The sequence below is a fragment of the Scomber scombrus genome, chromosome 8, assembly GCF_963691925.1.
Source record: "Scomber scombrus chromosome 8, fScoSco1.1, whole genome shotgun sequence".
Lineage (NCBI taxonomy): Eukaryota > Metazoa > Chordata > Actinopteri > Scombriformes > Scombridae > Scomber > Scomber scombrus.
In genome coordinates, this window is record NC_084977.1 from 16,609,733 (window position 1) to 16,879,443 (window position 269,711).

Below are 269,711 nucleotides of genomic sequence, written 5' to 3' on the forward strand. Positions count from 1 at the left end.
AAACATGAGAATAGGTTTATCATTCCTCCTGTTCATACTAACCAATAAAAGATCCCTTCCTAATGCACTTGGACTCTTATACATGTCCCTCCTGATTTTTTTTTTTTTTTTCAAAACGTTATATACTACTTGAGTTACCATACAGATAACTGATAACAGAAGTATACCAAGTTTCAAAAGAGGCTTTAAGTAATTACAAAACAGAAGATCAGAGGAAGCAAAGAAACAAAACACTTGTGTGAGAGCATAAACAAAACAAGACCAAAAAAATAAATAAAAGAAAAATAAACAAACAAGCAAAACAAACAGATTTGGTCACCCACAAGAAGTAAGAAATTATGTTACATGCCAAATGTAAAAATAGACATTTAAGTGTGTGTACATATACACTTAAACATATATGTAGTATGCAAAACACAAAGTCATTTCAATCAATCAGGTAGGGATATTGAGAATGCAGACTTTGTCAGTCCGGTATGGTGGTAAAGATTTGTTATCTGCATATGCAAAAATGGTCCCCATGTCTTCTTAAAACTACCAAACAATCCTCTCATTGTACACCTAATCCTTTCCATATTAACAAAGTAGAAACGATTTCTAATCCAATATTGATGGGTAGGTGGAGCAGGGGATTTCCACTTGACAAGAATCAGGCATCTGGCCAAAAGAATTCTAAAAGCTAAAGTTCTAAATATAATTTCATCTTAAAAGCATGAAGGTGACTCCAAATAAGGCAGAGATTTCAGATGGTTTCACAGAGAAAGAGGTCATCTGTGAGATCTTATTCTTCTATTCTATTTTTCAACCAAATGTTATGTAAAGAGGGGCATGTCCAAAACATATGGATATGGGTAGCTGGAGATTAATGACATCTATTGCAGACAGGAGCATCATCCTCATATATTCTTGATAGTCTAAACCTTACATTGTAGCAACCTGTGCCTAGCAGAGATGGAGGAGGAGTGAACCCACCGCAAACGTTTATCCAACACATCACTTTCAATGTAAATCATCCTCCGATGGTGTTCTAATAGTGTGCAGTGAGATAAGATTTAGTGAGTGGGTGAAACTATACAAAACAGAGATTATGCCCTTCATAGTGTGAGTGTGTTCAAAGGGGGTCGACACCAGTAGATGTTGGTGAATTAGGAAAACTAGGGTAAGCATTTCTAATGAAACTACAAATGTGTTTCTTTTTATATTGTACTCAGTATATACTCAGTAAGCTCAGTTTTCTGTCATTCACTGAAAACACTTTATAATATGTAATGCACAGTTTGAAGGCAAAATGAAAAAAAACTAGGACATGATGGACAGGGTGGTTTTCTTATGAATCAGTTGCAATTGTCACAGACACTTCTTGATGCTTCTTATGCTAACCTTAAACACACCAAATCTAAACATAGCTTTTTCCAAGACAAAAGAAAAATTCAGACTATCGTCATTGGAGTAATTTTGGACGTAGTCATAGTCAGCCCTTTGTTAAGGTGATCTTTGATGACAGCAGGTCTGATGTGTTCACTGCAGTCTAGTCCTAAATCCAACGTGGGTAAAAGCGTGTGCTCTCAGTGGATGCAATTACTGTAGGCCTAGCTGGCAGGTGATTGCTGCAAAAGAGTTCTTCCACACAAGTGGCCATTTCAGTTCATTTTAGTTTTTCGTGGTATAGGATTTCTAGTGATTAGAAAATTGAAGAGGCTGACACATTCTTAGGTATTCAGTTTCTCAACTGAATCAGATAATGAGATCCTGTCTGCACTGTTCTGAGAAATCTGACAAATGTATATCACAATTGAGGGGCTTTTGACGGCGTATTAAGTGATTCATTATTTAGTCAGTCTGATCATTTCTGAATGCGCTGAGACATAACATCGAGGAATGCCAGTAATGGCAGGCCAGTAATGACCCTCTTTAGCTGACAACACGACTTCCTCATTAAGAAAGAAATGCAGCTTTAAAGTATGCAGAAACTGAACATGTTTAACTCTAATCAATTGTTTTTTTTATTATTTCATTTCAGATCCCAAACTAATGGAAGAGGGATCAATGTGTTGCCAAGGAAGTGCCTTCAAATCCACAGCAGTCATATGAGCATTGTTGTGTTTATAGTGTTTCTATTTTTGTTGTTCTTGTTGTCCTTACTGAAAAATGCTGATGGACATTGTTGGTTGTTTTGAATGGTTTTGCTTTTTATTTTATGTACCTGTATGTACCATATATTTTTAAGGAGACATTAATTTAATATTAAATACACCTATTTATTGAAAGGGTATGTATATAATGTGTCACAATCATTCAAAATCTGATTATTTTGTTTATGAAAGTCATATCTGATGGTGAGGAAGCTTTTCTTTTTTCCCCTTCTTATATATAAATTCCTCTTCCACTAATATGCTGATATTATATTCTGAAATTGGCCTGCCTTGGTCTGAAAGATTTGTCACAGTCCGTCATTGTCTTCATTACATTTTATTTGGCACTTGAGTGATTGCTTACAATGAGAACATATGGAATGACAACAGTTGTGATAATGCACTGCAGTATTGAACAATAAAGAATATTGAAGCAGAGCACATTTTGCTATTATTGGAGATGAGTGGGGAGAGGGGGTGGATGTAAATAGAGTTGGATCAGCCCTGCAGAGGCAGGTGATGTCATGGGTGTGACTAAATGGAGCTCATGGGAGTGGGCTACTTATCATTAAAAAACAAAACCGAAGTGTGTGAGGTCTTTTAATGGCGGTCCAACTCTCATCCCAGCTCTGTGTCATTTTAATTTGCAACCCCCCCCCCCAAAAAAAAAGAAGCAGTGAACAAAACTGGATTTGATTATAAACCTGCTGTAGTGGGAATAACTTCCTGGCTTGAACATTTCTGTTTCAGTTTTCAGCACCTTAATGGTGCGGACTCTTTCGTCCCTGCCCCCTTGGAGCAGGTGTTAGCAGCAATGAATTCCCCTTTCAAACTAGAGTTCATTGCAAAATTTCTGGCAGATTTTTTAGTTTGTCTCTGGCAATCACACACTCAATCATAGCTGTCAGAAATATTGGACTCTTGGACTCAACATGATGTTGAGCAATTCAAGCTCAACAGAACCAAATATACTTTGGATATGAAGCAAAAACCTTAAAAAACTCCCTAAGTAAATACATGTGCAAGGCTGTTTAAATGTTCGTAGTTTTCTGTGGAGATGATCCCAATAGTGTAGTTATATTTTAAAGTAAGCAAATTAGAATATTCTTTTAAAAGACTTGGAAATTTGCTTTTGGCAAGAGTTTATGGTACAGTTGACGAATGCATTTGAGGAAGCATAAGTATATCTTATTTCCGATCATCATAATTCGATGAATGAAGTGTGCCTGGTATTACAGACCTCAAGCCTCAAACCACTTGTAACATATCTGGCTGAAATCTGATACATGGCGAAAATAATGTTCGACTTGACTTGTCTTCGTGGCAGACAAGAACAGTGTTTGTTTTCTCTCAAAAGATCCTGCTTGTTTGCCTCTCAGTCCTCATAAATGGAAAAAAGCAAACACTACATATGAGAATTTGAAGAGATTAAAACAAGTTAAGCTGTCATTTCCTCGCATTGACTTTTTATAGTAGATGAAGGCATTAGATCTGCTATTTAATGAAGCTACTTGATCATTATGTATTTCTGCAGGAGCTTTAAATTACCTTCTCTTACAGTAACAGAACGCTACAAAGTCCTGACAAAACAGCATCTTCATCTTGTCACGTTGTTTCATCTTGTACTGAGATATGTGCCCTGGGAATACTTACAGTGATTGTCTGCTGTTATTTTTTGGGTAGTGAAATAAATATTGAGCCACGCACACATAGGGATGCTGATAGAGTAGGTTCTGAAGAAAACATACACTAAGCCAAAGATTACAACAGCTCAGTTCTCACGCCAGCATGTCTCTACAGACTCAGTAGGAACGGTTTGTTACATTGGGTCATGCATTATTCAACAAAGTTTGGCTTGCTATGCGATCATTAAAAAGTCATCCATGGAAACTGTCAGTTCAAAATCTTGTGAACTGAAGTTGCATTTTTTTTTAAAGTGTTTTCTTTAGATGTGCAGATGCTCAGTGATCAGTGTGATTGTGATTTCAATCCATGTAGTGTTTCCAGCGTGATATGAGATGGCCTTGTTCTGAAGGGCCATAAAATGTGTGATTTCCTCTCCTCCACAAATCACTGCTTCCTCAGGAGAGAAAAATCCAGCTTAGAAATGTAGGCTCTAACAAAGTCCCGAATACTGTCAAACCTGCAAAACCAAATAATAATTTTAAACACCAAAGCTAAACTGTTGGATATAGTTGAAGTGCCTATTCTCTGGCATATTGAATCATGATTACCTGTAATTAACGGAAAGGGGTGATGATTTCTGTTCGAGCTATAAAAGGATTAGACAGCTAAAAATACAGCTTGCACCACATGGGGATGCACTAGGGATCCCTTTCCCTCCGGGTGGGCAGGGGCAGTGACACTGGATCGTAATCTGAGGAGGATATCACTTATCTGGAGACAAACAGCGCAGATTAGGAGAGGAGACAGAAGATGCACTGGGGACAGCATGTGGGAGGGCTCTAACACAATTACACACAAGCACCAAATCCCTCCTCTGGTACCTCTGAGAAATGCTGGCGCAATAAATAGTAAACAGAGACCAAAGCCGAACCATTTCCTGCCTGTCAGACTGCACTCTGCTGCCAAAGCTTGGAAGAAACACCTTAATGTTTTAACTAGGAGCTAGTCTATTGTATTCTTTGAAACAGATTGAAGAGACAGATAATTACAGATTAGCTTTGTTACTCTTTATACTGTATGATGGGGCTGTAATTTGGATTTACAGTCACAGTAGTCTCACAGCAGATTTTAGATCTTTTAAGCAAATCTCAGTTCTGAGATGATACCGTGTGCATGGATTGTCCTGATGCTTGTCTTTAATTAGCTTTAAAATCATTCACACATTTGTAATTTGGTCAACCCTTTGGCACTTTCCAAAATAGTTCAAACAACAACTTTTTCAACGAAGATTATGACTAGAATATAACCTAAAACCTAAACATGTTTTTTTATGACGTACATATCAAACCCCCCCCCCATGCGCAGCAGAATTTTGTGGCAAAAGTAAACACTTTAATCCAATTTCTTAGGCCCCAAGGCCTCTTTCAAGTAAGCCATTTTATTTATAGTGACTGCAGTAGCCATGATGGCTGTAAAATTGTTAAAGGGCTCATTGATTCACTTCATGATTAATTCATGGCTCTTTGTATGTCTTTTGTAGAATGCATAAATCCCTACATGAGTCACCAATAAAATACCTTCAAACAATACAGCCGCCATTAGGAATTTGACAGTTGAAAGATGAATGAATAGTCATCATCACAGACAGTAAGCCCTTCTCCACCAAAATGGAAATATCATGGATCTGAGTGACTTTGACGGATGTAATCGAGAAAGCAGCTTCTATTCTTCCATTGCCAAGGTTGGTTTAGATATGTGTTGACCCATCCACTGCACTCCCAAGATATAACACAGACTCTGGTCCATGTTGCACAAGACAGTTTGATGGAAAGTGAGTTGCTGCAGCTCTATTTGTGTGCCAGCTGCAATGTGTTTGATCCCATGTGCTGGAGGTGTTGGCATTGGTCTCCCTGCCACCCCCTCTACATGCCCCACACTGTGTGCGCAGTGACGCCTGCCATGGCTAATACTAAACACACTGATTAACTGCAAGGCATCTTTCAGCTGAGTTTGTTTATTCATGCTGATATGTGACAGTTATGAATTAGTTCACCATTAGGTTCGAGTTTGTCCTCTTTATTTGGAAAAAAGGGTTAGAATTACATGTGTTCATTTATCAAACAAATGTAACATAAATGACTTAAATGCACAGTGCAGTAAATTAAGTTTTTTTTGTTGTTGATGAAAGTGATTTGTACAATCATACCAATAAGTGCAGTGATGTTTTTAGTAATTTATAAATTGGTCTATTGTATTCATCAATAATGTATGTTGTAAATGAGGTAACACATAGCAACTGATAACTGGTGCTTTATGTACATTCAGTTGATAGTTCAAAAGCTTTAAGACAAAGGTTTGCTAAACATAAAAATAGTTACTTGATTTATACAAGCTGCAATGTAACAACATCCTCAGGGATTGTAATCAGTTGTAAGAATACACTGTTTTCTAAACAGTTGGGTTCATTTATTTAGGATTTAATAAATAAGATCTGTTTCTGCAAACTGAAAATTACAGTTGTGGAAGAACTATTTTCAAGTGAAGTGCCTTGACTGTTTGTTCTGTTGTATTGAACAAAAGTGTTTCTGGAGCCACAGTGACGGAGAGACGCAGCAGAGTGACACAAAACAAACATCATTGTGTGAGACAGTTTAGGTGTTTCATTATTTTATTATCTGTTCCAGATGAAAGGTCTGTCAAAAGTGAAAATTGATCAAGGCAATTTTAAGCAAAGTATATCTGTTGAGTGTCACAGATAGTTTCTAGGCCCTTTATCATCATTGTCTGTCTCTGATGCACACAAACACACACCAGTCAAAATGCATTCAATCCAATCTCACCACAATGTATCTGAATTACATGTAGAGCAAAGAAAACAATACTGTACAATTTAACAAATTAACTCATTTTAAGAGTGCACATGTAGTTGTCAGCTATCTGATTTATGGCCATTTAAAAATGTAACAGTAAACAAGATTATAGGCAACATGTAAAAATCTGTTAAGACATGATGTGAAAATATTTCAGGATGCACGTTTGGACAACAATCTGTGATATCTATATGTAGAAAGTACAGGTAAGGAGGAGGAAGCCACTGTGGTCAATACACCAAGTTGCATTTCACCAGCATCATATTTAAACGTTTTTATTCAAGCCTGTTCATGTTCATATACATTTTCAGAGTTACCTTTTGTTTATAGCTAAACCATATCATTTTTTATGTGATAGATTAAGCTTTATGGTTGATATGATATGCCATATTCCAGTTTGCAGCTGTCCATATTTTAAACAAAGTGATAAAGATATATGGTCAGGTCATGTAAAATAATGGCAGAACAAATTAACCTCGTCCAATACTGTGTCTCAATAATAATGCTGAAATATTTGGATAAATATAAGAAATGAAAAAAACACAAATGTGACATTCATATGTTGGTGATCATGAAACAATGCCACTATTCAGAGAATAGGCTCTGTGTCATTCCAATCCACAAATGCATCTGTCCACCTGAAAAACAAACAACACACAAACAGTCAAATGCATTTACACCCCTTGATTAATAGCTATCGATATGAAGTAATTTTTTGGCTGTTTTCGGAATTGGCAGACATTCCTGTGAATTTGTGTATACATCTGTTTGTGCATTTGAAATATCAAAGGATCTTCACCTTGTCCGGATGCAGTGCTCTACAGGAGGAATGAGGTCAGTTTCCACATCTTGACAGCTCAGCGCCGGTTTGCCAACAGCTTAAAATACAAACATTTTCATTTTAGGCATTTAGCAGACTTTCATATTCGGAGGAACATACAATTAGTGCAAAAGAAAAGTACAAAAACAGGAGCCAGAAGCTATAATCCAGAGTTACATGAAAACACGACGTGACTTAATCAGCGGTTAATATCTGTATTTCATGTCTTATCAGAGCGGAATCTGGAAATTTTCTGAGCAGTTCTTCACAGGCAGAAGGAGATTGTAAGAAACGATCAAAGATAACAATCAAAGAGAGGACGTGCAATGAGAGTATGTGACTGCAGCTCAAAACAAAGATGACCAGATCAAGTGACGATACATACAGACAGTGAGGCGGATCTCCTCCTGCTGATTGGCCAGTCCATCATAATAGTAGAGGTCAAACTCCAGACCCTTGTCCTGATTAGTCAACAGCTCCCTCTGCAGGCCAAACAACACGCTGAAGTGGCTTTCACTGCACACCACCCAAATGGGGTAAAGGGGAGTCTTCAAATAAGCTCCTACCTTATATAGAAGAAAACAGAACACAACAGGGCAAAGCAGTCTGTTAGCCTGTAAGCTACAATCATACAAACAGTCTCATCCAGTCTTTTGTTATATCAGTCATACGTCACAGTGTACACGTTTGCTGGAGTAATTCTGTATTTCAGTGTGATAAAGAATACTGAGTGACATTATCTGCGATTACTCACTACTTCCTGGAGGCAAGAGTGAGATATTCTTTAACAAGACATTTCCCTCATCAAAACAGATTCACATGTCAATGATGTTCAAGGCCATAGGCCATTGGTTTCAGAGGTGACGAGCACAATCAAGTTTTAACCAAAAAAGTTTGTATAAATGCTAGTTCATCCATACATATAATCTAATCACAATCAATCATAATGAATTTAGTAGTCACACTTCTTATAATAATGGTAGTAAACAAAAGATAAGATGCTGCATTATTAACATGTAACACCTATAATCACCAGTAATTTCTTCAGACCAGATACTGTATGAAATAATAATAAAAAAATTGACAATAAATTTAAACTGCAGTTTCTGACGTCCTGATGAACCTTTAAGCTCACTAATAATTGTTGTATTTCATCTTTAAAAGCACAGCCTTTACTACATTATCTTTGACTTATGATCAGTTCTAGTATTTTTTGGGAGAATTGTCTGTAAATGCAAAGATGGTAGGGCTTTTTGTTAGTCCTGTATAGTGTCTGCAGTCCGTCTCTCAGGCTGCATACAGTCCCAACAACTTCCACCAAGAAGGTAGCATGGGCTGCATGTTTCCTGAGAGGCAAAATCCAGGGCAAAAATAAACCAGTAAATCGCCAACTGCTGCTTGAAAAGCTTAACTTCTATGACCCAACAATAATACTGAGCAATATTAACATTTTAATCAACACAGAGCTCCTCCAAACTGGATTTTGTCAGCTGAACAGTATGACGAAAATATTTAGAGACTGAAACTTTAACTGACACTGTAAAGGTGAGGGGGGCCAAAATTATGATTTTAAAAAGTGAAAGGATACGCTATCTACCCCATCTTTAGTGGAAATTACACCCTTGATGGTGTGGCCTTCTAATGCCATTTCACTTCACCTGCTCAGTTTAATTTTTCATTATGCTACTGCTTGAGATAACGAGGGAGCCACATTTGCTTCAATTATCCTTTGCTCGCATATGTGTGGACCCCTTCAAAGTCAACATTTTCAGGCAGTGTATGTGTTGTTAATTATCATGCAAATCCCATAATTGTCTTAAGAGCATTTTTGCTGTGATTATGGGCACTTCTGTGCTGCTGATGGCACAGCATCTCTGCCCATAATTACAGTAAAGAATGCCCTCTTACTTCTTAATATTTTCACTTGATTCTAACAAGTATCTGGTTTGTCAGTGGCAGAGTGACCAGAGGGCCAGCCAGCGATGCCGCTTACCTTACAGATGTTATAATGTTCAAACAAGGACAGCAGGCCAATGTCAGAGTGACCTTTAATTCCCTTGAGGAGGGTTATGTTGCCATTGCCTGAATCCAACTCCATGTCATCGTCAAAGACGTTAGAAACAGCTTGGCCACAGAGCAACAGGTTGACCAGCTCCTAGTGAATGGAAACACAAACAGTCAATGTTAGTACCAGAATATATTTTGTCCTTACAGTGGTAACAATAAATAGTATTGCTTACTGCCTGTTGTGTGTTTGTTGTACCATAAACATACTCTTAAGTCCCACGTGCACTTGGGTTACTTGTTTACAGCATATTTTTAAGTGTTTTTCTCTGACAATTATTTGCAGTTGTAGAGTGTAGAGCTGCTTGTTCATTCATGGGGCTGATGTGTATGAGGCAGCTGTTAAATACTACCATAAAATGTCAAATAAAATGTTAAAGCAGTAGACAGAGAAATAAGGCTTTTACACTATTTTAATGTGATAAATGTTAATTTCATGAAGAGCAATTTCTGTACCTTGATTATTCTTATCAAATTTGTCACAGTGAATCACACATCAACACCCAGCACTCCAAGACCATTTTATTTGTGTCAAACCTGAGTGCAGTAGCCATGGGCTCCGATGAGTGTGGTGGTGGGAACGTCCATATCCTCTCTGACTCTGAGTAAGTATGAAAAGAACAATAAAGTAAAAATCACTATAAGCAAAAAGAAGGAACATCATTCCTTCTTTTTGCTAATAGTGATTTTTATACTGCTCATCTTGTTCAGTCATAGTCTTAAAAAAGGTTCTACATACTTTTCAACAGATCGAGAGAGAACAGCAGATATGGTCAGCAGTAGGCATCCCAACACCCCAGTCTCAAACTGTGGAATCAGTACAGATCATTTAGAGTGAAAAAAGTTGAACGTTGCACATTTGACAAGTGAAATGAAAGTGAGGAAATTGACAGTGAATCTCTCACCTGCTCAATATGCTGCTCCAGAAGCAGCTGCAGGTCCTTCATGTTATCCACAGTGAAACATGTTATCTAAAACAAAAGCTGTTCATTAAAATTCCTTAGCAGTGCAAACATTTACAATTTAATATTTTATTATCAACACTTTATTACGTCATCATTTATTATTTAATTACACAATTGTTCTAAATAAGAACAACAGAAGACATTTGCCAATGTTTAACGTGTTTTTGCTAAAAATCTACTACAGTAACATTTTAGACATAGTAATATTCCACAAATCTAACACATTAAAAATGTTTCATTAACATAGAGCTGTGACAAAGAGCTGATTAACGAATTCATTGACAGAAAATTAATCAGCACCTATTTTGATATTCCATTGCTTTTGGGTAATTTTTCAAGAAAAACATTTCTCTTGTTCCAGTTTCTTAAATATGAATATTTTCTTATCTATTTAGTCCTTCTGGACAGCTAACTGAATATCTTTAGGTTGCTGACTGTTGGTCAGGACATATAAGACTTTGGGAAAAAGTTATTTGACACTTTCACCATTTTCTGACATTGTATAGATTGAACAATTAATCAATGAATCGAGAAAATGATTGACAGATTAATCAATAATGAAAATAATCATTAGATGCAGATCTAGTTGGGTCCTGTTGAGGAATGTTTGTTGGATGTAGTTAGAATATACTGATGATTTGAATATGCAACTAATTACTAATATGGTGCTGCATCCAATATATTTGTAAATTCTGACTTTTCTGTAATTTTACTACATAGATTCAAAAAGTATGAACGCAGTGGCATGTCTATACCTTTTCAAACACTCCTTCAGACTTGTAGCGTCCAGTTGGGGTGAAATGATTTCTTCCTGAACTTCTAAATGTGACAAAAAACAAAAACAAAACACAATGTTAAAATCAACGATGAATGTTGACAGCACATTTACCAGACAGTACACATAGACTGGGATGGTGGTGGGACATCTGAATTGAACTTTTGGTTTCTGGAGTCGATGTGAGACCAGTTTACCAAATCATCTATGGTGGAGGTTGCTCATATGACACTGACATGCTCCACCACCCTGACCCTTAACATCTGAGCCAGCTATTCACATGCATACGACCCAGTTAACCACCAGTAATGAGGTTCTGTGTTGAAGAGGATTAAGTGGATAAAAGTATGATCTTACATTGCAATTGTGGCCTTTTTTTCCTCCCCAGCCCTCCAAAGGATTTCAGCTGTGGCTAAAACAAGACACTTTCTCCTGGTGGTGTTTGAAGGTCTTAACCTCCTGGGAACAAAATGGCATTTGAGGGAGAAACTGGTCGCCTGAGGTAATTCTACAGTTAATACCAAATTGCAGATGTCAATACTTAACAGTGGCTACAAAGGACTCCTTGATGTGAATTAATGGCTGTAAAAATCATTCAAGTGATTGTAAGAGGGTACAAAGAGGTAAATATTATGGGGCAAATCTCTCAATTGAAGGACAACTTACTGAAGGCCTGTATTACTGCTTTCAGTGTTTTCAAACAGCAGTTTCTTTAGAACAAAAGCTTGGACGGATGCCAAAACTCCGCAAGGACCACCCTGAGAAATACATACACAAAGAAGTATATGTAAGAATATAAAGTACATTATATGACAATCAATGTTCTATGTTACTGAATTTTAGCACAATGGCTCAGTTAAGACAACCTTTTTCTGCACAATTCCATATCTCAAGTCATGCGTGTTTGAGAATGTGAAATCCTGATTCCTCCACTCAACACTGAAACAATTTAAGCAAGAACCGAGAAGAACCGCTTTCAATTCCTGGAGAAAAACAAAAACAGAAATAAACAGAAAATCAAAGGCAACCACAGAAACTGTGGCCAACATCTAGAAAGACACTGTGTGTAAATCACCAACCATGGCAGTGTGTTGGTCCATCGGGCGGCCTGCATAACTCTGTTCTGCGATGGTTCTCTGAAAGGACACTTTGGAGAGTTCTCGCAAGTCATCCTCATCATCTATGTCATCTAGAAATGGATTAACACACCATCAGCTTTGAAAAATCAAGTTGTGTCCTCTTTTTGCTATTCCTGCAGCACTACACACACATACTTACCTAACACCATCTCTGACACATCCAAATCAGCTAAATTTAGTGGACTAACACTGTTTAACCTTAGAAAAAGGACACAGCATAAATAGAATCATGAACAAAACTCAGAAATTAATAACAAAATCATTTCAACAGTATTAAAACATGACATTGCGACAGACATATGACTATTGGCAGCCTGAAGCTATTTACTTTCTTGTCTTCAGTATGTCTTGTCCCACTTCTTCAAAGCTGTTTTCACTTTGCACTCTCTGTGGTGTGCTCCGTGACTCCCGTCTCACTGCTACGTGGTCTAGGCAGCTTTCTAAGCTTTGTTGATGTAAACCAGTCACTAAAAGTCCATCCTTTGACTGCCTGTTTTCTTCTTCTTCTTCTTTTCTGAGCAATGGCTGAGGCACTTCTACCCTTCGACTCTGCCTTCTTTTGTTTGACTCCTACAAGGAAAAACAGTGGTAAAGGAAGAGGAGAATAATATGAAGTGGGCTTAGTCAGAATTGAATTCAACCATATTTAATTGATTGCTACCTGGGGTGTGCTAGCTATTGGTCCAGCCATCATTCCACGAGTAATTCGACTGTTTCTGCTCCTTTGGATGCTCTCAGTCGTGGAAGTCTTTTTTCCTGGTTCTCTCCTGATTAAGCTGTCATTGTCCTGAGGTGAAGCCATCAGCAACTGGCCTTTTTGGTCAGCTGAGTCACAAATCCAGAGACCCTTCTTAGTATGGGTGGACAGTCTGTTTGATTCAGGAAATACTAATGTACCTGTGGGTTGACAAGGGCGGGGTCCCTTGATATGTGACCTATGAGAGAGATAATCCCATATAAACTCTAACCTGTTTTCTAACACTCAAACATCAGAAATCCAATATCAGAAAGCCAAAAAAAAATGCTTATGAAGTACCTTAATTTGGTGGGATTGCTAGTAACAAAGGCTGCTGTGCCATGCTCTGTCATTGAGTCTTTCATCTCCGATGGATTTATTACAGGTGAATTAACAGTCGAGGTGACAGTTAAGGCAGGCTGTGGGGAATCACTTTCATTGCAGCTCATGTTGTCATCTTTAAGGCCCTCAACGTGATGCTTTACAATAATCTCCAGTAATGTTTTCAGAGGGGAATTCTGCACCTGCAATGACAGAGAAGTCAGCTAAACTTTACATATTGTCATCCACTTGCACAGCAGTCAACACCCAGCTACAAGACTTACTTTATTCTTTCTATAGAGATCCTCTATGTGGAGAACCTGTCTCAAGTGTGATCTGTTGTTGATACTGGAAACTGTGCAAGGATGCTCCTCATCCATGCAGGCGATCGTTCTCTTGAGTCCCTGTGCATAAATACCAACAGGAACAGAGTTGCACCTTATACCTTGTTTAAGTTTTTACCATGGTAAAACACTTTGATAGAATGAATGATGGCTATAACAATGTGCCTAAGTTAAAGCCTATTAGAATTAGATAGTGTAACACACGTTGGCAGTTGTGCCAGCAGAAACTGGTTTCAATGTTGACTCTCTAGAGGCAATGAGTCTGACGAATCACAGATTTTGGTGCCACACCAGAATACACTTTAGCATCGCTGGACTGGGGTTAATGATCGCATTGTTAGCGGTTTGCAGCCCACAGTCATAGGAAAGATGTGTCCTGCACTGAGCCCCTTCACCAACCCGCGTTTGGTAACTTACCTTTCGACTCAGATATTCCCGTACAAGGGATGCAGACACTTCTTCAATTGAAACGGCCATGATGTTGGTTGCTTTTATGGCCCTCCTTCGACATAAATAACCAACACGAAGCTCCTCTTGGCGAACCGTCTAGCTAGCACACGACTAAGGGATGTGCTGCAACACACATTGCACACATTGCACAGATTTACACTGACCTGACAGCCCGTTGGCTATCCGTGGACCTCTCAGAGGCCGTCCATTTGTGCTACAGATTAGTGAAACTGCGTGTTTCTTTTTACAGTTGTTGTTGTTCGGCAACGCGCGTTTCCATGGTGATGTTAGTCGCTCTGCTTTCTCACTATGGAAGTAAAAATATGGCGGCCAATGCGTTATTTCTTTCCTACCCGCATTCTGCGAGGACCCGCCCTTACTCTGCCTACGATTGGCTCTGACCTCTGACCCTCACTGCTCATGCTTAAACCTAACCAATCATACTATCCAACGCTAGCGCACTAGAGGCGGAGTAGGGCGGGTCGTTGGAGAATGCGGGCGGGAAGATAGTAGGCTCCAAACTTAATGCAAGTTAACTTCGTTATTTTTCAGTGCCGGGAGGAGTTTGTTGTGTTGGAGTACAGAAAGCGTACCTTAGTGTTATCTAAAATATTTTCAATGTCTAGCTGAATATATAGCTGATTGCAACAACCACTCAATTCTCGCAAGATTGCAGAATGAGACTTCTCCTTGAGCAAGACTTGGTTAGACCTTTCTTATATAGCCTACAATCTATGGGTTAGACACAATGACAAACAGACTGAACAAACATTATATGTCTCTATATGGTTCTTTCCATAATGTTGTCAGACACTTATAATAACAACCTGAGTCTGTCAGTGGCAAAAACAAGCACTTTTAGTGGATTTACATTGACAGGGCACTATTACTCCAAAAGATTACATTGCAGGCCACAGCATTCTCGCTCAATACTAGGCCAATTTCAAAAATTGTTGTCCCCATTAATCACACCCATTAGACACAAAAAGATGGGAGAATAGGACCTAGGTTGCAAAATACTGAAGTTTCCCTTTAATCTCAACCCAAACGTGCCTGCCCAACACATGGGCAATAGCAGGACAGAAGACACATATATCTGCAAAAAGAAATTATCTTTTTTTTCTCCTCCCCCGAATAAGCAATGGTATATGATTTTTACTTGCATGTGAATTTTAGCTTAAAAAAAAGTGTGGGTGTGTGTTTGTGGGTTTTAAAAACAGAATAGAAAAGATGCCCTCCCGGCATGTTTTAAGATATATATGAAGTACTCTACTTTGAATAATAATTTGTGTCTGATATGGTTTTTCCACAACAAAGTTTAATTATCTTGTTAAAATCCTTAGCATGGCATTTACTTCTTCTAAATATTTTTCATTTCACAAGTGTAACTGATGAACACAAGATGTCTTTTGTTTCACTGTAAAATTCATTCTCAGTGTATGTGCACTGGAGGCTTAAAGTTTCCACATCACACTTGTGTAAATTGCGTACAGGACGTCTACTGGCTCCTAAACTATTTGTGATGTTACAAATCACGGTTATAGGCTTAAAGCCATAGCCACATGAAATCAGATTCTCACTGAGTACAGATAAACTTTCCATTGAATTTGAACTGTCTTCTAGTGTCAAACTCTGCACATAAATAATTATGCACAGTGAAACTCAAGCATTCAACTGTAGGAACAAAAAGAACATATTTGTAAGTGGTAGTTGACTTTAAATCTAAAGGAAAGACCACTCTGGTTTAACTCATCAGAACTGGTACAAATACAGTATGCAACACATAAGGAGGGTTCAGAGGTCACAAGTAGACATTACTTTGTTTTTATCGGTTACAAGTCCAAATGGTTGAGAGGCTCTAATTTATATGCTATCACACAGAAGTCAAGATATTATCTTGGTAGGTGGTTTAAATTTATGATAGATTTTCTTCATAGTTTTACAGAAATGTAGTTTTTATTCGATGTGTATATCTCAGTTAATCACATGACATGCAGTTCTTGTTTTGGCCTCTGTGATCAAATCTCACAGTACAGTCAAAGGAAGCTCTGGGTCATTAGCAGCACAGCACTGATACCACCATACCTACCATCAATGGAGCTAGTCTCCCACTGTCACTCACTTACTTAATAGCATTCCGGTCTATGGGAAATGATAATGGATTTACAGTACCTTAAAAGGACAGTTTAGCCAAAAACACACAAATAAAATGTACTACATATCAGGAAGTACATAGCAAATCTTCTCCATGCAACAATAAAAGACATCACAAAAACACTATTTTTGATCATTTTATTAAAACATTTTCATTTATAATATATGACAAATATTTAGGCTAGCCTATGTTTTTTTTTCATTATCAAACCATAAAACGGTTACCTACTATCCAGCACAAATTACAACAACGGTATCAAGAGTATTACATTTAATTCGAAACGAAAAAGGGGTTGGTACATGAAAAATCAATATTACATTTTTTGGATGCCGCAATTAAAAAATACCTTCTCTGGATTTGAGGAGTTTCATTAAAAATCAGGATGTACATGCGATTTCTGATGGTTTTATTCCTGCAATACGCCACTGGCATTACAATGTCAACAGACCCTTCACTGTGGACTTCCAATTAAGTGATGACTAACATGTTACTCCTCAATATACTGTAATACCAGTCAAATATCACAATACCATTCACTAATATGCTGAAGAGTGCACACCACTACATGCTGTGTAATACAGATGAAGTTGTTGAGCAGTAGTTGAATACCAAAGAAAGTATTTAAGATGGTTTACTGATGTTTTGTATCATGCTCTTTAAAATTAGTACACAAACATTTTGTTTTTTATACATTTCAATGGCTTATGCATGTTTGCTATGTGTGGACCATAGAATGTGATATTTACAATACAGTACTGTGATACTTAAAATTGCTGGTATCACACATATTTTTGGGACCTTGCAACAAATATAGTTTTGAGGATTTCTGCAACCCTTGGCATGGGAACAAGAATCATTTCTGGGTTTTTTTGGCACAGGTAATATCCTATTCTAACAGGGAGTGCAGCTTTACAATCAATCGAGCAATATGTAAACAACATTTTGCATTTTTTTGTGTGTGTTGTGTTTCCCTCCCTTAGGAATGCCAAGCATACTGCTATTTTCTTCCCTCTGCTGTTGGACCATACCATGAGGGACGAAGATTTACAAAAGGAGTGAGGGACAACGGGGAAAGTTTCCAGGAAGGGCATCAGTAGTCATAAGCTGCAAGAAAGAAACAAAAGAGTTGTTATCCACATCTCCCACTCAGCCTGAGGTCACAAGGAAGAGGAGCATGCGATCCACTTCAAAGAAAGAGGTTGAAATCCAGATACGAGGTATCATGCAGGCATGCAGTCACACCAAGGTGGTCTTACTTTCTATTGTGAGGATGCAGGTACTTGCTGCTGTGCCTCTGCTGTTCACAGCTTTGCACATGTACTCTCCCTCATCCTCTGGGAAGGTCTCCGGCAGGTAGAGGCAGTACGTCTCTCCTCTCTCTATATACTGATAGTCCTCACAGTCCTGGAGCATCTCTCCCTCAAACCACCAGGTCACCTCCGGCTTGGGCTCCCCGGTGATCTTAACGGTGAACCGAACTGGCTCCGAGTCCACCACTGACTGATTTTTAAGAGGTTTCTTAAACCATGGAGCGCCCGATCTGGCATGATCCTCCTCATCCTCATAGGCCGCGCAGCCGTTGATGATGCTTCCCTCGTCCTCGCCTTCATCTTCCTTTTTCTGCAAACAGATGACAGAAAGATATGCCAAATATTTTTCAAACCTGTGCTGAGTTGTCATGTATAATAACACACATATGTCATAGGTCATGAGCATGGAAGATTTACTTTTTGCAGGGCAGCATCAATCTCTTGCTGTTCAAACTGCATTCTCTGCAGCTTCTGCTCCTCTACCCTCCTCTTCTCCTCCTCCTCTCGGGCTTTGGCCATTTGTTCAAATCGAGCCCGCATATCCACCTTCTGTTTGAATGGTGACTCCTCGGCCCTCACTGAAGTCGTTTCTCCTCCCTCATCCTCCTGAAAAGCAAATCTCAGTATGTGACACTTAGATAGTAAACCAATGGACAGAAAAGGAAGAGTGAGACTAGGCTGTTACAAAATACTTTATGAACCATATATATTTTTTTTTTTGAAAGATTTATTTTGGGCTTTTTAATGCCTTTATTCAGATGGTAACTGGTAGGGATGTATTATAATGCTGTGGATCCACATTACAACAGACTCTCTTCCGGGTGGGGGTGCGCGTGATTACGTAATGCGGAAGGGGAAAACAGACAGGTCGCTCGGCCAATCATATCATTCAGACCGAATGATATGATTGGTCAGAGTTTTCACAGAATATTATGAGAATGGAATAATGATTAGTTTCTATGCCTGGTGGATCTCTCTAACATTTTAGAGTGCCATTACGTTATTAATAGCATTTTAACCTAAACAAAAAATGTGTAAAAATGTAACAAAGGTAAGGGTAACTTTAAGGTAAAATGCAAAAGAATCAACTACCTTCGAGCAAGACTGAGATAATATATCTTGTGAAGCTCATAAATTTAGTTTTTTTTTAACCGAAAATATTACAAAAATTCATGTCCCCCCATGTGGTGTAGTCTTACCTCCATAAACCGCTCAGTTTCTCTCTCTTTAATTTCATCATCAACGGCCTTTCTCCGTGCTCTCTCCATCTCAATCTTTTTCTGAATTTCCTCTTCACTCAGCTGCTTGATCTTCTCAAACTTGGATTTGAGGTCCTTGGCCTGGATGGAGCCAGTCCTCTTGAGCTTTGTCAGTTCTTCATACTCTTTGCTCACAACATCCGAGCTTTCATTTACTTCATCCTATGAAATAGAGACAGTTACAGTTGTTACAGTTGTAAGGAATTCAAAACACTCAAGTAAAACAAGCACTGTATTATTGCTTGAAAACAATTAAGTCTTATGTTTATGATGATAAGTGACGACATACAGTATATTCTTGATACTATGTTTGAGACTGACCTCGCTCATCTCTTGTCTGAGTTGTTCAAACTCCTGCTTCTCCTGCTCCATTTTCATTTTGCGCTCTTCTGCCTTGCGTTTCCTTTCAGCCTCCTCTTTTAATTTCAGCAGCTCTTCAAAGTTGATCTCCAGTTTTCCGGGGTGCAGTGCTTCCTGAGATTCAGTCTTCACCAACTCTCCCTCCTCATCTAGTGCCTATACACGTAAGTACACACAACGGCAGAATGAACCAACTGTCCGCATTAAGTATTTTGTCAATGTTGTATTACTGTTTAAGTTTGGCTTTAGTTTGTCATTGAACAAAACGATTAAAGGCCAACTACTTACCTTACATTTAATAATCTCATCAAACCAGCACAAAAATAAGCAGGAGCAATTCTTATTGTTGCATTTAAAGACAGCATGCAACTACAACAGCCACACCATTATCTTTATATGGTTGGTCTTGTAGTAAATACATCCATAATAACATCTGTTGTTTCCACTTATTTTACTGCAAACAATATACATTTTAAATTGAGAATATCTTACTTTTTCATCTCCATATGCTGAGTTTTCCTGATCCAGACCAGGGCTCTTAAAGAAATAATTTGGACAAAGGAACAGCAATGCAATGCAGGTGTACCATTTGAGCCCATCAGAATGATATACTATATATCAATAATCCACATTCAATTAGAATCCAATTATTGATAACATTTAGATATAGTTAGTGTGAAAGGTAGAGAATAGGTGTTTAGTTTGATGTAGACCAAAACTGCTATGGTCATTACCAATATTTATTATAATGTTTTTAACAAATGTTGTACACATACCATAATGACAAAAATATAAATAAAGTCTATATATGTACTTTTCATATGGTTTTATGTGTGTTTGGGCAATTTAACATTTTGTTAAAAAGCAGGTTTCTCTTTGTTTTTTACAAGAGAAAACTCAGCAGCAGCAAATTAACTCAAAGCCTGAACAACAGCAATAACAAAGTGTGTTAGTGATCAGCCCAAAGCATGAACCATGTATAGTTTTTAGTCACTGACTCATGCAGACTTACCATGGTCTTGCGGGCCTCAGCAAAGAGCCTCTTCTCCTCTTCCAGTCTCCTCTTGGCCTCCTCCTCTGCCTTCTTCTGCTCCTCCTCTCTTCTCTGGCGTTCCAGCTCCTCAAAACTGGCGCACAACTTTCCAGGCTTACTGCCCTCCAGGTTCAGCAAGGCCATTAGAGCCTCATCATCCTCTTCTACAAGCTGGACAAGAACACATCAAGGTAGGCTTTGAATACCGTAAATAAGAGGTGTAATCATCTATTGACAGTTTTATGTATCCTTTCAAAATGAGGCTCCTCATCTTTGCTTATTTGCTTTCTGGAGAGTTAAATGACAATATTGATACCACTCTCATATAACAAGATATAGTATGTTAATTGATGAGGTTTAGGGGTGCTGGTAGGTACATTCTGAAGCCTTCAGACAGAGCCACACTCTTTCCCCATTTCCAGTTTTTATGCTAAACTAAGGTAATCAGCTGCTGGCTGAAGCATTATATTTGACAGGCAGATATGAGAATAATATACATATTCTCATCTAACTCTCCACAAAAAAGCAAACAAACATAAGTCTCTAAATGTCAAACTACTCCTACAAGGACAAATCAGATTGAAGACATAAAATGACAATGATATTACCCTAATATATGTATGCAAACTGTGATGTTTACATTACGGGGGAATTTTCATCATCTAATAGTGCTTTGTGAAATCTGTTGAAATTATAATTATTCATGAAAGTATATTGACCATGCTCTTCCTGGCTTCAGCAAAAGCTCTTCTCTCCTCCTCCATCCGTCTCTTGGCATCCCCCTCTGCTTTCTTGCGCTCGTCTTCTACCCTTTGCCTCTCCAGCTCTTCAAAGCTCAACCTCAGTTTTCCAGGTCGGACCTCCTCCTTGTCTTCCTCAGCTGGATCAGCGTCTTCCTCATCCTCTCCCTGACAAAACACAAACGTACCATTTTCCCAGCTCAGCTCAACAGCAGTTCAAACATCAAACTTCACTACACAGCAATTGTATATTTGGTAGATTATGAAGACGAATCTTGTTGGAAAGTAATCCATTGAAATGATGAAGTGATTTATAAAAATTGCAAATTTCCACAAACTTTTTGAAGTTAGTGGTATGTTTTGAAGCTTTTTGTTACCATTCCCAGCCTGGCCTCCTCAAAAGATTTCTTTTCATCCAGCAGACGGCGTTTGGCTTCCTCCTCAGCCTGCTTCTTTCTCTGCTCCTGCCTCTCCTTCTCCAGCTCCTCAAATGTCAGCTTCAGCTTTCCAGGAGTTACCTGCACCTTCTCTGCATTCTTCTCTTCTTCATCCTAAAGTCAAATGAATGTGAGACTGTTATTTTTAGACCGGGATCTACGATCATAAAGGCAGTTGTAAAAAAAAATCGCATAACATCATCATTAATTATTCATCACTTATTTAAGCTGAATGTGAAGAAAAATGCATTCATATTTATATTATATATATTCCTACGTCTGGAACAATCGAGCGTCGCTTGGCATCCCGGAAGGAGCGTCTGTTGTCATCATATCGTTTCTTCTTTTCCTCTTCAGCCTTCTTCTGCAAATCCTCCTCTCGATTCTTCTCCATGTCCTCAAAGTTCATCTTGATTCTGCCTGGAGGTCGTGATGCCTTTGCTGGAACCACTCGTACCAGGATAGTGTCATCCCCTTCCTTAAAGGTAATTGAAAGATAAAGTTAAAGATCCCTTCTTATCTTAAAATCCTTATGACATCTAATCCTTCTCTCTACTTAAAAAATCCAGAATCAACGAATATGCAAACATTGTTCATTTCAAATGTTTAGTTGTTGATTATAAGATGTGTATTCTCTTCACTTTGTATTCTACAGTGTTTATGCACTGACGGTTTCAAGTTTCCATATCATACTTGTGCAAGTTGAATACTGGTCCATGATTGGCTCTAAACTAGTTGTGATGTCACAAATCCTGCTCGAAGGTACTTCTTTAAACTTCGATTTATGGTGAGCACAGTGAAACTTTCCCTCTTCACCTGAATGTCTTTAAGTGTCAAACTCTGCACATACATCTTTCTGCACAGTGAAGCTCAAACAACAAGTAAAGTAACAATAGGAAAAACACATTTTGGGGACTTTAAATTATCCAAAGCAACAAATAAGCACAACATAATTCTAGAAGAAGTAAAGATATGGGCAGAGAGCTGTGCTTCAGCTTTTACAGAAAAAACTGCTCTGCAATGAAAACAAATTTGGGTCACTCGCAGTCCTTACACACACACACACACACACACACACACACACACACACACACACACACACACACACACACACACACACACACACACACACACACACACACATACATACAAAAGGGATAAGAGTGTGAGGGTGGATAGGGGGCAACTCTATTGGCCAAGTGTCACCATTTGCAGTAGGTCAGTATGGTTGTCAGTCTATGATAGCAGAATCTAATTCGGTCACAGTAAGGAGGTCTAAAGCTAATTTAGTCACTGAGAGGTGTGGGAAACAGTTGCCAGTCATATGCTGTCTACACCTGGCAGCTCTGTAAGAGTGCTGTTCCAGTTGTTTCTAGATCACCAAGTCAGTGCTTCCATACATTTAAACAGGACACAAAGAAAACAGGAACAGGGCAAACAAAAAAATAGGTGTGTGTCTCACTGCACATAACAGTAATAATGTAAATATAGATAAAAGCACTCAAGTTACTGTCATCTGACTCAGATTTGTGGCACCCTTCAGAAGAAACTAGGTTATGAGGGAATGGTGTCACTGATCCCCTGAAAAAACACACAGGACATGGCATCAGTGTCCTTAATGGTAGCTACTGCTACTACCGATGATGATAAAGGAAGAGTTGTAAAGAAGAAAAAAGAGAAAGAAGGAAAAAGCTGAATAAAATCAACACTCTAATAACAGTGTCTTGTTAAAGATTTTAATATGGTTGTTGAACATTTACACTATTGTCAATGACAATCATGGCTTCTCTCATTTAACTGCAGAGGAACTGGGGCAAAGACGTAGCAGGTAATTGCCTGTAATCACCTATCTGGCACAAGAATACTTATGTAACCATTCCCAAGAATGACAATGTCAAATGGTATAATAGGCCTAAAACCTTTATACCCTGTATTTGATCTATACTGTACTGATGACTCTTTGGAAATATCCATTTGCTTTACATCTTTTAACAAAATACCACAAGTCTTACTCAGCAAGATGTAATGGAAGTGACCCATAACTAATGAGTTTGCTTGCTGACCATGTCAACAATGATACTGGACGTTTGAAGACCTAATCAAGCCTCTTACAACTGTTTGGATATGAAGTGCCACTTAAAATAACTCATCTGAGTGGCAGCCGAGGATTACCTGAATCATTATAGATACAAGTAAGCCAGTCTCATCAGAAAGGCAGAGCGACGAGACCCTGTGCAAGGAATTCACTCCATGTTTACTTACCTCAAGTGCTTTCTTAGCCAGCTCTCTCTTAATTTTGTCTTTCTCCATGTTATCCTGGGCTTCTCTCTTCTTCCTCTCTTTGTCCATCCTCTTCCTTTCCTCCTCTTGTCTTTGTTTTTCCATTTCTGCAAACTTCCCCTTCACACTACCTGAGGATTCAACAGAGCACAGAACAAGCCTTCAGCACTGCTTCCTCCCATATCCCTTACTGAACATCAATATGTTCTATCCTTAGCAGCACAGTGTGTCTTACCTGTGATTTTGGGGACGTAGGATTTTTCTACCTTCGCTGGCTTCACCTCCTCTTCCTCATCACTGGAAGCGAGAAGTTCTTTTATCTGTGGCGAATGAGATAGAGAACGCGTGAGGTTAAGGTTTAGCTGGGATCATCTCCTCTACCACTCAGGAGCCATGCTGGTCCCAGCAAGAACAAGAGCTTAATCCCTGTTAATAGCTGGGTCATGTGGCCTGCAGGTGGATTTCTGATTGGGCCGTGGTGTTGTTGCATACACAGGAGATGAGCGCAGGTATCCGAGCCTGGCCAACTATATGGCACGACTGTACACATGGAGGTTGTTCTGTCTGAGTATCACTGATAATCCACTCACATATTACCGTATCACTGCATTTGTTTTAACCTCAGCCAATCTCAAAGCACAGCTAGTCTTAACCCTTGAATTCTTGATCTCTGATATTCATCTTTAATTTTAGATTCAAAAATATTTCTTCCACACTGTATGTCAGTATTGTATTCGTATGTACAGTATATTCTCTATCTGTTTCTTTTAGTGACACTATGATGAAATGAAATGAAATCTAAGACACCATTTTTTCTTGGCAACCATTAAATACAGTTTAAAAAATATAGATGTAATTTGTGTCGTTTTTGTAGTCGATTAATCTGGTGAAGTGAAAAAAAAAGAAAAAGGTGTTCTGTTTACTATGATATGAAATACAGAAAAGCATCACACCCATTTTGAGAAGCTGTTCAATTAATCAACTAATTGATTAATTAACTACATTTTCCCTGTAAATTTGGACTGGCATATGAAAAAACTTGGGATCTAGATTATAATTAAAAATAAAGTTCAGTAAGATGAACAATGCTTGCTGCACAACATGCATCTGGACTGATTGATCCACTAATGGGTCAGTGAGGTTTGAAGAAATCAGCCACACAGCAGTCCTTCTGCGTTCCTTGTGTATATCAGTAAGGTTAGAATGACCATCTTTTTTACATCAAGCAAAAACCACATGAAATAATACAAATTAATAGGTTAATTGTGCTGTGGATGTTGCACTGCTGTGTATGGAAGACAGTGAATTCTCACTCAAACTGGCAGCCTTGTCACTGGCTTCATCATGCCATGCAGGTCACGGTTGGAGGTTAGTGGGGTTAGCCGTCTTTGACCTGCTGCTTCCTGCGACTCCATTCTCTCTCCTTGATGTATTGCTCCCTCCTTTTATCCTTCTCGTCCTTGTTCCTCTGCCGGCTGCGCTCATCCCTGGCCTTCCGCATGGCCTCAAACTTGCTTGTCACATCCCCCTTTTCTTTGCTCACACTGGGCACGTAGCTTCTGGCCACCGGCTTTTTGGATCTGAGGAGTTTCTGTGGTTAAAACAGCAAAATAATGTTGAGAGAGGATGTGAGGGTCATTACCAATACAGAGCAACATCTCATCCATCTTATATTCTTGTCTCACCTCTTTTTTAAGTGCCAATTCAGAAATATTCTGGTCTGTAATTGTGTCAGGTTCTTCCTCCTCATTGTCCTCCTCATTGTCCTCCTCATTGTTCTCCTCATTGTTCTCCTCATTGTTCTTTGTGTTCTCTGCTACACCATTAACAGCTTCAGATTTTTCATTTTTATCATAATTGACTTTGTCATCTTCTTTGTGTTCCACACCGTTCACGTATGTCTTGTCAGCCTTGTCGCTTGCTTCGTCAGTCTTCTGGCAAGGCTTTTCATCTTCTGTGTGTGATGTCTTCTCACTTTTCTCCTCAGCTGCATCCTTTTTATCGACTGCTGCATCCCCTTCATCGGCTGCCACATCCTCTTCCTCGTGTGTCACATCATCTTCTTTGTTTTCCGCATCGCTCATGTTGTGTTCATTTTCATTTCTGAAACTGTCCATGTCGTGGGCGACTGCAGCCGCAACCTGCGCCACCTCAGTCATGTTTGTACTACAATGACAAGTTGACAAACAGGCTCTGTTTTAATGTTACCTGCAAAGCAAAAGAGGCAAGGTTTGAATGTTATTGTCTTGTTCCATTATGCTCTGCTCTATCCTATATATTCCTTTTCAAATATCTACAATCTTGCAAATGGCTGTCAAAGCAGTCCATCAATTCACAAAAAAGCAAAAGGAAAAAAATGTTGCAAAATAAATTGACACATACAGTATTTGGTAGGAAGTGTTTATTACAGTACTCCTGCCTGTGTGCCACTTCTGGAAACAAGAAAGCAGACAAAATTAATTTCTTTCAGCAATGATTAAAATGTTCAATTATCAGGTCTTTTAAAGATCAATGTCAAATCCAAATTATTCGCCCATTATTAATTATATGTTTAATTGCGTGTTACATTTTTCTGTCCAATGAAATATACAAAAATATTTTGCAGCCATTTGAATGTCTCAGTTGTTTCTTTAAGCACTACATTTTCCTCTCGTGGAAATGGGATTCATATATTTGATAGGAACTTCTTGACTAGAAATTTAGGGCAAAGAAAGTTGCTCCATTTCCCAGTATGTTAAGAAAGCGTGCAATGGAAGCTTGCTGACCTCTATTTATAGCCCACTTTTAGGTCCAGGACATGTGATCATGGCTATTTCTGATGAGTGATAGGCAGTTGGACAGAGCTCAAGTTGGCACCCACATGTCGCCCCACAGACCCTTGACAAAATGGCCAGACTAAGAGCTAGACAACTGGATGAATGGGGGGCTGCTTGGGTTGTTAGTCATCCAACACAAAGACTGTTGTTGCTCATTGTCCTCAAATACCTTTTCCATTCAGGTATAAAGAGCCTAGTGTGACGTGATGCTGCTAATCAGGAGCTTGGCCATTTCAGTATGGAAATGTATAATTATATCCTACAGTGTGGCTCATGTTATTGCCAAAAACTCTCCGATATATCACAGTGAAGTGAAGTGTGACCACTGTGTGCTCCGCAGGTGTGTCATCTTAAATGTTAACCCTATCCCCACCCTATTAAGGTTCAAAAGTGTTCTGAACAGCTTACCAACACATTTAGTTGTATTACTTTCTACTTTAGTACAGTTTGAAGCACTCCACGTGCGTAGTAATGTAAACACACTTGATTTGCAAATGGGACGGAGCTTTTGGAAGCATAATAACAATAAAAATACTTGTTTATAAGCAAAATAAGCCTAATTTAATCTGATAATCATGGTGCTTGATATTCTACTATATATTCAACTATGAAAGCTTGCTTATTGATAATGATCATTTTGATATCCAAACCTCAAGTAACCTGGACGTCAGTAACAATGCTTCTTCTTTTGTTCATTGATAAACACAATAGAGAATTTAGAATATACAACTAATATACAAGTTATAAGTATTAAGTGTAACATGGTTTTAGTGCTTTGAGGGATATTGACTTCCTAATTGGGCTGATAACGAAAACATTATCAAACATATACATTCGTTTGTTGTTTATAAAGAGAATCAGTGCCTCTATTCAAAATCTTCTTAAGTTTGACTGAATCAGGTGAAGGTCTGTGAAAGTGTCACATCTACTACATTAACAGTGGAAATGCTTTTCCAGTTACAGGAAACATTTTAGGTTAGTGATGTCCTATTTCTGTACACAGCTGGCACAATTTATCATGACAGTGTGTGTCAGAAAAACCAAGAGTTTGGCACATGTATCCTTGAGATAAATTCATGAACTAATTCATCATTCTGACAACTGATAAAGCCTATACTAACCAGACGAAATTATATTGTTTATATTTCTGTATGCTTTCACATAATGTGGACCGGTGACAATAAACTGTAACTCACTTTAATAGAAAATCAACTTGATATGCACTTTAAGGTAGCCTACCTGCTCTACACGTCTGTCTAAATTAAAAAATATGATGTTTAAGGCTAAGTTGAGTTGAATAAAGTCTTTGACCTTGCTACATAATGATGAACAGATTATTTTACCCGTTTTTGCTAAATAATCTATAAAATGGAAGTTTTACCTCTTCAGTGAGCTGTCGTCCTCCTGGTTTTGATTGTTGTAATCCTTTAGGTAGATATAAACCGGAAGAAGTTAAACTCAAGTGAAGCAGGACAATCCAAGATGCGACCACTCGATGCACTAAGTCGACTGGCTGCTGGTGAGGTGCCGTTTCCATAAAAGTACCGTTACTTTCTACCGGATACAGCATTCCACGCGCGCCTGCCACAGGTTCAGCTGTTGCCTCGTACGCGTGCGCGCGCACCCACACAGTTTCATCCTGATCATCTGCAAGCGCAGCTGTAAAAATACATGTAAGGAAATTGTCGGGACTAATATGTTGTATTATTGTGTTTTCAATGCTCAGTTTTTATTTGGTTTCTTTTACCCTACACATTCACCCTACTTAGCCTATTACTTAGGTAGTTGACCAATGGGGTAATACTGACTAGGGAATTTAACATCTATGGCACCACTTTACTGTGTAATGTCCTGACAGTCTGACAGTGTGTCTGCAGCTACATCCCATTGTTTAACTATGATATTGCTATAAGAACCTGCATGTGTTTATGCATTTAGGGCAATAGTTTTGTAGTAGCTACAGACAAAGGTGACATTAAAAAAGGCTACCTAGTGTATATTTGTTGATTATGATCCCTTACACATCTAATATTTGTGTCTGTTCTATTGTCTATCATACTTTTAAACACATCTGCTACTGCCTCTTTGTTCTGGTTTTGGTCCCTCAGCCATTTTTTTTTAATGAATGATGTTTGATAGCTCAATCCATGATCTTACTCTTACAATTTCACAGAGGGTGGAAGATAAAAGTAAACAAACTGACCATCACATGATAGACTTTGTGAGAAGCTGTTTAGGAGGTCAGTAAGCTTTGAATGCAGACAGACATTATCTGCTTGTTGGCCTGTTAGAGCCAGGATTCCTGACTTATCAGTTAAGAGGGACACCAACTTATCCTTTGTTTTTCCCGCCTAACCTAGATATTGCTGTCACTCTGCTATGCAATGACGGTTGGAACTAATATCATCATGCCAGGAGCCTCAAAAAAAGAAAAAAACAGTTGGTTATATCTAGTCAGACTCCATATTTCCAACACCGAACATTTGACGCATATGAGCCTACAGTAACATACCTATCATAGTGAGGATACTCTACCCAATGGGTAAGTCTTCCTTTAAACTCGGATGAGAAAGTGATTCTCTCACTATGGATGGATGTAAATAGAAACCCTGACACATTTTGTCTGCTCCAATCGCTCCATGCACAGCTGCTGACTCAGTGACCAAGCAGGCTTCATGCAGACAATTTCAGTATTTCAGTATTCTAGGAATGTTTTAGAGGTGGCACTCAAAGCTTTAATTGGTCTTGCTGTCAGATATGTTTTGGGCACTGCCTTAATTATCACATGACAGAAATATTGGTTGGCACACTGTAATACAAGGAACACATGAAAACTATTATGTGAAATAACAAGTCAAGAGTAAATGTCAGGGTCAACAGTAAAAGTTACATATTTCAGCAAACACTCCTTGTTTTGAGTTAGAGGCATTGAGGCTTGGGGTAACCCCTAACAAAGAGCCAAAGCTCCAGCTAATACTGTACTTAGAAATGAAATCTGAGAGTCACAACAGGACTCTATGGGAGAAAAGGAAATTATTTTGATGAAACAATGTAAATGAACAATTGGAGGGTCTTTGTTTCCAAAGAGAGGGAATTTTCTTTTTAAACCACAGAGTAGAAACTGAACATACTGTAAGTGTAGTTGTAATATAATATATAGACTTTGCTGATGTATCTCAAGTTAAGCACACTGTCTCCAAGCAAGAAAATTTTCACTCATCTGTATGTTTTTGTCTCTGGGCCATTTAACATATTTATTTGACACAGATTTGTTTAGAAATCATTTGTATCTAAATGTGGGCAAACATAAATTTAGCCCATTTGAATATTGCAAGAAATTAATGTTGACAATTGATCTTTTCACCCTGTCATTTATTCACTTCCTGCTCAGATTAAGGGGATGAGTTTAGTGGGGGTCTGTTCTGTGAACTCTCAGGGCGGAGGGACACCGTCCTCCTCTGTTCTGAGTCCTGCATGGCATCAGGGACAACAAGGGGGCTGCTTTAAATAGCAGCACAGCTGTTGAAACTTATCAAGACTGTAAGGACAGTTAACCTGAGTCAGACTGGGCCTCAGCTGCTGTAGCATGGCCCTGACACCCCTGTGAATATGTTAGTGGTGGTGCAGCCCACAAACCCCCTGCTGAAGCCCCAGTACACTGGCTCAGCAGGTCATACTGTGTGTGTCGGTGGATGGACGCACCAATGCCAGTTTTCCACACCTCTATTGAACCAGTTCCAGTTCTTATCAGTAGATATAAGACGGCATCACCACACAAGCTCAGCAAAGACTGTTTTGTCTTGAGCAATGTTATACATTTAAACAGACCTTAATCTCCTCTCCAAATCTGGAGATGCATTTTTTTAAATGGACATCAGCCATAGAGTCCTTATGCACTTCACGGATTGTGTCAATCACGAATTCACATGGTCGTTATTGTAAGATTCAGTGCCATAACTTATTGTTGATATTAATACTGTTGGTTGTGCAAGCATTAAAGTGACTATAAGTCAAGTGAATCATCTGATCAGTAGTGTCTTACTACAATGATGCTCACATACAGTATAATTCATCCTGCATAAGAAGCAAACATGCAAAACAATGCATGCACTTATGACTCTGTATGGCACTTTGGAAAACAAAAAAAGTCCCCAAAACACAATGCCTAGCAGGAAAAATCCTTCCACAGCCTTCTTTGCAGTGCCACCTAGATACTGTCTTAGAAAATACAATTTTTCGTTCTTGGGAATGTTTTTCCTGTCAATTAATGTTACAAATGACAGTCGCCAATCGTTAAACTTCAAAGGATCTCCAGTAAATACTGCAGGCTCTGGTGTTGGGAGACGACTGGCACTGATAGCTTCCGCTAGTGCACTGACCAAAGTAACATCTGAGCTATTCTGCACCTGTACCATGTGTGGTTGAGTCACTGGAACCCGTGATGCGGGCTGCAGGGCTGAGGAGCGAGCTTGAGTTGTGTTTGGTGGGAACTGGGGAACAAATGGGGGGCTTGAGGCATGTAGGGCTTGGGTTATGACTGGTTGAGATTGTGGAATGAATAATGGATCTTTGGGGTGAGAAACTTGGAATTCTACTGCTGGTTCAACATCGTTCAGTAGGTCAAGTGTTCCACAGTTTCCAGCTTGATCATAGACTTTTGCTCGGGCTCTTGCAGCATTTAGCTTCTTTACTTCTTCTAGGCGATCAAGCTTTCTGCGCCTTTCTTGAATTGCTTGTTGTCTGGCTAGCTTCTCAAATTCGAACTGTGCCAGTCGTTCTTTATCTTCAGCCTCTAATCTTTGTAGTTCTGTTGTTTCTTTTTCTTGTTCATCTAACACTGCCAGAACTTCTTGAGCAGCTGCAGCTTCAGCTATGGCTTTGTTTCTTTTAACTGAGAGGATACTAGAGCTAGCAAAACTATGCTTTGATTGATGAGACCTTGATCGAGAACTTGTGGAATTTAGAATTGATCCAAAATCAGGCCAAGGTTCTTCCTCTTCCTCCTCTGGATGTCCTGACAGTCGTCTTTGTGCTCTTAGAATAATGTGATCTGAGAGTGATACACATGTGTCAACCTTTTGTCGCACATCTGGTTCAGGTGATTGCACTCTACGTAACTCTTCATAGATAGCTTTAACTTCAGAACATGTACCTTTAATATTGTCAATGAGCTCCTTTAAGTCACCTTCTGAGACTGTGTAAGACAATGTTTCCTTGCCTACTCTTGCATGATACCTCCACTTCTCATAGATGATTTTTGAAACGACGCTGTAAGGTCTTTAGCTTTTCTTCTTCAAGTTCCTTTCCCCTTTCTGTCAGGGTTCGAACTCTTTCACTTCTTCGTGGCTTTTCTACTTCTGCTTATTCATTTGTGGCTTCGTGTTCAGCAGGTGATCTTGTATTTTTATGGCAGGACTTAGTGCTTGTGTCAGACATTTTGGGATAGCTTGAATGACTATGTGATGTGTGTATGGTGTATTGACTTGGATTTTTATGCAACTATGTCTTCATGCAAGGTATAGTAAGCTTAAATGTCAATAGCTACACAAATTCTTAATCACTGTATGCAAACCATGTGAGTCTGCTTAACTCAATTTCTAAATACAAATGGCATCAAAGAACTGTTTTAGCAGTAGCAACTTATCAAACTTATAGCTTGCTTCAGATAGAACAAGTGAAAATATTTGGACAAATATTCAAACACAAATTTCTAGGTATAAACCTTAATTAAAGAGGGAATATATCAAACAATGGATTATACCACTAATGCATCGGGTAATATGAAGCAGATCCCTCTTAACTTGATTACTTTACATAAACATATAGATTTTCACACTTTTAGTTTCAACTTATAATGTCCCTTTAACCTTTGTGATAATAAAACACAAAATACACAATTCTTAATCTTCACTTAAATGATATCACTTTCTACTTTCAACCCTTTTGACAATCATCAACAATAACCACATCAGATTAATCCAAAAACATGTAGGCTGAATATAGTTTGCAAGGTTAATAGACCTGAGTCCTTGATTGCAGCTTTAATGTTGAGCCACTTCTCACACCACTTTGACTTGAAGACTGGCGGAGCACTTCCTGGCTTTACCTTGAAAAGTTGCACTTTCGACAGTCTAATCCCCGTTGCTTCTTGTTGCTACGCCGACAATGTTTATGGGCTTAACTTCTCTGATGCGCCGGATGCGCTGGACGCTCGTCGCGGTGTTGTTCCTTTCATCTCTCCTACCCGTGTTGAGCAGACGAGTTCTCACTGTAGCTCTCGTCACGACACACACACGGTTATGTTCTTACTGGCATTTATTTTGTTTCTTCTTCTTCTGTAATGCTGTTATGCCTTTCTGCATTTATGCCATTATGCCATGAGAACTCGTTAGCCGCTAGTCATGAAGAGAGGTTCTTGACGCGCTTTAGGCCATGCTTAGCAGTCTAGCTTCACAGTGCAGCATCAATTAAGTCTGCCGTCACTCAAGTAATAAACATTGGTTCCGGGCCGAAACACAACAGCACCAATTTTACTTTACTCAACTTATAAAGCAAATTATGAAATGAACCCATGACTTTACTTATTTAACATTTTTATCTAAATTACATGAACTACATGAAATTATTATCTTAATACAGATACAACAACACTTACAATGGCATTTTTCAACTCACTTAAAGTGCAATGTTTCCATTATATTTCCTAGAAAATAGAAGAATGCCACTGAGATGCAGAATGGTGTGCTATTCCTGGACAGCAGTCTATTTTGACAGACAACAGCACTGGCCTGTAAGATGATCTGAAAGCTGAAGAGCTTTCAAGACCCTCTGTTGTGTTCTTGCTGAAGGTCTGAATATGCTAACCAGAATACCAGCCTTTAGGTGATTAACTCAAACACGTTTTGTCTTTTGCTTAGCATCTGCACAGTTATACAGATTAACCAAGGTGAAATTTTGTGCAGCTTAAGTGACATACCAGGCCTTTTAAGCTTAACACCACACATATATTTGTTTTTGGAAAGATAATTGAATAATTGAATTGAATGTTTTAGGTTGGATTTACTCTGTCTCTTAAATCTGTAGTATTTATTTCTGTGAGGTTTGCTTTTTAGCAGTTTCTCTTTTGAACTACACAAGTAGTCAGCAATGTCTTAACTTCCCAGCTGTGACTGCCGAGTGCTCAGCTGTCAAGAGGAGGAAAAGCAGCTCCACCACAGAACAGGTGCTGCCTGTGGACAGAGCAGGCCAAACTCTTAAAGGCACACTGTGAACCTTTTTAGACAAAAGACAGAGAGGAGCTTTTGTACACATAAAGGTAATTTTATTCTGTATTATCTGGAAAATGACAAAACTGGATGAATATGATTAAAAACATTTGTATTCAATGGCCACAGAGCTCTCTTTGAAAATAATCATTTGGTCCATAAATGTGGTCCAATAGCCCAGAGTCAAAATGCCCTCTTTCCTTCCTCTGTGTTGTTTCTGTTATTCAAAACCTAAAGGCAGCCCTATCAGCTGATTGGCATTGTTTCTGACAACCCACAGAGAGACAATGAACAATGGTTTTGTCTATAATTGACCACAGTCCCTTAACAACACTGACCATTATGTTTAAATGATTCCTGTATGATTTTGCACCAGTAAACAGTTGATCATATCCTCTGGCCTTGCAAATTTAGACATTCATTATACTGTTTTTACCTTAATCTGCAGAATCCATGAGGGAATATGTGTTTTGTCTCCTCAACTGTTAAAACAATTAAACCATGATGTTCATTCTTCTTGTGAGACACACCATTCAACTTGCCTCCTCATATTATATCTCAAGTGTATAGTTAGTGCTTGTGCAGAATTCAAGGATCTCGCACTGCCCCCTAGTGAAAACAGCTAGTTTTTGTTTGCTCCAAATGCAGCCAAGACAAACCTCTGTTTTGTAGTAGTTTCTATACATAAATGTCCTTTCACTCCCTTTGCTAAAAACAAAAATGTGTGAAACAGCAAATCTACCATTAGTACTTTCCATGTCCACATTCTGAATAATGCTCGAGCCTCGCAGTCTGTTGTTGTAGTAACAGGGCCTTTCTCAGATAAGGGTGTCTGGTGATAACACCCCGTGACCCTGAGGCCCACAACTGAGGAACTAAGGATGTGTCTAAAATAGATCTTAACATTTAAGATAAATCTAGGGATTTGAGAAAAGGAACTTAGACTGACCCTAAAATCACATCTTGGAACTAAAAGTTACCCAAAAGAAATCTGGAATTAGTCATTAAAGACACAAATAACTAGCCATTAGCAGGCAATATGTCCTGTATTAAGCATTAGTAGGTTTTGAAGTATATGGTAGGTATTACATGTTAAATAGGGAGGAGTATTAGAATCTATTCTGAAGTAAGTATTATGGTGGATCTAAAGGTAGATTAAAGTGTTCAAGGCATCAAGGTAACTACATGGTAAGTATTTTCTGAACAGTAAATGTTAAGTATAAAAAGTATCAGGTAAGTTATAGGACTAGTGTTAAAGTAAGTAAAAAGGGTAACTATTGGGGCTGAAAGTAAGTATTAAAGATTTTTTGTTAATATTAAGATAAGTATTGGGTAAGTATTACATTTATAGTTCTAAGTACAGATTTCAGATTGGATTGCCAGATTGGTCATGTGTAGTGTGCCATGGGCTGTTGGATGAGTGAGGCTATCCCTCATAGAAGACTGGGCCACGATCAAGGTCCTGCTGCTCTGGACCACCACACCCCTCATGCTGTTCCTAGAGTCAGAACTGGGGGGGCAGAACTGGGGGTCCCTGTCCCCCAGGAAACTCAGATGTCTCCCTCAGGAATAACCAGGACCAGCCACGTCAGGGCGATGCCTTCCCAGCTACCCTAAAGGGAGGAAGGTGGTCAAGACATCCTAGGAATCTGGCTTTTTAAAGCATTCTCCTGTGTCCCTTACACCGCAAATGCAAAAAATAGATAAATCAATCAATTTAATTTAAAAAAAAAAGTAATATCCTGTGTACCATACACCACACAGCCCCAAGAATTGCCATTATACTCACCGTAAAGCCTTTATGGCCCGTCTCAGTGCTGGTCTTAGGGGAGTCTATTGGGCTGTATACCCTGCCTCCTCCTCCCATCCCTCTTTTTCTAAAAAGAGAAAGTAATAAGTAAGTAGTAAAGGAGGGAGAAGAGCAGAAAGAAAATATATATACACACAGTTAAATTGTTTATGTTTATGTACTCAAATGTGTGAAAATGACTGCACACAGGCTGCTCCTCATTATGGTTCATACTGCGTAGACACAGAAAAAAAGAGATCCGATGAATAAATCAAAGATCACTCTAAATTGCAGTCAGTTAAAGAAGGGAAAGAATCAGACAGGGCTAATTACCAAAGAACACAATGCAATGCTATAAAACAGTAAAGGATAGAGGAGAAAAAAGAAAGGACACAAACAAAAAAGAAACCACAAATGACAGCAAACATGTTGATATGTATAGATAGTATCAATTTCCAATACTGCAGGAACAAGTTATCGGTTCTCAGAAGACACAGAACTCAACATTCAAACTTTATATCTAAATATTCAAAGGATTCAGTGTTCCTTACCGGTTCTGGATGAAAGTGGGTAGCGGGTAGCAGACTCATACTAAAAATAAGATGTGTCTATCCACACAGTACAACCAGCAATATATGTATATCACCACAAAGATGAAAAGCGAAACAAAGTAAAACTGATTTTGCTTACCTGAGGAAAACTTCACTCACAAAACTTGCAGCAGGCTCTTGTGAAAACATGTACACCAACCTCACTCACCTCTCTGAAATGGCAGAAACCAAACCACCTCCATTATATAGGTCCTGCAAACATTTTGCCATCAGTTTAGTCAGAACCATATCTCTCTCAGGGTGTTTCAGAAATATAACAAGTAAATGACAAAGTTACTTGTATGAGTTGACACTGTATCTGTACAAACATGATTTTAGATATTCCTCTCCAACTTGTCAAGACATCACAAATTTAAAAAAATTCTGCCATGCACCCATGTCACAAATCAGTGCATCAGTCTATCCACCCAGAGCGCTGTGTCAGTGCCTCATTATCAAATCCACTCTGCTGCTCATATATTTTCTCTGCTACCTTACACCCAGGCAGACTCTCACATATAGCATGCACACCATGGATGTATAAAAAGAGCTGGACACCGGATCATTCAGTCCTATAAGACGTCAAAAAAACAGTTTATAGCTTCCGGGTTTACTTCCAGTCGCCAGCTGATGGTGCGTTAAATTTACCTCGGAAGTCGGATGCCGGAGCTGGAAATCACACCCGAGTTTCAGTCGTTCCATTTGAAAAGTCAGAAAACGAGTTCTAGCCATTTGGTAAAGACACATTTCACTGTATTTTACTCAAACAAACAGCGTATCAACATTTCCACAGAAAAAGGTTGGGCAGTGCTAATGATTTAATGAGACACAAATAAGACAAAACTGCTAATAAACAAGATATTACTACAACGTTCACACTGTTAATGCACGGCTACCCTGTTGGATTTTGAGGTCGGGGCTGGTGGGGTACGATCGACTTTCTGAGTCGGAAATCCAACTTCAGGGGGCGTTCCAGTTGAAATTTCCGACAGGGAAATCGGAAATCCCGACTTCCGAGTACAGCTGAACGCACCATGAATATTCAGTAGCGTTTCCCCTGCTGGTCCTGCATGGGGGATTCCCTGTCGGCCTATAGACTTAACATTGTGATGATGTCACAGATTTTAAAATAGCTTCTCCCGGTTCGAGAAAAGTTTTACAAATATAAAACATCCATGGATCAAAACTTCATAATAGAAAGAGTCGTAATTGACCGTGTCTGCTGTTCGAGGGGTCCTGTCTCACACATAAGATGCCTTTGAGAAACAAACTCACTGGACACTTCATGCATGCTCCCGCATTTACACGCAGAGCTTCATTCACATCTGATGAAGGGGGACGAATGGCATAAGTTAGGATGCACAATTATTGCAGTGCTACAGGCGATGTGGTATTGAAATTACTTTTCTCTCCTTTGTGAAGACTGAAACCTGCTCATTGCTGCCTGCAGCTTTAAGCTGTTTGAACCAGGGTATTCCTGCACTGCATTTACTGTTTACACATTTTTTTCACTGTTACACATTCCAGATTAATGTTTTGTTCATTTCATTTCATTCTCTCCAGTTTACAATGTAAAGTTGTGGCAGCTCTTCTCACTTAGAACATGTTCCTTATTGCACTTTTTTCTTTTTTTTCTCCTAAATTATATAATTGCTTTGTATATTTTTATATATTTTTTTTTTTGCAGCTCAACATTGAGGGAAATTCCTTGTATGTGCAAACCTACTTAGCAATAATTTTCTGTTTCTGATATCTTGTGGATGTAGTTCTCTCATTAATGTTATTTATGCCATATCAATAGAGAGAATGGGAGAGAGTGAGAGAGAAAACATAGAAATACAGTGAGGGTAATAGAGGAGGTCTTCACTACGCTAGCACATGTTTGAACCCAGAGTAATGCAGGCCTTTAATTTTACTACTGACAGGATATTTTGTCAGCGGGTAAGGCCATATAACACTGGATTGATTTGGATGGTGTGAGTAGTTAGGATGTTTTGGTATCCTTGAGTAACGCATATGGCATTATCATTAGGTCACATCAGATTCATTACAGTGATATTTAACATTTAAAATACTGAAATCATCAAGGATATTATTATAATTGCTATTTATATCTTGAAGTTTATTCAAAAAATCTTCTTAACACTGTTCTGTTCCAAAGTACAAATATACCAACACTCTTAATGCATCGCAATAAGGACAACTCAGATACTGTCATAATGGAAAGAACTGGTCTGTTTTAATCATATTTACTCAGAGGTCACTATTATGAGAAAACATATTAGAGTTTTTATTTGCTGAATTCAATGGTGTTTTTTATTAAGTGCAAATAATCTTTACTTACCACACTTCATTTCTTACATGTTTCTCTGTTATTAAATTTTACGTATAAACCCTGAGAGTGGAACAAAGGCCAGCTAAGGGAAGGTGGTGTCCAAGAAGACAGTTTTGGCACTATTGAAAAAGGCACTGCAGTACGATACATCATTACAGTGCTGTTAAAATAACCCAGAGCTGAATCATGAGCTCTCACAGGGTCACGGCCAGGGCTGGAGTCTTAAAGCTTTAAAAACTGTTGAGCATTGAATTGGTTTGTATCACATTGTACTGCTTAAAACTTGTAACTATGTGTCATAACATTACCAAAGCTACATACGTAAATCCAAAAGCATGACAGACAACATGCTACAAAACTTTGTTTTGTTTTGTGTGTTCATGATTTGGCGCCACCTGCAGCCGTTCTCTTTGATAGAAGGGCTACATATGATGGTCTGTCGATTTGTGACAATTAAATTACTTTTCCCCGACACGGACAGATTTTTTAAAAATCTTTATTGCGCTCCTGCATTGATGACGACATCCGGTCACAGAATATAAGAAAAAGTTTTTTTTAATTAGAATTGCCAAAGATTTTATTTTTTATTATTCTAACCATTGTAAATGTCTGCTCATCCCCTTTTGACCACGAAAAAGAGAAACAGCTCGCGGGCTATTTCAATGTAATCTTTTTTTAAACGGAAATCAAATAACCACCCGTTTTTTTGTTTTTCAATACTAGTTCCTGAAAAGAAAACCACCAAAGGATACACGGACCAATCTTGGTGACTCATAAGATCTTGGTTCCTGTTACAGAAAGTATGGTCTTTTTTTTGAATGCACAGTGTAACAACTGTGCATTCAAAGAAGTGGATGATTCAATTCAATTACTGTATATTTTGGGCAAACATCATATTGACAAAGAGATTTCTTCCAAACAAAAACCTGTTTTATGCTGAACGTCAGACTATGTTTCTCTCTGTATCTAAAAACTAAAAAGCTTTAAAGGCATCTCTTGACAAACGTGGACATTGCCAGATTATTTAAATTGCTTTGCAATATTAATTATTCAATTTTTTAAAATATTTTTTAAAAACATGAATAGACATAGGTCACAAAAACAAACAAAAAAGTATAACAAATGCAGTACAACACAGACCATATCACATAATCTCCTAAACCACATCCGTCTCTTATTATTAAAGTTATATTTATTTAATTTTCATAGAACAGGGTTGATGGAAATGGATAGAAAGGTTAATTCCAGAAGATGGCAGTAATGAGACAATATGGATGCCAGCTGCTGTAAAGTATCCAAGAAGATTTTTTGTTTCCCCAAAAACTTTCTTTACTTACAACAATGGGGTAATTGGAAACTTTCTTGCTGTTCTTCATATCTTTAGATTAAAGTGCTATCATATTTAAGTTCAATAACAAACAGATGAAAGCAGGTGTGGAGCCCGACCTTTTAGGATTTGTGGGTGTGAAATATGATCAGCTGCTGAAATTAAAGTTATCTATCTATCTATCTATCTATCTATCTATCTATCTATCTATCTATCTATCTATCTATCCATCTATCCATCCATCCATCCATCCATCCATCCATCCATCCATCCATCCATCCATCCATCCATCCATCCATCCATCCATCCATCTATCTATCTATCTATCTATCTATCTATCTATCTATCTATCTATCTATCTATCTATCATGTAGCATCTATATATTTCCAACAATTCTTTAGCAGGGTAAATTCAATGTAAAATCTTGAAGGACACTTCTTTCACTTTATTATTAATACACAATGTTGGGGTCTGTTACAGTTACTGAGAAAAAAATGTGTAATTAAATTACAGTTACATATGAAAATGTTGATGATTACAAAGGGGGTTACATCTGAAGTCAGACCTTTAAGATGTTGCTCAGGAGGAGGGTTTTCCTCATTTTTTAATATTTAACATGTTACTGAATACATATAGGCCAATTATTGTTTTTAATTATTTGAAAACAATATATTTCATATTTTGTAAATAAATAATGACATGGACCTTATTTGGAGCAAACATGGGCTTAAACGGTGTCACATTAAGCCCATGCCAGACTTTCAACTGTTTTCAAAAAATATCTTTATGTTATATTCCAAAATCTAAATGAACTAATGAATACATTTTCAAATGAGAGCTAAATCTTGCTTTATAAGAATCTCCCTTATAAATCATGTCAGTATCCATGAAAAACACCTGAACTTTCGTTGGGCTTAATGGGTACACTAACAGCAGAAAACATTCGTTAGAAAATTAGAAAAGTAATCAAGTAGTAATCAAATGTAATAGGCCTAAGTTAGATTACTTTGATTAAATAATAGAAATAGTTACATTACCTATTACATTTTAACTAGGGTAACTATTACCTATTACATTTCCAAGTAACCTTCCCAACTCTGTTAATGCAATATTTGTTTAAAATACAACAAACCTTTCCCACCTTAAATCACCCATGATAAAAGACCAAAGTAATGTTTCTCTCTTCAATAAAAAATGTGCTGAGAGTTAGAGATGAAAGTTGTTTAAAGGCCGAGGAGAAGCTACAGGAGCTGTACTCATAGACATATACGTCTATAAGGCTGAACCCACATTAATAATATAATCAGAGGGGCACGGCGCACACGCATGCGCACTGTTGTCAGCGTCGCTCCTCTCGATTTGAACAGCTTCCTGGTCCGGGAAAATCTGACATTATCGCGATAAACAGCCTGCCCCTCTGCAGCTCAGCGGCCTGACGGAACTACAAGTTATACAGCCAAGGCAAATAACTGGCTAACCCCGGCGCAGCAAATCCCAGACATCACAGCTATCCGCTATGGTCCGAGACATGAAGAAGACTCGTATTATACGGTGAGTTTGATCAGGTCACTCGTTAGCTCGGGTCGCTAATCCATCAACACCCGAGCTGGTGACAGCTGACCACGGTTAGCTGTTAGCAAAGTTAGCTGGCAGTCAGGTGACAAATTGCAGTTAATCTTATTTAAACATGAAGGCTTGTTTAGAGGCAATATGTTGCTGGATTGGTTGCGCCTGACAACCTCCAACTAATGGTGCTGCTGTTTCCTGCCGCAGCCGCACCGAACACCGGTGTGGTTGTTTTGTTTATGTGAGTGATGCTCGGAGGCTAGCTGATGCTGATAAACTAGCCCGCTAAAGCTAGCGATGGTATGTCGTCGTTGCTCGGTGCAACAGTGCAGCTAAACAAACAACAACACACTGACATGCACCTTGCTAGCACTCGTGTGCTAATGTGAATGATTGCCAGTGACGATGGCGTGTTTTCTTGGCGTTTGTCTGATATATATTTTGGCTGTTTCACCCCTCATGGACGCACAAGTCCTGCCCTTTTTGAAAACTCTGGGTCTTATTTCTCTCACAGAGTATACAATCATGTTCGCTGCAATTACTGCTGACACATAGGGTGTGTGGCAGACCTTTGGAAGGCCAGCAGTGTAATAGTGCTAGTAGGATTATTGCATGACATTTGAACCTCCAAGAACCTCCAAGGTCTGTTTTCAGTTGTGTCTGTCATCTCTGCACCTTCAGGGGATGAGACGAGAGCTGGTGTTTCAGCGTTTGCAGCTCCGGGCTTGTTGACTCTCTGTGTGGGCTCAGGATGGCGCAGGGAGGCTCTCAGCTCGACTACCACATCCTGCAGGACCTCAAGCAGCGTTTCCCGGAGATCCCAGAAGTGGTAGTGTCACAGTACCTTCTGCAGGTATGCACACAACTCCTGCAGGGCTGAAACTGCTTTTGTTTGACAATTGTGTCATGTGGTATTTCATACCTCTAGATTTAGTATGATCCTGCAGCAACAAGATTGGCACTATAACACTCCCACTGATCTAAACTGCATAACTGACTGTTATTCTCTGTGGTTTTCACAGAACAATAATAACCTGGATCTCTGCTGCCACCTGTTGGCTCAGGAGAGTAACAGATACCTGTATGAAGAGTTTCAGCATAGTCCAGAGGAGGGGCGGCTGGGTCGAAACCACATGCTTCACATTAGCCTTGGATTGCCAGGCTCAGACGCAAGCAAGGCAACTGGAGGCACAGCAGGAGTCGGACGCTCTCTAGTGCACAGCACCAGTGACAGTCACATTGAACCCCAGCGACCTAGTTACCCTGAGCCGATGTCAGCCCCCGCCACCATGGCCCCCTCCCCAGGCTACAATCCTTTTTTCATGAACGATCAGAGTCGCTCGGCCAGCACTCCCACACCTCCACCCACAATGTCGGGCATGTCCCCCACATACTCACCCGTCCAACGCTATACTATGAACCCTATAACAGTCACACTTTCACAGAGTATACCCAATGTTGCGCAGGCTCTGCAGATCCCTCCTGGGCTCTACCCTAACAGCAACACCACCCTGTATATTCGACCCTCACCCTCCCAGAGCCCACAGCCAGCACCCTGGCCCTCCTCAGGGACACCTGTGTATCAGCATCAGCAGTCCCCTTACAGTACTCCCACATATGTCTCGCCTTACAGCTCCCCGCAGCATCAGGTCCAGCCACAACCCCAGCCGCAACCCCAACACCAGCAATATGTCTTCCTTCCTATTAACTCCCCGACCGTTCCCAGCATGTCCTACCACCCCCAGCAACAACCCCAGCAACAGCAAGCTGCTTACAGGCCCTACCACACAAAAGGGCCCCTCAAGAACCAGATAGAGATTACCTTAGAGGGTCCACGACCTCGCAGCAACTCTCCTGTGCATACCAGCCACACCCCGGGAGCGCTCTACATGGCCACCAGCCCCTCACCCAGCTCCCCATCAAGGGTCATCACTATGAGTGCAACTCCAGGCCCGCCAGCTTTCCACCCTGGGATGTATCTGCAGCACCAGGGTCCTGCAAGGCCTCTGCCTGCTTCCTCTCCTCAACCAGGCCAGTCGGCTTACACATTCAAAATCAAGGTATCCCCAGGAGGCCAGGTCCAGAAGCCACCCAGCTCACCCCCTGTTGGTGAGACAGAGTCGCTTCTCAACATAGTAGACCAAGGGGAGCACAGTGCTGCCCCTCCACCCATCCTGCCCATCTCTGCTCTACCAGGGAATGTCACCAGTCAATTTCAGCAAATGCCCCGACGTTCAAGCTCAGGCTCTGATGACTATGCCTACACACAAGGTAAGAGATTTTCTTTTTAAATCTAATGCTCTGCATGTGTATGACTCTATGCCACTTGTGTTTTCTTGTTGGACACTGGATATCCTCGACTGTTTAAAGACTGCAGACAGCTGTCTTTAGTCTAAGAATAGCTGATAGCTCTCTGGTGCTCATGAAACCACTAAGCATCATTTGTAGGTAAATACACTGATATGTTTTGGTTTTTTTCATGACCAATACTGATTATTATTTATCAGTGAACCCAATAACTGATATTAAGAATTGATTAAAAATGTAAATCTTGGCATCAAAATTTAGAATACACGAAAACTGCTTTAGAAAGCCTTTAGCTGGTCACAGCAGGGAACCTGTCATTCAAATTAAGATAACTTAACTACTAATGATTACTATAGCTGAATATATACAATAGCAATTGAAGTGACTGTTTAACTCTGACAATTGTACACCAGCTATTCAGAATCTGCATTGGATTATAACAGGCCTTAAATGCAGTTCTATTACATTTAAAGTCTCTAACCTAATCCTACACCTCTCTAACAAGAAACAGAGTCGGAGACAGTTTCATTCTAGTAGTCGTGGGCCGAGACTCTGGGTAAGTCACGTGTAAGAAGGTGGCTAAATTATGGCTCAACAAATGAACTTGTTGACATTCATGTCACATTCAGGTTAGCTCTACAAGATTCAGCATTAGCTTAACTTTTGTTATATCACTTACTTCGTCAAAGTGCATTATTATGGCAATTTCAGTGTAACTGGTAAACTGGGCATGCTTGTAATCATGGAAATAGATCATAAGATTGTGGTGTTTTTAGAATGTGAGGGTAGACGATTTTGATGTTTATTGCAACTTTGGCAATATGTGCTGCGGTACCTTTGAAACACAGCTCTGCTCGCTCACCAGAACTGCTTCAGTCTGCAGATGCTTCTCTGTGCCATCTGTGACACATCAGCATGCACAGCCTTCTGATATTTTTCATTGTTTTCAGGGATTTAATGAACTAAACAAGTAATTGATTTAATTAAGCAAATAATTGCAAGATTAAATTAGTAATGACAATCATCATGAGTTGCACCCTTGTTGGTGAGGTAACAGTGAATGCACAGCAGATCATATGACATTATCTTGATATTCATGTATGCCCTGATTAGGTTTAGCTATAATCACCTGTTAAAAAGCCTAGTTGGAATGCATCACATTGTGCTGTGTTATAATAGGAAGGAAAGTTCAATTAAATATTCATACCAAACTGTGATTTAATTGCAGCTAGTCCTGTTTTAAAAAGGTCAAATTTTCCTTGGCTCTGTATCAACCATGCAGAGATCTGATGTAATAACTGCTCAGATTGTATATACAGTGCATCCGGAAAGTATTCACACCCCTTCACTTCCCCCACATTTTGTTATGTTACAGCCTTAATCCAAAATGGATTAAATTCCTTTTTCCCCCTCATCAATCTACACACAATACCCCATAATGACAAAGCGAAAAAGGTTTTTTAGAAATTCTTGCAAATTTATTAAAACACTGAAATATCGCATGTACGTAAGTATTCACACCCTTTGCTATGACACTCAAAATTGAGCTCAGGTGCATCCTGTTTCCACTGATCATCCTTGAGATGTTTGTACAACTTGATTGGAGTCCACCTGTAGTAAATTCAATTGATTGGACATAACTTGGAAAGGCACATATTTCAGTTTTTTATTTTTAATAAATTTGCAAAAAATTCTGAAAAACCTTCTTCGCTTTGTCATTATGGGGTTTTGTGTGTAGATTGATGAGAAAAAAAAGGAATTTAATCAATTTTGGAATAAGGCTGTAACGCAACAAAATGTGGGGAAAGTGAATGTGTGAATACTTTCTGGATGCACTGTATAGTGCATCTTTGAATGCTGACAGTGCATTCAATTCATGTTGTTCCTTTTGTAAACTGCAGTACTGCAATCATAGCAACTTTGATATGGTCAAAATGTTTATCTGCCTTATCTGTAAATTGGTAGGCTGTTATGATAAAGAACTTCCAACGTAAGAAAAGTTGTTTTTTGTTGTTGTTGTTGTTGTTTTTTTGCATTTTTATATTGCTTCCATTTTCAGTATTTTGTGTGGTGTGTTTCTCCCCAGCTCTCCTGCTCCACCAGCGGGCCAGGATGGAGCGTCTAATGAAGGAGCTGCTGCTAGAGAGGCAGAAACTAGAGCAGCTGAAGGCCGAAGTCAACAACATGGAATATGACGCCCTTCAAAGGCGCTTTCGACGAGTCAACTCCACCAGTCTTATTCCAAGAGTGAGTAATAATATGTAATAAGACATACTCTACTTACTGTATCATACAAAGTAATGTTTCTAATTAGTAGGAGGACTTTGAATGGAGGGAATGTTTTGTTGCCTATTTTTGTCTAATTTAACTGGGTTGTGTGTTTGCACCTGCTGCAGCCTGAAGAGATGACCCGATTGCGAAGTCTGAACAGGCAGCTTCAGATTGATATCAACTGTACCCTAAAGGAGACAGATCTACTGCAGTCTAGAGGTATACAAACACACACCACATGAACACACTTAAATGCACATTCCCACACATAAACCTTTTGAAGTGTGTCTCTGAGTTATTAGAAAGCATCGATCTTAAAAGAGCCAGGCCCAAAAGCAGACAGAGTTGGGTTTAAAGTGATGGATGAGGCTGCGTCTCACTGCATCAGGGCTCAAGACTATCAGTGTCCCGTCGTCTGGGGGACAGTACAAAATTACTAACAGAGAGAGAGATCTTCCACAGGACACCTCCAGGACGAAAGGGATTTTACACATAATTATTGACTTATTTAAAACTATCGCTTAGCAAATGACAAACTGAACCGAACGCTGACTACAAAGGAGCATGGCCTCTAAGCTGTTACTGTAGTTACTGTCACTGGCTGTGTACTCAGTGTGACCTGAAATCTTCCTGCGGTTCCGGTCCATCTATTCCCTCAGCCACAAAGGGCTTGCTGTCAGGACCTCGCAGATATGTTGTGCTGGTTAAAAAAACAGTGCTGCCTTGACTCTATGTGAATATATTTTCTAAAGCATACATTTAAATGATTTCAATATATTATTGTGGTCTTTTATTTGTTATAATCTAAGCCTTAAACACTTATCAGTTCAGGTCATAAAAATTGCATTCCTATTAGCAGGGATGGGTTGTGGGGGCTTAAATAATACATAATTAATGAGGAATGTATTAATTACATTCTCTAAAATGTGAACATACTGGAGAGGAAAGCAGAGCTGCTGTCTTCTGCAGCAGACAGCATTTTTCATCAGGCATGAATTACCAACTCACAACTAATCAAACTAACAATGGGGAAGAAATAGACAAACACCAATAGCAATTATACAAGAGAGATTGCTGGAGAAGTTGGTGCACTCAACATGCTACAGTCTTTCCAAACCACAGGGGTTATCAGGAGCAAAAGCAGGACCACAGCAGGCAGCATAAATGGTAAGCTACAGAAATATGTAACTAGCCGATTGCAAAGGCCGTTTCAATTACTGAAAGCAGCATCTCTAATCTTTAAATCGTTAGAAAATATTCATCATCAACATGGGTGGATTTAGAGGCAAACCCTGTGTTGCCTTTCAGAGCAAAGAAACAACATTTGGATTTTAGGACGGTTTACATTTGCTTCAGGATGGTTCTGGGACAGTAGGGCTGTGTGATATGCTGAAATATTGTGTGCTGTTAGAAAAACGTTGACCGTTTCATATTATGCTCTATTGTTTATTTCGTTGTTACGCAAATCACGCTCTTTACGGCAATATATTATGTCATTTGGGGTCTGTCCATCTTTTGCATGGATTACATTGATAAATTACTCATCTTGGCTTTTTACTCACAAAGCTTTTCTTGCACTCATAGTAACGTAATGTAACGACTTTAGTTGTCGTCAGCTCTCCACCGCTCTCTGTCTCTCCTCTGCTGCGCTGAACACACACACAGAGGGCTCAACCCCACCTGCGCTGAGAAAGAGCAGAGAAGCATACACATGGACCAACTATTTATTCTTTGAATTAAAATGTGCTATATTGGGATAGGTATCATTGTCACTATATGAGATGACCTAAATTGGGTTATGAGGTTTTGGTCATTTGCTTGTCAAGCATCCTCAGAGCATGATCCTGCCACATTAGCCTTTATGGTTGGGATGGTGTGTTTCAAAAAGTTCAGTTTTGGTCTCATGAGACATTGGCACTGTGCTTTGTTTGAGTCTTCTAAATTTGACACTGGCTGAGATGTCATGTATGTAAGTGTTATAACACTGACTTTTTCTTTGCTTTCCTTTGGTAAAGCTGAAACACCTGGACATCAGTTGTTGTATGTAGAATCACTCCCCTCTGAGTCTTTGAACACCCTTTCACTTTTTGAGGATGGCCTGCTCAGTACATAAAAATTGAAACTTTCATCAAAAACCTGCTGTAAATAAATTTGATTTTTTTTGGGGTCAGTGCCTCAGTTTGAAGTTGTTCTTCTTAGATGTGCTGTATTTTTTTCTATAATGTTAACAAGTGTCCTACAGGAAATGAAGGTCCTTATTATAGGCAGACAGTTATATAAGCAAAATGACTGGGTGTTTTTTAAACAATTACAGTACCAATACAAAAAAAGTGTAGAGTGTGCAGAGGACTGTAAAGATGCCCAGCCCTTATTTATAACAAACACATTTGCATACAACTTAATGTTGATATAACTGGAAACATTTGTTTAACTGTGTCTACTTTCGGGGTCATGGTCACTTGCAGAATAGAGCATATAAGGGCTGGTGGATAGTTTGGGTTTTTTTCTTTTTGATTGGTTGAATGAACAGTTGTTATTTGCCTCTAAACAAATTGTGTCAGTTGCGGTCATTCTCACAACAAACAGCCAATTAAAATGCATATTTTGTGCGAATTGTTTTTGCAAGCCTCGGCTTTCATACACTCAGAGAACGGCTTATTGAGCCCAAGAACCTACCTTGTAGAAAATGTCATCCAGGTGCAAAAATAAACCAGTATAACCAGTTTTCATCTTAGTTTAAACCTGTATCTCTGAGGCCTATATTTCTTTTTGATGCTAAAATCCTATGTTGATAATTGCTGTTAATCTTATAAAAAAACTATATAAACCCCCAAGAAAGTGGTGAGCTACCTTATTTCATGTTGCAGTCAACTTGTGCTTGAATGAGCTTATTTATTGTAGGATCGGGGGTTGCCCTAGCAGCTATTCAAACTGAAAATAGCGCTACATTAAAAAAATGCAAGGATGTGTTGGTTGAGTCCAAAACTCTGCACAGTCATTTACAATACAGAATGAGACAGGATTTTACAACTCTAGCAAGTTATCACAGCAGCATTCATTTCACCTGCTGTTTCGAATGTCCTGAGGTTAACAGTACGATTACAGGCATCCTGACAGCTCAATGGTTAAAGCTCATTCCACATAACAATGCTGCAAAAATTCAGCCAGTTAGACTTTCTAACTTTTCGCCCTCTTTATTGCAATAAATGAGAATGTTGCACGTTTTCACTCAGTGCTAATGTCAATCTGAACGCGGCCTGAGTCAGTCAAGCAGTTCAAGAAGAACGGCTGGAATTTTGACTGGCTGGATCTCTGGCTGGGATGGGCACTTGTAAACAAACCTCTGTATCTGATTTCTTCTTTCCTCCACAGGGAAGTTTGACCCAAAAGCAATGAACAATTTTTATGACAACATTCAGCCTGGTCCCGTGGTGCCGCCCAAACCGGGGAAGAAAGGTGAGAATTTTCCAAAAGCAGGACATAAAAGTGAGTAATGAGCCAGTTTCATATTTGTAAATAAGAGAAGTAAAATACATGTTTCTATAGTTAGGGTAGGATTATAAATGTATTGTGTTGCCAAGATACAGATTGAATGAAGACCTTTCATGTCCTCAATTCTTTCATGTTTGTCTTACTTGGCTTCAAGCTCTTTCAAGATTCGATTCATTTTTGTTTGAAAACAGACTAAAAGCTTAACTGACTTTGGTGTGTGTTGGCCTCCACAAATGTGTTGGCATGGAAACTAGATGCTTCATAGTGAATGCCCACGTCTATTAAAATGTATACATGAATGGTTGATGCTTGAATGCATGCCTCACACACGTCTGTTGAGCGACAGCCGTGGTTAATTGCAGCCTTGAGTTGATGACACTCAAATTGTTGTTGCATTATGCTCTTCATCACATGAATAAACAGTCTTTTCATGTACTGTTTCTCTCTGTTTTTGTCAGAAGGAGAACAGGGCTCCAAGCCAGTCCCGGGGCCCCAGAGGGACGAGGACTTTGAAGGAGCCCAGTGGAACTGTGAAAGCTGCACCTTCCTTAACCACCCTGCACTCAACCGCTGTGAACAGTGCGAGATGCCGCGCTACACCTGAGCTTAGTGTTGCACTGTAATGCCAACCCCTGCCCAGTCCCCTGCCAATCCTTGGATAGTATAAGCCCCCAGAATCTGCAGCTCCAAGCAGATTTTTTTTGCCTATGTCTAGAGATCTTCCCCCTGTCAATCAATATATAAGCCCCTCTTACCTGCTGAGGAAGAGCCACTATCCCTCCTTGACCACTTGTCCTACTCCCATCTACTACTCCTGTGCACTTTGACCCTTGTTTCCATCGGCGGATAATTACTCTTTTTCAGGACAGTTGGAGACTCTTCTCTTGGCAAATGATCAAGAGAAGAAGTGACATGCTGCGATTCTGGCAGTGGGTGGGACCGGGGCTTCAGAAAGGTCAAAGCAAATGAGGATGAAGGATGAAAGAGGAGGAGCTACGGTTTATCTAGCGAACATTCCATGCAGAACGAGTGACTGCCCTGTTTACACAACTGCGCCCATTCCTGAACTCAAAATGGAGGCACTTCCACTTTAATCCAGGAACCGTAACTCCCTCTCTGACAGTGGAATAATGAAATCAATGATATATAAAGTCTGACTAATGCGAAATGTAGACTGTACACTGTATCTGGCTCTGTATTAGAGCTCTTTTCACTGAAAGAAGAACACTAAAGACACTTGCATATGAGTATATTCCTGGTACTTTTATGCATATTAAGCCACCCTGTATTACGTGTTCAAAAGATGTTGATTTCCTGTGCAAAAGCCTCAACTTGCTGTATGTAATAAAGGAGCTGATTCTATGTGACTTGACCATCCACAGCTGGCATGTCTGCATAGTTTGTCATAATTCATGGATGCTCCTTTTCTGCCCCCCCAAATGAACCAAACACAATTCTTTTTTCTCTCAGTACATGTTTATTATGTCAATAATTAAACCAGTGGGATTCAGAAACACAGCAGAGAAATGGTAGTGGCATGTACACACTTGCTCACTTTCACTAAAAGAAGGAATTGGAGAAGTTTCTGACCACCTTGAATGAGGTTTGAGATGAATGTCATTACCAGATCTGCACAAATCTCACCTCTCATGACCACACCGTCTTCCTTCTGGTTTAAAATGTTCCAGTTTCAACTTGATTGGTGCTGCAGTCTTCATCACACTACTCATGCACAGCACATCTGGCATTTCTTCTAGTGTTGTATCATGGCACTTAGCTTTGATGCAGAAACTAAGAATTTCTCAATAACTATAGTGATTGTTGCACTACAGTCTCTCCATGTTGGAAAAACATTCTTAATGGTGCCTACTCTACTGGGAGCATTTCCTGCACAGTGGAAAGATAAGGAGGCATCACATGAGGAGGTGCGAGCACATGCTGGGTGGTATGATCATGCAAACATGTGCACTCTCAGCAGATATGGTCATTTGCCATCTTCCTTCCCACTGGCCTGCTTTGAATGACTATTACTTTATTATGCTTACTGCACATACTTACATATAATACATCTTTATCAAAAAGCAGGTATAACTTGCTGCAGGTTTACATTAGTGGCCGAAGGATTAACCACTGAATACGAGTGAAAGACGTGCTACTCATTAACCAGTACATGTTCCTCTCACCAGTATGATATCATTTGGAAGGTGCCTGTGGAATGTTTTTACTGTCTTACTCTTGTTTATTACCAGTACCACCCTTTTAATAGATTAAAAATGGCACAGGAGAAAATAAAGCCACTGTAGCTTTCACACATCTATTTCACTCTACTGGAGTAAGAAGTTGCCGTTGTGGTGTATCTGTGGAAATGTGGTGTGTTGTATTTCCTTATGTGCGCCCTGTTTGCCGCAGGGTGACTCACTTTGTCATCCTCAGGATATCACTTCAAAAGGACATTTTCCTCCCTGGATCCGTTAATTCCCCGATTGGCCCGAGTTCATATCCTTGTTTGTCTTCTCTGCTCTGCTCGGCTAATTAGTCCACCTTTTGGTATGGTGTCAGTGGATCCATCTGTTCCCTCTAGATTTTCTGCCGAAATCTAAGACCTACGAGAGTACCACTTAAAGGGGACGCAGACTTATCTGACTGGTGGCATTCTCTCCCAAATTAAACTGCCTGGTGTCTTTTTTGTAGCCTGGTAAGCTGCCAAGACTCTGTTGCCACTAAGATAGCATGTGGCTTCAGTCCAGTGAGTAAGGATAGAGAGTCTTTGACATAATGTGTTCACAGTATCAAATGTAAGAGTTTGTTTCCAGCCCTGAAACTAACAATAAGCATTTGTTTTTCCTATTTTTTTCTAATCTGTGGTTGTGAATTGTGTAACAGACAGAACGTCCCTATTGCTGAGAGGACACTGGTAAAATGGAAAGTCCCGTATTTCTCTTCTTGTCTCACATATCTTAGTAGTAGTCTTCATAGTTCTTGGGGTTCAGGCAGTAGAGGATGGCTCCTCCGAAAGAGAAGATGGTGGATCCCCATGCCAGGCCATAGCCCCAGTTAAACTCGTGGTACACTCTCAGACTGACCGTCTCTATGAACTTGATGGGGAACAGGACCAAGCTGCACACCTGAAGCACCACTGCAGAGGAGAAATGAGCAAAGAGCAGGTACTAATGTAAACAAAGTGAGGAAAATGTAGATAGAAATATCTCGTAGTTCACAAAAAATGAAATGAAGCTGATGCAAGTCCACAAAAAGCCTATTTTTTTTTTTTTTTTTAATTTTTAATGGATTTTATTGCCATGGATCTTTTTGCCAAAAAAAACAAACAGCCTGACCTATTCTTAAAAAGGATTTTATAACACTTCCCAGTTATTCCCCCCCACCTGTTTCTTCCACTAAGACAGCATCACTTACCTGCAGTAAAGAGCATGATCGCCACAGGCTTGTAGCAGCGACTCCTGGAGCCGAAGCAGAGGGACACCAGAGCCACGAGAAAGGAGAGCTGGGTGAGGGCTGCCCCCCCCAACAGCAGGGCCAGCGTGGCGATCTGCCAGTCTGAGACAAACACACACAGGGACAGAGAAGAGGGGAGGGGGTGAGGCAGGAAAGGCATGAAATCACACAGAGATAGAGAGTGACATACAGTAGGTAGCTAAAAAGAGGTTACTCAGCCACTGACAGGAGGGAGGAAAATGTAGAGGGGTAAAAGAGAGAGGGCAGATTGGTGAGCCAGCTACACTAACACTGACATGCTCAATCTCATACAAGAGAAAAATCCACCAACTAAGGTTATGGTGAATCACCGCAGTGTAAACACAAACTATTTGTGGTTCAGAGGATGAGAAGCTGTCCATGGATCATAATGTTTTGATGTGAGTGACTGCTAAATATGTCACTTCCTGCCACAACAAAAGAGACAGCCAGAAGGACATAGACAGATTAACATTTATCAATATACTTGTACTTACCATATTCTACTTACTTCCACCACCTCTTTCTTATGTTTATATTTAAATATTAATGGCTGTCTTGTATCTCTTTATTTTATCATCAGTATATAAACAATTGCATTGTTTTTGTTTGTCTTAAAAAGTCTAATTGAAATTACACCAAAACTAACTTGTATGGGCTTATATTATATTTATACTGATTTTATTGTATTAATTTATTTCATTACCTAATTTATTTTATAAACTAATACAGTTTTGCACATTATTTTTGTGAATTTCATTCCTTAATATGTCTATCACAATTGCTGCAATTGTGCTTTGGCAACATGTCAAACATCATGCCGATAAAGCCTACTGAACTGAATTGAACTGACTTGACTGAAGAAAAATGTGAGCAATGCAGTTAAAAACACTCGAATTGAGAAACAAACAAATGCCTGGCTACGCACAGATTTCAGCGGTTCAGTAATGGATCCCAAACGCAGCAGAAAGGCAAAGTGATTCTGTGAGGTGACTCGGATAATGAGTATCCCTCCCTCTTGGCTGATGCCAGCTCAGCAGCATTCTCAGCATTTCATTCAGATTCACTCCAAAAACACTCGACTGGAAATAGCCACCGTCTCAATCTCGCTTCCTATCCTTGTTGGAATGCCAAAGTGGGAACAAAAAAGGGAAGGCAGCTTGTAAATGTGTAGACAAACTACACATGTGTAGTGTAGTTTGTGTGTTTGCCAAAAAGAGTAAAACACTATAGTGGGGAGTTTTGTTTGGTTGTGCAAAATAATAAATAAATGTCAGATTTTTTCAGAGACTTAATTAACCATAGACGCACTATATGTTATTGTTTAGAGATTTACAGGATTTCTTACATAACGTTACTGTGTACAGACGGAAACAGGAGGTCTATATGTAAACAGGCAGAGGATATTATGATGAGGCATTTGATTACACAGGAGGAAATAATTTAAAGTACAGTGGGTGGAAAAAAACTAAATAACATCAAAGCATAAAGGGGATTGAGCTCACATCAGTGATTCAATATCAGAGTGGGTGGAAGTTCATGTTGAAAGAGTTCAATTTGAGTATGTTTTGTCTTATTTTTATAGCAAGTACACACAGAGGCCAGGAAATAAAAGAATTGCTAAGAATATTTCATCTCAATCGAAGCAGAAAATCATTAAAACATTCACCAGCAGGGAGAAAGTGATGGAGTATAAGCTGCTTAAAATACAGTTTTCACTCTTGTTGGAGGGAAACTTTATTCAAGGGGCCAAGCAGCTCAAATATAAACAAACATCAACTACTTTTGACCAAATATGGTTCAGGATTTAGAGTTTAAAAATGGGTCCTGTCACCACAGGATGTTGGAAAGAGCCCATGAAAAGCAGAGCACCCGTTCCCTCCGGCCTCCAGCTTGCACAACATGAGGCCCCCCTTAAAGTCTGACCCCTGACTTTCTCTCCTGCAGCCTCATTGGCTGCCTCTCAGCAAAGAGCCACAGTGACTTGACCTGTTGTCAAAGCTCATCGCTGGTGAGATATCGTCTCTGGGTCAGTTCAGTGCCTTCAGCCTAACTGACACTGCAGCAGCAGCGATCGAAAGCCTTATCAGTGCGCTCATGAAACAGCAGGATGCAGAAAAGTCCTCTCATCTCAGATTTGGAACAGACCCTGTAACGCTGTGCAAGAAACACAGCCAGAGTTGGAGTGCTTAAAGGCTTGACGAGCAGGAAGTGCCAAACTATTAATCTGAGCCTCGCATGATGACAGATGGAAAAGCAGATACAGTACATAAGATCAAATCTGAGCATTAATTATGGTCCCCCATGTTAATCGAAAAAATTCTTCAGGGCCCCAATTCTGCTTCTTTGTCTGAGACAATGGTGGAAGATCTGTGTCACAGAAGAGCCTCGAGTATTTCTCCCACTGTCACACACATTCATTCTCACTCCACTGGGCAGCAGGATGGAGACCTGTAGGAAGCGGGAAGATGTTCAACCAGAGGTCACCGGTTCAAGCCGTGCTGTCAGTGAGCGAGACACTGAACCAACACCGTGCTGCAACCTCTCTCAAAAAGAAGCAAATCACCTAAAAACAGGATCGACACTGTCTTGCATTATTAATACACTTTGCCATCACTGCGTCTGACTGAGCTGGACTTGCTCACACACTGGCTCCACATTAGTCTCCTCATCTCACACCTACCTGACATCCACACACACTGCTCTTGCACAGCCGCTCAACATTCCTAAGCTTGTGTTAAGACTGTATGTTTTATACTTGACCTTTGACCCTGTGCATAAGTGTGTGTGTGAGAGAGAAACAGAAAGAGAGGGGGCGTTACCACATGTGCCTGTACTTACTTATTTCAAACACTTCATGAGCGTAACAAGGTAATATTTCATGTCTACTTTCTAATTAGCACTGCATATCACACACACACACACACACACACACACACACACACACACACACACACACACACACACACACACACACACACACACACATATGCAGGCCTTGCAGAACCAGCTCAAAACATCTGAGCGGCCAGCTGGTGTTTCAAACTAACAGGATTTATTTAATGCCCAGAGCATGACACTGAGGAAATATTGGGGGGCTGGAGAGGGGGGTTAGAAAGTGATTACTGGGACTCAAATCAATAAGCCCAGCCAAGCACAAGCTGGAGGAAATGGGCAGTTTGCTGTGTGCATTTACTGTGGTATGCTGCTGCTGCCGCTGCTGCTGGGACCTGACATGCTCAGAGACTACATGTCTTTATATGGCACCAAAGTGCACTTTGTCTGCACTGACAGAGGAGGATCGGGGCCAGCATGACCCACAGTTACTCATCTCTCAGGCAGAAAGAAAACATTTTGTTGGACTAACAAAAACACTATTCACCTCTCAGCAGACAGGAGGAGGAGCATACACACAAACACACACACACACACACACAAATGGGGGAAATTATAGTTATAGGTGTGTAGTGTGGGATAAGCCTACAGTACATATGCTTTACCGACTATTTACATTAGCAGAACATAGTTTAGACAACTCACAGCCTGACAAATTTACACATTAAGTGCTAAACATAAAAATAACAATGCAAACCCATAAAAGGCCCTGCAGTGAGTATTACCTTTAAAAAGCTGAGAACGTTTTGTTTTTTCGGTTATTTTTGTGGCTATAGTTGGTCATGTGTGTGCTGGACTGGATTATATTCTTACATGTTTCTGTTATTTTGTCCATTTTACAATCCAGTGTAACTAAATAAAGCAATACCACAAACTGTGGCCTAAAAACCAACCAGAGTTGAGTCAGTCTCAATAAAAAAAAGGAACAGTATAGATTTAGTTGTTAAAATATAGACCAAAAAAAACGCTTCCCTTAGTGTTCATAGAGTTGTCTCACAGTTCAACCACCCCTAACCCTTATCTCCAAATGACCAGCTGCAGTGGAAATATGAAATGCTTCCAACAACAACAAAAAAAAACGTTAATGTTAGGACTCCATGAAGAAGTCTCCTTAATAGAGAAAATCAGCATTTCTGGGGTGCTTTACTTGTTTCCCTGGTTACTAATCTCCAGGCATCTGGATCTCTGGGGAGCTCTCTGCTCTGAGTTGCCCTCACTCCTTGGTCGGTGAAGAAACCCACACAAAGGCTCATTTTGTGAGCAACAAAGGCCAAATGAAACCCCAGCTGGACCGCTCCTGGCGAGGCAGGATTCCCACATCATTCAGTGGTTCACAGGATAAATGTTTAAGGAAAAAAACGTTGACTAGCCTTAACATAAAAAGGTGTCTTATTCATCAGATTTTGAAACTCAATGATAAACTTTTTCTATATTTCCCACTTGGAAAGCAGCAACGTGCAGCACATTGTTCACCTCTCTTATTTCATGAAGAAATTTTCTGCAATTTAAATTAACCAGGCAATAGCTAATTATAAAGTAATTAACATTTAGCACTCTCTTGGGTGATGTTTTATAATTCTCACCCTCAGAACAGATTGGTTCAGCAAAATATTATCTGCAGGGACTCTTTGTTGTCCCTGGGCGCTTTGCATCAGACTTTCATTTGAATATGAATGCAGGCGTCTGTCTGCAGCCCTAATTCTTCCATTTCCAGGGTGATACATCTCTGAAACTACAACACCCAAGTGGTTTTAAAACTTCCCAAACAACATGGTGGCGCATCACCCCATCAGAGTGTGAACAGGCGCATGAGCGAGTCTCTCACCGGTGGTCAGCGTGCTGTTGCAGGACCACGCCACGGAGCTGACGGGCTTCCAGCAGGACATCCACAGGGACAGGTAGTACTGGTCGTCCGCCGTGACCCATGCCTGGCTCAGCACGGCCCCGACATCCAGGCACAGGGCGAGAAACACGCACACCAGTCCCACCAACTTCAGGGGCGTCAACGCCGACACCCGGACCTCCTCTGTGCCACTCACGGATGAAGCCATAGCCTGTCTAAAGTATTTTACTTTTTAAAAACAAAACAAAAAAAGAGAAGAGGGACATTTGTGTGGTAATGGAATGTTATTTGTCGTTCTTCAAGTCCATAAAATGCGTCAGGTTTATGTTGTCATTGCCTCCCCTGTCCGTGCAGGATGGGGAGCCGCCGCTCACTCCGGGTTCTGAGTCGCTGCTGCCTCTGCTGCAGACCCGGCGCTCTGCTGACGGGACCCGGCTGAGGATCACTGAAATAACACGGTGCTGGTGATGCACCTGCTGGGTCCTAGTGCCTAGATACACTCCCACATACACAGTCAGTGTCTCTCTCTCTCTCTCTCTCTCTCTCTCTCTCTCTCTCTCTCTCTCTCTCTCTCTCTCTCTCTCTCTCTCTCTCTCTCTCTCTCTCTCTCTCTCTCTCTCTCACTCCTTGATTTCACTGATGTGGGAGGAAAAAAAGAAAGAATGATGATTCCTTAACTGGTAAATAGGCTCAATACTCCAATATAATAGACAAGAACTTTGCATTTAGAGGAGAGGTTTTCAAAGTGGGAGGTGGGCCTCCCCAAGGGGGCTCCAAACAGTGTTTAAGGAGGCTCAGTGAATGGAAGTGAAAAGATATTACATTAGCCTAAATATGTGATTTGGATAAAGAGATAGTTCAGAGATACAATACTTTTGGATAATTTTAATTATGTAACACAGCAATAAAAGGCTATATTGGCTCAATTGTTAAGTGTCTATGGGATCAAATAGCGTAATCATGATCGCATAGCCATCCAGGAATTGAGCAAAACTAAAGTAAACTAAAATGGCGCCTTTTTCCAAGCTTCGTCTGGGAGGAGGCCCACAGTTTCAGACTTTGAAAACCCTTGATTTGAGAAAACATTTTTTTTTATTATATAAAATTATGATATAAAATGTATTTTTAAATATTGAGGACTGATGTATGGGTCTCTGTCAGTGGATACTTTGGTATATAAAAACAGTGCAATAGTGACAGTCTTTAAATTGCCATGGTAAATTGTGAATGTGCAAAATGCTGTTTCAAAAGTTTTGCAGCTTAGTCTGGGGAAAAAAATATAAACCTTATCTTGAATATAGCCCAAATGCATTGATCATATATCAGTATTGGTCATGAAAACCCTAACAGTAGGATCATCCGGCTCACAGCCACCATGAGGTGAAACATCCACAAATAAAAATGTGTTGTCAGACGGGTCATTTATAATTTAACTTTAGCCTTTTAACTACATCACTGCTTTGCTCTTGCGACGAACATTCTTCTTTTTCTCTTCAGGTTACATTTTGTTGAACACCACATTTTCTGTCTTACACACGCACACGCACACACACACAAACCTTTTGCTGAGGGAGGCTTACAGTGCTCATTTCTTCCCTAATTGAACTTAGCTAATTCTTTGTCCTTAGGGTGAGTCTCGGAATTAATTCATATTAATTAACACATAGCCACATGAACTCGCACACACAATCTTATGAAAATACACACACACACTCACAAACTAGTCAGTTTTGAGGAAAATTTACTTCATGACGACATTTTAATAGAAAGGCAATTTTGATCAACATCTGTGTTAGAATCCTTGTTCATTTATGTTAATTGAAGTAAAAGGTTGTACTGGCATTGCTGTAAAGAGGTCACCTGATAAATTCAAGACAAGTTTCAGGGAGCTGCTGTAATTTGAATATCATACACCAAATAGATTTGTATTATATACACTACAGTTTAGATTTTGCTGTGTGTGTGTTTTTCAGTTAAATGAGTGTAGGTCGTCTGTTCCTGGCGGCAAAGTCTTTCAACATCCATACTGATGATTACAGATTGTAATCAGTGGAGACTCTGTGGTAAACAGGAACACACAGACCTGATTTAACCACATGACAACAAAACTAATCAGTGTTACTATAACTTTACTGCTGTGGAGTTGCAGTACATTTGACTGTATGTGTAAGGCACAAAATGTCAGTGCTGAGGTTGAAATTTCGAAATTGACTGACACAGAACATTAGGCGAAAGAGAAACCACCAAGAAACTAATTGATAACTTGTGTCTCTTCCTCAGCCATCAATAACTGGCCAGCAGTGCATCACAGCTGATTAGCTGACGAGAGCAAGATACACAATTACTCTAAACAGGTGTGGAGAAATCTGAGGCAATACAACTGAAATATATCTATATTGTATAATATAATAAATTACTTTTTTGTTAATGTCAATCCCAACAAACTAGGATTAGAAACTGAATGTAATTTTAACTGCACAACTTGCTACTATTAATACTACCATTATTGATTACATTGCTGCACTACGTGGCTAATACTTATCAACTCACAGGATATACTTGTTAAAACCGTAACAGCAAGTAGTCACAATAACAACAGAAAATATGATGTATTACATATATGATATAATTCAGTCTGATATATGCAGTTTTGGCATTTTGTCAATATTACTGCGGAGGTCAATTGTACTCTAAAATGTGAAAATTACAAACATGAATACTTGTTCATGCAGGTAAAAACAAGAAAATGAAAAATATGATCGTGATCATTTGGATTTAAATCTCAATCGAACAATAGAAATAACATTTGTTGGAAATATACCATTATTTTGCAGAAAAAGGAAAGATAGAAAAATAATCTCTTTCATAACCCCATCTATTTTTATTTTAAGATTCCGATTTAAGAGATTCATGTATGTTTACTTGCTGATATTATGCGCACAGTTTAAATGAATGATTGGAAAGTAAAGAGTGGCATTTGGTTTTCACACTTGCAGAATAAACTCTTCGCATTTTATTTAATTTTTAACCTTTCAATTTTGAAAAGGTTATTATTATCTTATACTAAGCATTAAGACCTCATGTCAAGGCTCTGATTTCTAGGATCATTTGAATTGCTTTATTTTCAGTCAATGTATCAGTCTAACAATGAAAACTGAGCAGCCTTGTGAACTGCTAACAGTAATCTAACACAATAATGATTAACCCAAATCATAAGCGAAGTGATACTATTATTACTACATATACATACTAGATGTTTACTACTACTACTACATACTACATATGGGTTGCAGTGTTAGGGAGTAACTACTTACTTACTTTAATTACAAAATAAATGTAACTGGGTTACTGAGAAAAAAATTGTAAATAAATTACAGTTACTTTCACTTTCGTTTCAGTTTAAAAATATTTAATATGTTATGGAATACTATACTGTTTTTAATTCTTTGAAATCAATTTAAAAAAAAGAAAAAATTAAGTAAATCATGACGTGGACCTTATTTGGAGCAAACATGGGCTTAAATGGTGTCATAGTACCAACTAAGCCCATGCCAGACTTTTGACTTTTTTCATAAAATATCTTTATTTTATATTAAAAAATCTACATGAACTAATGAATACATTTTCAAATGAGAGATAACTTTCAATTATATATATATATATATAAAAAAGATCTCCCTTATAAATCATGTCAGTATCCGTGGGCTTAATGGGTATACTTACCCTAACAGCTGAAAACATTCGTTAGAAAATTAGAAAAGTAATCAGGAAGTATTCAAAATCCAATAAGTTACACTACTTCAATTTAGTAATTGAAATAGTTAAATTACTTATTACATTTTAAAGAGGGTAACTAGTAACTTGTAACCTAGTACATTTCCAAATTAACCTTCCCAAATTTGGTGAGTTGTCATTATTGTGGCCAGTATCTGCTGATCCCTAGACTATCCCTTTAACTCAAGCGGGTGGCATAGTTCATTGGTTGGTGCTTAAATTGGAGCAGATGTGGGGACGATTTCTCACGAACCTATCGCGAGATGTGTAACCGAATCTAGGACTTAGCCAAACAACACTCGCGAGAGTTCGTCCCTCGGAATGACCCACTAGTGCGTTCACTGGACCACTGTAAGCAAACAGTGCAGTGCGCCTGCGCAGGGTGCATAGCAACACTCGAGCAGCGGAGGGGACGAGGGATCGTTTATGCGCAATTTGGGGACCAAAAAACGTAAGCTAAAGTCTATTTCTATGATATCATAAGATTTCGACACGAAATACAAACGTATTATTTAGCTGGGGCCTTTCTGTCGACGTCTGTGCCAGGATATACGACCGTTTGAGTAATGCCTGGCTTGTTAAATCGCATCTGTAGCTGGAAGCGCACTGATCCTACAAATCATCCCCGCTTGTCAGGTCATTACATGGGGCTCTAACCAGCCAACATATTCCCATGGACGAGAGTAGTCTGTTAACAGCCGTAGTGAAGATAACAATATTTTAGTTTGTGGTCTTTTTTGTGCTGTCTCGGGTCATTTGTGTAACGGGGCGGCGGCGCTTTGTTAGTGATGTTTCCCCTGCTGGTGGCGATCTATTTTTGGTAGCTACGATCAGGATTCCCGTGAGTTAACACATCCATGTGTACCACTGGCCAGCAGCCGCCATTGGTCACTGACACTTTAGTCAAGGATGTCTCATGATCACAACGCGACAACGCCCTTTAACTCCTGACCGTAAAAACAATATTATTATCCACTATTTCGATTGTAATCGTTGAATTCTTCTCAACATGAAGGAAAAATCTGACAAAGGGGCATGATGCTTTCATGCCATACTATTGTCCAGCTTTCTACTCCTATCAACTACAGAGGTTGAGGGGGATTTCCCTGAATTGAATTATGTTATTATGTGATTTGACTCATATCAGATACTCTGTCCAGTACCAGGTGGTTATAATAGTTCTTGAAAATATGTGGCATGACCTCCGTTTTCAGTCACATTCACTTATTAGGTCATTTTTGCAGTGTAGGACTCCTAAGATCCAACATTAATGTTCACTGGCTCTTATGCTGCTTTAAATAACTGCTTATCTAAAGAGAGAAACAACGGAAGAGGTGTAGTGTTTAAGAGGGGGGCATAGTTAATTATTGTCTGACTTGTATCAGCAAGTTCAAAGCTGTACATTTATGTATGTTTGGTTTTCTACAGATAATACACCCCAAACAGACTTGCAGGAATCATGGGGAGTGGTAAGTTTCCTGACAGAGTACGCTTTCTTGTATCCCACAGGCACAGACATTCACATGAGCCTAATCACTCAAATTTCTTCAGACAACCCTTATCCAATTTCTTGTCTTTGTTTGCTTTTGTGTTGACTTTCAACAGTTTATTACACACAACGTAATCAGTTAAATCTGACTATTTAGGTTTCTTCTGTTGTTTTAAGCACACACAATCCCTTTTCTTTCATGTTTTCCTACATTTTGCCCCTAATTAATTTGTGCTTTTCTAGTCTTGCCCTGATCCCATCCCTGAATTTATGAGCCACACATGCGCCATAACTTGTAAGCACAGTAGCACATTAGTCATTCCCAGGGCATGTTGTGGCATCTTGTGCACAGTTTCTGCCGAAAAGTTTATGTTCTCATACTGGATGTGTAAAACAGAGGGCTGTAGTGTCTCTCTAAGTTCATTCCTCTAGTTTGTCTTATGTGGCCCAGGGATGGATGCCTAAATCAAAGGAGCTTTTGTTTTTATGCAGAAATGTGGGCACTGGGCAGCGCTCGGCTCTGCTCCACTGCCTTTGTTTCAGTCCCCACCTCACTCCCTCTCCCTTTTTTGTTTTTTTCGGCATCTCTTTCTTTTTTTTTCTTTCTCGTGCCTCACTCTTCTGTCTTTCAATACACTCTTTGCTTAATTTCTTCCCCCTTTTGCTTCCTCTTCCCTGCTGTTCCGCTTACTGACTCATTTCCACTTTCCCATTTTTCCTGTCTCTGCTTGTTATTTTAATTCATGCTTTTCTTTTCTCTCACACATCTCTCAATCTTACATCCTCACCCCCTCTCTGTCCTTGTCTTTGTCTCCCTTGTTCCCTCTGAAACTCCACTGACCGCCTATCGTCTTCCTCCCAGTGTTCCTGCCGGCGGACGCGGCCCACTCGGTGCTGCGACGGCTGCGCAGGGCCAACTTCATGCTGGAGGAGATGAAGCAGGGCAGCATCCAGAGAGAGTGCAGAGAGGAGATCTGCACCTACGAGGAGGCCCGAGAGGCTTTCGAGAATGACGAGAAGACGGTAAGGGGACGAGAGACACATCAAATCGGATATATAATTCATCCTCTCCCGAAGACTAAAAAAACCCACTGAAGAGCAGAAAAGTAGAACACATTAAAACACCTGCCACATATTGTGTATGGCTACATGTGTGCACCCTCATTAACTGCCTAAAGGGATAGTTCACACTTTTGGACACGCAGTGATATAAATAACTCAACAGCAATAGTTTTTTGTACAGTGCTATTAACTTCAACAGCGGGTCACATTTTCACAGATTTCCCGTCAGTGTATGGTCAGATAAAAATTCATTTTCAAATTCAATCATTAAACACATACATTTCAAGCAACAACAAAACAATTATCCACTGGGTAGTACAGAAAAATAAGTTATCTTTCTGCTGCTTAATTCTTCTTTTGATCTAACCGTCACTGGCTGAAAATCTCTGAGCAATCCACAAATCAATATTATTACTGCTAAGTAACTCATACCAGGCGCCTTATGTTTAAAAAAATCTAAACTATCCTCCTCCAGCGCTGTTTTCTGGGGTTCATTTGTCCAGTAATGAAATCCTATGCCAAGAATGGTAGCTTGCAGAATGTGGGTGTTTTTTCAGGAAGTGATGATTATCAGCAGGAAGAACAGCCGAGTGCATGCAAGGGAGGGAGCCGTATTTGTAACAATTGTGAGAGGCTGGAGAGAAAGGTCACGTAGATGTTCGTGTAACAGTCATGTGGTCGCTTTTTGTCCGGGCTCTGTTGTCTCATGCCTTTGTGTTGCAGTAATCCAGATAAAAAGTATTCATAGTGGACACTGTTTGTACTGTGGCTTTGGAAACAATTTTGTACCATAATATTTACACTGAATGGAGTTTAGTTTTATATTGAAGGAAATATTTGTGATCTCGTAATGGTTTTGACAACATGTGTGTCTGTGCTCTGGCTGCAGATGCGATTCTGGGAAGAGTACGTGCGGGAGATTAGTCCATCTGGAGGGCTGGAGACGGTGGTTGGCGGAGTTCACTCTCTCTACCTGATTGTGCCATTGCTGCTGGTCGTGCTCATCATCGCCGCCGTCGCCATCACTGTGTGGCGTTGCCAGTCCCGCAAACGCTCACAGCGCAGCCCCAGCCTGGGACACTCACATCATGACCACGTCCTGTCGGTGGTCTCTATGGACCATTGGGGGAGGGATTACCACCACGGTGACCAATCAGAACTCAGCGTCCACAGCAGCCCCGCTTATCCAGGCTCAGAGGTCACATCAGGAAGAGGGAGCGCCGGTGACCCTCCACCATCTTATGAGGAGGCTGTGGGCCACGCTGACGTACACATAGAGACGGAGCCACCTCCACAGTATGACGATATAGTCAACGCCAGCGCGACTGGTGTCAACGGTGGCCATGGGAAGTAAACCTGTCTTTCACTACGACCCCAACTAAAGCCCTAACCAACACTAAGACCATCTTATTGTTTAGCAACACTACTGTTGTGCTATCACCAGCCTTCCCCATTCAACACACACAGAAACACTACTATCTGTCTGGTTAATGGACTAATGCAACCTTTGCCAGAGCCAGCGCTGTTGAAATTTGCACTAACATTTCCTCAATGAGGTGAAGTGGAAGGAGCAGGAAGGAGCAAATTATATGGCAATACCAAAACCAACAAACACCTCAACTGAATTGAAGTTGCATTTATGCTATCACACTTTAGAAAATCATTTAACTCAGTAGACATAACAAGTGGTGCATGTTGCGTAAAGAAGAAAACTGGGTTCATATTGCCATTATGAAGGACAGCTAAGTGTATATGAAGGTTGGACTGATGCTTTATTTAAGGCTAGTGCCAATCTTTTTAGAGTTGAGTGGCCAATATTGGATATTTTGTACCTACTAATTATATCTTTAAAGCTGGAGTGTGGGACTTACACATAAATGAACGTCTGTTACATTCAAGCCTTTGCCAAACGAGTTCTCATAATACTGAGTAACTTAACTGTTTTTAAATCTGGTGTGACTTTCCTGCTCTTGTGCAACGGTAGTGATGTGTTTTACATCAAGTAGTGATGATTGGTTTCCTCAGATCTTCGGAGGAATTACGTCATGTTTGGCATCCTGAACTATTAGGGGTGTCACGATTCTCAAAATCCTCGATTAGATTTTAAGGTCTCAATCCTTTTTTTGGAGTCCTTTTAGCACAGATGCCTATGCCATTTTTAGACTAATCATGAGTGATATAATCTCCATCAGTTGTTTGCAATGTACCACACTAAGGCCCTACTGTTAAAATTAAATAATTTATTAGCAATGTAACAATAACTTGTTTCAGCAGTCAGTTGGAAACTTACTGTAAACAAAAGAATCATGTAGTGACCCTTTTGTAACTGCAGTGTGCACTCCTCGATTCACATCCTCGATTCCTCCTTTGATTTCGAAGGTCGAGATTGTGACATCTTTTCGATTGATATTCGATTTACAATCGAGATCGTGACACCCCTATGAACTATCTAGATGGTTGTTTGGTTGTGGGGCATCTTTGTCTTTATCAAGGTATACTATAAGCTGTTGTAATTGTCGCTGTAGGACGGTTTATATGTCACTTTATTAAGTTTTAATAATTTTTCAGGTGAGAAAGGTACTATTTATTTAGATTCCCAATATGTGGTCAGTTTTTCCAGTTAACTTTTCCAATTAACAGCTGGTCGGTATGTCTTAAAGTACGTGTCAACAGTGTTTTTGTAATTACTCTCACTGCCAGAAGGGGGAGACAAAAGGTCTGCACTGCAGGTTTAAATTTGAGCTTTTTGTTATCAAGTTATTTACTGTTTTCACTAAAATTTTTATAATAATTTTGCATGTGTTTTGAGAAACCTTTACTTTACAAGATTCAGAAACAGCATTTAGACCACAGAACAACAAATCCAGTGATACAAAGACCAAACTAATTAAAACTGCATTAAGTGATTTTTATTTGTGCCACTAATAGGCAGAAAGAATCAAAAACATTGAAAATCCGCCTTATTATTTGTTATGCTAACCTGCTAGCAAACAATTATCTACTCGTACATTCAGCAAACAGAGCTACGTGAGCATTCCTCTTGTTTCATCCCATAGTTTGTGACCAACTGACTAGTCTGTGTTCAATATTTACTTGTTAACTCTGGTGTGGTTGACCAACCCTTCGAAAAATACCAGGGTCTTTGGCTTGCTTACATGCTAACATTTCATGGCTTGGCTTAGTGTGTTAACTGTGAATGGCGCGCTGCCCAGTTTTATATTTGGGGTTAAAGGGAGCAGGATCTATACAGTAAACGTTTGGGCCAAAGAACCAAAATATAGTGAGTCAAAAATGTTGTAACTGCAGTTTGGTGTTCATTTTCAGTACGTTGGACACTACTAATGAGCATTCTGCATTATAATCATTAATTCAGTTTGTTGATATCAGAAATGTCACTTAATGCAGGTTTAAATAGTGTTGCCAAACTAATGCATCAGTCCAGCTTCAGTATACACTTATGAATGTTTTGGACTTTAAGATAAGGCCACCACTAGTTGTGACAGGGGGCACTGAAATGGGTTTTGTGTATGTGTGTCATATGTGCTTCTGTTTTGGTAATGCATGCAGCTTGGTCTGAACACACAAGGTTGGATCTGGCTCTGCAGTGTCTGTTGATAGTCAGCGCTCGCTGGCCCACATCCACCTCTGGGCCGTTGACTGTTGCAAAGAGCCTGCTTTAACTGTGAAAATCTTTCCCTACTCTTTGCCCTAAAGCTAACATAACTGTGTTGGATATAAGTTCAGAGTCTGCCTGGTGTGCTACTTCCACTGACGATTCTTCAAATAGGTTTGCAGCTACCTACTCTATAAATGTACGTTTAGGAGTGACTTGGCCAGGAATGTGGGACAGAAAGCAATAGAGACAGAAGCTTTAGGAAGAGTTATCCGGGGTGGGAGATTCTGTATTTAACGCCACTATGGATAGAGTCCATGTTTAGCATGTGTGATGTACCTGTATATAAATATGTATAGTGTGGGTAAAAGTAAGTAACGGTGAGATTGTTTTTTGCTGCATAGGAATGCAGTGAATGCATTGATTCTAATGTAACTATAATAGGTCATGAATAAATGAAGGCACTTTGTGTTGAAGCTCAAAAGAGCTGTTAAATGAAAACACAGGAGTCTGGTTTGACGTCTTTAGCGTCACTCTCAGCAATAACGATGTCAATTTTCTGGAAGAAAAAAGTGCTCGTACTCCATATGCAATGTTGCATACACTCTAAAAACCAAATATACATCTAATGTTCACTGACACTGATAAATGTCTCACATGTCCTTTCTACACCTCACAGACTCTGAGCACTGATTATTCTACTCTTTTGTGAGTTGACCTTTGAACCTCAGCACTTGCTATGACCTTGAACTGGGTTGTGCTGGTAGGGGTAGCCATTTTGTTTAGGTTTGTTGTTGTACTGTAACTTACAGAGCCCCCTTTTTACAATGCCTTATCAAACAAACAAAATGTTATATAACATTAAATGCAAGGGAACTTGTTATAAATCCTTGATATGTGCAGAAGCTTGAATTAATTTGTAATAAAACATTTAAAATGTCCTACGTGGTTCCATAATTACGTTCAGTCTTCAGAACGTGATACAGTGTGTGAGAGTTTTCCAAAGTTCTCCAGTTGCCTGCTGTACTCACCCAAACCATCATTTCACACATGTATGATACAATGCAGAGCCTCATTCACAGAGCGAATTACAGGTAAATGTGGAAAATGTTGCACAAGAAATTGAGAATGAAGCCATAAAGTAGGGGCTTGGATTTGAGTAGTTATTTGGACTTTAAATGAAGTGAAACAAACAGCAGATATGTGATTCAAAGTGGGCAAACAAGTCAGAAAAGGGAAGTTTTAGGTTATATTAGGGTCAAAGATATTAAACAATTTACTGTAATGTGATTAACATACACATTAGTACCTTGGCTGGTACTCAGGATATATTCATTATACTCAGCATTTTCATGGAATATGAGAAAATCTACCAATTTACCATTACCACTCTGCTGGATTTAGCTTCTCCATCTCATCTCTGATACTAGCAAACATGAGCAACATTACAATTGATCTGTATTTCAGTGTGTTGATCATCAATACACAAATTATATAGTTACTACTGTATAACTGACCATAATAAAAACATGGCAGAGAATGATCAGCAACCTTTATGGTTTACATGCCACATATTTCATAAATTATGTTTCAAAACCTTTCTTCTAGCAGCCACCTGGCCTTTGATTCACACACAGCCTCTCTGTGGAACGTGATCCAAAATCCAACTATTGTTAATTGCTGTTTAAACAAACCAGGAGGTGATTCATCAACCACAAGTCAGCGACCTACCGCAGTGTAAATTAGGCTAGATGGGGAACACTTTCATATTTAGCTTGGATCGTCAAAGAAAACTTTATTGTTGTGAGCAAATGCACTGAAACATCAAGACCAGAATTATTACCCTTTGATACCAGTGGTGGAACACACACACACACACCATCGCTCAATGTGTTCCATTTTCCCTTTCAGTCCTCAGTCAAGACAGCTTCAAACAGATAAATGCACATTTATCCCAGGGGTAGAAAAAAAGGTCCAACTAGTGTTTGACACAAACACTTAAAATAAAGGAGCACATCAATTTGAGAAGTAGGTACAACATCTACCTCTTCAGTTACATTATTTGGTTTTGCTTTACTTTGCCAGGCAGTCCGTAACGGCACAAAGCCCAGTCATAAGTATAACAATACAATGTCTCATGATCAGTGTGATTAAGTGTTAACAAGGCTCATTTGACAAATCAGTAAACAGGGTACAGAGAAAAGTGGCGCAGATAAAAACACAGGTCATACCATTATAAAACAACAATTTCCTGATATGTCCACATTGACGTGTAAAACTGTGTACATTGTCGTCACACCCACTCCTTTGGGTTTCGTAACACCTCCAACATCTCAGCCTCCAGGGTACCTTCGGCAGGCTCATGCATGTACTCCCACCTGAGGATGACGGGCGAGTTTGTTACCAAGCAACAACAGACAGCTCATTGCTGATGTACAAAAGCAGCACTACCACTGCTTGAAAATGGTGTTGGCTTACCTGGCAGTGAGGGGGAGGGACATGAGGATGCTCTCAATTCTGGAGCCAGGTGTGGCCAAGCCAAACTTTACTCCCCTGTCATACACCAGGTTGAACTCCACATACCTACAACACAAACACACAAAACCTACTGTAGATTTATGATAGACTAGGTGGACACTGTTAATATCGGTTGATCCATTTATTGGTCCCCAGCACCAAGTGGTTTGCACTTATTCAAGTACAGTATGAAAATTAACCAGATTTTAAAAATTGCTTGAGATATATACAATACAGCATATTGAGTAATTAAAAAAAAACGTATTTTCATGATTAATCTTCTGGTTAGCTTCTTGATGAATATTTTGTCTATACAATATCAGAAAATTGTGAAAAATGCTCATCATAATGTCTTACTGACATCATCAAAATCCAAATCCAAAAATGAAATTCTGTTTACCATCATTATGGCACAGAAAAACTTTAAATTTAAACTTGACATTTGAGAGGCTGTACCAGTAAATGCGTGTAATTTTTACTTTAAAAAATGACAGACACAATTATTTGACTATCAAAATGAGTGCAGATTAGGTTTCTGTTGATTGACTAACATATTAATGCAATTTATTCATCTTTATTTTTTGTAAAAGTTATTTTGCACAATAAAGTTTTGTGAAAAAAAAAGTTATGTTTTCACTGCACAAAAATCTTCCACATTGGTGTATTTTCAGTATGTGCTGATGAACAGCTCTGATATAGTAGTCATGGCTGCAGTGCATCAATTGTACTTAACTGGTATCAAATCCACATTATCCTATGTCCATCTTTGTGTACTGTTTTACCTCCAGGATTGTCACATGCACAAACTAACCTGAAAGACTGTCAAACCAACTGTTAAGATGCATAAGGACACAACTTTAACATTAATGAGTTTACTGCCAATTATCTTCCTCACATTGACTCTAGTCCAACCTCTTCTTTCTCCTACCTCACACTTCATACCACCCATCCAATCATTCTCAGAATTTCTGGCTCGCAATCAAACTTCCTCCCATTCATAAACTAGCTCTTTTTTCTTAATTCTGTTCTGTTAATCTCCCACCAGATGACTCAAGACTCCCAGCTGGGGTAGGAAATGGTGCCAGGATCTATTTTGGCTTTGGATCACACAGTCTACTGTAGAGTCTTTGTCTGCACCAGAACTTTCAATAATCCATTCTGCATCTCTTACATTAATTATTTATCTTCACAGTTGATTTGGCCGTAACTTTTTAAAGTCAGTTTGATAAATAGCTGAAAGCATGGGACTGATTGAACTAAAATGGGCTAAACAAGAAAAAATTTGCCCTGTAAAAACTAACAGCCACCGGTTCTTTTGTGAATCAAACCTTATATCATACACTCACCTGCCTCGTCGTACCTGCTGCCAGTCTTTTTCCTCAGCGGTAAAGGTGTCTTTAAGGTGTTTGTTTACTATTGGTATGTAGCAGGGCACCACAGTGCGGGCACAGCTCTTAACAAAGCTGAACACCTCCTCCTGACCGGGGCCGTCCAGGTCATCAAAGAAGATCCCTCCAATACCCCGAGTCTCTCCTCTGTGCGGGATGTAGAAGTATCTGTCACACCTAGACAACAACAGAGTTGGATTTAAAAATTATTTTGTTTCCCTGACAAGGTGTCGGTTTGGTTAACAATGGAAGATTAAACTGTGAAAACACTGGAGAGCAAAATATGCACTACATGAACTACATTAGTTACTAGTGGCTCGTTCTGTATCGACCAATTCTGAGCTACTGATACCACATTATAATATTTTAAATTTAAATAGGTTAGATAACATATTCATAATTATATAGCATCCACATTTATTAAACTTTATTAAAGAATGTAGTTTGCACTGCCACTTTAACATTCCCTCATGTCTCATTTAGTCAGTCCTCCACAAAACTAATTCATAACCAAAGAATGTACAATTAGATTGAGATACATTCACAGTAGGAAATAAACTACTTTTGTGTTCCCTCTCAATCAATTTTGAATTAGCAAAATACACTTATGATAACCCTAACCCTAACCCTACATCAGATAAACCGCACCCATCCTTTCATATCCCCTGTGGTCATTCACTGGCCTACGTCATGGCTCAACGTTTTTTCTGCAACTGCAGATATTGGCAGACACTTTCTCTTATCACCATCATGCAGTAAGGATACACCCATTGTATTCCACACACAAACACACAGAAATCAGGCCTACGGATGCGTACGTGCCTAAATACAAGACCTGTAATTGTATCAGTACCATTTCTTGAAGTTGCTGTAGTACTGCGGATGGTGCTTGTCACAGGCCTCCTTCAGCGTGTTGTGGAAGTGAAATGCATCTCCTTTGTTGATATAAATTGGAGTCAGATCTGTTCCTCCCCCAAACCACCACTGCTTAGAGCCTGGAAAACACACACACACACGAAAGAAGGAAACAAGGCTTATCATTCATTCATGTACTCAATAGTGTCATCGACACCCAGACACAATTGCTGACGTCAAGTACTGACAATCACACACTCACCATCTTCCTCCTCTATTTCAAAGTATCTGTAATTGAAGTGCACTGTGGGGATGTGGGGGTTCTTGGGATGGATGACAGAGCTCACCCCCATGGCACAGAATGGCAACTTTCCTGAGACAAAACACAGAGGAAAATGTGAAAGTTCAAACACACACAGTCCAAACATTTTCACACACTCAGTTAGAGCATTTTGTAACAAACTCAAACAGTGAACATTGATTTGTAAAGTGCAAAGTAAGACATAACCCTTAGTAGATGCAACAATAAATGAACATCTGTGTGAGTACCAAGTTCTGTGTAAATGGACTGCTGGATCCATGATGTGTGTAGCCCAACTCTTAATATGTAGGTCACCACAACTCTGGTCATAAATTATTGTAAGGTTTAAGCCTGCATACAAATATCAGGTTCACAAAACTCACCATCTTTCCCTTTGAGGACTTTCCCTCGGCTCCTCATCTGTTTGGCAGCCTCTTCTGTCAGGTACCCAGACACCACTGACACATTGACTCCCGCCTTCTCAAACACCTTTCCATCCTGCATCACACAGCTGATTCCTCCACCACCTCACACACACACAAAGGGAATACATTATAGATGAACTGCTCTGCTTCATGGCAATACAGCATTTTTGACAGTTTATGACTGAATTTTTGCATGTATCTGACCATGTTGTTCTCAGGACAGGAAACATGCAGCATACTTTAAATTGCGTTACATGGAGCATCTCACTGGTACTATAAAATCCTCACCTTCTTTCCTCTCCCACCGGTCCACCTTAAACCTCCCACCATCCACCTTCTCCAAGGCTCTGCAGAAGTCCGCCTGCGTCTCCATGATCAGCATCTCCATCTTCGTGCACATCTCACCTTTCCTCCTCTGCAGGACATTGACGTCCGTGACTGGAGGAGACATGAGCCCTTTGCATTTTTCCAAGATATCGCCCTCTTCCTCCTCCACGGTTTGGGGTATTTTCTTTGCCATTTCAGCACGCTGGAAGTGGCTAGCGTTTGCCAAAAATCCCGCTACAGCCGCAGCAGCTGTTACAGCTGCAGCTCCACAAAGCGCCAAGGCCCCTCTTCTGATCCGTCCAGCTGCGGCTCTGCCTGCGGTCCCATGGGACATGAATCGCACGCCGGTACCCCTAGAAAACCATCTCGTTCCTGTAAGCAACGTCAACGACGTGCTGTGAATGGAGCATGACGGCAAGTGTGACTGTCCTGCACTAGCAAGTCCCTTTAAATGTGAAATGAAACATCGCCTCGACGTAACCTGAGCCGTTTTGTTAAATGAGCAAAGGATGATGGTGGCCATTTGTCGGAAAAATCACTGGCTGTGTCCTAGGTGTGTGGCGGCCGTTTGAAGATAACACAGTTTACTAACTACTCAAAACATTATCACAAGTTGTGCGTACGTGCTATCAGTCGCGCTTCCACTCGGTAGTTTTCGAGGCCACTCGGGAAATGTCGTTCCCTGTCATCAGCGGCGCTTTGTTCGTCAAGCGGTGGAAATCTACAGTGAACTTCAAGTCCCAGAATGCAGTGCGCCGCAGGACAAACGTTGCATTCAAGCACCTCTCACATGCTCCGCCTTCTTCGTTTAAAATAAAGAGACGAGTTCAAGTGGGGTTAAAGTCCTTTTTAATGTTTTTTTTAGTGTTCCTATTTTAGCCATCTAATAAAATTATAAGAAGTATTGTTTTATCTGTTGCCTGATTTGGTATGTTTTTACAAGGATACTAACTCTACAAGATAGGTAATAATACAATCTGACACACATTAAATCGGAGCGCATTTTATCGTTAATTTGCCTTTTTTCTTTTTAAATTTTTCTACGTAATTTTAATTTAATGGTTTAAAAAAACTCTTAAAAGAACACTGGCAACATTGTGAATCCTGATCTTAAAAGAAATATAACTGTTGCATTACAAGCCCAAACATTGAACAAAAATACATGTAAGCATTTAACATAGAATATAACTGCCCCGCATTAGTCAAAACATGCTGTTCCACTTTTGAAACAACCTTTGCTAAAGTAGGACGACTAAAGATTGCTTCAAATAAAAAAAATACTGTATCATTTTATGCACAAATACATCACAAACATAATTTGATACAATAAGGAACATTGTTTTAATCATTATAGTGTTATAGTTATATGATTTATGATGATTTATATTCTTAACATTGATTTTGTGTAAATCCTTTGTCACAACCTTTAAGTGGACTTCACAAGGGGTACTTCTTGTTTGACTATTTTCCTAGCCCCTTATGACATCACACCCACACAGTCATATGATTTCTATTACATGACACCCCTGCTTGGATTCAACACCAATCATGTTCGCTTTAATGTTGTAGAAAAAAAGATAAATGCACTGGAGCTTAGGTGTACATTCACTAATGTGGTACTGCAGTACCACATTAGTGAATGTCCCACATTACCCTAATCCACCCTCATTTTATTATAACTCATATGTAGAATAAACCGTGCCACAATTTCCTACAGGATTACAGCAGTTGTGTATTCTGGATGGTTTAAAGTATGGTGTTTTTCCTTGTGTGCAGCCTATACGGAGATTTTATGAGCTGCAAGCGAGTTTTGTGTGTGCATGTGTCCCGTATGCGCATGCGCAAGTAGTAAAGCGTGTTGTAGGTCTCTATGACGACGGATCTAATAAACCTTTTAGGGCTGTGGAGAGACTGGAAGCAGATTATGTGCACAGGTGTTACCCCGCAGACAGACAGGCACTGCGTGGTCCAGTTAGATGGAAAAATAGCCACCAAATAACCCGGCTGGATGCCTTCTTTCGCCGCTTTGAACTCAAGAATACTGCGCAAGAACCTGCTGCTGGTGAGTTGACCAACAAGCAACATTTCTTTCTGCTTTTTATTCCCAGTGGCTAAAACGTGTGCTTAATATGATTAATATAGGCGTCAACTCTGCCCCACACCTCACCATATTACTTCTATCGCTGTACTGTTAGTTTTTTAGACCACAGAACTATAAAAACAAACAGGATTATAATCTTTGTTAAACTCTGTTTTGTAATCTCTGAAAATGGTTATGTCACAACAGAAACATTGATTTGATTGGTACGCCTACAGTAAAGATGTTAGCAGACATGTTGGAATAAAAATTAAGAATAGTTGTTTACTGATGGCCCTGAAGTACTGATTTGTGTCCAGTAGGGACGACCAATCGCACAACACAACACAACACAACACAACACAACACAACACAACACAAGTACAGACTTGTATGACCCATATACATGCTGTGATGTGATGATGTCCAGGCTGACATTGGTGAGGTGAATTTATTACAACTTCCGTAAATTCACCTCATCTGCAAAGCAGGTTTGGTGATGTCCACATCATAGTACAATATACAGCTGTTTCATATTTATATTAAATTATGTTTCATTTTATTCAAAATATTTACTGTAATGTTACTGCCATTTGTTTGATAGCAAGGTATTTATTAAACAGTCTAAATATAATTATTATAATTCAGAGCACACACATTTTAATTAATTGATAATAAATTGTTTTGAAAGTGAAAAACTGTTTTTATATGGATATATGTGTGTCTGTGTCATTATGGATATGGAGAGACTTCATTAAATATAGATAATCCAGACAGTCAAAGACTGAACACCTTGTGCTCAATTTTTTTTAATTCTTTATTTTAATAGTGAGATTAAAACTTTGCATGAGTTATCTGTTTCTCTGCTGATTATTACCATTAGAAAATATAAAACATAATTTTATCAAATAAATCTAATTGAGTTTTGAAAAATGTCAGTATCCCTTCAATGACCTCAGAGTTATAATTACAACTCATACTTATACAAGAAAATGTTACCAAGAGTAGGGCTAAAAATGGGAACTTTGCTTTGAGGAAAGGTATATTGGTCACCAAAACAAAATAACTGATCTTCTGGGGACAATTAATATCATTATGGACATTGTCCCCATGAACTTAAATGTCAGTCAAGAGGAAATTGTTCTAAAAAAAAAAAAAAGTCATTCTTTGGAATAAACATTCATAAGAAAGCTCTTAAGTTATGTGGCTGGTAGATGTTGACATATTTTGCTATGAACTATTAGTTATGACTCATGTTTTGTCTTGGATCCTCTCCCAGTGGTAGATTATGACTGAGGTGGTTCCCACAAAGTCCCAGGAAGAGTATGAGGACGACTTTGAGAAGGATCTAGACTGGCTGATCAATGAGGAAGGTCGGAGCGAGGACCAGGTAAGTGAGTCCATCAGACAGACTGATTACATCTCCATTATCACGCTTTATTTTTTTTCTTCTTTTTCTTATTTAATCACCCTGCTTCTATTTTTTTATCATGTGAAACTGAATTTGGCGTGTTGCTCTACTTACTTCAGGCCGGGTGCTGAATGGGTCCCTGCTCCATGAAAGTGTGACAGTCAATAGTGTTGAGTTACCCGAGCTGGCATATCTCACTGCTTGCATGTGAAACCTTCTCTGTTGACATACAGTGACATACTTTCCCTCTGTGCCACTGCAGGATGCAATATTGATGAACACACTTACACCTGTCTGTTATCACACCAACATGCCTATTTACCTACTAAGTATTGACGTTGCTCTTTCATTTGCATTCAAACCTAATTAATAAATGTAGCTGTCTTTTGCACCCCACAGGGTCCTAACTATGAGGACATAGAGGCAGAAATTGACAAAGAACTGGAGGAGGATGAGAAGCATCAAAGAATGAAGCAAAAGGAGAAAGGCAATAAGGCAGAGAAGAGTGGCAAAAAAGCAGAGGAGGTGGAGGAAGATGAAGAGAGGTGGCCCTCACCTATGGAGCCACTGGAGTACGACTCAGACAGAGACAGCCCAAATAAGTCATTACCTATAGTCCCACCTCCTCCGGGGATGGATGAGCAGACAGAAGAGGACAAAAAGTACATTCTTGAGAAGATCCAGCAGGCTAATCGAGAATTGCAGGATCAGGAAGCTCCGGATATGACGCGACGCAGGCGGCTGCATTTTAAAGATACGCTGGTGGACCTGGTGGTGCCTCCACTGCAGTTTGAGAAAGATGTTAACAGTGAGGTGGAAAGGCGAAAGGACAACAAGCATATAGTTCAGGATGCAGAGGAAGTGTCAGGGAAACTGTCTAAGCTAAAACTTTCCCCCCGAGAGGAAGGTGTAGGTGGATCTGGAGGATGTGGAAGAGGTGACGAGAACTGTGAGAGAGGTCAGGGAATAAAGGAGAGCAGAGTTCTTGTAGAAAAAGATGGGAAGTTTGATCTGGTCAACCTGAAAGAGGTGGAGAGTCAAGGCCTTCTCCCTCCCATAGCAAGCAGCTACAGCTCCCTGGAGCAGACTGTGAGCCCCAGTAAGATCCACAGTTCCTTCTCCTTCTCTCCTCATTCCCTTGCTGGCTCTTTCCCCTTCCAGCAGGCCATCAATCATCTCCAGGCCCCGAGACCTCCAGCAAAGCCCAGGAACAGGCCCAGCTCAGCCAGCCACAGCCAGAGAGGTAGCCAGAGGGGAACTGCCAATCGGCGGGTGCAATCAGCCACTGGGACTCCCTGCCAGGCCACCTACACCCTCTCCCCCGAGCAGAAAGAGGTGCTGCAGAAGATCCAGGAGAGGAAGGAGAAGCTGACCAGAGAGGTCGGAAGGAAGTGATTATATTTCCACTTTAAGGATAGTTTGTTACTTGAATTACTTGTATTTCCTTAAAAGGCAGAGCAGAGGAAACTCGAGGAAGAAGAGCAGAAGAAGCGGGAGAACGAGCTGGCGTTCAAGGCCTGGCTGATGAGGAAGAGAGAGCAGCTTCAGGGGGAGAGAAGGATCCACCGAGCCCAGGAGATGGAGAGGATGAGTTCTAAGGTATGGCCACAAGGGGGCACTCCAACCTGCCAAAACACAGTATAAAGAAGGATTCAATGGTTGGACTTTAGCTAGAATAAGGCAATAAGGCCTTATAAATTATAGTGATTTTTAGTGACAAGTTAGCTGCAATAATTTTTTTGTCACTAATGTTATGAAATGTGTCTGGTGTTTTACAAGAATTAGGTTTTTAACACAGGAGCTAAAACCCTGCTTGAGAAATCCCTGACAGTTTATAATTACAGGACACAAAATGATCATGTTAACTATTTCTTTGACCTGCTGCATTTGTGCTTGTTCATTTATTTATTTATTGTTTTCATAAAACATTTTATTATTATTATTTTCCATTTTGTCAAACTGTAGGTACTACAAGCAATGCAGTCACACACGCCATCATTCCTCCCACTACAGGCCACAAACAAACAAACAGAGGCATTTCAATCATATACAATGAGCCAAAATAATATTTTTACTAACAATCTAATATTAATTACCAATTAACTTTAAAAAAAAAAATTAAATTAATTTTGCATTTTCCAAATACAAGATACAAGGTGATTAAAAATGTTTGCTATAAACCCGCTTTTTCTGCCTCCTTGTGCAGAGGGGCCCCATTGACCCAGAGGAGGCCTTCAGGTTGTGGCTGCAGAGGAAGCAGGAGCAGCAGCAGAAGGAGAGACAGCTGGTGGAGCTGAAGAGGCTGGAGGATGACAATGGTTATCTCTTACGTAGCCGTGAGGAGTGTGAACGTGCCTTCAAACTGTGAGTTCACTTCCCAGTTTCGCAATCCCTTTTTATACTTTTCATTTCCTACAGTAATTGATTTTAAAATCCATTTAAATCAATATTTGTTACCTCAGCCACATGTAGGATGATGGGTTATTAATATTTGATAATTCAGTACGCTTAGTCCTCCTTCCTTCCTTCCTCAGGTGGCTGAAGAGGAAGCGGGAGGAGAAGCGGGCCGAGCAGCAGGCAGCTCGCGAGCACTCCCGCAGGTTGGTGCTGGAGGAGCGGCGTGCGCGACGCATGCGGGACCTGCTGTGTACGACCAGTGAAACCAAGCCATTCAAATTCACTGAGCAGGTGGCCTACCGCTTCTGACACGTATGCCCTCTGAATCCATACAGCCAGCATCACCTCATGAATAAAATCGATTAGATTTTAACCACAGACTGAACAACATAGTGGGAATATAAAGCATAGTTTATATTGTGTTCAGTTGTTGCTCGCTAGGTTGTTGCTTTATTGTTTCTATCTCTGAGCTACGTTAAAACACATTTCTAAAAAACAAAAGAAAACAAAGCAAAAAGTTTACCACAGTGACCTCTACTCAGTTTACTTGGGAAAATAATTCAGTTATTTCAGGTGTGATGAAATGTCTCAAGTAAATTATTTGTTACTGTATTTACCTACAGTATGTTTTGTTTAGTGGCAGATGCACTTTACTTTAAATGGACCTTTCATAAACGGCTTATACAAGAGCTGAAACATGTATTACTGTATGCCTTTTGACAGAGTGTGTTTGGTTACATAGATACATATATAAAGATATATTAAATTATAAAACAGATGACTTCAACAGAAAAAGACAAATGTGAATGAATAAATGTACAACATTATATATAGATATTGGATGTAATATTTTTAATTTATAGCAATGTACACATACATTTTTTGTGCTACAGCATTTCATAATTAAATATCAGTGAAACAAAAGTGGCCAACCTCATTAAATGACAGGACTAAGTTTCTGGTTAGCAGTTTGAATCTATGTAGAAAAAACAAAGCTACTCTTTTATATTTTTTTCCATTGGATTTACAGTGCACGACTCGGCCTAACATCTGTGTCCTCAACAAAAATATAAAGAATTAAAAGACCGTAGAAATATGTATTCCTTGAAACAGGAATGATTGACATCTTTTATTACAAAAGTTTCTTATATTCAATGCTGACTGTCAAAACAGCAGCTGTGAATTATTAAAAACACATAAATAAAAGTAACATATAAACACACGTCAGTGAACAAAACCAGTATTCTGCTCTGTGTGCCCAGATAGGAGGGGAGTTATTTATCACAATCATAACAACAACATCAAGAGGAAAAGTGGACAAGGTAGTGATGAAAATCAGGGTACAAAATTAGCACCAGCCACTAACCAAATGCTGGTAAAATATGGAAGTTGATTTGCTTCACTCATCGAACAAAAAAATAAAGGTAATCTACTGAGTGGCTGGTTAAATTTAAACATTCACTAGCCATTTGGCCGATGGACAGAAAAGTTAATTTTGCACCCTGACGAAGACATTTTCAGTTTCAGACTCAACACACAGAGAAGGACAGAGTGCATGATCATTAAATATTCAGCATATTAGAAAACATCTCTTTCTTAAATTCTTTGAATCAGATATCCAAATTAAAAAAACAGTGCACTGCCTACTTTAATAGAAAAAAATATTACTGGCACAGAAATGAAAAAAAGAAAAACTGTTGTTAATAAGGTTCGTAGCATATGTAACAGTACCATTTATGAAGATGGAAACTATTTTGAACTAGTGACCACTGAAATGAAAGTACTTGTTTAATAACTCTACATAATTTTTTAATAAAAGCCATTGAATGTGTCGTTCAGAACAAGGAACAAGAACCTAAACTCCACTGCCGTTCTTCTCTTTGGCTTCTTCACAGTTCAGTGAGATTACAGGTATGAGCACTCTGAAACAACAAAGCAATGTGAATTTGACTTTTTCTTAACTAGAGGCTTTCAATAGAAGGAAAGACAAAAAAAAGTAAACTCAAGTACTGGTGTGTAGAAAAACACGAGAAAAAAAAACACACAACTGGCAACACAAAAACGACAATATCTTGCACTTCAAACAGTACAAAACTAGAAATGTTCTGATTCAAAGGTCATTCAATAAATAGTTAAAATATATAGAAGGATTTCATTGAAGGAGGTGGTAATGGGTTAGGGTTTTTTCTGCTTCTACAGTTCATCTTTAGGGTTAATGCTGAGACCCTGACCCCACACAGACTGTGTGTCCAGTGCCTGGATCACCTCATCTGCCTGTAGTCTCTCCTGGGGAGGAAAAGGGAAAGAAATGACAGAGAAATAAGTTTGACTTTGATTAAGGGAATCTTATTAAGATAATATGCAGCTTCGGAGTCTGTTTGTCAAAGGAAAGTCAAATTACATTCAGATTGGAGCAGTAAGAACTACAATAAAGATCAACCTATATGTAAAATGACTCATCACCTTAAGTCAACATGGCTGCCAAACTAATTAAATTAAAGCAGGAGTTTACCAGTTCTCTGAAGAGTGGGTCCAGGGTGAACCACAGAGCCACAGCACACCTCTGCCCACTGGTGACGGCCTTCACACCATGTGGATTCTCCCCTCCTGATGAGAAACCCACCATCCTGCCACACTTGGGCTTCACTGATGCCTGGAAGGGATTGAGATTGTGCAAAGGAGGAGGTGAGGTTAAAATTATAGCTATCTAATCAAATTAGTGAGACAAAGACTTCATTATTTTGCTCTATTGTTAAACCAGATGTTTGCCTGCAAGTCGAATCCAAAGCTGATTACACAGTTTTTATGAGCACCCCGTTGTGTTTATATTTTGTTTGATTCTACCCATATGATGAGTTTACTCTGTAATAATCCTGCCTTTCAGTAAATAAACTGACCTCATATAACCTTCTTTTTGGTAAAAAAAACCCAACTCCCCCCCCAAAAAAACCCCATGTCAAATTAAAAGGCAAGGCTCAGAAATCAGTTTTGTCATTGGCTAATGTTGGAAGAATATCAAGTCTGTTTTTTCCATTCTTTCATAGAGATCAACCAGGCGCATTTGGTTGAAAATCATGTTTAAATGAATAAATCTGACTCTCATATTTCAGGAGAACCAGCTTACCGTCACTGTTTTGGCATCCATTTCTGTGAAGATGAACTCCCCACCTTCAAAATCTCCATTAAGATATAAAAGTGCACTAAAAATAACATAAGTAAAAGGGAGGTCAGATCAAATGCATGGTTACTGTATGATAATGACTATTATACATGTTCAATAGTAAGATACAGCTGCAACATGAATGATTATAATTCTATGTAACTGTGTTGAAAGCAGGTGACTCGTACCTATAGTCTCTGTATGTGTATGCTGGTGGCTCCTTCCAGCACTCATTGGCCTCAGGGTCCAGCAGACAGTTGTCAGCATGGATGGGATGGCTCAGGTCATTCCTGTGGTCTTGCTGCCCTGTTTATGTACAACCAACAGACACAAAAATCAACAAAAATACAGCCTTTCAAATAATATGTTAAATTAACACAGGAGGAGTTTTTATTCTTGGATCTTGCATTTTTCTAAATCTAACACCTTTATCACAGTATTTGAAACATCAAGGATGGCAGTAATATTAATTAGCTTTATTAATTTATTAACTGTTATGACTGCAGATAAAGTGCAGGAATTCATGCTTATTATATGTATATGTTGTCCTTGTTAAGAATATCAGTTCAAACCACATCTAATAACAGTTTAAGTGTTTTTTGGTGTCATCTCAGTGTATAAGTGACCTGTGATGGCTGTTCGGCACACCAGGTGTGTGTAGGAGAAGTGAAGAGTGGTGTTGAGCAGGAAGTAGGACTCGATAACGTGTCTCGCTCGCTCACTGACGTCATAGAAGAGGCGAGCGCTTCTCATCGGCACTCTGCCCTCATAGCCGTACTGCAGGGTGGGAAAAACAAAAAAAGCCACTGTAATATAACATATACAGTATAGGTGACACATTTTATTGAATATTGAATTGAATTTGGACTTTTTTTGTTTTATATCCACTTCTCCCCTACGGATGATCCACTGGCATGTGTTTGTGTTTATGTACCTGCAGCGTTTTGAGCACAGTGGCACCTTCAAACTTCTCATTGGGAGTGTGTGGAGACATCTTCCCTCTGTAGCCGTCTCCTGCGAGGGTGACAGCCTGTAAGACAGAATAGAGCCAGAATTAAGTTTCAACTACAGGCTCAAGGCTCACAGGTTCAAGTTCACATTTGTCAACAGGTACCTTCACAGCAGGGAGTTCGGTTTTTATTTGCTGTTCGTGACTAATCTGTTGATTTAACATGCCGATTTTATTAACGTTGTATAATTTCCTTACATGTGCCAAGTCTCTGAGCTCTGAGCACTCCTCCTCAGATATCACGTTATCCAGCAGCACCCGTTGACTCCCGTTCAAGGCCATAGAGTTCTGCACTAGCCGCACACTGTCATACACCAAGGGGCCACCTACACAGATCACAGAGCAGCATTTAAAGAATGCAACACGTTATGTTAACCGTGGTGGTCAGAAAAGATTTTCTCTTGCAGTTTAACTCCCCTTTAGCCCAACTCTGCTTACAGCCTCTGCAGCAACATTTTACCTTCTTTGAGCTGCTGTGAAACATCTGCAGTGACATTCTTTTTCTCTGAGATGGGAACGTACTCCATCCAGCCATCTGTACCAGAGGGAATCCTACAAAAAATGGAGACATTACATTTTGACAAAGAGGTTCAAAGTTTGCAAATTTTGAACATCAGTTATGCTACTGCAATCAGAATGCTTTGGGACCGAGGCCATGAAAAGACACACTGTTGTTCAATATAAAGTTACACAAGTTTTACAGTTTTCTCTTTACCTGCTAGAGTCGTCTCTTCCGCCTGTGCTGCCCCAGTAATTCTGCAAGAAAAACACATTTTATACTTTCCAAAGCCAGGAAGTGTTGAAAATATACAAAACCAAAAGACCAGTTTCCAGAAATGTTGTCCGCAAAGAAATGTATATATGCAATATCCTGTTTCCAACCAGCAAGTGTCGCTGTTGGCCGAGAGGACGGTGGTGTAGGGCGGCTGTGCCAAACACCTGTTCCTCTGCTCTGAGTCAGCCAGCAGCAGGGGCACATTATTAACACACCCAGCAGAAGATCTGCTCTGCATCAGAAGCATGTGGACGGGTTTACCAATAACTGCCCGTTAAATTACTCAATCTTTTTTTATTTCTGGGCAAAATTGAGAAGCAAAGGGAAGTGGTCTTTCATTATGTACATGCAGTCTTCTTTGAGGTTTTACTTATGCATGAAACAAGATTTGCTATAATGTCGTATTCTATTAACTCACCCCTTCAGTGAATGCCACACCCATGGTTTTGCTGCCAATGAGAAGCAGCTCCAGCTCATGTTTGTGCCTTCTCAGGTACCACGCAGCTCTCTGTGAACCAACACACACCAAAGATTTATGGTAAAGATTTAACAGTTTCCTGAGCTAGTAAGGTAAAGTCAGTGGAGGCATCCATGAGAGATGATGGTCTATGAAAATTATTGTAAAAAAGATATAGAAAAATACAAAGTATATTTGACAGCAGCATAAAGAAATGTTCCGTGTTCATACCAATATTCCAACTGAGAGGATTGGTAATCCCAAATGAATTTATGCTAACTGATACAGGAGAGACAAAAGGATGAATGGTTTAATAATTATTATCTTTCATGTATCAGAGCTCAAACTTTAAAGGTGACGGTGAAGGCCTGTGCTGGGAACCAGATCTGGTTCCTTCCGCTCTTTTCCCCTTAGTGCCAGGACTAATGGAGTGTGATGGCGTCTCTCTTTCTTTTTGTCCTCTCAGGGGGGCACTTTTATTAATGTTTCCTGCCTCCAGTAAAAACTTTCATAGAAGCAAAAAAAAAGTCTTGTATTTCTCAGGCCTGCTGTGACAACTTTGCATTAGGTTTGATTGTGGCAGAAAGACACAATCTACTGTGTAAAGAAAGTGACTCATACAGATGTTATTATTTGAATTTTACCTTTTCTCTTGCATTGAATAATTTTTGATTTAATATTTATTGTCATTTAATTTAAGGTGGACCTCAAAATTGTACCATGATATGAACTGAGCAGGACATCGTCTGAAACACATACTTGTCAGTGCTCTCTGATGGGCAAACTATGTACTGGAAACACTGTTTCTAAATTATTTTAAACATATAGTATGTTTAGTATATTTGTACTTTATTATTATTATTATTATTATTATTATTATTAGTATTACTTATCAGCCAACATATACACTAATTCTGTGTTTGTTTTCATTATGTATGTTGTTTGAAAAAAATACTTTTTTTTTTACACTTTTTGTGTATTTTTGTGTCTGTGTGTGAGAAGAGGAGTGATGGTTGAGATTGGGGCAATGATGGTGTGAAACCTGAGCAGTCAGTAGCATTTTACTTGTAGCAGTTTTAAAAAATCTTTTTCATCACTCTTAATACAAACAGTCCCCAAATTGGTCCAGAGACTTCTTTGGGCACTCTGACATGATTTGTACTCCTCCACAGTTCCTGAAAGGCAGGATTCTTTGGCAGGGAGACGGGTCGGGCCTGGCGCTGAGATCTAGGGCTCTGAAAATGAGCTCCCCAAGTGCTGGAGGGACAGAGAACGCAGAGAGGAGAGGCGATCTTTGGGCTAATGACTGTGCTGTAAACTGACGGGACAGGTAAGACTTGAGAGCTAGAAAAATGTGAGCTATGAGTACAAAAACACATGAGCATGAGCAGCAGCACATCAGCTCTCAAGCTCTCTTTATCATATGCAACATGAGCATACACATATGCAATGTCAGCCGCACACTGAGACATTCACACAGCCCTGCTGGGAAGCCTCGCTCGCTTTAATGAGTACCAGGCTTTCTAGGAAAAGGCGGTTGTGTAATTGGGACTTAAACAAGGCGCTGATTGACTTTTCAAAGCAGCTGATCAGAGTTTAGAAGAGACAAATTCTTGCAGTGGCTGAAGAGAAGCCAGACTTTGCTAATTTAATTTTCTCTACACATTCAGCCTCTAATTGCTCTGTGTGTTGTGAGCACTATGGGGCAAGGAAATAACGAACCCCCCAGAGAAAGAACTATGTTGTCGTAAACACATTGACGTAGCAACATTTGCTTAATACTTCCAGCTGGATGGAGAACATATAGTGCAAGTGAAAAGCAAACTTTAAGAGGCGACTCCTGCCAGGCGGCGAGTAGCAAGTTCGTCCAAGAAATACAGCACTCGGCCTGCTGCCTCCTGTCTACTCATTTTCCCCCAAATCCACACTTTCCCCCCCCGATCTCTCCTCCCTGCATACCTTCTGTCCTCCCCCGACACTCCTGCTTATATTATTGTAATGATTCTTTCACTTGATTTGCTCATTCTTTCGATTAATCGACCATAGTTTGTACAAAAACACAATGCCAGAGTTCTGACACTAACTGGTGTGCTGACATTACTAGTTTCAGCCATATTATTAGCTCACAATTAGCTTTAAGATTCTTTTAATTGCCTACAAGAGACTACATGGCAAAGACCCAGAGTCAACTGCTATCCCTCATAATATCTGCAGTAGACAGAATGAAGTCTCCTCCTATCCCACCAACTAGATTTAAAGGAGAATTGTGGTCCCTAAACTCTGAAATAACGTATTGTGATAAACTGACAGATTCTGCAGATAATTTGTCTAAATCTGGGGTAATTGTCTCCATGATGTATTTTTTAATTGTGTTTAACCTCTTTACTAAACTCTTTTCATACTTTTCACCAAACAGAGCACCATTTTCTCCTTCACAGTGATCTACTTATCCTTTCATTGTTTCACAGCTGTTGTTGTTTCTGTTTCTTTTCCCTCTTTCTCCCTCTTTTTTGCTTTATCGTAATCCTGCTCAGATGGCAGAGTGCATGTAGATTTCACACTTTGTGTTCTTGAGCACTTAACTTAATAAAAAATATGAAAATCAGCAAAAACAGACCACCACAAAACTTGTATGCCTCTAATAAAACAGGCCAGGGGTTCATCAAATGAGACCTTCCATCAGTTTCCAGTGGAAAGGAAGCCTGACATGTGTAGTTGACCTTCCTTAGGAACATCCTCCTGGGTATTTACTGTATCTCTCCTTCGCAGCCTCTCACACACATTTCTCTCTGTCCACCCTTCATTCACACAGCAGATCCTAACCTCTTGTGGTTCGCCAGTGTGTCCCAGCAGCTCTCTGTAGTAATCCACGTTGTCCATCATGAACTCATCTCCTTCATGGAATAACAGGTAGGTCAGAGCGCACTGCAGGGCCTCCTCCAGCATTTCCACTGGAGAGAAAGAGAGAGAGAGAGACAGAAAGCAGTTGAAGTGGTTTCGGTTTGTGGTTGACATTTGAACACAATTAAGGAATTAAGCTCACACACACACACACACACACACACACACACACACACACACACACACACACACACACACACACACACACACACACACACACACACACACACACACACACACACACACACACACACACACACACACAGCAGGCACAGATGTGCTTTCTTTTCTACAAAGCTCCACTGAATCGACTGGATGAACAGTGTGTGAATGAAATGTGGAAATCTATCTATCACTGCAGACATTCCAAAACCATTACCACAATGGAGCAAAAGCTTCACTGCGGTTGAGATAGTGGAAACTGCACTCACAACACACACACACACACACACACACACACACACACACACACACACACACACACACACACACACACACACACACACACACACACACACACACACAACCACTCTGTCTTAACGACAGAGAAATGTCAGTAATGAAGTGAGGCAAACATACATCAGGACCATCTTAAGCCGAGCTGAGCACATGCAAACACATTTTCACATACATTCATTCAAACAGAGCCACACACACAAAACTATGTATGTAACCCAGTACACACGTACTGTACTGCTCTGAACTACTGCCGTTAAGTGCACACACAAACACATTCTTTACTAGCTTGTAAAGGCATAGGGTTAACCAAAGACTTCCTGTCTTGGCTGAGGCAGCGAATCTACTGCTGTCTGCTGCGTGTTCCCGGGTCAATAAGAGTCTGGAGATTTGAGCTCATTCAAACTGAAAAAACGTCACTGAGGATTTATTTAGGAAACTTAAGCAGCTAAAGCACAATGAAAGGCTGTTGAGTGATGGCAAACTTCCACTGTAGCAGTGTGGCGTGCAGCCGCTGAGGAGTGTAAAATACAGGCTGCAGTGCTGCAGTGTGCAGATTACTGATTGGTGCCAAATTGTAATGGACTTAGATTTCTGATTTGGACAAAATGTATGTAATGAATGTAGATACTTAAAGGATAGGTTCACAGTTGTTTAAGTCTGTCTTAAAACAATGACCAGGTGAACAAATTAACAGTGTATGAAAGGAGGAGGAATGATTACAGTGGATTACAGGGAATCATATGTCAGTGTTAGTTTGGGAACCTGACGGTTGTTGTAGGACAAAGATGAATAATTATGACCTTATCCTTTTAAAAAAGTGAAATTTAGTGACAAATGTAATCAAAGTATGCTCGATATAAATGAATGAAGTAATCCTGCATTCCATCTTTAAAACATGACTGCCAAGTTCTAAATAATGTACAGACTAATTTTTAAGCAGTTAACACAAAAATGATGTAATGGATAACATCATTAATTAAATAAATAAATTCATGTATATTGAGAATAAGGTGGAAAAAGACAAATTACTGACTGCATTTAAATGTTTCCTCTTGCATATCCTAACAGCACGTTTTGTGCAGATAGACAACTTCTACACTTTTTTCCCCCACATCATAGCATGGCACATTTAGATCAAATACAGCTTACATTAAGTTATAATATTTGTAGTTATAAGATTCTCTGGTTGATTTGCTGACACTTGTATTGTTTTAACGACACATGCACAGTATACATGTGTCAACAACTGGGGTGCAACCGAAGAAGAGCAGCTGTTTCTGTTTAGAGTACACCAAAACCAACTTTATAGCTGAGAATAGTTTTTAAGAAGAAGACAGTTAAAAACATCTTACCATCTTTTGCACAATGCACATGTTTCCTGTAACTACTTTATGTGGGGGTCAAATTTGAAATGAATGAGTAATGATTTTCTGTGTGTTTGCACAGACCCAATGATTCACTCTGCTTTATAAGAGACACATGCTTATGGGTCATTAAGTATAATCTGGTGATCATACCACTCAGCACCCTGTCTTTCACAACTACTCTTTGTTGTTGTTGTGGAGAGGGACTCACACCAGCCTTAGAGTTCCAATTAGAGTCTGGATACACCCATATGCAGACACACAAACACAAACAAACACTAGATAATATCATTAATACTCCATTTGAAACAATGTGACACTACTAACAGGGTGTAGTCTACTGTTGATTGACATGACCCGTCAGCAGCTCTTTGTGGTCACTGTGGGTTCTTGTATGTGCATGTATGAGTATGTGTGCGTTTGGGTGTATGACCTATGGGTGTACCCATCTTCTTTAATCATAATTACATAGAGGATAGTCAGATAGATGTCATGTTTGGGAACTTGAAAAGTTCTGCCACATAGTTATAAAAAAAGTGGTTGTATATCTTAGAGGTGGTTAAAGACACAATCATTCATCACTGTATCCACTAAATAGTCTAAATATATGTCTGTGGGTTATTTAAAGACCATTAAAGACTTCAGGCAACCTACCCTGGTAGTAGGCAAACTGGAGGTAGTCGTAGTGCAGAGGCAGGTAGTTCTCCATGGGTGAGAGGCGGCCTGGCCGGGTGGCAAGGTCTCTCACACACTCGTGTTCACAGTGCAGCGCCTGAGTGAAGTGATCTGTAACAAAACGATATGAAATCAGTTTTCATCAACATAACTTTGAGATAGTAAGTTTGACATTTGGCTTCTTAATATTTGCTACAAGTTGAGCATCAGGTTAGGGGCCTCATACTAGCACTCACATTACGGATATAAGTGAAGTGAGGGTATTATTTTATACAACGTGAGAATAAAGCCCAAACTAGTTGTCATAGCACTTTATTTCTATTGTTTAGAAAACTAACTTGACAAACTAAATCCAATTTGAGGAATAAACTGCTTTACAACAAAAACCTACAATACCCCACATTGTGTTACAGCAAAGGTTTTCTGTTTTTGAAGAGTGTTGCTGCTTTTTTTAAATTAAAAAAAGAAATCAAACCAACAGTGGCCACCAGCTTGCATTACAGTGTTTAGATTACAGTTACCATTGTATGGAGTATGGTATATGACCATATTGCTGGGCCTGTTGAGTCAAGACTGTGGTCTGTTGCTAATTTAATGCACCAATTCAAAATGGCCACTATTACAAAAATGTCTCATGCTTACAACCTTTAACTCTGGTGAAATCATCTGTGTTATATCAGGTAAGGACCACTGTCCTTACATGCTTAAAGAATGACCCAAAATAATCAATTACTTGTTAGCATTTCAGACAGTCTAATGGAAAGTAATAGCAGCTAATCTCAAATTCTGAGGAAAGAATGAATCATTACACTGATGAAATGAAGTAATTTGCTTTGACTACGGCAGAACCTGTTTGGCATCAAGGGACAAAATATGTCTGAACTCAGAGTTGAAGATAGAAAGTGGAAAACAGATACTGACTAACTCCAACATGCCATTTCACTCACATCTTTATTTATGCAACATATATTGTTCAGGGCCCCACTGAGTGTTACATCAGCGTGTCCCAACACTGAAAATGATGAGCACTTGTATAAAACAGATGCTGAAACAGGAAATTACTATTTAAGCGCATCAGAAGTCGTAAATATCTATTGATCCCTTTTGGTTGTTCAATGTTGGAGGAAGGTCTGTTTAGGATTCATCTGAACACATCAATAGAATGAGCTGATGAGCTGTATCTAATCGCAGACAGCAACTCCAACATCATGTCATGCTGTTGCAGTGAGGCAGATCAAATGAATGTTCCCTTTATAACAGTGTAGTGCTTTCACGTCTTTGTTATTCCTTAGGTGGCGATAAATCCTGTTGTTTGTTGATCCTTCATTGAAGACAGATTAAACAGGGAGCTACATATCATTTCCTTATGTCGAGCCCTGTGAGGAAAGCCAGCAGACTGGGTTATGGCATGCTTTTCTGTGTGTGTGCGTGTGAGTGTGTGTGTGTACATGTTGTGAGTGTGTATGTACAGTGAGGTCACTCTTGAGCAGCTGCAGCACTACTTTCCACACTCTCAGTCAGCAGAGTTGTGGTCTGTTTAAAATTAAAGAGTCTTTGAGGAGCAGAGATCTGAATCATGTTAGACCAGAATTATACAGAACTGTATAGGGATGCAGTTTGAGGTTCAATAGATATTTTCTTTCTTTTAGCAGATTATATTACCTTCAAAATACATATATACATACATGCGTACTGAACACAAGTACATTTCATAATCGCAGCCTTTTCTACAGCCGTGCTATGGAAAATAATCCTCAGATTTGAAGAAAAACAAAGCTCAGCCAAAACTAATTAGCTGTCTTTTCTTTGTTTATGCAACCTGGCCATACATATTTGAGATAAAGCACACTTGTCAGCAATTAAGCTGTGGCTTCTGCACACAACCTGTCTCAATTTCCAGGAAAAAAAAGGTCTGATTCATGTGAACAAAAGCAGCACTGACCAAAAGTTACTGCATATGTATAAAAATATAATTGCTTAATTATGTTTAAGTTTTGTTAGGATAATGCTGTTATCACGCATCCCTCCACATCAAACATGCTCCACTCTACACTGAGAAGCCACAAAGACTCATATTGGCTCTACACTGTATTGTAAGGTTAATAATATGACAACAAGGTGCATAAAATATGGGCTTAATGCTTGTTATTATCAAGTAATCTATAACTGTGTGACAAAATAATGCAAAGGTTTTTCTCTGCAGCTGCCAGTTTTATGAATGTTGGTGGCTGCTGGGTTGAGTTGTAACTGTTTTACAGTGACTGTCATTGAACTACTGACAAAAAGAGCAGTAGCAGCAAAGGTGAGAGAAGGACAGGATCACACAGAAAACTTTACAGTGTTAAAGGTGCAGCTAGGAGGAAAAGGCAGTTAGAGCTCAATGTTTTACATATTTTATCCTATTTACTATTTCCACTACTCTATTTAGTATTACCACTACTATACTACTTGTATGATTTGAATGCTACACAAAATAAATCAAAACATTACAGAAAAAAGTGGGTGCCTATTTTTGTGAAATCTAATTTACAGTTGTGTAAATATACAGCCAAAAGCCAGATGATGTGTTCAGGTGCTCATGGGAAGCTCTGAACTTTTAAGAGTCAGATCAGTAGCCAAACAGTTTTGCATTCACAAACAATGCTGCTGAAAAAACTAACTCAAAACATAGAGAATAAGAAGAATGCAGACACTGAGGAAACAAAAATATTAATATTGAACACTTTGCTGTTCAATGGTCAACCAACAAAGTCTGAGATATAGAAGCATTTCAATCTAAATCGAGAGTCTAACTGTCTACATTTTCTTCACAAATCCACAGAACCTGAACAATTTGTAGTTAAAGGGCTGGAAATACCAGCATGTTCCTTTAAGAACAGATGCCAATGAAAAGTCAAGTGAGGTCAAACAGAGATACAGAGGAGGAAGAAGGCAGTCTTGTTGTGGTTTTGTGTGCATTCAAGCTCTTTGCCTGGACTGTCGAAGTTGGCAACAGAGCAATTCTAGTGAATATAAGTGCAAACAGCAGAGAATATCATAGGGCATATCAATCTCACTATGTTATTTCAGATTTTTTAATGATGGTTCTTAATGCATGTGATCTAGTATGTGATCTAGTATGTGAGATCTAGTATGTGAGAGTTTGCCAAAACATGAAGTGCATGCTCATCATTCCCAACGTCAATAAATTAATTTGGGCAGCCATTAACTTGGGCAGCCAGTTAGAAAAGCAGGTTATGCTGTGCTTTTCACACACTGGCTGAACACATCTTCATCTTAACATCTTTATAAGTAGATTTAAATAACACCCAAGGGTCCACATTGTGGTAGGGGCCTCCCACAGTCCCTACTAAGTATCGACATCAGTAACCTAATTTCACCACTGGTACTAACACCTTTTCCACCTTTTTAAATCTTATATTCCTCATTTCCACTCTTCAAAACATGGTTGCCATCCCTCATCTGTCCATTGCCCTCTTGTCAACTGGCATCCAGTGCCAAGTCACTGCCAGGCAGATTTGATCACCTATTGAGCATGAAGAGTGTTGTTGGCCGAGTCTAAGCCTCCCGAGGCTCTCTCAGCACAACAAAGCCCAGCTCAGGCTCAGGGCCACACAGCGCAGCCAGACGTGTTGGTTAAACAGTCACGATAAGTTCATCAAAAGCTTCAAACATGAAATAAGCAGTCTCATTTGCTTTCATGTTAGACTGAATTGGACCCCTGAGACTCATCAGAATCAACTCGAGTCAGGATTCAGGAAACCACAATCAAAACAAGTTGGCATTTATGATCAACAGATGGCAGAAAATCACAACATCCCAGCAAGCTTTTAATGCATCACAACATACAAGAATTAAACATCCATTTATACAGTGCAGCAACACAATACTATAAAATATTATGCTACAGTAAATTCTTATAAACACAGCTTTTAACTACTTGTCATCCAATTGTTCATTTTATCACTGTGTTTAAATGAGTACCAGCTGCCATATCGACATCTCCTGAACATAAACATTTAACAAATATAGTCGTTGTAAACAATCTAAATAAGAACATTAAAAAGTGCTTGTTCTAATCAAAACTGTCTGCTAAATTGTTAATGATTTGACATTGTAGAGAATAAATATAGCTGATTAAACCAACAAAACTCATCCAAACACCACACCACATCTGTGGCCCATGTTGTTACTTTGGTTTATTGAGGGCAGAATAATCAAGTGTTTACTAGTGTTTCCTGTTTATGCAAACCTACTGAGACTTTAGTCCTTACCTGATATGAGTTCATGGAGGCTGTAATGGTAGCGAAGGTGATCATGGCCCTCAAACCGCTGCGGTCCTTGGCACAGGGCCCGACACTCCACATCTGCTTTATAGTACTCCTCCAGAGCCTCCTCGAACAGAGAAATAGCTCCCTCGTAGTCTCCTTTATCATATAACCTCACACCTGCCGTGAAGGAATGCTGTGATGGAGGAGATGAGAGAATGAAGAGGAACGGTGTGGTTAGTATTTATGACCTTTGGTGCTCAGCAAGGCGTTAAGATGTCCCTGACATTTTTATATACTATATGTAAGTAAATGTCTTGTTCTCTATCACAGATTTTTTTTAAAAACCCATAACTGTAAGTAAATCTGGAGCCAGTTCATAAAGGCTATTACAAGTCCTCTGATGCACATTAAGTTTCCGGCAGGAGCAATGGTCATTGTTTGGAATAAACACAGTGATGGAAGATATGGGTAGTGAGGCTGAGCAGTTGCTAAAAATGATTATTAATGTACATTAAAGTACATTTAAAACAAATTAAGATATACACAATTTTAATGCCAAGTATGCATCTACACACACAGAGCTATGTAGAAAGAGAAGCTGCGGGGACACAGATACATTAAAATTAGTGTTTAAAAGTTTAATTAAGGTACAATAACAGGTCAACGTAGTTAGAAATCAGAATGTAGAAGCTCAAAGCATCAGCTTGATTTGACAATAAAGAAAGAAGTGAGAGGGCAGGTGAGCAAGGGTCAAAAAGGGTCATTGAAGAAGATGAGATAAGATAAGATAAGATATTCCTTTATTAGTCCCACAATGGGGAAATTTGCATTGTCACAGCAGCAAGTGGACAGTAATAGAATATAAGAGCAGCAATAAGAAAAAGAATAAAGAACAATAAATAATAAGTCCAAAAAACAAACAAACTATAAGAACAATAATAGTGAGAAATATGTAGTAAAATAGTCGTGACATTATATACATTATTTACAAGATTTACAAGTAATATTGAAATGCTGCTGCTCCAGCTGACCACCCCATAAAAGATGGCTGATGTCACCACAGTGTCAAAGAAGGTCTTCAGGAGCGCCCCCTGCACTCCAAAAGACCTCAGTCTCCTGAGCAGGTAGCACACAAAGGCACACAAAAACTCTTCAGCATTCAGTGCAGCTTCACTGCAACCAGCACTAAAAGGCCTAAATGAGTTTGCAGTCATTAATCTGCAAGGGCCATTAACACAAGTGGCCCTTCATACAGTGACAACAGCTGTACTTTCTCCTTTTCAGAAACACGTGAAGCAGAAAAACTACTATCGCTGGTCAGGCATCTTGCTAAGGACTAAATGAACTCATAGTAGTGAGAAAAGGACAGAAAGGACCCAAAATGAAGTAACAAACAACTAAAAAGGACCATAATGTATACTTATATTCAAAGATCTTACCTGGTGAGGACGGGCTTCTCGGTCCACAAAGTGGGCCTCTTTGACCCCCTGCAGGTCTTTGTACTGCTCCAGGTTCTGACCCATCTCTACATGTTCTGGATTGGCCTGAAAGTATGTGTGAGCCGCTGCCGCTGCCTTGTCAGGCTGCTTCAACTAGAGAAGAAAGGAGCACAAAAATAAATAGAAAGAGATGTTATTGAAACTCATAACAGGACAGACACACAGCATTTTGTGCACAACTGGTTCAATAACCCTCAAAAGCCCTGAAAATTCACTGATGATTTTTTTCTTTTGGGATCTTTTATAAACATTAAAATGTGTTACTGCTTGTGCAGAAACCGAATGACCCACCTTCATGATCAAAAAGTTAAAAAACAAAACAGGTTACTTTGATTTGTGAGACATTTTACTTTTAGAAGATAAAGAAAAACTGACAAGCAGATAATCTAATGAAGAACAGACTCCTTTCCAAATTTGACTGACTTTGGTTCATGAGACCATAGATGACTGAGTGTATTTAGTGGAACAGACTGTTTCTGTCCACATCCATGTCATTACACAGTGCTGTCATTATTAAAGCTAATATGACAGATGAGGTCTGCATATGCGCTTAAGGAATGTTGAGAGTATGAGAATAAAATAATTATCACAGGAATCTCATCTACTTCCCTATAAACATGTCTAACATAAACAGAACACACAGAGTTTACTGTTGATAGTTGCAGTTAAGGAAGTGAATGTTATCACGTGTTTGTCAGTGACTTTGACACGGTACAGATCATGTCCTGTGTGAATGACTTCATGAATTGAAGCATGAAAGCCAACATCAGTTGTCATATCTTACTCTGGGTAGCTGGTTGACTGGTAAATGAACCCAAACAGAAACATACTTTTTCAGTTACTGCAAGATTTTAGGGAGGATTACTTTTAACCTCATGAGAAAAATGAATTCTCTATTTATTTCATTGAAAACTGGTAAGATGTCCTGAAAGGTGTAAAAACTAAGACAAAGACATTAAAACATTGATTGTGTAAATGATGTCTTACTAACTATATTTTAACACTGCGAATGCACTTGTAGTTTCTGATGTTAACAGTTCATTAAAAATGCATTTCCAGTTCAATATTTAGTTAAAAGAATATTCCTCATCTAACTGAATCTGCCACAATATCTTTTCCATCGTTCTTTCTGTCACTAAAGTTGCTATAATGAGGCCTGTAGTACAAAGCAATTAGAGGCTCATCAGAGTAAGTTGCTGCCATTCACATCAAAGGCATCTCGACCTCAGACGACCTCTTAATTTCAACATTTACCTCTTTGTGGTATTACATAATATGCGTTCCCTGCAGAGAACAAATCTCAATTCAGACAAGAGGAGAACATGTCTGATACAGGCAGAGGCTTTCCTGAAACTTTCATATACTCTTTTATCCCTTAAAAATATTTTAAAGTTACTCAAACAGATTGAACTTGCCTAGGCTGGTCCTCATCAGTTAAGATTGTAATCATGCTCAAACCTCAGCATGAGCAGGATACTCCCACTTATACTGTCAAGAGAACGCAACCACCTTACAAAATAACTCCCACTGAGTACAGTTCCCGCCACAAAACTTTGAAATCAACACGGCTTGTTTTGACACTGTGGAGAAAAAAAGAGTTAAGATTTAAACTAGCTGCCCTTTGACCTTTGTTGCATGCCAATCTGACCTTGTTTCTTATTCCAGTTATCCTCTTACTTACTTATTTTTATTTTTATTTTTTTTAAAAGAAGATTTTTTCTGGCATAGACGCCTTTATTTGAGAGTAAAGAGACAGGAAATTACGGGAGAGAAAGGGGGGGGGGGTGACATGCAGAAAGGTAGAGGTGAAAGGAGACAAGGTTTGAGAATTGTTGCCTCTTGCAGCAACATTAGCTCAGTTTCAGTATCACACAGACATCTGACTCCATTTGTTTAAACCCTTCACATTCCCAACAGGTGCAAACCTAAAGCAGATCCCAGCGTTTCACAGCCTCCCTCCTGACAGTTGAGAAGGTCAGTCTGGCCCTGTTTGCCAAAAACGTAACTGGCTGAGAGATTCTCAGCACACTCACCCGTCTGTTTATCTACTCCACACTGATACAAGTTTGCCAGGCAAGACATTTATTACAACAAAAGTGTGTGTTAACATCAAGATATAACATAGGAATTTCCACATTTTGTGGGAAATACTGACCTTTTCTGCACGTTACTGAATGTAAGAACCCACGTTGATACAAAAACAAAGCATTTTGTGTTTTCTATGGGGGAGGCAAACAAGCTACAGAGAGTCTGCACAATACATCATAAAACACAAACTGGACTTCTCTCTCTTTTTCCCACACACACTCCCACTTCTTTTTGAAAAATGATTCCCCCACTGCTTTCATGCGGTAGCAGAGGAGGCAGGGGAAAAAAGCCTGGCTGGATATGCTTGGTTACCCCTGAAAGGCCAAAGAGTGAGGTGGCGTTGAGTGAATTCCTGGTCAGATCACCTGGCTTGAGCTGCTGGGAGACGCAGTATGACTGATTATAACTACCAGGGGAGGTAAATAGGATCTTTTATTTCTTGTGCATTCCTGTGTCCTCCAGGACTTGTTTAACTTCAAGTCTTAAACTAAACAAGATCAATGCACAGATAAAAAATATGAAATTGATGTGCCAAATAAGGATGCATCAGACAGGTAATGAGAATTTAATGAGAGCATTCCTGGTGAGACTGATGCATTAAGTTCAGACAGCATGACAGTTAACAGTACAGATGTGGGAAATTAACAGGTTTGTAATCTTAAAGGCAAAATCGCTCCAGATAAATATTAAATGTAGCTGTTTGGGGTTTGGTCTATTTTTTCTTATTCAGATGGATTTCTATTGACTATAAAACTGTGAAACACCAACAGTAATTCTCATGGCAAGTACACATAACAAAGTCATGCTCATTTGCCAATATGAGTTCCTAGGAAAGATTATATGTAGAATCATTAGTAAGAACAAGTGCGAGCACATTAAGAGAATCCTGAAATACTGAAAAAATTGCTGCAACACCTGAGTCAACAGTAAAAGCTGGATTGCGTGATAAAATCAGAGGATGGACTTTCTAAGCCTGATGGTGCAACCTTGAGCACACAACCCTGCTCAAGATTAAACCTATGTTGCTGCATTCCTGAAAAAGTGTCCCTGAGATAATTCAGGGACAACATCTGCCTTAGGGACTCTATTGTAAGTTTGGCTTTGCTGGACTTGATAATCATCTGTTGATATGTTTCGTCCAGATTCCAAGAGACAAAACAGCACACAGGCCAAGGGGTACAGAGGTGGGAGGAGTGAAGGGAGAAGTTGGTCTGTATTCACCTGCCTCCACCTCCTCCTCCTCCTCCTCCTCCTCTAGGCCACAGCTGCCCTCAGCCCCTTGGGAACAACCTAGCTCAGGCCACAGGGTCAGCTGGAGGAAGGAGGGAACTACTCCAGTACGCCAACACAGCACAAACACAGCTGTGATCAGTCAGTGCCAGATCTATTGTCCCGAGGCAAAACATCCCAAAACCTGGGGAAGCCTTGAACCTGGGAGACTCACTGTACTTTTCCTCTTTCAGTTAATTTGTGAGAAAATGACCCAACACATTACTGTTTTTTTTCTATTGTACAGGTATTGCCAAGGTGCCAAAAGAACACTTTAAGAGCGAACCTTTATTTAAAAGCACCAAAAACATGGAGCCAAAACCAGTTATCCACTTGAACAGTTGAGTCAAAGGGAAATAGATCGACTTTGTATTTTATTGTATGACTAACACTTGGGTGATAATGGATTTACAGTCATATTAAATAGCACCTGAGCTCACACATACAAAAAGGTCACTACTACTTTATGGAGGCAGATATTTCAACATGGGGGATTTTTGGGGGTCTATATCAAACCGTCAAAAACACAAAAGTGTCCACGCAGATTTTGAATTTAAAACATATGCTCATATATCAAACTGAGCAGACTGAAAGGCTACAATACCCCCTCTAGCCTGGATGACAGAGTGGAAATCAATCATGGATTTAAACTGAGATGGCTTGCTCAGTTAATAGTGTAATGGAAAACAATACAGCCTAGTAAAAGCGTAAATCAAAATAATTTGTCTCTCCTATTTCTGCTACAGAGGGGGAAATGGATACTATAAAAGTAATTTTCTATGAAAATTCTCTAATATTGTTGTCTGGTATCAGTAGCTATTGTGCTACTTCCTCCCCTGGGTGTATGTTATGGATTAAATAAATATATTCAATTATACTATATATTATACTACATTTTGTGGAATACAAATTGATTAATTTATGGAAAAAAGAACCAGACTAAAATGTTTGTTTTTTGCCAAATTGAGCAAGTTTTCCAAACTTTCAAACAAGAATAGCAAATAATGGTCCTGTATCATTTTGATGTAAAAATCATCAAGAAAGGACGTGATTCAAAATGTTGAACTATACCTTTTCATTTAATCTGAATTATATTGTTAAATTTGACATAAAAAACAGCATAACTAGAATGCTGCTATTACAAGCAAACAAATTCAGAAGTGTACAACTTGTACCACATGAGTACATTTTTCCTCTAACGTTAATTTCAAAGTGGCACCTGTAGAGATTAATGACTACTTCTCAGTCTGAGCCCTTAGTTTGCCCTCCTCACTGAAGAGCAACCTGTGTAAGAGCTGTCGGACCGCCCTGCCTCTCTGAGGAGAGTACTCTTGATGTGGGCACCATGTTGTGCCAAGGCAAACGCACATTTGCATGACTTTTTCCTCTGGGTCCCCCACTTGATTCACAGGTATGCAAATAGACCTGGGCTGGCGCCACAGACCTGATGATGATGTTGTGACAAGAAGCATGTATGCCTATGCTACAAACTAGACAGTTACACAGATGGCTTGTCAAAGGAAAAACCTACCACTCATAAAAGTGATCAAGGAGCTGGCAACAGTTGTGTGTGGCGAGTGGTCAAACCTGGCGACCGCAGTGCTGAATACTTGTAAGACAAGCTCTTTCAAAGATCTGTGATTCCCAAGAGGTTAGCAACTTCTAGTAAAGCAGACAGAGGTCACTGTTCAAGTTAACACTGGACACAAGCATCGAGCATCATGATGCCTCAACAAAAGTTCCTGTCTGATTGTGAACAATTCTTCAAACCCTATTCCTGCACAACTTTCCAGAGTTCCTAAAATCATATTTCATTGGTAATAATACACCCACACCATTCCAGCTATTTTCAGTTTGAAAACAAGTTGATCCCTTACACAACTTTACAACTGCAGTCAAATGACCTTTTATTCTGCTAATTCCTGATTGAACCTTCCAGGAAAGGTCATTCATCACTGGCTCTCTAATAAAGTATGGCCTCACACCACCTTGCATGCAACATATTCCATCAGAAACATCTGTAAGCATGATAACAGTGTCCTTATACAGCCAGTAATGGTTTTAAGGCCAGTGAAAGAGAGAGAGGTGGTGTCTGCTTTGGGAGGTAAATGTGATACAGCTGTCCAGGAATAAACTGCAGAGGAACTGTCACATTAATATAAACCTATTCATCGCTGGTGGACATGTTGACAGATCATGAGGCATAAACAACCAGATGATAGAGATGACATCTATGACAACGCAAACAAAGAACTTTTCAGCTAAACCAGGGCTGGTAAAATGTCTGGAAGGAAAAGTGGTTGAAAATAATTTGTTTGTACTGCAGTGTAGACACAGTTTTTACTGCCAAGTACTAGCATGCTACAGAAGCCATGAAATGATGGACTTACAGTACAAACACAACGCAAGACATCTTTGCTGAACATCTAAACAAACACCATCTGACTGAGGAGCACCACCTCTGTTTGTACCTGAAGCATTTAGAGAGTGTTATAATGGGAAGAATATTTACTCCTTTTTAAACACAGTAGTAATTTTTTGACCAGCAAGTTTATTGGCACTGAACCAATATTTGTGTTATGAGGTGGATGGTATTCTTCACTGGGTATTTATCCTTCAAATAAGTAAGTAAACCACATAACATCTGTCTTTGGTTCTGCAAGAAATCATGAGTGCAGAGGTGTCTGAAGAAGACCAGACATTATAGCCGTTTAGACACAACATGAGGTGAACTTTATGATAAGAGAAGAAAGAGATGAAAGCCCATGTTTAAGTTTATCAGCTGTATCAGGGTGAGAGATTCCCTACATCCTGTACATCGTCAGTAAGTGAAGTATATGGGATTATTGCTTTGTTGAACTAGGTTTATTGGTATGGCTGGGTCTTAAATCTCAACACTGAACTGACAGAAATGTTGATTTCCTGAAGTTCCCTAACTTCTGACTAGACATGATACCATGTCAGATTTCTGGTCTACTTATTCTTTGACTCCTGAATTAACAACTTTAACTTGGGTAAAGTTTCTGTATAACCTTTTAGACATTTCACATTTGAGAAGTTAGTCTTTTGTTCAGTAAAAACATGTTTTTATTTAAGTAAGGCATTATCAAAGTATTGTTTTGTTATTGATGCAGCAATTGGTAAAGTATTGATTGAAAAAGGTATGCAGCCCAGCATTATATGCACTGGAGTCTTTCTATTTAATTACATCAACAATGGGGTCTTTATGGTTTACACTGTGGGTCCATTTAATTAATGAGTCCCAAGCTTGCGAAAACAAGAGATTGCCACTTGGATATAAGCATTTGGTTGGAAAGAAGATTGAGGCTATTTCACAATACTTGTAAGTCATTAACATTTGCCTGGTGAGAAAAAGCTGCATACACCCACTGACTCTATTAAAAAGAGATTTTTATTGCCATTGATGGCTGTAGCAGCTATGTTGTGGAAAGCTATCAGCACTCATGCTTGGCATGAAGACTTTACTAAAGGAAAGTTTGTCTAAATGGCTGATTACCTCCCCATGAGGCGAGCGCCCCACTTCCTTCCACTCTGGATTGTTTCAAAAGCAGACAGCCAGTGCTTTGATTGATGATTCGAAGAACTTCAAAAATTCCTGGAAGTATGGAAAATAACTTGTGTCTCTTTCTGACACAAGAACATTCCCCTACTGTAAGACATGTTGACTCCTATCCAACCAGAGGGAGTAGGATTTGTCAAGATGACGATGAAATATTTTATAGGACACATTTACACACAAATACCTGCATGTGTCCACACACTCACTAAAATATACAGCAGCAAAGGGTGCTCATGACGTATACTGTGACGCTAATTGGACATGAAAACATTACACCCTCTACAAATTTACCTTTCCATCACGTGCCCTTAAAACTTTCATTTCATTGACTTGGTAGCTTTGATTGACAAAAAACTGCTTCAGCACATGCTTACTGTACACACAGACCACATAATGTCCTTACTGTAAACTGAAGTTTTGAATAAATTGCTTAATAATCTCTTCTGACCAGCTAACTGAACCAGACGAGGGTTTGTTTATGCTCTACTACTAAATAAAATAACACTTTAACACAAGATCTTAAGACTTCTACCATGCTTGTCAGGAAACCAGCTAGCCAGTCAAGGTGTACATTATACGCAACATGGCTAACACGTTAAGCACATGCTGCAGAAAAAGAAAAAAAAATGTCAGAAGTGCGTGCATGTGGGGAGCTTTTCTGCTTGGTGATGTCATCGGTAAAATTTGTCTACCTTGATGTCCTCCCACCCCTCCTGTCCTTGCTCTCTCCATCACACCACCCTTCTTTCTCTCATCTGTCCGTTCCTGATGACAGCTCTGCACAGTGATCTCTTTTTGCATGTCCTCACCGCACCCTGAGCCAGAGCATATTCCTCCTATAAGATCATGTCAAAGGAATGCCTGAAAAAACCTCTCCGCTGTCACTGCTAAAAAGCCTCTTTCATTACCCCGGGAAGACACAGGAGGCATGACAGGCCGAGGAGGGCCGACCCTTGCTCTTTCCTTTACTGGCCTCCATCCATCGGTTTTTCTATTGCACCCCAACAGGCAGGGTCTAGAGTCTGTACAGTAGATCGGAAAGAAAACAGTGGTAGAATAATAATGCCACTGTACACGGTAGTAAGCCTTGCGTGCCCAGGCTGTACACTTTGCAGCTGCTGGCTTTGATTAGGGGGGGAAATGAATGAACTTGATCACAGTGGCCTGAACTCACTGGGAACAGAGAATGTGGAAAAGGCGCTCATGATCCAGAATCAGTAAGTTATCAAAACACAGTTCATATCCATTATGAGTTCATCTGGATCAAGCAATTTGAACTGAGGGGGTTGTTTATACATCTGTGACCATGTCTGCCCTATGGCTGACATCATTTGGCCGTAGGGGGAAATGGCTGCAACCATTATCCTTCCCATCTCTGGTGACAACCCAGTTGAGCTTTGTGGGAGTTCACACTGAGAGACTACACAACCTTTTCCTTTTAAACTATCCTGAAGCCACCCGACACCACATCAGCTACTGTATCCTTAGTGAACCTTCACACTCGTTCCCATGTCTGATCTTGCTTCCTGGGCAGTTTTAGGACCCACAAGGCCAGCTTTGTGTGGAAACCTCAAAAACACAAGGTGTGTACATTTAAAGTACTGCAGACGGGGTGGAAAATCACCGTTTAATGTCTTCCCACTCCTGTGCCACGTCCATGCCCTCCTCCCAACACCTCTCTCACGTTTTCTCCAGCCCAAAATACAGCAACACACACGCTCTTTCTCTCTCAGGAACTTCTAAAAACAGGACTGGTTAGCCAATGTCTTATTTTTACACTACTATCCTCTGATCTCACACCACTTTCCATTCACATAAAGGTGTCTTTTTCTAGGCTGGAAAAACACACTCTGACTGGTCCCAGAAATCTGAAATGTGGCTAACAGTTGTGTTCTGTTTCTTCCACTTTGCCTTTGGTTGAGGTCGAAGACGTAGTGTGTGTATCAAAGGTGTTTAAAGAGGGGAACTGGAGCCTATACACTGAATAAGCCTACCACAGATACAAACAGCCAGGCTATCCTCAGCAACCTTGACATGTTGCAATGACTTTACAGAACAGTTTGACATTTTTGGGAAATACCTTTATTCTATTTTTTGCTAAGAGTTGTGTAATGAGTGATGAGAAGATTGGTACCAGTAGTCTTATGTCTGTACGTTAAATGTCGTTAGCTTATCTTAGCATAAAAACTTGAAACAGGGAAACAGTTAGCCTGGCTCTGTCTAAAGGTAACAAAATCCACCGACAACCACCTGTAAAGCTCCCTAATGAACAGTTTTACCTTGTATGTTTAATCCATATGTTTAAATAGAAAAGACTGTGGCTTTATAAGTGCTGGTACGCTTGTTGCTAAGCTAAGCTAAGCTAAGCTAAGCTAAGCTAACTGACTGCTGCTGGGTGTAGCTACATCTTAACAGTACAGCCATGATGGTATAAGTCTTCTCATCTAACTCTCATCAAGAAAGTGAACAAATGTATTTCCAAAAAAATTTAAAGTATTCCTTTAACAGTGCTGAGAAAGAAGTTCAGATCTCAGAGGAGATAACATGAAACCAAACCATTGCAAAGATTTTGTGGACCTTTAACTCAGTTTCCCCATAAGAATCCAGAGACATGGGAATTTCCCATCCGAGAGGAACATTACGAGGAGAAGCACATTTTAAGGAAACATTTAAGGGCACACCACTTAGAGGCAGGGGTCAAAGGTCATACTCTCACATGAGTGTGGGTGTGCACAGCTTTTCCACTGGGCCTGTAAAAGAAATCTGTCTGGACAAAAACAAAAGGTGAGCATGATGTGGTGTTTAAGTATTAAATCTAAAGCAGACAAACAAGGTCTACACAAGAAGCACAAAGGAGAACACTATGGGGAACAGTGTGTAGGTATGCGTGTGTGTGCGTGTGTGTGTGTGTGTGTGTGTGTGTGTGTGTGTGTGTGTGTGTGTGTGCCCCAGCAGACAATGTCAGCATTCATACAGCCACACAGTTCTCACCCAGTCCAGCCCCTACATACCCCAGAGAAATAAAAAATATTTGTTCATGTTGAAATCAATCTAGTGTTGTAGCAATGTCTTTTAAGACAAAAGGCATTACACAACGCCTACAACAGTCAACTTCACTTGAGGGATGATGAGATCAGAGATGATGCATGTATCTTAGGGCAAAATGCAAAGATCATTGATTTGTCACACTGTAATAGGGGATTTATACATTTTGAAACCATTGACAAAACTCAAATGTGTCCTTTGAACTTATCTCTTTGCATAGAACTGTGCATTTAAGAGCTACTTCTCATGGTTCTAAAAAATGTTACTCAGCACACTGATGATAAGTGTGTCATCTGTCTTGACAGAAACGACATCTCTTTAACCTCTGAGTGTCAGAAGATCCCCCCCCCCCCCCCCATTTGAGAAAGGTTTATGTGCCCTGAAGGAATATTTCTGAGGTCAAACATCAAACATAGTTCAGCCCCACTCTCTGATGAGGTAATGTATCCACCTTTTTCTTTTTCTGGGGGCTAAATCAAACAATGACAGAGCAGTCCTAATGTTTCATCACAAAATCAGCCCATCAATCAATATGCCACTCCCCTGAGCCCTGGAAAAGAAAACCTCCCCAAGAATACTTAACACATTCATAGGGAGAAGGTCAAGAAATGGCCAGGAAAGTAAGCAAAAAACAGTAAAGCTTGTGTGATTTAGGGATTACCTAAAGGAGAGAAGAATGTGCCTCCTTTCTAAAGCTGCTGGTGGTATGAAAGCTCAGACTAAGCTACCCAGATCCAAAGCATAGCATGAGGGCTAAAATGACAACCAGAGACCAGTAGTCCATTATATGAAGCCTGTTCAGCTTTCCAACATTTTAGAGAGCCAGCTCAAGTGTTTTTAATAATAAAATGGTGTGTAACAGCTCCCTGATTCATGAAATAAACATTCTCTCCCCATGCATCAAGAGGCACTGAACAGGTAGTATGGTTTAGAGCAGAGGTACTCAAATACAAGTCTTAAAAGTCCACTTTTCCACTACATCAAAGGTCCAGTAAGGGTGCATTTTAATTTACTTACTATCAACCAAAACTCCCACAGCCGACAACAACCTTGCTAACTGCAGCGACAGGAAGGTAGCTGAATGATGACAGGTGAGGTGATGTGATACCGATGTGTCACGAAAAAGTGGTCAGGATGTGTTGACATTTTGTTACTGGTCTGGATTAAATTTTAGTAAGTCTGCCCATTGAGTATGTACGATGAAGAGTTTACAGTAAGTTCCTTTTTTGTTTCCCTTTCACTACCTCCCCTGGAGTTTCATAGTTCAGTTCCCCTGCAGAGACCCCTGCTAGGGAGTATGCAACTGGATACAGAAAATGCTCCCTATGGGGTTCAACAGTCAAACTTTATGGATGGGAAGGTGCAGAGGAGCTTAGTGCATGCTACAAAATTGCCCAAAAGAGAAGGCAAAGGCAAAGACACAGAATGGTGCAAGCACTCAGCGGGAGGCAAAAAGTGGATTCCTGTTGATCAGAACATCTTGTGCATCTAGAAAAGGTAAGATTCATTACATGGGCTGTATTGTCAAGGAATTAACTTGATATTTCTTTTGATTTAGTGTTTCTAGTCTCTAACAGCACAGTAAAGGACACTTTGCTTATTTTTCATTACTTTTTAGGTTTAACATATCTTTATGAAGATCATGCACCCCTTAGACTATTGGCTAATCATTTCTTGGAGGGCAACATTCACAAACAGCTGTGTCAAGTAAGTGGACATATACAGTCTCTATTTTGATGGTATATAAATCACTATGTAATAATTGCAGTAAGGCCGTTTAAGAATGTTAAAATGGAAAACCTTGATATAATCAAAGAGCAAAGCCTTAGGTGTAAATTGCACTGACATGCCAAAACTATTATAGTGGTTTGATTTCTTTGCATAGTTGGAACTCAAACTAACAACTGAGAAGTGATTTAGGCTTCAACTGTAAAGAGATATGCATGGATGTGTGCATAGACACACACACTTTTACAATCACCCACTAGGAGATCTTGGCACAGCTGGAGTGCATGTGACAGCAACAATAACTCAGATTTATTGTAAGTGCATTTCACCAGTCAAAACACTCTACACATAATGAGATGATACAGAATGCATATAAATCTTGAGGAAGTGTTGGGAAAAAAGATGACAAGACTTTTCTCAGCCCGCCACTACTTCCCTCTGGTGTGCCATTTCAAAAAACCCAGCCACGCCACTTGGTCAGGGGGTCGACACACTGCTGAATTTCATCTGGCTTTTTATACACACTCACTGATAGTCGGAGTGTGTGTGGACACATGTATGAGAAAATCTAAACTTGTGAATTTGTTTGCACGTGTGAGAGGCCACGTCTGTCGGCTGGTGTGTGAGTGAATGGCCATAACTCTTCTATGTGAACTAAAGCACACACAAGGTGAGTTATTTACTGAAGAGAGACTAATTAATGACACTGTTTACTCGATGTAGAAAGAAAAGTCAAATTAGCTTAAAAATGTGGTACAAGTGTGAACTCAATTTGACAACTGCACAGAATTTGTAGGTTAACAAAAAACATTATTAGAAAGTTGAATGAACTATGAATGTTGGAGGCTTCCATTCAGAATAACTTTTGCAACAAAAGCTTCATGAGAGCTTAAATGCTACTGCAGTGATTTCAGAGAGCGTTACCACAGGTTTGGTAGTGCAAACAACAATAATGTGCATCATATATGGGAATGAAATTGTGATGTATGTGTTAATCTGAAATTATTTTCCCTGCACGTTTCCTGGTTTTTGAAGAGTACAAGTCCTGGAAGATGGGCAGGGGAGCACCAATTTTTCCTACTGTCCTTACTTTTTGATGCAGTCTGCTCCTATCCTGTTCTGTAGCTACTCTGAACCAGACCGTGATGGATGTGCACAGGATGGATTCAATGACTATGGTGTAAACTGGCTCAATAGATCCTGTGGCATACCATGCTTCATCAGTTGCTGCAGAAACTACATCCTTTGCTGGGCCTTTCTGAGGATGGAGCTAACGTTGCTTGCTCACCTTAGGTCTTGGGAAATGGTTGTTCCCAGAAACTTGAAGGTTGACAAAGAGCTGTTAGATATTGTGAGGGGGGAGCAGTCTTGACCGTGTTAACCTCTAAGTTGTTCCGACTACACCAGAGCGCCAGTCATTCAACCTCCCCCTTACTGTATATGCAGACCTGGCGCCATCTTGGATGAGTCTGATGACCATAGTGTCATCTGCAAACTTGGAGTTTTATTGCTGGGTCCTCCACAGCTGTTAAACTCCACTGGTGCTCCACATCCCTGGGGAGGATCAGCGGAAGTAGTAACTCTTCATGTACCATAAGTGGCTTACCTAGGCTCACCTGCTGTTTCCTCCCTGTCAGGACACTGGTAATCCAATGACAGATGGTGAGGGATTCAGTGAACTGGGAGAATTGGAGGAGAGGGTTTCTGGAATGATGATGTTTAACGCTGAGCTGAAGTGTACTAACACTTTAGCCACTCTGATCTCCTTTGTCGGTGAGTTTCTGGCATGCATGTACAGAGCTCAGTCCGCACTTCTGCAGGCACCATCCTTGACCTGACAAAGTTATATTGGTCTGGTTTTGAACCATGGCTTGTTATTGTTGTATATGCAGAGGTTCATGGTTGGCACACGTTTTCAGAGGAGCTGATAACCAAATGCAGGAAACTGTGGCAATAGTAAGATGTCACAGTTCCAGTCAGTTCGTTCACGTTGCCAGTTGCATCTTCAAAAACAATTCAATTGAAGCAGTCAAAACAGTCTAGCAGGTCCTGCTTTCCCCGCTGGTCCATTTCTTCACTGTTTAAACCACAGGCAGATTTGAGTTTCTGCCTGTAGGTTGGCAAAAAATGAACCATGCAGTGATCAGAGTGCCCTAAAGCTGCCTGGGGACAGATTGATATACTTTTTTGAGAATTGTGTAGCAGTGGTCTGGTGTGTTGATATCCCTGGCAGGACAATTAAAAAACTGTGTTTATCTTGATAAGTCATGGTTTCATTTTGCTCTGTTAGAGTCCACTAGGATTATGAAAAGTGAATGTGTATGTTTTTGTTCCAAGACCGTTATCTGGTCGGCCAGGGTCATTGTTCACACCGGATATAAACATGGGATGAAGGAGGAAAACTCCCATGATAACTAAAATGGCTTGCTGTTTAATAACGATGTTTCCAAGTTCAGCCTGCAGTATTTACTTCACACTGTGACATCTGTTCACCAACCTTCTTTACGTAGAAGCAAATTCCTTTATACATGATCCGCTCAGTGCAGATGGAAGCCAAGCAGATGTAATCTACTATCACAGATGGATTCACTGATCCAGATTCAGTATAACAAATGGCAGTAGAACATTCCAAGTCCTTGTTCATCCCATTGAGGAGAAGCAGCTGATCGATTTTGTTGGGAAAGGAGCAGAGATTTGTCAGGTGAATTGAGCAGAGTCTCTGCAGTGGGAGCTTCACTAGCACACCATCACGCTTCCCCAGTCTGCATCTCCTCCATGTCCCACAGAGAGCCGCTGTTCCTCCAACTAAGATCTCCAAGGCTTCGTCAAAACCAGTAAAAAACTATCTGGAGTGCTGATCCTGTTTTCATTAGAAAACTGCGTTGTAGTCTGGAGAGATACAAACACTGGTCACTTCATAAATGATCCCTTCCACATCATGTGGGCACAGACATTAGTAAGGGCAATGCGCTTGTCCCATAAAGATGTAAAATATCAGCCACATGAAACCCCTGTGCTATATGAAGCAGAGCAGTTACTCCGTGACTATCAAACTACAATCACACATATGACATGTCACACAGGGAGAAGGGTGGAGGGGGGCTACTGTGTCTCCTCCTCTCTTGGCAAAGAAATCTCTAGTCTTACTTTTTGCCACTGCTGTTCTTCCTCCATAGTATTTTCTTCAACTAAGCAACCATTGACAAAGTGTGGACAGAGATCGTTTTCATTAAAAAAAAAATGTAAACATAGTATGGCTGTAGTCTTAGACAAACAGCAATTATGTCCACCAAATGACATCCAATCGGCGTGTTCCTTTTCTGAGTTGAATTAATTAATGCAGCCCTGTTTTCAGCCTCTTCAGGGGCCTCTAAAAAGGATTTGTACTCCTTTTTATAAACACAAATTGTTCCTGTTGCTGCTGTCACATTGCACAAATCTAGCATTCTTGACACACAGCATGCTCACTGGAATTCAGGCCAAACTGGCCAAACAAACACACACACACACACACACACACACACACACACACACACACACACACACACACACACACACACACACACACACACACACACACACACACACACACACACACACACACACACACACACACACACACACACACACACTTAAATATCACATGATATTGATAACCAGACATTTCTGAGATCCTATTAGATCTGAAGGTTTTGGGATTCAAGTGTGTGTGCCTCAACAGTGGATTTATGTGCAGATGTTCTCAACCACAGTAAAATCTAAACCATCAGCCCGTGCTCCCATTCTGCTTTTAGGAGAAATGTTATTTAGTCACACTTGTGGATTAACAAGTGTTGTGTAAAATATAATTACGCGTGTGTATCTGCAAGCAAGTCTGCCCCTGTCTACCTATTCCTGTCTTCAACTAAACCCTCTACACAGGCAGGGACTCTTTTCCTTTGATGTGACTGGTTGTGAGTGGCTGGACAGAAATGAGGTCAGGGGTCGTGTGGGTGTCAGGCTGGTGACCCAGTAGTGAGACGTCCCAGAAACCAGCATGCCTCACATTCTCAAGCAATGACGGAGGAACCATGGAGTTCAGCAACTACGGCCCACCTGCTGGGTCAATTCAGAGATCTTGGCTCCATGTAGCAGGAAAATCCTTTCAATTTCCAACCATTAACCACTAGTAAACAACACTGGCCAGGTTACTAGTGAGTGTGTTTTTACTGTGTGAACCCAATTTGACTTCTAAGCATTAAAAAAACATGAATTTATTTAAATTTGAATATAAAAGTTACTGTGTTTTTGTGATTTGATTTTATTGTGGGTTGTTTACCATTAGGCTGATGACAAGTTAAAATGCTACTATTGGGCACAGCAGTGTAACAGGCAACCAGTCAAGAGACTGTTTGATACAGTGACACTGTTTTCCTTAGATTTGATTGGCTCCCAGCCATGTGCAGAGGCACACAGCGACACCTTTTGAGGCTAAAGAACAATGACTAAGATTGCGTTCAGGCAAACAATAGCTCTGCATGCAAAACTTCAGCTCTCTCATTCATTTGGATACAACAATGGGCTGCGTTGGCCCATTACATACATGCAAGCACAGATTCCTGATGGATTACTTGAATGGGAGGATATCTATCTTTTACTTCACAGCTGTCATAATGAAGCATAACATAGTTCATGCTGTGGTAACTTCAGATGCACAGATCTGTTTCTCAAACTTCCTAGATCATATTTCATCATATTTCTCACCCAGGCCCCCAGTAATAGCCTTGGGCTGTGAACCCAATAAAACATAGTAGCCAAACTGTGTAATTACAACATCCAGGTTCATCACCAGATGCCCCAAGAAGCATTTTTCCCCAAACACAATTATTGGAAAAGGAGTGGCTGAATTTGAGCTATTTAGTCCAACAAAATATGGAAAGTCTAAAAGAGCAGCATGATTTAATTATTTTATCCCCATTCAAGCGAGCAAAGAGCCAACTGGAAATCACCCAGCTGGGCCGACACACTGAAGAAGGGCTCTGGTGCACATGCTTTATATGCCCAAGACACAGAAGCACGAGTAAGCTTTTTTGGCTTTATGCAACACTGAGCAACTTTAATAGGAGTGAATGGGGGCCATCTTTTCATGCTAACCAGTTCTCCTTAATACATCCTTGGTCTCACAAGTACCAGAAGAAAAACACCCCACCAACGTAGCCCCCGGCAGTGATGAACACAGAAGTGTTTGGTCTATAAATGGTAATTTTTAAATAGACTGCATTTGTATTATGCCTTTCTAATCTTCTAAACTTTCAGAGCACTTTTACATTACAAGCCACATTCACCCATTCCCACACACATTCAAACACTGATAACACAGCCTTTTGGAGAAATTTGGAGGTGCTGGGAATCGTACCACTGATCTTGGGATTAGCGGACAACACTCTCTACCTCTTTAGTATTCATGCTTACCAAAGAATTTATGTCGTAATGTGTTTCATAAGTTTATCCTCCAAAGACAAATGCTGGTAATATTTAACAATCACTCAGTTTTCAATCCCTGCAAACTAATAAAAGACAATTAAAAGTCTCATTGCTTCACACTCCCAGAGCACACTGGATCTCTTCTGTGGAAAACTTAGCTATGAACTTTCATTCTTTCCTTCAATTCTCTGTTCCCCTTAAACAATGTGGAGATGTGGATGTAGAAGAGATATTATCAAAAGCCTCACCAGGCCCTACGAGTGGTTTTAGAGGTGAGGAGTGACAATACTGCCTGATTTCATAAAAGAGACTCTGTGTGTTGTAGGGAAAGTGTTGATAATAGGGTGAGGTAATGCTGCTCAACTGTGTTATCTAGGTCATGGTTTTGTACAACATGAGTGAACCGGTGAGGAGTTGGATTCCGAGTTATTGGTCAAGCCCATGCTGAATTTCATGTAAAAGATACAAAGATTAGACGATTCAGAATAAGAGGACAGCACGGTCTTACCTGGAAGAAAAACATATAATAAATCCAAGAGGTGGACCTCTTAACCATGCTAATCTCCTACAATCTTAAATTCAGACCTGGCAATAATATGCTCCATGTGTTTTCCCCTTGAGGCTTTAAATATGGTTCCAGCTAGGATTTCCATCCTTCATTATGAAAAGCTGCTTCCACTTTACTTCTCCATTCCCTCCATTCTTCTTTGTTACAAGGGAAACCCCATATGCCTCTACTGTTGGAGATACTGCACTGCTAGCAATGTACAGGCTCATGGAAACCAATTGACTCCAGTTGAGCTGAAGTCTGTCCATTTGGTTTTTATTCCATGCCAAATTAAAGAAAGAGTAAAAGTCTGAGTCTCCCTGATTGGGCCTAAGCTCTTGTAAGCCACAGAAAATAAGTCTGAATTCTCCACGGTGTGTTGCTGTAGAAAGAGCAGACAAGGGATACGGGAGAGAGTGTGCCCAGATGTGGGCAGTCTGTTTACAGTTTTGCACTATTTGTTTGTCTGTTGATAACATCATTTATATTCTATTTCCTGTCCGAGCAATTCCTGCGTGGCCACACACTGAGATCCTCAGTGTCTTTGGGCGTGTGTGTGTGTCAATTTAATTGTCTGTAAACAAAAAAATGCATTTTTAGATTTATGTTATTTCTAAGGGACCATGTACAGTGTTGAACATGTGATGATGTACGGCACCAGAGTTAGCTTAAAGCTCGTTTCATTTGCAGTTCCTTCAAGAAGACACAATTTAAACACATGACATTACAAAGCAACAAATGCACAGACGCATAATAACAAAGCTGCACACAATAGCACATCACACACACTGACAATGCCAACAAGAGATGACAAATATATGTTTGTGAAATTAAAAGCAAGACTATCTCCATTTATGAAAGGACCATGAGATAAAATATAGTTAGTGGTTACAGAGTTGACACACTTCTAGCAGACTTTTTAATTTGGTTGTAAAAGTAGTGATGATATCCCACCGAGTTGCGGCTTTCACAGAGAATGCTGACTGCCCAAATGCACTGCAATGAAATGGTACAGTACAATGTCTTATAGATTATATACTTAAGGGTTTTATAGAGTTCACTGAATGACAACATGAGCTACACTCTCCACTGTAGACTTAACATGTCGCATTTTTATCAGTGAGACTAGGAAAGAATGTTGTTTTGAAGTTGAAGTAGAATTTATGCTAGACAGAACAAAAATAACCAGTTTTCACAGTCAAAATAGCCACTTTTATAGTTTTGTTATAGTTTATAGTTTGTTTTTCTTAGTGGCTTTAAATCGCTATGCTACTAAAATGTAACTGATGTAACTGGTAATGACGGAAACAGCTCAGTTCAAAACATCCAGGCAAATGAAACAAAAAATTGCAGGATCAAGGATTTTGAATGGTCTTTTGTATTATTACTTTTTAAAAATGTCTTTTAGTTCATGGATTTCAAATGTCAGAGTAAACAATCTAATACCCATGTAATTTCACTGACTGACTGACAGGATGTCTAGCTCACTGTCTACTGAGTAAACGATCACATAGAATTCATCATGACACTGTTTCAACAACAAAATCACTCAGCACCAGACTCCATTAAAAATAAGTGTTTCTGTATGTATTGTTTCTCTCAGCACTGCACATGACAGTGAATGACTGACAGCAGCTAATGCCTCCATATGAGCCATCCTGAAACACTTAAAGACAGAGATATCTATCAGCACACCACAGTCTGCATGGCAGAACAACCCACCTGGCAATGGTTTCTGCTGGGGTCATGCTGGGTCACAGGCAATAAAATCAACACTTATTCTACTGTAGGATCGCACACTGGCCCCTTCCTCCAAAGAACACCTCAGGAAATAAAAACATGTGCAGAGATTACCCATAGAGGTTAAGCAAGAGTCACTATGAGATCAGCCTGGATCAAGGTGGAAGAGATGTGTGTGGGCAGGAGGATGCATGTGTTGAGTTATTGCCTGTTGATGTGTCCCACCTGCATCGGATTCCCCTGCTGGTGTGCACAGCCCTGCATGTGTACACCTCAGGCAGAGGTTTGTTTGAGCATCTGCACACTCATGCATGAATGTGTGTATCTGCACTTCCACCCATGTGTTCTCCAATCTCCCCGCTGGGTTTGAGAGCTTACAGACTCTCCAGTCTAATTGAGCAAGGAGAATAAATAATAATGAGCGCTGACCCTCAAAAAAAGGGCGCAGATGCTCTCTAAATTTTTGCACAATCTCCACTCAAATGTCTCAGCCTCCCCAGCAAACCTCCCCAGTGATTAAGCAAAACAAAGTCTCCCCAGTGTGTTCTGAGTCCAACATAAGCTACTGTGTGAGGATCTGCTCTTCCAAGAATCTCGAGCATTCAGACTCTGACACTCTCCACTCCACTTACAAACTTATTTTCAGGTCTGTGACTGACAGGAAATAATGCCGACTGCCACTTAAAATAGTTAACTGAGAGGCTTCTGGACCTCAGTGACCATTACACCTGGTGATTATTCTGAGACAATTGTTGGATGGATGTCACCTGTAAGTACAAACGTGAGAGGCCCTGTTATACTACTGTGAGGAAGTGGTTTGGCCTAGAAGGACACACAGGAGGTCTAGAATTAGACATCTGTTCATTATAAGAAGTCTGGTTCTCTTCTGCAGAATAATCGTGGTTGTAGACGCCAGACTGTGGTCAACAGAATTCCCTTTAACATCTGACTTTGTTTCACAAACACATTTAGAGATAATGTATAACGTAAGAAAACACAATGGGCATGAAAGAAAACATACTACAAGTCTTGACTGCACCACAAAAGCCAATAACCTCCAGGCTGAATCATTGGATCATTAAATAATTGAAATTTCAATCACGTTTGTAAGGTTACCCTTAATTATATTACTTCAGTAAATTATATTCACATTGCCTGGTTGGCCAGTGACATTTTCAAAGCAACAACCTCAAAAACACCACCTCGTGTCTTAATGGCATTCTTAACTACTCTGCAGTGTGGCGTGAAAGTACATTCATCTTGTTACGAGTTGTTGAATTCAAATGTACATAAGAGTCAACCTAGGTGCTATAGGAAGAGATTTAGAAGTGATTGTAGACTTTAAAGTTTTAGATTTTAAATCAAATTCCCCTCTGTCATTAAAAAAATGTCCAACATCAAACAAATACCTTTATTTTAATACTGTAGCTGAGGTCAGGTTATCAATTAATCCAATTATTTCCTTGATGACTTGCCCATAAATTGTCTAAAAACAGTGAAAATCACACTATATAATTTTGCAGAGCTCACAGTGATGGATTCAAGCATCTTGTTTTGCTTTGTCCAACCATGTATGACAAAGAAAAGCCCCAAATCATTACCTTTGAGAAGCTGCAACCAGCAAAGTTTGGTATTTTAAAATGTTAAGACCTAATATTGAGGTTCTGAGCCAAAAAAGGTCAGGATTCTCTGCAGTCAGGGTTCTTTCAGGTGACGACCACTGTGAACAGAATCAACTCATGTTGACAGAATGATTCTTTTGAAGCCGGTGTCTGCATGACTTCAGCAGATTCTCAAGCTGATTGAATAAGTCTGTCTCCTGAGAGCCTGATAAAGATTAATTTGTAAATTCCAGACGCACATTCTTTACATACAAATGCTGATCCTAAATTCCCGATCCAGACCTGAGCAGTTGTTGCCTATGTAATACTTCCTTTACTGCAGAAATTAAATGAGATCAAGAGACACTGTGTGGAGCGTAAGTGAAGGAGGAAATGGGGAGAGGAAAACGTCTGATGCTAACCTTGGACAAGAATCAAAGTGTGAGTCAGGACGCCCAGAAACACTTGTTTACTCATGAGCACTTTTTGGACAAGAAGGCAAACAAGGTTCAAATAGTTGCAACGTTGATATTGGCTTTGAGATGTTTGTGCCTTACTCTATTCAACTCAAATGCAATATTACCATCCATCTTTATTGCATGTGCGAGTCCGCTTATCCCAAAGGTGTTAGTGAAATGTGATTTGTTAGTTAAGTTTTACAACTTAATCTCTCCCAGCATGTTTCATTGTGACTTCATACCCATTCTGTTATGAAAACCATGTTTTGGGAGTGACTCTACAGAACTAGCATTAATAAGAGTCTTTGTAGGGAGGAGAAGAAAATGACAAACTGACATGTTAACAAGTACAAGCCAGAGAGGCCAGAGTTCACTCCACCCAGCTGTTTGACAAGAGACCATCCGGCACAACTGGCCTGTGTTTCTATCAGTCTCCCTCCCTCTGCTCCACAGTATGCACTGATGTTAATTATCTGTGGGGAAACCCAATGTGACACAGATCAGGCTTTGACCAAACTGGTGTCAAGATGTTTAATTAATCGGGCCTGAAGGTAGAGCGCAGGGCAATCTTGGACTTTGCATGGACTCTGCTAAGGTCAGACATTTTTCATTCAGTTATGCGTGTTCACTAAAAGGTGAATCACAGGAGGAATCCCCTGGTTTTTGACAGGTTTTTAACAGCATGAGATCACTCAGGAAAGGTGTCAGTTTAAATTGTCAGAATTTTATAATAGCCCTCTGATTAAAAGTCTGCAAAGTTCACACAAACATACTTCGGTCTCTCCTGACAAGACACAAACACAGTGGAACTGACAGTAAATTAGTATTAAAGAAGTAGCTGCACTTTCAAAAGTAGTATAAACCTGCTAATTTGTTCCAATCTGACGCTCCAGATGGTTTGTTACACAAAATCATCTGAGAGATTGTCCCTAGAAACAGTTTGGAGAAGAGCAGACGCTGTCAAAAAACAACTGGCAGTTGATTGGATGAACCATATGTCTATCACAGGCCAACTGACGCTGTTGCAGTGCCAAGTTAGCAAGTTTAAATATCTTAAACTACTGCAATATTGAGCTGATCATAGCTTTTTTGGCATTGCAGTCCTAGTCAAAAGCTTGTTCAGTGGTTCAGAGCTAAATCTTCTGTATTTTCCAAACTACATCTGGGCTTATTTAAGTTCCCCTTGTGGCCTTGACAACAACAAAAATTATTTGGTTCTAACAGATGAGCTTTGAATGTTCTACATGCTTATACCTTGAACTATAAAAAAGTAAAATCTGTTACATTAATTCTCTTTCAAAAAAGTGTTTCCTTTTTTCCAGACTGGAGTTATCCCACACACAGCTGCTAGAGTTATAGGAGAGGATGATTGATGTCTACTTCTTTTCTTTTGTGATCTGTCAATTAAAGAGCTTAATATTACATTCCCCATCCTGCCAAATTACTACATCAAGCACAATGCTGCATAATGGAACCAAGGTATTTAAGTGTGGAATTTTAGATTTAAAAAATTGCCTGCATCAATCAAATGTAGTAATCTAGAGAGAAGAAAAGGTCCACTCACTGGAATGGGGTCTTTCCACTGAGTCACAGCTCAGATAACAGGATGTCCCCAGGGGAGGAGAGGAAATCCCCCAGCAATCTGGAGGGGAAGAACACCACCAGACCTCCCAAAACAAAGCTTTCTGGAAAACTCGACCACTACCAGCATTACAAATTGAACCAGGTGGCTTTTCAGCTTGACAAGTAGTACTTAATTTCTTGTAATTAATTTCTTTGGTAACACAGATGTATGGTGCCATACAATCCACACAGGGAGATGACAAAACGAGCTGAAGAAATGCATCATCATTACTGATGATGTGCGCGGGGGCGTTTCCATAAATGTGACTCCCAAGTGTGGATTGACCTCATTTCCTCAGTGTTCACAGCTGGCTCTGAGTGCCTGAGAATGAAAGCAGCCATATCTTCCCTGGTCTCTTCTTCCTTCCTCTGTTCACCCACGTCCGAGATGTGACAAGGCATCCAACCACGCAGCCTCCAGCCGCAACTGCTGTTGTCATTAACTTAATTAGGTTCTTACCGCAAACCGCAGACGCAATATTCAAATGACAGCTCTTTTGTTTGGGCTTTTTATTGCGGGTTACAATGCCAGGAAATGGTCTGGTGATGTATATTGTGTGTGTCACTGTGTAGAAAGAGTAATAGTTGGAAACAGGCAGAAAATGAATTAATCACAGTCATAAAACCTGAGTTTGCATTCTTCACCATCACGTCACTGGAAAAAGGGACTCACTTGAAGGTTGTGATAGCCTCCGGAGGTACAGAGGCAATCCATGAATGCATGTGTTAGCAAGTGATAACATAATAATAACATGCTTACAAAATAGGGGTAATTCCCAAAACAGAATCCTTAAATTACATAGCATGGGGTGACAGGTATGTGCCTCGATTTCACTGAACAAACCACAAATTTAAAGTGTGTAAATAAGCCACATGTAAGGCCGTTAATAACCAACAGGACAACTAAGGCTAAACTAAAACAAAATATTGTTTTGAGTGTAAATTTCAACACACAGCCAGGACAGCTGTAAGTGTTGGGACTGACAAAAACAAACCAGGCCTAAGACATTCCCAAACATTTATCTTGTAATCTCAAGCAGGTGAAGTAAAAAGTGACAGTTTGAGTTTTCCTCTAAGAGTCTTACAGAAGTCTGACATCATTTCAGTATAACTCTGGGTTTGCTTTCTAGATAACAGACTGCGGCATACTGTTAGAAATTCATCACTATTGTCCCCAGTCTCCAGTGCTTATCCAAAAAACAGTGAAGGACTGTTAAGTCTGTTCAACCCCACTGAGTGCATGTTTTCCTCGGGGCACAGAAGACAGGTTGAAGCAAAGGTGAAGGTGATTTAGTGACAGAGCTGCCATGATTGAAACTACACAGACTGCTTCACTCTAACACTAGTTACAGTTTAACTTTGGAGATAATAACAGATCTGTAGAAGCTCTTCCCACTCCAATGGAAAACCCTAATACCTCATCTTCAGGAACTGGATGCTGTGAAAGAGTATTCATTGTCATGGTTCATACCACTTAAAAATACCAGTAGATATAGCTGAATATGAGCACCAGTCAACCTCAGTTCATGGTAATACTTCAAGCAAACTGATTGTTCCTTACATTAATACAACTTTGCCTGGAGTTGGTTCAAATTTACTTTTTAATTTTATCTGCCAGGAACAGGAGTGACAGTCTGATTCTGGGTTTGTATTTGACACAAGGGGCTAGCCAGTGTTGGGAAAGTTCACTTTCTACATGAACTAGTTCAAACTTCAGTTCACACATTTTAAAATGAACTAGTTCAGTTCATAGTTCATAATTCAAAATGTTGAACTAAGTTCACAGTTCCAAAAATGAACTAGTTCATAGTTCATTTTATTTCATTATGTTGCTGCAAGATATTATTTTTCAATATTGCCACAGCCCATATAAAAACCACAGACAGCAATTATTTGATCAGTTTTAACACTGAAACTATGCGTCAGATTTCAAAATAGTTTGAAGTAATCATACGAAAATGCCGTAATAATGGTGGAGGAAGAGTCTGAGGTAGTGCTGCTCGGTGCTGCTGCCTTCATTTGTTTTTGCCTCCATGCTTCGCATTTTGATGACGCATGCGGCGGTGCGTATCTGTTAAACTGTGAGAGAGCGCCTTTCCCAAACGCCAGAAAGAACGCGTTCACAATAACTTTCATCAGGCAGAAATACAGTACGTTCAGTTCACGTTCGCCCAAAATATGAACAAGTTCATTGAACGCGTTCAGGCACAACACTGGGGCTAGCAGTAGTCCCGCCACAGATACCATATACACTAGGTAGGGTTTTAGGTGGTCCCTTTATAGCACGACTGCAACACTAGATCATTTATTGTACGTGACCAAGCCCATATTGTATTTTCATTATCTTCCCCACAGTGAAGGTCTTTAATTCACTTTGTGACACAGAGAGGATGTAAACTATGCACTTAATTATACTGGAGTTACATCCAAACACCTACTGTACAGCATGTGTAATTTCTTAATAGGTGACCACTGCTGTGTAATTCACCATATCTATATTATTTTATTCATTATGATCCTTGTTATCTTCACTATCAGAACAGAACAATCAGAATTAATTTGTTGTCCTCTCATGTTATCTCAATAGCGGCTGTGGCTTTGACAGTCCCAAATATAAGGGCTGCAGCTAACAATTTTTTCATTATTAATTAATCTGCCAATGACGTTCTCAATGAATTGATTGATTGTTGTTAAAATGTCAGAAAATAAAGAACAATGCCTGTTGTCATTTTTTTAAACTCAAGGTGATGTCTTCAAATTTCATGTATCACACAGAAAAGCTTTAAATGGTCAAATGTCATCAAAAAATGGTAAATGATCTCGATCTGTTGATCTAGCAATTAATTCATCTGTGCAGTTCATATTCTTGATGCATTTTCGTACTTCACAAGTTTGACCTGTATGCGTCACCTTCTCACACAAAATCTTTGGTGTGACTGCAAGAATGAAAGACTTTGATTGAACTTCATACATCATTCCTTCCACGTTTAAAGTTCATTGTAGGACCACTAATTCACATGAGATCATCCAACAATACAGTGTCTGAGGCCAAGTAAGCGCCTGTGCATCCCATTACTGAGCCTCTTGGCTATGCCTCTCACACCACGCATGCAAGCCTGAGCTGAAGCCTCCAACAGGCTGACGGCGCACTTAAACCTCACCACCTCGGCCATAAACCACAGTCAAGCTGTACAGTACAGTAGAAGCAAGCAGCTCATGGAAAACATGAAACAGGGAGGCCAGAGTCTGGCCTGCTATGACATGCCTACACGTTAGTGAAAACCACACCGCACCCGGCAAGTGAGAGGACAAGAAGAGCAGTGTTATTGTTGGCTGCGACAGAGCCGGTCTGGGTGCAGGCCCACACAAGAGTTGTAGATTTAAAGAGTAAGGAGGCAGAGAGGATGAAGAGGCTGCTTCATAGAGATAGCAGAACAGAGACAAATCATTCAACAGTCATTTAAAAAGCTATTCAAAAATGTCCCTGAATGGAAATGATCTGATGTTTTTAATAAACTTCCAGCAATGGTCTGATGTGAACTATATTAAACGCTGTCAAAATAAAGTGACAAACTGTCAGCTGTAAAACGAATAAAGCATCAATTCAGAGAATGGAATTCAAATAAAGTATAGCACGATTTTCCACTCAAAGTATGTTTAACAAAGGACAGTTGTTTACTGTCCAACATCTACATGAGGTCATGAAGCAATTTCTGTGCAATGCCACAATGGCCCAACTATACAGAAAACTATATTCCTCTCTCTAGTCCCATTCTGAGTCAATATCACAGACTCTCTTGGGGAATTAAACACTCATTTCCTCAGAATGACACAGTCTCCAGAATTCAGCTTTCTGCCCAAACCATGTAAAAATTCCTGCTTGATGAAGAGATGCTATAAGCCGCCACAACACACAGAGCAGCGACTCTCTCATTGGTTCTGTTTGTATCCCTGCTGCTGCTTAGAAACCAGCCCACAAGGCAAGCTCCTGCACTGCCTTGTGTTAATTGATAGGCTTTTCTGAGAGGAAGTAGTAGCAGAAGGATGACGAACGCTTTCCTCGACAGACATTGAACGTCTTAATGAGATGCGGTGTGGTTTGTGTAAGCTGCAGTTAATGTGAGGAATCTGGTTAATTAAAATACACAGTTTATGATTTATTCCAGCTGCGCCAAATAAAACATCATCCCCTGGCAAACATGTGCTGTAAACATGTGAGATATTCTTAGAGCTTAACACCTATCATTAACTAAAACCACATTAACTACCATGCACAGCCTTATTTAGACCATTAAAAGCAAGCATGTTCAGACGATCTTTACAAGAGCATAGGGGTTTTCCAGTAAAGCAACATGAAAGGAAATATTTGTGTCCTGTGGATTTCTAATACGTCAGCTCTACAACCCACTCTATGGAAAAACGTACAGTCTTCTGAGAAGGGCAACTACAGCTACACAAATTTAAACTTACTGTAGTGTCTACTGTGTAGAGAAGAAGCTGTTTTTCTATTTATATTCAGTTAGATTTGTGAGCTCTCTGGACTAGTCCACATGCCGTCAGACAGCAGGACGTATTAGATGGTTGTTTTACAGATGTTCTGACTGAGATCTAATACAGCCATGAAGCTGCCTGTATACAAAAGATGCATTGTTGTCAGTGACTGCAAACCCACTCAGCAGCTTGGCCTCTTCATCCACACTGCTATTTATTGTAACACATTCTTACTGAGTACAAGTGCTGGTACTCTTCAGTGGAAGACACAGGCATGGATGTTGCCAGCAGCATTTTGTTGCAGAGTCTGTGCCAATATAAACAAGATAATACAAAGTTCATCTTCAGTTTGGAATGTAGTGGTTATTATTTCTAGCTAACAGTTATTCAGTCTGTCAGATAGAGTCAGTTTCATGACTAAGTTAATGTGCTTCAGTATCAACTTGGCCAGTGTTTATATCACTAATTTGCTATCAATTGTTTACTCGACACTTAGCAACCATAAACACAATATTATCATCCCTTCACATTTTATTATGTGTTTATACTTGCATGACTTAATTGTCAACAGGTTACTGCTGATTAGGTATATTCAAAAAGGAGATATAAAATAACTTCATCTGGAAAGCCACAAGTTAAGAAGTTTAATAGCAGTTGTAGACTAAAATAAATATATAATAATGGTGTATACTGACTGATTAATATATGCAAGGACTATATAACTATTTGAAAATAATACAGAGAATAGTTGTTTTTTTGAGGATGTATAAAGTGCAAATACATGATTATGTGCAAGGGGAAACATTACATAGCCAATGGAGGAAAGGATGGCATAAGCTATTCCATGAATATAAAAGTAAGTTATTTTTTCCTCATATCGGGTATTCCTGATGGCAACAGTTCCAATGTTTTTGCAGCGTTGGTCAGACAGGACAACTCAGATCTTCCTGAAGACATTCTGTGAATTCCTCTGAGCTGGGCCTGACTCACTCCAAGTATTTTGTCTGCTATATTGAGAAGCCTGTCAAAGCTATTTAAGTGGTCATGTTAAGACAACATTGGAAGGGGTAGAAGAGGGTAATCCTGTTTCTATTAAATTCCTATAAACCAGAGTTGTTCCAGAAAAGTAAAATGAATAAAAATAGAGAAAAGGCTGCTATACTTTTTAAAATGGCATCTACACTGAAGACTGGACAAATATTTCTGCTCTGTTTTGCTCACCTCCACTGTCAGTCATAATAGGAATGGAAGAGGATTTTCTGTATGAAACATTAATGTTCTTAGTTTCTGCTACCTTTAATTACTTAGATGATCTAAGGATAAAGGCACAGGTTATATAGCTGCCTCAGACTAATTCATGCTTTTCTGAAATATAAATAAAATGTATTTGACTTTGGCTCGACTAGAATATCTTTGCCTGATTTAAAGTTCAAAAATGTATTTATCTTGTACTGATGCTTTATTAAGTCCCTCAGTGCAGTGAAACAGGTTGTTTAGCTCCTGTCTCTCCCCTCCTGATGAACCAACTCTGCCTTGATTGGCCAGTTTTTGAAAGCTGCCTCCCTGCATGCTTCCATCGGCTCTGCTGGCTGCGTCAACAAAAAAATAGCAGTCAGATTTCCCTTTTTTCCCCCTTTATTACTCAAAATATTAACATCTCAAATACATCAGTACATGTTTGAGCCAAAATCAGTTCAAAAATACACAAGTGGACAATGCAAACAACCCCTGGAACAACCTTAGAAACAAATGCTACAGATCGGACCACAGTTTGTCAGCATGTGTGCACAGACGCCAGTTTGATGGAGAAGTAAAAATAACTCAGAGCAGGTTGAAGCCCTGGCATTTGTACATATGTTGACCTCAAATATCCTACATTCTAACAGTATAAAAATAACAGAAAATCCCAAAAAAAGCACTAACAGAATGAATATTTTGAACAATTTTTGTTCATAGCAATATTAGAGTAAAATGCAGGGTATTTGCCTGACAAACAAATACACACCACACACAACAAGGAAAATGTGAAGTCTATCTCAACCAGTATGTTTCCATTTTTCCAACTTTTTGTATGAATGCCTCTTCTCCGAAGATTATTATCCACCATAACTATAACAACAAAACTCAAGGCTTTAGCAAACAGGAACCAGAGACGATACAGCAAAACAGCCTCAAGGACAAAACAATAAATGCTTGTAAACATGCCACCCCATTATACAAAGCAGATATTTTCAGGGTGATATTGGATATCCTCAGCACAGATACAAAACAGTCTGCAAACTTTCTAGAAGACTTTTCTCCAAAGCTGAGTGGGTCTCTGGTCTTGGCTGTGTCGTAATGTTTATGATTACAGCAGGAGGAAGCGTTTATTTTCCCATATTCGTCTTTCTCCACAAATTAAATGATTACTTTTGCATGCACACACTCAAGAGGGCTGATGCCTTTCACTTTATTGGGTGCATGTGGTCACAGGGCAATACATTGTCTTGAAGTGACAGATCTCTGATTGTTTCTCTCAAAATCACAACTGGAGCCAACATTTTACATTCTTAGCGAGAGCTCTCCCACTTGGTGGCATCACAGAGCTCTGAAGGATGTTAAATAAACTAAACTTCCATATCTGCACTTTTATTTTTCACATTATGAAATTGACAAACAGACCTGATTGCAACCGCTATCCAAAAACAGAGGCCAACTGTAGAGAACTATTGTGAAATAAATTTGCAGTATTACCAAACTAAGGCCCCCAGTTTAAGATGGGCCTTAACATGTTCATTATTTAACATCCTGAATGTCCAAACATGTGTTTGTTACTTGATGAAACACTTACAGAGTGTATGGCCACTTAGACTCACACCGTTTTTAAATACATATGGCAATATGAAGGGAGAGTGAATAGTTCAACATGTCTATGATAATCAATCATATACTAAAAAACTTTCTGATCACAAAACATTTGACTCTGCCAAATGTGAAAAAACCTCCATCCCTGTTTCTGATTTAGCCAGAGGTGCAAAACATTTAAACTTTTCAACCTACAGTGGGGTGATTTTCAGGGGATGTCAGGTTTATAACAAAACATATAACAAGACAAATCATTTTTATTACACAGAAACGATAAAACCAAGATTTACTTTTAGGTCCTGCGATTTGGGTCTGCCCAGCACTAAACAGCAGACGGACAAAGTTAACGACTAGCTGTTGAACATAGTGGAATATTGGAATATTGGATTTAGTCATCTAGTGGCCTGAGACAGAACACCAAACAAATGCCAGTGTTACTCTGAATCTTCTGGATACAAATAAGCCAAAGTTTGCCACATTATCTTGTAATGACAATGTTGATATAGTATTTATAGCTCTTTTCTGCCGCCCTCAGGTGTCAAAAGACTAGCAACTAAGTTAATTGCTGGACAAATCATCAGAATTACTGATTTGGCAAGATAATCATTTGTTGCCGCCATGCTTTCAGCAGATGGATACTAAGTCTGTTGTGATTAATTTGTTTGGAACTCTTAAATGTAACAAATCATAAAGCTGTCATAGATTTTCCATCCCAAGTCACTTCTGTCTCACTTTTTACTCCATTAATCAGTTGAACTAATCTTTAAAGCCAGCAGGAGATCACACAATTTGACCGCACTCAACACACTGACCACACCTTTTTGCAGGTGATACACTCCTGCAGCTTAGGGAAAGTCTTAAAGGACACTTGGCTCAGGATGTTTATGAAGGATGATCAACACATACACGTTCTCTTCATTATCCTGTTAAATCACCGTCTCTGGAAGCCGTGAGCTATGACCCAGCCACACATAGAGTCTAACACAACTTTCAGCTGTATGAAACAAATTATTTTTTTCTCTAAATAAGCGTTTCAGTTCCATATAAGCTGCATGGATAACAATCAAGGCACAGTTTGAAGCTATAAATCAGCTCTGTGGAATGAAGGCCACTGTGTTAAAATAAGTCATTCACAGAACTGATTCGGGGCTTACCCCAAAAATTGAGAGCAGAGGTATGTTGATAGTCATGACTTCATTGTATCATTACCTGAGCCACTGAGATGACATAAGTGCTACCAAAAAAGTACTTTTGTTCACATTCCTGCTCCCTCTCTCCCTCCTATGTCACACTACTTTGATAAAGTAGACTGGCCTGCCTGTGGCTCCTTGTCACTAACACTGTTTTGCACTGTTATTAGCAGCAATTCACAGAGATTCAAACCAGATGTGGTGACAATGAGAGGTCAGTGTCGGCCAGGGTTCAGGTCAACATAGGATCATGAAAACCACTCTCTCCTGTTGTCTAAATAGATGTAATACTACCTGTTTCCCTGCAGGGAAAAGCCTCTCAGGCGAGGAGATGCTGAGATCTAACGACAAAGATAAGCTGGCCACAGAGCAGCAGGGGATAATAGTTGGAAATCCTGGCGTTATGCACTCCTAAGATGAAATATTCTTTGGCAGACGTAGGTCAGGGGAGGAAGAGGGGGTGTGCAAATTGGAAATAGTCCCTTTCTCTATGCCAGCTGTCAAACTTCACTTGGTGATGTGAAGTGTGGGTGGAGAATTTCAGAGAACTGTAATGTCTTTTCATGGTGTGAAATGAAGAAATCTGTACTGGAATGTTTATCATACACGACAGGCAGGAAGCAGCTGAAGAACATCTCACAGGCCTGACCCTTGTTGACTTTTTGATGTAAGACATATTCGGACATCCAGCCATCTATCTCAGCCTCTCCCACGCACTAAAACCCACACACCCATTCACTACACACAAATAAACAGTGCCACATAAATACACCGTGAGACCATCGCCCTGCAGACTGGCGACAGCAGACCTCTAATTGAATTTAGCAGGAAACAGCTGTGGATGTCAAAAAGGCAAACAAACCTTCAGCACATACATGAGTCTCACCTCACGTCATTTGGCATAGGTCCATAATTTATATGTCCAAATATGACAAGACATTATGACATTACATGTAATCTATTCAGTTGAATATTCTAAATTTGACTCTGGTTTATGACTCACAACTGGGCATAGCCTTGACTGACTCTTCAAACATCCAGATTGTCAACATTGGAACTAGGAGGTTTGAGGAGCATCTATGAAATAGAGTTACATTCATGCTGAAAATAATCTGTGCAGGAGCCACAGTGGATACAAAACACACAGCTGTTGCAACTGACACCAATCAATGTCACCACAGCTCAGTTGAGATAGAAGACTGTTATGTCCCTTCTGATACATCGGCACGCTGAAGCTTATTACAGATAAATTGTCCTGTTGATTGCATTTCTTTAGAACTCTTCAATAACTGGATAACTAGAAAACTAAATGTGCAATATAAAAAATATTTGTTTATGTTACAGGTTTCAATTAAACATTAATATTGTCCAATATAGACTGCATTTGATGAATTGGATTGAATCATACTATGCTGCAGCTAGGATATGTGTTACTGTGAGAGTGGATAAAGATACATGTGACTTTGCTGTGGCTCTGTTTCAAACACCTGAGGCCAGGTAGCCTGGCTACTGTCACCACTGCTTCAGCTGCCACATACCAAACACCACAATCCTCCTGCCACAGAGGAGCAACTTAACAGAAGCTCTCAGTTAAATATATGACTGTGCAGCATAGATTAAATTCTTCATTAAAATAAGTGAGCACAGTGTCCTTGGGAAAACTGTTTAAACATAAAAGAAACTCATATACTAAGAAAATGACCTCACTTTCTAATATTTTCCATAACAGATTTGACTTCTTGTACCCTGCAGTTTCCACTCCAAAATCCCACAGATCTCCACTTCCAAGAAATCATCTGCTGAGGGCCGACGCAACTTGAGAAGTTATAGCTTATGGTCGTGCAGAACACGCTGTGAGGTGGACATAGGATACCTTAGAAAACCTGAGTAACATTTTAGTCTTTGTGCAGACTAAAATAATAACAGTTCAGTCAAACCAAAATAAGTGCTTCTCAGTGTGGATACTGGTCTAGCTACTGGATTCATTAGAAAAAAAAACATTTTAGTAAAAAGAAAATTAACAACATTGGACTAGTCAGTGTCAGTGTTCTTTCCGTTTCCCTTCTTTACACAGGTGGGTTGCTTTATGTTACACACCTATGAATAAGTCAGAAATATCATCAGCATCACATCTGTAACTCCATACAAGGCTCATTTTCTCTGATGCATCCTCATCGCTGTGTGTTTAAGAGTGCTCTGTTTGTCTAAATGTTTATGCCCAAAGTACAACATCTTCAAAACTAGCCAAAGTTGACTTAAGTATTTTTCTCAGTAAGCAAACACACATGTCAGACATAGAAAAAGTTTGTGCAAACACAAGTCTCCTCAGTTTATGTGTAGAGCGTGAGGGTCACACTTGGCTATTACATAAATGTTTAACATTTCCATGTGTTGATGGAAAACCAAATTAGATCGTCACTATGTCTGTCTTGTAGGTAATAGGACAGATTGCACCCGTGGAGAAGCCAATGCATAGTTCAAGTCACCAGTGAAACTGAACAGATGCCTGGCAAACTCTGTTTTTTTCCATCCCAGCCCTGATTTCTCCACTCAGACACCCATGAGTCTTTGGCCAGACTGATAATCACCTAACACATAGCACAATACACACAGAATCAAGAAAGTGACATCTGTGCACACGCACACATACATACACACACACACAGACAGACACTCACATATATATTTATATTTAAATCCTGTCCACCAGCTGGTTGGATGCAGACCGTGAATCTTGTTCCCAATCCTCCCTTTTGTGACAAGGGATATTGTGATTTTCCATAAATAAGGGATATATCGTGGTCGGAATGCGGTCGCTGCGATAAATATCTGAAGTGCTTGGATCTTAAATCAAAAACAAACGTCTTGATTGCCGTCAGCTCCTGCTTCAGACTGATCTGCTGTTCTGCTTGGACTCAATTACGCGTTCACAGATGCCAGCACTTGACAAAGTCATCCCCAAGCCAACACCAACTTCCCTCTACAACCTGCTGGCTCCTCCCAGCACACAACCCACCACAAGGTTTTCAGCAGTAATCCTTAGCCAGTCTCTGCCTCCTCCAGTCCTGTGGGTGTTAAATTGTTAATCAGGATGAGAACAATATTGGTGTGTTGCACCACAGCGTGCACCCACATTCCTCTGGAGCGTTATCCGCTCAAATTCAGTCATGCAGAAGACCTTTGGCACAGGCAAGTGCCACAATGTCTGGCTGTCTGGGCAAAGCACAGCACCGCACGGTTAGTTGGGAAAGCCAGGAGAGCATGTTGGCACTGCAGGTGTGTGGAAAGGAGAAGATGATGAATTATCATTTACATTCATTACAGACACTATCTAGTGTCATATCAATAGATCCAACCACTTTTTCCACCACTAATGTGATTTATAGTTCAAGGTTGTGAAATATAAAGGAGTGATTTTCTTGGAAAATGAAAGAGGACTTAATAGCACTTTAATCTTTTCTAGAAAATGGTAGGCCCTTTTTATTCTATTTCTACGTTCTGTACAGGGGAGTAATATAAACAGATGCTTCAGATCCGATTTCTTAAACGTGGAGTAGTCAGGACTGAGAGTTTTTCCTGGCGTCTGTGACATTACCACACGATCAGCATAGACTCCAGGTCCCCAAAGTGTTGAATCATTCCTACTAAGTATGGAATTATACCACTTTACTAGAAGATGCTGGAACTCACAACAGTGCATTATCACTCCATGGCCCAAAAACTCTTCATATCATTAAGTGGAACTTGTGTGCAACCAATTTGAGTAGGGGTTGGGGGTTCGAGTTGATGTGGGAGCCCAAAACTGGAAACAGACGTTTCTCCCCACACACTGCAGCCTCTGCTGCTATGTTTGGCCAATCAGTTCTTAATATCTGTTGATTTCTCACAGTAAGCGGAGGAGGAAAGATAAAACAAAGCACAGCAAGAATGCAACAAAGGATTGCAATCACTACCAGTCGACACACAGACTGTGCATAAACCAAACTTCTACATAAGCCTGGGCAGGAGATTTAAGCAGAGTACTTGAGCCACACGCTGCCTGCTGTGTTGTAATCCAGTCATCAGATTCACAGTTGAGAGAGAGTCATGAATGAATCTCACTCTAGAAGACATGAAGACTCACAACATCAGCAGGCTTCAGAGAGCTTCCTGACCTTTCATCACCTTTTCACATCATGCTGGGAGACACGGGGAAGTTCTCAAGACAAAATGAGGATGGGAAAGTTATTAAATCATGTGTTACAATTCCCAGGACAAATCAACTCATGAGAAAGCTGCTCCTCATTTTATTATGTCAGTGCAATTAGAGGAAATTAAATCCTTATTCATACAACTTATGTAGGTCAAATCATAGTGTACTTACATTTTGCAATTGCTACCAAATCTCAGCAAGGAGACTTGTAAACCCTTGTTATCAGCACTGATGCTACATTGGGACATTTACAATGATGGCTCCAAAAGTCTTGTCTGGGCTCAGAACTGGGGTTAAACTGGGTGTACAGGATGAGCACAACAGCAGGGTCATTATGGAGCATCACTGACCCCTTAATTACTGGTAATTCCAATCTCCCAAACTCTTGAACAAACCAGATCATTATCAAAAATTATATTTTTGCTGGAGGCCTTATAAAGTGAGCTGTCAGACAAGAACCATTACAACCTGGAAATATGAGACACAGTCTATCATGAGATGATACACACACACTAGATGACAACCGTTTGTACCTAGCTGTACCTAGGAACAGCAAGTTCTTTAACTGGTGAAGTACAGAGGAGGAACTTCTCCACTAGGATTGATTATGGATCATTAATTGTGCATAATACTTCCCATACCAACACATCTTGTGATTTCAGTAGATACAATGGTAGTTTTATATAGTTTTATGTAGCTTTGACAATACTTTGAGGTGTGCATATTTAAACAACCTAAGACTGATTGTTTTTGCAGAATTTTAAAGGGAAAGGGTTAGGGATGTCCCGATCCAGCTTTTTGCACTTCCGATCCGATACCGATATTGTTGCTTTTAGCATAGGCCGATACCGATTCCGGCCGATCCAAGCATGTATTAAAGATTAAAGATATTTACTTATTTTGTTGTTATACTCATGTTGAAAAGGGTTTTGCTCTTAAGAACAACTAGCCAACTTAATTAGGTTAGTTTGAATAATCCACAATGGTTGGTAATGAGAAGCTGACCTGTTTATTCTTAACAGGGTTAAATAAACACAAAATAGACAAAATAATAAATAGTCAATTAACCACACAAACTGAATTGGCATCAGTGCTCTGCTCTTGAACAACAATAGTGTAAACCAAGGCTTAAAAAGCCATCAGTGCAAACAATATTGTAAACTGTATTAAAAAAGCAAAACACACAAAAAAGCTGAGTAGAAAATAAATAGTGGGATGCTGGACAGGTCGCTAGGTGTGCTGAAAAACAGGGACCGGATTTGAGGGGAAAGCTGAAAAAAACTGGAATGGATTACCTACAGCGGTGCGCTGTAGGTAATCGGACCGGAGTTTTGAAAACAAACTGGATCGGGAGTCCGGATCGGGATTTTCCCGTGCAGGCCGATCCGATATTGATATGCATTTTTTGCTAATATCGGCGGCCGATCCGATCCAAATATCGGATCGGGACATCCCTAGAAAGGGTTATGTTTAAATAGATTTCTAAAATGATTTAATGTGCGCAAAAGGTCCTCTTACAACACCAAGAATCAAAAAATCCTTTGAGTAACAAAGTGAAAAGAGAAATGACAAAAATTAGAAATGAGCTGCTGATGCATGAGTCCATCTATGTAAAATATAAATAGAATAACAGAAAAGTTACAATGTTTTGCAACTCAAACATTATTTTTAATAACAAATGTGTACCTGGATATTTATATTTTGATATTTATCTAATTTCCACTCATTTTTTCCCCTACCAAAATAAATACTGATAAGCTGTTTTGTGAACTAAAACAGAGAACAATAAGCTCAGCTTTCAGAATTTTTCTTGGGATAGCAGCACTATGGGACCTATAAGATTAAGGATACAGCGGCTAGGGATATGATCTGGCACAGCAGAGCTCTTTGCCCTGGGGGCATTTAAGGCCTTTGATCTCCCTGCAGTTGAGCGACTGCTGTGAGAAGTGTGGCCAGTGGCAGAGATCACTGGAGGCCATCGGGGCTCCAGCTCACTGGCAGCTACAAAAGTCTCCTTTTAATACCTGAAAAAGGTGGCGTGTCTCTCTTTTTTTAGAAAAGCAAACAGGCTACAACAGGAAAATAAAATATTTGCCAGGCTAAATGATGGGCGAGCTGGGGACATACGCAGCAGCCTGAACGAGGAGAACAGTTGATGACTGTTGAGCCTCTTCTAAAAGGCCCAATGGCGGCATTATGCCACAGGCTGCCAGGAGGAGGGTGTGTGATGTTGGAATGTTAAATACTACAGGAATGTTATTTATTTTCACAAACACCACCCACTACCCCCACACAAACATGCATGTGCCTGCACACATATAAACACACGCAGAGGACTCAGATACCAAAGCGCGTGAGCACACGAACACACTGACTTGTCTGATGTGTTCTGATCAGTGCGGCCAAGAGGAATGGTCCAGCTCTGCCTCTGCTTACCTGAGGTAAGATCTTGATGTACAGTTCACAGAGATGTCACCCTACAAGACCCAAGCAAGGTCGAAATAAAGACCTGCTAGAACATTCATGAGAGCTTCAGTTTCTGTTTTGCTATGAATGAAAAATGTGCCACAACAGATGTTAGAGAAATCATAATTCTTTGCTATGAAGATGAGTAATATTTTTTCAGCTGGGCAAGGATCTGTGTGCACGGCTGTGTCTATGCTCATGTCTAGACAGGAGCGTGCTTTTTATAAGTGGATCACTTCAGCTCTTAGCCTGTCTTTGCTGATTCAGACACAAAATGAAGGAACCATTTGCCCGCAGACAGTAACAGGGAAGATTAACTTCCCACCACTTCTAAGCAGTGGAAGCTGTGTATCATCACCCGGGCATTTCGAGCTGGTCTGCAGTCTGTGGAAATGTGGAAGTTGGCTGAGTATCAGGTTCATGTGAGGCGCTGGATCCAGCTTCACATCTGAGCACCAACTAGGTTAAAATGTTACTGTCTTTTTCAATAAGATTCAACTTCTCCTGTGTAGTACCAACAAACATTCAATGTTAATTCAGTGTAAATACAAACATGTTGTCACTGTATGATAGTTATAGTTCAAGCCACTTAAACTACAAGCATCCAATCCCTGAAGTGTCTTGAATTTGACCCTGACTGTGCTGTTGACGCAAAAAAACAACTTCCCTGCAGCCATCATTGCTATAATCACTCTCTTTTATTATAATGTTAAATAAAGGTCAAATTGAACCCTTTCATCTGTCTGAACACGTCTGGATTAATAGATCACACACAAAGAAGTTAGGAGATGTAATGAATGAACCTGTTATAGTAAACTCATTTTGTTCTTCTGTACAAAACATGCAAACAAACCCTTGCACCGATACTGTCAAACAGATGCAAGATCAATGCATATCTTGTGTTTTCAGGATCAGAACTTAGAATAAACTATCTATCAGATGAATGACATTAATACTTTGGTGACACTGACACATACAAAAATGATGGCAAATATTCCCGGAATACAAGAAATAGATCAAATTTAGCTGCTCCTGTGGGACCCATCGACATTTCAAGTCACACAGAGTCTGAATAAGGAATAAGACTTTGTTCATTCTGTTTTATCTGTCTTTTGGATTGTTCCCACGCCTAGCAATCAACAAGCTGATGGATGGACCCCGTGGGAAAATACTGTTTTGGAAATTTGTCATGTGGGACAAATGACTTCAATTTCTAATGTGAATAGGTGGAAGAAAAGATGATTTTTAGTTTAGAGGTATTGCAACCATGCAAAACACCTGACCGCACTTGTAATTGGACCTTGAGTTACTTTCTCTTTGCAAGCCTGTTTCCATGTTTCCATGTGGGATGAGGTAGAGTGGAAAATGAGAATATGCTGCAAAACAAAGAGACCCACAAATATTTGTGTAATCATAACACTGCACACAGAGGCAGCCATGAAGAACAGAGTATGGTGGTAAACAAGTGAAAGCAACCTGTTTCAACTGGAACTCTGATTAAATCTGCATTAGCAATATCACATATAAAATTTTACATATGTGTGGTACATGAACACAAGCACATGCAGTACATAGTATATCACACTTTTATATACTGCTGCTTATTTCCAAAAGATTTGGGATCTTTTAAAACATCTTTTAAAAAAGACTCACAGCTTTGTACTTTGCCTGAAAAACCTATAGTATATTTCTGCATTGAGCCTGTGGTCAGCAGGTCAATATGATCACTTATGGCAGATATGCACACAGACAGGAACTGCACATTCATGTTTAATGCTACATTTTCATGTATATGTTACATTTATTTAGCTTACAACTGTCAGTTTTTGGCTTTACATATGTTTGTGTTCTTTATTTAAAACAAAGTTAAGCTCAGTTTAGTTTACAAGTCAAATAACAACCACATGTACATATATATGTACATATACATATACTTATATTTGTTTGTGTTATACGACTGTGTAAAAATAAATATATTGGCCAATAAATTGTTGGCAGATTTTTTTAAACTCTCTAATATATATAATATAATAATATAATATCTGCAGGGGAGTTTTAAATTATTTCAAACTGTAACTGTTATGGATTAGTTTCTTGATTAACTGATTTATTGAGTTGTTTGGTCATAAAATTTTAGAAGATGGTGAACATTTTCAATCAGGATGTCCCAAAGCCCAAGATGATGTCGTAGTTTTGTCCTGACCAACATCTACCCAAAGGTATTCAGTTTTCTATGATAGAAGACTAAAGAGACCAGAAAATATTCACATTTGAGAAGCTGGAATCGGAGATTTATTTCCTTTAAAAAAATGACTCAATATGATGAATCGATTATCACAATAGTTGCTGATTAATTTAATAGTTGGCAACTAATCAATGAATCGCTGAAGCTTTACTGCTAATCATTGCAGAACTGACTCAGTTTTATAAAGATCTGTGCAACCCATCAGCATGCTTTGTAGCAAATAGTTTTGGTCCATGTGTTGTTTCATTTGTACAGGATGTAAGTGAGGTACTGGTCCCTGTGTGTGTGTGTGTGCATGTCCACCATATCAGAACTAAATTGTACTAATTAAATGGCAACAGGCACTGCTGAATCCTGTGGAGCTGTTTTGTACCAGCCTGTCCAGTCTACATGTGTGCAGCCAGTCTCATCACTCAGCATCTCTGCGTCCTGTTGCTGAGCAGCAGCAACAGCTGATGAAGCATCCAGTAGGTAATGTGGACCAACGATTCCCCGCTGAGTGGACAACAATGGTGCCCAATCAGGTCTACTTTACATACGGGATCCCCCCCAAACCCCCTATTCTCTCACCCGCTTACCTTCTGATAAGCCAGCTGCAGATAGTTGTAGGGGATCCGCCTTTGGAAGTCCTGCACTACATCCTCGCTAACTTTGTGTAAAGACTGATAGCCCAGTTTCTCCTCTATGCACGTGTTCATACACGCAGCTCTCCGGAGCACCACGTCGAAGAAGCACAGGTCCGAGAAAGTTTCCCCCAGCAGATGCTGATCCTGACACCTCAGCCGGCAGCGGACCTTTGAGCGGCGGACCTCTGAGTAGCTGCTGAGCGCTCCCTCCATGAAGAGCACCACGTTGGCATAGTCGTTGTTATAAAACGCCTGCACCGCGTTGTCGTACAGGAGGTCGTATGGCTCCAGAAAAGCAGCTGAAGATGACAACACGGTGGTTATTAGCAAGACTCCTGACAAGAAAGCAGCCGGTGAGAAGTTTCCATCCATCCTCTGAGCGGGTTGAGGCTGTGAGGAGCTGCGGGCGGAGAGCAGACAGAGCAGAGAGACTGTCAGTCACAACAATCAGCTCAGAGACGCTTTAGAGTCCATTTAAACGCTCCTGGGACCACAATGATGTACAGGACGGCACCGGACCAGGGCGGAAATAATGTTTCTGTGAGTCGGGGACACACATTTTGTTATGACCCCTCTCTGGCTCCGCTAACTCCTCCCCTCCATGAAATGAATGGCCAGACAACAATCACAGCCCGCTCAGATTCCAGGCTCTCAGGGGTCCTTCAGGGAGTCCGCCACAAATACGAGGAGTATTTCTTTTTTGTTATCAGTCAAACAACTCACAGGAATTGTTTTGAGTCATGACCAAAATCATCTATGAAGTTGCCGATCTGGATAAAAAATGTGAGTCAACCATAAACTGAGGACAAATATACGCCTGAAAAAGCAACAAGTCTTCATAGGATTGGTAACAATGACATTTAATTGAGTACGGTAATTTGATTAAATCCAATTTGTTTAAACAAACTTTGCAAGGGTACGTGGACAATTGTAAATAGCGTAGAGTTTCCTAATTTACATGATATGATTATAATACATTGTTATTTTTATTAAAATAAAATTAAAATTGAGACATAAAAGTGAAAATACTTGTTTTTTTGTCTTCTGTAAGTTTCTTTGATTGAGTGTTCAGTGCACAAACTAGACGTCTCAGACGTTTTCCACTTAGCGGAGACTGTCTCCCTCTTCAGGTTAGAGTTAGAGCTAAACCCATATGGACAGTTTCAATCATAGCTATAAAGGTTTTAAAACACATATCTTCCTAGCTCGTTATTCAGGATGAAAATAGACATGCGTGAAAAAGTTAAATAAATACCATGGTTACAGGTGAACAAGTAACTATTGGGTACTGTTATACCCTGTAGCCCAGTAGTTCTCAAAGTGGGGTTAATAAATGCAAATAAATGATTCCCCTTTTTGCTGGCAAACCCCTAGAACCCCTTCAATGACCCCTGAAGGTCCCCAGCAAAAAGAGGAATAATTCATTTGTACTATAATGCCATCTATAAGTAACACAATGGCACAGTGTGTGGCTATTTTGGTCATGGGTTTCATACATTTCTGTGATAAACTTCTTAAAGCAACATTCTAGTCAGATGGGGGTCTGTGGTCTAATTTGTGTTGGTTTAGCAGTCCTCGATGTCAATGGTTTGAGAATCACTGCTGTGAAACTACATAGAGCACAGGTATGTTGTCAAGCAGGTAAAACACTTCACTCAAAGTCAAACGTTATGTGGAAATAATCCCATGTGACATGTGTTTGTGACTTGTGTTGTGACTTTTTTAGTCCTAAAACCAACTGTAATGTTACCTGAATACAAAATGTAGAAGTCACTACATTCAAAAATGACCACTAGAGGGAGGTCATTTGTATCTGCAGATCAAATCAACTATTAGCAACTCAGAACAAAAAATGTACTATAATACATTTTACTGGCATCCTGCAGTTGGCTCACACACCCGTTTACCATAATCCACCTGTTACACCATAATCCCAGTTTGTGCTTGGCACTGTTATAGAAATTGAGTGAATGTTTGAATATGTGGGAGGATGTTACAAATTATTAAACAAAACGTTCCATACTTCACATCTGCTGGTGTCTCTCAGTTCAACATTTTTCACTGTAAGAATGTTAAAACTTTCACATGTAAACAGTATTTGTAGAGACTGTATTTGTGTCTGTACTTTGGTACACAATGTACTAAAAGTTTTAAACATGAATTATATCACAATACTATTCATTCATTCATAGTTTTAAAAGGAACCCCAACTATTAAGACTTGTCTTATTAAACTATATCAACTACATAACTGTGACAAAAAAATACTCTTGGAGTCTTAATTTGTCATAGAATTGGGGAAATCCTTAAACTCGTAGGTTGCCATTGTTGTTGATGTCACAATGCAGTCTGGGTAGTGACACGCAAATGGTGATAACGGTCTTCGTTCCCAATTATAGGTTATATTTTTAAAGGTTAAATGTAAAGCTGCAGTAATTAGTATATTAATTAATTATTCAATCAACAGAAAATTAAGCACCATCTATTTTGATCACTGATCAATCATTCTTTGTGAATATGTGTATTTTGTGGTTTCTTTAGTCCTCTGTGACAGTGAACTGAATATCTTTGGGTAGTGAACTATTGGTTAGGACAAATTTAGACGTTTGAGATTGCAACTCGGGCTTTGGGGATCTGTGATCAACATTTTTCATAATTTTCAAAAATTTATGAGGCCAAGCGACTAATCAAGTAATCAAGAAAGTAATCGATAACTTAATCAATAATGAAAATACAAATAATTTGCAGTCCTAATTAAATGCATTGGCCTGGTTATTAATTGCAAAAAGAGCATGATTTTTAGACATTTAGAAAACATAAAAAGATATGAATATTAATGGTACTGCTTCTTTGTGCAGTTTTAATCTCCAGATGCTGCACAGGTCCATACAATGAATGGAAAGAGTAAGAATGATGCCTTAATTAATGCAGTGCAATTCAACAAATGCAACAGATTAGAGTACAGTCAAATTAACAGCTCTGATTTATTACACGTGTCACATTGGTACAGATGTGTTTGTTGCAGGGCTGTTCTGCTGAATTGTGTTACACTGTGCAGCAGCTTCTGGTATTATGTCCACCCACCAGGAGATAACTGTTGCCATAAACTGCTACAGTCCTGTAAGAAATGAAGACAGATTCATCCAAGCACATTCTTCGGTCTACAGTCTGTCAATCCAGGTGTTTTCATTGTTGCTCAGACTTAATTAATTCCATGTATAATGAGCTAAAAAATACCCACATGTCAATGCATTGTGAGAAACAGCGGATCTGTCCCTCAAATGTTGTTTAATTTTGTGGTTGTTTCAATCAGTTGTGCATTATGAAAACTGATTTGGGTGAACTTGTAAGTGCTCTTTAATGGTCTCCTTGTGTGTGGGTGTGTTTATTAAATGAATGTATTTTGGATGAAGTATGTCTGGAAAGAACTCTTATAAAGATGAATAAAAGTCAACATGTGATGACTCCAGCCAAACGTTTTTGCTTCACAGTGCACTTTTCTAAAATATAAACAAGTAGTTTAGTAGTAGTGGTTCTAATTTAGATACAACATGACAACAAAATTCAAGATTTGGAGTTATGTTTGAATTAGTTTCTTCATAAGTTAAAACATTAAAAAACACAACAATTGTCAAGGTAATTGGCAAAAAAAAAGAAACACCATCAGGATGTGATTAGCTTGTGTTTACTTTTCATTGTTCCACTGCCACCAAAACTCTATCATGCATCTTGAAAATCACTTTGCCCAATTTTGCTTTCACTTGTTCTCTGAGACTTCAGGAAGTCACAGCAGTCTGTCAATTTCACAAGAAATTCCTACATCAGTTTACATCCGCCATTGGCACAACATGTGTTGTGTTTCAAATGAAGAGTGAAGTCATTTCTTCCTACAGTTTGTGTCTCAAGTTTTTTTTTTTTTTTTTTTTTGCTGTCCTGGTTCCAAGCCAGAGTGTCCTTTTTGGAGTCAGGTCAGCATTATAAAAACAAAAAAGTGAGTTAATTATTCATTTTAAATGTCCTTATCCTCTTGTGTATCCTTCACTAAATGTGAGGAGCGCTACGTGGACTGTTTTATCTGTTAACAGTATAATAGTGAGTTTCAACACATTTGGTATTCTTGCACATGATAACTATCCAGTGTGAGGTAATATTCATCTCATACTGTAGCACTGACTTTGTGTCCTGGGGGAGGCAAAGCACCAGTCGATTTATCTGAAACTCCTCACCCACCTTTTCCATAAACTCTCTATTGTAATAATAGATGGCACTATAAATGTGTATGGATTTTTATACTAAGTATGAAAGGAAGGAAAGGGTTTCTGTGTCAGGAAGGTCGACATTACCACAGAAGTGTATTGTGCTCCTTATCAAGGCGAAAGGTCTGTTTTGCCACAGAAAGCAGTAATGTCTTACTGGAATCTACATAACAGTAAAACAGAGAAGAATCCAATGAGAATTTGGGTTAAATGTAAGATTTTTAAATAAAAATATGATGCCAGACTTATTGTTTCATAATGTCAGACACACTAATTGAAGTTGCTTCTCCTGTCAGACTCGGTTTCAAGTGTTGGATAAAATGAAAGAGTGACACAGACAGTCTATCCACAATACTGGACAATCTTTACCACTGAGAGAAAAACAGGGGATAGTTCACTTCTCTATTTTGCGCACTGGAAATCACAATTTGAGTATAAAGGACTAGTTCAAGTAAGGTGGGGTCATCCAGGGTCACTCCAGACATGCATGCAGAATCAAAATCAAACTGTTAAAAGTCATTATTGATCTCATGGCTGAGATCAAATTTTTTCTAATGTCACTATACCAGACAGTAAATGTTTGGACCATCACACGTTTGTTCACCAGGCTCTGTGCTTCAACACATCAAGTTTGAAATAAAATAATGGAAACTACATAAAAGTTCCAAGTCTCAGCTTTAGTCTGAGTGAGTTTACATCAGTACAGAAAAAAACTGTAAGGCAGCCTTTTTAACACTTAGTGCCCAAAGTTTAGGGGATTATTGTCCTGCTGATTGGTGAAATGTTGTCCAATGGGTTTAATATTTTTGAGTGAATGTGAGTACACAGACTGCTCGTGTATACTTGTGCATTCATCCTGCCGCCTCCATCTGCAGGGAGCATAACAGAAGCACCACCGTGTTTGACAGATAAGGTGATAGCTTTGACTCACCATGCAAACCATTTTCTCCTCATCAGACTTGTGTTCCCCCATCTTCCAGCTTGTTTGCCATTTCCTGTGCTCACCTGCTTTTTATAAATGTAACCATTGTTGATTTTAGCAAACCAAATATCATTAATAGCTCCCTGATGTATTGCTTTTATTAGGCCTCATTATCTTCTTCATTTGCATGGCTAATGGCAGCTCCCAACACTCAGTCAACTCTGAGTCACATGTGAGCCCTTTGTGCAGAACTTATATTGAAACAACACCCAACTTCCGAAGAAATGTGTAGTAGCCAAGTGTCCAATTACGTTTGAACCCCTGAACTTTTGGCACTATATGTTAAAAAGGTTATGTCTCACACACAGTTCTTTCAAGTACAACTACACACATTAAAGTTAAGACTTGGCACTTAATGAAGTTTCTGTTATTTTATTTCAAACTCAGTGTGATGAAGCACAGAGCCTGAAGAACAAAAACATGTTTCTGGACTGTATGTCATCTATCACATATCAAATAATCAAACTGATGTTCAGTGCAATGAACCATGTTCTACTGTTATGCAAAAGTCTTGACATATTTTTTTAAAAAAAATTTAAAAAGTGATCGTTTTGAATTAAAAATTGGAATCAATAGTTTGGACAACAGTTGTGTTGAAAAAATTGTTTTGATCCGATTGTTATGATGCAGCAATATCAGAAGTAAGTATGAGAAGTTATTGTCCAGCCTTAAATTACAGTGATTACAAGACCCCTGATAGACATTTGAGAATTGTATTGGACTGACATTAATCCAACATGTCATCGGCATCCCCAAAACAACAAAACTTTAAATAAATGTAATTGAATGTAAGGTAACACTGATGAAAACAAAATAATTTTATTTTTTCTTTTCAAAAATGTACATACCATTATCTTTCAAACTGCCATAGAGTGTGTAATATAAAAAATAAAACATCCTGACAAGTTACAAAACAGAAAAAATTAAACTGAAATCATACATTAACAACACAAATATATACGTATAACACCAGTGTGAAACTGAAGAGGTAAAAAGAAGGATTCTCTACAGTGTTTAAAAATACTTGAATGGAAATTGAACGAGAGCGCTTCAGCTCGCCCTGGAAACTGTTTCTCCTCCACAGCATCAAACGGAAGAGCGAGGCTTTGCTCCACTTAGTGAGAAAAATGTGATTTCAACATGTAACTGTATGAGGAGCCATTACAGTATGTAAGTCACCCACATATTCATCCACACATGCCAGTTTGTTTACATGTATGACGCTGACTGTAAGGAAACTAAAAGTTAGTTATAATGCTGCTACAGGCGGCTAGTTCCTGTGTTTACTTACATTTTCAGACACATATAATAACAATCTGAGCCTGTCAGAAGCAAAAACAAACACTTTTAGTGGATGTTCTTAATGGGCGCAATTGCCCCCAAGGATTACATCGCAGTCTATTTTGCCGCTGCTGGTTGATGCAATCTTGCTTTATACTGGGTTGGTTCCAAACATTTTTGTCCCCATTAGTCACTTAGACCCCAAATGATGAGAAAATAGGGTCCAGGTTAAAAAATACTGGAATATCCCTTTTATGTCTGTAAACCCTTAAAGTAAGTGTTGTTGATTAGTACTGTAAAGAGTAATTTTGTGATTTCATACAGATCCATGACAAGATCCATTGTGTGTAAACTGGACATGTATACCATTAAGCAAAATTAAGGACTTTAAATTTACTGGTGATGATTTAAACATTGAATCCTTAATTTAAAATTTAATTTAAAAAAATACTGCTCTGTAAGTAAAAAAAAATAAAAAATCAACAAACAAGCTTAAAAGAAAGTAAATTCAAAGTCATTACACACAGGCTGGTCCTATGTGTAATCCTGACCCATTTACTGGCTACATGTAGGTAGAATGTATTAATCCTGCAGCAGGACTTTTTCTCATCTTAGAAACACAACCTGTTCCAGTCTGTATGTTCAACTCTGGACTGACTCTGTTCAGGCCTCTGCTATCCCCTCCTTCACTCTCCTCCACTAGACGTAGTTGGACTTGGGGTGTGAGATGGAAATGAGTTGGTTGGAGCTTATGGACTCGGACGATGATGACCGTGAGCATCTCCGACAGCTCAGGAAAGCACCACCCGCCACAGTGATGAGGCCACCAGCCAAGCTGACAAAAACTGCTTTCCCAAACTCAAAGCTGCCGAGAAAAACAGAAACAAACACTTTTAGATGTGTGTATACAAGACCTGGCAAATTATAAAGCCACATAATTTAATTTAATTCACAATGCAGATGTGTGTGTGTGTGTGTGTGTGTGTGTGTGTGTGTGTGTGTGTGTGTGTGTGTGTGTGTGTGTGTGTGTGTGTGTGTGTGTGTGTGTGTTGTACCTTTGCAGTCGATGGGATTGATTGGATTTCTGAACAATCATTTTGACATACCAGGAAGTTATGATGACAACCAATAGACCTAAACAAATAAAAACACTGTTGGCCATCACAGTATTATCAATTTAAATTCTGCTAACCTTTACAAGACTTTACTTTTACATGATAACTTTGACAAGTGAGCTTTAAAAAAAAAGATTGTCTTGTTTATTGTTTTGGTAATGATTGATCTAATCTGTTATTATTCTTAAAGGACTAGTGTGTAGGATTTAATGGCATCTAGTGGTGAGGTTACGGATTGCAACCAAATAATACCCTTGCCCCACCAAAAATGCTGGAGAACCCACTGTGGCCGTGAAACTTGCTAAAAACACAAAAGGCAATCTCTAGAAATAGCGTTTGATTTGTTTTTTCTGGGCTACTGTAGAAACATGGCGATGCAACATGCAGGGCTCCATGGCAGAGGACTTGCTCCCTCTGTAAATATAAAGGGCTCATTCTAAGGTAATAAAAACACAGTGATTCTTATTTTCAACTCATTATACAGCAATTAAAACATACTTTATACATATTATTATATTCCAAGTCTGTTTTGTTAGATGCCACTAAATTCTACACACTGCACCTTTAAAGGAAACTACTTTTGAAGGATAAACAAAGAGTAAGTGGACTACCACGGCTCGTTTTCTCACTTTATTGAATTTTGTGAGCTTTGATTTATAAAATGGATGCAGCAGTGTCTTTAGACTGACTGTTATAATAACTTGATTGTTCCTCTATCAGTCGGAACATTTAACATCATATTTTGACATATCAAATCCGTATGACTGTGGAAGTCTGGTTCTGCTGCCATTGAACACACCTGAAACCATGAACATGATTCCTCCAATCATAGCTACTGTGGACTTGCTCTTGGCCTTGCCATCCATGAAGCGGGTGCACTTCATCCCCAATGTGGAGACCATCACCGCCAGAGCAGAGAGGAAAATGCTGAGCATCATCACCGCCCTGGTAGCCTGAACCTCAGCTAGAAAGAGGAGAATGAGGATGTTGGTTAGTTAACTCCTCAATGATACAGTCTGTGATTGCTGTACATGATTTCTGGTTACATATGTCAGAGATTCTGTCATTCTCTGTGCACCATACTATCTTTGTCTCTTATTTTGCAGGCTACACCTTTGCAAACAGCACATACTACTACTACTACTACTACTACTACTACTACTACTACTACTAATAATAATAATAATAATAACAACAACAAAGGTGAACCAAGAAATGTGATTCTAGATAATAAAAATGAAGGCACAAGATTGGCAGTTCTTAAGTCCCTGATTATTAGACTGATGCCATGAAGTCAGAAGACGTCAATGCATAGAGGTTTACTGTAAAGACGCACTTGAGGCTAATTATAGTGACTTATTGTAAGTGGAAGGTATCTCAACAAGCAGTGCCTGGTTTCTAGAGGAGATGCAGATGCTGTCAAACTTACTGGGCAATTTTAGGACGGACTCGTGAGATTCGCAGGTGGTTCTCTCGTTACCACTGCAGGTCATCCATAAACCCTCGTAGGCTTTGTACGACTTAACCTGCCACTGTTTCTTCCACTCAACCATAAAAGTAGCGGAAATAGTGGCAGCGAGACCGACCAGTGAGAGTAGGAAACCGATGATCTGTAGTGCCGAGCTGGCCATGGTATCCAGATACGCGGAGTAGACGAGTGAAAAGAATAGAGAACTTGGTTAAAAATGGCCAAAAGTGTAAAAAAACAAAAACAAAAAAAACAACAACAAAACAGTTTTCAATTGTTCCTGATGTGAAGTGATCTCCCTTGAAGTATCCTCTTGTAGTAGCTCAGACCGTTATACTCACTGTGCGTCGCAGCCTCTTTTTAAAGTCCGTGACGCGTGACGCATGTGAGGTCTGTACTCCACCTGCCAAGATGAAACATATTTCTGAGGAAGAAATTAATAGATGTCGTAAATGGAAGCCATTCTTAAGAAAAGTGAGCCATAACATCACAAAGTTGTGCCAATGTATGTCAGGTTGGTTATGTGTTATGTTTCTCAAAACAGTTTTAGCCAGCAGGGAAGATCCAGTGATAATGGCTTATCAGTCATTTTGCAGGCAAAATTCACAAATATGTTATAGTTCCGGATCTCAAGAGAGGATATTTGCTGCTTTTATTTCAATAATGGACATTTAATGACTATCTTAATGTTTTAGTTAAAACAAGCAAACTGAAGACATCATTGTGACCTTTGAGAAAATCTATTGGCTCCTTTTCTCTATCTACATGGGTTTAGCATGGATTACAATGCTAGTGTGAAAATGTAAGTAGGAGATCAAGTTTTATTGCTACATACACCTGAAGCTGAAAGACACATTTATGGGATCTATGAGTCAGCCCATTATTAACTAACAAGTCATCTTACACCAACACATTTTTTCACTTTTCAACTGATTAATATACTCAATAATAAAACGCATTCCCTTTAAAACTGATAAATGAAGAATGTTTATTATTATTACCACAACATGTTGTTTCATTTTAAGCCTGCATGTGTGCAGCCTTATATACTCAATCAGCACTGTATCATTTCCTGAGCCTGATGCAATAACTATCTATCATTGCATATTGAGATGAATAAACATATCATACAGGAACAACAGAAAAAAACATCATTAAGAGAGGAGGTATTTAACCCAAATACATGAAGATTAACATGTTCAATTGTCATTCTTTCCTCAGCAATTTACAGCCGCAAGCTTGTGTTTATGTGCACAATCTTTGTGCCCATTTCTTTCTAGACAATTACCAAATTATTTGACCATATTTGGTGAAGGGGATGCCAGTTTGTAAACACTTTAAATTTGTCTGTCAGATCAGTGTCCACCCTTTCCTGTAATAAGCCTTAATCAAAACATTTTGTGGTAATTTAAGTCTCAGTTCCCATCTGAGTTTGCCTAAAGCAGTTGTTTTGTATCCCTCCAGCCTCTTTTGTTCAACATGCGTCATTCATTTATTTATTTATTTATTTTGATCACTTCCATTGTATAACATCACTTCAAAGGTCTGCCCAGGTCAAACTTTATTTTCAGGAATTCCTGCTATATGTTTGCTGGCTGCAGGGAGTAGCAGATGAACAATGATAATATCAGGACATGTATACTAACTTCCCTGTGACTCAGACCTCTGTGTAGCACAAAGCTTCCATCAAGTGTCTTGATTAGTTCAAAAACTAAGTATGTCTGAATAGATGCAGACTTTCTCTTATGCTCAGTATCAAAGGAATTTGTACGTGAACCTGGAGAGAAAATCTCTAAATCTCTCATCCTGGCAATTTTCCCTCCAGCATGAACAGCCTGGTGTTTGTAAATGACCAGAAACTGTGCTGTATACTGTAAGAGAAAGCTATCTACTCCCTTGCATGTAATGTCTGATTCACATCCTGGGAGGGTATGATATGAATATCATGAAAATTATGGTGCAATGATTCAACGGGAGTAACACGTGCTGATATGTCCACTAGTGAAAGGTGTTTATAAAAGCAAGAAAAGTGTATGAATTTATCACCACTCTACAGTAGGGAGTGAAATGTTTTAATGTTGCATATGAAGGCTATATACACTGCATATAACAGCATGTTTTATTAGGTTCAAGCAGCTGGTTTCAGTTGAGGGCCCTTTGGCTGGTAGCAACTGTTTAACCGACATTTAACTGTCCAAGATTGACAGGTATCTTTTATCGTTCCACAAATGCCCTTTATGTATATTCTCTTTACTGCAGCTGTTTTGTGTTTTGTGATTTGATAGAATTTTGTTTTTTTGTGAGCCAAACCAAGCTAGCCATTATACCATTATACTAGCTGTACTCTATGTCACTTGTGTGTTTGTACATTAATACTATAGCCTTTACTCTGTTGAATGATCATTTTTTGTTGTTGTTGAAACTATGATTTCACCACAAAGATCATCTTATATTTTGTGTTTAATATTGCTTATGTCTTGATCTGTTGATGTTGTTACAAATCTGATCTAATTCATTGTGATTGGTAAATCTTTGTAAACAGAGGCAGCTGCATGAGACCTGTTTTTAGATAAACCAAATAATCGAAACAGAGCCATACCATTTCAGGACATCTGTTTGAGAGTTATATAATGTATGCACATTATTTTGAAACATCATGACAGACGATGCTGTGAATCATCCAGGCGCATCATGTTATGGGCACTAATATCATTTAAAATGTGAAACTAGGATTAAATTAGACCTTCAAACTTCCCTTTTAGCAGACCACAATCCACTTCCATCATTCTCAAAATAGAAATAATGTGTTATCAAAAGGGGAAGAGGTCACACAGTGTGTGGATGAAAAAATAAGTCTGTAACAGTAAGCATTTTTAATTGCATGGTTCAAAACAGGGGAGGGTTCACTGTGTGTGACATCAGATTGTGGGCAGGGAGGCCGATGGGACTATGAATCTGATGCCTCATCAACGGATACATCCACTCCCCTAGAGTCATGTGGAGACATTTTGGGGGGAAAATCCAATATGTCACCCTCACACACCTCTGATAGTACTACAAGTGTCACAATCCCCTTCCAATTTGACTCTCAGACACATTAAATGTTGAAAATTACTTCAGAGACCAGGATAATGGCAAACCAATCAACAGCAAGCATGTTAGTGGTATGATACATGTCTAACAATGAAGATATTTTAACATGTTATGCCGAAAGTGCCAAAATATGCTAGTTTGCACACCAAGTCTATATTGATTCTTGATCATCTGCTGGTAATTGTAGACAAGCTAGAGACTCTAGGAGAGGCTTTTGACATTATTATGGCATTAGAGGAAAGTCAGGGGGTCACCAAAGAATACTAACACCATGAATGTTTGAATCAAGGGACATGGTTGTCCTACCAATAGCTGTTGAAACAAAATAGTCTTATGTCAACTTCATGGTGGCGCTAAAGGAAAAGTCAGGGGGTCAACAAAGTCCATGAATGTCTGTACAAACCAATTGCCAAGCTACCCTGCTAGCAATCTTAAAAATGGACAAATTAAGTTTGGATTACATTTAAATGCAGTTTGTGCTCACATAACTGTCCATAGAAATGCACTTAAAACAAGAAATAGAGTGATTAATCTGAATTTGAAGGATATTCAGTATTTTTACAGTATTTTTACAGAGGAACTAATTCTTCTATGATCTTGTCAATCTATCAGATGGATACAGGACAAACTATGGCCTTTGTACAGGTTTGCAATGACATAAACACATAATATTACACTTAAAATAACAAAAAGGAAAATGAACTCAATGACACTGAGCAAATGATAAAACCAATCACAAACACAATGACATTATCTGAATTGACCCTTCAAACAAAGAGCTGTAAATCCAGACTTTATCAAAAATCAGCAGGCTGAGATTGTTTCCTCTTTCATAAATGTCTTTATGTGAATGTGAAACATGATATGGCCAGAAAGTGTAAATGTTCAGTCCAGGTTGTTTTCCTCAGGAAACTGAAATCCTCTGAGGCCAGTTTTCTCTTCCAGTTTTGTGGCCTTGTGCATTGTTTTAGGCTGTTGGAATGACATCCTTCCTTTCAATAAAAGAGAGCAGGATTATAAAGCTACACATGATCCACAGACGTTTTTGTCCTTTATGCACTGAAATTTTAACTGACAGACAGACAACTTTAGCATTAAGTTTCTTTTGTGTAATTCATTGTGACCTTTGTGACTCGTTTATAAACAGGTTACCAAACCAATTTTCCCTCTAAAGTAGTTTATCTACTGCACAGTGATGCATCACAGCCTTGAGATGAGTTTTTACACATTGATTGACAGCTTTCAGCCACACAGGATGGGCTGCTGTGAACCACTCATCTGAAAAACTGTGCAGAATCAGGATTTAGTGATTTGGAGGTCCTGGGTAAACTCAGACAAGGGGTCTCCGCTGCACCTTATTTTCAGCCTTTCTCAGGCAGTGCTGGAAGAAGAACTCACAACGTTTAACTAAATCAAAGTGTTACAGTACTATGAGAATACTTTGTTACATGTAAAAGTCCTGCATTCAAAATTATACTTTGAAAAATGTACAAAAGTATTATCAACAAAATGTAATTTACATTGAGTCTCCTCTAGGTGGAGCTCATTTCTTTTACTTAATATATTGCTGGATAGTTTCATCCAAAATAATGCATCATGTTTTCTGTTTATCACACATTTTAAGTGTCAAATCTGAGTCTGAAAAGTAACAAGTAAGTTGTCGGATAAATGCAGTAAAATTACAAGTACAATGTTTCCCTCTATATTTTTACCTTACTATGAGAAATAGTAGAAATATACAGTTGCATTAAATGGTAATATTTAAGTGAATGTACCTCATAAATATAATTAATCATAATATTTGTAGTAAATGTACTTTCCATCACTGCTGTTAAGAAGGTTGCTGATTTTTCTGTGCTTCTCTGACATGAAATGTTTGCTGAACCAGCCAGTGATAAGTACTGTAACTAAATTATTCAAGTAAGGTACTTGTACTTGACATTAATATATAACATTAACTTTATATTTTTACTTCATCACATTTGCAGATTAACCTTTTGGATACAAAATATATCAAAATATGACAGATTAAATGACCTTTATAGAACATGTAATATTCTACATTTTGATATTGTTACTTTAAGGTGCAGTGTGTAGGATTTAGTGGCATTTAGAGGTTTGAATCAACGGTGGCTACGAAACTCATGAAAAACATGAAAAGGCCTTCTGTAGAGCCAGTGTTTGATTTGTCTGTTCTAGGCTTCTCTCTCTCTCTATCTCTCTCTCTCTCTCTCTCTCTCTCTCTCTCTCTCTCTCTCTCTCTCTCTCTCTCTCTCTCTCTCTCTCTCTCTCTCTCTCTCTCTCTCTCTCTCTCTCTCTCTCTCTCTCTCTCTCTCTCTCTCTCCTAAAAGCAGTTTACTCTTCTCACAGTTTACTAGTTGTCCAGTTGTCTCGTCTCTGTTGACTGCATTTGTATCCTCTTATTTCACTATTATTGCTACCTGTTTTCATTAGGGGAAAGATAGTTGGAAGTAAAATGGCACAGTGGAAACACAAAATGTAAAGAGAACAATCTGGACAGAATATAATACATAACATATCATCAAGGAAATCCTTATGAAGTGTATTTTAAGTTTTATGTGGAAAGTTCAGTGGGTGGACGGGTTTAATTCCTTGAATACAGCACCTCGTCAACTGTTTAACTTACAGTAAACACAGATCATCATCCTAAATTTTTGCAGCCTGGCTTCTTGTAAATGTGGCCTAATATTCTCCATCATCATACAAAAGCAGGAAGCAGATATCAGGGAGCTACAGTGATAATCTCAGTTCTGGGAAAAGCAGCAACCTATTTGAGTTAATTACACCAAGCATATTTATTTAGTCAAGTCTGAATAGAGGACACGGAATCGAAAGTGGATTAAAATCATGTCTCTTTCATAATGTGTCCTGGAAGTCTGACAAAATGTGTCTGTCTGTACACTGTACAAAAATAAACAAAACTTCTCGAAGAGGACTGTGAGGAGGACACACCCACTAATACTAAACATACACAATCATCTCACAATGATGCAGGGCTACCCCACATTGGAAAATATGTGAGGAAGACGCCATCTACTGGCCGCTCTGAGCACAATACTTATAAAGAGCAGGTGTCAGTGAGGACAGAGACACCTGACACTGTCTTCAGTGTAGAGCTGCAATGATCTACAGTCAACAGAAAATGAATCACCATCTATTTTGATAATCGATCGAAAACGATTTTCTAAAATGATCTCGTTCCAGCCTCTTCAATTTGAATATTTTCTTGTTTTTTGTCTTCTTTGACAGTAAACTGAATCTCTTTGGGTTGAGGACTGGACAAAACATGACATTTAGGTTGTAGCTCCACTTCAGGAAGTATCAGTATCAGTGTTACTTGACTTACGTGTTACACCACTGAAGATATTTTCTGTTGTATTGTACAGACACAAACTGTTACTAGAGGTGTAACCCTCAAATATACAGGTGTAGACCTGCCAGAAACTCTCTCTCACATAAGGAAAGGTTCACTTGTTGTCAAAAACGTATGTAATTTATAACATTAATGATGGCTGATTTCCATTCAGCTGTTTCCGAGCCAGTGTCCCCACACTATATGCGCCGGCTCGCCACCACAGCTTCCCAACAACTAATGTTAACAGAAACATCAGCAGTTTTATCAGATACAGCTGTCACAATGCCTGCTATACGAAATGTTTAAGAGAGTAGTTTGTAAGAATTAAACAAGACATGTTTTTGTGTGTTCTGTGTCCTCTTTATTCAGTTTAAAGAACACATTTATTTAATTAATTGATCAAGAAAATAAATAAATAATTTATGCTTGCTGGTGGGGTATTCATAAAATGTGTTATATAGGAAATCTTAGTGGTTTTGAGGGCTGAAAAAATTAAATGTCAAGTATTTGCATCAAAAAACAATAAATTCTCACAGCAGCATGTAAAATAGAAGATAGCACAGGTTTGTTCTTCTTCCTCACAAAGGGGCTTTGATCCTGCTTGAAACAGAGATTATTAATATGGAGGTTATCAGAAGTGTCTGTTATTACGTTAGATTTAGTCACGTCCCTTATCTAGTTCCCAGCAGTAACTGCTGGAGATAGCCCAGAGGAGTGATTGGAAATTCAAAAGATTACAGCATGAGTTGTTTTCCCATTTCCTCCTAAACGCAAGAGGGTCTGCTACCTTGTCATGTCTTGTAGTAAAAGCACAGATGTTGCTAATACCATTAACAGTGGTTCCTTTCAATTCATGGTCCCAGTAGGTCATGACAGTGTGACAGTGGGCCAGCGTGTACAATTCTGAATTCAGTCATCATTAATTGTTTCATTTACACTTGACTTTATCTTACCGACATGTCATACTGTCTTCCACAAAAAAGGCCTCATACCTGCAACCTGTGCCAAAACAAACTGTCCCTTAGAAAGCTGATCTGCCAGTTAGACATCTTTACAGTGATTACAATTAAACACTAAAGCATTAAAACTCATTATAAAATATTAATGTTTGAGACATATATGTTGTTATTATAGTATGTATTAGGTTTTTGTGTGGCCTCTTGCTTTTAACTGCAACCATACCAATGGATCAATATCCAAACATAAATTAAGTAGTAATCCATCCTTTTGTGCAAGCTTAAACAAAGCACAGCATGCTAAGAATTGCCTTAGCATGTATACAAGGGTGACTCCCTGCACAGATGGGCTTAGGTGCTGCTCTAAACCAGTCCGATGTCATTCCTGCATCAGGCACAGCACAGACCGCCCCGGGCCAAACGGCCTGCTTAATTTTTACACCCTATGATGAGAATGTTTGCTTTCGTCCACATGCCAACTTCTGAGAGCCGTCACCTTCTGAAGCTCAGCTCCAACCCTTAAAAATGTCCTCTTTAGGGCTGAGAGACAGTCATTCTTAACTTCATTAGGTTCACATAAAACAGATTACCCTAATGTATGCAACCACAAATATGAACAAAATATAAGTGCAGCATACATCTTACATGAGGCCTATTGGAGAATTTTATCAAGTGATCTGAATTAATTTTGTATTATTCTTCACATTCGTAAAGATGTATGTTTGGGGAATTTATTTTGTAATTCACGTTACTTATTGGTGATTTTGGAAGTGACATTGGCTTCTGTGTAGCTCCAGAAGCAACTCTGCTGATTCAATTCTGTCAGTGTAGGATTAAAACATGACATATAAAGAAAGTATCAGTGCATAAAGTACTCAGATTAAAAGGTATGAATGGAAAAGCCATGTTAATACAATTTGTAGGCCCGTGTCTGGTATAATTCAATAAATGAAGCCACTGGAAGTAAAGTATCAGACAACTTTTTAATTTTTTTTATTTATTTCACCATTTCAGTTTCACATTTTAATCTGATTCTGGCAGCAATGATTCCCTCCCTAAAAAAAAAATAAATTATTTTCTCTGTTGAGGGCTGGATCGGTTTAGCTTCTGACAAAATAGTTATCCAACTACCTCCACCGGTTTTTCCTGAAGATGTGCTTCAGGCTGTATCAGGTTGAGAGAGAGAGAGAGAGAGAGAGAGAGAGAGAGAGAGAGAGAGAGAGAGAGAGAGAGAGAGAGAGAGAGAGAGAGAGAGAGAGAGAGAGAGAGAGAGAGAGAGAGAGAGAGAGAGAGAGGCACACTCAGTGTAAGATGACTGGAGCTTTTTCTGGTACAGAATGATATGACAGAATCTGAGATGAGGCTCAGTTGTGTTTTAAATTTCCTTTCGTGTGATTTACATTTACACTACAAATATGAGCATAGATAGACAAACTTAAGAAGAGAAGATGACTGGCAGCTTCTCTCTCTCTCTCTCTCTCACTCTCTCTCTCTCATGAGTGGGTGTGTCTTCGTGTCTCAACACGGTGTGCACCAGTTGATAGACAGCTGCACTCACCTTTCTACCTGCCAGGTGAGACACGGAAAAAACATTCAGTCCTGAGAGTTGATTTAATTCGTTGACCCAGTATAGCAACTTCTTCATCGGGCTGCTTGGACTATCAGATGACAGCGGCCAGCACAGGTGAGATGAGTCACCTGTAGATACATTTTCATCTGCTTTCTCTGTGCAGTCTTGCTGGTTATGATGCTTGTCACCTTGTTCTTTTCCGTTTTCAGTGCCTGCTCAGCAAACACCTGCTGCGGCTGGCCTGTGACTGTCTGCTGCAACAGTTGTGGCACACAGTGCTGGGTTAAATTAATGAGCTAACATGTCAAACGAGTTTTAGCCCGAACATGATTAAATATTTGCTTGCAGTTGTGTGTTTCTGTATCATTTGTATCTTGTGATTCAGCAGGTAGCTATAAGAAGAGCATGATCAAAGACGTACCGCTGACACGTATTTCCACCTTCACATTAACTGTAACTCTGTTTCTCTTCACAGGATTATCTCACAGCAGTTCTGTTACCCGCACAGCTGGAAACTTTGCCTGGGAATTTCTGTGCTAAAAAATTTCAGTCATTGTTTCTGGTCGTGTGTGTGATGTGCATCCAAGCCAAAACAGGAATTGCACGACCAACTTTTGGATGGATTTTTGTTGGGCAGTTTTTCAAAGATAGGCTGACGTTTTAGGGTGTGATGCAAAATTGAACTCTGCACATATTCATGAAGCTAAAACAGTTTCAGCATCCAGATGGATGGGAAGCAGAGTCTTAAACACTGCTGAGCTCAGATGACCTAGATCTTAAATCCGCATTATCACAGAAGTAAACAAGCATTGTAAATTACAAACTACCTGCGAAACTGCAGTAAGCTTTAATAAACTCAGCGTTTCAAATATCTAAGCAGGTTCCCAAAGGGCATTTTAGCTGATAATTTTAAATTTCACCAGACACTAAAGCTATTTTGAGGAAAGCTGATATCCTGTCTGATTTCAAAACCTTTTAATCTCCCAGCACCAGCAGCCACTTTTCTGGTTATGGAGGTGTAATTTCCAGTAGTTTGGTTGTGACATATCCTAACCATGGGCATGGCAGTGGTGTTACCACATGCAGACAAATACATCAGTATGTCAGGTATGTTGGTGAACCAGATCTTAGTCCTCAGAGGATGGGTGTAACCCTGTACTTTCCTTGACAGTGGCATGATTGATTAAAAATGTTGACAATAAAAGATTCAAAGACTACCCACAACTGTGTTTCTTATTCATACTAGGAAACTGTTGCACAATGAATAGACTAAACATAACTCAGAGTCATAGATATGAGCAAGAAATAAAAAGATTAAAGTACTTGCGTGTACTTAAATACAAATTTATATAACTTATATATAAATAAAGAAATAAAAGCCAGTCTAAAATGTCGCAAATCATCTTGATGTATTAGATTTTAGGATAAATGCTGTATGGCTGTTTCTGTGTGACACATAGTAGTGCTGCCAAGTTTTCTTGTCAGTCAAAGGTCTTTCTCCTCTTGGATAGTTCCTATTTGTATATACAAACAGCTGGAGGTCTGCACATAGTTCTAACTGGTTTCCCTTTAATTTGGTGTTGCTGAGGGCCAGCATAGTGAATTATCTGCATTAACACTGGTAACAAGGTGAATGACACATTATTCAAGACCAATATGACACACACTATAGAGTTTCAGCTAATGCAAATGTATTTTTTGTCAGTTTTTCTTTGCAGATTTTCTCCAGCCAGGTTTCAACAGGAGTACAGAGCTCAAGATGAAACATATGTTCCTGGATGCTGTGGGCAGTTTCTGCCCATCTGTGGAAGCTTATAACCTGTGCTGCAGGTAAATGTGTCATCTTTGTGGTTAGGTGACAATGTCGGTTCAGTGTGGTATTATAAAAGACACTTAAAGAACCACACAAGCATTTTTTAAACAGCATTTGAGGACTACACCTCTGTTGTAATTGTATGATGGCACTCCAATGCGATGAGTAGCATCTAGTGTTTCAGTAGCCTAACTACAGCCTCATGAATGAGTCATAAACACCAGAAATGCTGATAGTTTATTACATTTTGAGATGCAATAGGTAAAAGCAACTTAATTAATTTTATTTAAAAAAAAAAAAAAAAAAAAAAAAAAGTTCTGTTACAGCATGTTTCAACACAGATGTGTTGATTTATGATTGGTTGATTGCATACAAGCCCCAGATTAAAGAAAATTTAAAATCTAACACTCAATGTTTGATGTCTACGGCACACGACTCCAAAGGAATGTCTGATGCACAACATCCACAAATACACAATAAAAGACACATCCTGATCAGATCCATTTTCTGTTAGTTTTCCTGTAATTGTCAACATGTCCACATGGTGGTGCTCTCACAAAAGAATAAATTAGAAGTCCCACCTTGGTGGGTGTGGCAGGTCTGCTACAACCACCACAGCTTTAAACTCCTCCTATTTTCAAATCCCTGAAAAAAAATTCAACATATGGCACATATCCCGTTCTGTCAACAGCTACTAGCACATATTGTAAATTCAATAACACCTGCATGTCCTCAGCAATACAAACATCTCACACTTGGGGAAAACTAAAATTTGCTTTAGAATTTCAGTGACATTTATTACAATGTGAGGACTTGGAAGTAGCAATGTGGCCAGTCAGTAAACCCAAGAGCTTCAATGTGCTCTTAGATTATTCACTGCACACTATCCTTATTCAATATGAACAGAAAATTACAAATTATGAAGCAGTAAAAACACTACAATAGGTCCCTTTGAGCACTAACATGTACTTTGTCACTTTTTTCGAGTGGATCCATTGAATTTCTCTCCTTCCAGATGCACTTCTATTGTGGGAGTGTTTTCTTTTTCTGAAGGCAGGAAGTGAAGTCTGCCTTTGAGTTTGAGACAATGAGAGGAGGACTGGAAGTGACAGCAGGAAAGCTTAGGAGAATAAAAACTGAGAAAACAATGTGAGGAAAATATTGTATAAAAATAATATAAGGCTCCCTTTCTAAACAAAGATAACTAGTGGGACACAAGGTGCAGGGGACTGTACAGAATATTGTATTTTCCACATGATTTGGTAACACGAGTAAAAGAAATACAGAAAATATATTTACATTTAAATTAAAAAAGAGCAAATATTCAATCACACAATGTATGTGCTGTTAGCACAAGCACGACTTCAGGATGGACACAGACAAGCAATGTACATGCATTTCATTTTGGTACTTTCATGGGCTTAGCACAAAATGGCTACCAGTTTTGGTTTGTAAATAAGCTGATATGAAAATGTATCAGAAATGTGATATATTGTACAGCAGTATATTAACTAGCACATATTTTACTCAAAGAGAAGATTATTGGCTTTTTGTGGCTTTAGCCCTTTGTGATAAAGAGGGAGCCGGATAATTTGATATTGAGTTGAAATGCATGTACATAGTTAGACACTTTCAGTAAGCATGCACATAGAAACAGTGAGTCATACACAGAGTATCATCCTTCCAATTTCATGTTAAGGGCAATGGAGTTAAAAAGTGCTCCCCTCAAGCAGAAGCCTAAAGCCAGTTTAAAAGGTCCCTTTATCATCACACTGTGGCAAACATGTCAAAGCCAAAACTACCAGCATCTTGATGAAGGCTCATTTATGTTTTTTTGTGAATACAGCAACAGAGACGTACCCCTCCAGAGTCATGTGGCACATGAGAAGGGCCTGTGCAGCCTCGTTGCACAGCATGACGGGAAAAGAAAACTGCATCACGGGTGTACAAAGCAGCTGCCATGTTGGTATCTAAGACACTGTAGCAGCCATGTTGGACCAAACAGGCACATCCCATGAAGAGAGAGAGAGAGAGAGAGAGTCATGAGGGATTTGAGATTGCATGGTTATATCCAGCGGAGGCCTTGAGCCCTTGTGATGGGACGAACATCAGCACATGATGACCACAGCGAGAGAGGAGCCGCTTCCTCTATTTCAACAGCTTTGAAGAAGAACTGAGGGAGGTAATGTCACAAGGCTGCTGTTTTGGCTTGTCTTGATCTCGAGTCAGTTAAAAGAAATAATGATAATCACAATTTACAAATTAAAAAAAGGAAAAGATGAGTGAGGTTCCAGCACTCACAGACAACTTTGGAGGGCATTTAAAAAATACAATTTAAAAAAAAAAAAAATCCAATCGCCAACTCATTAGCTTGTCCCAAGGCTTTTGGTCAACAGAGTGTGAATGGTCGAAAACAAAAAAGATAAATAAAAGAGGGGACACAAGAGGACTGACAGCACGTCTGGACATGGTTGAGAGCCTGAGTCACCGCTTGTAATAGGCACCTGGAAAAGATGGAAGACACAGAAATCCATCAAGAGTTTGATACATAAGTATTTGCATTTGTACTTCACTCTTCAGAGATCACCCTCTCTTCTTTTCTGGCTGCTTTCTGCTTCTCATGCTTACTCTTCTAGTTATGTGAAACAAGGACAGTTTATACTTAAAATAAATGACCAATCATGAACCACAATACATACTCACTAATATTCCACTATTATTCTGAATATGAAAGATGAATGATACGAGGTATATATCAATATTTGTGTTTTAGGAGCATTTTTTGAAAATGTATACAGCACATTTGGGAAAAGTGTCTCAGTTGGGTTTTTTACTGCAATTTGCAGTCAACTCTGGGTGTTGTAAACAGACAAACAGGCCAAAAGTTTTTCAAGAACTTTAAACACTTTGATAGACTTGGATATCAAACAGGTTTTAGGACTTTCTCATGAAGCTGCTTTAGCAAATCAGGCAGGAAGGCTGTGTTCACATGGTCAAACAAGTCCTCCACTGGTGGAAAACTTGAAAAAAAAAAAAATCCATTTTGATTGAAGTACACATATTAAAAAAAAAAATCCATTTTCATTAGCCATGTAAATAGCTTAGTAGGAATATTGTCATTTTTGAAATAAGGGAAAAGAGAGTATTTTGTGCTTGTCACTGTCTCAGGTTCAGTCAGGAAAACATGGGTGCATGTCCTTACCGATCTCTGTCCCCCATCATCTCCTGTCATCTCTCTTTTGTCAACTCATAAAAAAAGGGAAGATGATGTACTTAAAATACTAAAAAACTAAACAATAAACAAAATCACTGATGGTCTTTTTGTAAGAAGGGCCACATGATTCTGGGTGTTTAAATTGCAAATGGCATAGCTTACATTAACTAAATATAAATATTTAGATAAGCTACATGCAAATTGAAGCAGTGGAATGTACATGATCTTATCTACACTGATACACTATAGGAGTGGTGTGTGAGCTGAGGACGTGTTTTAGGCTAAAAAATAAACCCACAGCTGGTATATGGACTAGGGGTGTATCACAGTTTCACACTACGATACCACCATTAAACTTTTCTGAAGAACTACCATTAGTGCTACAACATAGTAAAATGTCTTCACATTATGATTGTGGTGTGAAGTCATTCTAATCAAACTGAAAAACACTGAAAAGGGAACTAATCTTTATTGCTGTATTCTGCAGTACTAGTACTAAAACACAACAAACAGAAGCAGGCTGGTGGTTTAAACTTTAAGACTTTTAACTGAAAATGACATTAAATGAGGCTCTCTTTCTGTTTCTCTTGGATTCTTTGTAAGTTGGGATTTGTTCAGAGTGTTTCTAGCTGTGAAATAACCAAGAAAATGTTGCACACTGTCCAGCTGTGCTGTGGTCACGGTGGCTTTTGAAAAACTGCAATAATCACAGTAAAGAATGTTTCACCACAGTATAGAGTACAAACAGCGTAACGGCACATCTCTAACATGGATATCGTACCTTTGTAAGCAGCCTCAGGTCTGGTGGGAGCACGAGGGGGAATCGGATGGTCTGGGTGGCCGTAGCCAGCGTTCACATTCTCATAGTCATGTGTGCGAGGCTGAGGAGGCCTGAGACAGTAAAGGCGACAGACAGAAGAAGAAGAAAAAACAGAATGAGTTTCTAGAGTTTGACTGACTAGAAACAGTCAGTCTTTTTATTTTTTTTTTTACCTGGCAGGCTTGTTGTGGTTCCTCTGCCTCTGGTGTTCATAATCCTCTCGTGTTCGGGGCCGGACAACATCCTCCGAACTCGGCTAGAAACCAACAAATATATACTTTTATGAAAAAATTAAAAAAGAGTAGCCTGCAAAAATAATTTGCCCCACAAAGCACAACTTTAAGAAATAGGTCAAATGAGTATGGTTATAGAAAGATTACCCTGTAGTCTCCCTCTGGTCGCCTCCTTTCCATTGCCATCCTGTCCATAGCCAACCTCTCCCTCTCTCGTTCCTTCTCTTTTTCGTGCTCTCGGTTCTTCCTGTACTCCTTTTTCTCTTGCTCCATCAGCAGTCGAGCGATTTCCTGCCAGAGCGAGATATCAGACACATCCACAATCACAGAGAGACCTCCATATCCTTCAAGATGTGATGTGTGGGCGACACATCAACAGCATTTCAGGTCAATACACATTTTTATACTGCATTTCAACTGTCACCTTTATTTCTATTCAAGGATAAAAAAGGTTTTCTGCCAACACCCTGTTCGCAGACACATTTTAAAAAGGGAATTTGAAGAACTATAACGCCACAATATTGGATCATTTCTTCTTAAATAATCTCGGGCCAGGAAGAGGCAAGTTCAGACATGGTTTTATATATTCAGAGTTATATGACAATGAAGCTGATTGAATTGGCTGAGCTTGGGAAATGAAAGGATATAAAAAAAGAACATTTTTTAAGAACATTTTCCAGACACCCACTCACCTCATCCTGCGCCACTTGGGCTGCACGCACATGGCTCTTACTCGCCTGAAACCAAAAACAGTTAAAAAAAGTCACATTTTTTTTCACTATGTGGAACACTTGAGTTCCATAACACAACAAGACAAATGACTCCGACTGTCTGACACTAAACGTTTTCAGTATGTTTTTTCTTAACACACTTAAAGCATAGATGGAAACTTTTTCAGTGTTTCCTTCATTATTATCTCCAAATATTACAGCAGGCACGGAAGAGCTTTGAGGCATCTCCGTGTTGCAGTTCTGATGTTTATAAAAGCATGCCAAAGTGAAAGTGGACACATAATATAAATCAGCATTTAAACCAAAAGGTGCTTACACATTTCTATTTCTTTTTTTGCCCAAAAACCTCATTCCATATTTAAACCATACCAAAGCAAGTTGTTTGATGAAATTATTTTGTACTTTTTAAGTTTAAGTGCTTGAGGTCAGTCTTTATTATCATTATTTATTAACATTATTATTATTATTATTGTCTGCAATAATATAACGAACAGTAAAAAGTTCTGGTATCTCTCAGCATAATCTGGCAGAGGGAGAGTTTTCTCTTTTTGGTTATCTGGTAATGTTTACATTTTTTAACCTAACAGTTCACATTTTATATGCTCAGATAAATAAAACAATTTCTGTTTTTTTTCCTCACCTTCATTTCCTCCTCCTGCATTCTCCTGGCCACTTCCATGTCCTTCAGCTCCTGGTCACGGAGATCCAGCTTAGTCAGCCCCTTGGTGGCCTCGCTGAGTCCATACTCAGTTTCTTTTATTACTGCTCCACTCCCTTTGTGCACAATTCGACCTGCAGGTGTCACCACATTATATTAACTACAGATTAGGGCTGCAGATAATGGTAATTTTAAAGTCTTCAAGATTTCAGACAATTGGGAATAATTACAATCCAAGCCCATGGCCACGTCCGATCAACAGTCGCAAACCAATCAATTTACAATTTACATGATATATAACAGATAATCAGCAAATCAGCCTCTCATTTGAGAGGCTGGAGCCATAATTTCTTTTTGGCATTAGATAAATTAATAAAATAATCATATAATTTTTTGTCAATTGATCGATTAATCTTCCAATCATTTTAGCACTAGAGTAGATAGAACTGCAGCTGGATTAAAGCTACAAGGCAACATGAAAGGGCTGCAGTGCATGTCCACTGGTGTTAAACACTTTAATCTGTTTAAGCCTTTGACAGCTTTGAGAAAATACAGGACAGTGGAATCACACCCAGCTCAGCAGCCCTGAAGCCCTTTGTGAATGTGCCGAGTTTGACCTCACCTATAGAGCTATTCTACTAGAAAATCACAGCAAACATTTCAGTCTCAGTGTAATAATTCTCCGCTCGATACAATAACACAGGAAACAACGCAAAAATGAGCCACAGCAACACCCCACAGCACAACAGAAACAAATCTAATCATTTCAAGCATCAAAGTCGAAATCACGTCAAATCATCTGAAATTACTGTGAAATCGCAGTAGTCCTAATGAGAACAGAGAAAATGAGCGTCTTTATTAGTCATTGCAATGTTAGATCAACCCGCCACCTGAGATTGCCACAGTGGAAAAGAGCTCCAGCACACCAAACAAACACCCCCGCAGAGCCCAGAGGGGGGGGGGGGCTCAGCGTGGTACCTGTCTCTCCATCGGGGTGAGTATGACTGCGTTCCCTGCTGGGACCCTCCCCCTGCCTAGGGTCCCAGAAGTCTCTGGTGTGCCCTCTCCCTTCGTTGCTCCTGTACTCGTCAAAGACTTCTTCGGGATTGGAGTGGACACGCTGCCGACCCCTGGCCCTCCTCTCCCTCTCATCATCATCCTCCTCCCAGGACGCCCTGCCCTCCCTCGGGACACGCTCTGAGACGTCCTCATCGAGTCGTCTCTCCCTGCTCCTGGTTCTCACTTGTTCATCTCTCTGTCTCTGCCTGTCTCTTACTCTGTGTCTGTCCCCACTCTGTCCTCTATCTCTGGATCTTTCCCTGTCTCTTCCTCCCGCTCTCGCCCCCCTCAGGTCCTGCTCCCTGTCCCTCCTTTGGTTTTTTCCCATTTGTCTTTCCAGTTCCAGGTCCCTGCCCCTGTGTCTGTCCTTCTCTCTGACCCATTCCTTGTCTCTCTGTTCTGGGTACTGTGGCAGAGGTGGTCTGACTGGTCTTTCTTTCATCCTCACCACTCTCTCTGTGTTGTCACCCTGTGGGCCCCTGGCTCTGCCAGTCTCTGTGGGTTCATAATTTGGGTACCTGTCCCCATGCTTGCCTCTAGAGGGCAGTAGGTGTTCTGGGTATGGATCTGCATGCCTGCTCCGCCCTCCCTCTGCCACAAGGTAGTGCTCAGGATATCTGGAGTGGCTGTGGGGTGCTGCCGGGTCCTGTTTTGGGTACCTGCTTCTTTTTGGCTCAGTTGAGCTGTAATCTGGGGAGTAATCACGGTGTGAGCTCACTGGGGCATACACATCATATCGGCCCGGGGAATTAGTACTAGATTTGTGACGGGTATGTTTGTCCAAGTCACGTGGCTTTCTTGCAGCTGAGATGAAGGAGAAGAGGATGGGAGGAGGGCAACGTTGAGAATGATGATGGTTGATGAGAGCATGGAGATGTGAGAAATAACAAAGAGGAATGATATGAGCTGAGAAGGTTAGTTAGCACTGTGTTAGTCATAGCACCTGTGAGGAGAGTGATGGTGAAAAGACAGTGTTTCCCCTTTTCAGTAGTGGTGCTGTTGTGTGTGCGCAGAGCCCACGTTGCCAGGAACAGCAGTGAAACAACATAGAAGTGCTTTAGAATGGTTCCAGAGAGGTTTATTCATGTTCATCGAGCCATGTGTGTGATGAATTACAGGAGCTTTTGACACCAGAAGGACTCTAGAGGCCTAGATAGTTGTAATAAGGGTAGAAACTTTTATATCATTTGACTAAAAATTCTGCATTTTCAAATAATTTTGAACCTTGCAATATTTTTTTTTTTTTACAGTACATTCAGACACTGACAACAAGAAAAGTGAAACAAACATGTTCACTGATTAAGTAAACACTATCTCCTAAGGTAATTCTAATTAAGAACATTACTGCAATTGATTTATATTTTAAATATAACTAAATATTATTTCTAGAACAGCAACAGTAATGCTTACAACAGCAATATCTCACTGGAAACAAAATGTCAATAAACTAAATTATATTTCTGACATGAAAATACTGAATGAGATATAGAAAAAAATCAAGACACAGACTAGTCAATAAGTCATTCATCCAGTCCTCCAGTCTCCTCCCTCCTCTCCTGATAGAGTGGATGGGGGATGCCGTCTAAGCCAGTAGCTAAATTAACAAGAATTTAGCAATTTTTTGAAGTTATGGTAAGCAATTTAGGTACAAAATTATTTCAGGAGCATTTGTGTTGTTTGTTGAAATTCAGCAATCAATAAATCCAACAATAAAAAGAGAAAGAAAAAAAGTCTGGTTTCTGTTGCTGTCACAGGCCTCTAAGAAGTCTGTCCAACTATTTACATTGGCCCATATGAAATCAATGGATGACTGATCCGTCTGCCTACCAGTGCATACTCTGCCCCTGAACTCTATGTATAGACAGCTTTTCATTTTAGTTTGTAACTAACAATTTGTTGTTATTAGCCTAACCAGTGCACTGTTGTTGTGGAAAAACATGAGCGGAAAGCTGAGCCCTGACCTCGGTCAAAAACTGACACAGGAAGCAGAGAAGAGGACAGCGAGCAGAAGCTGCAACAATGATACCAACTCCCATTGGCTCATTTCTAGCTTAAGAAAAGTGTGTGTGGTTTGTATTTAAAGTGAATATTATGTGAAACGATGTTGAGCATACAGGGGAAAACACAGAGACAGGCTACATATAGTCATGTAGAGTGGATGAGCATTACTTGCAACCATGTTGGTCAAAATGTACAGAGATGTGGTTATTAACTTAAGAATAATAAATAGTGTGAGAGTCAGTGGAGAAACATGTTTGGAGGTAAAATGAATGATGGTAACAGAAATGCAGAATTATCCTAAACATTAATGCAATGCATTAAGACTTAAGACTTTTTGATTGTGATGTAGTCAACAACAAAATATGCTTTAACATCCATGAATATCTTGTGTGTTGTTTGATGGACACAGCTGAAAATCAGTATACAGCACACATCATTGCAAACTCACAAATACCACATCATAACCAGAGATCAAAAGGGGAAAAAAGTGAGACTTCAGAACATGTTGATCTCTAAAAAACACCATCCTGCTGTGAGTTTCCTGTGTGACTGACAAAAGTTTGAATGAAAACAAAAAGGAGTGCGCAGCAGAGGCCTGAAGTGTCTGTACTATGAGTCAGCTCAAAGGAATTCCAGGTACCCAACCTGCTGTTTAACGTCTGATTAAAACAACTTTGACCACCAGAGACTGATACCTGCTATGTGCTCTAAAGCAGGTAGTGTTTACTCTCTTCTGTCCCATTTTGAATACCACTTTCAATCTCCCTTTTTTCCCTGTCATGTATTTGTCAAGTTGAAACAGGTACTGCCCCCATGATGGTTTGTGTGCAACTGTGATCCAGCAGATTAAGACGGTGTGCCATTGCTGCGAGCTGAGGCCAATTACACGCCCTGGGAAAAAGCAACATATCACATCACAGACATGGGATGGATACTGAAACCGAGTATAAAACGGGCCCTGGGGCGTAATTATTAAAGACTGTAGTATTGATAAGCTGTTACGTTATTGATTCTTTTATCTGTGCTTTTTAACATTGAGTGATTACCCCTTTTCAAGTCACCTCACTACTTGGAAAAGCTGTCTAACTCACTAATGTACAGTCCTATATTGAGTCCCTGATTTATTTTGAATTGCCACAAGGGGGAGCCCACATCTCTCTAGTAAAGGAGGTTCACGATCTGCCCTATTTGTGATGTAATAAAAATGTGTTTCAAGCTAAAACAGTCCAACTGCTTAGCTTGATTTGCCACGTAGCTATCTTAAAATCTGGCAAATTTTTATAAACTGAGTTGCTAACTGAGACAAACCAGCGGTACCTGTATAACATCCCTCACAACAGTTACACAATGTCATTCCCTTACAGTGATACAGTATGCACTTTTATCACACTGCCACAGTTGTACACACACACACACACACACACACACACACACACACACACACACACACACACACACACACACACACACACACACACACACACACACACACACACACACACACACACACACACACACACACACACACACACACACACACACACACACACACACACACACACACACACACACACACACACACACATACACACACACACACACACCACAGGTGAGTGGTTACTTAACGTGCAAGGCTGTACAACAAACAGAATGAGTCTGGCAATGGGACAAAATATTCTAGTATAAAGAGAGCAGGGCAGAATGGCAAAGTCAGCAAGGACGTTACTTCATCCTGACCACCAGTCATGAAGTGACATCTTTAGAAAAGGTGAAGCGGCAGACACGACAGGACAGGTAGACTGACAGCCGACTCCAACTGATCAGTCCTGATTGTCAACAAAGAGGACAGCGTCTGTCTACACAGAGGCTTCAAACCACAGCCTCTCAGTTTCCTCTATCCTGTTGTGCATCTCATGTTTATATTACACATTCACCCACAAAGCACAAGAAGTGGAATAAGTTAAAATGTCAGTATCCCAAACATTGTAAGCAGTAAAATAAGGACCGTGGCAGTGGAGGTTAAGTGGAAGTGTGGTGTCTTTGGTGAATATATGTCAATCACCAAGAGCTGGAAATTAAAAAAACAAAAGGTGTTTCTGCTCTATTATAATGAACTGAACCAGGGTTTCTTCTCTGCTCACTGTCAAGGAATGACATAAGTGTGAATGTCAAACTCTGAATAGAACACAGTTTAAGGATTTAGGTAGGAAACCTGGGAGTCAATCTGCCAGATTAGATTCAGCAGGCTGAGACAGCTGGAGGGGGAAAAAAAGAGCTGAACTTTTACGAGTCAGGAGGGAACAATAAAAAGGAGCACTGTGAAATATATTTCTCCTCTATACTCAAACTCACATCTGTGGCTCGAGCACTATAACTGCATTCAGACTGAGCCACGGCTCTTTTAGATAACATTTCAGCAGCAGTCGCATTTCTCACATTGAAAATCCGAGATCCCCTTTTCCCACATTCACCCTGAGTTTCAGATATCTAGCACATTCATGTTGTAGCTTTAAACTGGAGCACTGTTAAACCCATTTACAGCGGTGTTTGCTCTTGAATGAAAACTAAATGACAAAGTATTTCCCTGTACGAACATGCAAGCCTCCCTTCAAGGTTCATTATGTGCTTATAAATGCATTCCAAAATCTTAGCCTCGAGTCAGCAACAATCTGCAGTGCTGTGCAGCATCAAAAGCACACCCTCACATATCCAGAGCTGGAAAAAAAGAGATATTTTCTCCCATGTCGTCACACACATACACAAGCTCACACAGGTAGAGAAACGCACACACGTACAAATGCAGACATTCAGACTGCATGCACGCATACACACAAGCAGTCACATTAACATGAGCCAGTGGTGCTCCGCTCACCTCCATGATCCTCAAAGTACTCCTCCTCAAAGTTTGCTTCCAGATGTTTCTGTCTCTTCCTTTCCTCTTTCATCTCCTTCTCCTGCAGCTTGCGGGCTATGGCCTACAAACAGACAAGGCTAAGTAAACATGTAGTCCCACAGGAATTTTATTTATTTTTTTTTTTTTTTAAACAGCTTAACAGCTTGGTCTGATTTGTAATAAATATGTCACTATGTTTGTAGTTGCACTTTCTTATTTTGGCAGTTAGTGCAGTTTTAAAACATGTGAGGCTACAGTGCTGAGATGCAACGTTCCCTGATGTTTCAGCAAAATCCAACCAGTAAACAAGTGTTGTGCTCTAGTCAGGCATTTTTCATATGGAGCACAAGAGCCATGACTCCCTAAGGTTTGAATCAGAATAATGATTTCAATTAAAATAATTAAACAGAAGCCATATATGCTACCTGGGAATGTAAAAAACTACTACATCAATAACATCCGCAAAAATATTCTTGAATGTACTGTAACATCAGCTCTTTGCACAAATTATAAACAAAGATTAAGACTTTCAAGATATTAACAATACAGGCCAGGTCACTATGAGGCGAGATGATGACAAGGTGATTACTCAGCTGGAATAACCCAACCATCACAGTACATCGATACTAGCAGTCAAGTCATTGACGGTCGGATGTAACCAACATTGTGTTTGAATAGGCGCAAGTGTTTAAGCGTACGTGTGTGTGTGCTTGTGTGTGTGCGTGTGTGTGTGCGTGTGTGTACATTTCCTACCGCATCCTTCTCTTCTTGCTGCCGCTGCTGTTCTGCCTGTCGGACCAGTTGTTCCTGAATTTCCTGGGCTATCTCAACATCTTGACGCTCACTGAAGTTTCCATGTTTTCATGTGTGTCCAAGTGGATATGGGGAGGGGGTTGAAGAACATTAAAAGATTAATAACAGATATACACACCTGGGAATGGCTTCACAGTCAGGAGCCAATCTCTAATAAACAATGGTTAATTGGTCATTTTTGAATCATACAAATAAGGAAGCTGATGATCCAAAATTATATAATGTTTCTTAGCATGAAGGTATGTGTAGATACATTATGCACAGTCACACATTTGAAATTCTTCTGTTGTGAAGAAAAGTATATATTGGCAAATCATAAACAGTAAACAGGCTTTAAATTTCAGATTTATATATATTCTGATGCTTCTTTCAAGTCTGTCTTAAAACAGTCAGGTGCCCATATAAACACTGAAAGAAGTTTTCCTTGCTGTAATCATTCCTCCTGTTCATACTCACTATTTTTAAAAACATAGATTTCCACACCCAACAAACAATTAAAATAGTCATGTTACACGAAACAGAGCAGTGAACATACCTCACTTATTGTGGTGATGTTCTTGACAACTTTTTTTGGCTCCCTCAAATATTTAAGCAACATGCATTTGACAGAAAACACCATCTGCCTAGAGGGCTGGTATGCAACAATCATCTCTCTTTGTGTGGAGATATATGAGTAATGCTGCACTGTAAGCAGGAAAAACACTAACAGCTTAACTAACCTGGCCTTCTCCTGTGCTTGACCCTAGCAGCCGACTGCTCAGGAGGACTTAAGCTGGCAAGTAAACAGACTATAACGCCTTCATCAGTACATACTGATGTAGCATTCCCCTGTGTGTGTTTGTGTTTAAATGTCAGTGTGGGTGTGCATGAGGTGGTATTGGCAAGTGCACAGTGGATAGCAGTGTGAGCTCCCAGCATAACGAGCAGCACTGGCCTGTGAGCATCGATGGTGGAGCATCTGGCCTCGCCTCAGGGGTGCAATCCCACTACTGGGGCTTTGTGTGTGTGTGTGTGTGTGTGTGTGTGTGTGTGTGTGTGTGTGTGTGTGTGTGTGTGTGTGTGTGTGTGTGTGTGTGTGTGTGTGTGTGTGTGTGTGTGTGTGTGTGTGTGTGTGTGTGTGTGTGTGTGTGTGTGCATGAAACAGTGAGCTCACTGAGCTGTGAGTCAGCAAATGTAATTTAATAAAAAATTGCAGAGCAGAGAGAGAGACTTAACTCCAAGTGCTTTTCTGCAGGTTTCTGTTGCAGGCCCTGATCTGGACTGAGGCAGAGGCAACAGAACACTTGGCTATGTTTAGAAGATGTCACTGAGGCTGTATTTATGTTTCTGGATTAGACTGCTGGATGTGCCGATGGAGCAGACAGACACCTCTAAAATTTTAATTATCTGCCTGGGCTACAGAGCTACCACATGGAGACCACGAGGACTGAATTCGGGCTGCAACATTATTTCAAATTGAAGACTTCCTATGTCTCTTTAAAAAAAATTTTTTTTTCAAAAGATGGACAAATTTTGTATTTTGTGATCCACCAAAGCCAAATGTGGAGACAATGACTTTGAAGGTATAATGAACATGACTGCGTGATCATCTCCTCCTCAGTAACGAGAAAACATTTGCATTTCAGACCTGACTAGCAAAGCAATTTCCACACACAGAAAGAACGTAAACATACTTACTTCTGGTAATTAGAGCAGTAATGATAAGATTCTTCACCAACTATTTTTCATTTATGAGGGAAAAAAATTATTTGGTTCCAGATTCTTAAATGTGAATGTTCTGGTTTCTTTGGTCTGTGATTGTAGACTGAATATCTTTGGGTTACAAACTGTTTGTTGGGAAAATGCATTTTCATTTTATGTTACGTCTTGAGCTTTGGGAAACAAGATTTTTCAACATTTGTTTTATTTATTTTTTGATAAACAACTAATTAAATTAACAACAGATTACTCAATAGTTAACATAATCGTGTTGCAGTCATACTAGTACAGAATGCAAGACATGATGTGCAAATACTAATGAAAGGGTTAAACCTACAGTGAACACTGAATCAATTTAGGGGCATCTATGACCTGACTGCTGGATGACATCCCTGGAAATGGTTTTGGGAGTAATTACCCTCAATTACACTAATCAGAAACATATGATGTCCACTCAAGAAAAGTATACAAAACCATTTATTACTGATCTGAAGATTTGTCTTCATTTTCAAGGGGGTATACTCAATCTCATGTAATTTATCTTTCATGTATGCAATGACCTGATCCAGTTAATTATATTTTACGTATTACCAAAAAATCAGGCAGCCATAATAGATTCAATTTGATCAAAAATCCTCTCTTTTTCTTATAAGTAGCCTGTTTTGGTCCAACAACTCTTGTGTTTGTGGTTGTATTTTCTCTCCCAGTATGGCTTTGCTTTGATACAGTCAAGACATATAGATAAAAAGGTAAGTGTGTCAGTGTGTGAGAGACACCCACATTTCACCAAACTGCTTCTTGGTCTGGACATTGGCTATCTTATCCTCCTCCTCCTGCAGCTTCTTGGCCACCTGCAGGTCCTGCTGCACCAGACGGCTCTTATGGACGTTGGATGCCAAGTGGCTTTCAACTATGGACACAAACACATAACGCTGTTCTTTAAACTGTGTACAAACAAACCAGGAGGTCAGCTGCCTAGACCGCACTACTGATGAAGAACTACAGTAGCTGAATGATGAAGGTTATTTACAGATCCACACTTCCTAGATGTTTTTCTCTGTGAGGAGCACAATTGTTGTTTAGTCTGTGGAGAACAAGATAAACGTTGAGGACGCAGACTGTTCTGTCTCTGGTGATAAACAGAAAACGCTCTTAGTCGCTGAGAAATGAGGGTTTGCAGCTGAGGTGCCGTTCCAAGGTTGTGTGATGGCACGTTGTGGGCCATAACAGATGATAAATCCTGCCTGCTGACGCACTCGCAGCACTTGGTAAGCATGGACAGCATCACTCACTCACTCAGCTCTGTTTCACGTGGCTATCGATCAGGTTCCAGCTTTCATGTGAAAAGGACCAAATTACATCTGGCAATTTACCCGTGAGAGGCTCCATAAAGTTTCTGCTTTCTGGCTGGTGGGATGAAATGAGGAAACTGTGAGTCACAGCTGTGGCAAAGGAGTTGACATTGATCCTTTTTTTTCTGGATGACACTGATCAATTGTCAAAGTTTATAACACCTTATAAAAAATATTTGAAGGCAAAACTGATGTCACAACCCAAGATAAAAGGCTATCATTTATCCACTGCCACGTTTTCCAACAGAAAAATCTCTGCCGGCAGCAAATCAACCGAGATGGGACACAGTGACATTCGTTCATTCAACAAATCTTGAAGAGGTCTCACGTCATTCAGAAAAAGGGGGATAAGGGCGAGGAAGCTAGACAAGCCACGTCTCAAGCATGTCACGGAGGAGCTGTACACTGGAGTATTATTTAGTTTGAAATAGAGAGAATACATTCCAGAAACAAAGACACCGAGTGCTGACACAGTTTCAGAGAAATGTTTTCCAGGCAACAATTGGATGCTTCAGTGTTTTGCACGCTCAACAATTTGAATGGAAATCAAAGCCAGTTGTAACTACATATTAACTTTAGGTGAATGTGCTAAAAAGCCCCCTTTGCAATGGCCATCTGTTGATTTGAGCCAGGAAAGAAAAAGAAAAGGGGCACTGCAAATTTAGAGGACTGCCAGGCTACGTCCACCAGCATTCTCCACTTTCACCTCCAGGGTTAAAGGTGACACAAATGGTTTTGTAGCTCAAACTAGATCAGTTAGTGTGGCAATAAATGGAGATGAGCCTTGGTCATGGATCACTAAGGCCCTAAAAGGGTTAATGACCAGGACGGGCCAGCCAAAACCAAATTAATCCTGGCTAAAATGGAACCTAATCTGCACTTAGGGTGTGGCTGAATGACATCTGGCCTTTTTTCTTGCAGGGTTTGTTGAGTAATGCAGAATTTAAAAGGCGCTATATTTATGGAAACACGGAAAAACAAACTATTGTCCAGTCGAGAGAAGTGACAGCAGTTATCAGTTCCTACTATACAAAAAATCACCAAAGAAATCTGAGCGATAAGCAACTAATTTCCTACGCCGTTTATAAACAGTAGCCTTTTTCTGTTGGTTCCTGCCATTCCTCTATGAACGGGTGCAGGTGAAGGATATGAGAGGAGGTGTGGTGGCCATTAGCCATCTGCAGTTTTTCATTTGTGTTTGATGAAAGGAAGGCCTTGTTATGTCTGGGTCTGTGTTTGTCAGCGCCCCTTGGCAGAAAAATCCTTTCAACTTAGTTTGATTGGAGAGGGCTAAAATAACTGAGAAGATCAAAGATTAAAAAAAAAAGAATACATAAAACCAATAATCATCAGGGAAATTCCACAGTTTGTACAGTTATTGAAAAAAATAAATCAGCAGCTGGGGAACATACCTTCTATAGCGAGTCTCTAAAGTACATTTTCACATCATGAGATAAAGATGCTGGTTAATTACTCACATATGAGCAAACATAAAAGCAGCTAATCTGTTGAGGCACGCAGCCGCAGGGACAAACACGCAGCTAACAGAAACAGACATGTCAAGATACACAATAGAAGAGTTTGGGAATGTGCACTTGCACCTCACATGAACACAAAATTATCTTTATAGGTGCACAAACAGTGAGAAGACAGCAGTGTCTATCAGAGTGCTACATTTAAAAGCTCTTGCTAAGCTGACTGTGCTGTCTGTCTAACTTCTACCCACAATCTGGGAGCTGGGGTGTCTCTATGCTACAACTCTAAAAAAATCTTTCACAGTTTGTCCTTTTTCAGAGTAAGAATAAGGTGACCCAGGAATGCAGCAAGACAGCGTAACAGACAGTCCGATGCAGAAAACATTATAACAATGAATGACTTAAACACAAACCGATCTGTATGAACTTACTGAATACATTGAATTCACAACCCATTCACGGCAGCTTTTATCTGACTGACCACAGGTCGGTGATTTGATCAGAAATGTTAAAAACAGAAAAAGAGAAATGCCCATATACCCTGTCAGAAAAAGTTGCTTATCTCTAAATGTTAAATCAGAGAACTGGTGGGAACAAAACAAAATAATGGCGCATCTGTAGTTTCTTACTTTCTTGTTCTTGGAGGTTGTAGGCCAGACTGTGGTCCTCCAGCACAGCAAAGTCTCGGCATACTAAATAAGAAAAACACAGACAGAAATTGAAAACATATTGAGAAAGATTTGCACAAAAAATTCAAGTTCAAAATGAGTTTTGACTAGTTGAAGGTTGTTGACTTGGACGCTAAATCTGTGCAGCTGATACATGACACAGTTGAGATGGGGTGTTCAACATCCAGCCCATAAACAGGAAATCTGTTTTTAAAAATGACACAAATCAAGCACAGGAGGCTAAGTTTGCTGGGTTAACGTGAACAAACAAGCAGATTTTAAAAAGTTGTTGTCAAGGCAACCTTTTGTGAACTAATTTTGTGTTCAGCTGGTCTCTATACGATTCTTCCATAATTATCAGCATATTCATTTTAAAAAGTGATATGTGGATTTGCCTTGTGAGCTTAATGACGTGTATACAGAACATGATACTAGACATTTAAAACAGATTGTATATCCACACTTTTAGATTAAACACTGAGCCAGGCAGCGTTTGCCAGTATAATAAAGAATTTGACCATCTGACGAGCGGTTTGTGGTTAAGTTATTTTCTGTCAGCAGAGACATGAAGTGAAACTGTGTATGAGGAAGTACAGTTCACCCTCCGACTAAAAAAAGCCTTATTTTTAGAACCGAGTTAACAACTGAGCTTTTTTTAAAGAAGGTACTTTGAGGTGAGAGGGGCCTTAAGAAGTGAGCAGTTTTCTTACTACTAACAAGCTGCCAGTTAAAATCCCTAAATTGGCTGATAAAATGTGATGAGCAGGCGAGAGCAATGTATAAAAGGCTTACCACCAAAAAAAACTATTTGTGTGTTTATCCACAAGGCGCAGTGGAGTAGAGTTTTTAAATGGCACCAACCTCTCTTCCCAGCTCTGAGCGGGAGGGTTAAACCCGCCAATATCTTTACTACGGTACAGAAAAACTTTCCATTTTAAGGTTTCAGTATTGGTGACACTGTTGTGAACATTAATTCTGGGGAAAAAGCTGTAGGAGGGGAGATTTCCTCATAAACATCCGACAGAATGCCCACATATCCATCTGATCTGTTTAGAAATGAAACAGTTAAGATTGTCTCCATTTGATTTGAGTCTTCAAATGCTGACTGTTTCCAGTTCGGGAAACTGTAGAAACAGATGACATTTCAGATATTTCTCACAGACTTGGCTATTCATGGATTATATCATAGGATGTATGTATGTAACTAATAGCATCTGCTTCATGACGTTCTGTCAACATGAATTTAACTCTCATCTGTTTAGCACACATGTTGAAATCCTACAAGAAAAGTTTCTTCAGTAAACTGCAAAGCATCAAATATAGAAGAATAAAATTAAGCCATGATTTCATCCTGCAAGAAGCCTTGCAGCACTCTGCTGTTGGCAGTCAATCTATTCACCCCATAAAGACCATATTTAACTTTAAATTTCACTCTACCTTCTATTGTTTTCTGTACCCTACTGAGGATATATTCAAATAAATCATATATATTCAGCCATATGAAACCTTTCTTTGACACTAATCAATGTTTAATGCTCTCCTCACAGAGCCGAGCCACACTCAATAACCTCACACTGCCAGGCTCAGAGCCATCATCTGCTCTCAAAAAGATTACTTCATCCACATAAAAAATTAATAACCAGCAAAAGACTATGACTGCAGTTATGTGTTAGTGTGCATTAGACAGACACAGCTATGACCAAATAAATAATTTGCTGTCATGTTATTGACTGGCACAAATTCATCTGGGGCTCAAATATAGCGCTGGTGACTGGTGGACGTAGATAGGGATGGGGATGATGGTTGGGATAAACAGATGCTGTGAAGAGCAAGGGCGAGACCTCCACAAACCCCCCCACGGCCTCAAACCACTATGGGATTTGATTAACACTGACCATTTCCAACCATATGCTTAATCTTCTTATCCAAGAAACCTGAGATTTACTCTGGCTGATACACAGTAGCTGCATACAATAGCAGTTTTAACTAATTTAAGGTTTTTTGTTTCCGTTTCTTTCTATAGCGTTAGAAAGTTTTTACTTGTTCGATTAGATTTAGTCTTCACAGCAAGCAGAACAGAAGGAAATTACAGCTGCAAGTTATGGTTTTTCACACCATCATTCAAAATCTCAGGGATGGAAACAAAAATCAGCTTAACATGGCACACTGCACAAAGACCAAAAGACTCACCACTGGCCAATAAAGAGGCGCTGAAGCAGCTGCCTGTGTAAAGTCACCACTGTGCTTTAAGTGCAGAGGGAAAAGGCTAAATGCAAGCTCAGTTCACCTGTGAGCTTCAGTAGCAGCAGCCAGCTCACAACATTTGCTATTTTCTTATCACACCAGGGATGAAATTTAAACTTTTCCAGCAGCCTTCTCATTCAATATCCTTCTGCTGACTAGCCGAGCCGGGTAAATGCATGTTCTTTCGCTCTCTGACCAGAATAACAAACACCCTGCTGAGCAGCTGCTTCACACCAGCACCACCAACAGCATCACCCCATCCAAGACCAGTTTCAGTATGAACAGCCCCTCTCAGCACCTGTTTTTCACATTCACATCTTTGCAACAAGGCGGACCAGCAGGAGCCAAAGTTTTTGGTGTGCATTAAAGTTACATGGGGAGGGGGTGCATTTATAAAACAAGCTCTTTCCTTGATGGTCATAATTTTAAAGAAAATTCTTCAAAAGTTACATCAGAGGTTATGGTCTCATTGAATAAGTCAGATGGGAAACTCAAAAGGTAAAAGGAGGCCAGCAAAACAATAATCAAACACCTCTGTGTGATCAGCATTGAAACTCGCAAGTCACCTGACTCCTGTTGCACTGAATTTATCCACACTGGTGTTGTGTCACATTGTGTGTACCCACAAAAATGTGTTCCCACATCCCACAAACCATGTCAACACAATAGGAACAATGTGTGGCGAGAACAATATGTGAAGATAGGACCAATGTGCCAGCTGTGTGTTGCTATCTCGCTAAGCTAATGTTTGTGCTTGTAACCTGGGTGTTTTTATATTAGTATACAGCCGCTGTGCCCTGTGTACCGTGACTATAAGGAGTTTTATCAGTGTTGTCTCCAGCCTTTAAGACAACCGTGCTAGCATCTCTTAGCAAGCTGTGCTAAACCCCATCACAACCAAACATCTGCGTTCAACATGAGTTAACCTCGCTACTGTCACATAATAGCTACACATGCTACACAGCTAGCTTCATTCAGATATAAACATGCTTAGAGAGACATTACCCTCTTTGACTCCAGGTAGTCTTTTCTGGTCGATGCTAATGTTACATTCAGCCATGTTGTCACCGATAATAAGTCAAACAAAACGAAAAAAAGCGTCGACGGTGAATTACACTTCCGCGTTTCTTCCCGAAGGTTAACCACCAGCTTGATTGATCGTCTTCACTCATAAACCCGATTGATGGTTCAGGTGTTTGGACGGCCCTTTTGATTAGTTTCGGTGGCCACAGTACTCTGTCGGTACGTCGCTGCTGTGATTGCCTGCTGTAGTTTAGCGCGTCAGGTTGTCTACGAGAGCCCAGACCACCAAGTTACACACAACTAACACAACATGTCCGGTTAGCCATGTCGAAGTAAAACACTCCCATGGGCCATGCTGGAGGGGGTTTCCTCAGTCACTTTCAGGGACACAAACCACACATTACACCACTTAATTGGGTTAGAGTTGAGCAACTGGGGACAAAAGCCGTGTCCCCCACATGTAAAACGTAAATTCTGGGTCAGTGGTTAAGGTAAAGATAGGTCTCCAGGAAATTAATGTAACTATGTAAAGGGGTGGATTTAGGAGATGACAAGATCCAGGGCTAAATTTAGAGCACCCACAGCCAGGGACTTTTTTTATTTATTTATTTAATTTTACTGCATTGTATGACTACTGTTCTTTATTAGCAATTTTCCAAAAACATTGCACATAGAAATACAATAACAACAATAAGGAGATAGATTTAAAGGAAAACAAAAAATATTGTTCTTTTTTAAAATTTCACCCTGTAACACTACCTTAACTGAAATGTCTTCAGAAATTTCACTCTTAATAACTATTGTTCATAAAAACTGACTAACCAGATTTTATTTTATTTTTAAAGATAGATTCATTCAGGGCTTTTGAGAAAACATTCGGGGCGGCAGCCCCAAAGCCACCCTCTAGCTCTGTCCCTGGTAAATACACCAAAAGTGAATAAGTAAGCCTGTGTGTTTACTTTAGGGGACACATTTCAGTTTAAAACTAGTTAGCTGGTGACAGCTTGTACAATTTGGAACGAACGCTGTGTCCATTTGGAAAAATTAGATTTTTGGTTCAGTAGTTAATGTCAAGGTTATGGTAAGGGTTAGGCAAGTAGTGGTTATGGTTAGGGTGAGTTTCTAGCAAATGAATGTAAGGCGATGTAATGTCCCCAAAAGTAACCTGTGTGTGTGTGTGTGTGTGCACTTCAAGACCTTTGACCCTTGAGGAGGGTGCTGGTTTGTTGCAGATCATTTTGTTGCCTTAAGAAGATAAGTATAAATGGACGGATATCAAAAGTTTTTCTATTTTTAGACAATTTAATGTTGAATGTTATAACTCTATGAATTATTATCATTATTATTATTATTAGTTTTTTGAATTATTATTATTATCATGGTGGTTGATGAGATTTATCTGGGTATTGATGAAACAAAAATACGTATTGTTAGAAAGGATAAAACACACAAAAATATCTGATATTTATTTCTATTTTCCAAAAAAGCATCACATATTCACAAAGCATTTAAAATAACAAACCTGTAAAATAATACATGCAAGGTAAACATTTATTATTATATCTTAAAAAACAAGGACACTCACACCCTTCTGTAAAATCGAGTCATTGTTTCACGTTTCAATTTAATTTTGAAGGTTAAATTTCCATACTTCCGGTATTATTCCCCCTACATGTGGCTGACTTGTCGGGTACAGTGACTGGAGACAGCTGCAGCTACAAGGAGTCTTCACCATGAAGCGGAAAGGAATACACCTCCCAGAGCCAAATCTGTGATCCAGATGATTGTATTGTGTGTAACTGTGTTATTGTATGGGAGATGATATTCATGCAAAGTATAGAGACAGACAAAAGGTAGATGGATTACACATCCTATTAGTGTGAATAAAGAGGACTTAGAGTAGCACAATGGGTTTTCTCTGTACTCTGTTTTTTACTCTCTGTCCCTCTGTTATTTATTCAAATATACACACACGCAGAGGTGTCATGTGATTTGACAGCAGCTGGTATTCTGATGAGATGCAAGTGTAATTGCTCCCTCTAGTGTTGGCCATTTCAACTTGCAGTCATCTAGCAAACATGCCACACATCCTGTTTCCAGTTTTTTGGGTTCTTTTTCTTTTTCTTTTTGTCAATGCAATTCATAAATTATAGTTAATTGTTATTAGCGGTCCATTTACTAGCCATTCAATAAGATCATTAGTAAACGCCCATGGACTGTGTCCATACCTAATGCTGAATTAGTCTGAATGCTTATTTTTCAGTGACATACCATGAGGTCAATGTGACCCGACTTTTCCATTAGTGCTGCAGAAGGTTAGTTGGGAACAAAAACTGGATTGATGACTTTGGCTTTGGCTCACACTTCACAAACTTTTCCTGCATAAATAAAAACTATGAACCAGTTCAAATTGTTTTTGCAAAGTCCATGAACTATATTGTTGTAACATTAAGGGATAGAGTAAGGCCTTGGTGCATTAAAAACAAATAATGTGGCATTTACTTGATATAAATAATAAGAAAATTGTTTCTTGCATTTAATGTGTTAAGTTTCCATTCATGTCTAGTTTGTCCGTATTTGTCACAGATTTGTTTCAGGGGCCCTCATCAATACATTTATTTTTACTTTATATAACTAAGACTCTCAGATGCTCCCGACTTTTTCGTTTTGTTCAAATTTGCTAGTCTCTCTATTCAGTCCCTGAGCCTCTGTACATTCAACCACTGACTGACTAAAGTGATGGATTTGTGAATGGTATTTGGATGTGAGTCAACAGGCTTCTAAGTCTGAAGGGGTGCAAGGCCGCCAGGGGCTTTTATGAGATCCTGACCGGCCAGATTCAGTGAGTGCCAGCCAACTCATTTCCCTACTGCACCAGCACAATGCACGCTCCTCTGGCAAAGGTATGAGATGTGATTTCCTTGATGCACAAAATAGACTACAGTGACTTAGGAGGTGTTGGATAGTGGGCTGGGCTGCAGTGATGGATGCTCCTTCAGCTCCAAAGTCAGCCCTAAGGCCAAGATTGAGGAGCTCATCTCCGTCTATGATGCACTTACAGACTGAATCAATTGACTTCCCCCTCTTTCTCCGGACCAACACACTTCCTATGTTACTATTTAAAGAAGCAATTAATGTAAAAGAAAAAGACTTGCAAGTGCCAAGAACATCTGATTCTGGTTTCTCATAACTAAAGGGCTGATTGATAACTTCCTCTCTCTGTTTGATTTGTCCATGTCAGAGTGATGTAGGGTTACTGGCCTCGCCTACGTCAGATCACCGTATTTCAGTCAGACGCTACATGGTCCCAGTGAAAAGGTGGCCTATTGACGAAGTCCTCGATGACTAGCAATTGATTTAATACACAAAGGGGCTGACTGGCCCCTCCTGCCAGCCCCTGAAGGAATAAATACATTGACAGGATGGACACAAGGCAGTGGATTGCTTGTTTTGCTTGTGGGAAAGCTCATAGTGCAGCATTTGTTTGGGACCATACTTGAGTGCCATGGATAGGGTTACAGTTATGAACTACTGTTTAGGACTCCTGGGTTTGTTACTACTGCAGGGAGTGCTAAATGTGGAGGGAAGGAGCATATTTAACACAGGTAAGTGCATAAAATGGAATCCATTCAGGTCTGCGTACAATGACTTCTTAGGATGCTGCTTGCAACTACACTGCATGCCCTACACTAATGCCACCGCTGGTTTAATTTTAATTTTGCCAAAATGGCAACAGATTAAGAAGCAAAATGGGACAAATGGGACTTAATATTATGTGACTGTTTTGTGATATATGTGGTGTTTTCAAATTTGTACAGGAAACCATGTGTTTAATCCCAAAGAAGACACAGATGCCCAGAGCAAGATTCTAGGGCTGCTGCTACACAAAAGCTTAATTCCTGTTGAAAGGGACGATCCTCTAGGTAAGGTTTAAATTTTAAAAATACTAAAACTAAAATAAGCAATACAAATACCACCTTACTTAGATGTTAACTGTTTTTTTTATATACCTGCAGGTCTTGAGCTGGCTAATAAATTAGCTGAATTAGAGGAGGTAAGGAAAGAAATTGCAGATTAAACAGGGTTTGTGTTTGCATATAAAACAAGATTTGGCATGTGGTTTCTATTTCTCAAAAAATGTTAACCAATTCTCGGTAGGCAAGAGACATCAAATGAGAACCTGTTACATTGCTTTATTAAGTAAAAACCACTGAATAGATGGCGTATTGACACTGAGATGATGGCTGCCTGTCTTAGTGTGTTCAAATTCTGATCTCTGCTTGAAGCTGCAGGCACTGAGGGAGGACCTGGAACTGGAGAGGGAGATCACAGCCAATTTAGCAGAAGGCAAACCCGTAACTCGAAAGAGGGGTGAACGTAAGTTGGATTAATTACCTCTGGATTTATATATATATATGTGTCATACAAACTGAGTTTATTAGTTAGTTATTATCACTATTGCAGTATGAATATTCTGCATGTAAGATGTTATACTACAAGTCTTTGTTTCCTTTCGTTTGCAGCTTGCTTCTGGAAGTACTGTGTGTGAGGAAGATGCAAGAGGACGAGGACCACTGTGAAATCTTGCTGCAAAACCCAACTTAGCCTTAAGAAACACAACACCAGTAATTTAATCACACTGTATTTATTCCAGCAATATAGAGTTGTACCATAATCAATGTCATCAATAAATATTTAATTTCCACTGCACTGAGGTGCTCTCATGAGAGGTCTAAGGACTGCGGCTGTACATCTTTAATCTGTAAATAACCTGCTGCACACTTGAAATACTTGAGGGTCACATATGACAATTGTACTTGACTTCAGAGACATACTATTATCTTACCGGGGACTTTAATTGCCTGCTGCTTGTGTTTATGTCACTCTCTTGTGGCAGAATTGGGCATAATAGTTTTTGTACCACTGCCGACAAACATCACATCTGTCACTGCTTTTAAAAATGCTCTTCATTTTACAAAATGAATAAAATTATAATGTTAATTTGTACTTTTTACAGTGTTTTTTTTCAGTAGATCTTTGGAGAACGTGATTGGAGATGAAAACTAATATTGCACCACTCTCTCAAAAACAGAACATTGATAAATATCACTTAACAACATGTTAAAATTCTTAATGTTCATATACCTTAAACTTTTAAAATGTGGAAATAAGTGTCTGAGTAAAAGGAATGTGGCATGTGGTGCGCATCTGCAGTGACAAGTGAATTACTTGATAATGAAGTTCATTTGACAGGATCTTTCAGAAGAGGGTGACAAAGATGAGTTACAGGCTTAGTCTAAATAATGGGTGCGCTGCTGTGAAAATACCTGAATCACACAGTACACGATGAACAGAGGAAGCTTCAGGGAAACCAGACTGAATGCGACGTGGATCACCACTCACAGTAGCGTGAAAGATTAGGATGACTTTTGCTTTGAGTCGGAGATGTTTTCAGAGATGATTAATGCACTTGCACATCAAATATTCATATACACATGATGATGATTATATGATTATATGCTCTATAATACATGCAGTATTTTTGTGCATGTCATACAAAATGTAACATAATAACTTACCACATACTGTGAAGATAACACAATCACTGGTCGCTTCCAGAGCACATTTCCCTTTTTTTCATTGTAATTTTTGAAAGGAAAGAAGTTATAGTATAATAATTTATACCAAATTAAAATGTTGAAAGAAAAGAAAGTCATAGTAGTAGTAATATTATGTCAATCACTCAGTATGACTTTATGTAATACTTAATACTTATTTTGCACTGTATCTGTTCCTGTGTGACATGCTTAGTCAGTACAATTTAACTGAAGAATTACAGGACTATGTTTACCAGAAGAACATTTCTCTAAATTACAGTGTTACTATATCATTTTCAGTGACTTAAAACAACACGCACTCACTATTTTTTATAATTAAAATTAAGTCTCTGAAGACTTAAAAATAAAAAAAGCTGGGAATGTGAGAGAACCTTCACTTATCATAAAACTCACTTTCTGACTCTCTCCCTCAGTTTCACACACACAGTATGATACACATCGAAAAAATACAAAAAGGTAGAATCTTTACAAATGTGAATATACTGTACATATCAGTTTTAGTCAAGTCGAAATTCTTTATAGAGCACAGCATTATACAGAAGCAATCCAAAGTGCTATACAGAGTGATAAAACAGTAAAAAAAAAAAAAAGTTGTTTTTTTACTCTTTCTTTACCACATCACCCTAACTGTCTTGCTACAGACAAGGGTGTTATCTGTTTCAGTTCAGTTCATAGACTGGAGGCAGAGTGGGGTCCGACCACGATAAGCCAGACAGGATATGAGCCAGCACTCTCTGTGTCATTCATACTATGAAACATCATGTCAAGCTATTACATGGCCAAATATCATACACAATGGGCTTTTACTGTTACTTCACTCAATAACACCCAAATATACAGCATATTGACAAATATACTGAAACAACTGGAAAGACAATTCAAACAAACAAAATTTAGGAGAGGTAGGACATTGGCATTTACATTAGTAAAAACACAAGGGACTAATTTAGTAGAAGATGTGTAGTGTGATGGATGACTTTTGAGTGGGCGTCTTGGTGGAGAGGGGTTACTTGATAGGCAGGATGTGTCCATCACCTTCAGACAGCTCCAGCCCAAAGAGCAGCACACAACACACAGCAATCATAACATTGAGGGGACAATGATGGATTCTCACTTGAGAGGTCGGTTAAATATTTAACTTTTTTAAAAGTCATTTTAGCCACAGATTAGCAAAGAAGATATGTTTTAATTCAAATGTTAAATAATTAATTAATTAAGACAATTATTCTGAGAGAAGTAAGATTTGAGTTCCAGATTAATACTAAAACATTGTATGATAAAATCCGAGTTGGAGAAGTTTGTCGGCCTTTTGGATGAAGATTATCACAGACTGCTATCTTGATTTCACATGTAATCTTGTGTCAAAATGTGACTTTATTTCAACTGTGCAGGCACCTTGCTGATGATACTCATCGTCCTCTCCCTGCTGCCACACCTCACCTGCAACATGTCCTGCCCCAGCAGCTGCCTCTGTTACGCTACAGGTGCTGTCATGTGTATTGGTTACAACATCACAGACGTACCGAGGGATTTGCCTATTCACACATACATGCTGCTGCTCAATGACACAAACATGAACGTCATAAATGAGCGAAGCCTGGAAAACCGGGACCTACTGTTGCGCATTAGTCTATCTAACAGTCATCTACACACCATCCATCCCCAGGCCTTCCGAGTCGCTCCACAGCTCAAGTCTGTCAAGCTGTCGTCCAATGATCTCTCTACCCTTCCTGCTCGAGTTTTCAGTCCACTGAGCACTCTGGAGCAACTCCATTTAGATGGGAACCAGTTGGAGACCATTGCTCCGGATATGTTCGAAGGACTTGTGGAGATTTTGGATCTGGACCTGAGCCGTAACAAACTGACTAGTCCTGCTTCAGATGTTTTCAGTGGACTGACCAGCCTCACCTTTCTGAACCTTGGTAGGAACTCCATAAAAAAATTCCCTCCTACCATCTTTCACTCCTTGACTAAACTTCGCCAGCTCGTGATCTATAACAACGAGCTAGAGGACTTGGAAGATGGGATCTTTGATGGACTTGTCAACCTTGAGGAGCTAAAAATCCACCATAACCAGATTTCAAGTCTTCCACCTCAGGTGTTCTGGTCACTGAGGAACCTAGAGGTCCTAACTCTGTCCTCCAACCAACTTCACGCTATCCCAGACAAGAGCTTCTACAACATGCCCAAGATGACCAAACTTACCATTTACAACAACCCCTTATTATCTCTACCAGAGCAGCTGATGGGCCACATGCCTGACATAAGAGAGTTTTATCTGTATGGCACTAACCTCACCACTGTTCCTGGAAATTTGTTTACTAATATGTCGGGGCTGCTGAGGCTCAACTTACATTTTAACCACAAGCTGAGGGAGTTGCCATCAAACCTCTTCTGCTGCCTTCCCAACCTTCAGAAGCTCTCGCTGAAATCCAATGACCTCTATCAACTCCACCCACATCTGTTTTCCAGACTAACCACACTGGCCATATTACTTCTCAATGACAATAAGCTTCAGAGCCTCCCAGACAAATTATTTCAGGGACTTGGAAGGCTTTTTACAATTGATTTGATGAAAAACGATCTCATGACTCTTCCAGGAGATATTTTCTCATCAAATGGAGCTTTGGGGAGTCTTACTCTGAGTGAAAACCCTTGGGACTGTACTTGTAGTATCAGAGGTATTGCTCGATGGATAAGACTTAATAACCACACAGTTCTTGACAAAGAAAATGTGATGTGCCATAGTCCACAGCACCATCTGCTTCTCACTCTTGACTCTCTGCGTGATGAGGAGTTCAACTATTGCGATGCCACACCCAGCGCAGAAACATCAGCTGTAATGTCAATGACGACACCATCTACAACAACAACGTCACCCACTCCAAGAGCAACCCAACCAATTACCATCCCCAGGACCACACCACCAACAGCACATACCAAGACCCTATCGACATCCCTCCACACTCCCACCACTGTCCAACCTGATAAAACGTTTCTTTTCACTGCTGAGATTCCCTTGGCTTCTAACATATCACCTTATTTCTACAACAAATTAGTGGTTGAACAGGGGCCTGAGTTTGTTCACCACAGCTATCACAAGGGTTGGGTGTATGTGTGGTTTCTGCCCTCAGATACGAGCCTGACTGTGTTCTTCATGTTTTGTCACATCCTCCTTGTGGCCACAGGCTTGCTCCTCATTTTAGCTGCCATATATGGTATGTATCGCCTTGGCAACACTATGGAAGAGATAAAGGCTGAGCGGGCACACATTTAAGGGTAACAAAGTATGTTTATCAGGTCTGGTACAAAAGAGACCAGATAAACTGTCCTTTTCCTGATGCTGCAGTATATACATTACTATTACGTGTTGATTTTTTTGGTATGGCGCTCAGCTGTATTTTCTATTGTTACATCATAGAAAGACTGATAGATAAAAATGTTTCCACAACTCTTTCCTTAGCTACATTATACATTTTATAAAATCAAGGATGATGCAAAATGATAATAACATTAATAACATAATAAAGTATGTTTTAACCTTTAATGAAGATATTACTAATGTAAGTCAATAATTATTACCAATAGTTTATTTCTAATTTTATAATATGACTAAACTTCTTAAATGAACATATGAAATGAACTCTTTCCTCGTTCTCACAAGGTGAAGGTTGATGCTTAAATATGTCTCCTAATACTGCATCAGCATATTTCTGTTGTATCAGTTCTTCCCTTATGCAAAATCTACAGTATGCAAAGTTACTGCGACTTCCTAAACAGAGCCATGCTAATGTAGTCAACTGTTATCACAAGTTTGTTCCTACATGTATGTTTCCCTCTAGTGGTGTAAGCTTCAAACTACATGCAGAGAAGTCACATGTTGAAAAAAAGCTTTATTTTTAACCACACAATATACTCTTAAATAAATCACAATCTTTGAAGACGTCTATTTTTCTCTTTAATAGACCATGTTGGTAGATAGGAGATACTTATTTGTCTGTAGAAGATGATCATATTTCCTGAGTATGACAATACATGTCATGCTATATTATTCCTGCCTCTCCTATCAGCAATTAGCAGTGCTCCCCACACCCACATCTGTTACCAATTTACATCTTACCAAAACCACATGTTACATGATGGTCGTAATAAGAACCAGCTAGCTAAAATATGAATATCATAATTAATGTGTTTTAAGAATCACACAGCCAGAAAAATCTAAAAACCTGACATTTTAAACTGCCTTTTTTTCTTTTCCTTTTTATATTTACATCAACTAAATGTTATACTTCATTCAAGTAACCATAATGTAGCTGTGTCTGGCACTGCAAGGTGTGGTGGAGTTATTTACTGGGTGGATGTATGTAGCAATAAACCAATGTCTACACACATTTGAAATGTGTGGACATTGGGCATTTCCTGAAATATGAGTCAGATTTCCAGGATTACTGAATAATCATTTCCATAACAGCCTGTTCATAATAACAGAATTTGTTTTTTCTTTTACAAAACACCAACCTGTAATTTCAAACGCCTTCATTATGAAACAATGTCACAACAATGTGTGCATAGTTGCGGTTCCCATTTTTGGAGAAGTGAAACATTGTTGCATGATAACTTTGGAGATTATAAATGAATCTCATAAAAATAAATAAGGTTTCATTTGTCAAGTAGTGTTCAAAATCATAGTTACAGAGTGATAATTCCATTTAACATTGTTGACTGATGGCTAAACAACAGAGAAAGTTCGACTGCTTTCCGCGTTTAAACCTTTACAAAATGACAGCGGATGCCATGAATTCCATGAGAAGTGATTGGAGTTTAAAACAAACAGCAAACAAAGGAGGATGAATTTGTGAGCAGCGCCCAAGTTCATTGCTATGACAACCAGTGATTAGGCCTTTCCAGTAGGCTGACCTCACACAACAGCGGATATAAACTACACACACACACACACACACACACACACACACACACACACACACACACACACACACACACACACACACACACACACACACACACACACACACACACACACACACACACACACACACACGCACAGAGATAGAGAGAGGACAAGTGTAAGGGAGAGGAAACTGCACTGCAATGGTCACAAGGAGTGTCTGACTATTGTGCAAAACAACTTGTTATTCAAGGTTCAGAGGGGTTTTCCACAGCACATTTGTGACTTTGGTCTTATGGTATAACAACAATTAAAGGTCCAATAATTCACAAAATGTAATTTTAGACATTCTTTTCTCAGGATAGCTACATTATTGTAATGTGTGTCTCTGTTTTGTCTCCAATACTGATCAAATCACAAAACAGAGCTGTAAGTTTAATTATGTCTAATTTATCTGTAAGAATTTTATTTCTCCAATGCTTCTGGGGACAATATACACTCATTACACATTACCATAGCTGTTACTGTAGTTTAGGCTTTACAAGCCCATCAGGCCAGCACCACTGTTACCTTTAAACTGTGACCCTTGCCCATCTAGTCACACACTCCTGGAGCAGATTCAGTGCTTTAAATGCCCCGAAAAGTTCCTCAAATGTGAGCGAAAGTGTATGTTTTTGGGAAATGTGTGAGCTCAGACACACATTTTTTTTCTTCTTTTTTTTCTTTTTTGGGAAAAAGAAATTAATTCTGAATTTAACTATTTTCCTCAGAGGATGATTGTATAATAATTGCCATCTGTTTGCCAGTGTCCTTTTTGTCAGAAAGGGAGATAGAAATTCAAGAATACAACTTTCTTCATCCTTATCTGTTGATCTCTAACCGTTCGACCATGACCACGAGGACAAAGAATGGGAGCCTCTGTAAAGTAAAGTTAAGATCAGGTAACAATATGACTGTTCCCAGCTTTTACTTGACTCCCCCTATATAAAAACTTCATGCCAGTTTAAGCATCATTTTGTCATTGCCATAATAAAGCATGTGGTTTTGCCAGTGCTGCTGACTGCTTTTTCTCACGGACAAAGAGCATGTTTCCAGTTAGTTTTGTGGGCTGCAGCAACTGACTACCTATATGTTACTGTAGCTCCACCCTCACTATCTGTTTTCTGTTGTAAAAGGGGTTTGCTGTTTTTATGAAACAGATGGATTTACTTTAAGCAACACAGGAATGTTAGAGGTAGCAGAGCACTCCCTCCCCAACGTTCTTTTCACTGATTTACTGAAATAAATCACACTGAATTTACATGAGCAGATTCAGAAAAACCAAACACTCAAACTATATTTCCTGAACATAAGACATTTTCAGAGTAAATGCAGTGTTGTATATTATAATACTGAGCATGCTTGATGATTTGCATGATTTGGGATACAACCTGGATATTTTTGAGCTTCATACACCCACATAATGTATATGCACAGTTGTAACACTCTGTAAGAGGAGGTAAAGCCTCATTATGCAATGTAATCCAATAATTGTCTGAATTATATAATATAGTATGTACAGCTGTACAACTTATTTTATTTTCCTACACGGTGGTTCAAAACTGTCACAAGTGAGACTGAACACAAGTATGTGTGGCTGTTTTTTGGATCATCTTGTGGTCTGTAATCCCTTCGCACTGAATAAGTCCAATAATGCCCAAAACATCAGCCTACCGACATACCAGGGACGTCGTGCTAAAGATGTGTGCAGCTGACACTAGAACTCTCACATACAGAAAACAATTTCACAAACACCAAGTCTACTGCCTTTAACCAAACCAAATTCTCACCCTCCCTGTAACCTCTGACACAAATATCTCTCTTTTTCCTGGAAGAAGACAGGAAACAGATTTAGTTGCTGAAAACGTGTGGATCCTATAAGATCACACATTCACTTACTGTACATGTATTCAAACCATACAAACACACACACGTCCAGTCAGACACAGAGTGACACCAGAGGGTGGGGCTTACCCCTTTCCTGCTCCCTTCCTGATCCCCCACCACCACATTTAGCAAAAACGTGAGTGTGAGAAAGAAACAGAGTGGGCAGGGGTGCAGCTGGGACGATGAACAGAGTGACTGAAGCCTCAGCAAAAGACCTGCAGATCTCATGAGCTCAGGACAAAAAAAAAGAAAACAAACCTGATTGATGAAGGGAATTGAGTGATGACGAAGATTGGGAAAATGTGATGGCGTGAGTGTTCAGAGATCATTGGAAACTTTCATCAGAGGATCTGTGAAGCTGTGGAGGAAGGGAGGACACACATAAAAGATAACCACCCCAACTCACTGTCTCTCACTTTCACTCAATCATCAGCCGCAACTGGAGGTAAGTTCTGCAAAACAGCATGCCGCCCTGGTTAACAGAGTGCTGACTGCTTGATACCAGTAACATACTTACTTTAGAAGATTTATCATAAATAAGATAAGGAAATAATATATAATTATAACAGAACTGTGTATAATTTATGGTATTTCTATCTTAAAATGACAACGTTTTGTATATCATTAAACCTTTGATTTTGCCAAGTAATGAGTGTATTAATGTGTAAAACAGGATAATGCCTCAGATACTGAACATGAACTGAAGTCAATGAATGGGGAAATATGTCTGTTAGGAAATGTGGTTTATTTTGGATAAATAGCTCTATGTCAGAGTGCCAATCAAAAACCTTTCATATATATGACATGAATTAACTTCAGTGGCTTCACTACTGAGTTTCTGCTCTCTGGAAGAACAGTTAACGTCTTTTCATGAAGGAGAGAGTGCTGATCCTTCAGCTATGGCAAGGGTGAAAAAACGAAGCAATTAATGGAAACGGGAAATGCTTTTGCCATTACACTGTGCTGCAGAACTTTCCAGGTTGTCCCAGTCCAGAGCAGACTGGGGTTTTGGTTGGACTGGGACATTATATCCCAGAGAGGTTTATCTGTCAAACAGGAATATTACTACATTTTAAAGTACTTTTGGTTACAAAGTTTGTTTCATATAGGATGTTTTTTTCCACTGGGGCACATAAGAGGGAAGGGGAACTGTACTCAGATAAAATGTTACTCACTGGATAGAGGTCAAAGTCAAACCATAGAGGTAAATGTCAAAATTGGTGCTGCACATGTCCAGCAGTAAAGGGAAAGAGGGGATCATTATGAAACCACTGGGTGTTGTACCACAAAACCTCACGTGAGCTAAGAAGTTACAAAAACTGTTATTATTATAAGAGTTAGGGTCATTGATAGTAGCAAAAGTAGCAGTAGGAGTAGGAAGGTTGTAAATAAAGAAGAACAAGATGTGCAGTTTTACTAACAATGAAAAAACATTAATTTTCCTCTCACAGCAAAGTCCAAGCACCCCACCCCCTAACTGAAAGCAGGCACGAGTACAAAATGTATTAAAAACGTGAACAGCTGTGATGCAACAGGATGTATTTTACTGTTCTAAATCTCTGATGTGTAAAAGGAACAGAAAGAAAGAAAGAAAGAAAGAAAGAAAGAAAGAAAGAAAGAAAGAAAGAAAGAAAGAAAGAAAGAAAGAAGTAAGGTAAGAAAGAAAAAGAAAAAAGAAAGAAAGAAAGAAAGAAAGAAAGAAAGAAAGAAAGAAAGAAAGAAAGAAAGAAAGAAAGAAAGAAAGAAAGAAAGAAAGAAAGAAAGAAGGAGAAAGAGTTCATTGGAGGGACGTATTGGCCTCTTTATAAAGTTACTTCCTTGGACAGACTGTTTCTGCACCCTAACACAGCTCAGCTACCCGAGGAACGACTCACGCTTGCCAACCTTAAGCTGCAGAACTTTAAATGGATTTCTGTGGAGAAGTGGGTCATTGAGTTGGCACAGTGTTGTCCTCGGAGGCTTCTGTGCCATTACAAACAGTGAGCACAGCCTCAGCCTTAAAGATGTGCGGGCAATCTGTCACATTGAGATATAGTCAGAAATCATCTTGCTAAATATCTTGTCCCTTTCAAATGAGAAGATGCTCAGCAGTTTTGAGATTCAATGTTAAAAGCAAACTTTTCCAGCAGCTGCTAAATTGCTGAATAAATGGTTTTAATGCCAAAGGCTGCTCAGCGTGGTGATTAAACAGTCAGTCCTGTGGACGAGCAACACTCTGAGCCATAGGCAACAAAGTACTATGAGACTGGATCTGAATGCATGCAGATATCTTCTTTCTGGTTAAAACAAGAATGCTGAGGCTGATCAGTATAATCGTTTTGTTATGGCGGTGATTTAAAGTGCAGGAGAAAAAAAACAGACCACAGTCTCTTCTTTTACTGCCCTGGAAACTAACAATAACAATAACAACTGTAAATCAAATTACAGTATCACAGTGTATAGTATAGTTAAAACACAACAAATGTAGTCCTCCCCTTTGTTTGAAAAGTGGAAATTACTTTTTAGAGCTGCAAATATTGATGTTTTATCTCTTCTATTTTCTGTTCCTGCCACCTTGGCCAGTCAGCTTTAGACTGAGGTACCATCATCAATTGTGCAAGGCTTAACATTGACTTAAAGGGATACCCCTTCAATTTAGTATAGCACTTTAATACAGTTGGACTTGCAAAATACAGACTTTTACAAAAATTAAAGCAGCCGAGGCCAATGTAACCCAACTTTTAGTCCTGCTTGACACCTCCCTGATTCGAGTCACGCTCCAAAAACACAGGACATCCCATAATTCAACTAGTTAGTAAACATACCCGTCAAACTCAACACCCCAGTTTGTACGACAGACTTTCTTTCAAAAATGTGTAGTCTCCATGCCCAAAATCACTCTTGTAATGTATCTTGGGTATCTTTATTAGACCTTCAGCCAAAACTTTCACCAGCTGGAAAAGAGCAGTGACCAGTTAACTGACTTTGACATGTAAAATTAGTGGCGTGCCCCTTGAAAGTCAAAAAACGCATGTTTAATATATAATGACTATGACTGTGTCCACATAAACCTTTAGTGTAAATCTATTACAGGATTCATAATCAACTGTTTCTTCTCTTCTAGGGAAATAATGGACCTGCCACTGACTCTTCATGTGCTCCTCTTCCTCTGTTCCCTCAATGTTGTTGTTTGGGCATGTCCAGATGGATGCAGCTGTTCCGACACCAAAATCATTTGCAGTGGCCTCTCTGACTTCCCCACAGCAGTACCCTCATCTACAACTACCCTATCCTTCTCGAATTGCAGTTTCTATTCTCTGAAACCAGAAGACCTGACTGATTTCTCTAACGCCCTTGGCATCTTTGTGATTAAAGACACTGTTTTAAGGGAAGTGCGCCCTGGCACATTTGACTCCACTCCAAACATAGGTGCCTTAGGTTTTATTGGCACCGAATTTCAAGATCTACCAGCAGCCTTGTTCCAAAATCTTAAGAAGCTTGAGTCGCTGAATCTCAAGAGTAACAAGCTCCTGGTTCTCCGCCCAGACTGGTTCTTACCATTGACTGATCTGAAAGTCCTTGACCTCAGTAAGAATCTTTTCACCTCTGTACCTGTGGAAACTTTTCACCCTCTTACTTGGCTGCAGTACCTTTTGCTTGCTGGAAACAACATTAGTCACCTATCTAGAGAGACATTCAAAGGTCTGTCTGAGCTGAAAACCTTACGACTCAACAAAAACTCGCTACAGGAAATCCCCAGTGGCAGTCTGGATGACCTTACAAACCTGGAGGAACTATCCCTACATGATAATCTAATCACTCATCTCCACCACGACCTGTTCTCCAAGACTCAGAAACTCCAGAAGCTGTTCCTTTCCAACAACAGGCTCACATCTCTTCCACAGGGGATCTTCTTAAACCTGCCCCTTCTCTCCCAGATTTCCCTGTATGAAAACCATCTGGAAAGTCTTGGTCCAGGGGTGTTTGGTCCTATGGCCTTGCAGCAGTTGTGGCTGTATGACAACAGACTTAGTCGTGTGGAGGATGACACATTCAGGAACCTGACTCAGTTGCGTCTCCTGGTGCTGAGTCGCAACCAGATTAGCTATGTATCCACTGTGGCCTTTAGAGGGTTGGAGCAGCTGGGAGAGGTTTCACTTCACACCAATCAGCTCACCACCCTGCAAGCTGGGACTTTCCAAGGTCTCCCCAGCTTGGTCAACATTTCTTTGGAGCACAATTTCATCAGCTCTCTCCCTGTGGGTTTCCTCCAAGGCCTGCGCCACCTTGGCGAGATTGACCTGAAAAACAACTCCCTTCCCAACCTGCGACAGGAAAGTCTAGATTCTCTCTCTTTGGCAAAGGAGATACTTCTTCAGCAGAACCCCTGGAGGTGTGACAAGGATATTCTGCCGCTTAGGGACTGGCTAAGACAGAACCCATCCAAGGCCAACCAGACCCTTGTAGTGTGTGAAACCCCCTTCGGTCTAAATGGTGAGGTGATTGCTCTGCTGTCAGATGAGAACCTGATGGCTCTCAGCTCTACTGAGCAGCCTGTTTTGACTTCAACAGAGAAAAGGAGGAAGCCCAACACCCCTCCAGCCAGACGAAGCACTTCTTCACCAGCAGTCAAGACCACGCTCCGCTCAGAGTATGAGGAGGTCACCAGCGGTGGGCAAGGAGAAGGGGGAACAGTTTCTCATGAAAATTCAATGATCTTCATTGTCATTGCAATCGTGTCCACTGTCATCATTAGCACTGTCATCATCAGCTGTGTGTGCTGGAGGAGAAACAAGAGAGGCCGGGGAAATATAGGCCGCAGAAATAAAAACTCTGTGCTGTAGACAAGACCACCCAACATCAGCAACTCCAGAACTCTAAAAGCCAAGGGAAACCCACTGATTACTGTGCTTTACTTGGAAAATGTGAAGTGCAGAGTTGATTTTATAGTCTCAAAGGCATCAAAAGAACTACTTTGGTTCCATTCAGAAGCACCTACTAGAACAAACAAGTAAACAGATTTGCTTTTGAGTTAATTTGTTCTCAATGTTTAATCATCAAATTTACCAGTGAGTATTTTCTTCCAGTGGACTGCTAAAACAGAATGGACATTATGTACTAACTGTAAAAACCCACCTTGCCATGTTGTGTGAAAACTTTTGAACTGAATGTGAACTGAAGCAGAGTATTTCTTTTAGTGAAATTAAGACTCCATTCCATACTCTGTTCAATAGTTTTGAAAAACTAATTTAAAGAACAATTTTCAGTATTAATAACTGCAGTTTTATGATGACTTTTTGTGCTAACAACAACACATTTAGGAAACAGTTTTACTTATTTGCAAAATAGCTGTCCATAAAAAAATCAGATTTGATTTTGACTCCACTGTTACACAATTCATCCATTGGTTTAAACACGTACAATGCAAACTGTTACTATACATTGAATAAATGCACTACTTTTAGTGGGAGTAATCTTACATTGTCTTAATCATTTATTAATTTACTTAGAAATTCATTGTGTAACATGCCATTATGTAAACTTCCCTGAATCTGATATAAATGTATTGTAGTGGACCCCAGCCAGACAGTGGTTAAGTGTTGGGGCGTAATTTCCACTGGGGACAGGGGGCCATGTCACCACCACTTTTCAAAATTCCATTTGTCCCCCACCCAAACTCAACTCAAACCAAAGTTACACCCATGGTTAAGCGTACTGATATTTAAAGAAGCATTTTATTATTTATGTTCAGCCTTTATCCTTTGATTATGAACACAAATAGTTTTTCTTTCCGTTCCTAACAAATTACAAACACACACGTCAATCAAACTCCATTAAAATGTACAGATGGGCATCAATAAAAACATTCACTAACATATTTATCATATACAAATAACAAGAAACATTACAACCATTACCTTTACCGTTACAGATTAGTCTAATAAATAACAAATATCGTTAAGCATAAATATATTATATATATATATATATATCATTTAATTAATAAAATATAACAAAACAAAAACAACCTTGTGCCCATTCTGGTTAGGTCGCTTGATTATCACAGGCGTAACATTCATTCACACGTTAATATTGACGGGCCACTGTCCCCAGAACGGCTTGCGTCCACTTCCGGTTTTGCAAAGAAAGCCTTCAAAAGAAAAGATCCAATACAGAAAAATGCACTGTAAAAATAAAATCTTACAGGAAGTGGGTGAAGGAACTAAAGGAAAATTAGAGTAATTTATTGCTAGGTTTTTTGTAGGATGCCAGTCCTATTATCATCACAAGACATTGCAGGATTTTGTGTTCACAAATATGTTTCTGATTGGGTTGATTGTACCAACTCAGTTTGTGGAAAGTCCACAACAAGACAAAGTCTAGACTGAGTAGATTTTAAAGTGGTCATGGTGAAAGGAAGGAAGATCAGCATTACACTGTACTTCTGTGATTAAATTCAAATTAATCTTTGTCTGTGTGAGGCAGCATACAATTAGCAACAGTAATAACTTCAGACACTACATGATGTCAACCTCCCTCTTTATTAAATTAATTTTAGTTGTAAGACTGCCATCAAATGGGAGGAACTCAGAATAATGTTTGAAAACATTTGGACTAAAATCCAAAAATTCCACCCTTTGCTTTTACTACTTACAATGAATGAAAAAAACAAATGAGTCCCAAATGTTGCACCATGTGTCTAAATGTTGCCTGACAATGAAAATGCTCTATTAAGGATTTTAAAACAAAATAAGGAAGTTAAACTGAGAGAAAATGAATAATAATCAAATGTTTACTTTGTGTTTACTTTTCCTGATGTGGCACAGACCCATCTTTCAAAATGGCAAAGTGTTTACATTCCATAAAGTATGTTAATGTTTAGAGTATATGCAAGAGGGATGAATACTTTTTAAACAGATGTGTTGTTTGCACTAATTTGTAATTGTCATTTTGATTTTCATTTAAACAGGGACAGTGCGCAATAAAACATTAACCCTATATAAAACAAGATAAGAGATGCATTGCTGTGAAAACTACTTCATCTAGTTTCATTTATTAAGCAGAATATTGAAAACTAAGAGTTTGTGAAGGAGGTTCATATCTAAGTGAAAATGAGACATATCAGTTCAGTAATCGTTGCGCCTTGCTGAAGAGTACTGCAGTAATTGGTTGAAGCATTAAAAACCTCCCCTGCCTGCTCTTATCTCAAGATGCAGAAGCTCTTATACCACGCCCCATATGGGATGCAACATACTACAGCCCTGCTGACGAACACTGATACAGAAGATAACTAATTAGACTGCGCTTGTTTGTGTTTCCTCACTGCTGTAATGACCTTCTACTTCATCCTGGGACAGGAAATAATCAGGTAGACAAATGTTATTTTTAGCATTTCACTTTACCGGCACATAGATTTAATGATAACCTGAAACAGCAAAGCTAATATATACATTATGAAATGTAATTGTCAATTTATCACAAGAAAAAAGGTGGTCAACATTTAATCAGCTCAATTTCATATAAATTGTACATCATTGCAAAACTGTTCTTCTTTTCATAGAGAATAAGCATGGGAAGAGGAGAAATCATCATTCTTTTTCTGTCTTTACTGTTTGACTCTGCATTGACACAACACACATGTGAAAATATGTCTGAATGCCTCAAAGAGAACCAATATGTTTTTGGTAAAGATATAACAGAAATTCCACCCAGTCTGAGAGAAGGTGTGAGAGAGGTTTACTTTTTGGAAAGCAGCATCACGACAATCTCCAAAGGAGCCTTTGCTAGCAACCCCCAGCTAGAGAAGGTGGAATTCTTGAACACTCAAACAGAAAATATTGAACCAGGAGCTTTTGAAGGTTTGATAGACATCAAGCATATCGAGATCTCCAACAATCCATTAACCTCAATCCCAGTGGGAGTCTTTAAAGACCTCAGCAACCTGGAGAACCTTCTACTAAAAAGCAACAAGATCCATAGTCTGGAGAAAGGCCTGTTTGATGGTCTTACAAAATTAAAAGAGCTCCACTTACATATAAACGAGATTGTCTCAATTGAAGATGGGACTTTTGATGGTCTTGAGAACCTTATGAGCCTCCATTTAGCTAAAAACAAACTCTCAGATGTGTCCGTTAACTTGTTCTCAGACCTAAACAAACTGGTCACACTACGGCTTTATGACAATTTTCTAACCTCCATTCCTGAGGAACTTTTTCATAATTTGACAAATTTGAAAGAAATTGCCTTGAACGGGAACAAAATAAGAGAATTATCACCAAATCAATTTCCACATAAAGAAAGACTGAGTAAGCTGATGTTGGACAATAACCTTCTGACAAGTTTACCTCAAGATTTTTTTGTTGGCTTCCCACAGCTTAAATCGCTGACTCTACATAAGAATGAACTGAGTAGTCTACCGCCAGTGCTTTTTGGAGAAATGCCTAAATTGACTGACTTCAGCCTTAGTCAAAACAATCTTAAAAGTCTTCCTAAACGCATATTCCACCCTCTGAAGAAACTGAAGAAGCTAAACCTGTCTAAAAATCAGTTAGTCACTTTGTCTGCTGAGCACTTGGAAGGCCCAGAGAAGCTCACAGAACTGAATCTCCTGAACAACACAATAATGTCACTGGATGAAGATGTGTTTGTAAATCAGAAATCACTGGGGAAACTTGATCTACGTCACAACAACCTCCAGACACTTCCCGGGGATATTTTTGAGCCATTAGAGAAACTCACAAAGCTTTACCTCAGTGACAACCCTTGGCACTGTGACTGTCATCTGATAGATTTTCACCGCTGGATAACGGCAAACGTACCCAAGATTGAGTCAACATTTGCTGTGGTTTGTGAGTATCCAGACAACCTAAAAGGACAGGAAATCAAATCAGTGATGGAGGATCAATTGATTTGTCCCACCATTGCCCTGACAACTACTCTGTTACCCACCACAACCACCACAACAATACCGACTACAGAACCTATAACCACTATCCTCACTACTACAAAACTTCCACCTACAACACCTACCACTTTGCCAACCATCACTACACCTCCCACAACCACCACCCCGACTAGACCTCCCACAACCACCACACCCACCACAACAACTCCCACCACTGCACCTCCCACAACCACCACACCCACCACTACACCTCCCACCACTGCACCTCCCACAATCACTACAGCCACCACTACAATTCCCACCACTGCACCTCCCACAACCACCACACCCACCACTACACCTCCCACCACTGCACCTCCCACAACCACCACATCCACCACTACACTTCCAACCACAGATCAAACCACCATCATCCTTACTACCATAACACCAACAACCTCTACTCTGCCAACAACTACACCCACAACAGCTGTAGCCACACGCTCAACCATTTTAACAACGTCACCTACCACCACTGTAAGAACTGCACCAATGACTACGATAGCAACAACTGCACCCACAACCAGTATAACAACAGCTACATCTGCAACAATTAGACCCGCAACTACACCCACAGCAATGACCACAGAGACACCCACAACCACCACCCTCAGGACTACCCAACCAACCACAGCCTGCAGAACGACGCCTACTCCACAGACCACTCCAGTGATCTTCGCCTGTCCCATTAAGCCATCCACTAAGAAGCTGTCATCTGCTTATACATATCAGGACAGATCAAAACTTCAGCAATGCAAATCTCAGATGATGTTCTACATTGCACTGCTGGTGGTGCAGATCACCTGCACACTGGTGTTGGCAAAGGTTGCCATTTCTCTTTACTGCCTGATGCAGAGCCGGGAGAGGCTGTCCAACAGGGTGAAACTAACTCGCTACTCCCACAGGAGAGAAGTTGTCCTTAAGCCTCTACAAGAGACAGAGACCCAAAGACTTTAAATAATTATGGCAAGGTTCATAGGGTTAATAACCAAGACCTTTATGTGCTGGTAAGCAATCATGTGACCTGTCAAAGGATCCTTCAGTGAGATTTTGAACTTCTATTTGCTCAGATAATGCCAAACATAGTATGAGAGAATAGAAAGAGGAATCTAATTCATATGGAAAACCTGGAATTGTACATTTTGATGGAGCAATTGCCCACCTGCCTGAACTGATTTTGTTTTGTGTATATAAATATGTATGTATGTGTACACACACACACACACACACACACACACACACACACACACACACACACACACACACACACACACACACACACACACACACACACACACACACACACTGACTAAGATTGATTACAGCAGCTTTAAAGTTGAAGTGTTCTTTAAGTGCCAACTCAGTTAGAAAAGTTAAAAATGTTGATAGAAATGTATGCTTATATACATTTCTTTTCATGTTGCTGGTCAGGCATCAGAGGATTGTTGGTTGAAGGTTGTATGTGCTCTAGCATTGTTTATTCTTTTTGCTGTGAAGAATTTCTGAGAAGTATAACATGTGTTTTGAACATTATGCATTTTGCAGTGATTAAAATCAGCTGGAAATCAGTTTGTCTTACATCTCAAATCCAGCACTTGGTGAGAACACACACACTCTTACAGCAGGGGGCGCCAGAGATCCACACTATTTTTTTTTTTGTCTCATTTGATAGTAGGAGCTGAGGCAACTTTATTTAGCAGTCTGGAACTGGTACACATGTCTGCAATTAAGATGATTTTCTAGTGGGCTGAAGAAAATGTAATGGCCTGTTTCTACTGTACAAGTGCAATACTACTGTTTATTCTTTTTTTCATTTATACTTAGGTTTCAATATTGTGACGTTAAATTTGACTTACCAAAATCAGAAACCATTGCACTTTTTCCACAAGGTGAAATCAAATGTTTACAGCAAAACAAACTAATCTGATGAATGAATGGTTTCATGAAGCAGCAGAGTGGAAAACACTGAGCAGGAGTCTGGCACTAGGATATGTGTTTGGTAGGGTTGTCTGCCTGATAGCTAAAGGTTAAATACATCAATTAGGTATTTTATTAGACAGTGGCACAGGAACAGAACAGTAGACCAGATTCATTAACCTAGACTATGTGCACATGTATGAGTCTTTGTGCATGTGGGAGTGTGTGTGAGAGAGAGACAAAATTAAAAACTAAAGCGTACCCGATAGTATTTGCTTCCTGACTACCACTGTAATTTAGTTGGTTTCTAATGGTATAGCATCATGATGGCTGCTTAAGTGAACAACGACTATGAGGTAAATTTGGTAACTTTAATTTTACAGAGCAGCCCTTTGTATGTAAACCCCTACATGGGTAAAAGGGGCTTTGAGTCCCAACACTGTTCTCACTCCAAATACTCATAGTTACATTTGAAATTCAGTGTTCAGAAACAGAGCCAAAACAATGAAAAATGTGTCAATGTCTTAAACATTTGGGCTGCATTGTCCTAAACATAAAAACTACAGACATTTAACTTCTTTTTCATTTTGCTGCAAGACTGACTGTATTAATAATAATAATAATAAGACACGGTTGCCTATAGTGAACCACTAAAAAACGGTGTCTTGTTAGACATTGGCCTTCTATTCCTCAGCTGTCTTACCTTTTGCTACTTAAAAAAAAAAAATCTCTTGCTATACAAGAAATTCAGCAGAGATAGAGATCTCTTCCACTAGAGGGCAATTCAGTATTAGATAGCACCTTGCAATCACAAACACCACAGACAAGATTTATTTAACTGTTTTATTTCTTTAAATATTCCTGGTGGTGTTTTTTACCATTAGTCAAACTATTGTACTGAATTACAGACAAGGTTCTCACTTGATAGCAACTCACACAGACAGGAGAACATAGTTTCAAGTGAAATAGAATGTGTTTCATATTTAATCAGATAGTATCCAAACTGAGACTACTTCAGACATGGACACTTACATAAATGCCTTTGGGAGAGTCTTCTATAAAGGAAAAAATGTTATGATGTTGTGCCAGACTGCTAGAATAGTGAATGGAGAGACTGAATGAGGGTAACATAACTTTGCTTTATCAGATTTATCTTGGGGCTATATGGAGACACACACACACACACACACACACACACAAGCACAGAGCGAGGGATGACTCAATTACATCAGAAGCAGGTGTTCTGATGCTGTGAGGGAAAACGATACACAAGCAGCTATATCACAATGGACAGCATGCAAAGCAAAATGAAATGTATTTGTTAAAGTCAGTTTCTTAATCAAGTAATCACAAGTTCTGAGGCAGCGAATAGATGTTGTCTGGCACTGATCAGGACCAACATGCTTCATAACTCGCCTGAAGGATGTCAAGAAATCCAAAGAGTTGTGTGTTGTTTAATATTTCATCCCACTCTAAATTGCAGCTAAGTGTAAATGCACAGTTAGCTTTTGTTACGTCCTCTCCTGTGATGTTGCATCACAAAGCTATTTTCGTCTCCACATGAAGTAGGCAATCTGATGTCTTCATTATTCATTTGGATATGAGTGACAGTACTTTAGACCACTTTCTGTGTGTCTGTGTCATTAAAGATAAAGCAGTTTCAGTTTTGGGACTTAGTGATTGTCAAAGAGGAAAAGCTAAAAAAAAAGTAAACACAGTTGGAATCATCCACTCCAACATTTTACTACTTTTTGTGGAGTGTCATAGTATGGCAACTAAACCAGCTCAGACAAGAAAAAAAAAATCTGACTGCATTACATGATATAGTAGGGAGTGTACAATTTGAGTTCATTCATAATGTTGAGGTATATAATATGTTCAAGTCCCCCTCCTTGTTAAACACAGGCAGGTGATCTGTTTGGTTCTGTTCAGATGCAGAATTTATGTTTTAAAGAGATTTCTTTATACATGTATCAAAATGAATCTTTTAATACATGTATTCAATATAAAACCATACAAAAGCCTTTACAGGAATATTCTCACAGTGTTATTCTTCATCGGATGTGGAGGAGAAAGACTTATTAGTTCATATTCTGTGTTAACTCTGCACTTTGTGGTCCCTGATGTCTCATGTGTCGTATTCACAACATGTTTTGTCACAATGTGGGATCAGTTGTCAGCAAGACGCACACATGCATATACATATATATATATATATATATATATACATATATAGACTATATACACTATTTTTTTTTTTGTCTTTTATATATATTTCATGTTTGTTTTATACTTATTTTTATGTGTGTGTTGATATATTGGACATTCTGCTGCTTGTGTTTTATTATATATGTCATGTACTGCTCAGGTATACACTAAATTACATTGTACAGCTGTGCAATGACTATGAAGGCATTCTATTCTATTCTATTCATTTGACCAGATTATTAAGAATAATGAATTTTTATCTATCATCACCAGACTCGTCAGTACATAACAATGATCATTGCCCCTCTGTTACCTCACTGCTAGGTTAGTGTAAAAACCTTCACATTATTATGAAGCTTTGGATAAAGTTTCTTCTCATTCTAATTAAAATTCTGACATCATCATATCTAACCAATGATCGTTCTGCTTGTGTCACCCGAGTCAATCAGTTGGATTATTGGATGCTGTTCTTTAAAGTTCTCCTCCACTCAGAAATATGTTTTTCTTCTTGTTCCTTCAGTTGGATGTTTGAGAGTCACTGTGCAGAATGATGTTTGTGCAGAGTTCGACACTAGAAGGCTGTTTTCACATTCATCTGCTGACGGAAAGTTTCTCAGCGCTCACTGAAAATACCATACCATTTTAAAGGGTGGGCCTATGAGCATGACTTGTGACATCACTAGTTTTGAAGCTAATACTTGTCCAATATTCAACTTATACAAGTGTGATTTGGAAATTAAAGTCACCAGCACAAAAAAACACTGAGAATGAACTTCTGAGATGAAATATATTTATTTATTTATAGATTCTGACATTTTTAATGAAGGAGAAAGATTTGATGCAATTTTAATGATTTTAACATGGTACATTTTATTTATTTATTTAGTGGAAAAACTGTATCAGACACACATTACTGTACCAAGCAGAGTATTTTTTGTCTTTTATCTGTCTGGCGAGACTCTTTAAATAGTCTCTATAAAAATTGTTGATGAATTTTAATTGTTCACTATTGAACAATTTATCACCACCCTGACATTCAGGATATCCAGGGAAATTAACCTGAGAACTTCCATCAATGAATTGGTGGCTTTATTCCATCACCACCAACCTCTAGACTTCAGGGGTCCTGTCCTTTCTCCTACCTTCACACTGTATGTGCATACACTTAATGAAGACGCTTCAGGTCGGTGGAGTCCAATGATCAAATTCTTTCTCTGTCGCTAACCCCAGAAAATGTAGTTCTACACTAACTGTGATTGAACTGGCAGCTCCAGTTGTGCATTCAAAAATATCTGACTATCCATTAATATCCATCAAAATGTCCTACTTTACCTAGGGATCTTCAAAAACAACCTTTCATATCCGCAAGTGAGGCAACATCCTGGTCAGCCAATTCCCCTGAATGATGTTTTGAATGTGAACTGCCAAACTACTTTTAACTTTCTGCTCAACAGCTCCAAAACATTTCTTTAAAATAACAACAGCATTCTCTGCAATATTACTAAGAAGCCTGGAAATGCCTTGTTTCGTGTTTAATGGTTAATTCATTTTTATTCCTTTAGCACTTTGAGATTTACTCATATTATAAATTTAGCTGGAAACAAAATACATTATAATGTTTTCCTATTACTTATGAATATAAGTTTGCCTGAGCCTCAGAGGCTAAGAAAATACAATTTACTTATACGTAAATGGGCCAACAAGAACTCATCAGACATCAAAAGGTTACAGTAGTTATATCTAGCAAGATAACAGTGACCTTGCCACAAGGTAGCCTGACTATAATGACTGGGTGGAGCTGTTTGCTGACTATAGAGTCGTTTGCCCTGCTGTGAAGGGTATCTAGGTTTAGATGTTTACAAAGCAATGCAATTTAGCTTCTGCTACATGGGCTCACAACTGTTCCTATTTTATCCATATAAACATACAATGAGGTAGAGGACAGTGGATCAGATCAGAAGATCAAAGACACCTTGAAACGTTGCATTGTCGCCGTAGGTATTAAACCTCTTTGGATTTCAACAGAAATCCTCAAAGTGTCAGTGGTTAAATATATGTTGATATAATGACTTCGAACGTATCTTCCCTCTGTGATCCTTTCTATTACCACACAGGTCAACCAAAAGAAAACGTGCTCAATTCAGCTGACTTTAACTCTTCATTTTGAAATACAGTTTTAGATGAGCTAAACGACCCTCTTCCAGAAGCAGAATAACTGGTTGTATCCCTTGAAGCCTCTGCTATTAGGGTAGGATAACCCTGCGAGTCCTGCTAATGAGCCTGAAACAGAGCTGAAGGGGTAATTGCGTGTGAAAAGGGCAATGTGCTAGAGAACATAAGAGGCCATAAAATGAGGAGGAGCCCATTACAGCCAAACTAAGACATTTCAACTGGAAAATAGTTTGCAGTAAGTAGGCGGATTTTCAGCGGGGATTACTTGGGGTTAATGACCAACAGAGACCTATTATAGACAACATATGATAGAGACATGGCTGAGTGATTCTTAGGTACCTCCTATTTTCTCAGTATTTTTCTTGCTTTATGAAATCATGATAAAAAGCTCTGTAGGAAGACTCAGTTTTTACAGAAGTGGTTACAGAAGGCAATAAAAATGTAAAAAGCATTCAGGGCTATTGCCAATGTTGATGTCCATTTTTGGCTCTATTTGTTCTTAAATCTGCAGTATAGGGAAAAAATCTTATTCAAAAGAATCAGCATTAAAGATTATTCAACAAAAAAGGCTTCTTTATAGACATGCAATTTGCAGTTGCAAAAGTTACAAATGAAAGCAAATTCTGCAGCTCTGTGAACCTTGCAGATTGTGGTAATATAAAGTTGTAGGAAGCAGGAAAAAAAGCTCAAAAAAATCTACAATTAAAAAAAAGCGACTCAACAGGGAACAAAACTGAATAATTGGCTGGTGAAGAGAGAGGAACATCTGGCAAGCTAGAGTTCCAGAACAGACCCGGGACGTTCAAGTAAATATCGAACTCACATTTGAAAAGTTGTGATTTTGATGGTCAATAAATCACCTGTGGGCACATTGGAAATACAACAGTAAGATCAAAGTTGCAAAATACTGCTAATGTTCCCCAGCTAGGCTCATCTTGACACACAGACGGGCAGATGGGCAGACGGGCAGACAGGCAGACGGTCAGCGCAGACGTCCTCTCTTGGCTCAGTGGACTCAGTCCTGCAGCTGCCCTTCAGCCTCTAGACACCTCCTTATGGTCCATCTGCTACCTGCTGATGTGAATATGCAAATGTCAACACGTACAGAAATACAATAAATTCTGGTTTCTTACTTTCAGATAACTCATTTAAACCATAAATGATAAAGGTTCCCTAAACATTTCCCTTAAATAATAGGTAGAAGCTCTCTGGGACTCACTGTGTTCTTGTGCACAACAGGAACAATCAGAGCCTGGAACAAGCAAGAACTAAGCCACTCGTGAGGATCATCAGATATTGTGAGGGCTACATTTGCATACAAAAACACAAAGTTTCTGCTGTGCCACATCTTTATAAAGACACAGAACATCTGCTACTCTTTGAACAAAACCTTCTGGTGTCTTGATTTTCACTTGAATCCTCTATTTTCACAACTACAGTATCCTGGATGGTATTCAGGATGCTGTATATCAACAAAGACATAATGTACACAAAATAAAACAAAACAACATATTTCAAATACACAAACACACACACACACACACACACACACACACACACACACACACACACACACACACACACACACACGCACACACACACACACACACAAACACACACACACACACACACACACACACACACACACAGAAAAAAGCAGATTGTATGGTAATACTGAAATAGGAATACAAATACATTTACATACATTTCACGACACAATGACTTTCTGTATTTCAGTACGTTGTTACCAAAGCCATAACACGCATGTTAATTGAGTGGTTTCGTCCCTTAACCGCTACAACGCTACCCTTAACTTTTATCATCTTGCTTAATATCTAACAACTTTTCCCATTAATATAATCCTAAACTTTACTCTAATCTATAACCTTTAAAGGACAAAGGCATATTATTGTCATGTGAGGAGCTTCGTCATCCCTGTTTTGTTTCTAGACAACGTGGTTTTCCCAAGTATAGAGAAACAGGTGCACTCATGAACACAAGCAGTTTCTCTCTCACACACACAGACTGCACTGAGGGGCAGCCCTGACCTCTGGCGCTGGAAAACACAACCGCCCTGGCTCTGGTGTTTCAAGCACACACTGTCCCTCAGCCCAACCTCCCAACCCAGGAGTCTCCAGCAGTGCCAGCTGAGTCCAATCTCTGCCTGCCAGCGGCAGCCTCCAGGCGGGCTGCAGCAACACAGCTGGGGTCACCATGACACCTTCTCCCTCACTGTTAAAAATGGAATCTGTCAGGTGTAAACTTGTTATAGTGGCACAATGGACACAGAGGATACTAAATATTTTTGACACTACTTATTTCCATAAAATAATTCAACCAAATCAATCTACACAAATAGTGTTGCTCCTTGGGGGATAATTTGTTGTTTGATTGTTAATTCAGAGATGTAGATGCTGTATATTAGCAGTGACATTTTTTTTAGGCAGAATCTTTCACCTGTATCCAGTGCATGAAGGTTTTTGCAACTGCTGTTTTGAACACATGAAGTGTTTACCAGGAAAACAAGAAGTAGTAATGGACTAGACTTGAGGCTGAAACCAATGTGGAAGTAACTTAAAGTGCAATGTCCCCACTAGGTCCTGGCCCCCAAAAAACACTGTCTCCAAATGACTCCCATTTAAAAAGCATCAACGTCACAGTGTACATCACACTTCTTTACACAGTTTGGTTATGCAGTGCTACAATGTCACATAATGGCTGCAAATGGCAAAGATATCCAGCCCCTGAATCTCCCAAATACCCACAGGAAGGGAAACTTATTAGATCAGGCAGGTTTACTGCACTGTGTAAATGTGCATACTTTAATTAGTATGACTGCTTTGTCAAAGTTCCCTGGATAAATCAAGGCTAAAAAGACAAGTGTGTGGGGGTAGTTAATAAATATGTAACCAGATTTGTGAGACATTTGTAAACAGAGATAGGAAATGGAGCTAAGGGAACTGCTGAGGCCCTCAGTTTACCTCTGACACCAAAACAGTTCCAAATACATAATAATGAGCCATCAGAGGCCTGTACTGGGAAGCAGGATTTGGGATTAGCGAGGTAATTTCAGGTATAATCCTGGGTTTTCAGGGTTACAACAATGGTTTACCTCTTACCAGGGGGGTAACTGTCACTGAGGACGTGACAGTTATCAGATAACTAGGAGGGATTCGGTCAATTCTCCAATGACTTTTACACCGACGAAGGACTATTCTGAGTGTGTCAGCACTCGGTGGATTACCTGAGTAAGCAAACAGTGCATCTGAAGTTCCTAAGGTATAAAAACAGGAAAGCTAGTTGTATAGGTAAGCATAATCCCCCTGTTAACTAGCTCACAAACATACAAAATTGTTCTAAAAATGTACCTCAATTCAAATAGCTGTTCATGAGCTGCCTTAATTAACAGTTAGCTAATCTTCTTGTCAAGATGATACTTCTCTTTTTCTTTCTCAAAGCTAGCTGAAATTGGGTTAGCATTATATTCTGGCAGAGTAGGACACATTTCAAAATCATTGGCTTTTTGAGGGTGTGTATAGATAAGGTTTTAGGGCTTTTTAAGAAAGTTATCAACATGCCTTCATAAAAAAGTTATCAGAAAAGGTAATGGACAAGTTTCTCAGGTCTCTTTATCCTTGTGTGTGAGGACAACAATGATAATAATTGTATACATTGTTTATACATTGTTTTAGACATGCAGAGAGTCATTTTAATACAACCTTCAAACCCTAAAGAAAGAACAACAATCATATCCATCTATCAGATATTCAATTAATGCCTGAATCAGGTGTCTTTGTATGCTATTTCATTGAAAGTAATAGAAATAGCTTAATAAATGTTTTTCAAATAAAAAAATATGTATAGTATGTAAAATGCATGTTCAATGTAAAGTAAATGCCTGTCTTTTACTTCACTTTCAGTACAATCTAGGAATCCAACTTTATCTTCCTGCCTCTCCAGAATCCCATCTACAGCTGAGAGGAAAGATTTATTCTGGATTGCACTAAGGCTCTTATTGAGGCAGATATTCCCCCAGAAGAAATCTCTTTTCCTTGAGAGAGCTAACTTCACATCTGTGTACACATTAACATTACAATATCAATTTCAGCAATGTTTGGGCTTTTGTCACAGACTCAGCAAGCTACACGAAGAAAGCCCTCAACACAGTCCTTTAAGGCCTCTTTCCCAACACCAAGCACATCACATATCTGGCACATATGCTCAACTTGGTGCTAGAGGTCTTCCCTGATACCTTTGGGGACCTTTATTGGGTGTGTAGCCTTGTGAAGAGGCTGTTTTGTAAGACCAGCCAACATCGCCTGAAGCTGCATGCAGGCTCTAGGCTTGGCTTCATGTCAGTGTTTGCTGTCTTGACCAGATGGGCCTCGTAGAATGATGGTTGTGTGGTAGCTGAAGAACCATGACATTTTATATGATGTGATATCCACCTTACCACTGTCTTCGAAGGTTGTTTGGGATCTAAGAGCACTTCTAGAGGAAAAAATATGCATTGAAAGCCCAGGCCATTGTTGAGCACATTACTGAGATCCACCCTCACCAAACTGCAAGACACATCCAGACCATCCTCTGCCATCTACGGAGAGCTGGACAACCTCTATATGTCGTTTGAGTACAGAAGCACTGCAGGTGCTGAAGACTGGTGTTCTGAGACTAGACGGCAACTGATGGCACTGGATGTGGGGGAGAGGGCTGCCTGCTCTCAGCTTTTCCAGCAGGCCATGGCTGAATTTCTGCAAAGCTGCAGGCTGTGATGGAAAGACATCCTTTCACGGAGCTCCTCAAATCCCTTTCAGTGTTTGACACAGCAAAGTATTTATTCGAGGCCCTGAAAGCAGAGTGTATACTTCAGTGGGGCATACAGTATGCTTATCACTCACAGAGAATCCTCACACTTTATACAGAGACACAAACAGCCCATTGTATAACAAGGCAATGATTCCCCTTAATCTCCGACCCTGGAGACAGCCTGACCATGCACACTTATCCCCTGCAAGGACACATCTTATCTATACAGCTGGAGCCCAATGAATTATACCAGGAAACACAAAGTTATGAGTGTCATAAATGACCCTGGCCTGAGAGGGCCTCAACATCTCAGTACACAACGTCAGCATCTCAGTATATTTCCGTCACAGTCAGTATTTTTTCTCCCACATTTTTCCAACAAATGTTAGCTGATAAAATAACATCTCAAATTCAAAGGTTTTAAAAAAAATCTACTAAACATTTTCTTAATTCAGCTTGATTTTACTGTAGGTTATTTTAATGTATTGTGTGTCTTTATTTTTGCTCAAAAACAATCTTTGATATCTTAAATTAATCATGTATCAAATTTCAAGCAAAAAACATTCCAGTGTGCATGACCAATCACCTGCAGCTGGATTCAACATTCATTAACACTTCTAGCACACACAGCACAGCCCACAACTCCACCCACAACGCCATCTGCTTTAATAATGAAACTGTTCATTAGACTCACTCTGGACAACAAACTGAGCTTTGAACAACACACCACTGACATCCACAAATGCTTCTAACAAAGATTCTCTGCCATCCTCAAACTAAAATCACTTTTGGTTGCTGCTCTACAAAAGTATAATTTAACTGACAGTTACCATTCTCCTCCACGTTTCTTTCACCACGTTAGCTGCCTCCAACAGGAACAAACTCATCGGACACATCACACACAATGCCTCCAAAATGTATTGGCCTCTCCACCCCCAACCTCTCAGACCTCAACACCAAAGCCATTACACATGGAGCCCGCACCAAAGCACATGACCCCAGGCACCCCCTCTACCTGTTCTTCACATTGCTTCCATCTGGTCACAGATACAGATCCCTGGGCTGGAAACAGACACATTTTGTCCCCTCTTCCATAGCATCACTAAACAAAATACCCCAGGAACTGTCATGTGTATATGTGCTATGAGTATAGGTATGTGGATGTATCCTGTATGGATGTCTTTCAGGTAAATATGTTGTCTATCTATCAATCCGGTATATTATATGACTGTGTAACACAAAAAATTAAAAACAAAAAACAATTCAATGAAAAGTATTCAAAACTTCTTATACCTCTTAAGTTGCCGGTGACCTACTGTAGTGCCACAACAACCACAAACAAATACCATTCACACTTGCAAACACATATACAGTACACTCTTTAGAGACTTTTACAGACATACATACACAAACACAAACACACCACATTGTAATTGATTGTTTTTGTTGCCATCATCATTATTATGACTATTACCATTATTGTTATTGAAATTTCTTATTCCTCTCATTTGTTTCTATTTATTTATTCACTCATTCATCCACTTTTTAAAAATTATTTTCTACAGACTGTCCTGTTCTTTGTTTCTACTATTATGCTGCTACAAATATAATCAATTTCTTTAATATTTCTATACCCGAACTCACTCCACACGCTGCAACCCTACAACAATCATTCACAACACATCTTCTACATGCATGTCTACAGTTAATCTCTCTATTTCTATATTCTTCGTGTTAACCTTTATCCACCATCACCTTCCTATCTGTCTTTCATTCTTGTGTCTTTGTTACAAATAAAAAAGTAATTAAAAAAAATTAGCAGCATGAAGTCGGCATTAGTAACTACAGTGTATGTTAACAGTCCCTGGAGAAAAAAAAATGTAGAAAAGAAGAAATGAAAAATGTCAAAGCCTGAACTGATGAGAAGATGAATCTTGGATGATACTTTGAATAATGATGCCAATGACCCAGCTGCCAAAACAAGAAGAAATAATGGCTTCAAATAATGACTTGTCAGGATTTGTATGAGGAAATGGGACAGAAATAGCCCTCTTAAAAAAAGAAAAAAAGAGAGAAAAAAAGATGTGTCTATTTTTACTCTGTCCTCTTCTCCTTTGTCTAATTTTAGTTAAGAATTACTCTTGCTGGCGGCCAGGCAGAAGTCCCATCCATCTGCACAAGGGTGTTGCAAATATTACAGGAACAAGTGAAAATTTAAACACCAGGATTCACGTGCACAAAAATGCATAGTTCTCAAAGTCCCATCAATTTGTTCATTCAGAGGTCAATTTAAGTCTGTAAAGTTTCACATATTTTGGGGTCTTTTGGACTATGATGTCATTCTAAAACACACCACAGATAATGGTATCATTGACTTAATGAGATGTTTCACCTTCCCTTCCCCCAGCTGATGGTGAGGCATTAGCCCAGCGTACAGGACACAAGAGAACACTTTGCTGTTCCAACATCCAGATTCATGGGCAAAGCATTTGGCTCTTAACTGGCCATCTGAAATTAGAGCAATTCTTTCTATTCTGCTCTCCTACCCCACAGGACTGCTCTGTGGGTCAAAAACTGAGTAAAGGTTTGGGGTTTAATTAGAGAAAAAAGGACATATATATGGCAGTTTTCAACATGACCTATAGATATGCTGCCATTCAGTAATTCTACATCAAATCATCAAATAGTGACCTTCTGAAAAAATCATACTGTGCTGCACTCTTACATAAAGTCATCACTTTTAAAGCTATGAAACATGAAACTTAGAGATTAAAGTAGTCAAGGGTAAACATTGTAAATTAGAGCACAGATTGAGTAGGGGGGCTGCTGGTATACATATATGTAATGCAATGAAAAATTGACTGCAGTATTGTATTTTTGTACTTATATACTTTTTATTTTTATACTTATTACATTTTGTGTTGTCCAAAGAGTGTTAAGATACATACACTATAAATATAATAAAATATATACATAGGATAACATACTATACATAACATACTATTACATATATATTATAAGTATGCAAAGTTGTTGAAGTTTTAAAAATGCAATGAGGTAGAGTAGGAGTATAAATATGTGCAAATTCACCATGAGCAAAGTTATTGAAGGAGGAAAATAGAGTGAAGTTTGGTTGAGACAGAAACTATAAAGCCGAGGGTCCTCTGTTAGACAGAAGTGGCGTGTTGTTGAGAGTTATTGCTTTTGGCAGGAAAGATGTTCTGTATCAGTCCTTGTGACAGTGAAGCTGAGCCCGTCTGTTAGAGAAAGTGCTCTGCTGTTTGTCCAGTAGGTGGTGGAGAGGGTGGTCAGGTTTATCTATAATGGATAACAGTTTGTTCAGTGTCCTCTCCACCACAACTTCAAAGGTGTCTGGTTTGCAACCAATTATGGAGCAGGCCCTCTTAATCAGTGTATTAAGTCTGTTGGTGTCACAGACTACAGCAACAGGATGGTCACAACAGACTGCTAGAAGATTTCTTGCTGCACATGTTGAAGGATCTCAGCTTTGTCAGATAAAATAAAAGACTCCAACTGATGCCAAAATAAGCAAAAGTGATTGTTAACATGTATTAAAGTATGACCACCATATTAAATCCCTCCAAACTATCTTGAAACTACTTGTACTAACATTAACATTAAATGGATGACTCTGTAAAGTAAAATCAGCTTTAAATTAGATAGATTGTTAGCCTTATTTGGCTCACTGTTTTGAAGGTCCAAACATTTGCTACTTGTATGAATATGAGCCACTCTCATCAACTCATATAGAAATTTTTTTCCAGAAACCCAGCTCTGAATGTACACTACTGCTAGGTACCAAACACAAAACAGACAAAGTTAGTGACTTCCACATGGAGAAAGTCATCTTAAAACTGAAAACTTAAATATTTTAGTGAGTAGAGAGCAAACCAGAGCTGAAACGACCAAACCAGAGCTGGACTCACATTTGTCAAGTGGTCAGAAAGACATCTCCAAATGAATGCTAAAGTCTGATAGATGTTAAAGTAGGTAGCTTGATAACACTTTAGCCCGAACAACTTTATAAGCTCAGGATGTGGTCATGCCTCTTTGTTATGATTTGTGTCATTTTAATCCAGAAAGGGACCTTCACAGTATATATGTAATCCACATTAGAAAGCTACAGTTTGATGCAACTTATTTATCTCGGCAATATGACAATCAAATCTTTGTAGCTCTCATCAAGAGGCAATTTTTAAAAAAAAAACAGCAAACTATAAAAACTGTACAATCCAGTTACAATTCAGTGCAGTTTAGACTGCAAGACATCTTGTAATGCCGATCTTTATAGATGCGGTTGAAAGAACAAACATTGCACATCTGACTATCTGTCAGAACCAGCATCTTTCTACCTGCAGATTTTCCTGATGTGATTCCACTGCAACAACCACACTATTGTAAAGCCATTTTGTAAAGCCATTATGTTCAGGCAGATCATTTGACAAACAGCCAGAACAATTACACCACACACACATATGCATATACCATATATACTTTATACATGCACCAACACACGTTCGCACAAATCCATACACACATATTTTCATAAACAACACACACTGCCCCACAAATAAGAAAATACAATTCGCCAAGAGTCTTTTCAAGTGATTTACACGCTCTCTCTGTTTGTCCTTATTTGCACTGTTTCATGTTTGAACTGGAAGCTGCATATTTTTAGATAAGAGTATCACCATTCTGTCAAATTACATTCAGAATTATCAGACAACCAATGAAATCTTCCAAACAATCAAACAACAAAGTCTCGTCAACTCCACTGCCTCAGATAGGAGGCAGTTGATTATATCACATTGCGCAAATAACACACACACGTACACACACGTACACACACGTACACACACAAAATGGGTGTCTGAGTTGTCAAAACAATTAATCTCATGTTGCAACCTCTGATTGTAGAGGCCTGGGAAAAAATCTTCTAAAATGATACCAGTATTATTTTGTTATTCTCATCAATTTGCAAGAGATAGCTTTTTACTCTTACAAAATTAATAAAAAAATACTATAGGCAGTGACATCTTTTATTACTATAAAAGAAATCAGTTAATCTTTTGAAATAGCAAAGAAAGCACTGATTCTGTCAAAGTCAGCAAAACAATCTCAACACTGAACCACAGAGTGAATCAACTGCCACACCAACATGCAACTGTTGAAATGCCCAGAGGCCTTGTTCTGAACTGAACTGAATTTGCATTTAGCTTACACAGCAAAGTAGCTACATGGTGTAGATAGGCTCATAATGGAACCTTCTTCTACCTTAAAGAATAGGAAAGGTGTTGCTGGGGAGGTTGAGGAAGAGTCATATTTCAAACCCACAGGAATAGTATTTCAAACCTAGAGCTAATTAACATGTCCCGTTTTTCAGTGCTTGGTCATAAAAATCTGTTCATAACTGAATTGAAGTTGAATTTGTCATACACCGACTAGGTAACAAGAACATGAAGAACATGAACATCATTGACCTGATGAACTTAAAACACTAGGGTTGTCAAACAGACTAATGTAACCTGACAAATCCAGTCATTTCTCAATAGCTAATGTCCGTCTCTGTGTTTCTATATATTGCCAATCACAATTTTTATATCACAATTTTGCCACAAGGCGCACGTTTCATTAATTCGTGTGCACGTTATTAACTCGTATACATGTTTTATTAACTCGTGTGCACGTTTAATTAAATGGTGGCCACAATATAGATATAACGTGCGCACAAAATACTAATTTGTGGCCACGAAATAGGTATAACGTGCGCACGAAATACTAATTAATAATATTAATATCATTCCTGGACAGCTGGGTAAGCAAATCGAGCGCACCATCTCTATAACCTGCAATAGCCTACTTCCGGACCAAATTCTGTTCACAGTTTCAGCTTGAAATGATCTTAAAAAGGGCCCTTTTCCCTGATCATCTCCTTTGAAAGTAGCATCATGTGTGTCAGACTCTCAGCTGAGGGAATACATAGATTATATGAACCGCAGCATTTAATAATGCCACCGGACGAAGCCGTGCAGTTACAGTAGCGCTCACTGTATGTATCACGTTGCCAAGGGAACCTATAGCCTATCAGTGATCAGAATGTAGTTTGTATTGATTTGCAGGTTGTTGTTGTTGCTCTGACTGAACTACTGAATGTGTCTGTAGTGTTCTCTGGACATTTGTCCTTCAATAAAATCACAGAAGATTGAAAGTTCACTATATTATTGATCAGTCTGACGAAATGTGCTATAATTCCTTTAAACCATTATGTCAACACTGTGATGATGTTTTATGCTTGGTCCTGATTTGCTGAAGTCCGTTTTACACTGCTATATTACAGCTAATAGAACCCTGATTAGAAAATTGCGCAATCCTTTATTACCACAGATAATATCTGATCAATAAAAATCATTCCACTGTGATCTGCCGAAGACCAAAGTGATTTCATAGGACAGTGTCAGAGCTTGAGCATCAGCTGCATCAAGTTTAAAGTTTCAGAGCTGAACAATGTGCAGCTGTCACCAGAAATACGGGAGGCATTGAGAGTGCACCGAGCACCCAGGAATGATATTAATATTAATATTATTAATTTGTATTTCGAAATGGCAAATTAGTATCTCGTGGCCACGAATTAGTATTTCGTGCGCACGTTATAGCTATATTGTGGCCACAATTAAAACATGTTTTTATTACCATGATCCTTTACGGGCTCCGTACTACGGTGACATGGTCAAAAAAATTAAAATAAATTGTGGCCACAATATAGCTATAACGTGCGCACGAAATTCTAAATTGTGGCCACGAAATAGGTATAACGTAAGCACGAAATACTAATTAATAATAATATCATTCCTGGACAGCTGGGTAAGCAAATCGAGCGCACCTTCGCCGGAATTCTGTTCAGTTTCAGCTTGAAATCAGCTTGAAAAGTGCCTTTTTCTACGTAGCCTAGTGTGTGTGGATAGTTATCTGACACTTTTGGTTTTTTTGGGAATGTCATGTAAACTTTTCTGTTTTGTGGGATGTGTGCTGCTAGCTAATATTTATAGCAGTAGACTTTAGCCGCTTTATTTTTTGATGAGAATTGTGCATTTATGTAATTATGAGTGTGATACTTGCCATCTCTATTGATATGTTAATGTTTATATACTGATGTATGTTCTTGTCTCTGTAATATTTCAGTTTTACAAACAAAAGAGGAAACTTCAGTAAATACAAGAAAAGTCAAGCCTTGTGTCGTTATTGGAGGACTCATTGTATGTTAGCTGGCTGTCTAGCTTTGCACAGAAATACTGTACCATAGAGAAATACGCGCTGCAAGGGCGCAGGCGGCGTACCTGTAGGTAATGAGCACATAAGTATTTGTTCAGTAATGGTAGGCTACATAGGTGATTATAAACTCAGATAAGAGAACAAGCAAAGTACTGTATTTCTCACATATACAAACAATTACATGCAATAATGAAGACATCCTGTTTCTGGTGTGCGGTTCACAGCGGCTCTCAGTCATTGTGAGGTGATACTGCAGGGTGAGGTGGAACAGCAGGTGATGAGGAGCCCAGCATGCGGCCGTCATCAGACAGATTTACCGTTTGGACAGTAACAGCAACTGCATGATTTGTCTCTGCACAAAAAGCTCCCAACAGATTGAGTGTGATTGTCAGATTGTCTGAGTTTAGGAACAAAAGGGATTTCGTTTCAGATGTCATTTTTGAACATCAGATTAAGGAATTCTACAATTCTGACACATTTTGAGCTAACTCAAAAGCAGTGTGAAGTGGGGAGTAAGTCGAGTGTCTTTTCAACTGAGCATTTGTAATGTGTTCCTGCATTGTTAATATGAATGAATCAGTAAACCTTTCTTGTATTCATCCATTCTCAGCTCTTTATTGTAACACAGTTTTATGGTTGATGACAATATTGATGGACAATGGATACATAAATGCAACCTTTGTTCAAATCACAAACCATTTGGCAAACAGACAACTGTTTTATTACACATCAAATTCTGTTGCCAAATGTCATCTCAGGAAACTGTTAGGAAGAAGATAACAGCTGGCATAATGCTCTTTATACAAATGCTCTGATAATGTTCCTGTACTTAAAAACCTGAAAACAAACATGACTTGTTTTGATCTCATAAGTTTCACTGGTATGACTATCAATTTTCAATAAGTATCACATTTTAAGATAACCCATTTCCTTTTTTTATTAGTTTCAGGTCAAAATATTGCATAGGCCTGGGCATAACTGAGGAGCTTAAGTTGGACTTTGAAGGCTTTATTTTCCCAAAATAGGGTTTGTGTGTGTTTGTGTGAGAGAGAAATAGCTTTACTTCTGTAAAGCACCTGACATTTTAAAATATAACAAAATATAATATAAAAGACCCCAAATTTGAATATACATCAATATAAATGTGCTGTCAATTGTAGAACGAAGATAAATCAACATACTGGTACTGCAGCTTATTTTTTTTAACAATTAATATAGGAAAGCTAATACATTTGAAGCCTGCAGTTCTATCACACCGTTGCTTATTGTTGAACTCCTCATTTATGCTTTTAAGTACATTCAGCATCCTTAAATAAACATACAAAATCAGTTTTGAAAATTTGCTGGTTAGGGTTTGAAAAGTGATCAAGTTCTGTCACTGTTTCATTTACTCAGCATCGATACATTTTCGTAGGTTGCATTTTGTTACTTATTATTTATTGAGATAATTCATTACTACAGACAGTACCAATAACAATCATATCCAAATATTTTAGTTTGTTTGTTTCATCGTCCAACTGAGAAGATAGATGATGTGAATAATTCACACCTCACAGCAAAAATGAGCATATTAAAATAAAAAACTAAAGCTGTTCCATTTATCCAACTGCTTTTAATGTTGAGCCAACCAATCTTATATAAATAAACGGCAAACATTGGGCTCATGCAAGAAGCCATACAAGAACAAATTCCCTCTTATTTTCGTTTGTACACATTGATCTTATTTTGTCAGAAGGCTATCCATTGATTTCTGGGATTCAACAATATTTTCTTATTTTTTGCTATTCTCTTAAGTAAGACATTTTAAGAGTGGTCAAAAGCACTTGTACCAAGACAAAAAAAAAAGACATCTAATTTTCACAGTTCACAAATTGTTTGTCCAACGCAAGGAAACATGAGCCTTAAATTCAAAGAACATAAAAAATGAATGAATATCATATAATGAAAGGCCCAATAACATCCCTTCTCTCCTTACTACTACCTTTGAATATTCACACACATGCTCACAAACACACATACTTTGTCTACTTGACCCTTCTTTCACACCGACATTCAGTTGACCGATGATGAGGAGTCATATCGGTACATGTGTCAGCAGTGTTGGCCTAGAGAAGGGCCTGTCTGCTGTGTCAGGGTGCTCCCTGATTTAACCTCACAATGGGCCACTGTGAGCATTAAGTGGCAATATAAATGGAAATTAGGCCCTCCAATATAGAGAAGATAGAGTGCAAGGAAACACTATATGTTTCGAGGTAAGTAAATATGATAAAGATGTCATGGAAATGATTGCCAGGATTACTTGCTTGTTGGTGAGGACATAATCCTCAGAGTGAAAGCCTCTTTTGAGAACTGTGCAGTTATGTATTTATTTATTGTTTGAATGCACTCTATTCTTTTGTACTCCAACCTAACTGAGTGTGGTTAATATTTTTTTTGCTATTTAAAGCAGCTGCAAACTCAACCAAAAACAGTCTTGATAGCAACTTGATCATATATGATACCATATGATCACCATAGTGTCATTAAAGATAACAATACAAACGATTTTGAGTCCTAATTTCAATAAACTTTTGCAGAATCTGCTGGAAACTGAAAGGGAAAAGGTCTCCTCGGAGTTGGTCATAGAGGACATTCACCTGGAGAGGAGCTAAATAATCTATAACCAGAGACTATTTAAATTTTTTGCCACAAGCGTGCCTCTACAAACCCTCAAATGCTCTGCCTTAACTGTTCAATGAGGAGAAAGAATCATGTTTATTCACTGAAAATGTCAGAGCAAGTCAAATGCAGCCAGACTAGATGAAGTCCAGTGACTGACAATGTGAAAGTGAGATGGTTAGCAGTCAACAATCTGTCACAGACTGTTTTTTCAGACACAAAAATAACGTGGCCGGAGTGAAGATGGACAACTTGAAGGATCAGCTCGAGTTTTTTCAGTTCTGTCTTAACACAATACTGATGTGCCCTTAAGTTCATGGATCGATCAAGTCTTTATCACTATAACAATTCCTACTCTCCAGACTGGCCCTTAAGCTCTTCTCTTGGAATATGACTATGCTGTAAGAGACGGGAGACAAAATCTACATCCAACGTTTGGTGAAAAAAAAAAAGAAGCATTCCACTCCTCCAGCTGAACAAGCTAATATGAAGCTTCAGCTGCCTGAGTTAATGAGATCGAGACGTGTCTTCCAACGTTGAAGTTTATTTAGTATTAAATCTCCATACATCAACAAGCAAATAATACTTCATTCATGTGTTTCATCTGTTTAGATTTTGCATTTTGATTGCTGCCAGAAATCTATTGTTCAACAAACATACTGCACCATATTAAAATTGTATCATAACTATTACAAAATGGCAGTAACTTGTAGATGACCCAAAGGTTAACCCATTTGAGATGCACAGCAGCCGGGGTCATTCTGCTTGACATTTGGTCAATACGAAACACGTACATTTATCAGCAGCATAGATATTTCACCAGAACGAATCATACATTTGATAATTGATGATAATTAGTGACTTTTCCATGCATCTAGGGGTGAATTTTTGTTTTCGTTGTCTCTTGTGTGACTGCCAACCTATAAGGGTTTAATCTTGCCTCTCACCCAGTGTGTGCTGGGATAAGCTGCAGCCCCTTTGTAACCCTGCACAGGATAAGTGGGGTATAAAATATGGATAGATGGATGTTTGCTGTTGTTTTTGTCGAGAGGGAGCATGACTCAGCGGTCAACCACTGGGACTGAGACCAGCAGGTTAGAGGGGAACAGTCTGTTTTCTCAGTGCTCTCAAATGTCAAATTGCAATCTCACGTCTCAGCTCACCTGAACCTGCCACATTTCATTTGATGTTTGGTTATCAGACTGGGGTCGTAAATCCTTATCCCCTTCTTTCTCCTCAATCAAAATACTAGACTTGTGTTTTTTAAGACAAGGAACTTTGAACGATACTTGGTTTCAGTGAGATGTCCTGATGGACTTGGTGTGACTTACCTGATTACTTCATTACTAAATTAAATAAAAAAGTTAAACTTGTAAAGTCATACATTGATCTACATCTTTTTCTGAAGACTGTTGTTTCAATTTCTTCCCACAAATTTCCTCATGTGCCCCGCAGGAGCTGCATTAATTTTCGTCATTAAAATGAGCTGAGAGTACTTCATGTGGTCGTTGATAGGTTTCAGTAACACGGCAGCTATTCACACTTCACTATCTCAAAAAGAAATCAAACTCATGTCCTCAACATTTCATGCTTAATAATTCCCCAGTGAGACTAATTACCCGTGATGATTGGTTAAAAAAAAAAATACAGGCATGCTGTCATCTCTCTGACTGAGGAGGCAGGGGGGTGGCAGGAATATGACAAAGAAGTCTGAAGTAGTTGGATGAAAAATGCTGAAACAAAGAGAGTACAGGCTGATTGTATTCACTCCTCACATTAAAACTCCATGGCCACCAACACTCTGCAGGTCAAGAATCGTTGCTTTAATTTATGCAGAATAATACATTTCACAAGTAGGGGTGTTTTTTTCAGTTGTAATTATTTGATATGTGGTCAAGGTTTTTCTCCAGCATTTTGTACGGGTTGCATTCATTCTCAGGAGGGAGGAAAATGCAAATATAATCAACATCTTGAGGCCTTTCAGGCAAGTTGATGCAAGGTCACACATACTGATGCTAAGTGTCCTGCTTGAGTTTCCATGAAGTGAACATATTACTGATGAAAGATCAGAGGCTCTTGCTGTTTTTACATTTTTTACCACTGGAAAATCTTATTGAAATTCATTGTGCTTGGTTAAAGCCACTGTGAAGACACAAAAGATAGAAAACATTTCTGTCTGTACAGAGTGGCTGTATGTGGATGTTTGTTGTGGCTCACACACAGTAGACTTGTTCAAAATGAGGAGAGAAGAACTGTGAACTCCCTCTGTGGCAATATACTGTAGCAGACTTGCCAGTGTTATGTAAGGTAGTGATTGCTCTTTTTAAACATGATGGCACCTTTGTGCTTTTCTCAAGTCCTGGTTTATCTTTTCTTTATATTGGCAAAGACTGCATCTATTACATGATGAAAAATCAGTAGTTTGGTGCTTACCAAAATCTGCAAAACAATGCAATAAATGGGCCAAATCACAGACTTTTCTGAGTTCTTAAGGAAAGAAGTACATTTGCTTTTAATCTCTAAGAGGCTTACCCCCTCCCCTTCTGTGAGAAGAAGTAATGTTTATAATCCCTTAAGACACACATTTATCAAAGTTATGGAATTAGTAAGGACACATCTTCTTAGTGGTGTCCTTCATCAGAATCAATTCAGACTAGTTTGAGAGAAAACCAACACTCAGATGACATGTTTAATAATAACACAATCAATCACTGGTCTTCAATATAGAAAATACTGTTGATTTTTTGGGGTATTCACTTTTTTTCAATTTGTGTCATCTAATTGAAGTTGTACCTACTACTTGAAGTTGATTTCTAGTGTTTTCCCTTTTGAAATTAAGCACTTGTTATCTACGCAACAGGGTTATGCATATGTGAAGAGAGTAGCAAGTAATATAACTGTTGTAATTTTTTTTTTCATCATTCATATGGATAGCATTTTGCTAGAGAGCAGATACTTTCTCAGAATATTAAAGGGGAACTATTATGCCCATTTCCAGTTCTTATTTTGGGACACTAAAGTAGCTTTACATGATTCACAGTTTTAAAAAAACCCAACCTTATTTATCTGATACTGGCCCTTTATGCAGCCCCTCAGTTCAGCATCTGTTTCTAACAGTCTTAGCTCTGTCTCTTTAAGGCCCAACTCCTGATGGGCTCACTCTGTTCTGATTGGCCAGTTCTCCGGAAGCCTGCCAATGGGAAGCCATATCAGAGTCATGTTGAGTTACCACCAATGCAAGACCAACATTTCCTGCTTTTGCTGCTTCATATTAAAAGCTTTTAAATGACTAAATAACAGGACATTTTACAGGAATTCCTCAAAGAATTAGCAGAGCTTCATTAGCAGTGATGCAAAGCAGTTGCGATGCTAAACAGCCACAGTGATGATGATGTTGGATAAAGAGCTGCAGACAATCAGCAAATTATTTCTTTTACTTTGCTGTGCTGTGTAATGGAAAAACACTGCGCCAACTCGATTCGACTCATGGCTGGGCATGACTACCCCCAAATCAATGAAGAAATGCCAAAATGTTAGCGGAGCAGAGCAGTGAACACACATATATACCATATGGAGAGATCCATCACAAGCTATAATTCAAGATGGTTATTTTCAACTGAAACCCGATCACCTCAAGACTTATGTCCAATATGTTGTTCATCTTATGCATAAAAGAGAACTCCACCATTGTAGCATTGTACTTCTATAGCAGTACTGAAGGCTGGCAGTAGGCTACTGCTTGTCTCAGTGTGTGCTGCTGTTTTAACATTTCACTCACGGAGCATCAAACCAGTATAGTCTGTGCTTGTCTTGTGAGACATTAGCTGAAGCATAATGGTTGTTAGTTTGGCTACTTTTTGTGTGTAATGGTGTAAATTATTTAATGCCTATTTAAAGCTTGTCATCATCTCTGAAACCACCATATTAGATTTTTTTTTTTTAAACAAAGCATAGACTAATTCATTGCTTTGACTATATTAGTTGTAGGTAATAAATAGGCAATGAATAAAATAATGAATTAATTAAAATAATAAATCAAATAGTCTTTAGTTTACATCTTCATATTCGTGCCATAATCTGTACAGGCCTACATCGGGCACTAAACCATACATGTACATTAAAGATTTTTCTTAATACATTTTACAACTGTTTTTTTCTGTGCTGCCTTTCCTGTAGCTTTGCCAGACTGTTATACAACAAGTAATTTTAAGTCAAAGAAGCAGAACGTGTTTATCATAATTTATTCCTCTAGAAAAAGAGAACATAAATATAGAAAGAAAGGACAAAAAAACAGCCTCATCTATCACACGTTTGATTCTCTACACTGACTCAACACAACAATGGCTGTAAGATAAATGGAGCAGTGGCTTCGACGAATATGAATGTAATTTACATAACAGCAATCGATTTTCATGTATAAAAACTAATTTTAGTCACTGAAGCTGCACAAGGACAGAGGAATGATTAATTTAACTTTAAGACCCGCATGTAATCTCCTAAAACTTCATTCACTGCATTAGGTAAAGGACAACCTCTTTCTACCACAGATTGCAGGTCAAGCTCAGAGGTCACAAAAGGTCAACAGTAATTAGTCACTGATGAATTAGGTGTTTTCACCTAGTGGAGACATAGCTAATCAGCATGTAACCTGTGTGTTTGGTCAGGACACAATGTAATTTTCTGACTGTGCAATAGTGGAATAAGATTATCCTGACTTTGGTGGCATATAAATTGGCACCCGCAATGCTGACTCACCTGGTGTGCAGACAATGCAATGCAATTCTCAAGCTATTTTTAAAGACTGAAAATCTTTGAACAGCTAACTTCTTTTTATACATTGTGTACAATGTATTTCACCCAAGTGAGAAAAAAAATGTAATAATCAGTGGTTTATCTAGTGAAAAATACCTGGCAAAAACACTTTCCTTTTATTTTACAGTCCCTCTTTTTGTTATTATAAAAATAAAAATAAAAATATTTGTCCACAGAAACTCACTCGCTCACTTGGAGGTGATCTTTTAATAGCCAGTATGAACAGGAGGAATGATTACAGTGAGAAAAACCTCTTTCAGTGTTTATGTGGGCACCTGAATCTTTTTTAAGACTTAAAACTGTGAATCATTTAAGGGAAATGTTTGTGTGACAGGTGGTGTTATATGCTTGTATATGAGTCAGGGAAGAAGGGAAAAAAGTGAAGTAAACATTATTACAAAGGAGTGGGAGGAAACAAAATCTGTCCCTGTCCCTCTAGACTGGCACCTCATATGTTTCCTATGAGCAGCAAGAAAACAAATATCTATGCCTGTACCTTCTGCTTTTCCTTCTGCTCACCTGTCACAGTGGTGACAACATGGGCTCAGACAGAAAGAGAGACACTAACTGAGATAGTCTTAGCTGCACACCATCTTCTCTCCATCTCATTTAATTTATCAGATATAGCCTGGCAGATTCCCCCAACCCTGGCAATGATTATGCTCAAGTTGTCAGTCATTGTCGTAGCATGTGTCCATGGATTTACACAGCAGCTGCAGTAAAGCTACGACTGGTACACTGCAGTCATTCAAATTAATGGAGCAGTATTTTTGACATAGCTGACATAGCTGCTGGGGATTGTAATATTTCAGATAATGTACGCAATATGACATCAGGTTTGGAAATAAGTAATTCATATCAGCACACTCAAAATAAGGTTAAATGCAGAAATTTCAGAAGTCAATATACACTCACAAAACTCTTGTTCCTACTGTGGGATGTTAAAACTTCACTGTGCAGAATGATCCATGTTCACAGTTTGGCACTAGAAGGCTTTTATCTGCTGCTGAAATTGGAAAGCTTTTCTGTGCTAAGTGAAAATCTGATGTTTAGGGGCAGGCCTACAAAGATAATTTGTGATATCACAACTAGTTTTGAAGCCAATCAACATTCAACTTCACACAAGTGTGATGTGGACACTTGAAGCCTCCAGTGCACAAACACTGAGAATTGACTTTACAGTGAAGAGAAAAGTGTGCAGCAGTTAAACTTCTGAAATGAACAAGCAGTGTTCCAGGCAGAGTTTTTTTTGGCATGTCTAAATACCTATCTGGAGGGGATCTTTTTGTGTTTTGTTTTTATGTTAACAATGAAGCGCAGTAAGCCTACAATACATACCAACCTGCTAGAATTGTTATCCCAAAAAATACACAACAATCAGGAATCCCTTCCACAACTGGCGTAGCATTTAACTGTTGAGATACCATATGGTGATGTGATTAACACAAGCTTGCTTGCATGTTCAAGTCCCCGGTGTCAACTTGTCAGAACACCAGCCAGCTGTTCTGGTATGAGGGGTCAGCACTGGATTGTTTGGGCCCAATATGACACCACACAGCTGCCAAGGGCTGCCAGAGCAGGCTACAAAATGACACATTTGGGATATGGTTTCTATCAGCGACTCTAATGTCAAGATGCCCTTGAGAAAAATGAGAATTTCCCAGCACATCTGCTCAGGGACCAGTAGCATTTGTGAATCAATGTAAGCTATTGTGGAGCTCCAAGATGAGAGTGTATGTGTGACTGTGATGAAAAAGAGGCACTGATGAAAAGCAGCAAACATGCTGTGTATAAACAGGGCCTTCAGCTCATTCAGCCCTCTGGCTGCTGGGGCATTTCTCTATAGCAGCGGATAAGCAGAAATATCACTAGAGTGAGCTACACATGATTTATCTTTGTGCTAATGAACTGTGCTGTGAAGCACATTTTCAGGTATTGTCAGACAAACTACCTAATTAAATAAACAGTGTCAGAAAAAAACAAATAATGGAAATAGTCTTTTCAAGTTTGTAGCAGTAAACACAACGAATATTGCATTTTGGTAATGATAAACATGTATTTAGCACATGACAACAGTCACAAAATTGAACATAACACAGTTAATTACAACAGTCGATCTAAACAATTCAATCACTGTTGTGTACTTTCTCCCATCAAATTTAATTTACACTCCAATAGCCAACATTCATCCACACTGCTTTCTCAATTAATGTATCTCACATCTTTATTGTATCTGTCTGTTTCTCTTTCTTGTTCTGTATGTTTGGCCTTGACTGACTGCTGATTCAGTCCCTTCTATCTCAACCTGACCAAATATTTAATGTGCATTTTAAATAATGGCTGGTGTTTTGCACTCAGATCCTGCATTTCAACTCAATGCGAGTTCAATAAAACTTCAATAATAAAAACATTTTCTTTAAATATGTTATGAATGTAATCTTATAATATGTAATGTAATCATATATGTAGGGTTAAACAGCTGAGCTCCTATAGTAGGTGTCCTGAGTAGGGACCCTTGACACTGTCTTCACATCGTTAGTCCTGTCAACAAACACTTGTTATTTCAGTCTAATATTGACAAATGATGAGTGATGTAGTTTTGGGTCTACTGAGTTTTACTCTTAACTCTTAACAGTCCACTGAGGTTTAAACTGGGACACGATTATAAAGCCGCTCCCAAATGTATGACTGTGAATTTTTACAGGCTGGTTTGGTTCATTGAGTCGATGGTATGCATCAACAGTGATGGACTGAAGAGACAATAATTATAGAGCAAAGACACTTCATAATACTGCCCACTCTGTTTGATTGACAGGTGATCTTTGAGAATAAAGGGAGGTAGAAGTGGTCATGTCAGGGTTTTCTGTAATTCATAGCTTTCCTTGTTGTTCCCATAAAAAGATTTTTCACCAAGTATTCTAACATTATTTGATTTTTGTGTGTGGAGAAATATAAAAACTGTACAATAACACAAGAGAGATACATGATGAAGGGACAAGAGGACTATTAATTATACTTTGTCCATACTTTAAACCACATAAAAAGCTGGGCTCATTTCACCAGTGCAATCCCTCAACAGCAGTTTCAATTGATTGAGGAGGAAAAGCAAAGTCTTTAATAATCCAACATCTGAGAGCGGGCGGGGAGACATGACCCTATTTCTGGCTTTATGTGTGTATGTGTGTGTGAGATAGAGAGAGAAAGAGAGGGCAAATGATTGAAGTCAATCATTGATGGACATTTACAGAGCCTGGCTTATGTTTCGCTGTGTGTAAAACACTTGCTCCTGTACTACTATGTTGTCTCCTCTGACAATGTGAAACAATTAATGTCTGAAATTTGGCAAGGTGTCTGACAGTAATTGCCAATTATAAACATTGTTTCATTTAACTAGGGTAAAGATGGGTGATATTTGTCACAGAAAATAAAGTGATTACAGTGACTATGAAAAAAATGTACATATCATATATCATATATATCATATAATTTTAGAAAAGGAAAGAAAAGGAATTTGTGAAGTGCAACTTACTGTTTGTAAGTACGACTATATGTGTATTACATTAAGATATTGTGCACATGAAAAATAATCATAAGGCATTTTCACACCTATAGTTTGTTTGTTTTGGTCTGAATCAGTGGATGAGTTGTTATATTTTGCCTTTGGGTTGGCTTGGTTTCACAGAGGCAAAATTTCAAGCTAACCAAAATGTATTAACAAAAGCCTTGTGGGAGCTGTCACTCTGTTCATTGGTCAGAAATATGGCGGGCAGAGAAAGTAGAGTTTGCTTTTCCTCCATGATAGCTTTCCAAACTGGTCCGGCAGAATTGGCATCTCTGTATAATTGTCATCATCATTTGGGCCACAATATGTGAACAAAATGGCACATTTGAATGCACTTCAAGGGAACGTCAAACAATGATGAGGAGACGGCAGCGTATGTCATCTCCGCTCCAGGTCAACCATAGATTCATATTCACAATACAAAGCCCTTCCTCAGCCCGGCATAATGCACAGCGCAGCTGGCTACAGGAGCTGGTTTAGTCCAGTATGTGCAATGTTTCCTGCAGTTGGGTCTGTTCGCATTCATAACACAAACAAACCGTACTAGAGTTTGTTTCTGAAAGCAGCAGTCACACTCGGGTGACTTTCCAAGACCTTGTTGAAGAGGTGGTCTCAGTCCAGTTTCTTTGCTCTGCACCTGAGTGCGATTGCTGCTTTCAATCCTGCCCAAACGAACTGCACCAAGTTGGAAAATGCACTAGAGTTTGATTCAATTGAAGTAAACATAGATGCAGACGTCAAAACCCCCTTAGTAGCAGTTTGGACTTGTGAAAATTCATCCAAAATATTTCATTCATCTTCTATCATAGGAACATGCAGTAGAAGCACAGACGTTTCTGTGTTTGAGTTGGTGCTTTTTTCTGTCATGGAGTACATTACAGCTGATAATAATTCAAGCCGACCGCACCTGCAGTTCTTTGTGAAGGAGGAAAGTTCAAACTGTCAACAATCAGCTTTCAACCGTGGGTGAGTGTTTGACACCAATAACGAAAGACCATCAAAACAAAAGGCTCTAAATATTTTCACTGGATCTGGTGAGGCAAATAATAGTTTAGAAACAAAAGAAATGAACACAGAAATCAATGTAATGTAAATAGGAATGTCCAGCAGTAGAAATTTAATTCCCATCATACGTCAACCATTTAAAACCATATACTGTATCTGATATATAGCTACTGTATGTTCCTGTTCTTTTGTTCCATTTCAACAATACAGGAAGCTTGTTATTACAACTCTGCCAGTAGAAAACATACTCTCTCTCTCACTGGACCAGCTTGTTATCTCGAAGTTAGTCAGGCTGAAGTCAATATTTCAGGTCACATCTTCCTGATTGCAGAGAACAAAACTGACTTCATTAAAGATGGCTGCAATGCTGTCACGAAGCCATCTGAGTGACAGTCCCCCAGTTTTTTTCTGCTTGTTTGTCTGTCTCAGTCTGTCTGTTTTGTGTTTCCTGGCCCCACCCTCTGCACTCTGTCAGCTCAGCCTGCCAGTATCCAGACCTGTTCAGCCTCAGCAATCAAGCTCACCTGGTCGTCATCTACTCATCACCAAGTCAGCATATATGCCCTTCCCTGACTTCCACTCTCTGCAGGATCGTCTTGGGTGCACATGGTTTGTCGTGTCAGCAACTCCAGCCAAGTTTTTGACTGTTAGTCATTCTGTCTGCCTGCTTCTTTGTGACCTGTTTTTGCCTTTGCCTGCCTTATCGTGTCTGTCTTTACAGTTCAACCAGCCAGTTTACCAGCCACATCAAGCCACTAGCCCACCTGCAGCACTCCAACCCTGGACAATTTCATCACCTCTCTAATCCACTCGGACCCCTTCCCATCTTCAATATCATTTCACCTTTATAATTCTATAAACTATTGTCTCCCTTGACAGTCTGCTGTCTGCGTTCTGATTTCCTTTGCAAAATGGTGACAAATGCTCAAATGTACTCATAACAATGGAGTAACAAAATAATTACAAATACTTTAGAGTTCTTTTTGACCCTTTTGACAGCAGCAATCTCACCTTAAGTTTCATTTGTAAGATGTTATGGAGCATTCAATCATATCACTGAATTTTCATCAGCAGATGTCATGGAAATGTAGATATTCAAACTATTTCAATAAATGCAAAACTAAATATATTCACTTCAATAATCTGTGTTTGCCCAAAAGTCAAGCTTCAAAGCTCCAGAACAGTCACTTGGCCAAAGAAACTGGAGCAACATGAAATCCTTCAAAACTTGGAGAAACCGACATTATGAAGTTTTCACACAGTAACATTTTGCCTGTTTGTATGCATCATTGTACTGTGAGAGCATCCAGCCAATTATCCCATTGTGCTGTCATTTGTCGAGAGGACACAAAAGTGTTATTGGCTGTCGCCACTGACAGGCGGCACTGAGTGATGATCACACCATCACTGTGTCAGCCTGAAAGCCTGAATATCCCGTACCCAGTCAAAACACACACCAGGCAGGCAGCCAACTATGATGGGATTTACACAAGCATTGATGTGTAATCCTTAGTGAGCCAAATGTAATCATTTTTTGTCATGCAGGTTGAATTTGAGAATATCTGTGTCACACTTGGCTAAATGCGTTTGTTCAGATTTAAATCCAGCTCAAAACACAAAATGTTGGTTTATAAAATACTGTTAGATTAATACACTGTAAAATAAAGTGACTGTGGTTTTAATCCTGGTAACAGATTCCTGTCATTCTCTGTCTTCACCACCTACAGGCCTCTAACAGACCTCTAGTTTGATGGCAGTACACAGTTATGTTTAATTCCCAATTCAAAAAGTTTGTTTTTGAGGCTTGACTCTGCTTTTGAATCAGTACATTTGGTGCTAAATGTGTGACAAATAATGAGGTGTAATGGGTTATCTCTTAGCCATCAACATGCTCGAATCTATCATAAACCTTTAAACATTATTTCAGCTTTCATTTCACTTTAACTTTGCAGCGTCCAGACAGATAGATTAAATTAGGTTTAACTGAGCACACATCTGTCAATAATAATCCATGAGTTAATAGTGTGTCCAGAATTATCTGAAAATAGAAACATCATTATATTTCTGTCTTATGGTGACAGAAATAGCACATGATGTGTGAAACTGTATGATACAGTGGGGATGCATGGAACAAGTTTATTTTACTCACCATTAGTCTTAATAGGCTTCTATTATTAGAGTGGCATTATCCATCCAGAATATAAAAACGGCTGATTTGTTCAGCCTGTGTTAGTAGGAAGCATTTTGAGGGGAAATATAAATATGACATTAGTATTGTATGATTTAAAAAACACTGTTTGTGGCACTGTGTATTATATTATATTATATTATATTATATTATATTATATTATATTATATTATATTATATTGGAAAGTATCAGGCAATGTTTGACCTTAAATGAATTATGGGAAATACATGTTTTTGCCTACTTAATCTTAAATTATACAGTTATACAGTCTATCATAAGTTATACTGTGATCAGTGTGTTTTACTGCAGATGTAGCATTAGGACATTTTATCCTAGCTTAGCCTCAAGCAAGAACAACAGTTAGCTTAATTCCAACTGCTTTCTAACAACAAAACAGTCATATTTTAACATATAAGCCTATATGTAGTTTACATATGTAAAAATAGAAAATGAGACACTGTGGTGTGTCTCCACACATTCACAACTCTGAACAAAAGATGTTCGCAACGACGAATGGACGCAATTCCCAGACTTTTGGGAGGAGTAATTTTATCAATGTCTAATGTTAGTTGTGATCCCGGGCTTTATGCTAAGCTAGGCTACATCCTGGACCAATCTACTCTACTTAGATGAAACCTTTATTGATTCATCTTCTGACTTTCTTCCCAAACATTTCTCCCTGCAATTGCCAAGTTTCCCTCGAAATTTTACAAATTTTAACAGAATTTCCAGAAAATGGGCACATCCAGATAAATATTCGCTGGTGTAATTTCTTCAGTCCAGAGACATTAAACTACTGAGGAGGTACAAGTAAAACCTCAAACGATGGAAAACAATGTGGAAAAACAAGATGGAAATACTGTATGTCATTTATGTTTCAAGTTAAGGAACATTAAAGTTGCATGTGTCCACACAGATCTGATGTTTTTGTCTATTCACAGGAGTGAAAGCTTGAGTGATGTGATTGATTTCTTCGCTAAATCTGTACTGTCTGCACTTCGTTGAATTCTTTTTCACTGACACACCAACTTTTCCTCTGCAGTCAAGCATAAAAATTTGTCTGCAACATTTTAATTTCTTGAGGTTTTTCTGAGTGCAAAATAAAAGTATTCATAAAAGCAGTAGTATGGAAATGAATAGTACTTGTGTTATTCTTTACTGGGCTCATTTACAAATGTAACATCTTCCAGAGGGACATTTTTTTGTAAGGGCTCTGGCAAGAAAGGAAGCAAGTATAGTTTCTGAAATGTCCAAATACTCCTTTATATCTTAAATTCTTTTATTATAACATCACTAAAATATGAAAAAATTATGTTTATCCATCAACTAAATTTTGAATTTGCAGTGATTTTATCGAACATTATCAGATTATTTTCATTCTCTTCTCAACCTAACAAGTTCACATCAGTCAAGCTTCACACAAGGCAGCTCACAACAACATACCCCCTTAAGGAACTCTACTCCTACAGAAACACTACAGTAGGTAAGAGTCCTTGTGCTAAAGGGATGTCTAATTAGCATATACTGTATGTGAAACTTAGGTCATTATCAACCTACTGCAACAATTAACCACCCTCAGACTACACACTCTGAATCCTTCCACCAGTCTTATATCTCATCTCACCACATCTCCATCCCTTTGTTTTGAAGGTGTCAGGTTTCTGTTCATCGGAGTGAGCGAGTAAATGAGACTGGAGAGTGAGAGATAGAGAGAGAGATCAGATACAATGGTGTGTTATAGACAGGGAGCTTGTTCACAAGTGAGCCGACCTGTTTGAAACTGTAACACAACCTGCCATGACAACTTGTTCAACGTGCAGGTCTTCTCTTTGTTGTACAGGATTTATGGCGGATCATGTTGGACATATGCATAAAGGATGAAGGTGGAGGACACAGATTTATAGAATGGTCTGTTGGTTTCATTCAAGCGCCACAACGGTCTGCCAGACCGCTACATGTAATTTAATTGTTTATGTTTTTTCAACACTGCAGGTGTGATATGGGAAACAACTTACTGTTTATATAGTCAGGCAAGCAATATCATTTATTGTTTAGTGTGTAACAGTTAAACACAAAATAACCAGAAAAGGAGACAAATGAGACGAGGATCAAAGAGAATGGCTGCAGGTGGCGCCACATCATGAAACAAACAAAGTACAAAACAGAATGAACTAATGTTGTATGTGGAAGCCGTCATATTTTCTGTTACATTAATGCAACTATTTGTGATTTTATATTTTCATATTACAGGTACCGTTTATACTGTTTTTTATACTGTGAAATTTCTTTGGTCTTGTACAAGACCAGTACAGTTATTGTACAACTTGATAGCTTTTCTCACATAAAATATATTTTCACAATACTTGCGATATTTCACATCTTAATTGAACATTTTATTTATGCAGTTATATAACCTATCCAGTGGCAAAAAAAAAGAGATAATAATTCCCCCGTTAACTGTGAATTTTTTATATAACTTGTTTTTATACAACTCACCCATTATGTATGTTGTTGTTCATTGAAAGCTATATTTGCATATGCGTTTGTATGTTTTCTCATTATACAGAGTTTTGATACTGTATATCGTCGACAAGGTTGAAATTTTATTTAGGCTTAAATTAATGCTTGGCTGCTTTGAATGACAGGTGGGTGCTGTGACAGGCAAGTCGCTACCACAGCGATAATGTTGTTTGGGTAACGAAACCAGGGCGTAACCCCAGATTTACAGAGTGCAGACGTAGCCGTAGCCTTCGCTATTTCAGTTTGTTTTCAGTTCATGAAAGGTAATTGTAAGATTTTGTTCACCTATAAAAGTCTTGTCCAGCATTTGGTTGTACTAAAAGACCCTCTAAGGAGTCGGATTTTCAGTCTTTCTGGGTAAGAACATTTTGTTTTAATGGTTTGAAGCCTGTTTTTTGCTAGCATTAGCATGAGCATAGTTATCCATGGACTGTAAATACACTCTGTTTACCCAGCTAGCAGCTAACATTAGGGTCAGCTCCACCCTCTCATCCAAATTTCGCCAATTATGACTCAAAAATCCAAGATGGTGACGGTCAAAATGCAAAGTCCACAAACCAATGGGTGACATCACAGTGGCTACGTCCATTATTTTATACAGTCTATGGTTATGCACCACAACACCAAGGTAAATTCCTTGTACGTGTAAACCTACTTGGCAATATAACTGTTTCTGATTCTGATTTTTGTTTAAATGAATTGGCCACTCTTAATAATATAATTTATTCATATCAGTATTCCATCAGATCATGGTATTGGTGTTGGAATTTTTTGACCATATTTTTGACCATATTTTGTGGTACAATTTCATTCACCTCAATCATACCCTGTTTAAAACGGGGCTAAATTCTAAGCCAGCTTGCATTAAACCAGACGACTGGCGAACATGTAGACGGACAGACATGTTTATATTTACATTCACCTGACTTGCATAGCTTTGGATTGGAGGGAACCAGAATACCTGGAGAAACCTGATGTAGACCCAGCAAGAGCATAAACTTATTAATAAGCAACATCAAGATTGTGTTTTTCAATTACATTACAAAGTAATTTGTAATTTCTACTTATATTGCCTTGCAGTCAAAACTATCTAGCCCTGCATGGTCTGCTGATTGTGTTTTCTGCCATGGAAGAATGGAGCTCACCTTTGGCATTAGCTAAAGAGGATCCTTAATAAAATACAAATAATCTCTATTGGTGCAGTAATTGACCTTGCCACGAATAGTAAAGTGCAGAGATAAAAGGGGAGGCACTGAAGGGTCAACATTGTTTGAAGGCTGTCGCCGCTCAGCGGGCCTGTGAATGCAACCTGCTTTTATCGGCCAGCAAACAACTAAATGCAGAAAAACCGGGCAGTTGTATTTGCATTCTAAACACTCAGCGGGTAGTGATATCAAAGCGCTGCAGACCCCCTTGATCTACTTTTGTATTCATCATGAAAATCCTGCATTTACTGATAAATATAAATACTTCTGCATATGAATATTAGTAGTTTGGTTAATCTGGAGCAGTTCAACGAACATACAAGTGTGTGTTTGCATTGGAGATGAATGGTATTTCTGTGTACGCCTCTGCTCATCTGAGGGAATATTTGAGAAACATGAATTATGAATCCCATGCCATGGTACCACAGATAACCGTGGTAATGAAGCCGGCAGAACAACTGGATAGGCTACATATTTAAAGAGGCTGCTTCCTTTGTGGACATGTCATCTGGGCATTAAAGATTCAAGCGTTGTGATAGCCTCACATTAGAGAGGACTGCGGGGTGAGTGGGCTGGAGATGAGGGTATTATCTGGCCAGTATTATGGGGATGCTCACAGGAAACCAGAGCTGCGAGGGCGAGGCTGACATAATGAGACGGCATATGTAAGCTTTACTGTGAAGTGTCCATAATACCTTCACAAACATTTCAAAATATGCTAAATTGTTACAGTTGCATATTCCGGATGCTAATTATATTCATATGCTACAGTGAATACTGTATATTCAGCATCACAAATTCTACAGAAGCACATACATACGTAGAGGGATAATTCATTGTCATCAACTTCACATCATTATACCACCCAACATCTATAATCACACTAAAAAGAAGACTGAAATATCATCTTCCTTAACATAAAACCATGGCTAAGAAAGAATTCAAGCCACAAAGATAGGAATTATTTAATAAGCCTATTTATTGTGATAGACATGCTCCTTTTTGGTTGCAAAATGTTTATTTTCTTAAATCCTCCAAATTTGTTTCTGCATTGTTAGACATTCCTTCTGCAATGGGACACATCTCTGCTGATACCGACCAGTTTCTATGCAACATTAGCATTGCTCGATCTTGACTCTGTGTATGATACTCAGGCTACAGACGTGAATTAGGTAATCATTTACCACAGGAGGAAACACAGCCAACGCACCCTCTTTAATCCTTCAGTACAACATGGTTAATCAAGACTATTTGTATAATCAAACTCCAGCAGGAGTCAGTTCACTGCAGACACTGATCAAGACACATTACACTGCTGAAAGGTCCTGTCTGTCACTAAAGCGTTAAAAGATTATGTCAGTGTTTGGCAGGTTGAGCTCTTAGATCCACTTACTGCTGGTGTCAAGATGACTGGTTACCTCGTCTTTGTGTGTTCAGTTTACTGTACATTAGATACACATGAAGAGGTCATGTAAACATACATTCTACTCAGTGGCGTAGTGGCACCTCAAATATTTGACACCGGATAGCTTTTTACAGTATTTTTTAATGTGTGTGTGTGTGTGTGTGTGTGCACGCACTTCCCTGTTTTCTCTCTCTCTCCTGCCCCTACTGTCTCCCCAGGTGTCATCAGCTAATTGGTTTCCAATTGCATCCATCAGTCATGCAACTCATTGGTTCCTTCAGATTTTGAATCAGCCAATCATCATCCAGAGCCCTCAATAAAAGTGCAGAACTGGAGCGTGAAGGCCTTTCATTTCTCTGCCCTTGACCTGTCTGTGTAAGCTGTTGGTACACTAGATAAACCTGTTAAAGCTGCAGTCGGTAACTTTGAGGAGAGAGAGGACTTAGCATCAAATTTGAAGAAGTACAACTTTCAGATCCCTCCCCCTCCCTCTCCGCTGCACTCCTGCCCTTCCTCCAAAGTCCCTCCCCCAGAGGAGGCTGACGTGCGCGCGATAGCACGCGACCGTGTATGCTGTTGTTTGTAACGGAGGTATCGGTAGTTTTGTCCTCGCTGATGGTTGTTGCTGCGCCATTACTTTCTCTATGCTCCTGAAGCCGCTCTCAGAGATATGAGCTTGACCGAGCTGAGGAGGGGGCTGTGTGCGTGAGCAGTGATTGACAGCTGTCAGACACTCCATCAGACACCATCCTGGCTCTGATTGGTTCTTTTTGTCCGGTCACGGTGGATTCTGGCAATTTGCCAATTTGCCATAGTAGCAGTAGGTGGAGCTAAATGGGCCTGTTTTTTTTGTTTTTTTTACAGATTACTAGTTTCATGTAATGCTGTCTTTACATAGTGACAGTCTTAGCAAATATGACAAAAAGTTACTTTTATAAGATTTACCAACTGCAACTTTAAAGGGAAAAAAGTATGTGGTGGGAGGTTTGGAAGTTTGGAAAGGTTATTATGGTAGGTAAGCTGGGATATTGTACACTTTCTCTCACGGAGTTTAACTTTTTTTGTAGACACTGAATTTACTGGTTTGTGCCCCACCTTAATGGTTTTGGTGAAGTTTTGTTTCTGTCTGTTTTCAGATATTTTTGTTACACAACCACCTTGTCATGTCCTCCCCCACATTTTGAAATCCTTTTTGTATCTGTAAATATTGTAAATAGCTGAAAATAAATTGTAAGTTCATCTATTCCTATTTTGACCGTAGGTCCACAAAGGGGATGTAGCAAAGTGTCATTTAATTATAGCTGTAGTTACTGATAAGGGGCAATTTGACCATAAATATAGAACCAAAGCAAATAATTACTAGTAGCAACATGGTTTGGTATGAACATTAACATATGCATTGTGAAACTGCGCCCCCTCAGAAAAAATTGACGGCATGATACCCCTGATTCTAGTTAACTACAGCACATGTATGTGAAATTGAGACCAGTCCAATAGGTTGGTGTATCTCGTAACCCAAAGCACAGCGGAGGCTTAAAGGGAGTCATGTTTGCTGGAGTGTAAAGTGGTACAAAGCGTCTGCCACTGCCGATCATTTGACATCATTAGTTTGCTCTATTAACTTTTTGTCATTCTCCTCCTCAGCTCTGTGTTTTGTTGGCTCATTGCTGATGACTTGTCCTCCAAACAGCAGATTAGGTGTTAGCGTGGTACTCACACGTGTGCGAAGTCGAAATAAATCACTTCTTTTCCTCAGATGAGCTGATGGAGCATGTAGTTTTCAGGTGTTGCAGGAAAAGAAGGAAATATGTCATATAACTGCAGATAAAAGCATATGAATCACAGATTATTCCTTTTTTGTTGACTGCCCAGAAACATATACTGTTTCTTTTGAATATTCCTATGAATAGTAACAGTAGAGAGGTATCTCTGGTTACACTCCATGAGTACAGAACAAACAAAAAACACTCATCTTCCCCTAATAGGTTTGTTTGTGAGACCACAGATTTTCAGATTAGCGGGTGACACTGACTGAAGGCCAGATCTGTCTCAAGGCAAACAAACCTAGGTGATGACGTCATTGTGCTCTCTTCCACCATAACAACAAAGTCTGTGACCTGTCGCTGTGGTTTGTGCAACAACTGACTGTGGGGAAAAAAGACAATAACAGAGTAAGCAGTGTGCTTCACTGAAAGAAATATGACTGAATTTATAGGAGGACACTTATTTAAAGGTACAGTTTTTATATAGACAGTGCACAACATGTTATATTGGGTGGTATTTGTGTGTTCCATTACATAAATATTGTAGTAGCCACCTGTCAGCTTAACTTGACATTTGATGTAACTTTACGCCAAGCAATGCTACATGAGGTGAAATGGAAATTTCAATATTTAATCATACAATTTGTCAGGTGAATATTTGGCCTGGTAATAATGGGCTTGCCACATGTGCCAACTGCATCTATTTTTGTCCTCTTAATAACTATTAATATGTATTCAGGCACTATTTCATTTGAAATACTGTGGGGGTCAACTTATTCTGACATGTTTCTGAGATTTCATTATATTTTTAGAATTTAATATCTGTCCCGAGAGGCTATTTCAGTAATGGGCAGTGCCACCTGTGATCCAGACTTGAATGCTGACTAGTAATGATTGAATTACAGTGCGGGGTGAATACACACGTCTTGAATACAAAAACTATATTATGAACTTTATTATGAACCACTGCTGCTGATGATAATCAAAACAAGAGTTTCTTTTTATTATCATAAACTTATCATAATTATTATAAACACTCAACTGAAGTGGCAGTACTCGTGCCTCTTCAGGTGTGATTTTCTCATCAAAGTAATTAAAGCCTGAGAGTTTTTGTTCAAAAATGCTTCACACATACTGTAATATTCCTGCTTTCCTCATCACTGTTGGATGAAGACCTCACAGGTTTGGTGATTTTAACGTTTTTAGACAAGTTAACGGATGACAAACTCTGTAATGAACTGTGAAAAAGCTTAAAAATAAGCAGGATAAGTGGGAAAACCATGTAATGATACATTAGTTTCTCTGGTTTAACGCCATCTACAATCACTGTTGGATAATTTTTGTTTTTTAGCTGCTCTTATAGGGGTAAAGAATTCATTAGTCTGTTTGGATTATAAATAATGTCCAAAACTGCCTTCACATCTGACATTGGGTACAAAACAACAATTTCCTTACAATAATAATTAATTAATAATCTATTAATATTGTGTGCCTTAGACAAATTAGTTTAAACTTTTTAAATCAGGTTTAATTTATTAGAAACACAACAGCAGCTAAACGTTTTCAAACCACAGGAGGAGAACATTTTAGGTTTTTCTGCCCAGAAAAATAAACATAGTATACTTGAAGGAAAAATAGTAATTTTCCCACTGTTGATGACATGCAACTGAGTGGCTGAACACTGCAGAAGATGGTTGTGGTGTAGATAAACACAGTTGTTAATGATGGTTTTGGTGCCTGTTTTCATGCATTTATATGAATATACAGTAGTTGTTCTGCTTCATCGGGGCAAACAGGTTTAAATCTTTTTTTTTAAAACAACCTGAACTGTTGAGCCCATGCAGCATAATATTCATCTGCACACAACCTATGATCAGTGACTTCAATTTCAATTATTTTCACTCAATTACCTGCTCAGCATTCATCAAACTCAGCGGCTTGGCTGGTATGTTCCAGAAGCAGATAAAACATTTCAATTTGACTAAAATAATTTGTCTGTCAGAGAACACAGGCTGTCTGGTCCCCTGCACAGAGATGTAATTCCCCTCATCTTAACATTAATTATGTTCTCCTCGTGTCTGTCAACACAAGGACATTTATGGCTGGGAAAGAGAGAAAAAAACAGAACTACAGTCCAATGAAATCTAAAAATGGACTCAGGGGCCAGCACATGCACATCCATCATCTCATATCGTGTGAGCATGAATGTGTAATCATTATTCATTGATAAAACATGTGAGAGGGGATTACGGGTCAGGATCTATTGATAAACAGTGTGGTAAATTTATGTCTGTGTATTTCTGGTGAACAATATACACTGAAACATGGGGCCTAATCATAATGCTGATTTTCATGCCTGGGGGCTGGATTTGTATTCATCGGTGTGGCATGAAGTATATCAACACTGTGGATGGAGACGACTGCTGTGTTGGGTTTGGAATGTTTCTGCATAAGAACAGAGTGACAGTGTGTTAATTATGACTGCAAGGTCATTTCCTCAGATCCACTGAGGTCTAAACACCAGTGAAATCGGAAAAAAAGTAGGAAAAAGTAAAGCTGCATTAAAGGACAGGTTTACAATGTTTCAAGTCTGTCTTAAAACCATATTCAGGTGCCCAAATGAGCATTGAAATTGTTTTTTTCTCATAACTGTAGAAACTTGTCTGTGGTTGCCACGTTATTTAAAGAGCCCCTGCATTAGCACACCAGATTTTATTGTCTTGTCTACAGGATTTCCACTACATAGTTGACTTTATTTGATTATTTATAGGTTAAAAGGCAAATGAAAACAATAATCAGCAAAGGTACTCTAATGAATGTTAATCAAATCAAAGCAATAATCAGTATACAAAGGTATTTGTATACAGTATACACTGTAAATATTAATCATATAAAGTACTCATTTGGTCATTAAACAAAGAACCAGCAGTAACTAACACATTTCCATAACTTACTCAAATAATGCATCTGATGCTTAGTCAACTGGAGAAGACAGCTAATATCACACACAGGTCAGCATGCTGCAGCAGACAAAGGGAGAAACTGAGAAAAGCCTCTTACCAGTTCAGGTGTGGCCCATTAGGTTAAGTCCTGCCCACCTAGGACTGGACAGGAAGTACGATTTCCTACTGTAACTGTTCCTCTTGTTCACACAGGCCAATAGAAGATCTCCTCCAAAAGTGTTTACAGTGATGGGAGACAAAATCCACAAGCTTTGTTTTGACCTAGCACTGTATTCAGAACTTTCTGTGAATCTGCCCACAGAAAATCGTCTCCTCTTATCTCCTCCTGTAGCACTCTTAAACAGAAACCAGGACTCCCCAGTTAATTCATTTGCCTCTTGACAGGCAGCAGACATGAGAGTGTTGTTTGCAGTTCCCTGATGTCACATACTGTTACATGATTTCTGAGCACTAAAGTTCATTGAATTTTCAGTTACCCCTCACTGCCATCTGGAGCCCCCAGTGTGAAAAGTTTAACTCACGCAATTTTGTCTCATGGCACAACATCTGACGAGTACAGTTGATACCAGTAGCTATCCAAGGGTGCACTCCACATCAGTGCCTATAAGTTTCTAATATTTAGTTATCTTTTGCTGCTCGGATACATCTAACATGAGCTGCTGAGGTTATTTACAAAAAAAAGTTTGTGTGTGAATTCATAAAATCATTCTGAATGGATCATTGCACATTATTATTCAGTGAGAATAAGAATGATAGGCTTCACCAATGTATTTATAATGTTAATGCAGGCCTGTATATATCCTGTGCTGTATAGTCTTTTATAATAAAATGTCCCAAAGAAGAACACTGCTGGGTATATTAACATATAGTTTACACTATAGTGTTACAGTATTGTAACACTGATGATAGCTTTGTTGATTAAAATGTGTCCAAACTGTGGGGGGCTGCAGCTTATCCCAGTATGCAATTCCCCTGGTTTGCATGTGTTTGGATGCATGCAATGGAGCACCAGAAGGAACCCACACAGTCATGAAGAGATCATACATAAAAAATGAAAACGAAACAGGCATAATTGAAAGCCCTGATGAAGATTTAGCCACTAATAAAGGCTTTTTAATATTCCTTCCTCACTTTTACTTTTTCTGTCTGGACTGCATTCTTGTTTGAAGCAAAGGGGCATTTATGTTCTACATCTCATGTGTAATTTCATGGAAACTGTGAAAGAGAAGAGTTTTGGCCGTAAAATTGTTTCCTCTACTAATTGAACAAGTGAGAACAACAACTAATTTGTTCATCACATGCAGATATAATTTCTTTCAGAGTTCAGACATAATTTGTGCTGTTCGCAGTTTAAAAATAGCACTTTATATTGAATTATAATATATAAGAAAGAAGTGATAGATATTGTAAAAGTTCATTTGAATGCAATAACAAGAATAAGCAAAATGTAAGTACAATTTATATAAAAAAAATTAAAGTTCCTGAAATATATTTCAAATATACTTTTTAGGCCTTTGTGCTGTACACAGGACACAAATGAAATATTATGCCTTCTAAAGATGTACACTGAACTTTGAATTGGACATTTTCTGTTTTTCTATAAATAAATAAAAAATATTTAATGTGATTTAAATGTTCTTGCGTGCCTCCTTGTGGAGTACAGCAGCACTGGAGGAGGCACCAGAGGGCTGGGTCAGAGGGAGTAGTTGGCAAACAGGAAAGAGGAGCGCACTATAAGAGGAGAATGGACCCGGAGGATCGTCAAAACATTTCAACCACAGCGGGGAGAGGAGGAGAGAGGGAGACAGAGGCGAGGTGAGAGGCAGGCAGAGAGGAAAACAGCAAAGCGATCAGGATGAAGACTTGAAGACGCGGAGATTTCTTCTCTCTTTTTTAACTACAAGGGCTGCAAGTCTGCTTTACACTACACGAAGACAGGACTTGTGCAAATCCATCATCAGCACAATCTGAGGAATCTGCAGAGAGAAATCCTGGATGCGCTCAAAGTATCGGCTTCAGCACCTAAGGAGAGGACAGCTCCTCCTGACCTCCTGTCCAAGAGAAAAAAAACCCAAAACGAACTCTGCTGCAGCTTTTATTATCAACATTTCCACTTCGACTCTGAGCCTGACAAGTCTGGAAGAAGTCTGAAGATCTGCTGACGGAGAGATCCGCGACTGACTGTGGGCTCAATATGTACCAGGGGCATTTACAGGTAAATAATGCTCTTTATTCTCTATGATGTGATTTAGTTGATGCTGTGATCAAGGTGCACTTCTAAATGCAGCATGTCAAGGGCATTTTCTTGCACAAGGTATATAATCACGTTTAGTCCGAGGCAAGTAGAGATTTTTTTGTCAGCTGACAACACAGACGTGCTGTTAGGATAAGATGTGTTCATTATGACCGCTTACTTAACTGCTAAGATCGGTTACAGCCTAAGAGAAAAGCATTTTTTTCTACGAGCAAAATTGCTTAAATTGATGGAAATTGGATTGAGAGAGCAATTAATTATCTATGCATGCACTCTACTTGGTCAGCTGAAATTATTTCGAATATTCAGAGAGGGGGCTTGCGCACCTATTTTCACGTGCAGGTGCATGTCAGAAGTAAATAGGTGGCAAGCATGTAAGGTTTAAACGGGGCACATTTGACAGTGGCAACAACAACTCATTAGTTTCTTAACATACATGCTTATGCTCACGTGACGTCATGCAATTTGACGTCAATTTCCACACAGCAAATTAATACTGGCGACTAGACGGTTTTTATGTTACATCATACAGGCTGAACAAGTCAGACACCAAGAAAAAAAAAAAGAGGGGGGGGGGCACAAAATTTGACAAAATGAGAAAACATAGGTATTATTCCTCAGCTGATCTTCCTTTTATAGAAATCAGAGGACTATGTAACTGATACCCAGAGCTTCCAACAGCATGTTTGATGCACGATATAATCATTGTCATTTGAATACAATAATCTCACAGTGCAAACAATAATCCTTACTAAGTGGTTAATGATAGCCTTCTGGATTTTAGAGGCTTGATTGAGATGAGTACAGTTGGCTGAAAGAGATACTTCAGCTCCCAGACAGTTGATTATGTAACAAAGGACCACTCCTGAGTCAGTACTCGGGAGCATTAAAGACCAAAATTTTATATTTCATGATATATTACTCAGGCAGCATTATTCATTGAAAATGTATGACAAGGCGGTTGGCAGTTCGTGTCTGGATTAACCCAGTTGGGTTTGTTATGGGTCAATGAAAAAGCCCAGGATAGTGAGTGATGGGACATATTATCAAAGATTAAATACTTTAATTACAGTTTTCTTACTTTAACTCCACAATGCTTCAGTTTTCTGACATTTTTTAATGTCTCTTATCACACGCATGCAAGTCATTACACTGTGCCTTGTTTAGGTCATGACTGAAACATGATATTGCTCTTTATCAACAATCACACTGTATGGAGCTACTCCAGCAGCAAATGTCCAGTGAATGCAGAGCAGATGCTATATCCGTCAGTAATGGAGCTTTTACCATGACGCTCGCTTGCGTAACTGATGCATTTATTTCGATGTTGACCAGACTTTCTCCTTGAAGTGTGTGTGTGTGTTTGTGTGTGTGTGTCTGTGTGTGTGTGTGTGTGTGTGTGTGTGTGTGTGTGTGTGTGTGTGTGTGTGTGTGTGTGTGTGTGTGTGTGTATGTGTGTGCATGTGTGTGTGTGTGTGTATGACATTAGAGCCACCTGGATGTGTGAGTATACAGGCAGACTTTGGTCATGATGTATTGCTTGTGTGGGGAATGGGTGGGGCTTGCTATATTGTAGTGGACAGTAAATTGTGTTATAAGGTGCCAACTACAGACAAATATGCATAATCTATAAAACTTCTGTCCATTTCTTGTTCAACATCCAAACTTTATTTCATAATCATTTAAAGAACCAGTGTGTGAGATTTAATGGAATGTAGCAGTAAGGTTGCAGATTGCAAGAAAATAAGTACACTTCCCCTCATCCTCCCCTTCCAAGTTGTAAAGGGGTAAGGGTAAGTGGTAAAGTGGGAAAAGCCCTCTCTACAGCCAGTGGCAGTGGATGTAATCACATTGCCGGATCAACATCTGTCTGAAAGGGACAGTCGGCATGGCAGGACTACACACACTAGACACTGATGCTGTTGTGTTACACATCACACCTCTGATTCCTCAACACCATCATGCTAAAATCTAAAATCACACACGGGCAGCATTATATCGGCTTTGTTCGGTTCAGTGTGAAAAAGCAAAGGCATAACAACGGTCTTTCGTGACAGCCTTATTGTGGGATCTATGGAGAGTTTTGAGAGTTGCATCTCTGCTCTGTAACAGGGAATTTTAAATGAAGCTCAGACTGTGCACATTTCTTGATGTAACAGTGGTGGAGCATCAGTCAGAGCTATCATATTTCTTTCCTCAAAGCAGATACACTTATAAGTCCTTATTTAGTACACAATTGTCAGTCAGGGAGATTTGTGACTTTATTTGGTTGCAGCTTAGGAAGCAATTGGCTGAAGGAGCACGATAAGGATGTCCTATCTGTGTCTTTTTTATAGTGTTTTTCTAATGTTTTAACCCTCTTATTTCCCCAGTATCTGGTACATCTATGTATACGTGTGGGTTAATGTGGCAGTTAAATACATGGAGTGTAAAGCCTTTCCGTAAACACAGTAGCATGTTTGCATAATTGCAGTGGGCATGCACATGATGATACAATATTGGGTGGATCTAATGTCTTGGCATGAGTTGGGTTTCACAAACGGATGCCAAACCTTGTCCTCATGGTTGGCTGGTGTAGGTTGGGCTCTGCATGGGTAATATCAGAACTTGGCATGACCAGAGCTGCTTGGCAGAAATACAATGCTGGACTCCTGTCTTTAATTTTTCTCCGATCATGCTTTTTGGTCTGAAAAGTATTAACACATATTAATAAAGGTATTCTAGTGTAATAGTTACTAATGTGTGTTGCGTATGTTAACGATAGTGCGCACCAATGTGTTTTGTGGACAGAGGATCATCTTAGAGGACAAGATTGATGCAGTTGAAGAAAAGCAATTTGGAAGCGTGAATGTAAACCTCATTGCTCTTTCTGTGAAGGTGCAATTGAAGATGCTGTGAAATGAGCTGACTCAGAACAGCTGTTCATCTTTATCAAAGAAAAAGCTAGAGGAGATATTGTTTAAACCAATTTAACGTATATTATTCCTTTGATGTATACACCTTGATTATGTCTCCATTTTTTCAGATTGCACATTTTTCTAACATTTTGACACCTTAGCTTGCAGTTTAATTGTGTGGTGGCTTTCCTACTTCAGTATTCATGTTTACAGTGAATCTAATTACGGGAGTGCTTGTACTGTGTATATAATAGACATCATGGCTTAATGGAAGAGATGCTCCAAGGCCTTTGGATATTTGCTCTATTAAGCACAACATGGTTACATAATTTGATTACCATATACTAAGTCCCCTGGGGGAAAGTCTTGGATGGATGATATTGTTGATCCGGAGTAGATCAACTCTCTTAAGATCCCAGCCATTCACACCATCTTTTCATTGAGTGGCTTGGTGTATCAGATGAAAGATTTTTTGTTTACAGGTAATTGTCCAGCACTCTGCAAAAGGAAATAGGCCACCGATATAAAATATAAATCGCTGAGCTGCTCAGAATCATCTTTCTCTATTTGTATTTCCTGCTTTATGTTATGGTGGTATAGATATTTGTAGCAACCTGGTGCATATCTTTGTGTTTCTGGTTTCAAACACAGTAAAATGTGTTTGATTAGAATAATCAAATGTACAAAATGTGAAACAACATGTTACAAGTCCTAACGATTTTAAATCTTCCAATCAATGCTTAAGGCAAAATTAAGTAATGTTTAAAAGAGGAAACATTATTGACCAACACCCACAGTAAAAACAGAGCAGAGGAATGAGTCAAATCAGTTAGTTGGCACACAGGGTGACAGGCCATTGCAATACCAGCAGGAGACTACACAAGTATGCGCTTAACACCACAATACAATAATTCATCAGTCATAGTTGCAGGGTCTATCAGGTCGTCATTCACGAGTGTTGACCTCTGGTTTAAGATGACTAAAGCGCCTCCTTTATTCAAGAGGCTTTCATCAAGGCTTCTCCCACGCCCGTGGTAGTCGGCTTTGGCATGACAAAGGGGTCCTGGAAGCTTTTTCCACGGAGAACGTTTTAAAGTCTCCTTGATTTAATGAACCATGGTCTTGATTAAAAGCGATTTAATAGGCCTGCCTATTTCAGGAGCCAGGATAATGAGTGAAATCAGGTGGTATCCGGCTGGAACAAAAGGCTCCACAGACAGTACTGCTCTCTTTATTGGAGATGGTGGTAGGGCAGGAAACTAAATGTCTTCACCTACAGGAGGGAATATAGTGTGGTCTAAAGCTTATGAATAACGGTATTTAGCGGCAGTTAAGGGAGACAACAAGGGATTTTCATTTCCACAGCAAAGGACACCAAAGGCTAATTACAAGGACATGACTAGAAACAGGCCGTAGCTTGAGAATGAAGGTGTTATGGGTGATTGATGAATATTTTTGTTTTCAGCTGTGACAACTTGGGTTCATTTCCAAAGAAATGTCAAAAAGTTATAAACTGAAAAGGATTTTTTTTTTTAACCTTCCTTCTCAACCATGAACCTTACTTTAAAGCTGCTCTATCACTATTTTTATATTACAAACGAAGGATCAAATTACTTAGTGTAATGTGACAGTTAATAATCCTTCAGAATTTTAGCCTCTTATACTCATTGTTTTAGTTTCCTGACACACAACTTTACTGTTCAGCCTTGTAAGTGTCATTTGCAGTTGTGTTTTAGCTTAAAACCCACTATACGCTATCTGCTCAGCACCAGAGGGCAAAAAGATTAAAGTAAGCAAAGAAGAAAGAGTCGAATATTTCGCTTTGGAGTTGGTGGAGGCCAAACACATAGCAAAAAAGAGAATGATACATTTGTCATGTGGCCAGAAGCTCAACTGCAAATAAATGCTAACAGCTCTACATCTGCTGGATGTGTAAACAGGAAGCTGTTGCTAATAAGGTGATAATAAGATGCATGTCAGCTTGTTTCTGCTTCCCACAAGAGGTCAAAGAATCAGCTATTGGAGGAAAGATGCTCACTAGTTGCTTACACTTTTTAGATGATGAAAATGATAACGTCACATAATCCTTCACTACTGATTAAATAGTAACACTGTTAATGTGCAAAACACGTACAATAATATGAGTATGTGCTTGTTTCGCACAGTTTTGTGACACTGAATTAAATTTTTTATATTTATTTGGATGATGCATGTTGAAGATTGTATTTATGTAATCTTCTCTTAGCAATAGTAATACTTTCTCTCCCTTCGTCTTTTTACTGACTTTTAGTGAAGTACTGTGTATACATTCTTTCAATTGTGTAATATTGTTTGGTTGACTGCAGAGCTATTTTCAACAAGAATGACTTTTAGACTCTCATCTTGTATGTGTTTCTCTTCTTCCTCATTGACAAAAAGAAACAAATGTTAAAAGACACTGTAAAGTTGTTTTTTTTGTTAAAGAGACCAGATAAACAACCAAAAGGATTTGCTTTGTGTCATCATGCTTAGCAAGGTGGCTGGCATCCAGTTCTGAGTCACTGGTGACAGTAGGGGGCATTATGGGAATCTCTACTTCTCCCTGGTTGGGTAGTTAAGGCTCTATAGAGGCTCTGAGCAGCTTGTGGAGCTCGTAAAGCGGACTAGAGGGAGACTAAGAGGGATTCAAGCATACATCAGCAGCAGTTGTCCTATAAGCTGATTGAGGAGGAAAGGGTTCTTCTTGCCCACAGAGCATGGGAAATGTGGTTATTTTTTACTCACTGTCATCTGTGCTGCATACTGTACAAAAAAGTGATCATTAGGGACAGATGTGGGTGTGAATGATGTAAGAAGATATGAGAGATCAGATGAAGGTGAAAAGTGGAGGGAAAGGGATTTAAGGGGGTCATTAGATTTCTAATCTATCACCCAAAATCATAATTTTGCAGGATTATCTGGGTCTTCACGGGTTTCTGTGAGTGCTACAGATCAGTCATCAGTCAAAGTTTATCAGTACAAATGTACAGATATGTGTGTGAGACCTAATGTCATTCACTCTTCCCTGTTTGAGGATCTAATCCATGGTTAATATCCTGGTTCAACTCCTGAGCTGTGACAGGATTGGAATGTTGAGATTGTGTTTCCTGCGTATTCATGTCCTGTTTTATTCACACAGACAGACTGTGAAATTGCCAGGGATTAATTAAACTGTGTTTTTAAGTTTGATTACAATGACTTATTTACTTTAAACCTACAGTTTTGACGGGAGATTGATAAACCCAAAACCTGACCTTTTTTACCCCAAGTGAATCATTTGAATTGTTTTTTTTAGCTAGATTTGAGTTGTGTCTATCTAATACAAACCATTTATTCATTCAACTAAGCTCTTCTTTTAATTTAACCTCACACTAGTTATTGTCCGATCACTCGGTCCTGCTAAAGGTTACAACAACTCAATGGAAAAGAAGGAATTGTTTCACATACTTGATAGAGCAGCTCTATCCTATTATTGATGAACATGGTTTGAGGCGGATTATAGATTTCCTCTGCTGCCATTCATCAATTTGACTGAGAAACAGAACAAAACACCACATTTGCTATTGTTAACAATAACAAAGAGATCAGAGCTTTATTAGTGTTTGATAAATGACTGATCTGCTCATGATTGCATATTCTGCAGTCACTATTTTGTTAGAAACAGATTTAATGATCCCATGAAATATCCATGCAATTCCCTTTATGTATAGATGTGTTTATGTGTGAAACAAGATGTTTGGAAATTAATGTCTTGAGGGAGTTGATTTAAATATTTATACACATTTAAATATTTTTGCGCTGTCAAAAGTAAAAACAGACCACTCATACCACAACCACAGCAACTGAAAACCAAGCTGCTGTATTTACTGCTGTGTAGTTACAACAAGTTCACAAATCTTGCACAACACTGCTGATGATTATGTTAATTGGCTTAAGCATGAGGTAGCAGAGAGAAGGATAAGATTTTGATATAAACAAACACAAAAGTACATTTTATAGCGTTTGACTTACAGCAAACAGTACCCCTACACATGATCGCAACATGATGCATTCATTTCATCCAAGCATTATTTTTCAGTAGCAACTTTTACATCCAGTTATTTTCAGAGAAGGTCCCATGTTTTAAAAATAATACATATGTCATTAATTTCCAACCTGCAACAAGATAAATCACCATTTGATCAAAACCTCTTATTTTCTATTTACAGCAGGGCTTGTTGTACTTTTTATATGGACTGTAAATGTTTTAATAATTTAAATGACTTTCACATATGATGTGAAAATGTGACTGCTGTTCTTATGAAACCCTAAAATCAGAATTTGTTAACATTTTACAAAGGGATTTTTCTCTGTTTTCATTAATATCTAATAAGTTGACATTTTAGAGGTGCAGAACCTTTACCAGGTACCAGAGATGGATTGAGGTAAACGTCCGTAGCTCCTTGCGGCTTGACAGTGATGCCTGCTTTAAAGATAAATAACACCATCAAACTTGTTTTGCACAATTTATGCTCAAAGAGACAAATGTCGTCAACTGAGGTTGAGAAGCAGCATTTGTGGAAATGTGCTGTCAACAGCATGGCAGAGTAGCAGCTCACAAGGTTTGCACAACATTATGAGTCTCAGACTGAATGTCATGGGACTGCCTCGGCCTGAACTGCAGACTCACACACGCATGCACACACCAAATGTCAACACAGTGTTGCGAGCTCTCTCAAACAAGGAGCCTGTATCTAAGAAGGGATGTAATCAATGTGAAGGATCCAAATTTGGAGCTTCACAGCTCAACATCATTCTCTATGTTGGTAGATTTCCTCTGGGTTTCTATCTGCTCCAAGTCTGTTAACACAGCAGCCCTCGTAGCCGCACATGGAGAGTCCCCTGGGCTACTGTACAAAGCCACATTTTTCCTCCCACAAAAGTAGGACAAGCCCTAGCATCTTTGTTACTGGGAGCAGAGGGTAGTGCAGAAGAATGGGCAGCACATCCATCTCTCTCTCGCCCAACCATACATAACAGTCATTCTCCAACTGGGAATTAATTTGCTCCAGAAACCAGGCGTCTCACCGCTGGAGTGGAGACAGCATGTTTTTCTCCAAGGAGATATGAGCTATCATGGATGAGAGCTGTTGATAAACAAATATGCACTTTCTACGGGGGAGATGCAAGCAAGGTTTTCACCTACATACTAAAAGGGGAAACCCGCCGCTCCTCGGTGCATTTACAAAATACAGTAAATTAACATGTTGTGATTTAATAGAAGTTTGAACTGAACTATCTTAATCAAAGACTGTAATCTGTCAATTTTTTTTTCCAATTAATGATTAAGTCTAAAATATGTTCGCAATTTCTCAGTCCATAGTGATGAATTGCTTGTTTTGTTCAGCCAACAATTCAAAACAGTCAGCAAAACAAAAAGATATTAACTTTACAATGAAATGAAAAAAAAAAAAAAATTTAAAGATCGAGAGTGAAAGATTTAGTGGCATCAGCGGTAAATCTGTCAGTCCACCAATTACATTTTTTTTAAGACATTCATGATGCCCGGAGTATGAATAGTCTTAGTGACTTTGATGATTTCCTGACTTTTTATCTAGTGCAAACATTACGTCATATTTTCAGTTTGTTCAATACTTCATCCCATCAACCTCAGCTGTGCTGTTGTAGCTAATTGGTAAATGTTAGCTTACTAATGATACTAACTATGTAACTAATGATGAACATAGTAAACATTAAATTGTAGTAGCTAGACATCAGCGTTATTGTGAGCATGTTAGCATTTAGTCTCACACAGCCAATAGCATGACTGGAGACTTGCTTAGTAAATAATTTGATTAGTTTTTATTGATTAATTATCAAAATTGTTGGTGGTTTTATAATCAATTTATTGGCTAATTGTTCTTAATACAAATATTAAGAACAATTAGCCAATAAATTGCTGTTGCATATTTGTTTATCAACAGCTCTCATCCATGATAGCTCATATCTCCTTGGAGAAACACATGCTGTTGGTGGTTTTATAATCAATTTATTGGCAAATTGTTCTTAATACAAATATTATTAGAAGAAGTAAAATTAGAAGCCACATAAAACTGTTTAGCTCATGTCATTTTCTGCTGCCTAAAACCTCCCATTTTCTTGGACATTAACATACATTTTTCAAATTTCACACTCTTAATAAAGTTTAAATACACTTTTACACCCATGCACATTATATTTGTCCCTCTCTCAGTGCCTCTACATATCCAGAAGCTAAAGTAAACTAAGAAAGATACTGAGGACAGATTCACACATTGAAGCTGAGGAATATCTAAGAGCTCTTGCTACATGGGGAACATGTGAAACACTGCTCTCGTCTTCATCATGGCTCATTCTCATCACTGTTTTGCTGAAAGAATCAGTTTTCTTTCCTCAAGCAACAGATCAGAACAACAGAACTCATCTTTTGATTTGCCGACTCCTGACATCCTGCCTTTCGATTTGAGCCTAGCAACTCAATCTTCACCCATAGCCACGCAAAACAGCTCTTCCTCTCTCAGCTGGTGATCTTCTCAGATAATTGCAGGAGAATGCACCGCAAAAAACAGGGTCTGCATATCATCACAGCAATTACTATGTATCCACAAATACTAATTACATCTCTCTCACTATCACTGCTAATGTCAATTTCAACCCTCTCAATCACAGGGCTGCACTTACACCAAAGAAGAAAAGTCAAAATAATGAAACGTAAACTGAAGCTCTTTATAAATCGATATCAAGAGCTTTTTGCCACCTGAACCAATAATTTGTCTCCCCAAAGCTCTTTTCTGTGACGCCGGAGTGGGAATAGGAATCTTTGATGTTATTTGTAAACAGCGTATGGAGGATGAAGTGCACAGGATAATGATACTGTAGCTGAAAGATGTGCCAATTTCACGTTTTCACGTCAGACAAAAAATGTGTGAACATGCAGTTTGTTTGGTGTGTTGGATGGATTTACAGCCGTTGTTCCTCTTTATTAAGTGTTTTTAAACTGTGAGGTGCAGCGTCCCGGGGGAGTGTATGGGAGTCGAGGCAGCAGCAGTGTCAGCTCATGGAGGCAATTAAGGTTTTTTGAAAACCCTTCGCACCTGATTGACGCAATCTGTGTTAAAAACAAAATCACAGTCCTACGAGTGAAATCTGAAAACAAAATCATAAAAGGCATATTTTTAGATAAATGTGAATTACATTTTCTGAGGATATCATTATCTCAAATGTACAATACACATCCATAAATCAAATCAGAAGAAAAGACGCTTCTTAACTCCAGAACTTGCCTGAGAAATGTTTTTTAGTTTTCTTCAGTATCAAAGCAATCCAGTTGTCTGAGCATACAGGGCATGCTAATAGCTATTTCAACACCCTTTTATGGGTGGTAATTTTGCCAAAATGTTACATTATAGACATTATTTTTCTGTGTACATCCCCCAAAGCATCATGAGAACTGTGAGAGCATCATTATCTCTCAAATAGAAATAAGACAAAGAACAATAAAAGGAATGGAAAAAAGCTTCATATGAAAAGGTCCCCTCCAGTCATGCATTGAGACATTTCAAATGACTCTGCTTTAAATAATAAATTGCGTCTCATATGCTTTTTCCATATTTAACTCATAAAAAAATCTTAAAAGCTCCACTTCTGCCCCTCTGATTGAAAAATTAAGGATCTATGAATATGTAAATAGTGTTCATTTTAAAAGTTTAGATGCTTAAAACAAGATCTCTGCTCCTTCACCATGAAGTTCATTCTTATGTGGTGGAAGTTATAAGCCTGCATATCATACATCATTAAATTTCCTGTTGGACCGGGACTGGCTTCCAGACTAATTGTGAAATAGGTTTAAGTTTGAGCTTATCAGCAGATGAATGTAAAAAGCCCTCAAACTCACCTACATCATTCTGACCCGAAAACAACACAGTTAAGTAAAATATAAGCAAAAACCTATTTTGTGTGGAAGGACACTTTACATTTTGTATGTTGCATCAGTATATTTGTTGACCTTACTAAGGCGTGGAGTATCCCATAAACATGGTTGTAGTTGTTGATGGGGTGCAGCTGTCTTGATTTTGTTTAAGAGGATCTGTAAGTGCTCCTGTAAGTGAAGATAGAGGAAGTAAGGAAAGCAAGAAAGGTCTATGCCAATTTTCTTTCAGTTCACTTAGTGTATCTCAGATTGTGCTTCATGACTTTTATATGCGTTTGTGTGTCTGCAGGTTGGAGTGAAACACCTTGCATTTCTATAAATACCTATGAGTTAATGAATACTCTAGCAGAAGTTGAGGTCTGAGCTGCAGCGCGGAGCACAGAGAGGAGCTGGGTGTACAGATGGGATGTGTGCAGAGTTCAAGGGTACACCAGCTGAGAGGTCTAAAGGCAGGAAGGTTTCTTAAGCAGAGCGGGACCCGCTCCTCACCTGGAGCAGCCCCACGAGGTGCAATCTGACTCAGACTGGGGGAATCTCACCTCATGCCTGTATGTGTGCAAATACAAGCTCACAGTCTGTGTTTGGTCTTTCCAAATTCACATAGGCTATAATACCTGCATGCCATTGTGTGCATGTTGTACATCTGTATGCCTGTGAGCATGCAGGCATGTTCGCACAAGTGTAGATAATGAGGTGAAGCGTAGAAGTGTGTTTCTGCACATGACAGACGATGCAGCAATGTGCCAGTAAAGAGGTCGAAGACCCTGCTCCCCTTGCTTCCCTCCATATATCCTGAGAATGAACAATGCTGCATGGCAGCCAAGTTAACAATGTTACATATGTGTTAATATGATGATGCAAAGCATCACATTTTGCATGGGTCATCTCCTGAGGTCAATTATCACCTAAAACATTTATTACAGATAACAGATTACTCTCCCAAAAGTAATCAGATTACAAGTAATCAGATTACTCTCCCAAAAGTAATCTATTTACAAGTAATCTGATTACTCTCCCAAAAGTAAAGCTGATATTTGGACTTGCCTGGCTGACTTGATATATTGCTTTGGTTGATTTTGAACTATACTGAACCGCCATCTGTTTTTGCACCCTGTTATCATCATCATCATCACCACATACTTTTAACACATTCAACGTTGTGAAAAAAAAACCCCAACAGACCGGGGTCACCATGTTGCCTCTGGAATGAGCTGGTTTATTTGCCCGAAACAGTACTGACAACAGAGCTCCTCTGTATGCTATGTTTGTGTGCGGTGGTGTCTGCCAGATAGCTTCTTGTAAACGTCAGTTGAATTACTTGAAAAATCAATACGAAATTAAAGCTGCAAGCAGCGATGAACGGGCCCCCCCATGCATGTCGGGCTGTGGCGCAGTCAGAGGGCGCGCAGGTAGACGTCTTCATTCCCAGGCTTTTATTTGACGTCACATGATGTGGTGAAATATCACTGCCTGTGTCCACTATGTGGCGCTAGAGAGCACCCACCAATTATATGTTATGTTGTAGTATGTGATGTGGAGAATACATCCTGTAAATTTCATATAAATCGGATAATGTTTGTCATATGAGCATGACTTCCTGTGTCCAGTAGGTGGCGCTAGAGATCACCCACCAATTATATGTCATGTTGTAGTGTATGATGTGGACAAGACATCCTGTAAATTTCATATAAATCGGATAATGTTTGTCATATGAGGCTGACTTCCTGTGTCCAGTAGGTGGCGCTGTGTATATGACACAGTATTGATGCATAGACGTGTTCAGGGCGGGACCCTCTACATGCGTGATCAATTTGGTGTAGATCGGACGATGTCTGTAGGAGTTATAAGGATTTCCTGCTTTTTGGCGAAGGATGGAATGGCGAAGGAAATTGTCGGCACCGCCACGCCCAAACCGAATCCCTAATCAGAAAGGTTTTTTGAACTTTTCATCTCCAATGTCTCAAGATGATTCTGAGTGAATTTGAAGTCGGTCGGATGGAATCCCTAGGACAAGTTTGTTCGCCAAAATCGCACATATTTTTCAAAATGGCCGACTTCCTGTTGGAGTGACGTCATGGGTCCAAGAGACTTTTTAGTGCGTCTTTACACGATACATGTGTTTACCGAATTTTGTTTGTCTACGTCAATCGAGTCGAGGGGCTTTTACTTTCCTTAGTAAAATCCTTCGTTATAACTAGGCTACGTTTAACCATTGAACTTAATGCAACCGGCTACTGTATTTGCCCATACCTTATGTCTTTAACTGATGCCTGACCCCAGTCTGACCAAGCCTGAACTTAAGTTGCTGACTTTTCAAAGAGAAAAAAAAAAAGTGTCCCTGCTTTAACATAGAGGTATTTTATAACACATAAATAAAAATAGCTATGGGCCTTTTATCACATATTAAAAGATCTAGCCAAAATATACGATTATCTCCTGGTCTATGAGGGAGAGAGTTTCACACTCATGTGGAGAGTAAGCGTGGGATGTGGAGAGGGACAGAACAATGGGACTGTAATTTCAGTGGGAAGAAATCTTATAGAACTTTGTGTTATTTGGGAAAACAACTGGGTATGTTGAGGCTGCTGAAGACAGGAAGACAGCAATGTAGACATAAAGGCAAAACAAAGCTCCATATGCCTCTGTTTAAAAAGGTACCTATTCATTTCTGCAACCCTAATCTATTCTGGTGAGACCAACATTGTTCTATTGCATCTTCCAATTCATTCCTCTCTCAGTGTAATCCATCACTGACAGAGGCAGTGAGAGTGTAGGTGTTTCTGTGTGTCTGTGACACCGTCTGTATCCGAGGAAAGAGGCCTGTGTGTCATTTAGGGGCTCGCTGGCTGTGTGAATGTCTAGCTGAAGTTATATAGATACCAGAGTTTGTTGCTATTCTGGGCTGTTCAAGCTTTCTATCTCTGTGTGTATGATACTGTATGTTTGTGTCGCATCATCACACACTCTTGGAGAAAGTTACTGGGCCGCTTAAGGTGAACAGTGTCCCATGCCTCTGCAGTGTGTCAACGTTGTTTTTGCAGTTTATACCACGTACAGTAAATAATATCAAACCTGGGTACTTCAGTTTTCTCCACAAGTCATAACAACTGAACACGTTTCCTCGGAGACCATTTTGTCCAGACAGGTCTGAAATTTTGTGAAGTTAGCAGGATGTCTTAAAATGCAAGCAGGCAATGTTCTACAGTTCCAGCATCGAAAATAGAGAGGGATATGTTTTCCCACTGCAAAAGTGTTTCATAGGAAAGTAGGTGGTAAGAAGTTTCCACAGTAAGGATTATTTTCATTATCAATTCATCTGTTGATTATTTTCTCAATTATTTGATTAATCGTTGGTCCGAAAATTTAGTTTACTTTCAAATAAGACTAAAGAAACCAGAAAACCTGGAATCTGGAATACAGACATTTTTGCTGATATTACTTAAAATGATTAATCAATTATGAAAATATCTGCATAGCTTAATTTTTTGTTGAGCAACTTTTCGATTATTTGAGTAATCATTGCAGCTCTATAGGGAACATGCTGATATGTACAGATTAATCGGAATGTAAAAAGAAGCATATTATCATTAGAGAAAATATATTGCCTAAATGTACCACACACATTCCCATCTGGGAGGTTTATGTCTGTCCTCTACTGTTGTTGGTTGGTGCAGCTATACTGGGCTAACTGGGAGCATCTCACTCAGGTTCACCTTGATAAGAGTGTTTGGAGTCGGGGACACATTTATGTACTGTAGGTCAAACTCATTACTGTTCCCAACCAGTCCAGGATTAGAATCAGTGAGTCTCTAATCATAAATCTGCTCTTATCGTCATCCTGAACACTTATCATCAGGCGTCCTGAAATTCAGCTAAAACAGTTCTCTAATCTGCAGATAGAGAAACAGATGTTAAAGTACTGAGATGCTCCATTGAGAGTTTAATATATCCATAACTCAGTGTGTGTGTGTGTGTGTGTGTGTGTGTGTGTGTGTGTGTGTGTGTGTGTGTGTGTGTCTGCAGCCATATCAATGCAAGCACAATAAGACTAATCCTGTTAACTTTCACATTTAAAATTGTCTGCATGTGGTAAAGCACAGCGCCACACACATAGTTTTTTATTTTGCTGAGATTTTAATTTGTTGTCTCATACTCCAGTTTATTGTGGCATTAAAATCCTGATTGATCCCCATCAATTCCAAAGTATTATAAACACTCTTCCTGATTTGTTCCAACAAATACTCACATTTTGGAAGAATTTTAAGTTCACTTTCATTAACAAATAAAAACTAAACAAATTAGCTTTTGTGAATTACTTAGCTACAGTAATACATCCAGAATATGTTGCTAGAAAGTATCTGTACTATAAGCTACATGCACTCTTCATCCCTTTAACAAAAATACAAGCTGCAGATGAATTTCCATGATGTTTAGTTATTCATTTGCAGAGTTACGATGATTACAAAGCAAGGTGTTAATCATTTATTTAATCTAATTAAACTTCAGATGAATCATTGGTAACACAAATTGTGCTGCATAATGAAAATGTATCTTCCTGGCCAAATACACTTATATGCAGGCCTGGACTGGGACAAAAATTCGGCCCTGGACCCTGGACCAGAGTGGCCCACTACAATCCGTGCGCAGATACCATGCCGACTCGCCCAATTGATGTACATTTAAACACACAAGCCCTTATTAACACTACTATACTTAGTAGTAGTTTTTGCAAGCCTGTAGCATGTAGGCTTCAGCACAATCCTTGTGTGCCTTACTGCCATTATGCTCATCTATGCGCTGGCCATAATGCTTCCAATCTGCCATTCCAGTAATGAACTGACTTTTGTCAGTGGACTTTGCAAATGCCATGCAAACAAAGCAAAACAACGCATGGCGTTCTTCACTGTATGACAACCACTTTCTAAAGGTGCCGTCCTCGCAGCGGAAAACTCTGCAATTTGGGGTCCCTTGTTGATTGTTGAGGGTGATGATTTAAAAACAGCTGAAGGGTGTCTGTGTTGGGACGGCTGAAATAATCTACAGGTGGGCTTGGGGTCTCTGGTAAGCTCATCTCCACAGGAGATGATCTACCGAGACTGCTGCTGTCAAACCTGGACATGAAGAGTAGAGAAATAGTGTGGAATAAGTTTACAAGATTACATGCAAATAATGAGTCTGAATGCAAAGAGAACTTTAGCTAGTTGACTAAAGTATGGAAAATAATAGTATAATGATTCTGATTCTGAACAATCAACACTTTTTATAGCTCAACATACTGACAAGTATGACAGAAGAGGAAATACTTGTAATTTTGTAATAGTATTGTTAATATTTTACATGACTATACATATTACTTTTGTAACTTTTTGGTACTGTATTTAACACATAGCTCAGTTTGTAATGACTTTTCATGAGCATATGTTTGCTTTACAATTGTCCATCAATAAAAATTAAAATAGATTATCAGACATTTGAGTGTATCTTATTGTTAAAGTTTTAATTTTGATACATAATTTACAGTTAAAATCCCAAGGAATCACAGTATATTGCAATATATTTAATATCTCAATAATACTGTATATACTTTTTATTGTATCACATATCCTGACCAAATTGGACTGTGTACAGAAGAAAGGTGCATGATGATACATAAAACACTTTAATTCTGATTTGGGGAATGTAATTATAGGTTACAAATTGTGAAAATAGCATTTATACATGCTCAAACCACATCTAGTATAAAATAGTGGTTAATAAACGCGTCAATTAATCATATGAATATGGTTATCATTTTCCCATACTTTAGATAACTAGATGTAGTTGTACACTAACACTCCACGCTATGCAGAGTTTGCGATTGTGTCAAGTAATGTTTATTACAATTAACGGTGTTAATTGTTTATCCACAACGTGTTAACCTAGCACACACCTGCCATCACCACCACTAAGCTCCTCTAGCACCATGGCTGCAGGAGCCTCACTTTCTCCCTCCTCCTCTTCCTGATGAGAGGGACCCGCAGCTGCAGCTGAAGACCCTGAGGCGACACCGGCCCGCGCAGCGAACATATTTAAAATATTACCACTCTTCGCGGCATCTTGAGCTAGTGCTTTTTTCTTTTTTTCTCGCAATTTTTCGGCACCACCTTTTCGTTTTTTCTCCATTTTGCGTGCGTGTTGTGCTGCGCTATTTCTCTCTGTCTTTTTCTCTACCTGTCATAACAATTGGTCATCATTAAAGCTGATTGGATGAGGGGGGAGTCTAGAACGTGCATGTGTGGGACTCCTGGGCCTGTGTAGCCCATCATTGGGCCAGCCAAGTAGACAGACAAGTCACAAGCCACTGGGCATCAGTATGCATTTGATGTGTGAGAATTACCATGGCGAGACGCAGAAAAAAAAAAAAAGGCAGCCACTGCCGGCCCATTATTGAACGGCCCACCGGGAAAACTCCCGGTGGCCCCAATGGCCAGTCCAGGCCTGCTTATATGCAAGTATGTAAGATAGTATCCAATTATTATTATTGCATTATTATACCGGGATTGTTGGGGTATAATTACAAAAGCAATGCAGCAGGCAGCTGTTTTCAGAGAATAAGCTCCAAAAACCCACTGTACACTACCAAAAACCAAAAACAGAGCAAAAAGAACATAAATAATGTAGACAGAAACACAACTCCAAATGAATGATAATGTTGCTCTGTAACTACTGGATGAGTAAATAAGCAATTGTTTACTAACTTGACTTGGATTTAAAGTCAAGATTAAATGAAAAATGCCCTTTTAATCCTTTTAGATCACATTCCTGTTTACATTCTGCGCCTACTTAATAATACAGGGTGTCCACAAAGTCTCTTTACAATTTAAATAAATCATTACAAAAGCAATTGATGAGATATGTTAATCAGATTTGTTCTATGTACTCAGTGATTATCAAAGTTTTTAATCACATTGCATTTGTGTATCGTGTATCGAACAAAGATACGGGACATCAACGAACTGAAGCAAAAGATCTCTGATGCCATTGCCACCATTGATGAGGCTATGCTACAGTGAACATGGCAAGAAATCGAGTACCGTCTTGCTGTGCTTGGTGCAACTAATGGTGCCTATATAGAGGTGTATTAAATGATTACATTTCCACAGATGTGTCTATTCATTTGCTTTTGTAATAAATGTGTTAAATTGTAAAGAGACTTTATGGACACCCTGCATATGTCAAAATTAAAATAAAAAAAAAAACGTATTCCTTTTGTATTCGTATATCGAAATCCAATCATGATTTCTTAAAACAAGATAAGACGTGTGCTTATGTAGGCTTGAACCAACTAATTTCAACAAATAATGTCGTGACATCCACCCTCTATCTTCATATTTTTAGCGGTCATAGGGCTTATGTTTGTTATGACACACCCACTTTTCAATGTGAAAGTCAATTACTCCCAATGTTATGTCCCGCCTGTCTATGCTGTTTCACCTGGAAATATGTCATGATATGGAAATTAGATACTCTCGAAATGCCGTTTCATCTGGACTTTAATGCAGATATAACCATTAGTTAGCTAACCCATGTTATGCCAACATTGCTAACATGAGCACAATTTTGCAGTGGTTGAATCAATTCTGATGTAGGATTTAGGGTTTTTGAAGCAAACTGCCAAAAAAAAACATGTGGATTCTAAAAAGTTCTTAAATGACAGTTTCATTTTACCTGAATCTGTTGATTTTGTGGATCCGACTGCTCCAGCTCTCAATACTATCCTGAAGTGTAGGAAAAGGATGAGGATCATCCATGCAAGTCAAGCAGGGCCACAAAAAATAAATGAATATATGTGGAAGTCTATAGATGGAAATAAACTTGAAGTAAAGGTAATAAATCATAAACTTCTTCACTTGTATTTATGGCCTCCTGAAAATTCTACTGTGATTCATCTCTGTGGGGGATTACCTTTGATCATTCAATAATAAATAGACGTTAACATACTGAATCACAGGGTTATTTGTGAATACATGCTAAATGTATTTTTTGAATTAATGTGGGAGATCAACAAAAAAAACAGTCAATAGAAAAGTTCTTTCAGAGTTGAGACATCACTAAAAAGGAGTTATCTTGTTCCAGCTTACAAAAGATAACCGAGCTGTTGAGATAAGAGTTGCATGTCTGTGGTACTTAAATCATACCGGCAGCCAGGCTTGGTGCTGTTGTTATGTTTACAGCTCCACTTGAAAAAAAATCATACAGTCCAATGACAAAGGTCATAGAAAATACATGGGCTCAATTGGGTACAGTCAGGCAGACAGTGAAACATGGTTTGACTCAAGAAATTCAAAATTAACTCCCCAACCTGACCTGACTGTACAACTACTCTAAAGTGCTCTTTAAGTTCTGCTTCATCTCACAGGAGAAAACTTTTAAATCATCTCAGTTGCAACCTTATTTTAAAGTAAAAACAATCACCATACTGGTGTTGCTGAGAAAACATTCGAAAGGAATACAGCTGTCTCCTATCACATCACTGTCATCTAAACTCATGAAGAAGCATTTTCAACCTTGAGCAAAAACTCTCAAGAGCGTAACCTTTCTACTTTCAACATTTCTCGACCTACTCGTCTGCCTCACTTCGCCCAACCTCAAGAATGCTATCACGTCAATTAAAGCCTATCCTCCAGCTATCATATACTCCAGGGTAGTTAGACTGGCTGCCACAGAAAAGGTCAGTCACAGCCTTAACAATGGTGCAGAGAGAAATAAAGACAGATAGAGAAGAGTTGTTGGGAGTGACGGGATGATTGGATACAAAAACAGCAGCAAGTCAGACTATGACTTATTTACTGTTGTACAACAGTTAGTGAAAAGATAACTCGTCCATTTTTAAGAGATGATAGCACAAATTGGACCAACTATTCTTAAATTGCTCTAACAACTTGTCCTCTTGTGGATCTGATTAAAGTTCAATTCAACTTGAACTTGAATAAGTGCAGGTAGCCTTCTTGATTTAATGTCAAGTACATTGTTAGTCCATGCACTTAACAGTGACACATACAAGTATTTTCTGATCTGATGGTGCTTTCGGCAGGTCGGTTTAGGCACAAAAACAACATGAAACTTTGTGGTTTGAGTTCAAATTACTACTTTGTTAAGGTAATGGTGTGTGATCATGGTTAAAAATAAACTAACTTTGAAAGTTGGTTGGAAACAGGAAATGAAGAGTGATCTCTTCTGTTAAAGTGAGATGTTCCATCCATCCACCCTGACCTCCTCTCGCTTCACATCCCCTGTGGTCTTTTTTCAATTAATCAATTAATCAATTAATCAATTAATCGTGGTCTATAGAATGTCAGAAACCCTGAAAAAGCACCTTCAAATTGCTTGTTTGGTCTGACCAATAGTCCAAATTCCAAAGATATTTTCTGCTCGGATCCTGCAGCTTGTATTAAGACGCTGACACTGTGCTTCAGGTTTATTCATTCTAAACCATCCCTGCAAAGATGTTGCTCATCATCTGCATGATAGACTGTAGTTAATGTTCAGTATATTATAAAGTCTCATTAGCAGCTCAGAGCTATCCACAAAGACATGCATAATATAAAAGGACCAGCAGCTTCCAGCGCCATCAACCTTGTTAGAGCATTATTATTATATACCATCATCTCATTTTTTTAATACATGTAAATCAGTCTATTGTGCACAACAGAGGAAGTGTTCATGCTTTGAAGAACGAGATAATATGTGGTGTTTTTGCCACGCTGTTGGCAGCATATTTTGTGGCCAGCAGCTTTAACTCCAATAACAAGGAGAGTAAAATAAAAATGATACGTTGGAACTATCAGAGACGAGAGAGTTGCCTCTTCACAGTGTGTTCATTATTACAGTTTGTTCCTCTGTGCGTTCATTTGCTAAACAAAGTTTTCAAAAGGCAGCCAGACAGAGCGGAAATGGAAACTCTCCAGTTTGGCAGAGGGTATGAGATGGTAATAACAAACTAAGCTGTATGACGTGATTACGTGTGCCTCAGAGCCCCTTGTGTAATCAGCACCGCTGCCCACATCTAATCTTGTATGAAGAGCATCCACCCCACCCCAACACACACATGCACACACGCACGCACACACACACACATACCACTCCATCAGCCCTTTCTAGATGACCGGTACAAAAATTGTCCTTTGATGATGAACTCCTCAGCGTGGTGATTTGCACTGGAAGCCTGACATTTACATGACGAAAGCTACAACAGCAGCATTTGTCCCTCATCAGAAAACTAGAGGCAGCTCGAGTCTACTTGAGTGATCCAAGGTGAGTAAATTATCATGATAAATTTCATCCATATTGATGATCTCTTTACACTAATTGGTTGGTCATATGATGTTTAAAGTTGAAAAAACTGAAACGAACTGCTTCAGTCTTCAGTTTTAAAAATAGGAGGCTAAATTGGCCACACATCTAAATTGGCCACACATCTGGAAACTATTGTGAAATCTGAAATCCCGATCGATGTTCGCCAAAAAGCCAGCCTCCAAACCTGTGGATGTTATACTGAGGAATCTGTCCCCTCTGTGAATATCAGCTTCCATGAAGATAACACGCTTCTCAGTGAAACATCATTCATCTAAGCACCTAACAATCAAAGCGTTTGGTTAAAGGACATCCAATAAAGTTAACATCAATGCGTCTTCTGTCAAATTCCTCCTCTGCTCTTCTCTGTGGATTTTACTGCACAAGTGCCTCCACGCATAATCTGGTATGGAAGGGCATCTGTTGAAGTGGGACTGTATGTGTGTTTGCCAGAGGGTGAGATTACAATAGATTAGCTTAATTACATGTGATGCTAATGGGCTGCCCAGTGCTTATTCATTGTTTGATGATGAATGAAACTATAGCGTTATCTTGGCTTGCTGGTGTGACTGGCTGCTGCTTGTTATTAAAAGGTGTTAGTGTTAAAGAGAAAGGTCTCGAGGGAGAAGACAAAAAGGCAAACTGTGTCTAAATCTGCTTCAAGTGCTGTCAGGACAACAGCAAATGAAACCTAGCAAGCCAGTGTGCAGAGAATTAGAAATAACAGGCAATAAAGCTGCCATCAGTATCTCACCTTGCAAAGCCGCTCTGCATGAACAGCCACAGTTTCTGAAGAAAAAAATCTGGTTTCGTGATGTTCGGCTTAGTGCTAGCAGTCATATCAGGACATCAGTCTTCTTCCGATAAAGGGCTCAGGGGGGAAAATCCAGCCTGGTCCGACTTTTGCCAAAGATAGAAGACGTAACACTGGCACTGGTTTTTTTATGCCTACTTTACTTCAAATGAATGGCATTGGGTCATGCTGACCCTTGATCTGAGTTTGATTTACTCTGACATTTCAAGAGGGATTACCGCTGAGTTTAATCTGAAAAGTCAAACAACCGTGACACATCACCTCCATGTTTTGGCGACATTTCCTGAATAGACTAATATTCGTGGCCGTGTATTGCCCTGCATGTTAGTCAGTGATGCCTTGCCATGTTGAGTTAGATGGCATCCTGCCTCCATTGAGATCAATGGCGGTGAAAAAAGCATTTATCTTCTGATGGATTCCTTGTGATTGTGGTGGAAGGGTAATGAGCTGCCTGTGGGTGTCTCTCTCTCGTTCTGTCTTTGTCACAATTTCTCTTTATCACACACACACACACACACACACACACACACACACACACACACACACGCAGGTGCACCAACACTAATCTGCACACCTCCCCACCCTCAAAGACATACACACACACAGACACACACAGACATATTGAAAGAGAAGAAAATCTTACCCATTGTAGAGCATTTCTACAATAGAGAACCATCTATAACAGCTGGCAGTTCCCATTTGAGGCATGGTCCTCTCTCTGGGTCATACTTGGGGTGATAGATTTGTACTGTTACAATGTGATGATCACAATGGAGCCATTAGATGGTTGACTGCACCCTTTCTCAAAATGAAATGACTTTGTATGCCTTGCAGGTATGGTGTCATTCTGAGAAAGTCCTCAAATTCATTCACTTCATTGTATCCAGAGAAACAAACTACAAGTGTGACAAAGTCCTGAAATCTTCCACTTGAAGAAGATGTGAGGTCATCTGCTTCACTCAGCTGAGTAACTCACATCGACTGGACTTGCTGTACTTGTCCAGTAAATGCTTTTAAAACATCAGCAACCACAAATGATTTGCTAAGTGCATGATTACTGCTTAATGGTCCCCATGGATGTACCTTTACATTAAAGGGAAACTTACATATTTTTAAAGGGGACTTTTAGGTATTTTCACATTGTTTTATGTCTAAGAGACTAGTAGGGGCAGCACTTTTTGAAATTTGTCTGGTATTGGCAGCTCCAAAAAGGGCTACAATGCAGTGTCAATATACAGCCACCAAAAGTGCTTGTTTTTGCCACTGAAAGGCTCAGATTTATAGAAATAAAACATTTTCTTCAGCATTAACACTTTATTCTTTCTTTCTTGTTATTTTGGAACAAGACTTTTCCTCGAGCAAGACTTGGTTAGACAAAATAACAAAAAGACTCGATCAAGCGAAAGGTATCAAAAAACATTTATTTCTCTGTATGGTCCCTCCCATAATGTTGTCAGACACTTATAATTACAATCTACATTGCAGACCGTTTCGTGGTTACTGGATGCAACGCTCTCGCTCAATACTGGAGCAATTTCAAAAATGGTCGTCCCCATTAGCCACTTAGACACAAAATTATTTGAAAGTAGTGTCTAGTTTGAAAAATCCCAAAGGTTCCCTTTAGGCTTGCATAATATTTGAGACTTTGGCTTGTTCTGGTAATTATAACTTCCTGGGCTGATAGACAGCAAGAAGGTATTTTACTGAGAAAAAAATGCGGAGGAACTGAGCGTATTACTGGAAATGAAACGGCCTTGCTTCTTTTGTTCCACAGTCACTGCCAGCCCACACAACTAATTCTGATGTTCAAACATAAAACACAGCTAAAAAAAACCTAAACCTTGTCTGAAAGGAGCTTTCAAAAACATATTATTCATCACTTTATTAAAGGTAAAAGGGATTTTTTCTTCTTTGGAAATTATCTCTATATTTATATCAAGTGTGTATTTAAAAAACAAAAACGACAATGTGTGTGTTATAGAGCGAGAGAGAAAAATTCAAGGAAGACAGAAAATGTAAAAACAAGATAGAGAAGCTGAAGCTGGCAGTCTGAGGTGTAATTCTGCCTTGTGTTTTGTGGTGTACCTAATAGCTTTTTTAAATGTTTTCCTTAATCGCTTGGATCTGCACACGCAGTGGAAGTCCGAAAAGCTTCCTGGCTCAGTTTTACTGATAACAGTATCAGCCCAAATAGGCGCTGGTCCAGATAGTGTTCTTTAGACAAAATGCCTAAGTAGAACAAACTGTGTTCATTTTAGAAAGTACATTCATGGAAAGTCACCAGATTTTCTTTCTATTTTTCAAAGAATTGCAGAAAAAGAAGAGAAAAGCTCACAGAAATCATCAGAATCATACCATATTAGTCCAATAAAAGCATATCATGATGCAGCCAGTCCTTCATTAACAACCAATTGCTCTACCACGGCTGTCATATCCTCAAGTACTCAGATCTGTTTTATGATATGTAAATGGATGCATCTACAGAGCATTCATTTCCTCTCACAGCGTGGGTGAGCATCCTCAAACAATAAGCCATTACTGGCAGCCTATCTTGTTTGCACAGCAGGACCTCGATCCATTTCCAGTGAAGGACCAGTGAACAAGAGGCAGGCTGGATGACAGCAGGGAGGTGGGGTTGGGTGTCAAGGCCTTTAGTAGGGGCAGTGTGACACCATACTAATCAGGGTGGGAGTGGGCATGTGTAATATCATTTCAGGGGACCTAAACTTGACCTATGATTGTATGATGATACGATTAGATAATGAAGGAACACTTGACATTTTCTTCCTTCTGTCATGTATAAAATTCAACCATTTGAAGAAGTACACAAAATACATCTAGTTCTGCAGCTCTAATGAAGAGCTTTGTAGATTGATTTTTCGGTGTCTGTTGGCCTGTTAGGCCACATATCCCATCAAACAAGGGTTGCTCAGCCTACAGTATGTGATGGAAATAAATAAAGGTTCTGACTAGTATGTTAGAAAGTAAATATAAATATAAAAAGAAAAAAAACGGGGTTTGGGTTAGAAATTGGTGATGATCAGCAGGCTGGGAGGTTGTTGTGTTGCTGATGCTTGCACATAATGACCCATCCCTTTCTCCTCCTCTCCCAAACAATTCTCTATTCCTGTGGCTGCTGTTTTCAAAGGCTTTAATTGGCCAAAGTCACTCAAGGTAACAAGAGCCTCATGGGCCTGTGTCTGGGCAACCTGATTACTGTGTGTGTGCGCACGTGTGTGAGTGTACCAGTTGGGTAAAGGGATCACCAGGGGGGCACTGACGTCAACAAGGACGACATGTAATTGCTTACGGTGGTAAAATGACTTAAATAAGCCAATATTTTAGCCTTGATTAAAATGTTGTTTTCACTGCAGGAGTTCTGGTAAAGAAAACTGATGTTGGGTAAAACCTGATCGAAATACACAGAATGAAATACCCAATTTGTGGTGATAGATGTCCATCTAGGAAAAAAATGATCCTTGGATGGCCGACAGTGACATCTTTGACTACTGAAGGTCTATGAGACTCTGATTTCTTCTGTCTTTCTGTCTCCCTCTAACCCTCTCTCCATAAATAGCTCAGAGTCTATTTCAGTAACACAGATACATGAGACAGAACAGACA

The 269,711-nt window shown here is 39.2% G+C and overlaps 12 protein-coding genes across 15 annotated transcripts; 5 read left to right on the top strand and 7 right to left on the bottom strand.

The window, feature by feature from the left end:
- Positions 1-6,419: 6,419 nt before the first annotated feature.
- Positions 6,420-14,269, bottom strand: mindy4 (MINDY lysine 48 deubiquitinase 4). Its single transcript, XM_062424294.1, has 18 exons — positions 14,210-14,269; positions 13,733-13,852; positions 13,428-13,651; positions 13,053-13,326; positions 12,720-12,961; positions 12,531-12,589; positions 12,332-12,441; positions 12,119-12,235; positions 11,919-12,010; positions 11,610-11,711; positions 11,233-11,296; positions 10,418-10,483; positions 10,252-10,319; positions 10,050-10,113; positions 9,442-9,603; positions 7,834-8,014; positions 7,428-7,506; positions 6,420-7,266 (listed from the first exon to the last, which is right to left on the bottom strand). Exons 1-18 carry the CDS (start codon positions 14,267-14,269, stop codon positions 7,218-7,220), a joined length of 2,133 nt encoding a protein of 710 aa, XP_062280278.1. The 3' UTR covers positions 6,420-7,217.
- A 3,364-nt stretch (positions 14,270-17,633) lies between these two features.
- nexn (nexilin (F actin binding protein)) lies at positions 17,634-25,585 on the bottom strand. The gene is made up of 13 exons (XM_062424143.1): positions 25,502-25,585; positions 25,210-25,407; positions 24,052-24,136; positions 23,799-23,947; positions 21,814-22,014; positions 21,477-21,650; positions 21,079-21,267; positions 20,339-20,530; positions 19,819-19,863; positions 19,288-19,482; positions 18,907-19,128; positions 18,125-18,313; positions 17,634-18,017 (listed from the first exon to the last, which is right to left on the bottom strand). Exons 2-13 carry the CDS (start codon positions 25,315-25,317, stop codon positions 17,634-17,636), a joined length of 2,133 nt encoding a protein of 710 aa, XP_062280127.1. The 5' UTR covers positions 25,318-25,407; positions 25,502-25,585.
- A 15,766-nt stretch (positions 25,586-41,351) lies between these two features.
- On the top strand, positions 41,352-50,940 carry tab3 (TGF-beta activated kinase 1 (MAP3K7) binding protein 3). 2 transcript variants are annotated; one of them, XM_062423441.1, is made up of 7 exons: positions 41,352-41,490; positions 42,187-42,358; positions 42,528-43,776; positions 45,899-46,059; positions 46,209-46,302; positions 49,456-49,569; positions 50,034-50,940. In XM_062423441.1, the coding sequence occupies exons 2-7, from the start codon at positions 42,257-42,259 to the stop codon at positions 50,177-50,179; spliced, it is 1,866 nt and encodes a 621-aa protein (XP_062279425.1). In that variant the 5' UTR covers positions 41,352-41,490; positions 42,187-42,256; the 3' UTR covers positions 50,180-50,940. The 2 variants fall into 2 exon arrangements, with proteins under 2 accessions (XP_062279425.1, XP_062279426.1); XM_062423442.1 differs by having other exon boundaries at positions 49,456-49,539.
- A 75-nt stretch (positions 50,941-51,015) lies between these two features.
- tmem47 (transmembrane protein 47) lies at positions 51,016-58,206 on the bottom strand. The gene is made up of 3 exons (XM_062423443.1): positions 57,767-58,206; positions 52,990-53,130; positions 51,016-52,711 (listed from the first exon to the last, which is right to left on the bottom strand). The coding sequence occupies exons 1-3, from the start codon at positions 57,990-57,992 to the stop codon at positions 52,533-52,535; spliced, it is 546 nt and encodes a 181-aa protein (XP_062279427.1). The 5' UTR covers positions 57,993-58,206; the 3' UTR covers positions 51,016-52,532.
- A 3,742-nt stretch (positions 58,207-61,948) lies between these two features.
- prrg1 (proline rich Gla (G-carboxyglutamic acid) 1) lies at positions 61,949-68,657 on the top strand. The gene is made up of 4 exons (XM_062423444.1): positions 61,949-62,009; positions 62,987-63,027; positions 63,910-64,070; positions 64,999-68,657. The coding sequence occupies exons 2-4, from the start codon at positions 63,018-63,020 to the stop codon at positions 65,461-65,463; spliced, it is 636 nt and encodes a 211-aa protein (XP_062279428.1). The 5' UTR covers positions 61,949-62,009; positions 62,987-63,017; the 3' UTR covers positions 65,464-68,657.
- An 840-nt stretch (positions 68,658-69,497) lies between these two features.
- On the bottom strand, positions 69,498-74,168 carry cpox (coproporphyrinogen oxidase). Its single transcript, XM_062423445.1, has 7 exons — positions 73,497-74,168; positions 73,167-73,310; positions 72,745-72,855; positions 72,481-72,622; positions 71,586-71,804; positions 70,201-70,305; positions 69,498-70,100 (listed from the first exon to the last, which is right to left on the bottom strand). Exons 1-7 carry the CDS (start codon positions 74,056-74,058, stop codon positions 70,016-70,018), a joined length of 1,368 nt encoding a protein of 455 aa, XP_062279429.1. The 5' UTR covers positions 74,059-74,168; the 3' UTR covers positions 69,498-70,015.
- A 1,232-nt stretch (positions 74,169-75,400) lies between these two features.
- ccdc181 (coiled-coil domain containing 181) lies at positions 75,401-79,730 on the top strand. 2 transcript variants are annotated; one of them, XM_062424532.1, is made up of 6 exons: positions 75,401-75,597; positions 76,892-77,002; positions 77,423-78,403; positions 78,476-78,622; positions 79,230-79,387; positions 79,558-79,730. In XM_062424532.1, exons 2-6 carry the CDS (start codon positions 76,901-76,903, stop codon positions 79,727-79,729), a joined length of 1,560 nt encoding a protein of 519 aa, XP_062280516.1. In that variant the 5' UTR covers positions 75,401-75,597; positions 76,892-76,900; the 3' UTR covers position 79,730. The 2 variants fall into 2 exon arrangements, with proteins under 2 accessions (XP_062280516.1, XP_062280517.1); XM_062424533.1 differs by lacking the exon at positions 75,401-75,597 and having other exon boundaries at positions 76,893-77,002; positions 77,143-78,403.
- A 1,855-nt stretch (positions 79,731-81,585) lies between these two features.
- p3h2 (prolyl 3-hydroxylase 2) lies at positions 81,586-137,695 on the bottom strand. The gene is made up of 15 exons (XM_062424531.1): positions 137,139-137,695; positions 95,931-96,083; positions 94,495-94,684; positions 90,200-90,331; positions 87,645-87,772; positions 84,783-84,872; positions 84,305-84,345; positions 84,050-84,141; positions 83,788-83,915; positions 83,515-83,610; positions 83,207-83,357; positions 82,769-82,886; positions 82,545-82,620; positions 81,933-82,073; positions 81,586-81,706 (listed from the first exon to the last, which is right to left on the bottom strand). The coding sequence occupies exons 1-15, from the start codon at positions 137,556-137,558 to the stop codon at positions 81,614-81,616; spliced, it is 2,049 nt and encodes a 682-aa protein (XP_062280515.1). The 5' UTR covers positions 137,559-137,695; the 3' UTR covers positions 81,586-81,613.
- A 6,643-nt stretch (positions 137,696-144,338) lies between these two features.
- On the bottom strand, positions 144,339-146,592 carry LOC133984834 (claudin-7). The gene is made up of 4 exons (XM_062424314.1): positions 146,249-146,592; positions 145,619-145,783; positions 144,760-144,838; positions 144,339-144,569 (listed from the first exon to the last, which is right to left on the bottom strand). Exons 1-4 carry the CDS (start codon positions 146,448-146,450, stop codon positions 144,404-144,406), a joined length of 612 nt encoding a protein of 203 aa, XP_062280298.1. The 5' UTR covers positions 146,451-146,592; the 3' UTR covers positions 144,339-144,403.
- Positions 146,593-157,365: 10,773 nt separating this feature from the next.
- ccdc50a (coiled-coil domain containing 50a) lies at positions 157,366-178,201 on the bottom strand. Of its 2 annotated transcripts, XM_062424311.1 has the most exons (12): positions 177,960-178,201; positions 174,672-174,734; positions 171,996-172,125; positions 169,458-169,548; positions 168,684-168,786; positions 163,730-164,614; positions 162,734-162,885; positions 162,055-162,099; positions 161,510-161,653; positions 161,303-161,385; positions 161,091-161,200; positions 157,366-159,599 (listed from the first exon to the last, which is right to left on the bottom strand). In XM_062424311.1, the coding sequence occupies exons 1-12, from the start codon at positions 178,012-178,014 to the stop codon at positions 159,580-159,582; spliced, it is 1,881 nt and encodes a 626-aa protein (XP_062280295.1). In that variant the 5' UTR covers positions 178,015-178,201; the 3' UTR covers positions 157,366-159,579. The 2 variants fall into 2 exon arrangements, with proteins under 2 accessions (XP_062280295.1, XP_062280297.1); XM_062424313.1 differs by lacking the exon at positions 163,730-164,614.
- A 3,281-nt stretch (positions 178,202-181,482) lies between these two features.
- On the top strand, positions 181,483-182,526 carry uts2d (urotensin 2 domain containing). The gene is made up of 5 exons (XM_062424295.1): positions 181,483-181,582; positions 181,796-181,900; positions 181,994-182,031; positions 182,264-182,354; positions 182,501-182,526. Exons 1-5 carry the CDS (start codon positions 181,483-181,485, stop codon positions 182,524-182,526), a joined length of 360 nt encoding a protein of 119 aa, XP_062280279.1.
- A 2,171-nt stretch (positions 182,527-184,697) lies between these two features.
- Positions 184,698-200,520, top strand: LOC133984819 (uncharacterized). Its single transcript, XM_062424296.1, has 5 exons — positions 184,698-184,716; positions 184,987-186,813; positions 192,277-192,406; positions 193,714-195,241; positions 197,968-200,520. Exons 1-5 carry the CDS (start codon positions 184,698-184,700, stop codon positions 200,305-200,307), a joined length of 5,844 nt encoding a protein of 1,947 aa, XP_062280280.1. The 3' UTR covers positions 200,308-200,520.
- The last annotated feature ends 69,191 nt before the right edge of the window (positions 200,521-269,711 follow it).

Coding starts and splice junctions, on each gene's coding strand:
- cpox (XM_062423445.1), bottom strand. CDS start 74,058: ATGGCCACCATCATCCTTTGCTCATTTAACAAAACGGCTCAGGTTACG. Junction 73,311..73,496: donor CCGGTGGGAGAGGAAAGAAG/GTGAGGATTTTA, acceptor TGTGTGTGTGAG/GTGGTGGAGGAATCAGCTGT. Junction 71,805..72,480: donor TACAGCAACTTCAAGAAATG/GTACTGATACAA, acceptor GTTGTTGTCTAG/GTGTGACAGATACTTCTACA.
- p3h2 (XM_062424531.1), bottom strand. CDS start 137,558: ATGGATGGAAACTTCTCACCGGCTGCTTTCTTGTCAGGAGTCTTGCTA. Junction 94,685..95,930: donor GAGAAGCCCGTCCTCACCAG/GTAAGATCTTTG, acceptor CCTCCATCACAG/CATTCCTTCACGGCAGGTGT. Junction 81,707..81,932: donor ACCCACTCTTCAGAGAACTG/GTAAACTCCTGC, acceptor TTTCCTCCCCAG/GAGAGACTACAGGCAGATGA.
- mindy4 (XM_062424294.1), bottom strand. CDS start 14,269: ATGGCCGTTTCAATTGAAGAAGTGTCTGCATCCCTTGTACGGGAATAT. Junction 13,853..14,209: donor GGGAATATCTGAGTCGAAAG/GTAAGTTACCAA, acceptor ATTTATGCACAG/GGACTCAAGAGAACGATCGC. Junction 12,236..12,331: donor TGGACCAACACACTGCCATG/GTTGGTGATTTA, acceptor GTTTTTCTCCAG/GAATTGAAAGCGGTTCTTCT.
- ccdc181 (XM_062424532.1), top strand. CDS start 76,901: ATGACTGAGGTGGTTCCCACAAAGTCCCAGGAAGAGTATGAGGACGAC. Junction 77,003..77,422: donor AAGGTCGGAGCGAGGACCAG/GTAAGTGAGTCC, acceptor TGCACCCCACAG/GGTCCTAACTATGAGGACAT. Junction 78,623..79,229: donor TGGAGAGGATGAGTTCTAAG/GTATGGCCACAA, acceptor CTCCTTGTGCAG/AGGGGCCCCATTGACCCAGA.
- prrg1 (XM_062423444.1), top strand. Junction 64,071..64,998: donor TCGAGAATGACGAGAAGACG/GTAAGGGGACGA, acceptor CTCTGGCTGCAG/ATGCGATTCTGGGAAGAGTA.
- tab3 (XM_062423441.1), top strand. CDS start 42,257: ATGGCGCAGGGAGGCTCTCAGCTCGACTACCACATCCTGCAGGACCTC. Junction 42,359..42,527: donor TGTCACAGTACCTTCTGCAG/GTATGCACACAA, acceptor TGGTTTTCACAG/AACAATAATAACCTGGATCT. Junction 46,060..46,208: donor CCACCAGTCTTATTCCAAGA/GTGAGTAATAAT, acceptor CACCTGCTGCAG/CCTGAAGAGATGACCCGATT.
- nexn (XM_062424143.1), bottom strand. CDS start 25,317: ATGCGGAAGGCCAGGGATGAGCGCAGCCGGCAGAGGAACAAGGACGAG. Junction 21,651..21,813: donor GACGCTCGATTGTTCCAGAC/GTAGGAATATAT, acceptor ATTTGACTTTAG/GATGAAGAAGAGAAGAATGC. Junction 18,018..18,124: donor TTGATGCTGCCCTGCAAAAA/GTAAATCTTCCA, acceptor ATCTGTTTGCAG/AAAAAGGAAGATGAAGGCGA.
- uts2d (XM_062424295.1), top strand. CDS start 181,483: ATGGATAGGGTTACAGTTATGAACTACTGTTTAGGACTCCTGGGTTTG. Junction 181,901..181,993: donor TGAAAGGGACGATCCTCTAG/GTAAGGTTTAAA, acceptor ATATACCTGCAG/GTCTTGAGCTGGCTAATAAA. Junction 182,355..182,500: donor AACTCGAAAGAGGGGTGAAC/GTAAGTTGGATT, acceptor TTTCGTTTGCAG/CTTGCTTCTGGAAGTACTGT.
- ccdc50a (XM_062424311.1), bottom strand. CDS start 178,014: ATGGCTGAATGTAACATTAGCATCGACCAGAAAAGACTACCTGGAGTC. Junction 172,126..174,671: donor CAACCTCCAAGAACAAGAAA/GTAAGAAACTAC, acceptor TTGTGTCCATAG/TTGAAAGCCACTTGGCATCC. Junction 161,386..161,509: donor GACCAGAGGGAGACTACAGG/GTAATCTTTCTA, acceptor GTTGGTTTCTAG/CCGAGTTCGGAGGATGTTGT.
- LOC133984834 (XM_062424314.1), bottom strand. CDS start 146,450: ATGGCCAGCTCGGCACTACAGATCATCGGTTTCCTACTCTCACTGGTC. Junction 145,784..146,248: donor GTCCGTCCTAAAATTGCCCA/GTAAGTTTGACA, acceptor TCCTCTTTCTAG/CTGAGGTTCAGGCTACCAGG. Junction 144,839..145,618: donor AATCATGTTCATGGTTTCAG/GTGTGTTCAATG, acceptor TTATTTGTTTAG/GTCTATTGGTTGTCATCATA.
- tmem47 (XM_062423443.1), bottom strand. CDS start 57,992: ATGGCTTCATCCGTGAGTGGCACAGAGGAGGTCCGGGTGTCGGCGTTG. Junction 53,131..57,766: donor CAACAGCACGCTGACCACCG/GTGAGAGACTCG, acceptor TGTTTGTCTCAG/ACTGGCAGATCGCCACGCTG. Junction 52,712..52,989: donor GATCATGCTCTTTACTGCAG/GTAAGTGATGCT, acceptor TCTCCTCTGCAG/TGGTGCTTCAGGTGTGCAGC.
- LOC133984819 (XM_062424296.1), top strand. Junction 186,814..192,276: donor CATTTTAGCTGCCATATATG/GTATGTATCGCC, acceptor ACCCTAACACAG/CTCAGCTACCCGAGGAACGA. Junction 192,407..193,713: donor CTTCTGTGCCATTACAAACA/GTGAGCACAGCC, acceptor CTCGAATTGCAG/TTTCTATTCTCTGAAACCAG.